Source organism: Lepus europaeus, chromosome 10, assembly GCF_033115175.1.
Source record: "Lepus europaeus isolate LE1 chromosome 10, mLepTim1.pri, whole genome shotgun sequence".
NCBI lineage: Eukaryota > Metazoa > Chordata > Mammalia > Lagomorpha > Leporidae > Lepus > Lepus europaeus.
Window position 1 is genome coordinate 24,729,437 of NC_084836.1, and position 287,374 is coordinate 25,016,810.

At 45.7% G+C, this 287,374-nt stretch overlaps 4 protein-coding genes, 1 long non-coding RNA gene and 1 other non-coding gene across 9 annotated transcripts in view; 3 read left to right on the forward strand and 3 right to left on the reverse strand.

Annotated features, from left to right (window-relative positions):
* Window positions 1–16,086: 16,086 nt before the first annotated feature.
* LOC133767589 (uncharacterized) lies at window positions 16,087–150,372 on the reverse strand. Its single transcript, XR_009866896.1, has 6 exons — window positions 150,167–150,372; window positions 148,081–148,155; window positions 45,806–45,960; window positions 21,812–22,325; window positions 17,301–17,383; window positions 16,087–16,175 (listed from the first exon to the last, which is right to left on the reverse strand). It is a non-coding gene; the product is annotated as an uncharacterized LOC133767589 (long non-coding RNA).
* Window positions 150,112–150,183, reverse strand: TRNAD-GUC (transfer RNA aspartic acid (anticodon GUC)). The gene has a single exon. It is a non-coding gene; the product is annotated as a tRNA-Asp (tRNA).
* A 220-nt stretch (window positions 150,373–150,592) lies between the features above and the next one.
* Window positions 150,593–192,924, forward strand: LTA4H (leukotriene A4 hydrolase). 2 transcript variants are annotated; one of them, XM_062203091.1, is made up of 19 exons: window positions 150,594–150,823; window positions 159,790–159,920; window positions 161,882–162,002; window positions 164,397–164,465; window positions 166,675–166,779; window positions 167,804–167,856; window positions 171,280–171,352; window positions 171,581–171,721; window positions 172,554–172,577; window positions 173,620–173,690; window positions 174,157–174,268; window positions 176,273–176,417; window positions 178,075–178,178; window positions 179,056–179,126; window positions 183,158–183,212; window positions 187,413–187,508; window positions 189,358–189,440; window positions 190,101–190,205; window positions 192,646–192,924. In XM_062203091.1, the coding sequence occupies exons 1-19, from the start codon at window positions 150,665–150,667 to the stop codon at window positions 192,761–192,763; spliced, it is 1,836 nt and encodes a 611-aa protein (XP_062059075.1). In that variant the 5' UTR covers window positions 150,594–150,664; the 3' UTR covers window positions 192,764–192,924. The 2 variants fall into 2 exon arrangements, with proteins under 2 accessions (XP_062059076.1, XP_062059075.1); XM_062203092.1 differs by lacking the exons at window positions 189,358–189,440; window positions 192,646–192,924 and having other exon boundaries at window positions 150,593–150,823; window positions 190,101–190,169.
* A 5,948-nt stretch (window positions 192,925–198,872) lies between these two features.
* HAL (histidine ammonia-lyase) lies at window positions 198,873–223,087 on the forward strand. The gene is made up of 20 exons (XM_062203093.1): window positions 198,873–199,477; window positions 200,094–200,154; window positions 200,265–200,292; window positions 200,626–200,700; window positions 200,795–200,867; window positions 200,957–201,023; window positions 201,323–201,360; window positions 201,988–202,113; window positions 203,891–204,030; window positions 205,801–205,848; window positions 206,568–206,715; window positions 207,533–207,628; window positions 207,727–207,785; window positions 209,658–209,738; window positions 210,597–210,662; window positions 210,739–210,904; window positions 213,886–214,020; window positions 219,561–219,669; window positions 219,768–219,837; window positions 222,449–223,087. The coding sequence occupies exons 1-20, from the start codon at window positions 199,231–199,233 to the stop codon at window positions 222,587–222,589; spliced, it is 1,974 nt and encodes a 657-aa protein (XP_062059077.1). The 5' UTR covers window positions 198,873–199,230; the 3' UTR covers window positions 222,590–223,087.
* A 3,273-nt stretch (window positions 223,088–226,360) lies between these two features.
* Window positions 226,361–251,941, reverse strand: AMDHD1 (amidohydrolase domain containing 1). The gene is made up of 9 exons (XM_062203097.1): window positions 251,766–251,941; window positions 245,121–245,227; window positions 244,207–244,271; window positions 242,349–242,626; window positions 240,383–240,608; window positions 236,940–237,064; window positions 229,076–229,169; window positions 228,338–228,498; window positions 226,361–227,172 (listed from the first exon to the last, which is right to left on the reverse strand). Exons 1-9 carry the CDS (start codon window positions 251,900–251,902, stop codon window positions 227,085–227,087), a joined length of 1,281 nt encoding a protein of 426 aa, XP_062059081.1. The 5' UTR covers window positions 251,903–251,941; the 3' UTR covers window positions 226,361–227,084.
* Window positions 251,942–252,034: 93 nt separating this feature from the next.
* Window positions 252,035–287,374, forward strand: part of CCDC38 (coiled-coil domain containing 38) — a 66,833-nt gene continuing 31,493 nt past the window's right edge. The window contains exons 1-6 of one of the 3 annotated variants that reach the window (XM_062203095.1): window positions 252,035–252,103; window positions 254,021–254,180; window positions 267,195–267,248; window positions 267,901–268,001; window positions 270,820–270,985; window positions 276,429–276,493. In XM_062203095.1, coding sequence (XP_062059079.1) covers window positions 267,209–267,248; window positions 267,901–268,001; window positions 270,820–270,985; window positions 276,429–276,493 — 372 coding nt within the window. In that variant the 5' untranslated portion in view covers window positions 252,035–252,103; window positions 254,021–254,180; window positions 267,195–267,208. Of the gene's footprint in view, window positions 252,104–252,491; window positions 252,550–253,865; window positions 254,181–267,194; window positions 267,249–267,900; window positions 268,002–270,819; window positions 270,986–276,428; window positions 276,494–287,374 lie in introns of those variants that run through there. The other 2 variants (XM_062203096.1, XM_062203094.1) reach the window with 2 other exon arrangements.

Sequence of the window (287,374 nt, forward strand, 5' to 3'; positions counted from 1 at the left end):
CTTGGGAGTGGCGCGCCCCAGGGCGGGGAGACCCCTGACCTCGCGGACTGGGAGGGAAGAGTCTGGGGGCGAGTGGGCGTGGGGAGCGGGGTCCAGGGTCAGGGCGTGAGGGCCGTGGAGGAGAAGATGTCGGGCGTGCAGGAGGAGGCACTGTTTCCGTCTGGGGACCGGGGATGAACACAGTTCCTGTCTGGGTTTTTTTTTTTTTTTTTTTTTAAAGCCAGCCCTCAGATTGGGGGGCCTACTTTGGGGGAAAAGAATGAGGAGCCATAAACTGGAAGCCGGATTCTCCATCAGAGACCTTTCTGGCCAGTCCCCCAGGACCTTGCAGTGATGACCACCGCGGGCCCAGTTACCCAGGCCTCAGCAGAACCGGACTCCACACCCCAGCTCTCTTCGTAGCCTCCAGCTGGAGCGAGGCTGGTGCACTGCCCTGGAGTTTGAGACTGGCCAAGGGGGATGCCGCTCACCCCCAAGCCCTGGGCGCCAACCTCACCTGCGCACCTGGAATCGGCCAAGCGCCATGCCCCCACTCCTTAGCCGCGCAAACCCGCGACCTGCAGACAGACCCACGCCTGGACCAAGACGCACAGCGGCTGACCTGAGGGGCTTGTTAAACCCTGGTTGCAAGGCCCCACCTCCGAAGTCCCTGATTGAATAACCTGGGGTGCTTCTCATCACCTGGAGGGTGTTTTGAAAACGATCCAACCTTAGTCAGCCCACATCAATTAAGGCAGATTGTCCGGGGACAAGGCCCTAGCTCTTTGCAAAGGACCACATAATATTTCCACCACCGTGTTTATATTTTTGCAGCCTCCTTGAAAGGTTGTTGACAAATCTCTCACTTCTATCAAACGTGACCTTCTAGAGGGCAGAGCCAGTGCAGCTACTAGTTCGTACCACCCCACCTCCAAGTGTCAATCAGAGCACCAAGGGGCAGGTCTAGAGTTTTTGGCTGGTGTGAATAGCTCGTGGGGGTGGGGGGGCTGACACAGTCCTCCAGACCTCAGGGAAGGAGAGAGATGGGGGGGTGGGTCAGAGGTGAGGGGGGAGGGTGAAGCAGGACAAGGTATGGGAATGAGGGCTGTTTATCAACCTCTGATTTTCCACGGCTCATTTTCCACTTTGGAGATTATCATTTTAAATCCCTACTTGGCTTCCCCTGTCACTCAGCAGACCTGATACTATGTCCCTGTGTGATCCAGCTGTCCGTGGACTGAGAATATAAACTTACTTTATCAAATCTCACACACACATGCACACACAATTAGGAACCTAGGTTACTTGATTTTAGTATATGCTTGAAAGAAAGCAGTCTGAAAAGGCTACACACTGTATGATTCCACCTATACAACATTTTGCAAAAGGCAAACACTGTGGAGACAGTCAAAGGACGAATGTGTGGGGCCAGCATTTGGTACAGCAGAAAGATGCTGTCGGGGTGCCCACAGCCTGTATCAGAGAGCCTAGTTCCAGCCTGGTTCCTTTTCCTATCCAGCTTCCTGCTAGGGCACACCCTGGAAGGCAGCAGTCATGGCTCCAGGAGTTGGGTCCTTGGCACCCACATAGGAGACCTGGACTGAGTCCCAGGCTGCTGGCTCAGCCTTGGTTGGTTGTGGGCATCTGGGGAGTGAACCAGAAGATGGAAGAGGTCTGTCTGTCTCTCGCTAGCTCTGCCTTTCAAATAAATAAAACTTTTTACTTTTTTTTTTTTTTAAAGATGTTTGGCAGTGGTTTGGGAGGGAGCATGACCCAGCAGCACACAGGACTTTCTGGGTGGGCAGGGAACTACTCTGTATGACACTGTCATGGTAGAAACAGGTGTAGCTGCCACTGGCAGAGCCCACAGCCTGCGGGCCATCAAGAGTGAACCTGGAGATAAACTATGGACTGCAAGATAACAAGTTGTCAGTTTAGCTTCCTTATCTGTAAGGCAGGTGTCAGCCTGGTAGGAGATGCTGATACTGGGGAGGCTCTGCACGTGTGGGGCTAGGGAAAGACTCCACTCACTTTTGCTGTGAGCAGAGCACTGTCTTAGAAAATCAAGTCTTGTTTTTATTTTACTTTCATTTATCTGAGAGGGGAGAGAGAGAGAGGCTGCTCATCTGATGGTTTACTCCCCAAGTGCCCGCAAAAGGCCAGGGCTGGGCTGGGCAGAAGCCAGAAGCTTGGAACTCAATCCAGCTCTGCCATGTGGGTGGCAGGGACCCCACTACTTGAGCCATCATTGCTGCCTCCTAGGGTGCACATTAGTAGGAAGCTGGAATCTGAAACAGAGCCGAGACTCAAACCCAGGCACTTGGATATGGGAGGTGGTGCCCCAATCAGCATCTTAACCAGAAAGCCACATGCCTACTCCTGAAGTCTTGCTTTTTTCTTAAAAAGACCATATGCCCAAGCCAACATAAGTAAGGTTTAAGTCACTAGCAATTATGCCTTTTTTTTTTCTTTCAGAAATCTTTGTAGAATCCCTCTGTGAAAGGGAGTGGAGGTGTGCACGTGTTTATCCAGCAGTCTGATTGGTTGGAAGAAAAACATCCTTGTACAAAGCACTGCTGAACGCCTTGGGGCAGCCTTAGGGTTTCCCAGCCCATGGGAAGCCCTCTGAAGTTCCTCTGATGTTCTGTATCATCCACACCACTGCTCTCTGCTCTTCGTGGGAATGAATAATTCAGAGAGAACTCTGCTCTTGCCCAGAGCACCGGGGATAGCTTTTACTTTCAGGTGTCTGCAGCTTCTGTCCCTTTGCATTCGAAGAGAAAACTGCTGTTGTTTTCCACGCTGTCCTTCCTAGTCTCCAAAAGCTGCCAAGGCAGTGGTGATGGCTCAAGCAATTGGGCTCTCAGCCACCCATCAGGGAGACCTGGATTAAGTTCCTGGCCCCTAGCTCTGGCTCCAGCTCGGCCTCAACCATTGCAGGCATTTGGGTAGTGAACCAGAGAATGGAAGACAACATATTCTGCCCCCCCTCCTCCACCTCAGTAAATAAATTAAAAGGTTTTTTTTTAAGACACTGAAGAGCTGTGGAATCTACTGGTGCATGATCCACGCTTTTGTTGTAAAGCACTCAGGAGTCAGGACTCTGAGCTGCGAGATTACTTCCTGAGCCCTTTAGAGCAGAGGACAGGGTCTACAATCACACAGAGTGAGATTCTCTCAGCTGTGACACCAACAGCTGAGAGCTCACCAGCAATGATGCACGAAAGCTGTGATATGTTGGAAGCGCCCAGGTGAGGGTGGGGGAGAGTCAGCCCAACTAAACCCAATGAATCAAGAACAGAAGAAGGGGGGTGGGGGCTGGCCCTGTGCCGTAGCCGGTAAAGCCACTGCCTGAATCCCATATGGGTAATGGTTCATGTTCCGGCTGCTCCATGTCCAATTCAGCTCCCTGCTAATGGCCTGGGACAAGCAGCAGAAGATGTCCAAGTGCTTTGGCCCCTGCTACCCTGGAAGAAGCTCCTGGCTCCTGGATTCGGCCTGGCCCAGCCCAGGCCACTGCGACCCTCTGGGGAGCGAATCAGTGGATGGAAGATCTCTCTGTAATTCTTTCAAATAAATAAATCTTTAAAAAAGGAGGTTGGGAGTGGCTTGGGGAGGGGGGAGAGGACTCAAAAAGAAAACCAAAACCCTGGTTCCAAAAGATGGTGTGTATTCGTCAGCTTATGCTGGGCTCGGACTGTGTAACAAACAACTCCAAAACATGGGCATGTCCTGGAACAAGCCAGTGTGGCATGGCTGGGCGTGGCTGGGCCTGGCTCCCCTCCGCTGGCTGAGTGCATGTCTGCTTCTCATAACCTCTCATCCAGGGACCCAGCTGAAGGAGCAGACACTACATGGGACATGTGGTTCTCCAGGAGAGTAGGAACCCAAGAGGAGTGAGTGGAAATCCATGATGCCTATTAAAAGCCCTGCTTGGGATCAGCTGGCTTTCATTTCTGCTCATGCTGCAATGGGGAAACCAAATCATGGCCAAGGGTAATGGGGAGAAGGACAGGGAGGGAAGAGAGAATTGTGAGCAAATAATTGGCTGTAGCACAAGAGAAAATGGATGCTGGGTCTACAGAAACAACAGTTCGTACAGGCTCCTCGCAATTTAACATCCCACGGTGATAACAGAATGAGAGGCTATGACAAGTGCAGGAGAAGAAAATGGGCTTTAGAATAAGCCAAACTAAAATATTCTAGTTCAGGATAGAATAAACAATATTTGAGACTTATGAGCTGGTGATTTTTTTTTTGGGAGAAAGTAAAAGGTGGCTTGGCATCGCCACTTTGAAGACTGCTTCAATCCAGGCGCTGGGGGTAGGGGCTAGAAATGGACACCCAAAGCCGGATAGGAAGGCAAGCCACTCTGGAGGTGGAAAGTACACAGGCGTCTCCAAAAAGTTTATAAAAAGGAAACCGGTGTTCAGCTCACACCCCACATCCGAGTTGCCTGGGCTCAATGACCAGCTCCGGCTCCTGATTCCCGCTTTCTACCGACACAGACCCCGGGAGGCAGGGCTGATGGCTCAAGCAACTGGGCCCCTGCCTCCCATGTGGGAGACTTGGATTACGGTCTCGGCTCCTGGTTCTGGCCTGGGCTCAGCCCCGGTTCAGCCCTGGCTGTTGTGAGCATTTGCAGAGTGAACCAGTAGATGGGGGCTGTCTTTCTGCCACCCAAATGAATAAATTAAAATTTTAAGATTTGTGGAAAATGTATTCTATGAAAAAACTATGTAAGGATTTCATTTTTGCATCAAAATAAACTTACCTTTTAATTCCATGTTTCTATAACTCTTTAAAATACCCTTGCAAACATTTTCAATTGGGATTTTTGGGGGTCAGCTTCTTACCTGAGTTGTTCTAGCTCTGTGACTAAATCACTCACCATCTGAGCCTGCATGACACCAGTTTTGACTGATTTTCCATGTGAACGCTACCTTGACATTAAAACAACATATATTGTGGACTATGGTTCTGAAATGTCCATGATTTTCACTTAAAGACATATTTTAAAGAAATTTCTAGACTTACAGGCAAACCTCTCTCCCTTTCGTGTTGTCAGAGGCATCTGGGAACGTCTGGAAACAAACATTTGCTTCCACCCTTTCTGCCCTCAGACTGGCCAAACGTAAGCCAGAGGTCAGCCCACCACAGCCCACAGTCCACTACCTGTTTCTATATGACTTCTGAGTGAACAGGACTTACTTTTGCTTTTCCTTTTGAACTGTAGTTAATGCAAATAATAAAATTTCCCCATCTTAACCATTGCTAAATGTACAGTTGAGTCATGCTAAGTAGGTTTGCTTTGTTATGAAAGCCATCAACAGAAATTCTTCATCTTTGTAAAACTGAAACTCATACCCATGAAAGAGCCTCCTCCCCCATTTCCCCCAGACCCTGGAAACCATCACTCAACTTTTTGCTTCTGGGAATTGTACTAGATGCTTCATTTCAATGGAAATGTGTGATATTTATCTTTTTGTGTGTGTCTGGATTATTTCACTCGGCTTGATGTGCCCAAGCTTTAAGTCTCAGTGATGCTCCCTTGTATGTACACACCATGTTGGGTAACATTGGAGTTACTTCCACCTCTTGGTTATTGTGAATAGCATGAATTTACATTAAAATATTTAGTTACTTGAGAGAGAGAGAAAGCTTTCATTCACTGGTTCACTCCCCATATAGCCACAATATCCAGGACTAGGCCAGTCTGAAGCCAGGAGCCTGGAACTCAATCCACGTCTTCCACATGATGGGACAGGATCCAGGTGCTTCAGCCATCACCCCTGGCCTCGCAGGGTGCACATCAGCAGGAAGCTGGAATCAGCAGTGGAGCTGGGACTCAAACCAAGGTACTGCAGCGTGCATTATGGGCATCCCAAAAGGCATTTTAACCACTGAGCCAAACGTCTGCCCCAGAACCTTGGATTCTAGTTCCAACCCCATTTACTTGTATGACCTTGAGCCTATAAATCTCTTAGTATCTCTGCTCCTTGGTTGTATCAAATGTAAAACAGGATCAATATTATTAGAGAACAACTCAATTAACCTATTCAATGGCCCTTTTTAGACTATGAGGCATTATACATTTTTTTCTAGGGATTATTTTTGCTCCTTTGGCATTCATGGATTTACTCCAGACACACATATTGCCGTGAGGAGAGGTATGAACGTGATGTTGTGAAGTCTCTCCCTCTTAAAGAACAGTCCTGGCACAAGGGATGCAAAGAGATGATGCTCCCCTTCATCCCACTCCAGCATCTTCTATCCTTAGAGGACCCACAGCAGCCTACAGAAATGGGTTCATTCAAAGCTAGTTGAAAGGCATGAGACCATCCAGACCCTTCCCCTCCGAACCCCAGTCGGTGGTTGCCAGAGCAACCTGCAGAAGCATTTCTCTTCTCCCCATCATGGGTTACAAAGGTGGCCTCACTAGCCCATGGGTACACATGAAGCCCCAAGACCACTAATACCCCAATTAGGACCTTGGATAATGTCTACCTGCTCATGTGGGAACCCCATATCTGCTCTACCCCCAACCCAGGCTGTGTATGGGACTTCCATGGAATACCAGGATCCATGCCATCGTGGGGCGAAAATGCCTTCTCCCCATCTCTGCACTGAGCTCCCAAGGGAAGAAGGGCCTGGGCTCAGAGTATCCTAAGGTTTTGCAGGAAGCAGCTTCTTTCAACTTTGCATCCACACTCCCTGGAGGCTCCAGCACCCACCCCCCAACAGCCACACCCACACAAAGCCCCTGGACCCATGCAGGCAGGTTCCTGAGGAGGACAGATTTCCTCCCACTGCTTGTGCCTGGAAGCCTTGACATTGCTCTGGCCACTCCACCACACGGCCCCGACTCAGCGGCAGGCCTTCCTTTACCGCTCTCTAATTACTAATCACATTCACGTGTCAGGGATCTTTCAGCCTCCACCCCATGGGCTTTTCCCACCATTAAGGAGCTGGTCTTGAAACTCCCCCAGCACCCCTTCCCCATCTCTGCCATGAACGCCCAGTGTGACATCCTGTCCTTCCCAGTGTTTCCTGAGCTTCCTGTGGCTGTCTGATACTGGCCGATAAAACCAGACCGCAGCTTCCGACACAGCCTTGTCCAACACCTTCCAGGATCAAAACAAGAGATAAAATACTCCATTTTCTTGTTCTACACACTTAAAAAGCTGCTGTTTGGGCAGGAATCTTGAGCAACACAGAAAGGGAAAAGGCCCAAGGCTGTTTGCCCCTTTGTGGACATATGCACTTCACTCACCTAGGAAGTGACTTGCAGGAGAGTGGCTGCTCACAAGTGCCCAGGTGTATTGCGGGGGAGGATTATGGCAGTGACTCCCAGTTAGGTTGTGGCACCCTGCTGTTATCTCTTTACCCTCCCTTTCTTTCTAATGGTACAATGTGGATCTGGGGTAGGTGTTAAATTTTAATCAATTTTTAAATTTAAAAATCTGAAGCTTGGGGGCGGTTAGCCCTGCAGTTAAGATGGCGTGTCCCATGTCAGAGTATCTGGTTTAATGTTGCACTCTGGCTCCTGACACCAGCTTCTTGCTAATGCAGACCCCAGGAGGCAGCAGTGATGGCTCAAGTCATTGAGTCCCGGCCACTCCACATGGGAGACTTGGATTGAGTTCTCAACTGTCAGCTTTAACCCCTGGCTCCACTGGAAGCATTTGGGGAGCAAGCCAGCAGATGGGAGTCTCTCCCTACCCCCCACCTTTCAAATAAATTAATTTAAAAAATTCTGAAGCTTGAGATTTTTTTTAAAGATTTATATATTTATTTCATAGTCAGAATTACACAGAGAGGGAGAGACAGGGAGAGAGAGAAATTTTTAATCCATTGGTTCACTTCCAATGGCTGCAAATGGCGGGGGCTAGTCCAGGCCAAAGCTAGGAGCCAGGAGTTTCATCCAGGTCTCCCACATGGGTACAGGGGCCCAAGCACTTGGGCCATCCTCTGCTGCTTTCACAAGCACATTAGAAGGTAGCTGGCCAGGAAGTGGAGCAGTCGAGATTTGAACTGGCACCCATATGGATGCCACCATGGCAGAAGGCAGCTTAACCCATCATACCACAGCACCGGCCCCTTGAGATTAGTTTTAATTCTTTCAGAATGTCATTAATTATTCCCCCTCCTGGTAGTTATTCACATGTCTCACTTATTACTGTATAATATCATTTATAAGACGTTATTAGAAGGCACCATCAAAGAAGGAGATACCTTTCTCTGAAGGGAGGAGAGAACTTCCACTTTGATTATGGCCTTGTCTAAACAATGTTGGAGTCTGTGGACTCAAGAGGCTTCCATAGCCTTGGCAGCCCATGACAAGAACATCGGGTGATCACTGACATCATAAATAAGAGTGTCAATTGCTAAATCAACAACAGGAGTCACTGTGCACTTGCTCCCCATGTAGGACCTCTGTCCTTAATGAGTTGTACTATGGGAATTAATGGTAAAAATAGTCTTCAAACAGTACTTTATACTTTGTGTGTCTGTGTGGCTGCAAACTGTTGAAACCTTTACTTAGTATAGAGTTAATATTCTGTATATAAAGATAATTAAAAATGAATCTTCATGAAGAATGAGATGGGAGAGAAAGTAGGAGGTGGGACGGTTTGGGGGTGGGAGGGCAGGTATGGGGGAAGAACCACTATAATCCAAAAGTTGTACTTATGAAATTTATATTTATCAAATAAAAGCTTTCTATAAAAAAAGAAAACTCAATAGCATCACTTTGTACTAAAGTTTTAACAAACCTAAGGAAAATAAATCACTATGTTTTCTAAAAAATAAAAAAGACTTTATTATCCATCATTCCTCTTATTATTGACTAATTGACTCAATAAAAAAAAATTAGGACTGTCCCAGCAGGTGTAATGGATAGCAAGATGGGACACACGGAGGAACAAACCACATCAATAACTCTAAGCCATGAAATTCAAGCATAATGCTGTGGAAGGCTTCTTAGAGGAGGTGGGGTTTGAGTGGGGCCTAACAGACAGATATGAGTTTTGCAACAGCTTCATGAAGAGAGAGGCTGTCTGGGTGAATCTTTGGGGAAATACAGATTCCTGGGCTCAACAGCAGACTCCCAGGGATGAGGCCCTGGTACACGTAGATCTGATGTGTAACCATGGTTGGAAACTCTCACAAACAAAGCTTACTTCTTGTCTGAGACCAGAGAACAGAGACAGTCTTGAAAGGCCACATCCTGGAGCAGAGGATTGAAAACTTTATCTTCAACCCATGGTAGAAAATGCAGCTGATGGGCCAGCGCTGTGGCACAGTGGGATAAACCTCCACCTGCAGTGCCAGCATTCCATATGGGTACCGATTTGAGTCCCAGCTGCTCCACTTCTGATCTAGCTCTCTGCTATGGCCTGGGAAAGCAGTAGAAGATGGCCCAAGTCCTTGGGGCCTGCACCCACATGGGAGACCTGGAAGAAGCTCCTGGCTCCTGGTTTTGGATCATCCCAGCTTCAGCCATTGTGGCCGTCTGGGGTGAACCAGTGGATGGAAGGCCTTCCTGTCTCTCCCTTGCCCTAAGTCTACCTTTCAAATATATAAATAAAATCTTTATTAAAAAAAAAAAAAGAAAATTCAGCTGACATTTAAACCCAATACACACATACAGAATTGAAATAAGTTTCACAGAACAATAGTTTTCTGCTTTGCCTTTAATGTTGATAATGTGTGATATATCTGGATATTTCCTATTCTGTTGGGTTGCAACCCACAGTTTGATTTCATGGCCCATGAATGCTAGTTTAAGACTCACGGTTTGGAAAGCTAGAAACTGAGGAGTATTAGTGGGACCAGGCCATGGAAGACAGGAGATCCCAGAAGCCAGGTGAGGCTAACTGGGAAAATTGCCCTAGTGTATGACCAGTGTCCTTAACATGCTCCAACCTTTCACAATGTCTACCATCTCACCAAGCAAGCTCCTGCCTTCTTCACGTAACTGTCTTCTAAAACAGACTGTTCAACAGGTAACTTTCAATGTCCTAGCTTTGTTTGGCACTGACTGGATTGATCATCCAGTCAGCCCTCCAGTTTCTTGAGTGAGCACTCACTGTGTCCACTGCCAGCTAGCTCCACACTTGGCACAGTGGGATGTAGTGGTCTAAGGAAGTCCCATGACAAGATTCCAGTGTCACCAGGGAAAGCCGATTTGCTGGTTGCCCAAGGGTAGCATCACCTTGATGACAGTCTGAGCCTTAGGTGACAAGTTTGGAGAGCAGAGTGGACCTACCCTCTGAGCATGGCCATAGGACCTTGGGCCTCATTGCACAAGACCTCTTGTTTGCTTCTAACACAATCTCCCAAAGCGCTAATTCATGCAGTTACAGAGATAGCCTGGCAAGACAGAAAGTAGAAGACATTCATCACACATCTTCAAATCTACCTCTCATCTTCCACCCACACTACAATGGAGTGTATTAAGAACTAATATTCTCTCTTTTTTAAAGATTTATTTATTTATTTGAAAGGCAGAGTTACAGAGAGGCAGAGAGAGAGAGAGACAGAGAGAGAGAGAGAGATGTCTTCCATCCATTGGTTCTCTCCCCAGATGACCACAACGGCTGGAGCTGTGCCAATTCAAAACCAGAAGCCAGGAATTTCTTCCAGGTCTCTCACGCAGGTGCAGGGGCCCAAGCACTTGGGCCATCTTCTAATGCTTTCCCAGGCCACAGCAGAGAGCTGGATCAGAAATGGAGTAGCTGGGACTCAAACCGGCACTCTTATGGGATGTTGGCACTGCAGGTGGTGGCCTTACCAGCTACACCACAGTGCCGGCCCCAGAACTAATATTTTCATAGGTCCTGTAATTATAGAATTGCATTTTGTATGTTGAAAGCATCAATTGGGGGTATGCATGTGGCACAGCAGTTAAGCTGCCACTTGGGATGTCCACATCCTATAGCAGAGTCCATGGTTGAGTCCCTGCTACTCTACTTTCTGATCTAGTTTCCTGCTAATGTGTTCCCTGGGAGGCAGCAGACGATGGCTCAAGTACTGGAGTGAACCAGCAGATGTAAGATCTTTCTCTGTCTCTCTGTAAATGTCTGCCTTTCAAGAAAATAAATAAATAATTGTTAAAAACCTGTTTAAAGCATCAATTGGTTCAATTGGTTTAAAATAGATCTTAAATTTGCTAACTGTGTTTTAGCATTCATCTGGTTTTTAACAAACCCAGAACTTCAAAGCAACGTTGGTGTCTTGATTCTTTATTAACTTTGAAGACTAGATTTTCAGTGATACCTTTTGCTTGGAACTTCTTCAAAGATTGAATTCACTTGCAGATTTATTTAGAAGTAGGAGAACATTCCTTTCCCAAAGTGACTGAACCGCCTGCAACTCCCAGGCTGTCCGGAGGAGTCCCAAGGTAACCAGGAAGCCAACTTAACATTGGCAGAGCTCAGTGATGAACGTGTCAATAGGACAACGTCTTCAGGGCTGTCGCCTGGAGATCCCAACGAGGTTTAATGGACCAATTTGTTCTGCCCCTCACACAGGGTCCACTCGGGAAGCCAGAAAGCCCAATTCCCCACATCCAGTGCTCCCACCCCCATACTCCTGGACAGTCAAGCCAAGATGGTTTTTCTCTTTGCATTCCCTCTGACCACACCCTGTTCTGTTCAAATGCTCTCTCTTTGAACATTAAACTCCAGCTCACTAGCTGTTCCAGGAGGCCTAGAAGGCATTGGTTTTTTCCCATAGCATGTGGATTTAATTTGTTTAATTTCATTTTCAGGGAGAAAACTTACTTCCAAGTTGAACCTCTTCCTAGGCTCCACATACTCCCAACATGACACGGCACAAATACAAAATAGACACTGTTCCCGATGCGAGGACTTTCCCACACCAAAATGGAAGGTTAAACAAGAACTCTGCCCTAAGTACACGTACTGGCACCGCAGGTTTGACCGCGTGATTCTGAGAAAGACACGCGAGCTCTCATTTGAAAATGGTGGGTCTGAGGTGGGGAGTGGTTCAGAAAACCGCTCACGATTGGAACCCCTTCATTCATTCATTCATTCATTCACTCATCAGATACTGTATTACCACCTACTGTGCATCAGAGATTGGCCATAACCAAATGGCAAGATACTACTCCTCTCTTCAAGGAACTTTCCATTAGAAGCTTCAAGCTTTAAAATTTCACAATTCAAAATACAATGATAATCAGGAAAATTTATCAGCACAGGGGTTGGCTGACCTTCTTAGGAAGGCCACCTACTACATGGGACAGGCTGTCACCAAGGGGAACAGATGGTTCCAGGTTCAAATTCAACTTGGGGGAAGTTTCCTAACCCCTGCTAATCTCCATTTCCTTAGCCACAGAAGAGACATAATGAGACACATTTTGAAGTGTTGAGAGGATTAGAACTAAAATGCACAAAGTGCCCCATGTGTCGGTGGCACTCAATAAACCACCTTCCCAATGTCACTCTCAACCTTCAACTTCCCTTCTCTATCCAAGTGGCCGCAGTGATTTCTTTAAAAATATGTTACTCTGGGGTGGTATTGTGGCACTGAGGGTTAAGCCTCACTGGAGACGCCCACATCCCATGTCAGGGTGCCTAGTTTGAATCCTGGCTATTTCACACTTCCTGTTAAAGTGTCTGGAAGACAGCAGATGATGGCCCAAGTACGTGGGACCCTGCCATCCTTGTGGAAGACTCAGATGGAGTTCCTAGCTCTTGGCTTTGGCCTGGCATAGGCTTGGCTGTTGCAGGCATCTAGCGGATGAATCAGCAGATGGAAGATATTTTTCTCTACTTCCCTCTCTCTCTGTCACTCTGCCTTTCAAATAAATAGATAAATATTTTGTAAAAATGCAAATCTTGGGAGCAAGCAGTTAGCCTAGCAGTTAAGACATCAATGCTCACACGGGGGTGCCTGGGTTCAGTTCCTGGATTCTGGCTCCTGATTCCAGGTTCCTGCCAATGCAGACCTTGGGGGGCGATGGTGATAGCTCAGCAATTGGGTTCCTGCCACTCATATGGGAGACATAGATTGCATTCCTGCCTCCTGATTCTGGCCTCAGCCCAGTCCTAACTGTTGCAGGCATTTGGGTAGTAAATCGGTGGATAGGAATTCTATCTATTTCTGTCTCTCTCCATCCTTCTACCCTTTGAATAATTTTTTTAACAAATTCAGTAAATCTGTCATATTTCTTAGAACCTGACCCTCCTCCCACTGAGACACCCAGATTCCTAGCTCTGTGTCAGGTAGCCACTGCCTCCACCTCTCTTTCTCAAATAAGTATATTCCTGCCTCAGGGCCTTTGCTCCCTTCCCATCCTGAATGGTTTGTTGATTGTCAGCTCAAATGTCACATCCTCAAACAGGCCATTGCTGATCCCGCATTCCCCAGCCTGGTCACTCTGCTCCATTGTCTTGCTTACCTCTCACCATGCCAGGCTCTGATTCCCGTGTGTGTTGTCTGCCCTCCTTCCCCAGGAATGTAAACTCTCCACATGTGTCTTAACTGTAGCCCCCACACCCAGGCAGAGGCTGGCCCATCAGGGGCACATGACAAAAAAAAAAAAAGACTTTTTGAATATATGCTGCTGTTAGGATAACCACTGTCATTTGGTGGTTGGAACTTATCTAAGCCAGGATTCTTCAGGTGATGTGTGGACGTGGAATCAGAAGAGGAAAGTAGTCCCATGCCTGGGATACAAAGCTGGAAGGGATGAGTGCAAGTTCAAGGGTCAGGAAGGAGGCTGCGGGCAGTGGAGGAGTCTTTGGATGCAACGTACAGAGCTCCAGATTCGGAGCTAAGAGGCCTGAGCTTTGAGTCTAACGTTACCGCTGGTTCCCTCTGTTCCTTCATGTCTCAGGCCTTGGTTTCTTCATGCATGTCACAATAACAATAAGAGAAAGGTGAACACGCTGGGCCTTAAAAGTTCCCTCTGTGGTGGGTGTTTGGTACCGTAGTTAAGACGTCTGTTAGGGTGCCCATGTCCTATACTGGAGTGCCTGTGTTCAATACCCAGCTCTGGTTCTCGACTCCAGCTTCCTGCAAATGCAGACCCTGGGAGGCAGCAAGTGATGGCTCAAGTGCTTAGGTCCCTGCCACCCACATAGGAGACCCCAGTGTAACTCCTGGCTTCCTGGCTTTGCTCCTACCTGACCCCCATATCTCTCTGTCTCTGTGTCTCTGCCTTTCCAATCAATCAGCAGTTCCCCTAACTTTGAAATTCTGTGCCTTTAGGATGGGGCTACCTCCAGGGAAGCCCAGACAGGCATGTGTGAGATGCTACAGGAAAGTTGCCAAGAAAGGAGCAGTGAGTGAGCCTCTCTCCATGCAGAACCAGTCAGATCTTGCCAGCCAACCATTCTGCAGCCAACCCTAACACATAACTAAAAGATTATACAGCCTGATTCCTTTGTAAGAGCAATAAAATCAGTTTCTAGAATGTCAGCTATAAAAGGGTTGGCATCAGCTATCCATTTGCATGGGATAAACCACCACTTCGTGTGTTAAAGCAACAGCCATTTATTTGTTCATAGTTCTAGGGGTCAGCAGTTTTGGTTGGGCTCAGCTGAGCACTTCTGCTGGTTTTATGGGGGTCACTCATGTGACTGTGTTCATCTGGCAACTTAACTGGGGTTGGATGGTCCAAGGTGGCCTCAGTCTCGTGTCTGATGGTTGGTGCTGGCTACTGGCTGAACTTCTCTCTGCAAATGATCTTTCAGTTTCAACAAGACTAGCTCATTCATATCACCACAAGCATCATTCTGAGAGTGACAGTGGAAACTGCAAAACCTCTTAATACTTAGATGTGAAAATGATGTCACTTCTACTACATTCTCTCACTCAAAGCAAGTTAACAGGGTTAGCCCATATGCAAGAGGAGAGGAAATAGATTCTGCTTCTTATTAGGAAAAACAGCAAAACTATTTAGCAAAGGGGAAAAAACAGGCAGGGAGGGGAGAAATTGTGGCCATCTTTGCAAACGGTCTAGCGCAGATGCCTTGAGACTCAGGCAGACCTCTCATTCTACAAAGAGATGACTGAGACACATAGAATTTAAGCCTTGGTCAAGTTCATAGAGAGCTAATGGCACATCCAGAATGCGAACCAGGGCTCCTGCCTTTGAGTCCAATGTTTTCATACCTTCAAGGACTTCTTCCTTTAGCCTCTCTCCTCCTCATCCAAAGCTGGTGACAGACAAGTCTTTTGAGCCACCCTATTTCTCAGGCTGATCCAATCACCCATCTAGGAATACAACACCAGAGCTCTGTTTCTAAGGCTGACTGCAACTTTCCTAGTTCTACGGGTGTCCTTCATAACAAAGGAGATTCCATATATCTTCTGGTCACCTACTAGGCCACAGCTACATTTGACACCAAACCTCATTTCCCTGAGTTGTGTTACAGCCATCACACCAAGTAGCTCCCTGTGGTTGTGACTGCTTCTATGGTAGCAGGTCTCATGTACATAACGGAGTGGTAGCCACAACACTACCAGAAAGCTACTGCATATGATGACTGCAGAGAATAATCATACTCATTTAACATTTATTGAACTCAGACTACATCCAGGCACCAGGCTAAGCAGACACATGTAGCCACTCATTTAATCTTTGTAGCAACCTTGTGACAAAGCTATCACTGAACTCTCCTGCATAGCCCCCGACCTTGGCTACTCCTGTCGTTACCATGGTAAAGGATGCAAGCACCTTTTCCTGGGGCTGGCTCCTCTGCTAGACTTGTGTGCTCCCTGAGGGTAGGGACCAGGGGTAGGGACCAAGTCTTGTTCAGCTTTATATGCCCAGCGCTTTTGCCCAGCAGTAAATGCCCGAGTTTATTAAACCAATGAACTAAATTTGGACTCAGGAAATTTTTTTCAATTCCCCCACCAAAAGCAGCATGTTCTAACGGGACCACAACACTTCTTTTTGAGTTTCTGTTATGTTTGTCACAGGCAGAAGGCTGCAAGCACATCACCTCTTGGTAGGCACCCCCCGACACACACATACACATGCGCACACACATATGTTTTCTTTGTCTTATAGCCACTGTCATGCCCAGGCGTATGACAAGGAGCCTTTGTGATGCAGAGTCAAACCCTTACCTTGGTCCATCCGTGGTGAAAGGCCCACTCATCTTCTCTGGAGCAAGCACTAGTCCAGGCAAAGTTCCTGACCACAAGGAATTTAAATTCTGATATGGACAGGAAACAAGAAACTAAATAAGTAGGAAAATGTCAGAGGCCCGAGCCCTGAAAGGAGTAAGCAGGGTAGTGAGATGGAAGGGGTCTGGAAGCGGTGCTGCTGTAGGCAGCAGTGTTCAGGACAGGCCTCCCTGAGCCAGTGAGCCTGGGCTGAGACCGAGTGACGGAAGGACCCAGGCGCCAGGAGGCTCAGAAGGGACTGCAGGAGAAAGCAGGCACGTACGGTGCCCTGGGTGGGGGGAACAAGTGGGGCAAGCTGACACTGGTAGGCAGGGGCCAGGCTTACAAGCCTATAAGAAATGCTGATTTCAATAATAGCAAAATGGGATCCATTAAAGCGTTTCCTGCAGAGGAGAGACAACATCTGATGTGTTCTATAACAACAGCTCTCTGAAAAGAGTGTAGGGAAACTGGGGCAGGGGCAGTGAACCCAGCTAAAAGAATATAGGGGAGGGCATTTGGCACAGCAGTTAAGATACTGCCCGGGACACAAGCATCCCATAGCAGAGTTCCTGGGTTTCATTCCTCGCTCCAGTTTCCTGCTAATGCGCATCCTAGGAGGCAGCAGGTGGCGGCTCAAATCCTGCTCCTGGGACCTGGATTGAGTTCTTGGCCTGGCCCAGCACCCGCTGTTGCAAGCATTTGGGGAGTGAACCAGTGGATGGGAGATCTCTCTTTTCCTTTGTCTTGCAAATAAATAAAATAGGTAAAAATTAAGTGAAAAAAATAATGTCAGCTAAGCTTAAAAAAGAATATTTTCACGGCCCAGGCAACTGCACTGAGCACTGGCTACAGGAGGGATGGGAGCTGATGACGGCTGTCTGGGCTCTACCCCATCTGCTCTCTCACTGCTTGTGGGTGCCCCCATCCTCTGGTTTCTGCCTGTCTCTCAGCCCCTTTCCTCCGGCTTAGCACCCCAGGGAAAGCTCTGCTTCTGGGCTAGCCCTTCAGAAGGCTGGTGGGTGGGAGCTGGGGGGAGGCGAGGGTTGGCAGGGCTCAGGAATGCCTGGGAGCTGGGGATGGAGCCTGGGAGTTGGCAGGTGTGGGCAGGGTGGCAGCGATCTAAGTGCCTAGCAGCTGCCTTGTGTTTCTGCAGGTCTGTCGTCTCTACTCACCCTTAGACCATCTCTGGATGCTCCGTGCTCGCCCTGACTGTGAAAACCCACTCTGTGTTTCGGTGATTGTCATTGTCTTCCCCCTGCAGAAGAAAGGAACACGTGGCATCACCTGCACAGTTGTGTAACTACGTAACTGTCAGCAGGCACTAGCAGGTGCCTGGCCTCAGACGCCCCCTCACCTGCGACCACTCTCCTGCGCTGCCGCGACTCCAGCCAGCTCCCGCCCTTCTCCTCCTCCCAGCACCTGCTGTGCTCTCCTCTGAGTCTCAGCTCCAACATCACCTCCTTCTCCTGCTGTCCCTGAGGGCCGCCTGCCAGTCTATGCCGTGAACACTGATTAAATGCGTTCAAAGCACTGGGGACTGTTCCTTCCCAGGACTCGAGGGAATTATAATCATGCACTCACCCAGCCGGGTGGGGCCCTGGACGCCGTGGCTCAGGTGTTTTTTAAAAGGCAGTTTATGTATTTCATGTTCATAACTGGTCTAACCCACTCCCACTCCTGCTGATAGTTGGGGAGAGAGGGAAACAAATGCGCCAGTGAAAGGTAACAGCCTCTTCCGGTTTACAACAATCTGTTTCCCCCAAGTCATCAGTTAGTTCAAAGTGGAGCTTTCCTGCCAGGGTCGCTTCCTTCCTCCCCAGCATGCTTTCCCTTCCTCCTTTTCAAGGTCAGGTCTGGCTGAAGGGGGAGCCTGGCTGCAGGGTCAAGGGCCCTCAGGGCCCGAGGCAGGGCCCAGGTGGGCTACCATGGACCGAGGGGTGACATCCCCACCTAAGTGCCTCCTCTGACCCCAACCTTGCACTGTTGCTGCTCCAGGACAGCCCAGCACCGTCTCCTGCACCCTGCACATCCAGCCCACCCTTGCTGGTCCCAGGAACCCTACGAGCCACTTGGAACCACTGTTACAGCCACACCTGGAACGGGGCTGGGGCAGTCCCCCCTTCCTTTGGCTGCAAGGTCACATGTGAGCTTGCAGTAGCATCAGCTGCCACCCAGCCAGCTCACCAGCCCGCATTCTCAGCTGTCCTGGCCCAGAGGAAATGAAGAGCAATCTGAGGTCCTGCTCTTGGTGGGAACACATCCCCCACCGGGTCACCTCTGCTGTGGATGCCCACCAGGGCTCATGCGATGCCCCAAGAGACAATTTCCTCTGAGTTCCAAGCAGAGAGCAGAGCTCAGCCTCCTGCAAGGGAGATGCCCTCCTCACTCCGTGGGCCCTTCTCGCCTCTTGGGCTCCCTGCCGGAATGCCTCTGTGACACCATCTCTGTTGGCTTCCATGATGGTTTATGCTAATGATGATGATTTGCCTGGCATCTGTTAAGGCAGGCTTCTGGAAATTAACCACCATTCTCCTTCCTTATACTGTTTCTTCCCTTGACCCCAAAGCCTGCCTTTTAAGATTATCTTGTAGATTTGAAAAAAGTTTATTGTTTGTTTATTTTCATCCACTTGAAAAGCAGAGTAACACACACAGAGAGAGAGACAGAGAGATGTTCTATCTTTTGGGACACTCTCCAAATGCCTGCAACAGCCAGGGCTGGGCCAGGCCAAAGCCAGGAACCAGGAGCTTCATCTGGGTCTCCCAGGTGGATGGCAGGGACCCAAACACTTGGGCCTTCCACTGGTTTTCCCAGGCCCTAACCAGGAAGCTGGACTGGAAGTGGAGCAGCTGGAACCCAAACTGGTGCCCATATAGAATGCAACTTTACCTGCTACACCACAACCCTGGCCCCCTCAGCTGAATTTTTTTTTTTTTTTGACAGGCAGAGTGGACAGTGAGAGAGAGAGACAGAGAGAAAGGTCTTCCTTTTGCCGTTGGTTCACCCTCCAATGGCCGCCGCGGTAGGCGCGCTGCGGCCGGCGCACCGCGCTGTTCCGATGGCAGGAGCCAGGTGCTTCTCCTGGTCTCCCATGGGGTGCAGGGCCCAAGGACTTGGGCCATCCTCCACTGCACTCCCTGGCCACAGCAGAGAGCTGGCCTGGAAGAGGGGCAACCGGGACAGGATCGGTGCCCCGACTGGGACTAGAACCCGGTGTGCCGGCGCCACAAGGCGGAGGATTAGCCTGTTGAGCCACGGCGCCGGCCGAGAAAGGTCTTAAGGTCTTCCTTTGCTGTTGGTTCACCCTCCAATGGCCACCGCGGCTGGCGTGCTGCGGCCAGCGCACCGCGCTGATCTGAAGGCAGGAGCCAGGTGCCCAAGCACTTGGGCCATCCTCCACTGCACTCCCTGGCCACAGCAGAGAGCTGGCCTGGAAGAGGGGCAACCGGGACAGAATCCGGCGCCCCAACCGGGACTAGAACCTGGTATGCCGGCGCCGCTAGGCGGAGGATTAGCCTGTTGAGCCACGGTGCCGGCCTGAATATTTTTTAAAAACTAACTTTGAGGTGAGTATTGTAGCACAGTGGTAAGTCGTGGGTTAGGACATCACACCCCACAACGGACTGCCTGGTTCAAGTCCCGGCTACTCCTTGCTCCTGATCAACTTCTTACTAATGTGAACCATGGGTGGCAGCAGGTGATGGCTCAAGTACTTGGGTCCCTGTCACCCACATAAGTCACCCAGATGGAGTTCCTGGCTCTTGGCTTCTGACTGGCCAGCACTGGCTGTTACAGTCATTTGTGGAGTAAATCAGCCAGTGAAAAGTCCCCATGTAAGAGACCTGGAAGAAGCTCCTGGCTCCTGGCTCCTGGCTTTGTCTGGCCCAGCCCTGGCTGTTGTGGCCATTTGGGGAGTAAACTTAAAGATGGAAGATTCTTTCTTTTCTCTTGCTCTCTCACTCTCCATCCCTCTCTGTTATCTCTGACTTTTAAATAAATAAAAACAAATCTTATTTTAAAAAGAAGTTCTTTAGAAAGTTCATGGAAAATGGAATTAAATGATAAGTTTTTTTTGATGCAAGAAAAAATTTTGTAATCCATCCATGGTTTCTTCATGATATGCATTTTCCATGAACTTTTGGAAGTACCCTTCTGTGCTATTTTACACAGAAATACACATTTTAAAAATAGAATTATATATTAATCACACTCTTTCCAGATTCTTTAAATAAACACATTCAAACATTTAAGTTAAGTAGTGATCCACTCGGCTAATACACTTACAGAATTGCCTTCCATGAGTGCACTTTCTCAGTATAAACAAATAAATAGTCATTCTTTGATGGATTTGTTTTGGACTAGGAATATTATTTGGCTAAGAGTGAAAATGGTGAGTGTTACTATTTTAGATCAAAACCAGGATGTGACTCTAAAACAATATAAAAATATTTTCCTAAATGGCTCATGAATTTAGCTTGAAAGAATAGAATAGCCCCTCAAAAAAAAAAAAAAAGAAAGAAAGAAAGAAAGAATGAAGGTAAAGAAAAGAATAACCCTTCAAGGAGTCCCAAAATCTTTCTTTTTTTTAAGGATTTATTTTAGTTTTATTTGAAAGTCAGAGTTAGAGCAAGAGACAGAAAGAGAGAGAGAGAGAGAGAGAGATCTTCCATCTGCTGGTGCACTCCCCAGATGGCTGCAACAGCCAGTGCTGGCCCAGACCAAAGCCAGGAGCTTCTTCTAGGTCTCCCATGTGGGTGGCAGGGGTCTGAGTACTTGGTCCTCTTCCACTGCTTTCCCATGTGCATTAGCAGGATGCTGCATAAAAAGTGGAAGAGCTGGGACACAAGCCAGTGCCCATAGGGGACACAGGCGTCACAGGTGGCAGCTTCACCTGCTACGCTACAATGACGGCCCCCAAAATGTTTCTTTTAAAAGGTGTAATGGGAAAAGGTGCAGCTCTTCCAAGGGCTCTGCTTAGAAGGTTATGGTCTGAATCTGCATGCAAAAATTCCAGTAGATGAGTTTCAGACAATCATATTAGAGGTTGGGTATTGTGGTACAGTGGGTTAAGCTGCTGCTTAGGATGCCTGCATAATTTATCAGAGTGCCTGGTTCAAGTCCTGGCTCCTCCACTTCCAATCTAGCTTCCTACTAACATAAACCCTGACCAAAAAAAAAAAAAAAAAAGGAAGTTAGAAAACAGTGTTGGAGATTTATGGGACACTATCAACAACCCAACATACGGGTCTTAGAAGTTCCTGATAGTCTGGAAAGAGAGAATGGTCTAGAAGGCCTATTAGTGAAATAATTACAGAAAACTTCCCCAATTGGGAGAAAGAAAGGGACGTCCAAGTACAGGAAGTACATAGAACTCCTAATAGACACGACCAGAAAAGATCTTCCCCCAACACACTGCAAACTCTCCACAGTAAAACATGAAGAAAAGATTCTAAAATGTGCACGGAAGAAAAGCCAGATAACTTTCAGAGGATCTCCAACTACACTCAGGGATAACTCCTCATCAGAAACCCTACAGGCTGGAAGAGAATGGCAAGATCTAGTCCAAGTCTTAAGAGAAAAAATCTCCTAAAACTACTGATTTGCTGCTGCGTTGGTCTACTGTTTGCCTGCTATCAACAATTAGACACAGAGCAATGCAACTAATATTTGGAGTGATCTTTACCAGTTACAGTGTCAGGCACTGCACTTCTCTTCCCACCATGAGTTCTCTCTGTGTGCCTGGGCTGCCTTGTCTTCAGCAAGCTCCCTTGTCATGTTGAAGGCCTGGGAATCTCGGGAGTTTCCCCCTTGATCAGATTGTCAATGGCCTTGTGTGGAACATCGAGCAAACCTTCAATGTCTCAGCAGCTTGCAGCCGGAATAATTTCAAAGAGTGTTCCTTGGACAGCTTTTGGGAATTCTTGGTCCTGGACAGGGATACCATCTGCCTGCTTTTCTTTGCTGTCCTTGTCTTCAAGTGAGGGAGGCCTCTGGGTGGTGGTGCCCCACGGACTCCTCTTTTTATTGCTGCATTCACACTTCACAGAGGTGTCCCCTTCCTCACCCATTCCCAAACCTTCCAGCACGGTCTTGGCAGTTACAGATTGTTCGGCAATTTCCACGTCAACTTCGAATCGCTCTCCAGCAGAGCTCTGCAACCATGGAGGCATGGTGTCTGGGGTTGAGGAGGTGGCGGGCTGGAGGGTGACAAGAGAGAGGTGGCATCAGCACAAGCAGAAGAGAAGGGCAGAGGACAAGGCCGCTCAGTCAGGTGTGGCTTACCACCAGGCATGCACGGTTGTTTTTACTGCAGCCAGCCCTCCTCACTCAGTGTTGTTACCTGCGTGGCCCCTGTAGACACCTGTGATTCCTCAACTGGACGCTTCCTGAAGACAGGATCCACTGAGAGTCAAAGGTGGGGGTGTCTGTGCCCAGGCCTGAGTCTGTTCTAACTTATTTTCCTAATGAGGGTGAACAATGGTCATTGCACTCTGCTAACGGGCGTGTTAGGAAGTCCAGAAGTGCTTGAGAACCTTACTAAGTGCCAGATTAAAGGAAAACACTGAGAAGAAAAAACAAATTCAAAGCAGCTCCTGGAGAAAACTTGCAACAATTGGAAAGGAAATCCTTGATTGCCTCAAACCCAACTCACATAAAACGTAAAATTTCTGTCTAAAAAGAAAACAACCTGATATTAAATGAAATTCCTTACAATTATAGTTTCCTATAAAAGTTCAATACTGTACAAAATGTTTTTATCCCATTATGATTTTTTAAAGTTTATTTATTTTTATTTATTTAACAAGTTCCTGAGTTTTCATTCTGAGATGCTAGACATCTGGATTTCTCTGTTACCTTTCTCGATTTGTAAATGTCAGCAAATAATTCAAACATACCAGAGACACAGAGAAGCATAAACAGACCATTATAGCTAGAACTAGTGCCCTGGAGCCTGTTTCATTGGATTCAGATTCTGCCTCTGCATTTATTAATCAGCTGCATCAACTTCCCTGTGCCTTACTGTTCTTGTCTGCTAAATGGAGAACAGAACAGTAGCCACCTCATAGGTTTCACATGAAGGTTAAGAGAGCTACTATGCATAAAGCCATATACACATCTGGCTTCTACTTGGTGCTATCAAGATGTCACCTTGTATGATGTGAAGTGAGAAATCACTGCACAGTAAGACATAGTTTTGGTTCTCTGGTCTAGGATCCAGAAAGAAAGCAAGCTTTGGTGAGCTAACAAGGTTTGTACAAAATCATACTCCCATCTCTACATATTCCCAAGCATACTAATACTTTGGAGCACGTGTTAAGGTCATCTAACCCTCTGTAACTCCTCAACTTGCCAGGGAACACAACTGTGCCCCAGTTAGTAGGAGGGGGCTTTTCCATTTCACCTGGGCAGCACGACTGTCTGGCTGAAACTCTGTACCAGTCTGCAAGTAGATACCGTTATGGCCAATCCACCGCTCACTTGGCCACACCACCCTCACCCAGGGGGCTTCAGTGCTCAGACCCTGATTCACTACATGGCTGGGCATCCGTTCTGATTGGTTGGTGCCCACACCATATGAGTTGTTAAATATTTTGCTTACAGCCCTGAACGTAGGAGCACCCAAACCAAATAAGTTGCAGATTCAACTATTAAAAGACATTTGTTCTCCCCAAACCAGCAAATTGACCTTTCTGAGCCTTAGTTTTCTAATCTGTAAAGTGGAGATAATATAAGTAACTACCTCTTGAGTTGTTGTAAAATCCCAAGCACAGTGCCTGAAACATGGCAAACCCCCTCACAAATGCTACAGTTGTTCTAATTTAGGTATTTTTGTCGCCAGGTGAAGGCCTTGATATCTTCTATGGTTTGAACAGATTTGGCATCTGAATTCCTGCAGACATATAAATACCCAAATCATTAATTACTGGTGTGCCCAGCAGGGTACCTGGCCACGGTAAGTGCTGATTAAATATTTATTGAATGCATGTATGAACGCTGAATGAATGAATGAAGATGACAAAGGCTGAGGAGAAAGAAGGTGCAGAACATTAGAGCCCAGGGACAAGGGCTGGATTAGTGCTAACCAGGAGCTGCCTGGCAGGTGTAGGTACCATGAAGCCAGATTCAGTTTCTGGGAAGGTAGTGTGCAGAAGAAAGAACAAGAGTCCAGGCCCAGAAGTCTCCATGGAGACAGAAATCAGGATCTGAGCATCAGGTGAGTCCCAGACACTGAGATGGAGCTTAGAACCGAGTTGTCTGCTGGGCTGTTTTAGAGACCCCTGCTCAATGGCCCCCTGCTCACAGAGCATGGCAGGCTGGGCCCCACAGCCAGAGGCCACATCCTTCCTGGGCCATGTATTACAGAGCTCAGGGAGCCAGGCCTGTCCCCCTCCTGATTCACCTTCCTTTTTTTTTAGAAAACTTTTATTTAATAAATATAAATTTCTAAAGTACAGCTTTTGAATTATAGCAGTTTTCCCCCATAACCACCCTCCCACCCACAAACCATCCCATCTCCTACTCCCTTTCCCATCACATTCTTCATTAAGATTCATTTTTAATTATCTTTATATACAGATCAACTTAGTATATACTAAGTAAAGATTTCAACAGTTTGCACCCACACAGAAACACAAAGTATAAAGTACTGTTATACTGTTAATTCACATAGTACAACACATTAAGGACAGAGCTCCTACATGAGGAGTAAGTGCACAGTGATTCCTTTTGTTGATTTAACAATTGACACTCTTATTTATGACGTCAGTAATCACCCGAGGCTCTTGTCCTGAGCTGCCAAGGCTATGGAAGCCTCTTGAGTTCACAAACTCTGACCTCATTTAGACAAAGCCATAATCAAAGTGGAAGTTCTCTCCTCCCTTCAGAGAAAGGTACTTCCTTCTTTAATGGCCCATTCTTTCCACTGGGTTCTCACTCACAGAGATCTTTCATTTAGGTCATTTTTTGCCACAGTGTCTTAGCTTTCCATGCCTGAGAAACTCTCACGGGCTTTTTAGCTGGATCCAAATGCCTTAAGGGCTGATTCTGAGGCCAGAGTGCTGTTTAGGGCATTTGTCATTCTATGAGTCTGCTGTGTATCCTGCTTCCCATGTTGGGTCATTCTCTCTTTTTTAATTCTATCAATTATTATTAGTAGACACTGGTCTTATTTATGTGATCCCTTTGACACTTAATCCTATCTTTATAATCAATTATGAACTTAAACTGATCACTTTAACTAGTAAGATGGCATTGGTACCTGCAAACTTAATGGGATTTAGAGTCTCCCCCCAAAAAAACGAAATCCTGTCATTTGCAACAAAATGGAGAAATCTGGAAAACATCATGCTGAGTGAAATAAGCCAGTCTCAAAGGGACAAATATCATATATTCTCCATGATCTGTGACAACTAACTGAGCACCTGAAAGGAAACCTGTATAAGTGAAAATGACACTATGAGAAGCAATGACTTGATCAGCCCTTGTCCTGACTGTCGAGGAACAGCTTTCTATTTTATTCCTTTTAGTATTTTCTTTTTCTACTTAATACCGTTGATTGAACTCTTTAATTAACACACAATTACTCTTAGGAGTTTAAAGCCAACTGAAAATTGATCCCTGTTAGAAATAAGAGTGGGAATAAGAGAGGGAGGAGATGTACAGTTTGGCACAAGCTGATTCATCCTCCTTAATCTAACTCACTCTGGGCTCCCTAGTGCTCAGCCTGGGCCGGCAAGGGCTCCTACTCACACATGCTGCTTCCCTTTTGTGAGTTAAGAACCCTTGGGGCCCAGGTAGTTCTTTAGGCTCTGGTCAGTCTGAAACTCAAAGACCTCTTTGGTACTAGCCCCTAATTAAAGAACAATAGGCCTCAGAAACTTGGCTTCTGGAGACTGGCAGCAATGTCTTCTGGGTTGTGGGCCAGCTGGCAGGCTCGGGTGTGGCTACCAACATCTTAAAATGCATCAAGTGATTCGAGGGGAACTATCTGGCACAGGAGGGCAGGTACCCAAGATCCTGCCCGGATGGATTAGGGTCAACCGTTAGCTGTTTCGAGAAACACCCCTGATTGTCCTGGCCGTGCCACCCACTGGCTGGCGCCTTGTCTAAATGAATGGATACTGCCACGCACGAATGTGAGGAGAGAAGCAGCAGCTGTCGCATGCATGTGGGCTGCACGCATGAGTTCCTGCTGTCCTGGTTCCGGAAAGTGCAGTTTGCCCCACACGTGGCTGAGCCCTCTGCATTCACCATAGGCAGAAATCAAGGTCCCCCTCTTCCCTGAGCCTGGGCTTTTACATAAGGCGTCTCAATCACCTGTCTGAGCAGCCGTCACAAGAGCTTTCTGTCGTGAGCAGCGCGTCCGGAGAAGCAGCCCTATTTTGTTTTACAGGTGTAAGTGAAGAACTGATCCCTGGCTGAACATAACGGAAGCCATTTGTTCTGGAAAAAGCAATTCGGAAAAAGATGTCCTCTATAAAGCTAGAGCAGTCCCATCTCCCTCCTTAGAGGGGCTGTGAAAGGCACCTGAGCCTAAGAGCTATTGTGAGGGGCCGAGGGGGCCTTAATGCCCCATAATGGCAGCATCTAGGCAGCCTGTCTATTAACCGTGTTTGCTCCTGAAAGGTGCGATTGGCCCCATCTCAGAAGCAACCGATGTGGCTTTTAGTGCCTGTAGCCCCCATTAGAGCCAGGTCGGAAGTGGCTTCTGTAGTTCCTCGGTAGAGTTGTGAGGTCTTTCAATCAGGGGGAAAGTGGAGAGAAACTCCTCACCTTTCACCCACTGCCCTAGGGAACACCTTCACCCTCAGGCCTCACATCAGGGGCCCTGAGAACATCTTTCTATCATGTTTTTGCCACCCGTCTATGCACTTGAGGCAAAGAGAGACAATGGTTAGTTCCCAAGGGCTAGGCATGGAGAGAGAATCTCCCAAAGCTGCTCTCTTATTTTTTAACCTTGGCTTTTCCCATGCAGATCTCACCATGGAATTGGCTCTGCTTGTTTTGGTCATGGTTTCCATAACTCTCAAACCAGAGACTCCGTGGCAGCCTCTTTCAAGCCCTGGGGGCTACTGTAGCAGACAGCAGGGGCTTTGGGGTGAGGAAACATCCAGCCCTCGCTGGATCCTTGGGGTGGAGTGGGAATCCGACCCTTCTCGCATCCCTTAGGACTAAGTTTCTCAAAGGGCATCTCCAGGCAAAACAAGGGAGCACAACCCAAACCCTTGCCTTACTGTGGGAAGCTGTGGCCGAGCCTCTTGAGCTGTAGTCCAAACCTCCCGAGGGGAGCCGCCCTGCCTCACACAGGACTTCAGGGAAGCCCATGCCCGCCCCAGAGATGACACATGGAAAAGACGGATCAGAGTCCGGCCAGGCCAGGATACAGTCTCTGCATAGAGGTTGTTTTTCTCTCCAATGCCCTCGAAAACACATCCTCTTAACTGATTCAGCTGGGGATCCGCATAGTCACGCACGCTGGAGGTTACCAAGGTGAACAGAACCCCAGCTTACGTTCTGCCAGGCCAGGGGGACGTGGAAGCCTGGAAGCCCACAGAGGAAACCTACTATGTTATTGGTGAATTTTTTTTGGATGCTGTTTACGTTTGAACTTTTCTCTGTTTTCCTGTTGAAACTTCCGTACCCTCTTCCTGTGTCCCTACGCAGGCTGGGACAATGCAGTCCAGCACTGCCGTAGGACATGGGCAGGGCCCCACCTTCCTCCTTCCTGCAGGGATATCCTTTCCTATAGAAGAGGTAAGAATGTCGGGTTCATGTGAAAATGTTATTATGCTCCTTATCTCAGTCATTGCGGGCTCTGCTGTTTGGCGACAGTGAGTCCGCCTGGCCACATTCACAATAGAGGTGGCCCCAGGTCCTCCTTTGGCTCGTGCTGTTTTCTCAGCTGAGGAGGGCAATGGCTGTTAAAAAATGCTGCCTGTTTTCCAGGATCTTATCAAGAGTTCATGTCTAAGGCCAGAAAGAGAAGGGAGGGCTCCATTTTTTTTTTTCACTCCCTCATTGTTTCCAACAGAATTGGCAGGAAATGGGAGTCCTCCACCTGTCCCTCTTGGGAGCAGAATTGACTGGATTCCATGTTTCAGATGTATCCGCTGCCACCAGAAGCTGGGGACATTTCCGCTCACCCCAAATCGAATGCGTCCTGCATTGACACAAATGACATCTTTCAGAGCTGCAAATGAATCAAATTTAAATGAAGCTCCTTGGGATCACAGCGGCTGTAAGCCCGCTCACGGAGTCTCAGCTTTGCTCTGTGTTCTCACCCACCACTTGGTAAAGCACCTTTGGGGACTGTGGGCCTTGACGCACTCCAGTAAGTTCACGTAAGTGTGGTATGTGTGTCCGTGTGTGTGTGTGTGTGTGCACATGAGGTTGATGGCATAGACGCTTCGAGGATTGAGATCTTTTCATGGAGAGCAAAAAAGTCCCCGTGCACAGCTGTCAAGAGCATGTGTTTCAGGCAGGGTAAGGTAGGATCCAGGCAAAAGCTAAGGCCCTGTCTCAAGAATACTAGTGCCATTTGTGGTCAACCCAGTACTTTCCTCTTAAGCCCATTCAGCCAACTCAGACAAGAATCCAGGTCCGTCTAGACATCACATCTCACATGAAGGCAACTCCACAGAAGGATTCTATTGTTGAGGGCATCCGTCATTTTACTGCCTACAGACAAAGCTACAACATAAGAGTTTAGATTCCACAGTGGTTCAGAATGTAAAGGGCCTTCCCGTTCCACGTTAACCCTTCCTTTTGGAGCCGAGACTCAGAATACACACAGTTACCGGGTGGGGCCGTGAAAGTCCGTTTCTAACCACCCGCAAGAGCACAAGAATCGCACTAAGCAATTTCATTCCACTCAGGTGGGTCCAGCTTTTCCCAGGCCACATTATCCCGCGTCGGATCAGGAGGCTGAGCTGTGTCCTTGTCTTGTTGTGGAAACCCAGCTCCTCTCAGCCACTGTTCACGGAGGCAGCTGGCCGGCTCTTTCTGTTCTTTGTTGACAGTGAGAAACTCTCCAGGTCAGCGGGTGCTCAGGGCCCAGACCTCCCTGCACCTCCATCCCTTGGCTGTGTTTGGTGAGAGCCATCCCCACACCCTGTGCTCATCCTGTGGTCCCCAACTGATGTTCCAGAAACAGAAGTCCCATAGATTAGCCAAGAATCATCTTGAGAGAAAAAAAGGTTTCCACCTAAGTGAGACAGCCAACTTTAGATCAGTCTCTTGGGAACTGGATTTGTGGGAAGAAAATATTTTACCATTCCTAAATGCTTTTCCCCACCCCAAGGTTTCCCTGCTCTCCTTGACATCTCCTCCTGCCTACTCCTTTTGAAGATGTTGGGGCTCTTCTATGCCGACGGCCTCTGGGAAAGGATGTTACAGTGGAAAACAGGGTCAGGAAAAGACTCTTCCTGACTTCAGAGTTTCAAAGGCTTAGCCCATTAGGGAAGTGGCAAAGTTTCAAGAAAGGACACGCAGTTTGGCAGAAATGTCGTAAGAACAGAAGTCTTCACCGGCTGCACCCCCTGAGCTTCAAGAATCAGGGGGAGCCCAAGAGAAAAGAAAACTTGGTGGGGTCTGGGTCATAAGGGACTCAGCAAGGACTCAGCACCCCCCGGGCCACCTAGGATGCACCCTCAGAGCCTGGAGTTCACTCATTCCCAGGGGCTACACTAGTGACCTTGTCCTTTGGCATCTGATGAGGACTTCCTCGGTCAGCTCTTGGCGTTTTCCTCGCTGACCACTTAGCAGGAGTAACAACAGTCTATGTCCCCAAACATGGCAATGTCACAGTGGGACTAATTAGCATGTGGTCAGCATGTTGGGCTGACCATATGGGGAAGTCCCCACAGGGGCTGGAGGGTGGTAATGCCATGGCAGAAAAATTCCTTTGTGTCAGCAATTGAAGGCTGAATGGAAGCACTCAGATTTACCCCAAACAACAGAGTTTTAAGCCCCAACCCTGTCTCAAGCTCTCCTTGATCACGCAGCTCTGGCCTCTACAGGGAGTCACATTGCTTCTCCACGTTGAAGAACTCTGGACTATTTCCCGCAGCTCTGGTCTTGTGGTCTATATGGGTTATCCTGTCCTGTATTCCATTCCTAGCCTCTGACTTAACCCTGATCTTGGGTACTTGCCTGCTTCTCCAGATTCCCAGGCCTCTCCTCAGTTCCCAGGCCACGGCTTTAGCAACCTTCAAGCCTTCTTTACTGGAATGCTGGCCATGCACCCTCCTCATGGACACATCGGTCACACATCTAGAGGTCCTCAACTCTCAAGAAACTCTCAAATGAGCCCTCCCCATCATGCCCAAGAGGGAATGGGTTACAGGTAAAATGGGGTCCTCAGGGCTACACCGTCAGTACCAGAGGGGGAGGTTTTGCCTGGGATAGGTCAGGATACAGTATAGGTTGAGCATCCCTTATCCAGAATGTTTGGGAACAGAAGTGTTTTAGATTTCAGATTACTTTTCATGTTTTGGAATTTTTTAAAAAAAGATTTATTTATACATTTATTTGAAAGATAGAGTAATGGAGAGGGGAGGGAGGGAGGGAGGGGGAGAGGGAGGGGGGGAGAGAGAGAGAGAGAGAGAGAGAGAGAGAGAGAGAGAGAGAGAGAGAGAGAGAGAAATATTCCATCCATTGTTTCACTCCCCAAGTGGCTGCAATGGCTGGGGCAGGGCCAGGCTGAAGCCAGGAGCCAGGAACTCCATCTGAGTCTCCCACATGGATGGCAGGAAGCCAAGTACTTGAGTTATCTTCTAGTGCTTTCCCAGATGCATGAGCAGGGAGCTAGATAAGAAGTGGATCAGCTGGGACTCAAACCAGCACTCTGATATGGAATGCTGGTGCTGCAAGCTGTGGCTTAACCTGCAGCATCACAACACTGGTCTTCTATATTTTGGAATCTTTGAATATACCTAATTAGATAACTTGGGGATGGGACCCAAGTCTAAACGTGAAATCCATTCACAATTTTTTATACACTTTATACATATAACTTAAGGGTAATTTTATATGGCATTGTAAATAATTGTGTGCAACTTTGTGTGCACTGAAACATCAGAAAGTAATGGTGGGGGACCAGCACTGTGGCATAGTGGATAAAGCTGCCACCTGCAGTGCCAGCATCCCATATGTTCCCTGGTTCGAGTCCCGGCTGCTCTACTTCCGATCCAGCTCTCTGCTATGGCCTGGGAAAGCAGTAGAAGATGGCTGAAGTCCTTGGGCCCCTGCACCCACATGAGAGACCTGGAAGAAGCTCCTGGCTCCTGTATCAGTGCAGCTCCAGCTGTTGCGACCATTTGGGGAGTGAACCAGCAGATGGAAGACTTTCTCTCTCTCTCTCTTTCTGCCTCTCCTTCTCTCTGTGTGTAACTTTGCCTTTCAAATAAATAAACAACTCTTAAAAAAAAAAGAAAGCAATGGGTTACCACCTGTGCACAATCTGAGGTTGCTTCCCATCTCCATCACTCCTCACTTGAACTGATAAGCTTATCAGTAGCATATAAATACATTTATTACTTTAAAAAGAGTATTTATTTATTTATTTATTTGAGAGACAGAGAGCTCCCATTGGCTGCTTCACTTCTCAAATGCCCACAAAAGCTGGGATAGGGCCAGGGCTGAAGCTGGGAGTCAGACACTTAACCCAGGTCTCCCACGTGGGTGGCAGGGACCTAATCTCTTGAGCCACTACTGCTGCCTCCAAGGGTCTGCACTAGCAGGAAGCTGAAGTCAAGAGCCAGAGGCAGAGGCAGAAATCGAACCCAGGCACTGCATACCTTTTCTGACATCTTAAGCACCAGGCCAAATGCCTGTCCGTAGTATTATGCTTTGGCTGTGAACCATCCCCTGTGGTCAGGTGTGGAGTTTTCCAATGTAGATTCTTGCCAGTACTCAAAATGTTTCAGATTTCAGATTTTTGGATTGGGGGTGCTCATCCTATAATAGAATCAAGTTGGGCCAATGACTGACCAGGATCGTTTCCCAACCATGTGGAGTCCCTTCTCCATTGTGTGACTGCTGTGGTTAGATCATCCCAGGGACAAGCTGGCTCCTTTGTCCTTAGCGGAAGGGAAGTGAAGGGTGGCTCCAGGCCCAGGGAAGGCCTTTCCTGCAGTCTAGCAGGAAGTCCAGAGGGCCGAGAACAGGCCTGGTGGACATGTGCTGAGAGCTCAGACCTGCAAACAGAGAAGAAAGGGAGCTGGGAAAGCACATGGGTCTCCAGCATGAATAGTCATGGGTCATGTCTACATCACAAAGATGAAATGAAAAACGCCAAGTGGAAGTATCACTTTTGGCTTATGTCACATACTTGGCGTCATTAATTTCCATCTTTGCACTTTCCCCTTGCCCCTCTGTACTGTATAGAGGGGTTGTGAGGCTTAATTAATATTTATAGGGAGTCTTTAGCTCTCCCATGAAAGCAACGATAAAAGTGCAAGAAAGGTCATCATCACAGATCCTACTTTGTTTAGAAATTCTGTGCACAAGCACTACACTGAAAGGTGTAGGACTGTCAGTGTTTCAAAGGTTGCTGCTACCTGGGGAACAGAAATGCACCATGAAAGGAGATTTTGCATGGTGAAATTATAAAAGTATTCAGAGGTAAGAAAAGAAAGTAAAGAAGCAAACATCAAGGGGTTATGAGTGACACTGGACTTGTTGGCAGGAACAAAGCAGGCACGCTACCAGGTGACAACGTGACTGATTTCTATGTAAGGTTTTTCAAATCATGTCTATTAAAGGGCTCTCAAGCTTTCTTGGTGGTGTCATTTCTCTGGATTGAATTCTACCTAGAATTAATGGGGCAGGAGTTAGGGCTAGAAGATTGTTACTAAGCTACAGAAAGGTTTGCTGTAAACTATGATAACTAGGGGGTTGAGGTTGGGAGAGGGGAATATTCTAGAACATTTCTTCCACCAACTTCCCTAGCAATCAGTATTTTAAAGCAATGTTTGGCCCTTCTCTTGATTTTCATGGGGTTTTTGTTTTTATTATTTGTATTTATGTACTTGAGAGGCAGAGAGAAATAGAGTTCTCATGCCCACAAATATCCACAAATATTGGGGTTGGGCCTGGGCTGAAGGGCCAGGGAACTCCATTCAGGTCTCTCATGGGGGTGGCAGGAACCTAACTACTCGATTCATCATCACTGCCTCCCAGTGTCTGCGTTGGCAGGAAACTGAAATCAGGAGTTGGAGTCAGGTGTTGAACCCAGGTACTCCCTAATGGGATGTGGGCATTTGTAACCACCAGGCTAACGGCCCAGCACCATAGGATTTTCTGAGACACCTATTTGAGATCATGGAAAGGAGATAGATAATAGGATGTCTGCCAATTATTTTTCAGTTCTTTTCTTTTTGGGTCACGTGATGCAATCACACTTCTGGTCCTCTTTGGCGGGGGTTAAATGGGGTCAGGTGACTAGTCCTGCCCATGGGCTGTGAAGGCAGCAAAGCATGGCACTTGCTTGCTGAAGCATCTAACAGGAAATCCAAGACCTCTTGGTGCTTTCCTTCCCTCTGGCATGGGAGCCAATGACATTGGAGGTGCTGCCTGTTCCATGAGCCTGCATTCCTCACTGACTCACCTAAATGATGACCAGACCACTCATTCCCAGCCCCTTGAGTGAGAAGTAGGCTTTGATTGGTTAAAGCCACTCTTTGGGGATTATTTTTTACTGCAGCATAACCTAATCTCCCCTAACCAATACATGGTGTCTTAAGGATAAGAAGCTAGAGCGACTACAGTAATACAATTCCACTTTCCACAGGTGGGTCTTTGTAAAGGCCTCTTCTGTGACGTGATTCATCCTGCAGCCGGTGTTGGATCCTAGTTCCTTACCTTTGCTCCTCAGTCTTGCATTGGCTTTCTACCCCACAGCTTCCATACAGAGACCCTGCTCTCAGTGTAGACTGGGATCTTCACCAGGGACCTCCACAAGCTTCCCAGAGTGCCTGGAGCAGTCCCCTCTGAGAGCAGCACTTCCTACCTTTCCTTGCCTGTTTAAATCCTATCCATCAACTGTGATCGCTGCTATCTTTCCAGAGAGCATCTAGGACACTTTAAAATGTGATTATTTTGGCTGGCGCCCGCGGCTCAATAAGCTAATCCTCTGCCTTGTGGCGCCGGCACACAGGGTTCTAGTCCTGGTCGGGGCACTGGATTCTGTCCCGGTTGCCCCTCTTCCAGGCCAGCTCTCTGCTTTGGCCCGGGAGTGCAGTGGAGGATGGCCCAAGTGCTTGGGCTCTGCATCCACATGGGAGACCAGGAGAAGCATCTGGCTCCCGGGTTCGGATCAGCGTGGTGCACCGGCCGCAGCAGCCATTGGAGGGTGAACCAACAGCAAAGGAAGACTTTTCTCTCTGTCTTTCTCTCTCTCTCTCTCTCTCTCTCACTGTCCACTCTGCTTGTCAAAATAAATAAATAAATAAATAAATAAATAAATAAAAAATGTGATTATTCTGTTCATCTGTTATCACACAGAGATCAACAAATAAAATCCAAGAGGGTGAGGATCAACGATAGTGGCATGAAATGGACCAAAAATTCTGATGTGCAATGCAGGTCCCTGCACATCAGCATGAATATTCTTTACAGGTGTGGCCTGCATGTTGTAGGCAGGACTTTATCCTACAGATGCCTTATAACAAGTGTGCACAGCCACACATCTGAGATGGTCACAGCACAGTGTTTATTTTATTATTTTAAATTCCTCTCATTATTTGAGAGGCAGAGAGACAGAGACAGCCAGACCGATAAAGCGCTCTCAAGCAGTGGTTTACTAAATGCCACTGCAGCCAGGGCTGGGCCAGCCAGAAGCTGCGAACTGAGAACTCAATTCAAGCATCCCACATGGGTGGCAGGAGCCCAAGTACTTGAGCCAACAATGCTGCCCCCCCAAAGTGCTGAAATTGAGAGTGGGGCTAGGACTTGAACCCATGGACTCTAATGTGGGATGCAGGTGTCTCGGTGGCATCTTACCTGTTGCAGCAAATGTCTGCTCCTGCTGCACAGTGTTTATAATGGTGAGAAATTGAAAGAATGTAAGTGGCCCCCAATAGGGTGCTGAGTAAATTAATTACAGTGGTTCCATAAACTGAAATGCTAGACAGGTGCTAAAGGAATGAGGTAGAGTAATATGTGTCGACACAGACAGGTAAGTGCGATAGATGGCTGTGTGGAAAAGGAAACTTGCAGAACAGTCTATGTGGTATGATTCTGCTCACGTTACTAAACATGTTTAAGTTCCATAAAATGGCTGGAAGGATCACTGAACCAGTAGTAGCCCTGTCATGGGGCTAAGATTACCAGGGTGGAGTTGGGGAGCTCTTCCACCTTTCACTGTACTGCAGGACTGCATACAAGAAACATGTGCTGCATGTATGCTAATGGTAATCATGTCTTGTTCCTTGAGCACTTAGTGCCAAGGATACCACTGAGTTCATGTGATAATCTTATAATGTAATTCCATGAAGAAAGCTTTTTTTTATTATCCCCATTCCATAGGTAAGAAAACTGAGGGACAGAGAAGCTAAGTGATTGCCCAATGTCTTGGAGCTATTTATTTATTTATTTACTTATTTATTTGAAAGTTAGAGTTACAGAGAGAGATGAAGACACAGAGAGAGAATATTCCATCTGCTGGTTTACTCACCAGATTGCTACAACAACCAGGGCTGGGCCACGCTGAAACCAGGAGCCAGGAGCTTCATCAGAGTCTCCCACACGGGTGGCAGGGGCCCAAACACTTTGGGCCATCTTTCACTGCTTTCCAAGGCCATTAGCAGGGAGCTGGATTGGAAGTGGAGCAACCAAGACTCGAACCACCACCCATATGGGATGTAGGCATCCAGACATCAGCTTTACCAGCTATGCCACAAAACTGGTTCCTAGTGTAATTTTTAATGATTTCATTGATTGATTTTTAAAAAGATTTATTTAGTTGAGTGATAGAGAGAGAGGCAGAGAGAAATCTTCCATCCGCTAGTTCACTCCCCAGATGGTCACAACAGCCAGGGCTGGGCCAGGCTGAAGCCAGGAGCCAAGAATCCAACTGGATCTCCCATGTGGGTGGCAGGGACCCAAATATTTAGGTCATTATCTACTGCCTTTCCAGCTGCTTGAGCAGGGAGCTTGACCAGAAGGGAGCACCAGGGAATCAAATCAGCACTCTGATATGGGACGCCAGCATCACACGCAGTGGCTTAACCCGCTGTACACAATGCTGGCCCCTGATTAATTTTGGCTGAGCATCTTGATGGATTGGGTTATATGTTTTGTTATTTGTTTGTTACTTGAGAAACAGACAGGCCAGACAGGCAGCGCTCCATCTCCTGACTCACTCCTCAAATGCCCACAATGGCTAGGGCTGAGCCAGAGCCAAAGCCAGGAGCCAGGAGCCAGGGGCCAGGAATGCAATCCAGGTCTTCCACAGGGGTAGCAGAGACTCAACTACTGGACCATCACCTGCTGTTTCCCAGGATGCATCTTAGCTGGAAGCTGCAATTGGGAGCTGGAGGTTGGAGCCAAACCAGGTCCTGTGACACAGATATAGGTATCTTATCCTCTTGACTAAATGCCCACCATTAATTCTGACTTCTAGAGCAAAGATAAATAGAAGTAGATAGCACAGCATCACTTTTTACAGAGGAGAAAAATGGATTAGGTGAGGTAAAGTGTCCTGCCCAAAGACACACAACTCCTGAGCACTGGAGTCTGGGCTCAAACCTCAGGGTCCAATTCCCAGTCTGGTGCTACTTCTAAATCTGAAGAAAATTCCAGGTTCCACAGGACAATGCTCTCCTAAAAGCACTATTTAACTTTCGTGTTAAATCTTGCTTCTGAGATCAGTGTTTCAGAAATTTCATTCACCGTTTCAGCAAAGAAAGGAGGTAGGCAGAGAAGCCTAAACATGCTTTTAGGGAGCATAACCCTTCACACAATTTATTGGCACATCAGAGTTGCAGTGCAGACCCCAATGGGCATTGTCACTCCCCAGTGCATCCTTGAAGCTCCACACATCTTTCATTTGAAGGTCACATTAAATGTTGCTGCCCTTGCGTTCATCCATGAACACTTTGATGTGGACCTGGGCATGAAGTCACACACTCTGACTCACTTCTACTTCAAAGAAGCTAATTATGAATGAACTCACCCCCAGGTATGTCAAAACCTTGGAAATCACTGGCAATTCCACACTAATTGTTGCAAGAAACCTTTCTGTACATGACTGCATGAAAATGCTGTTTGTGAGCAGGTTGAGCCAGTGCCAGACACGTCTAGTCATTCAGTAACCCATCACTTCTGAGCAGCACCCAAGTCAGACCTGTTGAGGTGCTAGGGAGAGAGCAGGGGACAAAACCGGTGAGTTGGAGCTGCCATCTGACTCAAGTGGTCAAGCTGCTGTTTGGGAATGCTGCTTGCGTTCCACACTGGGGTGCCTGTGCTCAAGTCTCAGCCCCACTCCTGATTCCAGCTTCCTGCTGATGTACATCCTGGGAGGCAATTGGAGATGGCTCAGGTAGTTGGGTTCCAGCCACCCACATGTGAGACTCAGATTATGTTCCCAGATCCCAGCTTTGGCCTGGCCCAGCCTGGAGGAAAACAGTGGATGGAAGCTCTTTCTCCATGGGTATCTCTGTCCTCTCTGTCTCTTAAAACAAGCAGGTGAGGTTCCTGTTCTCAAGGAGGCTACTTGAGTAAATAGACAAAAAGGTGTGTCAGGTCCTGAAAGGTGCTATGGAGGAAGTAAGACAGGTGACATGATGGAAACTGTAGCAACTTTATTTAATTTTAAATTACCTGAAAGGTAGAGAGAGACAGAGAGAGGTTTTTCCATCCATTGGTTCACTCCCCAAATGCCTCAACAGCCAGGGCTGGGCCAGGCTGAAGACAAGAGCCTAGAATTCAGTCTAGGTCTCCCACATGGGTGGCAGATAATGCTCATCACCTCTGTCTCCCAGGTCGAGCACTATCAGGATGCGCAGGGCCAGGACTCAAACCCAGGCTGTCCAGTGTGGCATGTGGGTGCTCCTAGTGGCATCTTAACCACTGTACCAAATGTCTATCCACATGGAGCAACTTGAGACATGGTCAAGTGACAGGGAGCCCACGGAGATGCTACACCAGCACACCCTGACCTGACTTACTTGTGTGAAAGGTGACCTTGGCTGTTGGGTGCAGAATGGAGAATGAGGGCCGATGTCTCAGTTAGACTGAGTGGTTACAGCAAATACCATAGACAGGCGGGCTTATGCCACACTCATGTCTCAATTCTGGAGATTGGGAAGTCCAGGATCAGCTGAGGGTTCTCTTCCAGGCTTACTGACGGCTGCCTCCATGCTGTGTGTTCAGCCTGGCCTCCTGTGCACGCACTGGCCCAGAGAGAGCAAGCCAAGGTGTCTTCCCATGAGAGGAGCTCTACCCTCATGATTTCATCCTGACCTAATGACTTCCCAAAGGCCCCACTTCCCAGTATCGCCACATTGGGTGTTGGGGCTTCCACTTTTGAATTTACAGGACAGGTAGATATGTGAGAAGATGCAGCCACAGAGTCCAGGGGAGAGACAGCAGGGCCTGGATCGGGCTGGGTGTAACCGAGCAGAGACATGTGGGCTGATTCAACGGGTCCTTTGGTGCCGAAGCCTGCAGGACTGGCCCTGGATAGAGGACTCCACTCAGGCTCACTTCTCTCTCCTTCCTCCATTCCCCCTTGCTACCTCCTTGCTTCATGTCATGTGTTGAGCTTTGGCATAAGGTATTTCTTAGGTAAGCTGCATCTTTTTTTTTTTTTCTTAACACACAGATGGTAATTGTATCCTAAAGCCAAGTAGATTCAGGTCAGGTCAGCTCAAGAAGTGTTTGCCGAGAAGAAAATCTGTAGTGTGGGAAATGCCTGAACTTCTCACATCAGACGCTCTTTGTACTCCTTTCAGTTCAATTCTATGGTAGGGGTTTTAAAAAGATTTATTCATTTTATTTATTTGAAAGGCAGAGTGACAGAGAGAGAGGAGGGGCGAGACAAAGAGATCTTCCATCCACTGGTTCACTTCCCAAATGCCCACAACAGCCAGGGTTGGGCCAGGTCAAGGCCAGGAGCTAGGAACTCCACCCCGGTGTTCCACATGAGCGGCAACAGCTCAAGTACTTGGCCCACCATCCCCTACCTTCCAAGGTGTACTAGCAGGAAGCTGGATCAGAAGTGCTGAGTAGCTGGCACTTCAAACAGGCATTCTGATGTAGGAGGAGGCTTAACCTACTGCACAACGCATGCCCCCCACAATGAGTTTTGGTTGGAGATTACAAGAACAGCACTGTGATCAGTTCTAGAAGTTCAGATGAGAAAGACACAACCCTAGCTCACATCAATCCAGAAAGATGGGCAAGGAAATAAAATATAATACAAAAGACAAGGGAAACACAAGCAATGGGACAGATACAGAGCATCCAAACAGCACAGGGGACAGTGTAACTCTGAGAGAGGGTAGGAGAGAAATCTTCCCAGGGCAGGTGCCTGCTGGCCTGGATGTTAGAAAGGGAGCTGCTCCCCAGTGACGAGGGAGAGGAGGGCATTATAGTCAGGGCACACAGCAGAGCAGATGCATGGGGGAGTGAAGTGGCGTGGTTTCTCTGAGGGACTGCAGGCCTCTCAGTATTGCTGGAGCAAAGGTAACAAGGGAGAGAGAGGAGGCCAGCAAGGTTAGCAGGACCCCATCGACATGGGGCCTCCTGATTATTACCAATGAGCTCGTCCTGGATCCTGGAAGTGATGGGGAGCCCAAAACACTGACAGACCATCAGGTTTCATCCAATCCTACATGATCAGCAAGCGTGGTCCTCAAATCTCTCTCTCTCTCTCACATACACATACACACACACACATGAGCACATTACTTGAGAATATTTGCAAAAGTGTGTGTATCAGAAACTTAAAAAAATATATATGGACCCAAAGAAATAATATGATTTGGGCTGGCGCTGCGGCTCAGTAGGCTAATCCTCTGCCTGCGGCACCGGCACACGGGCTTCTAGTCCCGGTCGGGGCGCCAGATTCTGTCCCGGTTGCCCTTCTTCCAGGGCAGCTCTCTGCTGTGGCCCGGGAAGGCAGTGGAGGATGGCCCAGGTCCTTGGGCCCTGCACCCCATGGGAGACCAGGAGAAGCACCTTGCTCCTGGCTTCGGATCAGCACGGTGGGCCGGCCGCGGTGGCCATTGGAGGGTGAACCAATGGCAAAGGAAGACCTTTCTCTCTGTCTCTCTTTCTCACTGTCCACTCTGCCTGTCAAAAAAAATAATAATAATAATCATATGATTTGGAAAGGGCAGAGAATGAGGAGAGGAAGACTTACAGCGGCTTGAGGAGGGATTCGCAGTGCCCCACCAGCCCCTGGGAAAAGTCGGACGGGAAAAGCGGTCAGTCTGTTATGTCTGCAGGCTTCGGAGGCCAGCCCTGTTCTACAGAGCGGGTGATTCATGCAGAATGTAAAGAAGAGAGGAGCCCATTTTCCAGGGGCTGCGATGCCAATTCCAGTTGCAGTAGGAAGGTGACAGGAGTCTGGAGGCCTGGTTGTGCCAAGGTACACATTTCCAGTGGGCACGGCATGAAGGCATCTAGTAAAAAATCCTAATTGTTCTCAGAGGACTTGCATAGTGTTTGGCAGCTGGGACCCGGCCTGGAATGTGCAGCTCCCAGGCCTGTGTGAGTGGTGCCTTGTAGCCTCTCACAGGGTCTTGCAGGGGTAGGCAAATGTGCACCAAGGCACGAACACCACGTTAACTTGATTCCACTTTGATATAGACATTTTAAGATGCCACATAAAATGCACACGTCGAAACACCACACTGTACCCCATCAGTATGTGCAAGGATATTTCGAGAGGTCCATAGAACATGGAGTTATTGATAAATTTGTTTTAGTAAGAAAATTCTGAAATCCCTGTATACAAGGGGTCTTTGAAAACTTCATGGAAAATGTATAGGATGATAAAATTCTGCAGATTTTTCAAAATTTTCTGCATCAAAATAAAGTTATCTTGTCATTTCATTTTCTGGGAATTTGAAGAGATGAGTTTGTATGATATACATGTGAATAAAAATGTATAAACCTGTATCTCATGCAAGTAAATAATCAAACAAATTATTAAAAAAATAAAGAAGAATCCAATTTGAAAGAACAACTTTGTATGCTGCAAACTGAAGTCATGAGAGGATGGTATCACTCTGACATTTCTCCTGTGCAGAATGAACAGGGAAGGTCAAGGTTCTGACTTGGAAAAATCCACTCAAGATTTCCAAACGGTGTTGTTGGCTTACTGGTTTGTGTGTAGAAACTTTGAAGGTGAAGCCTTGGTTTGTGTAGTGGATACAAAAGCAAAGTTGTACCCACAGCATGGCTAGAAAATGATGGAGGATTTGCTATATTATCTGGAATGAAGATACTCAAAAATTCTCTATTATCAGCTGCTGCACAAATCCTACAAATCTCCATTGTTCAATCATCTTATAAATGGCTACATTGTATTTCAACCGAAATTAAAATGAATTAAAATTAAATACAATTTAAAATTCAGTTTCCCAATTGCATTAGCCACATATCAATCATTAATTCCTACATGGGGATGGGCATTTGGTGCAATGTTAAGATACTGCTTGGGATACCTGAATCCTGGTTGAATACTGACTTCACTTCCAAGTCCAGCTTCCTGCTAATGTGGCAAATGATGCCTCAAGTACTTTGGTCTCCTAATACCCAAGTGGGAGACCCAACTAAGCTCCAAGCTCCTGGCTTTGGGCTGGCCCAGACCTGGCCTTTGCAGGCATTTGGGGTCTGAATTAACAGGTGGAAGATCTCTCCTTCCCATCTTTGACTTTCAAATAATTAAAAGTAAGTCATATATAAATACATTTTTAGAATTACAAATATAATAATAATAATAAAATAATGGCTACCCTATTGGATGGTGCAGAGAACTTTTCCATCATGGCAGAAAGTCCTGTTAGTGTTACTTCACACATCAGGTTCTTCATGCTTTTTCTTCAGACCATAGACTGGGTGAACAGCTCCATTAACAGTGCTGGTGCTGGCCCACATTATTGAGCGCTCTATCTGCCTGGCACTGTGCCAAGGTCTTCCTGTGTATGGCAGTCTAAGTCACTGCAAAGCTGGTTTTCTCACTGCCTTCTCCCCTCTCCCCCAGGCCATGACTCCCCGCGCAAGGAGAGGCTGGAGCTGCAGAGACAAAACTCAAAGGTGGCCAAAGAGGACGGCTCAGCCTGTCTTCCGTGAAAATGCCACGCTCGTGGAGACTGCTGAACCTCAGGAGGGAGAGAGGCAGGGTGGGCAAGTCCCCCAGACTGGAAAGAGAGCAAGGTCGTAAAGCCCTTTGGTTTGGGGATGAGACTGCACCCCCTGGCAGCTGGGTTCCCAGGAAAGTCCCAGAGGAAACAGTCTTTGGGGTCCCTTGAGGGGCTGAACCAAGGCTCTGGATTCCCAGTCCCGGACTCATTGAGGTTTGAGGGAACACCAGCTGTGCCACCACTGACCCATAGGGCACCTTGGTGCTAATCAGGACAACCCACCCTCTTCTGTTAGAGGCTGGACTATGCTCGCCCTACAGATGCACGTGTTGAAGACAACCTCCAGGATCTTAGAATGCGACCCCATGTGGGGACAGGTTCTACAAAGGGGTGACTGAGGCAAAATGAGGCCATTAGATTGGATTCACATCTAATTCCACCAACGTCCTTCCAAGAAGGGGAAATGAGGACAGCCAAAGGGACATCAGAGATACACGTGCCCAGAGGAAACACCATGTATGGGGGCTGCCAATGACCTGCCATAGGCAAGCCAAGAGCAGTTCAGAGGAGGTCACCCCGGCTGACACCTTGGTCTCAACTCCCAGCCTCCAGAACGGTGAAAAAATAAATCTCTGTTGTTCAAGTCCCACCAGTCTGTGATGCTTTGGTCCGGCAACTCCAGCTAACGAATGCAGTTGCTGTACAATTCAAATAGCCGTCCCCACCAGCCTCTCCAGAGGCCTTTCTGGGTAGCTGCCTTGACTGAGGGCTCACACATGGAGCCACCCTGCTGTTCACAGATGTACTGCATACCTGGACAGGTGTTGACTGGCAGGTAAAGAGACCCTGCCAGGTTTAGAGGGAGGAACACATGAGATTGAGGCCTAAACCCAAGGTTCCATGTGGGTGGCAGGAGTCCTCTCTCTTTCTTTCTTTCTTTCTTTCTTTCTTTCTTTCTTTCTTTCTTTCTTTCTTTCTTTCTCTCTTTCTTTTTCTTTCTTTTTCTTTTTTTCTTTTTTCCAGGCAGAATTAGACAATGAGAGAGAGAGACAGAGAGAAAGGTCTTCCTTCCGTTGGTTCACCCCCCAAATGGCCACCATGGCCACGCGCTGCACCGAGCCGAGCCGAAGACAGGAGCCAGGTGCTTCCTCCTGGTCTCCCATGCGGGTGCAGGGCCCAAGGACTTGGGCCATCCTCCACTGCACTCCCGGGCCACAGCAGAGAGTTGGACTGGAAGAGGGACAACTGGGACAGAATCTGGTGCCCCGACCAGGACTAGAACCCGGGGTGCTGGCGCCACAGGTGGAAGATTAGCCTAGTGAGCCATGGCGCTGGCCTGGAGCCCAATTTCTTAAGCCATCACTGCTGCCCCCCCTGGGTCTGTATTAGCAGAAAGCTGGAGTCAGGAGAAGAGCCGGCAATCAAACGTACACTGTGATATGGGACAACTGGGTCAGACACCCATCCCCATGAGCCTGGGTTTCTGATGTGACCAGAGCCCCTATGGAGGGCACACTGGCATGTGGTGTGCAGCCTGACCTATGGACGGCTCTGGACACTGCAGTGCTGGGGGAAGAGAGTGCAGTTTCATTGTCCAGCGAGATCCTAAGAGAAAAGAAAGGGACTGTAGTGCCCACAATGATGGAACAAGAGATTGCAGGCAAATTTAATTCTGTTCAATAAAAACAGATTGCATGACCCTACATGCGCATTTAAGTTTGTGAAATAAGATTTATGCCTTGTGTGTGATTCAGCAACAAAGTCCCAGCAGGAGATTTACAGTAACTGGAAAAGGGTTTAAGGACACTATTTGCAAAGATGCGGGCAGGGTTAAGAGAAACCAGTGAGCGAAGACACAGAAACTCAGAGCTAGCAACAGCCACAGTGGCTCCCCCCACCCTGCCCCCGTGTCTGAAGGGCTCACAGAGGGTATTCCTAGGAGAGCCCAAGCTACCGGAGAGGCAGTGTGGGAGGAGCTTCGGCTGTCAGTGGCTTCCATGGGCCTTAAAACATTCAGATTAACCCATCCTGGGTTACCTATGAACCCCCTCTCCCATGCACAGGGACAGTGTGAGATTCTCAGGCCCAACTCTGTGTTTGCCTTTTCCCTCCTAGTGGCTCAAAGTGGTGCCATTGTAGTCATCCTGAGCTAATAAGAAAGGAGCATAGGTGGACTCGATTCCCAAGCAAGTCCCAAGTGTTGCCTGTGAAAGCCCACTGACATCAGAGAATGCTTACAAACAAGAGTGGGGCCCCATGCAGAAGAGCCAGCACCAGGGAGGGCAGACACTAGCTTCGTCGTGGCCAGTGTTAACCCAAACCCCATCTCTCTCATACTCATGCTGTTATTCTGGATTGTACTGGATAGGCAGAGGTTTTTGTTTATTTTTTTTTTTAAGATTTAATTTGGTTTTGTAGTTGCATAGGAGTTTAGATATAATTTTATGCTTGTGCAATTGTGGGCAAGATGCAATTTAAATCAACCCTTAAATGCTGTGTTTTTTTTGCCTATAAAATATGCCCAGGTGTTACTTGAAGTGTAGGAAATGCTGATGCTAAGCTACAAAACATGGTATGAAATGCTTATAGCAGGAACCTAACAAGGCAGCTCAGACCTCAAGAGGGGTATAAGGGAAAAAGAGAAAAATCTTAATTGATTTTCCCCCCAGAGCTGGAAATAGCCCTGTGTACTGAGCACTTACCAGTCACACCATTGAGCTCATTGCAAGCCTCATCTCAAATCCTCCTAACAACTTTGCAATGTAAATGTTATTTCCCCATTTCACAGACAAGGAGGCTGAGGCTCAAGGAAGCGTGCAACCTGTCTGACACACACAACTAGAAAATGGAGAACAAAGATTCAAGCCCAGGCTGTCTGATCTTAACTGTATTTTTTAGTCTCTTCCTGACATCAAAATCATTTTTCAGTCCCTAGAAGGATTGCAAAATACTTTTTGATGTGAATTCCATTTTGCAGCACTTGACTGGATTTATAAAAATGAATAAAGGTTTGTGGATTTCTTAAAAAAGACTCCACCTTGTAAGTCCTTGGTAACAGGTGACAGGGTTTTTTCCATCATCTGCGGTGAATGTCACACTGCTTATACTCACAGAAGCATCTCTCAGGCCCATGTCTATGCTGTCTAAAAATTCCCTCGACTTTGCACCACTCTGTGGGCCATTTGTTCATGAGGGTTAAACTGACAATTTCAGCTCTAATTATTTCACATCTTGAGCGTCTTTGAACCTGGCATCTCTCCCCAACCCTGGAAGGCAGTCCCTGTGTGAGCAGAACATCCCATCTGCCGCTGCAGGTCTCCTGGAGCCACCTGGCTACAGCTTAGATGGAGACAGGAACTCACCTTGGCATTGTAGAGTGGGGCTACTGTGGCTACTCAAACTCCCTGTGGGGATGTACCAGTCCATGGTGGTTCACGCAGGCGGATAGACAGTCTTCCAGCCAACCTCACCAGCAGAAGCAACTAATGACACAATCAGGCACATGGTTCCTCAGAGTCTACAAAGAAAATTCACAAACGTCAGCTCGTGGATTCCAGAAAGATTCATAGAAAATGGAATCAAAAGATAAGCCTGGGACAATTACTTAACCTTGTGATTAAAACACCCTCATCTCACGTAGAAGTGCCTGGGTTTGATTCACAGCTCCGATGCGTGACTCCAGCTTCCTACCAATGCACACTCTGAGAGGTGGCAATGACGGCTCAAGTAACTCGGTTCCCGCCACCCATGTGGGAGACTTGGACTGTGTTCTGGCTCCTGGCTTCACCCCCTGCCCCTGTCCGCTATTGCAGGCACTTGGGGAATGAACCAGTGGATGCGAGTGTGCGCATTCCCTCTCTCTCCCTCTCTCTCCCTCTCCCCTCCCCCCCCCCAAATAAAACAAGATTGTCTTTTACATTTTATCTTGGTGACAAATATTTTGAAATGCATGCACAGTGCTTTCTTACATGCATTTCTCACAAACTTTTTGGACATCCCTCATGTACTTCACATCAGAGGTATGATCCCCAACTTAGAGATGAGATAGTGGAGTTTTACAAACTTCAAATAGTTTGTTGGGGTTTTGAGTTCATGTCTTTCTAGATACTCTAAATCTCGTGCTCATTTGTGCAGTTCCATTGATTTCCCCAATGCGTGGGGCACAGACCCCTCAGAGGCCAAGGAATCTGTGCCAGCGTTTGCTTGCTTTGCTGCAATATGAACATTTGTCCTCCAGGAGCTGGTCTGGACCCAGACAGCTGGACTCAAATCCCAGCTTCACCATTAGCTAGCTGTATGACTTGAGGCAAGCATCTAACCTACTGTGTCCTACTTTATTTATTTATATTTTCTTCTTTATTTGAAAGAGTGAGACAGGGAGATCTTCCCCCTGCTGGTTCACTCTCCAAATGCACTCAGTAGCCAAGACTGGGCCAGGACAAACCCAGAAAGCAGGAACTGTAACTAGGTCTCCCACATGGGTTAGGAGCCCAAGTACTTGGGCCAATATCTGCAGATAATGAAACCAGGAAGCTGGGTCAGAAATGGAGCAGCCAGGACTTGACTTTAAAAAGTATTTAGTGTGTTCAAAAGCAATAGCTCCCTGTGACAATGATACCTGAGTTTGAATTTATAGTATTTTAGACAGCTTCAAATATGTGAAACAAAATTAATTTCGTATCACTTTGGTTTTTGAAAATAATTGCACACCAATGGCTAGCAAAATTGAGTAGCATACAGTAAACACCTGATACATACTTGATGTTGATGATGAATACGGTATTTATTTCTGTTTGGGGCAGGAACAAAGGAGAGGAGAGCATTACAGTTTCCAGAAAATATTTCTGCAGAGCTAGCAAAAGGCACACGAGGGCTGGTCTGAACATGACTGACTGTGTTTGATTGTCTGCTGTTCAGTGTCAGTCCTTATATAATGAGAGGTAAATTCTATCCTGAGAACGCATTTCAAGAGGTTTTTCCTCCCTTCTTTCCTAGATTCAGGACCTCTGCTTTTCTGTAGTAGTTGAAGAATCAGGGGAGCAGGTCTTCAGCCTAGGGGTTAAGATGCCCAAGTCCCACATCAGAACACCTGAGTTTGATTCTGAGCTCTAGCTCCTAACTCCAGCTTCCTGCTCATGCAGACCCTGCAAGGCAGTGGTGATGGCTCAAGAAGTTGGGTTCCTGTCACCATCATGGGAGACCTAGATTGTGTATCTGGCTCTTGGCTTTGGCCAGGACCAGCTGCAGCAAGGCATTTGGGGAGTGAGCCAGAGGATGGGAGCTCTTTCTGTCTCTCAAAAGGAGAGAGCGAGAGCGAGAGCGAGAGAGAGAGAGAGAGAGAAGCAATCTGGACAGTAGAAATATTAGTTTTTCACAAAGGCCAGAGACACAAGACTGGACACACAGTATCCCTGGATATTACTGTACATCATTTAGGCTTCAGCTTTCATGATTCAGTAGAAGCTGGTAACCATGGGTGCAAGTCAGTGGCTGATAGTTTATGTGAGTGACTTTTCTAACATATGTATAGTTTTTAAATGCTGCTTAGGAATTTTTGTTGTTGTTGTTGTTTCGTGGTATGCCGTTCTCTACCTTTGCAATCAACTTTGCTTGCCATTTCAATTTTTATGGATTTACTAAGAAAACGATACTCAGAAACTACTCCTTCTATTGAAATTACTCCTACCAGGATGGACTTGACCCAGTATCCTCCCCAACTGGGAACTTTCTCTGACACAGGTTTTCAAAAAAGCACTTGGAGTCTTTTCAGCCCACATTGACTGCTCAAAAGGCACAACTGTTTGTCTTCGACTTGGAATTCATCTCCACTAAGCCAGGAACAAAATCAAGGCAATGGAGGCTTTAAAATTCAGACAGGAAATTCTGCCCTTTTGACCTGGAAACCAAAAGGAAGGTGAGGAGGAAGATGATAAAGAAAATCCCAGGAGGAAGGTTAACATGCTTGCCTCTTACACACCTTCCACATATCTTCAACACCTACTTTCTCAAGGTGGAAGCAGTCTTTTCAAAGAATACTGATGGCCACCAAGTGAGCCATGGGACACGCTTCCATCACCCCACCAGAGCAGCCTTTTTCCCATAAACCCCTTCTGCACAGACAAATCTGAGGCAAGCAGTTCTAAGGAAGGCGTGGGGAAAGAATCCTTGAATAGGGAACTTCCCACACCTGCCTTCCTCTCCCCTCCTTTGTCTCCTCTCTTGCTTTTCACCTTCTTTCCTTCCTCTCTATGTGGCTCTTTTTTTAAAGCAAAAAATACGGGGCTGGCTCTGTGGCTCAGTGGGTTTAAGCCATGGCCTGCAGCACCGGCATCCCATATGGGCACCAGTTCCAGAGCCAGCTGCTCCACTTCCAATCCATCTCCCTGCTAATACACCTAGTAGAGCAGTGAAAGATGGCCCAAATTCTTGGGCCCCTGCACCCATGTGGGAGACCTGGAAGAAGCTCCTGGCTCCTGGCTTTGGCCTGGCTCAGCCCTGGCCATTGAGGCCATTTAGGGAATGAACCAACGGATGGAAGATATCTCTCTCTCTCTCTCTCTCTCTCTCTCTCTCTTTCATCTGCTGGTTCACTCCCCAGATAGTCATAACCTCCAGTGCTGGGCCAGGCTGAAGTCAGGAACCTAGAGCTCCATCTAAGGCTTCCCTGTGGGTAGCAGGGGCCCAAGTACTTGGGGCATTGTTTGTGCTGCTTTCCCAGGAGCACTAGTAGGAAGGTGGATCAGAAGCCGAGCAGCCAGGATCTGCATGGGCACGCTGATACTGGATGCCAGGTGTTGCAGGTTGTGGCTTAACCTGCTGCACCACAACGCGAGTGCCCTACCCACTGCCATGTGGTCCTTGCTCCTTGTCTCCTCCTGGTTTGCTTTCCTTCCCCTGCTTCCTCCTGCAATTTCTGCTGTCTCCTTCCTTCTTCCACATTGCTCAGGCATCCTCTCAACAATTTCTCTCTATTTAAACCACCCTTGCCCCATTCTTTATTATCAGCGGGATCTTCAGACTCCATCTCCTCCTCAGATGCACACATTGTGGTCTCCTGGGTCCAGGGGTTCTGCCCCTTGGTTAGGTGTTCTCCCGACACCTGGGACTAAACTAGGCTAAAACTAAACCGGTCACCTCCACCCCCAATTCCTCTCCTTCAGCTGCTCTGGTTCTCTTTCCTCCTTTTCCTGGTCACTTCCAAGTGAAAGCCCTCCTCCCCCTACCCCTTCCTGCAAGGCCTATTGTTAGCGCTGCCATGCCTTTTATGTTTTTCTTCCTCTCTCTTCACCTTACCCTGCTTCGAGCCTTCATTGTCTCTGGCCAGAACTGTTTTTATCCCTTCTCAACCTGCTCTGGTGCTTCCTACTCCTTCCTTTCCTATCAGACCTGGGTCCCTACAGCCCAGATCTGATCACAACCTTTCCCTTGCTTCAAAACCTACAAAGGCTCTGCTTCCTAAGGGCAAGATCTTGTCCTACAGAATGTAGCAGGCGTTTGAGGAATAAACCAGCAGATGGGAGCTCTCTTTGCCTCTCACATTAATCACTAAATACAAATTTTAAAAAATACTGTCTTCCGAGGTTTTGTTCCATGATTGTAGTAACTGAAGTTCATTGTCAGGGCCCCAAAATAAAGTTATATTTGTTCTTGGCCCAGGTGAAAGCTGAGGCCTCACTGCCCTGCACTGTTGAACTGGGTCCTAGACGCCCTGCTTGCTAACACGCTGCGGGACTTCAGACAAGCTCCCTGGGTCACTCTCTTCCTCGGGCCCAGTATTCCTCATTCATTCCATGAGACTCAGATGACTTCAAAGTTACCCTCCAGCACGAACAGATGCTGGATGGCACGTGCAGACTCCCTATGCCTGACTTCATCAACTGTAGTATCTTATTTTAGATTTATTTATTTCTTTGAAAGCCAGAGTTAGAGAGGGGAGAGGCAGAGAGAGAGAGAGAGGTCTTCCATCTGCTGGTTTACTCCCCAGTGGCCGCAACAGCCAGAGCTGCACTGATCTGAAGCCAGGAGTCAGGAGATTTTCCAGGTCTCCCACGTGGGTGCAGGGGCCCAGGGACTTGGGCCATCCTCTACTGCCTTCCCAGGCCACAGCAGAGAACTAGACTCGAAGTAGAGCAGCTGGAACTCAAACTGGTGCCCATATGGGATAGCGGCGCTGTAGGCAGTGGCCTTACCCACTATGTCACAGCACCAGCCCCAGGCTGTAGTATCTTGCTATGTTATATGTAGGAGTCTGGCTTCTGGGTTCTGTCTGTCTGTAGCCATCACCTCATCCAGGGATGACATCAGGCCCTGGGAAAACTGACTCATGCCGCCCAGACTCAGACAAGTCAAAGTTGTTCCGGAAAGCTCTTTTATTAGTATGCAGTAGCAAGAAAACGACCATCTGCTATCCAGAACATCTTTTCCCTAGAGTAATGGTATATGCATGTGAATACATTTTCTAGATTTGTGTGTGTGTGTGTGTGTGTGGTAAATCACATTAGTTACCAAGAGATTGCTTGTATATATGGATTCAGAGCAACCAGGGGTTCACAATCCAGAGGCTATTGTTTCCAGGCTGCCGCACGGCCTGATGATTCCCTTTGTTCCACATGTCTGTTAGGAGGGTTGGACTGCAAGCAACAGAAACAGACTCCAGCTGCACACAGCAAGAAAGAAGGATTATTGTGAAGGTCATGGATAGCCCCTGGAGGTCCTCCCGGACCACCCTCCCCGAAGTGGCCTCGCCAGCTCCATCACACTGCTCTGCTCACTTCTGCACACCATCGTGCAGTCTGTAATTACTGGCTTACTTGTTCGTCATCAGCCTTCTTCCCTAGACTTCAGCCTCCAGGGGAGGAGGCACAGTGTCATCCTCGGTTGTTGCTGTGTTTCCAGAAGCCAGGACAGTGCCCAGCACACATGGTGTGTTCAAAATCTTTGTGAAATGAATAAATGCGTAGAAAGGAAGAGCTAGGAATGGAAGCTCTGGGGATGATTTGAGATGGGAATGATCGGTAGCAGGGACTCCTGTAGCTTTTTGTTAGGCATCACCAGGCCATGCCTTCATTCTAACTTCATTTGTCCTATGCTGCAGTTCCAACTTCATGTGTCTGGAGGAGGGAGTCACTTGGCCCAAATGAGGATCATGTGCTCACCCTGGAGGCCATGATGTCGGGGTCCTGGGACTGGCTTCAGAGCAGAGCCTCCTATGGAAGGCAAGGAGATAGATCCTCGAAGAAATGCTGTTGGGCAGGGATCTACTATGTCCCACCACAGCAATTACCTTTCTTAGAGATGTCTAAGTTGGATACAGAAATTCTGCTCCCTAGAGAAATTCCCATAAAACTTATCCACCACTGTCAATTTTCTTGTCTCCACTGTTCCACTGAGTGGGTCTCACTCACAAGTCTCACCTGCTCAGAGGCGATGGACACACGAAGGCATAACCATGTGATGTATGTGCTCCCTGCCTAGCAAATCCCAGTGTACCCTCTTATACATTTGCTTCTTATTTTATAGCTCATGAATAAAACATACATGTACTTTACATTTGAAAAATGTGTGTTTCCACTTAACCCAAATTTCGTGTTTTCTTTCCATAAACCCATATTTGAATGCCTTTGCTGTGGCTGACACTGTTCCCTGTCTATCCAGCAGCCACTAAGGCCTGAAATTCACTTTGTCTCAAGGATGAATCATAATGGGAACCCTCTTATTTGCTTATGATTGGAGTAGAGGTGACATAATCCTAGTGCTAGACTATAAAAATTAATGAAAAGTCTAGAGCAGGGTAAGCCACCACCTGCAACACTGGCATCCCAAATGGGTGCCAGTTCAAGTCCTGGCTGCTCCACTTCTGCTCTAGTTCCCCACTAATGCACCTGGGAAAGCAGCAGAAGATGGCCCAAGTACTTGGGCCCCTGTACGTATATGGGAGGCCCAGATGGAATTCCAGGATCCTGACTTCAGCCTGGTCCAGCCCTGGCTTTTGTAGCCATTTGAGGAGTGAACCAAAGGATGGAAGATCTTTCTCTGACTCTCCCTCTTTCTCTCTGTCTATAACTCTTCCTTTCAAATAAATAAAATCTTTTTAAAAATCTACTGAGAGGTTCTGGAAGGATTTTTTTTTTCCCTGAGGAGACACTCAAATGGAGATAAGGAGTTTTGTACCTTTTTCTCCTTTTTCCTTTGTGGCGGGGTTGCAAGAATATAAGGATATAATGTCTGGAGCTGTGGCTAGCATCTTGCCTGAGATGGTAAATATAAAGACAGAAGCCAACATTCAGAAGATGGTGGGGTGGAAGAGTGTAGAGATCTTGGTCCTTGGTGGCATCTTTTGTGGCACAGAAATCAGTTCTTGGGTCAGGCATTTGGTGCAGTAGTTAAGCTTCTACTTGGGACACCTGTACCCCATATCTGAGTGCCTTGGTTTGAATCCTGGCTTTGCCGACCATTCTAGCTTCCTGCTAATGCACAACCTTGGAGGAACCAGATAAGGAACCAAGTACTTGAGTCCCTGTCATCTACATGAAAGACCTGAATTGAGTCTTAGGTCCCTGGCTTTGGCCTAGCCCCACTGGGGCTATTGATAGGCACTTGGGTAGGAGATCTCTCCGTCTCCATTTCAAATAAATATGAAAATAAACAATTTTTAAAGAAGAAACCAATTCTGGATTTCTTAAATAAATCATTAAGTGTCCATAAGGCTTTAATCACTCTTGGTTGGGTTTACTGTTACTTGTAGTCAAACGCATTCCTCCCCAGTAATCTGTGAAGAACAACTCCTTTTTGATCTTAACTCTTCTTGGTTTTATCAGACTAGACAGGCGTTCAGCTCCTGGTTGAAAGGAATCTAAAGAGCACCAGTGTGAGAGTGGTTCTGAGAAAGATCCCAGGAACTCACAGGAATCCATTATAAACACTTCATGATGTATATCTACTTCTTAGGAAAAGATCATTATGAATATCTACTTGAAAGGTATTGTGACTATTCACATAGATATCTCTTCATGTATTTATATGTTATCTAATTTCAAAACATTCACATTACAACTTGATGGACTTCAATCTGGTCTGATTTTAGAATTTTTGTACAGAAAGGAGTTGAAAAGCAACTAAGTGGGAGGTAGAGGTGGGGACTGGAAACTGCATTTGCAGGGTAGTTTCAGGAGCGCCAAGCATGTGACTGTCCTGACCATGGCCTGTGAGAGAAGCCAAAGCAGGCACAAGCACCCCACTCCACTTTGTCAATGCCATGCCTTCTATCTATCCTCAAAACTGCCTGAGCATCTTAACTTTCCTCCTGGAAGTCAAGGTCTTACTGCATGAGCCTTTGAGATGGGGACTTGATGGAATAATATGATGCTACATCTATACTGTCTAAGTAAAATTTACCTCACAACACCAGATTATCACTAGCACTTCATATAAAAAAAAATCCAGGCTCAGAGGGCTTAAGTGATCACATGAAACACACAGACCAGCCAGCATTAGAGCCAAGTCTGCAACCTTGGTCTCCTACTCATTCCTTTTCTCACAGCACCAAGTTTTTCCCAGTTCAGTGATGGGGCCTTCACAATCCAGAACAACGTGGCTAAGAGATGACCCTGATCCATTAGAAGGAGCCCTTTTAACAACATAAGCCTTTTCCTTCCAGAGAACAGAAACCTTGAAGTAGGGGGGATGGGTGTCCAATCACCCAATGGACCTGGAAGGAGGCTACTCAACTGAGCATCCGGCTCCATGTCAGGACCAGGCATTTACCCAGAATATTAACCACCTTCTACCCTCCACCTTCTGCTTGACACTGAGCAAGCCCACCAGGAAGGATCCCTGATGATCCTTGAGTAGGAAGAAGGGGAAGGCCTGTCCTGCACGTCTCCACACACAGTGGTTTACAGGAGAATTCGGATTCCTCTTCTCTAGCCACATGAGCCCAGAAAAGGGGTCTCTTGTCCCTCAAGAAAGGGGAGTGTGTCTTCAAGCACAGGCTGGCAGGCCCAGGGAGCAGAGGGCTTCCATCAAAGACAGTCCTGGGCTTGCTGAGCCCAAAGGGAAACCAAGCGCCTGAAGAGACATGGAAAGTGAGAACAGGGCCAGAGTGGGAGTGAAGGGGAAAGAAATCAAGAAGAAAACTCATGTTGACAGACGGGCTGACTCAAAAGATCCATACATAGACGTGAAGAGAAGGCCTCTCCGACTGCTGTGCTCGGGACCAGGTGATGATGTAATCAGCATAAGCGAGACCCAGTGGTCTGGCAAGCACGCCAAGAATGTGGGCCGGAGGGGCCTGGGTTATTCCAGGTTGTCATGGTTTTTAGCCAAAAGTAATAGAGCCAGGCAGGGAAAGGAGGCAGCCTCATGCCTCAAGATGTCAACATACACTCTGAGGTCCAGGACAAAAGAGGCTTATTCATTCCCGTACTGTGCTGGCCTTTGGGTAGAGCTAGCAATAGAGTATAGTGTTTGGGGGAATTCAAGATCTGGAACCACACAGAGCAGGGTTCAAGTTCTGGCTCCACTATTTGCCTGCTGTGTGACTTTGGGCAAGAGTCCTAACTTCTGTATGTGTCACCGTTTTCACCTGTAGGCTACTCAGGGCACATAACCAGTGGTGATGAGAAGTAATATATGGTCCGATACAGAGCAGGAGCTCAATTTTCATTCTTTGTTTTCCATAATAAAGTATATATTGAAATAAAACAAGAAAGAATAAAAGAAGTAGGAGAGCTGGCAACACTGGTTTTAAAAGTGTAGTAAAATTGCATTGAGTGAATGGATGGGAAAGAAGCGGAGACTGAGACCAGGGTTTGGAGCATTAGTCAGAGAGAAGAGAGCAGATGAAGTTTTCTTGATCTCTGGCTTTCACCAAGGAAACATTGGTTTGTGCTGTGTCAGCATTAGGGGAGAAAGTGTGAACCCCCAAACTACCCCTTAGAACAGGACAGCAATGCCTGACACAGAGTTTCAAATAGGCACTCACACAAGGATAGCATTTCTTCCTTTTTAAAAACTGATCATTGCAACATTTCAAAATCTGACTCCAGAAAGCATTGGGCTACTTACTGTGTGATCTAAGGCAAGTTATTAAACTTCCTCACACCTTCTCCTGACTCCTTCTCCTCAACAATTATAAAATTGGGGATGATAATCATATCAACTTCAGGGGCCAGCATTGTGGTGCAGTCGGCTAAACTACTGCATGTGATCCTCGTATCCCATGTGGGAGCACCGGTTCAAGTCCCGACTGCTCCAATTCGGATCCATCTCCCTACTAATGCACCTAGAAAGGCAGCATGAGATGGTCCAATTACTTGAACACCTGCCAACCCCATGGAAGACCCAGATGGAGTTCCTGGATCCTGGCTTAGCCTGGCCCAGCACTGACCATTTATTTGAAAGGCAGAATTAAAGAGAGTGAGAGACAGATCTTTCATCCACTGGTTCACTCCTCAAACGGCCACAATGAGCAAGGCTGGGCCAGGCCAAAGCCAGGACCCAGAAGCTTCTTCTGGGTCTCCCACATGGGTGCAGGGGCCCAAGTACTTGGGCTGTCTTCTGCTGCTTTCCCAGGTGCATTAGCCAGGAGCTGGATGGCAAGTGGAACAGACAGTCTTGAACTGGCATCCATATGGGATGCCTGCACTGCGGGCCGTGGCTTTAACCCACTGTGCCACAGTGCCAGCCCATGACCTGCTCTTTCACCTACCAACACCTGGGGAAGCTCTTCCTGTCCATCAGCCTCCACCAACTTCAGGGATCATGGTCATCTTCTCTGGGGGTTCATCCTGGGTCTCAGGTGGGTCAGGCCCCAACTCCTGCTCCTTTTTCACCCCTGCTGTCTCCACCCTGCTCACCTCCTGCTCCTTTCCTGTTCTCCAGGCAAAGGATACCCCCTCCCACACACATTCACCCCTGAGCAGTGCAGGTACAACACACTGACCCCAAGCAGGGCTCAGTCAGGGAATTTTAATTCCTTTCATTGCTTCTCTCTCAATTTTCCAAAATAATGTCAACCAAGGTGGCAGATATTTAACAGACTTTTCCAAAGCATTAAAAATAAATAAAAATAATATGATGGGTATTGTGGTGCAACAGGTTGGGTCACTGCTTGGGTTGCCTGCTTCCCATATCAGAATGCTAGTTCATGTCCTGGCTTCTCCACTTGCCATCCAGCTCCCTGCTGGTGCAACCTGGGAAGCAGCAGGTGGTGCAGCCTGAATGCTTGGGCCCCTGCTACCCACTCATATGGGACACCCAGATGGAGTTCCAGGCTCCTGACTTTGGCCTGACACAGTCCTGGCTGTTCTGGGCATTTGGGGAGTCTCTCTCTCTCTCATCCCCCGCCCCCAATCAGGTAAATGGAAATAAATAAATAAGCATTTTTTAAATAAGGAAAAATTAAAATGTGAGAGGGGAAAATAAACCCTAAATTTTAACTGTTTCTTTTTTTAGAGATTTATCTTATTTATTTGAAAGGCAGGGCTACAGAAAGAGGGAGACACAGAGATCTCCCATCCACTGGTTCACTCCCCAAATGGCCACAACAGCCAGGAAGGGCCAGGCCAAAGCCAGGAGCCAAGAACTTCATCCAGGTTTCCCACATGCGTGGCATCTTCCACTGCTTTCCCAGGTGTATTAGCAGGGAGCTGGATCAGAAGTGGAGCAGCTGGGACTCAAACTGGTGCTCATGTGGGTTGTCAGCCTCACAGGCAGTGTCTTAACCTGCTGCTCCACAAGAATGCCAGCCCTGTTAGCTGTTTCTTGAGTCCAAGTAGGTGAACACAGTATAGGAAGTCTCTCCCGGCCCCACCCACACTCCCAGGCTCTGGCTTGCAAAACAAGCTTTCTTTTAGTTCCCCCTGCCGTGTCTGCACCATTCATTACTCATGCAAACTGGCAATGTTCAGGCAAAATCCAACTATCATTGGCCGTTTAGCCACCAGGGTGAATTAGTTGTCATCACCTGAAAACCAGGAGATTTTCTGCAGTTTTCTAACTTCTCCTGAATGATGAAAAACTCTGGCAACACGAAGCCCACATTCCTGCATGGCAACAATTTTGGAGCTGAGCACCTCTCACTCCACACAGATGGACCATGTGTCCAGCAGGTGTCCTTGGCTCCACTGGTCTCTAGCATACAGCACTGGGTGCCATTGCTTGTTTATTTACCTGCCTGGTTCCCGCAGGAATTTGAGTCCAAGCAAGGGAAAATTTTCCATGCTGTCAGCTTCCCACATTCATTGAACTGCTGCCTCTCAGTCTTTCTCTCCATCTGATTGCTGTCATCCTCCAGGTGAGTTCATATCCATGAGGCCTGTCCACATCCCAGAGGCCTTGGCCAGCTGGGTGAAAACAGCCTCCTTACAGATAGTGTGCGAGAAGGAGGGTGCTTGGGAAGAGGGTACACCTGGGGGAGCCTGCAGCTGTACTGGATGGACAAAGGCAGAACCATGGCTAGAGACCATCGAAGTCATTACTTGATGGTAGGATGGACTGGAAACATCTACAGTTGAGAAGGGACAGACAGACAGGCAGTGGGGCAAGGCATGTTCCATGTGTTCAAGATGTATTCTTGGGCCAGGGCTTGTATAGCTTTATCCATTTTATGTGAAAATGAGAAATCTTAAACTCTAATCTCAAGGCTTCTGACCACAATGTCCAGCTTTCCGGTTTCTTGTTAAGGACTCAATCCAGTCTACTAAGCCCTTGACTTCACTTCCTTCCTTCCCAGCCTGCAGCCCGCTGGTTATCAGTTGGAACTTGTGTGCTCTGCTCCTCATAACCTTCTATTCCAGCACCTGCCCCTGAAGGCTCCAGCCTTCACTCAGCCAGTGACTTCCTCTCCACCCTGCATGGAGTCACCCAGAGCTGCTGGCCAGCCAATGCCTCACCCCATGCCCAGCAGCACCAAGCCTCCTACTGCCCTAATTAGGACTTTAAAACGCTCCCTTGACCCTGCCTCCAACTTGACTACACCCACATGCACATGCCGGTACTTCGAAACAGTCATGGGGGAAACAGAATTAAAAGATGAGCTTCTTTTAGTGTAAAACAAAAATTTGAAAATTTTTTTGAAATCCAGTTTATTTCATAGTAGGCATTTTCCACAAGCTTCTGAAGTCCTTTGCATTACTTCTGTCCCTCTCATCTCAAGAGGACCTTATGGCACTCTTACCTCTTCCAGGATGCTGCTCTCTGAATCAAGCATGCTCTCTGTTTCCTGCATCTCCAACTTTGCCCTCTCTCCTGAGTCCTGTTTAGCACCTAAACAGGTCCACAGTTCTCCCATCTTGGAAGAAAAGCTACTCCGAACTTTGGTGGAAATAATCAGAAAATGATAACATTCAGGGTGCTAAGGAAGGAAGGAGATAAAGAAAATGGGCTGTAGGAAGATATATTTCCAGGGGCTCAGGATCTTGGCAAGAAAAAGGCAGTGGGAATGAAATAGGAGTGACAAAAGACTGGCGTAAACAGGATGCCCTCTTCACATCACAGGCTAAATTCGCCGTGATGCCCTGCTTGTGGGCTGGCCTTTGTGGCTCTCACACAGTGTTTTCTTCCAGTTCCCACATCTCTCCCGGGAGACAGGCAAGGGTAAGACAGGGTGGGTGAAGAAGGGCTTTGGGAGCCCCAGGAGGTGCTGGCACCAAGCTGGGGTGGGATCCAGCCTGCACCACAAGCAAGAATGGGTCAGAAGTCCCCAGCAGTTACAGCCCACAAAGGGAATTGGAGAGCTGTTGGGGCTGCCCGGCAGAAGACAGCCTTGGCATGGAACGGGCACAGCTGGACCTGGTTTCCTTAGACCTGGGGGGTGCCTGTAGAAAGAAAGACACTGATCTCTACAGATGGAGATCATTAAGCAACAAAATGATACTATTAGCAAGACAGCATGTAGAACAACAAAGGAAAACACTAGCCCTTAGTGTACAAAGGAAAAAGAAGATCCAGGGACCCAGCCCTCCCAGAAAAATGTAAAAACTAAAAGTCAGCATGGGGTGGGCAGTGACACAGAGATTAGACACTGCTTATGGTATCCACATTCCATATCAGAGTGCCTGGGCTCAAGTCCCCAGCCTGCTTCCAATTCCTGCTTCCTACTAATGCACACCGTGCAAGGCAGCAAATGATGACTCAAGTGCCTGGGTCTCTGCCACCCCTGTGGAAGACCTGGATGAGTTCTGGGCCTCTGGTTTCAGCCTGGCCAAGCCCTGGCTATTGCAGTCATTTGGAGAATAAACCAGCGGATGGAATGTCTATGTCTATCTCTGTTTATCTGCCTTTCAAGTTATAATTACTTTTTAAAAAATTGGCCAGCATAAACAGCTGCAAAAACACACAGACTTTATACAAAAAGGATGCTACAATCACCTGAATAGCCCCTGAAAAGTCTCTGGAGGTAAGACCAGTAGGCTTAACCCTACGCCTACGTACAGGTCTTCCCCGCACAGGTACCAGAGCCTAGGTAGGTATCACAGCCTTCTTCATCATAATCTCACCACCCAGGTGCGGCGGGAACCTGATGTGACAACACGTGGGAAAGAGCCATGGAAAGGACAAGGCCTTAAGGACCTACAAGCCAGTGCCACTGACTGTGGTGAACACCGGGAAAAGAGACTCCCACGAAACTACACTCAGATTGACAGACCAAGGGGTACGCATGCCCCCATGGTGCTGAGAGAGGCAACATCAACAGGAAGTGAAACTGAAGGCTGTGGGAAGGCAAGAAAGAGCTTTTTAAAGATGCACCAGGCAACTGCCATCTGCATGAACAATACAGACTTGGATTTTTCACAGCTGACCCCGGCAGGGGATTCTCCACCAGGGGTTTCCCTCCCAGCTGCCTTTGAAGACCAGTGTTAGATTTCATTTGTAAAAGACCACGTGGGCTGGGCGTTTGGTACAGTGGTTAAGTTGATGAGTGGGATGCCTGCATCCCCTACCAGAGTGGCTGGAGTCCTGGCTCCACTTCTGATACAGCTTCCTGCTAATGGACACCCTGGGAGGCAGCAGGTGATGGCTCAAGTAGTTGGGTCCCTGCCACCCATGTGGGAGAACCAAATGGAATTTCTGGCTCTGGCTTCAGCATAGCCGAGCCTTGACTGTTGCAGGCATTGGAACCAGTAGATGGATGATTTCCTCTGTCTCTCTACCTTCCAAATAAAATGGAACTGAACAAATGAAAATTTTTAAAAAATACAGTCCAGTGTTGGATATGATGGGTTAAGCCACCATAATGCAACATCAGCAACCCTACAAGCATTGATTCAACTTCTGGCTGCTTCACTTCCAGTCAGCAGCTCCCTGCTAATGCTCCTGGGAAAGTAGAGGAAGAGAGTCCAAGTCCTTGGACCCCTGCACCCACACGGGAGACCTGGATGAAGTTCCAGGATCCTGGCTTTGACCTGGCCCAGCCCTGGCTGTTGTGGGCATTTAGGAAGTGAACCAGCAGATGGAGGATCTCTCTCTCTCTCTCTCTCTCTCTCTCTCTCTCTCTCTCAACTCTGCCTTTAAAACATAGATAAATCTTTTTTAAAAAAAAATAAAGACTACAGAGTTCTTATGAGATGAAATCTCCATCTTCCAAGCGGGGAAAGGATGACTCCAATAAGGACAAATGGTCTGCACATTTACAGAGGAGGAGGCTGTGTTTGATGATAAAGAGCATGAGCTTTGGATCCACGCTGGCCTGCCGTCAAAGATGCGCCTTGTTCGCTCTGTGGTGCTGAAGCCATGGCTCACCACTCTATGCCTATAAAATGGAGCTGATAACGGTGACACCAGAGGATGAGAGTAGGCAACACCCTCCACATTGAGAGCCTCGTGCAACAGCTCCTGGGGTGCTGGGACTGAAGATTGAGGCTCCATGATGAACACATTTTTTGAATCAATTGAATTTTTGTCTGGAAAGAGGAAGTTCAGAAAGAAGCCATACATCAGGGACAATGGTTCTTCACTGGGAGCAATCATTGTTCTTCAGAAGACATTTGACAATATCTGGAGACGGTATTTATTTATTTTGAAAGGCACAGGGGGAGAGAGACAGAAAGAGAAAGTGCTCTCATCCACCGATTTACACCTCAAGTGCCCACATCAGCTGGCACTGGCAGACTGACGATGGGAGCCAGGAACTTCATCCAGGGCTCCTACATGGGTGACAGGGGCCCAAGTACTGGAGCCATCATCTGCTCAGGGTGCACATTAGCAAAAAACTAAAATCTTGGGAGCAGAACCTGGACTTAATCCAGGGACTCTGCAAAGGGACCCGCCCCCTGGAGGCAGTTTTGTTTGCTGCAATTAAGGGGTTGTTTCCTACGGGTATCTGGTGAGTAGAGTCCACAGATGCTACTGATCATCTAAACAATGCACAGGACAGCCTCCCAAAATAATTACCTGGCTCCACATTCTAATAACCCTGGCCCAACTCAAAGCTGGGTCTTTGTGTTCCATCCACAGGAGGCGCCAGTGAGCCAAGCACACCCAGCAGCACACCTGCAGCTGCCCTGCCCTGAACCAGCTAGTGAGGGAAGTCAACACTGTTGACTCCAATGTGACTTCAGGGCTATGCTATGGCTTGAAGGTGTCCCCCAGTGTTTTTTTTTTTTTTTATCAAAAACTTAATACTTGGGGCTGGTGCCGTGGTGCAGTGGGTTAAAGCGCTGGCCTGAGGAACTGACATCCCATATGGGTGCCGGTTGTAGTCCCAGCTGCTCCTCTTCCGATCCAGCTCTCTGCTATGGCCTGGGAAAGCAGTAGAAGATGGCCCAAGTCCCTGGGCCTCTGCACCCATGTGGGAGACCCGAAAGAAGCTCCTGGCTTTGGATCGGCGCAGCTCCGGCCATTGTGGCCATCTGGGGAGTGAACCAGTGGATGGAAGACCTCTCTCGCTCTCTGTCTCTACCTCTCTCTGTAACTCTGTCTTTCAAATAAATAAAATAAATCTTAAAAAAAAAAAACTTAATCCTCAGTGCAACAGTGGTGGAGGTAGGGCCTAATAAGAGGTCCCGAGGGCTCTGTCCTTGTGAATGGATTAATGTTGGCAGCTGGGAGTGGGCTTGTTATGAAGGCAGGGCCAGCCCCCTCTCACTGTCCAGCTCTTGATCATCCTCTCGCCTTCCTCTGTGGGACACAGTTCTTGCCAGATGCCAGCACTTTGATCCTGGACTTCCCAGTCTCCAACACTGTAAGAAATAAACCTTTCCTGATAAACTACCCCATCGCAGGTTTTCTGTTATAGCATCAGAAAACTGGCTAAGACGAGCCGTCAATAATATATGGCCCAGGCTGGAGTAGTTCATTCAGAATACTTTCATTGATCAAAGAAGATGGCAACTTTGGAGTTTTGGAGGAGGGGAACTATGTTCTAGGTCACCCTGAAAAACAAGAGAAGTAGTTTTCCAAAAGCAAAATGAAATCCTTAGTGGAGAAAAACTATTTAGAGTTAAGGTCATAGAAATGACCTAAAGATCATGGAGGACTAAATTTATTTATTTATTTTTCATTTCAAAAATTATTTCAAAGGCAAACAGAGTGGCAGAGCAACAGGGAGACAGAGATCTTCCATCTATTAGTTCATTCTAGCCGAGGCTGGGCTGTGCCAAAGTCAGGAGTCTAGAACTCAATCCAGATCTCCTGTATAAGGTGGCAGGGAGCCAAGTACTGAAGCCATCACTTATTGCCTTCCAGAGTGTGCATTCACAGGAAGCTGGCAACAGAAACAGAGCCAGGACTCGAACTCAGGCACTCTGATATGATGGACGTGGACATTCCAAGCAGCACTTGAACCACTGCACCAAGCGCCAGCCTCATAAATTTAGACATAGCTTGTGATCACCATTGTGAGGTACAAAGATCGAGATGGAATCTTTCAGCATGTCTCAGACTGAGTGAGGTCATTTTGAACCTCTCCGTGTTAGGGCTTTGCATTTTAAAAAAGAAATCCATAGAAAAGCCACAACAATAGCTGGGAAATCAAAAGATGTTCTGAAAACCAGCAAAAGATGTTTGGGTTATTTAACATGGAAAAGTGGAGAGTGAGTATGCCTGGATTCGAACGTAAGAAAGATTATCACAAGGAGAAAAGTGGCCAGCTGTTTTCCATCTCCACGGAGGAGCAAATTGTAGGAAATGGGCTAAGATTGCAGCACAAGGGTGGTTATGAATACAAAAGCATTTCTAATTGTGCCCTGGGACAGACTTCAGAGGAAGACAGTTCAATTCCCATTACTCAAGTCTGCTAAAAATACACGAAATATTGACCTGACCACAGACAGGCGACTGAATATGATGATGTCTAGGCCCCCCTACTTTTATTATTTGGGCCTGTGTCTTCACAAAGCCCAGCTAATTAGCTGACAAGTGAAAAAATTCACTTGCTTTGCTGTGTGGCCTATCAAAGCCAGTTCTCTAAACAACCTATTTGATGGATCTTTCGTCCATTGGTTTATTAAATTGACTGGTGGTTTTAGGGTCATGTTGACATAGCCTTAATTTTATAACATTCATTTTACTCCACTGACTTTGGATATGAACATATAAACTATATTCTGCTTGGGTGTCGAGTAGGCCTGGTATTGATCATATTGTTAAAGAGCTCAGTTTTATTGGCCAATAGCTTCTTTAACACTGGTACTGATACACACGCTGATATAATCTGAACCAGTCATTCAGATCAGAGAAAATAAGGTGAGGAAATTGTTCCAGGTTTTCAATTTGCTCCAAGAGTGTGCTCTTTGTATCAAGAGTATATTATTGGATTAACGTTGAAACCAAACATCTGGGTTTCAATGTGGCAGGTGGGAGGTTGGAAAAGATGTAGCCCTGTTTTTTTTTTTTTCTAGCATTATATAGCAAAGAAATCCATTCTGTTTTCAAATGAATTTACTACATTTTGACAGAAAAGGACTAAATCCATTGAGACTTATGTACTGTGCTGTAGGAGCTTGTGTGATTCCTGAGTTTTGTGTAGATCCTTTAATTTTTTGTGCTTGGGAGCAGGAGCATGGATTGACTTCATCACCCATGGAGGGTTTTTGCTACAATATGCTCCCCTGCAAATGTTCAGTTATAATCACCAGGACCCAGAACCTTCCCTGTTTTCTCCAAAGGTCCAGGAAATCAGTAAAAATCGCTGATGTGACTATAAAATGGCACATTCCATAGGAATTAAGCTTTACTAAGCAGAATTCTACACCTACTCTTGTCCTTGCAACAATATAGCTGGTTGCCTCCTAACAGCCAATTTCCATCTTTTTTTGGATAATATAGTCTCTGAGTCTTAGCTGGACCCAAGACTGGTTCACTAAATTTTCCAGGCTTTCTTACACTTGAGTAGAATAAGGAATTCGTGTTGACGGCTGAGATGTAGGCAGAAGTGATATGTGCCACTTTGGGGCATAATCTTAAAGGGGAAGGACAATATCTTCCACTTTTTTCTTTTCCCCTTCTTGCAGGCTGGGATGCAGATATAATGGAAAGATCTGAGCAGCAATCTTCCATCATGAGATGGAAGATCTTTGTTGAAGATAATGGAGGATCTGGATGGATGAAATTTGGATTTCCATTATTGTCAAGTCACCACATTAAACTTGGACTATTATGCTTTGATTGTGATAGGACAGAAAAATAAACTTCCATATGTTTAAGCTATCATTAGCTTGGCCTTTGTAATGGGCCAAATTGATATTCTGATATCCTAACCCTTTGTGCATCAGATCCTTACACTTAGTAATTTAGGTATTTTTTCACTTGGTAGAATATATGTATTTTGTTCCAGACAGATGATAGATAGATGGATAATAAATACACACACACACACACACACACACACACTTGAGAGATTATCATAGGGACTTAGGGAAGACCACTGAAGAATCAGTTGTAAAGAAGTCACCCCACACTCTGTGATGTGAAATGTATACAACTCATTTCATTTTCTCCTACAGAATGAACTAAAGGATACAGTGAACAATAATAGCCCCTACAAGGAGGTAAAGAGCTCTGGAGTCAGACAAACATGTTGAATGGCCAAGGGCAAGTTACACAACCAAGCTGCCCCATCTATAAAAGGGATTAATAATTTTTACTTCATCACTGAGATGTTGTGAGGTTTGCATGATGCTATACGGGTAAGGAGTTTAGAACCAGGCATTAGTGTTTGGCACATACCAAGCACTGAATAAGAACCAGCTACTACTACTATTGTTATTTCCTCTTCACTAATTGGCCAATGAAGATGATAAAGTAATGTGGTTACAGGCAGGCTTTTAGCCCAACTTTTAAGATGTCAGTTGGGGCACCTGAACTCCATATTGGAGTGTCTGTGTTTGAGTCCTGGATCCACTCCCAATTCCAATTTCATACTCATGGGCACCTTGGGAGGCAGCAAGTGATGGCTCAAGCAGTTGGGTTCCTGCCACCCATATGGGAGGCCTGGATTGAGTTCCTGCCTCCTAGTTTTCGCCTGACCCACCCCTGTGCCATTGTATTTATTTGGAGAGTAAACTAGCAGATGGAGGCTATCTCTCACTCTTTTTCTCTCTCCCCTTCCCAAATAAATTAAGTAAAATTTTAAAAAAGGAATGTAGCTAAGGGAGTCATTCTAGACTGCTCTTAATGTGTAAGTATTTATTTGCACATAATATTAAGACATTTAATCAAAAAATCAAAAACTTGCCGGCGCCATGGCTCAACAGGCTAATCCTCCGCCTAGCGGCGCCGGCATACTGGGTTCTAGTCCCGGTCGGGATGCTGGATTCTGTCCTGGTTGCCCCTCTTCCAGGCCAGCTCTCTACTATGGCCTGGGAGTTCAGTGGAGGATGGCCCAAGTGCCTGGGCCCTGCACCCCACAGGAGACCAGAAGAAGCACCTGGCTCCTGCCTTCGGATCAGCGTGGTGCGCTGACCGCAATGCGCCAGCCGCGGCGGCCATTGGAGGGTGAACCAACGGTAAAGGAAGACCTTTCTCTCTGTCTCTCTCTCTCACTGTCCACTCTGCCTGTCAAAAAAAAAAAAAAATCAAAAACTTCCTGCTCACAATCGCTTATCAGCCAATCCTAATCTTGGCTTGAGCATTTCCTCCAGATAGCATTTGAAGTGCTATACCATTGTGCCTTTGTAAACTGGTTTTTAAAGAAAGATTGAACAACAAAAACAAAAGTTTAGGTGCAGCGGTGGCCCTGTGTCTTTCTCACTGTAAACATCATCTTTGGGTTCTCCTTGCTGTGGCCTCCTCTGATGGCCAGTCACCTGTCCTCATACAATGGGCGCTTGGAGGGCTGGATTTACTTAGAAATTAATGAAAGTTAATCTTCAAGCCTCTCAGTTGCTTGGGCTCCTTCTAAAACTCCAAGAGTTCCCCTCTAGGGTGAAAGAGTCATCGTGGGAGGCACAGAACTGCCCCCAGAACTGCAGGCAGAATTTGGTGCCCACCTGAGGCTCCTGGAACATTCCAGTGCTCTCGGATCCTAAGAGAGACTTGAATGAGATGCTGCTCCGTTCCTTGCTCAGAAGCTGCCACAAGTAGGCCACATGGCCATCTGTGGACTGGCAAGAACATGCTGAGTCAGACCAATTGCTGTGAAACACACTGGGCAGGAAACTATAGAGGACACTGCAGGAGGAGCATTGCCAACAAAGGGCGCTGAAGCACAAGGAAGCTCTTTGAAATCACCAACATAAAGGTGGAAAAAATACAACTAAAAGCCATGCAAGGGGAAAGTCAGGATTGTCTTCTATTCTCTGTGAATCAGCAGTTTTCAACATTGTTTTCATATGAAGAGTTAAAGAGTTTGCTGTTGGGCCATCCCATGTGGATACGTGTTCGGGTCCTGGGTCTCCACTCCTAATCCAGCTCCCTGCTATTATGCCTGGGAAAGCAGTAGAAGACAGCCCCAGTGCTTGGGTCCCTGCCACCCATACGGGAGGCCCAGAAGAAGATCTTGGTTTTAACCTGGCCCAGCCCTGGCCATTGTAGCCATCTGAGGAATGAACCAGCGATGGGAGATCTTTTGCTCTCCTTCTCTGTCCTTCCCTCTCTTTGTAACTCTGCCTTTCAAAAACATCTTTTTTAAAAAGAGTATGCAGTCAGCACTACAGGGAAAACAGTATGAGGTATCTCAGCTAGTTAACTAGCAAATAAAATGGTGCCTCATTTTTATAGATTTTGTGGTGCTTGTGGTATTTGTCAGTTTTAAAAATTCTGTAAATACTCATTTCATACATAAAGTTGTATTTTTTTTTTTTTTTTGCTTTTCTGTCAAGAGTTTCTCCAAAGTTGGGTAAGCTACAGAACCCACAACACCTGTATCTTCCATGGGAATAGAACTGATACCCACTTTAGTGAGAAGTACACTTCTTTGTTGATGCTTTAGATGAGGATGGACTGATTGAGTTGAATGGCATTTTCTGGGCAATGTCATTTACCAGCCCCCACTACAGGGACTCAAGCACCCATGCAGAACCATCTGATGCTCCGCTCAGGTTGTGTTATATGTTAGTGACTAATCTCCAGGAGGTGATGAGAGTGAGCTGTGTGTTTCCTTTTGATCCCTTGCAGCTCTCTTTCAAAATATCATGAATGTGCACAGCTATTTCCTGTCTAACTGTAACTGAAAATTCAAGAAAAAAAAGTCTTCTTTCATTTTTGGCCTTGCTGATTTCAAAACCTCAGTTGGACACACTCTAGTTGCATTGAGTTTAGTGACTATTATTGTGTGGAGCAGTCACAATCCTATTCTCTTCCAGATGTCTCTCTCATGTTTTCCTGCTCCATAAAACAAATTGTTGAATGGAGTCAGGTGGGTCCATTTCTACGCCAAGCAAAGTGAATAGGATGAATACCTGATGACAATCTTTGCTAATCTTGTCAAAATCCCCTTCCTTTAGAAAAGAAACTACAGGGGATGGGGGAAGTGAGGATGGGCCAAAGGCAGAGAAAGAAGAAATCCACTCGTTGTAGGTGATAATGTATTAACCACCACTACAGGACACAACCCAGCCCAACATACAGAACCTCTCATTTGAACCTGAGACAACTTGAGTTCCCATATCCAAACTTCCTCCCTTACCCCTAGCCTAGTCTCCATACAAGAGCCAGAGTTACGTTTAATAATCAGATCAGATCACCCTTCTACCTAAACCATCCATTGATTGCCCATGGCAATGAAAATCAAAGCCCATTCTGTTCGTGACTAGTGAGTTCTTCCTTGGCATGACCACTGCTTCTGCCTCTACTACCCTCATCCCTGAGATCCAGTTCCCAGGTCTGCCTGTGCTGTAACCACCCCTCCTTCTCTCCTTCATTTTTTCTTTCCTTCCTTTTCCTCTCTCCCACCTTCCCCTTTCTTTCTCCTCCTCCCACCCATTATCTCTATGTCTGTCTTTCTATAAAGCAGCTTTATGGAGATATCATTCATATACCATACAGTTCACCCATGTAAATAGTGCAATTCAATGGTTTTCAACAGAGCTGCTCAATGAGCACCACAATCAACTTTGGAACACACTCACCACTCTGAACAGGAACTCTGTGCCTGCTAACAGTCATTCCCTATTTACCTCCAATCCACCCTAACTCCCATCCCTAGAGAGCCCCAATCTACTTTCTATCCTTTATAGATTTATCTATTCTAGATTTAAAAAAATAAATGGAATCATACAAGTACAGTTTATGGCCTTCTATGTTTGGCTTCTTTTTACCCAGCATGATGCTTTTAAAAGGCCATCCATGTTGTAGCATGTATCTGTACTTATTCCTCTCTATGGCTGAATAATATCACACTGTATGGGTATCCCACATGTGTTTATCCATTCATTGATTGGTGGACATGTACATTGTTTTTATTGTTTGAAACAGATGAATGTGTATCACTGTGGCTGGTAACTATGTGTATACAGTGTTACAGCTACTGTCATCTGAAACACTGTGATACACAGATCGATCAAAAACTGCCACAGGCCACCACTGCATATACATTAACCCAAATAGCTGAGACCTGAGAAATGTTATCTTTCACAAATGCAGAGGCACAAAAAAGACCATCTCGTCATTTATTGAGGAAGAGTCAACACTTTTCCATCCATGTGTAATGCTTACACGCAAAGTCAACATTGTAATGATGTGATTTCATGGCAACAAATTCACCAAAAAGAAAAAAAAAAAAACATAAAACAAATTAGAACTCCCTGAAGGTTTTTAACAGTTTATACTTCTAGTAGGGAAATGATGTGTGGGTGAAATACAAAGCCTAGTGAATTGTAAAAAAACAGCACTGACAATTTAAATTAGTGGGGAAAAAACAAAAATGAGAAAACAAACAAAAAGGAAATTCAAAATATAAAAAAAGTATTTTTGGCCGGCGCCGTGGCTCAACAGGCTAATCCTCTGCTTTGCGGCGCCTGCACACTGGGTTCCAGTCACGATTGGGGCACCGGATTCTGTCCCGGTTGCCCCTCTTCCAGGCCAGCTCTCTGCTATGGCCCGGGAGTGCAGTAGAGGATGGCCCAAGTGCTTGGGCCTCGCACCCCATGGGAGACCAGGAGAATCACCTGGCTCCTGGCTTCGGATCAGCGCGGTGCGCTGGCCGCAGCGCGCCGGCCACGGTGGCCATTGGAGGGTGAACCAACGGCAAAGGAAGACCTTTCTCTCTGTCTCTCTCTCTCTCTCTCTCACTGTCCACTCTGCCTGTCAAAAAATTTTAAAAAAAAGTATTTTTGCAGGGACAGATCATGGACTATTGCACAGAAGTCATACACAAACACTTCCCAACTTTCATGATCATTTTATATATATATATATATATATATATATTTTTAAGATTTATTTTATTTATTTGAAAGAAGTACAGAGAGAGGTAGAGACAAAGAAAGAAAGAGGCCTTCCATCCACTGGTCCACTCCCTAAATGGCCACAAGGGCCAGAGCTGAGCTGACACGAAGCCAGGAGCCAGGAGCCTCCCCTGGATCCCCCACATGGATGGAAGGGGCCCAAGGCCCAGGGCTATCCTCTGCCTCCCTCCCAGGTGCAGCAGCAAAAAGCTGGATCGGAAATGGAGCAGTTGGAACACAAACCTGCGCCCACGTGGGATGCCAGCACCGTAAGCTGGGGCCTTAACCTGCTGTGCCACAGCACTGGCCCCATTAAATATATTTTAGACTCTTGCATTCTCAATAGCTTTCTTTCTTTTAAGACTTTGCTCTCCTTAGAGAATAAGTTCATGTTAATTTTCTACCTGGTGCTGCTCTTTTTGATATTCTCGTATAATTCGATATGCACCAACATGAGCATTCCCTGTTAGATTTTTCTCATCTTCTATGCCATACTTCTGTGCCATACCATCTGTTACCATATACAGATACCCTTTCTTCATGCACTCACATACAGACCACACATTTGATGGAAACCACTCTAGGGATGGGCCAGCAACACAGTTGCCTAAGTCTAAGTCTCTTTTTTTTATCTTATTGTACACATAGTTTTTCTCCAAACTGGCTTTTTCAAGCAAATGTGGCTTTAATTCATTAAGAGCTCCTGGAATTTCATCAGTTAGGAGGAATACCAGTGTAGGCGAATGACACATTTTTTTTTACAGGCAGAGTTAGACAGTGAGAGAGAGAGAGAGAGAGAGAAAGGTCTTCCTTTTTCCATTGGTTCACCCTCCGAGTGGCCGCTACAGCCAGCGTGTTGCGGCCAGCGCACTGTGCCGATCCGGCAGATCCTGTAGCCAGGTGCTTCCTCCCGGTCTCCCATGGGGTGCAGGGCCCAAGGACTTGGGCCATCCTCCACTGCACTCCTGGGCTATAGCAGAGAGCTGGACTGGAAGAGGAGAAACTGGGACAGAATCTGGCACCCCAACTGGGACTAGAACCTGGGGTACCGGCGCTGCAGGCAGAGGGTTAGCCTAGTGAGCCGCGGTGCCGGCCGCACATGATACATTTTTAAACTGAAGTTTCATTCTAGAACCATGTGGCCAACCCAGTCCTTTGAATTTTCTACCAAGTGAATTGGAGTGAATGGAAAAAATAAACTTTATTGGCAATACCTTGAAATTCACTGTTAGAAAGCTTGATCGCACTGAATTCGAAATCTGTCACTATGGTTTGGGGGACTCCTTTGAAATTCATTTGCTTTTGTAATGTCCACCAAATGTTCAACTGTTCATAAAGGACCTTGCCTTTTTAAAGATCTATTTATTTGGAAGTCAGAGTTACAAAGAGAGGGAGGGACAGACAGAGATCTTCCATCTACTGGTTTATTCCCTAGATGGCCACAACAGCCAGGGCTGGGCCAGGCTGAAGCCAGGAGCCAGGGACTTCATCCAGGTCTCCCACCTGGGTAGCAGAAGCCCAAACACTTGGGCCTCTTCCACTGCTTTTCCCAAGCCATTATCAGGGAGTTGGGTAGGAAGTGGATTAGTCAGGACAGGAACTGGCACTCATGGGATGCCAGCATTGCAGGCAGCAGCTTTACCCACTATGCCAGTTTTTAAAAAAGATTTATTTATTTATTGAAAGGCAAAGCTACAGAGAGGCAGGGGCAGAGAGAGAGAGAGAGAGAGAGAAGTCTTCTCTCCGCTGGTTCACTCCCCAGATGGTCACAACGGCCGGAGCTGGGCCGATCTGAAGCCAGGGGCCAGGAGCCAGGAGCCAGGAGCTTCTTCCAGGTCTCCCACATGGGTGCAGGAGCCCAAGGACTTGGGCCATCTTCTACTGCTTTCCTAGGTGCATTAGCAGAGAGTTGGATCTTAAGTGGAGCAGCCAGCACTCAAACTGGCACCCATATGGGATGCCAGCACTGTAATCGGCAGCTTTACCCACTAGGCCACAGTGCCAGCTCCAGTGCTCTGCTTTTAAGAGTGCGTAAGTTCTGGAATTTTCATATCCAAATGGGACATGAATTGTATATATTTGATAAAACAAAAAACTGGGGACAGTTTTGGAAGTGCCATTCATTAACCAAAATGAAGCACATGCTAGGTTTTCTGTTAGACTTAGTGACAAATTTAAGAATCTGTCTTCTTGGACAGTCAAATCAAGGATTGTTCACCATTTATTGTGTTTTTTACACCGGATAATGCCATCCTGGGTCTCCCATGTGAGTAGCAGGAATCCAATTACTTGAGCCATAATGTGATTGCTCTAGGGTTGCTCTGGCAGGAAGCTGAAGTCAGAAGCTGGAGCCAGGAATCCAACCCAGTCACTCCAAAATAGGATGCAGGTGTCCCAAGCTATGTCTCAACCACTAGGCCAAATACCCACCCACCCCAAGGCATCTTCTCAAGGCAAGTATGGTGCTGTGTGTGAAGGGGCAGAAGTAGCACAGAATTGAATAAGTTGGCAATGGTCTAATGTACAAATGAACCCACACCAGCCCCCTCCCCTGAATCCAGCTCTCTGACCCTCTTCTCCAGCCTTTTTTCAACAGGAAATGTGATTAGGATGTCAACATTCAGAATTTGTATTTCTGGACTGCGACTTTGGAGATCTGATCTTTTAGGATTTCAACATACAGGATTATGGTGTTCAGGACTGTGTCTTTTGGGATTACAATTGGCATCAACTGTGAAGACAAGACCTTGTCAAGTGTACTATTTGCAAGTGTCTTCTCTCGTCTTACGGGCTGTCTTTGCACTTGCTTTATGGCATCCACTAAAGCAGGAATTTTTTTTATTTTTATGAAGTTTACCTACTTTTTTCTTTTGTTTCCTATATTTTTGGTGCCACATGCAAGAATCCTCTGCCCAACCCAAGATCATGGAATTTACCCCTATTTTTTCTCCTAGGAGTTTTATACTTTTAGCTCTTACATGTAGGTCTATAATTTCTTTTGAGTTAATTTTTGACTATCGTATGAGATAGGAGTCCAACTGCACTCTTTCATTGGGTATTCAGTTGTCCCAGATCTACTTGTTAAAAAGACTATTCTGTCCCCCATGAACTTGTCTTAGCATCCTACACCACGCTGCCTTCTATTCCTCCAACAGCCAGGCTGATTTCTGCCTGGGGGGCCTTTGCAGCAATGAGTTCCTTTGCATGGAACCCCCTTCTGTGATTTTCACTGGCTGCCTTCTTCTGAGGTTGCAGATCTCAGCTCAGACAAGCCAACCCTGAACATGATGTCTCAAGCAGCTCCCGTTCCCGATCCATCTTTATTTAATTTACTGAATTCTTAGTACTGCCTGAACATACCAAACTTTTGACTGAGTAGAGGTCTTGAAATTCTTTAAGTAGTTAGGTAGATTTTCAAAGCAAATTAGGTCCAGGAATAGGTAGTAGATATTCAGAAAGAAAGGACTAGTAGACCTGGGTAGTGTGTGTGCGTGTGTGTGTGTGTGTGTCTTTGGAGAGAGGGTGGAGTGTGATTGAGAGGAGGGCATGTAGATGAGAATGAGAAACAAACGGGTGAGTTCCAGTGCAGCCTGGAATCAAGAAGCTGTTCTGTTACCCAAGGCTGGCCTTTTCTACACTCTCTACAATGAATTGAGAGGTACAACTGGATCCATTTACAGATCAAATTTGTAGTGCTACACCTCAAGCCTCTATTTTGATTGCGTTCTGACACTGTCAAGGGTTCCCCCTGGCCTGATTCATGGGTGATCTGCACCCTCAGAAATGCCTGCCCTTCTACCAAACCTTACTTGCTGCTTTGGGCCTCAGCTCTTCTTCATGAGGCAAAGGCTCCGAGTTACCCCCGGTCTCCCAGCCAGCGGCCCCAGGACAGGGCACTATGCCACTATGAGGCAGCCATGCACTTGCCCCGAAATGCTGCCGACAGGCATTCCTGCTCATTCGGCAGCACCTGTCGGTCGTGGGGAGCGGGTGAACAAGCGGCAGACACCCCGCCGCCGAGTCATAGAGGAGCACACTCACACGGGCTTCTTTGGGGGAGTGGCAGGAAGCGTGGGGTGACAAATAAGCTGTAGAAACACAACCCAACATGGACATTTTGTTTCCAAGACTCTTGAGCCACCATTTGGCCTTTACAAATCTTATTGCAGTATTTATAGAGAAAATCCTTAATGACTTGTTTTATGGGAGACTTTGCTTAAGGGTTGGTTCCACTCAAACTTAATTAAATGACTTCAAGGGTTTTTAACTGCATTTATAAATGTCATATCTGACTTGCTTTTCAGTGACAGCCAGCACAGCCCCTCCCAGGTGCAGACACTGTCCTCAACAATTTATGTCATTAACTCTTTAATTTCCATAGCAATGCTGGCAGATATCCCATGTTATTATCATCCCTATTTCATATACAGGGAAGCTGAGGTACAGAGAGTAATTCTCACAAGGGCGAGTAGCTAACGCTACTGGGACTGCTTTGTGAACTCATAAAGTTGGGCTCCAGAGTCCAGGTTTTGACTCTTACCTTTTATGTTAATTAGATGACTACAAACTAACTAAAATGAAAAATCTTGGCTACTCAAGTCATTCCATAAAAGGAATAAAATTAAACTTACAAAATTATTGTATAATTTTCAAAATTGTTTTATATGCTCCATAACTGATTACATCATTACTTTTGTAAACATGAGTGTTTGGTATCTGATCTCTGCCAGGACTATTACTACTTGAAGGCACCTCAAAACTCAGGTGTTTATCCCAGCAGTTAAGATTCACCCCGAAACAGAGCACCTGGGCTTGAAGGCCAGTGCTGGCTCCTCATTCCAGCTTCCTGCAAACCGCAAACCTGGGAAGGCAGCAGTGATGGCTCAAGTCATTGAGTCTCTACCGCCTAAAAGAGAGGCCTGAACTGTGTTCCCCAGCTCCTGGCTTTGGCCCTCGTCCAATCCTGACAGTTGTGGGCATTCGGAGAGTGAAGTAGCTGATGGGAGCACTTCTCATTCTCTCTCTCTCTCTCTCTCTCTCTCTCTCTGTTTGTGTGTGTCTCTCCCCACCACATACACCCCTCTTAAATTAAAAAAAAAAAAAAAAGTTAATGGAATTAAAGGCTATCTTTGTTTTCATGCCAGAGATGTCTGAAATCCAAGCACAGGATTTTTGTTGTTGTTTTGTTTTGTATAAGGCACCTTTTCCATGAACTTTTTGAGGAGGCCTCATACTTTCTGAAAATCAGAGCACACAGGGAGCTTCAAAAGCTAACCTCAGTTAAGGCTGCAAAGCCAAACTAGGCTGTCGTAGAACTGATGAACACATCAGAATGCACAAAAACTAGACATGGGTGACTTCTAGTGATAAGTTTTCAGTTGGCCAATTATCATTAGGTGCAAACTGCTGAAATGGTAATATCTCCACAGGAGAGCTAATCTGTTTGCTCATGAAAATTCTGATTTTGGGGGCAGGCACTGTGGTACAGCAGGTTAAAGCCCTGGCCTGCAGCGCCAGCACCCTATATGAGTGCCAGTTCAAGTCCCAGTGGCTCCACTTCCAATCCAGCTCCCTGCTAATGCACCTGGGAAAGCAGTAGAAGATGGCCCAAGTGCTTGGGGCCCTGCACCCACATGGGAAACCCAGAAGAAGCTCCTGGCTCCTGGCTTCAGATCAGTTAAGCTCTGGCAAGGCTGTTGCAGCCATCTGGGGAGTGAACCAGCAGATGGAAGACCTCTCTCTCTTTCTGTCTCTACCTCTCTCTGTAACTCTGTCTTTCAAATAAATAAAAAATAAATAAATGTTTTAAAATTTTTTTTAAATTCTGACTTTTTCTGATGCAAAATGCTTCTCAGAACAGTTGCTTCCACTTGATCTCTGCCATAAGTCAGTCAGCCCATGCCATTCCAATCCTGCCCCGACAGACACTGACTTAGTTCACTTGCTTCGCTAGGTCAGGACAGGGTTTGCCAAGCTCAGCACTATCCACATTTTGGACAGGATAAATCTCTGCCATGGAGAGCTCTGCTGTGTGCATTGCATTGCAGGATGTTTCGCTGCATCTCTGGTATCTGCACACTAAATAGCGCCTCCCTCAAGCCAGGCTGTGACAACTGAAAATGTTCCCAGACACTGCCAAATGTCCCCTGTGAGGCAAACTTGACCCTGATCAAGAATCATTGATCCAACCATTAGTATTAGCCAGAGTGGGACCCACAGGTACCCAAATTAGAGCTGCATGTGGGATTTCCCATAGTAACCCTGACACGATAAATTAAGTCTTTGGTGGAAAAGGGTGGGATCTGACAACCTCAGAGGTGAAAAATTAGACACTCTGCCTTCTGTACAGCATGTGCAATTAGCTGGCTGATCCCACTTAAAAGAAAAAAAAAACATTTCAACCTTGTCACCAATTGCAATGAGATTCCCAGGAGATGGCAATTAGTTACCAACTGTATGAAAAGACAATCAGAGAATTTTAGAATTGGGAAAATGCAGAGAAAGAGAGAAGGGGAGAGTGAGAGGGAGGAAAGAAAGAGAATCCAATGCAAAGCTAGAGTCTAAGTGAACCAAGATCTTCGCCTCTGGCAGGAACACAGTATCCACATTAAAACTCGTCATCCAGCCCTCCACTGCCTACGGGACTAAGTTCAAGCACACTAGCCTGGCATCCAGGGCCCTAAACAGCCTGGGCCCTATACCTACTTCCACTACTCACATGAGGCTTCACTCTCCTCCCTCTGATCCACTCACACCACCTCAATACACCTCGCTAATTACTATTCCTAGGCCTTTATCCATTACATCGCCCCTTCCAGCACCTGCGACATGAACAACTTGAGGCCCGCATCAATCTCCACCGCACTCAGTCCCTCTCTCTCCCTGTCCAGCACACCCAGCAGCTGAGGAGATAGCACAATAACAGCAAGCAGGTGCCCCGCAGTCGCTATGGACAAACTGCGTTCTAAGTCATCTTAGCCTGGGATTTCCTATTTCCAGGGCTACCCATGGCTACCCCATGCAACAGAAGCAGCCCTCCTGGGGTCAGCCAGCATCTGCCTTCATGATATTGGCCTTTGGTCTCTCCATCTTCAGGAGCAGAAGTGCAACAGCTGGGGAGCCCAGGTGGGAGACGGGATGGGGTGGAGCGGGCGGTCTGAGTCGGCCAAGGGGCTGAGGAGGGCAGGGGTGACGGGGCTGAGCTGCCCTGGTTGCAGGACACAGGCGAAGGGCTTGTCACTCCACAGTGGCCTTTGGTGTTGGAGAGAAGGGGAAGAAGAGGAAGCAGATTTTGGCTGCTCCTGGATCAAGGCTTCCTGAAAGGTGGGGGGAGGGGGTCCCTGTTCTTTAGTGTTCCTTAGCCTTCCTTTCAGAGCTTGCATAGCCAAGGCACTCACTTACCCACACCGGGAGGAGGGTCGAAGCTTGCAACACGGAGGCTGCTCGCCACTCTGTCCCCAACTTCTGGACTCTGAAAACGGGGTCTTGATTCATATTTTGAAGCTCTGCTTTCACAGTAACTTCATTTCTCCAACTTGAAATCAAGCTGTCTGAGGAGCTGGGCCAAAACCTTGGCCCGTGTGAACCTTTCTAGTTTCTGGCTTCAATAACAAAATTCACTTTGAATCTAAAATTACATTTTTTGCTTGCAGAACTATCTCTGTAGCCTCCCTTCCTCTCTCCTCATTTCCTGTTTCCTCTTCACCCTGTCTCCTTAGAGTCTGCTCAGTTATCAGAACGCAGCAGTGCTACTTTGTGGAGCACTCTCAGATCAAGCAGCACAATGAGTCTCAGGCCTGGGAGCTTCAGGCGACCTTAGCCAGGTCCCAAGTCTCTTCCTGAACTGAGCACCGTAACCCTGACCCATTAGGGCAATTGTGTTCCTTTTGTAAAGGAGCCTTCCCTCTTTTGGATGTTTGTGACAGGCCGGGCTTGTCGAGTTCTCTTACTCCAGAAGATGACCCAGAAACATTCACCCTAATTTAAGTAACTAGAAGCCTCTGAGGTTGGCGACATTAATTTTTTTTTTAATGGATCCTATTCTTGACCATGGCCATGTTCCTGGCTCTCCCTCCTAGGCTGTCCCTCGCCTCCCTTCCCAGACCCAGTCAGAGTGGTTTTGGAAACTAGAATAGGCAGGGACTGAGGAAGGAGGTTTTTGGATTCAGTCAGTGCAACTTTTAACATCTGACGACATCACTTGGGCTACTCAGTTTCCTCACCTGTAAGATGGGAACAATGACAAAGAGCTTTCCCAGGAGGTTAGTTTGGAGGGCAAGTGATATAACAGATGTGTACAGAGAACTTCTAATTTATCAGGATTCTTAGGAAAGTAGAGCTGTCTTTGTTGTTGCTAAGCGCAAGAGGCAGAACCAGGATCCTTACAGCAAGAGGGCCGGATACTCCCAGCAAGACAAAGGGAGGATTTTGCTTGCATTTCCAGACAGGAAGTAGGGGCCCAGGAGAGGGCGGAAACTAAGCTCTCTGCAAGTGACCCTACTCTGGGACAACCCCTCTCCTACCAAATCTTGAGTCAGTTTTAGCTATTTCACGGAACACTTGAAGTAAGTAATGAGAGAAACAGAGAAAGGGCTGGGTTCTGTGGTTCGGGAGGAGTGAGAATGGAGGCACAGCACAGTTTAGCTCCAAAGACAGACTCTCCTGGGAGGAGTGCTGGACCATCAAAAGCAAGGGATCTCAGAGTCCAGTTTCTGAGAGATAGGGGGCGCCATTTGGCAACCTGGCGTGCGGCAGCTTAGTAGAGTTGTTCCGTTTCATGCTTTCCTGGGTCTTTCCTTCTCGACCTTCAGTCTCAGTTTGGGCATCACTTCCTTCGGAAGTCTTCTCTGATTTCCTAAACGTGGGTTATCACCATGAACTCAGAGTCCCTCCCATGTGTTCTCACTGCAGGATTGTCACTGTGAGTTACAATCTCTTTTGAATGTCTGGTATCTTATTGGGACTATTCTTGCCATGAGGTCAAAGCTCAATCTTTTACACCACTGTGTTCCCAAACCTGGCATAGCATCTTGCATACTGTAGGTCTTCCAGAAAATACATGTTCAGTGAATGGTGGTGTAGTAGAAAAAGTATAGTCTTCAGAGTGCTGTAAATCCTGAAATCACATCCCAACTCTGCCACTTGAAAGCTGTGCAACTTTGGGGATGTTTCTTTACCTCTCTGAGTCTTACTTACCACGTCTGTAAGTAGGTATAAGGTGCAGGATCAGTGGGAGGATGTGCAGAGAGCGGTGCCTGCCCACATTCTGTGCTCAGCAAGTCTTCAGCTCCATGTCTGATATTTGACACATCTATTCCAACCTCATGTCCCCACCAGATCCAAGCTCTCAGCACCTTATAAACCTCCTACTGCCTCCTTACTTCATACTATTTCTCTAAGATCTAATAAGCTTTTCCTGTGTACCAGACAATGTTCTGAACCCACAGTCAGCAAACACAGCCTGTGAACCAAATCCAGCCCAGCACCTGTTTTTGTATGTAATGTCCAAGAGTTAAGAAAGGTTTTTATATTTTTAAATGGTTGGAGGATAGGAGTTAAAAGAATATTTCCGGATACTTGAAAATTATTTGAAATTCAAATTTCAGGGCCCACAAATTAAATTTGTTAGGTACAACATCACATTCATGGTTTCTCTACTGTCTATGGTTGCTTCTCTTAGCCCCTTTGGGTGCTATAACAAAATGCAGCAGACTGAGTAGCTCAGAAATAATAGAAATTGCTGTCTGACAGTTCTCGAAGCTGGGAAGTCCAAGACTGAGGGACTGGAAGATTAAGTGAGGGCCCTTTCTGGTTCACAGATGGTACCTTCTCACTGTGGCCTCATGGGTAGAAGACACTAGCTAGCTCCCTGGGGCCTTTATTGTAAGGACACTAATCTCATTCATAAAGGCTCTGCCTTCGTGACCTAATCACTCCCAAACTGTACCTCTTAGTACCTTCACCTTGGGAGTTGGAATTCAACCTGTGGGCTTGAGGGGGACACAAACAATCCGATCCTAGCAGTGCCTTTGGGCTGCAGGGGCCAAGTTGAGTAGTTTGTGACACAGACCCCAAGTCTCACAAGCCTAAATATTCACCATCTAGCCCTTTATGGGAAAAGTCTGACAGTTCCTGCTCTAAGCAATTCCCACTGTCAATGATGATCAACCCCTCAGAAGTGCCGTGTGACACTGGGACCACCCCCACTTTAGAGTCAAGGAGCCAGGCATGGACAGGGGTTAGATGTCATGGTCAGGGTTAGATAGTAGAGCCAGGATCAAACCTCTACTGCTGCTGCAGCAGGTGATGGGACAGAAGGCTGGGGACAAGCGTAGACAGTCTTGTACACCATGCTGGGGAGAGCAGCCTACCTTGACCAGTGAAGTGACATAATGGAGTGAAACCCTGGCCTGACCACTGTGCTCAGTGGCCTGAGGAGAGTGGGGTGGGGAAAGTAGCAAGAGCAAGGATGAAGGATTTGGATTGTGGAGCTTAGCCTCCTCGGTCTGATTGCATCCAACCACTCACCTCTGTGACCTTAGGCACGCTGCTTAACCTCTCTTGCCTAATTTCCTCAGCCTCTACCAAGACAGAGTAGAATGTAGACTCTACTTATGAGTTTTTTGTGAAAATTGGAATGGAAACTTAGGTCTTCTGAACCTGTCTTTGGGCACTGAGCAGCCCCTCGTAAGTCTTAGCTAAGGGTAGGCTGATGATTCACCCCCAAAGGAATCTGCTGCTCTTGCTCTCTCTCTGTTCCAGGGGCCATTCCAGGCAATCAAATTGCAAGACGGAAGAAGGATGAACTAACCAGACCTTATATCTGCCCATGAGGAGCACACACTCCACTGAGGGGGACAGGAGAGGGCCCAGGACCAGTGGGCAGTGTGGCAGGTGCAATGATGGGCTCTAACAGGAGCAGAGAGAAGAAGCCCCCAGTTCTTGTTCTCCCCACCATGGCCCAGGATCTTCCTCTTCCCTGAACACAACAGGCACCTTGTTGGGTTTGCCTCAGGCCACCTCACCCCAGACACTCACACTGGCCTGAGTGGGGACTAATTTAAATTCACACAGTGTCCCAGTGCCCTGGCACAAGGTCGTGTCTGGAGAACTGCAAAGGACAAACCTGGGAGGACCTGGGCAGGGGGATAGCTTGGCTTCGTCCTCTTGCCAAATTGCCAAGCAACAAACTCACAGCAGGAACTGCTGCTGATGGTGCAGAAACATATCAGGTTCCAACCTGGAATATTTGTCTTACTAATGTGCCCTGTGTCACAAAGAAACCAGAGCAACGGCGACTTTTATCTCATTACATGCCAGCATCTGCTGCTTGCTCTCTCTCTCTTTTTTTTTACAACCATCAATTAGCTTCTTGTTTGTCGTTTACTAGTGTGCATTTCTGTGCTTCTGCATTTAAGTGTGCACAGAAGAAAGACTGGAAAGACACATGGGTGGTATCCAACTGGGGTGCCAGTGTGACGGTGGAGAGTGAGAGGGAAAAGCAGAGGGAAACTATTCGTGCCTGTCTTTCCCTCTTAGGTGAAGTACTTCAGGTATATGCATTTATTATTTTTTTTAGGTATATATTTACTTGAGAGAGACAGAGAGCTCCCATTTGCTGATTTGCTCCTCAAATACCTGCAATAGCTGGAGGCCTAGGTTGGGAACCAGGAGCTCCAACCAGGACCCTCCCATGAGTGGCAAGAACTCAATGACTTGTGCTATAACCACTGCCTTACAGGGTCTGCATTAGCAGGAAGCTGGAGTCAGGAGCTAAAGCTTGGCATTGAACTCGGGTACTCCAGTACGGGACATGGGTGTCCTAAGCCCTAGGCCAAATGCCTGCTCCCCATGTGCATAGCTTTACAGTTCCCAGATAACCCTTATATATGCTTTTTCCTTCTTTCCACATCCCACACCTGCTTTACAACCAATCACATACTCCAATGTTAGCAGCAGTTACAATTGAGTATTGGAGCCATAAGAATTTTTCATCCTTTTGCTTTGTTGATGTTATCAAACATCTACCATGTACCTGTAAACAAGTATAATAGCTAAGTGTTTTGGCTCTGTAACCAAACTTGCTGAGTTTAAACCTAATAGTGGCAGGTTACTGTGTCTCAGCGATGCCCTCTATAAAAGGAGAAAAATAATCACGGCTCTTTGATTGGGTCAGTACAAGAAATAAATGGCTTTCTACACATAAGTGCCTCAAACAGTGCCTAGTACACACGATGTTCAAATAAGCTCCCCATTGTTATTAATACCTAAGGAAACATTAGCAATATATTTAAATTTTAATTTTACAATTAAAATATATATTTTATATATTGGAAAGAAGGAGAGAAAAAGAATCCATGATCTGGGCATGTTCTAGAGGCTTATCTAAGCTGGCTAAGTGGGGAAAGCCACACCCCACTGTCCCCCTCCGTGAAACAGGAAGCAATGGGCTCTACCTGCCTCTGTTGTGAGGGTCACTGGGAAGAAGAATAAAGAGCCGTGTGAAAGGGCTCTGAAAATATAATATGCAATTTGAAAACAAGAAATGCTTATTATGATTAGGAAGAGGGCTGTGCAGCATTTAAAAAAAAAAACCACACCGGCTGCCGGCTGCGACGGCTGGTAGCAACAGGAAGGGGATGGCTGGGCTTCCCCTTCCGGCTCTCTGGTTCCGGCCCAGAAACTCCACCCTGGCTGGAGAAGGAAAATTGAGCCTCACTGAGAGGCGCCCCAACCATTCCTTTTCCTGTCAGGCATTAAACGGCGCTCTGCTTTGCATATGCATTCCTCCTCCTTTCTCGCAGCTTCTTTTCTTGCCTTTAACATCTACACAGCATTACTTCTTAGCAAGCTACAGGCGAGCCGACGGCTGGTACTCACTGAACACTTACTAGTGCCTCACTCCCCAAATTCCAGTGAGGGACTCCTAACCCCAATGCGATACTATCAGGACGTGAGGCCCTTGGGAGGTGAGGGGATCAGGAGGGCAGAGCCGTCATGAATGGGATGAGGGTCCTTTTAAAGGGGACCCCAAAGAGTTCAGTCTGTTCTCCACAAGAGGATGCCAGACCACTGTCTCCAAGCTAGGAAATGGGCCCTGCCGGACAGTGAATATGCAGGTGTTTTGATTTTGGACTTTTTCAGCCTCTAGACCTATGAGAGAGAAATTTCCACTGGTCAAGCACCTGGTCTATGGTCTTTTTGTGGCATTTCAAACTGACCAAGACAGTGTCAGGCATTCTTCTAAGACATGTAGTCACTCCTTTATCCTGCACACAATCCTAGGAGATAAATGCCTGCCATGTTTTGAATGTAGTCCCCCCAAAGTGATGTGTTGGAAATAAAATCCTCAAATTCTTGTGTTAATGGTGTTTGGATGTGGGGCTTTGGGGAGGTGATTAGGCTTGAATGAAAGCCATTAGGGTGGACCCCCTTGAGGGCATGTGTGACTTTACAGGAAGAAGACGGGAGACCCCAGGCTAGCAGGCTTACTCCATCTCACCAGGCCCACCTCCATGTTGTGATGTATCCAGAAGGCCCTCAGCCTTGGACTTCCCAGCTTCCAGAAGGGAGAGCCAAATAAACTTCTGTGGGTAAACTAAGTCAGCACCTTTTTATAATCTCCACCTTATAGAGGTAGAAACTGAGGCCCAGAGAGGTGAGGTAACATATACAGTCAGTGTGCAGTGTGGATCTAAGACTGAACCCCAGAAGTCTGGCCACATACTCTTGGTGCTCTTAGCCTCTAAGACAGTTAGGGAAACCAGTTCCTGGAAGCCCAACCACGCAGCAGGCCCTAACTGCCTTATTGATATTTTTCTGCATGGCCTCAGGGGCCCACCTGTGCAGAACATTTGCTGAAACTAGGAAGCAGGGCCCGTATCTGCCAGCTGACCTCAGCCCTGAGATGCCCTTTGGGTTTATGAGCCCTGTGGAGCCAGGAGGAAAGTCCAGGCAGTCTGATTCTGCAGCCTGTCCTGTTCATCGCAAGCCTACACCAGCAACACAAATCAGTAAAGGATCTGCAGAAACAAATGCGGAAACAGGATGTCGGTTTTCACAGAGCCTCTGCATTCAGAATCAGTTTCCACCCCATGCTTCCGGCAATTGGTGAGGAGGCCGTAAACACTGCAACTTGCCAATGACCCTCAGTTTCAGGAAGAACACCCGGCCCTCGTGGCTAGGGAAAGAGCCGACATCATCTGATGCCAGGTGATGGCTGCTGCTCTGACAGTTCCTGGGATCCGTTCCCCCAGGATTCTGGACAGCACATGCTCTGACGGTGGCCCTTCCTCTCACAAAGCATGATGTCACCGTCCAATCCTCAGCCTCAAATGGTTTGCAGATTTTTTGGGGTGGCTATTTCCTGTGTTCTGAGATTGCAGGTGGGGAGAGCATTCTGCCTGAGAACTGTGGACAGAATTTATAGGAAAGCTGCTTATCGCAGTCAGGACAGGCTTGGTGGCACGTAACAGAAAACACAGCCCAAACTGCTGGGCAGAATGCAAGCGAGCGTTTTGGCTCAGGCAGTGGCATCATCTCTGGGTAGATTCAAGGTGCAGGTGGATACAGTGGCTCAACTATGTCACAAAAGACCTGGCTTTCTTTCTGTCTTCTCTGCTTTTGTGATGTCAAGTCCACATTAAGGCTGGTTCCCTCCCAAGGGAAGTAGGAAGGTGACTGGAAGCCTTGGGGAGCATGCTTCCCTGTTCCTCTCCAGCAGAAGGAGGGATGTCTCTCCCACGTTATTACACGGGTGTTCCAGGCTGCTGACTGTGTATCTAGGGTCACAAGCCTGCCCCTGAGTTGATCACTGCAGCTGTGAGCCATGAGAGCATCCTACTTGGTTTAAGTCAATCAAGCCCTACCCCCAGGTCTGCAAATCTCCTTTGATTCGTAACAGAATTTGCTGAAGTCACTAAAAATGCCAAATAGACTTAATAAACCAATAAAGTAAGTGGCAACTACATTCTCATAATCACTCAAATCAAAATCTTGAAATCATTTTTGACTCTTCCATTTCAACTTCCATATCCAGGCTATCCTCAAAACCTACTAGCTTTCCCAGAAAATATATCTATGCTCTGACCCATTCTTCTTTATCCATGGGGACACTCTGGTCCAAGTTACCATTATCTTCCATCAGAATATCATAACAGTCTTCTATCTGGCTTTTCTACTTACTCCCCTTCTGTCTCTTACCCATAGAGAAACCAGAGTAATCCTTTAAAATGGTAAGTTGCTACGGGTTGGGTGCATGTCTATATATAAAGGCTTGGTCACCAGGATGGCAGTTTTGGGAGGTGCTGTGCACCTTTAAGAGGTGAGGCCTTATGCCACATCCTTGGATCATTGGTGGCATGCTCTCAAAAGGGCTTATGGTACACCAAACCCACCCCTTTCTCTCTCACTCCTGGCTGGAAACATGACAGTTTCACTCCTACACATACTCCTTACAGTGATGTGCCCAAACCAATGAACCACCTGAAACTGAACTTGAACTGTGAGCTAAATAAACCTTTTATTTTTACAAATTAGTTGTCTCAGGTATTTCATTGTAGTAACACAAAGCTGACTAATACACAATGTCACATTGTATCCCTCAAAAGCACCAAGAGGCTCTGATATAGAGGAGAAAAACAAACCTCAAAGACAACAACGGCCAGTAGGGCCTTATGCCATACACACTTCAGCCTGTTGCCTCTGCAGTCTCACCTTCTATTATTCTTCCCTTGCTTGCTCTTCTTTAGCCAGACTGGCTTCTTGATGTATCCCCAAAATACCAAGCATGCCCCATTGTATTGTTCATTCAGCCTGGAATACCCTTTTCCCCAGTATACACCTGACCATCCCTTCCATTCAAAAATGACATCATTATGACCACCCTATGTGAACACATACCCACCCAATATATTTTTTAAAATACTTATTTTCTCTCTCTCTCTCTCTCTCTCTCTCTTTCTTTTTTAATTTGAAAGGTAAAGAGACATAGAGGGGGAGAGAGATAGAAAGAGGAAGAGAAAGTCTGTTGATTCACTCCCCAGACTCCTGCAATAGCCAGGGCTGGACCAGGCCAAAGGCAGGAGGTCAGAACTCAATTCATGTCTCCCATGTGGGTGGCAGGGACCCAAGCACTGGAGTCATCACCTGCTGTCTCCAGGGTGCACATTAGCAGGAAGCTGTACTAGAAGAATGAGACTCAAACCCAGGCTCTCGAACTTGGGATGCAGGCATCACAGGTGGTAGCTTAACCACTGCATAAAATGCCTTCTCTCACCCAGCCAATCGTTAAGCCTCCTATCCTGCTTCATCTTTCATAGTACTGACCATTCCCTAAAATATTTCAGTATTTGTTTCAATGTCATTTTTCTCACCTACTGAATAAAACTTCCATGGTAACAAGGATATTCACCACTAACTCCCAGAGAATAATGAAAGCATTAATTAAGTAGTTATTGAGAATGAATAAACATTTCAGAACACTTAATACACACAAGAGGAAATAGCTAACAACAGATGCAGAAATGTCCAAACTTTCCAATGAGCAAAGAAATGTAAATTAAAATACAGCCAAGAGTATAGTTTTGCCTATTATTTCAGCCAGAAAAAATAAAAATCTATTGCTATGGATAAAATAATAAAATTGGTATTTTAATGTATTTTTGCCAGTCTCATTGATTCATTTATTTTTTATTTGACTTATTTGAAAAACAGGGAGAGAGAAACAGCAGGAAAGAGACAGACAGACAGAGCTCCCATCCACTGGTTCACCCCTCAAACATCCACAACAGCAGGAGATACGCTAAGCTGGGATTCCAACTGGCACCCATATGGGATGCCAGTTTTGCAGGCAACAGCTTAACCCACTGTACAATGGTGGCCCTGAATTGTCCTGCTTCATTCAGGTTTATAGAATCTCTACTATCAGGAACGTCACTGGTTACCCTGACAGGGGACAGGAATGACTGGCGAATTATGCACAGGCTTTCCATAGCCACAATGAAAAAATTCACATTATTTCCCTTCACACTTCATTGTCTGGAACTACTCATATAGCCCTGCCCAATGACAAGGAGGCTGCAGAGTGACGTTTTCTACATGTCCACAAGAAACAAAGAAACAGATGTTGGTAAAAGTTAACAATGTCTGAACAATATCTGCTATAGTCCTTAACCAAGAAATCTTACCACCCTGCTAGAATAGCCTAAAGTACATAAAAAAGATACATTAGGAAAAATATTTACTGATGTCTTACTTATTATTCTGATAGATTTAAAGAATCTTAAAATTTAATAATGAGGAAATGAATTATGGAATTGTAGTTTATCCACATATAGTAGATTACCATGCAGTCATAAAAATGATAGTTAAAGGATTATCTATATGTGGAAAAATGATTATTATAAAATGGTAAATAGAAATCAGGAAAGAAATGAAATGGATACTATGAGTACATCACCATTGAAAACATACTTAATAAAAAAAAGATTCTAAAGAAACACATTAAAGTGTATCAATTTAACAGATATTCAACAAATATCTTTGACAGTGGGCTCTACAGATGCAGAGATAAGTACACTTTGTCCTGGAGTTTTTAATGTTTTATAACAATGAGCTAAAAGAGATCCTAGCCTAAAGCCAAAAGATCTCTTCTAACAATTATATGATTGCACCCAAGGGTGCATTTTCTCCCATTTTGACCTGAGTCACCTGGAAAATTAGGCAGTGAATTATCATCACTTGATAGACAGCTATCGAACATATCCTACCACCATGTCACACAGCTGATCAAGCCCCTGTACCAAGCCTGCTGACCTCAGAGGTCACGCTCCGGTCTAGCTGGAATCCTCGTCACACAAGGCTGACCCTCCCTGGCCCCAGCTTCTGGCCTGACAGACTCCTTTACGCAGTGTGCCACATCAGACACATGAAGGTTCTTGGTGACAAAAACAGTGGTAGGGCGCACAGTTTGGTGCCCAGTAAATTCCAGTGCTTCCCCAAACCTAGTCTACCTGCGGTCTTTCCATCTCAGTGGATGGCGTTTGTATCCTTACCACTCAGGTCAGAACTATGCAGCCACTCTCAACTCTTTATCTCTCACAACATGCAGTGAATCCTTCAGAAAACCCTAGTGATCCCACCTTCAAAATATATTCTAGAATCAGAGCACTTCTCACTCCCTCAATCAGAGCACTTCTCACTCCCTCACTGCTACTACTCTGGTCCAAGCCACCTTCATCTTTCGCCCTGTTAGTGCAGTAACTTGTCTCCCAGACCTCCCCTCCCCTGCAGGCTCTCCTCCAGCAAGAGTTGTCTGATCCAGGTTAAGTCCTCTGCTCTGCTCAAACCACTCAGCTCAAAAGGTCAAATCCACAGTCAAGGTTCAATGACCTTGATGACCTCTCTCCAAACCCTCTGCCCTTTTTAAAAAAAAAAAAATTATTTATTTATTTGAGAGATAGAGTTACAGACAGTAAGAGGGAGAGACAGAGAGAAAGGTCTTCCGTCCACTGGTTTACTCCCCAAATGGCCGCAACAGTCAGAGCTGTGCTGATCTGAAGCCAGGAGCCACGAGCTTCCTTTGATCTCCCACACGGGTGCAGGGGCCCAAGGAGCTGGGCCATCTTCTGCTGCTTTCCCAGGCCAGAGCAGAGAGCTGGATTGCAAGAGGTGAAGCCAGGACTAGAACCGGTGCCCATATGGGATGCCAGTGCAGCAAGCGGAGGATTAACCTACTGCGCCAAAGTGCCAGCTCCATCCTCTTCTCTTTTGGACTCAAGCCTTCTGTTAGCAATATGGTATAACATCTCCTTTATAATCCAGAAATGGAATTCATAGATAGCCACACATGATTTTTAAAAGAATCTAATAATACCCCATCTAATACATAAAGTGGAAATAAAAAGAAAATAACCCATAATAAGAAACGTATCTTAATATATCAATGCCCAGGCCCAACTGCATTAGAAGACAAAAACATCCCCATGAATTTCAGGAACATCCAATGTCAGGTGGTACTGTCCGCTACAAACCACTGACACATACCTTCTGGGCTACCTTCCTCTATTTGAACTCAACATTGACCATCATGTTCTTCACCCTGGCTGCTCCAGCCACGCCTAGCTTCCCTGCTGTTTCCAGGGCACACCAGGCAAGTTCCTGCTTGGAATCTTTGCAATGTACCCTTCCCACTGGAGCCACGTGGCTCAGTCCCTCACTCCCCCAAGGCTTTGCTTAGAGAAGCTAGCCCAGACCAGTGCCTTTAAAATAGCAAGCTCCCCTCACCCAGACTGCACTCTGTCGTCCCTCCCTGCTTATCTTTCTCTGTACCTCTTATCTGACATCCTAGGTATGTTATTTATAGGATATTGTCTGTGTCTGCTCCAGTGGGCTCACAGACTTTTCCTGTTTGTCCTTTACTGAATCTCCATTATGTAAGTGGGTGCCTAGCATAAAGTGGGTGTTCAATAAATATTTGTTGGGTAAATGAAAACAGTGAGCAAAGGATAAGGATTGAGTGACTGAAGAAATGATGCATGAATGAATTGCTACAGATGTTAGCAATCATTCCGTTGCTCCTGAATCACTCCCCTCCAGTCTTTTCTGCTAGCTAAAATGTGTCCTCTTCTACCTGCTCATTGCTTTCCATTAGATACATTCTCTGTCCCTAGTTTGCTGCTTGATCGGGCTTCCTCTAACCATGACTCACTCCCAGGTATGATAATATTGTGGCCGCTTCCTGGCAACATCCACCTTGTCTTCCTTCCTGCCCTCTATCCTGTCTTCATGCCCTCTATCGACCCAAACACTCCATAGCTTCATGCACAAATGTACTTCCCCTAACACACCTGTCAAAACCCTATCCATCTTGCAAGAGTAAATTCAAAAGCCTCCACCTTTAATAACTGATCCATCACCCAGAAGTAGTTCCATGCTCCTAAGATCTCATGAATTATTTGTTAATTCTTATGTTTCTCATCACACCCTTTGCTGTATCAAATCTTCACGTGTTCACAAAGTTTAGATTGTTTAAAGGCAGGGAGTGAGTCTTATTCATCTCCTTCACCTTACATCAGAGATAAATGGTCAATAAATATTAAATGAGATACTCGATGCAAAGCCCCAGTGCAGTTCCTGGCACAAAGGACTGCTCAACCCATGCTGTCTGGTAATGAGCTCCTGCACGGGGAGGTAGAGTTCAGGTCCAGCCAGATGACACCAACAACGTGTGAGAGCAGCAGGTGCATTTTGGGAGCCTGTGATGTGTCTGAGTACTCACTTCTCACTACCTGTGGTTCTTCCCATCTGTAGCAAGTGCCCCATGTGACCCCATGTGAGTTCTCCCAAAGAGTGGACAGCCTGGCACAGGCAGCTTCCCCTCCCAAGTGCCTGCATGGATATACAAAGGCGCTTCAAAAAGTCTGAGGGAAATGGATTTAGGAGACTACATTTTCCATCAACTTTTTGGAGACCCCTCAGATTATCTTCTTTCCATGTCTATTATGAAGCCTGCTAGGCTGCCTGGAAATTCAACCACAGATGGCAGGGAGGGTATGTAATACTCCTGGGGCCAACCCTCAACCAGTCTGGATGGGAGTTGTTGGAAAAGTGCCGCAGCCTCCCTGGCTTCTAGAGAAACAATTCTGAAGCATGTTCACCTAGCTTCTCCAAAGGCCTCTGCTGGGGCTGAGTCCCTGCTGCTCACAACAGCAACCTGATTCTGGCGTTTCTGCCTTCCCCGACTGCCTTCCCCTGCTTTCCTAGTGTGCTTTCTAGGAGCTCTCCCCTAAACTCTATGCACTGGAGTCCCGCTTGTGAGGGAGTCATCATCACTTCACAGTCCTGAAGAAATGGTTACCAAGCCCCTTGGCCTCACAAAGTCCTAACTGCGCCCCACTAAGACACACCTTCCCTATGGTCTATCAGCCCCAGCTCCCTGGCAGCAGATCTGTCAATGACAGGGAAGAGAGGAGGGAAGCATCTTGGCTTACCTGCAGAGACAAAGAATTAGAGGGAGAGTTGGAAGATACTTGTAGACTTTGTCCTAGGTCTGCCTCTATCCTTACAGAAATTTCCCCCAAGGAAATGGGCCAGAATGCTATAAAGACACAAAAGAGTCACTGTGTTGCAGTTATCTTGGTGCTGTGTATGTCCATCAAAGAGGCTGCTCTGTGTTCATCAAAGCCAGCTCCCTCTTCTCATTGAGTGCATAACTAGATCATACCCCTTGGCCTCCTTTGTACTAGATGCAATCATGATTGAATTCTAGCAAGTGGATGGGAACAGAACTGACACCACAACTTCCAGGCTCCTTCATCAAGAGCTCCCATGGATAATCCTCCACGTTTCACTAATCCACTGCCTGAAGGCAAAGGACTCCATGGCCCTGGGGCACAGTAGAAACCAAGGTGAAGTAGCCTGAGACCCTTAATCACCCTGTGGAAGAGGCCTACATCGGATTGAGTGTGAGAAGAAATCGATTTGGGGGGGATATTAAACTACTGAAGTGCCTTGGTTTGTCAAAGCATCTACTATTACATCAACCAATATAAAACTCAGTACTTGAGTACTGCCACAACAGAAATCCAAGATAATACAGCCTTGGTCTAGCAGTTGAGTGGTAACTGGTAAGGAAAGTAATATAAGCAACTGGACAGAAGGAAATCAAACACGTGGCCAACTGTTTCCTTGAATGGCAGACAGCTTGCCTAATAAGCCTGTAGTTCTGGGGAAAGTCACCGGAAAGAGCAGTAGAATACGTGTTGACTTTTCCCAGGGTAGAGAACAGGGTGAGGAGATTGAGGCTCCTGGGACACAAAAGAAAGGAGGCAGTCACTTGCATGACCCTGCTCTTAGCAAGATGTTACAAGAGACGAGTTTGTGGAAGATGGATGGGGTTTCAAACAAAGTGAAAGAAGCTAGAGAGAGTAGAGAAACACAAGGCCCCAAGCACTCTAAAGACTTACCCCATCTGGGTCCCCAAAAGTGAGAGACAAAGTCCTTTGTGATTCAGACCTACTGGCGAAGACCTGATAGGATGAGACCATCCCATCTTTTTCAGTCCATCTAGGCTGCTAATATATGTTGCCATGGATGAGGTGGATTATAAACAATAGAAGTTTCTTTCTCGTGGCTCTAGGGGCTAATTCTGAGATCAAAGTGCAAGCATGATTGGTAGCTAGAGGGGACTGTCTTCCAGGTTGCAGAGAGCCATATATATATATTTTTAAGATTTATTTATTTATTTGACAGGCAGAGTTAGAGAGAGAGAGAGAGAGAGAGAGAAGTCTTCCATCTGCTGGTTCACTCCCCAGATGGTCGCAATGGCTGGAGCTGGGCCGATCCATAATTAGGAGCCAGGAGGTTCTTCTGGGTCTCCCACTTGGGCCATCTTCCACCACTTTCCCAGGCCATAGCAGAGAGCTGGATCGGAAGTGGAGCAGCCGGGGCTCTGAGTGGCACCCATTTGGGATGCAGGCGTTGCAGGCGTCAGCTTTACCCACTATGCCACAGCACTGGCCCCCCAGAGAATCATCTTTCTATATCCTCACGTGGCAGAAAGAGAAGTGAACTCTATGCGGTCTCTTTTATGAGAAAATTAATCTCACTGGGAGGGCTTCACCCTCATGAGCTAATCATCCCCCCAAAGGCCCCACCTCCTTGGGATATCATCACCAAGGCACTAGGATTTCAACACATAACTTTTGAGAGGACATACACATTCAGACCACTGTACCATCCATGGCATTCATTCAGAGAGTTTCAAGGTAGCCATTGTTAAAAGAGCAGCACAAGCAAAGAAGTAAATAAAGGAGGGAAACTTGAAAAGTATGTTTGGGCAAGAATTTTGGGTGTGACCATTTGTTAACAGAATTTATGGGAAGCAAAGATTAGATGCTTTCTAAGTTTCTGGAGAATTATATGGATAAAGAAAAACTGAGACTACATGTAAAAGGCCTTTGACGTTCAGAACCTTGAACCAAACCTGAGTCCCCACACTTCTACAAGCCAGAAAGTGGGATTCAAACGCTGTGCAGCCCTCTCAGAACATGGGCTCCCAGGACACATAATCTAGCGTCACAGGTGGCCATGGAGGATAACAATCAAAGAAGGACCTTCCAGGGAGCAGCTGGAGACCATAGAGAGTAGGACAGAGAGCTCTTCCTAGAGTTCCAGATCAGAGTGTGATGGGAAGGGTGCAACCAGGGAGCAGAACCCTATTTCCAGAACAGGGTCACCACACCAAGCCTTCTCATCTGGATGTCACCATGGCCATGGCTCAGAATTACTGGGCATCTCCCCTTCTTAAAATCCAAAAAAGGGACCAGCATTGTGGCACAGTGGATTAAGCCACTGCCCATGGTGCTGGCATCCCATAGAAGTGCCAGTTCACATCCTGGCTGCTCCACTTCCCATCCAGCTCTCCAATAATGCACCTGGGAAAGTATCAGATGATGGGCTCCTGACATATTTGTGGGAGACCCGGATGGAGTTCCAGGTTCCTGCCTTCAACCTGGCCCAGCCCTGGCCATTGCAGCCATTTAGGGAGTGAATCAGCAAATGCAAGACTCTCTCTCTCTCTCTCTCTCTCTCCCCTTCTCTTTCTTTCTCTCCTCTGTAACTGTGCCTTTCAATAAATAAATATTTTTTAAAATCCAAATAGGTGTGTCTTATCCTTGCCCACCACTTAGTATGAACATGAGTGGTCAGGAAGGCAGCTTGTCCTTTCAGCTGAGGATCAATGGACAATGAAGATAAAAAAGGCAACATATCACCTAGAAATCCTGGGTTTTTAGCTAAACGCAGTAACTGGAAGAGATGTTGGGTTATCTATTTTGGAGGAGGAGAGAGTGTATTTGTGCAGGAAGGTTAGGTAGGTGAGTTTATTTGGTAATCAGAAGGGTGGCCTGTGTCTGAACCTGCTATGTGTTTACCAAATACATTTCATCTTTTACCTGGGGAAATCAGTTAGACTTTATTTCCGAAAGAACACTTAGAGGGCTGGTGCTTTGGAGTAATAGGCTAAGCCCCAGCCTGCAGCACCAGCATCCCACAGGGGCACCGGTTCATGTCCCAGCTGCTCCTCTTTCGATCCAGCTCTCTATTATGGCCTGGGAAAGCAGTGGAAGATAGCTCAAGCGCTTGGGCCCCTGCACTCACATGGGAGACCTGGAGGAAGCTCCTGGCTCCTGGCTTCCTATTGGCCCAGCTCCAGCATTGTGACCATTTGGGGAGTGAACCAGTGGATAAAAGGCCTTTCTCTCTGTTTCTCCTTCTCTCTGACTGTATCTCTACCTCGCAAATAAATAAATAAATCTTTTAAAGAAGAGAACACTACAATTAGATGCAGATGTGCATTGAGTAATGGCAATGGCATCAGAGCAAGAAGATGCGCACTGCTCCCTCCATTAAAAATCTCTAGTTTTTGTTCCCTTTCTGCAGCTGGCAGAGAAGGACTTAAGCACTGTAGGGTACAGGAAAGCTATAGGAGTAAAAGCGCTTCAAATTATATTGGAGGGGGCCAGCTCTGCGGTGTAGCAGGTAAAGCCACCATTTGCAGTACCAGCATTACATATGGACACCAGTTCGAGTCCTGGATGTTCTACTTCCATTCCAGCTCCCTGCTATTGCACCTGGGAAAGCAGAGGAAGATGGCCCAAGTGTTTGGACTCCTGCACCCATATTGGAGACCTGGAAGGAGCTCCTGGGTCCTGGTTCCTGGCTTCGGGTTGGCCCAGCTCTGGCCTTTGCAGCCATTTGGGGAGTGAACCAGCAGTCTCTCCCTCTCTCTCTCTCTAACTCTGCCTTTCAAATGAAATAGATAAATTTTCAAAAAAATCATATGGGAGTGAGAAATAAACATAAATTTGATTAAGTCAACAAAAAAATTTCAGGGTTTTAACTTACTTGACAGATTTGTTATCAGGATTGAATGAGTTAATCAATGAAAAATTGTGCCAGGCATATTGGTTACTGTTATTTGCTTGAGAACAGTTAAAAATCTGTCCTAACTATTGCTTGTCAGAAAGCAGTGGCAACAGCAGTGGAGATCAACATAAACTCAGGATGGTGTTCCTGCCTTTAATCTGAAAAGTTTTACAGCCTTTAAGAGAAGACTCTAATCTTGGGCACACTCTGGTATTATAATACCTTTTCTAAATTATCTCCTGGGTCAACTCTGAATTTCAGTCCTTTAGTACTATATTAGCTTCAAAGCTAAAACACTGTTTAGTTTAGAACACGTTAAACAAACTCAGAACAGTGTGTGGTAAGTAAATATCCAGGTAACTTTAAGGGCTTAGATCCATAGCACTGAAAGACAAGGTGGGAACTTCCAATACAATAGCCTGCACTGGAGCAGAAAATGGAGATTCATTGCTACCTAGCCAAGAGTACAGCTGCAGGACTAGCTGGACCTGGCTCCTACTAACCTAAGAGTTGGAAGGATGGAAGGAAGAAGGAAAAAAGGAAGGAAGGATGGAAGGAAGAAGGAAGGAAGGAAGGAAGGAAGGAAGGAAGGAAGGAAGGAAGGAAGGAAGATGCACACCACGTTTTCTGACTGCTTTCTGAAAACAAAGTCAGTTGTTGACAAATTTCACTTGCTCGCTGAAATAGGCTTTTAAACAACAACAACAACAACAACAAAAATATTTATTTAATTGAAAGGCAGAGTAACAGGGAGAGAGAGGGAGAGAACTTCCATCTGTTGGTTCACTTTCCAAATGGCCACAAGATCCAGGACTGGGCCAGGCTGAAGCCAGGAGCCAGGAACTCCATGCTAGTCTCCCACAGATGGCAGAGGTACTTGGGCCATCTTCTGCTTTCCCAGATCAGCAGGAAGCTGGATCTGAAGCAGAGCAGGTAGGATATGGGATACAAGTGTCCCAAGTGGCAGCTTAACTCATAGCTCCCTGAAACAAGTTTTTTAAAGTAGAGGTGGGTATTATATACAAGAATTTCTACCTTTGTGATATTCTGAGAAGTCTTGTTTAATTCAGTTCTACAAATACCTATTGAGGCTGTACTATATGCCTGACTGTTTTTAACATGTTTGGTCTTCAAAAATGTATTTATAATTATAGAACTTGTTGTTTTCAATGTGCAATGTGTTTATTGGTGTCATAAGGAATGCTGTACCATGAGAATGCGAAGAAAAGGAGTTGTTACAGAAGGAAGACCCTGCTAACGTGAGTAACAAGAACAATGCTGAAACCTTGTGCTTTTGTTAACCAATAACAGAGTTTGAAATGGAAAAGTTATTTCTGTTTTCAAGATGGAAAAGTGAGTAATGAATCACATAGCTTTTTGTGGATCCAAAATTTTTTAAAAAATCAGACCCTAAGGTATTTGCTTAAAGATTCCAACCCTATAAAAGGGTAAGATGGTGCTCAACATTCAAGGCCTTCTGTAGGTCTTTGGAAAGCCATTCCAATTCACCAGAAATCACCAGTTAGGATTCCAAGGTCAATGACAACCACCACTTAAGAATGTCATGAGCCCTGAACTTTCCACCAAGCTCTCCATCCCCACTCAGTCGTGGGCAACTGTCATAATTTGTTGGACTCTTCTCCTGTTTATTTTTTTAAAAAGAGTTATTTTACTTATTTAAAAGACAGAGTTACATAGAGAGGTAGAGACTGAAAGAGAGAGAGAGATCTTCCATCTGCTGGTCCACTCCCCAAATGGCTGCAATGGTCAGGAATGGGCCAATCTGAAGCCAGGAGCCAGGAACCAGGAGCTTCTTCCAGGTCTCCCATGTAGGTGCAGGGGCCCAAGCACTTGGACCATCTTCTACTGCTTTCCCAGGTGCATTAGCAGGGAGCTGGATTTTAAGTAGAGCAGTCGGGACTCAAACTGGCACCCATATGGGATGCCGGAGCTGCAGGCTGGGGTTTTAACTTGCTGCGCCACAGCGCTGGCCCCTCTTCTCCTGTTTATGTTTCAAAAATTAAAACCACCTAGTTCTTTGGAACATAATGCAATCACAAATATGATTGGCCTTATTATATGAAGAATTCCTACTAGCCAATAAGAAATTGCAAATAATCCAAAAATATATAAACACAAATAACAAATTAACAAGAGAATTAATACAATTAGCCAAAATACATTTCCAAATTTGACTTCACTAGTAACCACATTAATATAAGTTAAAATAACAAATATAATTTTTCTCTTATCAAAAAATTTATATTTTTTAGGCTGGCACCGCAGCTCAATAGGCTAATCCTCTGCTTGCGGCGCTGGCACCCTGGGTTCTAGTCCCAGTCGGGGCACCGGATTCTGTCCTGGTTGCCCCTCTTCCAGTCCAGCTCTCTGCTGTGGCCTGGGAGTGCAGTGGAGGATGGCCCAAGTCCTTGGGCCCCGCACCCCATGGGAGACCAGGAGAAGCACCTGGCTCCTGCCTTCAGATCAGTGCGGAGCGACGGCTGCAGCGCACCGGCCACGGCGGCCATTGGAGGGTGAACCAACGGCAAAAGGAAGGCCTTTCTCACTGTCCACTCTGCCTGTCAAAAAAAAAATTTATATATTTTAAGATTTATTTAGTTTTTTTGAAAGACAGATTGACAGATAGAGAGACAGAGAACGAGCAAGCGAGAGAGAGAAACAGATCTTCGATCTGCTTGTTCATTCCTCAAACAACTGCAACAACTAGGGCTGAAACCAGGAGCCAAGAAATCCATACGGTCTCCCATGTGGGTGGCAGGAACCCAAGTACCTGGACCATCATCCACAGCATCCCAGGCACATTAGCAGGGAGCTGTACCAGAAGCAGAGTAGCCAGGTCCTGAATTGGCACTCCAGTTGACATGGCATGTGGGCATCCCCAGCAGTGGCTTCCACCACTGGGCCACAATGCCCACCCCAAGAGAAAAATCCAGAAGACCAAAAGATGGAGTACAATGAGGGATGTAAAATGGAGCACTTCCACATATTGCTGGAAGGGATATAAATTAACATGAGGTTTCTGGAGTTTACATGCCTTAATAAAACAAATGAATTTAAACAGTAAAAGTGTGTGGTTTGACACAAGTGAGTTTTTTTCTAGAAATGGTCATGGATATGAAAAATACTAGTTAGAAAATGGGTCACGGCAGAGTTGTTTATCACTATGAAAATCTGGAAATAAACTAAATGTCCAATAATACATGATCAGTTAAATAATGATGTCATATTGTTTTAGACTGGCAGACAACCACTCAAAATAATGCAGGATATTTAATCACCAGAAAAATGCTGCTAGGAATTAAATGTGTGCATCTCCCACCTATATTCATATGTTGAAACCCTAATCCTCAACATGATGCTTTTTTGTTTGTTTGTTTGTTTGTTTTAAGTTAATTTGCTCCTTTAGAAAAAGACATGAGAGAGGGCCTGGCATGGTGGTATAGCAGGTAAAGCTGCTGCCTGGGGCACTGGTATCCCAAATGGGTACCAGTTTGAATCCTGGCTGCTCCACTTTTGATCCAGCTCACTGCTAATGTGCCTGGGAAAGCAGTGGAAGATGGCCCAAGTGTTTGGACCCCTGCATCCATCTGGGAGACCCAGAAAGAGCTCCTGGCTCCTGCCTTCAGATTGGCCACTTGGGGAGTGAACCAGCAGATGGAAGATCTTTCTCTCTGTTTATCATCCTCCCATCCCCCCATAACTCTGCCTTTCAAATAAATAAATAAATCTTTAAAAAAAAACCAGCCATGAGAGAGATGATCTTTCTCTCTACCATGTAAGGCTAGAGCATGAAGGCAGCTACCTGCAAAAGATAAAGATGGCCCCCAGCAGGAACCAAATCTACCAGCACCTTGATCTTGGACTTCCCAGCTTCTAGAACTGTGAGAAATAAATGTGTATTCTTTTAGCCACCAGTTTATAGTATCTCATGATAGTAGTCTGAGCAGATGAAAATGGAAATTAGTGCTGAGAAGTGGGGTGCTCATTTAACAGTTACCTAAAAATGGGGGGATAGTTTTGGAACTGGGCAGAAGCTGGAAAAGTTCCGTGATCCATGCTAGAAAAAGTCAAGACTGTGAAAGGGCTGCTGAAGATGACTGTGGTGAGGGATCTAAAAGAAAAGAGGAGCACTGGCGAGAAAGCCTCCACCTTCTTAGAGAATACGTAAATATTCATGAACAGAATGGGTGGTGAGGGCCATTCTTGTTTTATGAGGTCGCAGATGGAGATGAGAAGCACATTAGCAGACAATGGGGAAAGGTTTCTTATAAAGTGGCAAATAACTTGGCTTAATTATGTTCATGTTTTAATGTTTTGTGGAAAGTAGAACTTCCAAGCAATGAAACTGCATACTTAGCTGAGGAGATTTCTAAGCAAAATGTTGCAGAAGTGGCTTGGTTCCTCATGACTGTTGATAATAAAATGTGAGAAGAGAGAAATGAACTGAAGAAGGAATTGTCAAGTACAAAAGAAACAGGAATTTAAAATTTTGGAAAATTTTCAGCCTATCTATATTTTTAAAAAAAGCAAACAAACAAACAAGAAGGCCTGTTCGGAAGAGAAAAGTAAGGGTGCAGTGGTTGATCATTTGATAAGGAGATCGGTGTGGAAATGAGCCACAAACCTAATCAACCATCCCAGCAGGAACAGTGTCTGTTTGAGCTGAAAGGGATAAAGATGGGTTGCAATAATGTTAAGGACACTATAGTGGGTTATCCAGATGCTAAACTTTTTCAACATCAATGATAATTCAGATGCTCCTCAACTTACAAAGGGGTTACATCTCAATGAATCCATCATATATTGAAAATATCCTAAGTACAAAATTGAATTATTATACCTAATCTACCAAACCTCCAGCTTAGCAACTTAGTACACTGTGGCGCACTGGGTATTCAGCTGCGTTCTTGTTGCATCTGTATTCCTACCTCTCTCCCTCTTCCATTGGATTATTTGAAGCAGATCCCAGACATCATCATTTCAACCATAAATAATAACATTGCCATTGATGTTGTGCAGAGAAAGGCTGTGGGAAGTAGGCATACAGGAGGGAGTGGGTGGGGCAGAGTGGAAGTAGGGATGTTACAGAACCCTAAAATCTGGGTCTGCTCACTTTCTTGGTCAATCACTAACATTGGGGGTGTTGGAAGTAGGTATTTATTTGCACAGCACTAAAGAGGGAGTATGAGTGGCCATCACTTAATTCTTCAAGAAGTTAAGGATAAGTATCTTTCAGTTTGAAATTGGGGTTAAGATAAGTTAAGTGCATGATCAGTTCATTTATAGGTCTGGTTGGTGTTAGGCTGTCACAAAACACACTAAACACCGGAGTAAGGGAAAGGGTTTATTGGGGAAAACCCAGCAGACCGGAGGGAAGGGGTGAAGAGGGCAAAAGAGAAGAAGAGTGTAACAGAGAAGGAGAGAGAGAGAGAGAGAGAGGAGAAGAGCTAGTGAGGAGAGAAGAGAGAGTGAGCAGGAGAGAGGAGCCAAGAGAGAGCGCAGAGAGAGAGAAGAGAGCCATGTGTTCAGGAACAGGTCCTTTTAAAACTTTGCCGGAGGGCAGGCAGGGAAGCAGGGGCAGCGAATCCCATTAGGATGGGGGTTTAGCTTGACACCGGTGGTTGGGCCATGTGACTACCTCGCTTCCAGCAATGGCGGCGGGGGGGGGGGTAGGGCCTAGGATGTAAATCAGGGTGTAGATCGCGCCATAGATAAGACTGTGCCATTTTCCTAACAGTGCTCATCATCCCCCTTTGATTAGTCTTTGATACTCTTTTGGGAATTTTGATGCTGGTAAAGTGGGCTCCAGTTAGTCTAGGGGCTGAGTATCGGTGGCTGTGACATTTTGCTCAGTGCTTAAAAAAAAAAAAAAAAAGACAAGACCCAACATCAAGATATTATCTACAGAAGAGATAAATGGCCTGGGCAGTCTTGTGATCTGCAACCCTGTGGGGCCAGCTGGGCCTAGAGCATCACGCCCTCAATTCAGTGAGGTAATTGTAGCAAGAGGTTGATTCACAATCATCAAACAGGGCAAAAACCCTTAAGTTAAGGGAGGGAGACTGGGAGAACAGAGCTTGATAGTGGCTAGTTATCTACAGCAAAGGCAAGGGACACAGTTTCTGCGGGGGGAATCTGGTAGCTTGGAGTTGAACAGAAATGAAACAAGAGAGGCTCTACTGTGGGTTCAAAGTGACTGATAGCCAGGGGATTATGTGTGAGCCATGAGGAAAAGAAAGGACTCAAGGATGACTCTTAGGGCATGGCAAACAATACTGTGTAGTCATTGAATTCCATTTTCTCTTCTCACTGGCCACACACCTGACTACATTTCCCAAACTCCCTTGCAATTATTGGAGGTCAAGTGACTGAGTCCAGGCTGATGAAATTTAGAAGAAAACAGTGTTGGCTATGGTTTGGATATTGGTTTCAGTATTCCCCAAAAGTGCATGATTAACAACTTATCTTCAAGGTAGTGCTGTTGGGAGGTGGTGAACTTTTTAAGGGGTAGGGTCTAATGGGTTATTGGAGATGTGCCCTTGACAGGAACAGTGGGACCTCTCTTCTCTTCTCCTCTCCTCTCCTCTCCTCTCCTCTCCTCTCCTCTCCTCTCCTCCCCTCCCCTCCCCTCCCCTCCCCTCTCTCTCTCCCCCTATTTGGAGATGTAAGCTCACCACACTTATCTGCTCCCACCATAATATGCTCCATCTGCCATCCTTGCCAGAGGCCAAACCAGTGGGGTCACCTGATCTTGGACTTCAAACCTCCCAAACTGTGAGCTATATAAACCCCTTCTCTTTATGAAGTTAGCTGCCTCACACACTTCATTACAGTGATGAAAAGCTGACTGGTTCCTATTTCCAGGCACACATCCTCCTCTTGCCTTCTCTCATCCTCTGCCAATCAAATGCAGGGTATCCAGGCTTGTGACGCTAAGCTTTGAAGGATGCTTCTGTACTGAGGAGTTTTAAAAACTTCTAATCCACTGTACCCTGATGCTTTTGTAAAATATAATAAAAATAAATTACTAAAAAAATCAGAATCTTAAAAAGACAAAGTATAAGCCCAATTCTAATTATTATTGTTAGATTCAATAATCCTAAAGTTATTCTGTTAAGCTGTCATAAAAGTTTTTAAATTCTCTTGGAATGGGCTTTTAATCTAGTAGTTAAGATACCAATTGGTAATGTATTGGAGTGAAATGGACATTTTGAGATTCGATGATTGTTTATAGCTTTTGTCTCTTCTGTTGAGGAACAGTGTTTTTGTTTTTTAAGATTTTATTTATTTATTTGAGAGGTAGAGTTATAGACAGTGAGAGGGAGAGACAGAAAGGTCTTTCATACGTTGGCATAATCTCCAAATGGCTGCAATGGCTGGAGCTGCGCCAATCTGAAGCCAGGAGCTTCCTCCAGGTCTCCCACCAAGGTGCATGGGCCCAAGCACCTGGGCCATCTTCCACTGCTTTCCCAGGCCATGGCAGAGAGTTGGATCGGAAGAGGAGCAGCTGGGACTAGAACCAGCACCCACATGGGATGCCGGCACAGCAGGCAGACGCCTAACCTACTCCACCACAGCACCGGCCCCAACAGTGTTTTTATTGTTCATACTATGTGTTGAACTCTTTTACTTGGCACAGGGTTAACTTTACGGTCATTAAGTAAACTGAAATTAGATCTTCATAAAAATTAAGAATAGGAATGGGAGAGGGAGGAGGAAGAAGGGTTGGAGCATGGGTGGAGGGAGAACAGGGTAGGAAGTATCACTATGTTCCTAAATCTGTATTTATGAAATACATAAAACTTGTATAATGTAAATAAAATTTAGAATAACAACAAAAAAGATACCAGCTGGGACATCTGCATCCTATATCAGAGTGCTTGGATTCTAGTCTTGCCTCTGCTTCCAATCCAACTTCCTAATAAGGTACACCTGGGAGGCAGTGGTGATGGCTCAAGTGCTTGGGTCCTTGTCACACACGCAGCAGACCTGGACTGAGTTCTTGGCTCCTGGCTTCAGCCTGGCTCATTCCTGGCTGTTGCAGGCATTTGGGGAGTTAAACAGCAGATGGAAGATTTCTCTCTCCCCTTCTCTTTCCCTCTTTTCTCTCTCTCTCTCTCTCATCCTTTCAAATAAATCAAAACAAATATTTTTAAGTTCAAAAATTCTCTCAATTCATAATTATCTTATCATGAACTGGTAGCAAAGTTCAGGTAAGCCAGCACTGGCCTATGGACCATGGTTTGAGTAGCAGTACTCTAAGAAATGGAGCCACAAGGCAGAAGCAGCCTGGGTCCCTGAATGGCTGTGTGGACTACGGGAATCTTTCCTCCCCGGCCTTCCCTCTCGATACAGTCAACCTACATCAGACTATGACATGAGTAAGAAATAAACCTTTGTTGTGTTAAGCCACTGAGAACTTGAAGTTGCTTGTGTGAAAGTTAGCATATCCTCACTACTCTAATAGGCTATCTATAGTTATATACCCATGGATTCAACCAATCATAAATTAACATTATTTTAGGAAAAGTGCATCTACACTTACCATGTGTCATAAGGACTTTTTTTCTTCTCATTCTTTTCTCGTAAATAATAAGGTATAACAACTATTCACATAGCACTATCATTGTATTGGGCATGATAAGTAATCTAGAGATGCTTTAAAGTAGAGGGGACGATATGCATAGGTTATAGGCAAATCCTGCACCATTTTACACAAGGGACTTGAGCATCTACAGATTTTGGTATCCAAGGATGCAATCCTATGTGGATGCTGAGGAACCACTGTTCCTAGGGTTTTGGTCTGAGCACTAGGTGGAGGCTATTCATTGAGTTGGGAAGACTGAAGAAAGAACATTCATCTCTTGTCTTCTCTTGTCTTTCCAAGCTGTTGGAAAGGATTATTTAGCCTCACTAGATTATTTCTCAGCTTGTGATAATTTGGCTCTTACCCTTAACACTCTACTAAAACTGCAGGTGCTAAGGGTGATCGAGAGTGCCAACCGTGTAATTCAAAGGCTACCCCCGCTGTCAATACTTGACTGATTTCCTCAAGAAGAGACAGTTGCTGGCATATCTGGTGTTCCATGCCATTAAGTTGCTATTTCATTACACTAAGTAAGAGCAGGGACCACTCGTGTTGAATGAATGGACTCTGTCCAATACAAGAGTCACACCACGGAGCTGTGTGGGATCCTTGAGGACAAGGCTGTGCTCCCTGTCTTCCCACCACCCTGACCACTAACACCTGCTAACTTACACAGTTTGCCCTGGGTTCTCCTTAGTAACCTTTGCTATGTGCGCCCTCTGAAAGCCGGGGGCGGGGGAGTGGGGGGCTCCTTCCTTGCCTTTTCCTAACTGCTGGTGGTGGCCTCAACTCCAAGCTGTATAACCCCAAGGTCAGCTTCATCAGACATGGTGTCCTCTCTGTCTTCTTGTGGCAGACTTCGTTAAAAGGACTCGCTCTACTCCAAGCTGACTTCCTCTTAACCGATCATACCTGCAATGGCCCTATTCCCAAACAGGTCACATTCTGAGGTATGGGGGTGGGATCAGGCCCCTGACATGTATTTTATGGGGGGATAGGGACACAACTCAACCCACAACACTGCTGTTAAGGAGCTTGCAGCCCGCAAAAGATCCTTGCAGTAAATGCATCACCGCATGAATGAAGACAAAAATCCCACGTGCAGTAAATGCTCTGCTAGCAACAGGAACAAGCAGATGTCTGACAGGAGATGGCAGGGGTGACAGAGAATGCTTCTCTGAGGTAGTGACACTTCAGCCGCAGCCAGAAGCTTGCTGGGGCCGGAGACTGCCACATAAGGGAGTCCCAGGCTGAGGGGAAATTTGACAGTGGCACAGACAAGCCCCTCCCCCAAGGGCAGCAAGATAAAGCCTGTCCATGTCACTTCAGTAATCTGAATGGTACCAAACAGTTGTGTGTGAGTGGAACATGCAGTGACTCCACTGCGTCCATCCAAGAAGGCAGGTCTGGGGTGGGTGGGTGTTGCAGGGTATGTGAATTAAGCCACAACTTGGGGCACCTGCTTCCCATATGGGAGTGCCCGATTCAACTCCAACTCCTCCACTTCTGATCTAGCTTCCTGCTAATGCATACCCTGGGAGTCAGCAGGCAATGGTTCAAGTGCTTGGGTCCCTACCACCCACTCAGATGGAATCCCTAGCTCCTGGCTTTGACCTGGCCCAGACCCAGCCCCTGCAGGCATTTGGAGAGTGAGCCAGTGGATGAACTTTCTCTCTCTCTCTCTCTCTGCCTTTCAAATAAACAGACTTAAAAAAAAAAGGGGCAGGTCTGTGCTACCGTTAGGTTCTCTCACTATGTATGTCAGTGGATGTTTTGTTTCATCTTTCAAGGACCCACTGTGAGAACCAAGTTCCACTCCTATCCTGTTCCTTGGGATCTGGCTGAGGCTGCTGGGTGTTGTCTGACTAGGCCAACGTGAGAGTCTCTTCCAGTTTGTGATGTTTGAGGAAAACGTGCTGCATTTATGAGATTTCTGGATTAGTAAACATTGGTGGACGCAAATGTCTGATTTTGGTTTCTGGCTGCTGAAGTCCTTGTGAGTTTGCAGCAAGACAGTGTTTTGTGAGCAAATCTCTGGAAGGAATTTTATATACACCCACCCCCCTTCCCCAAAACCCAGCTATTCTAAAGGGAGTTCAGGCTTCCCAAAGCAGAAGACAAAGAATCGAGTGTTAGCTTCGTGGTCAAGTTCAGATTACCTCTGCCTGCAACTGGGCCACAGTAGGAGGCAGGCATTTTCAGAGCCAGATTGGGGGGGGGGGGGCGCACTGCCCCTGGAAAGCCTGACTGTGGCTGGGTGTGGTGGGAAGTTACCCTCCCTCTTCGGGGACAATGTGTCCCACCCTAGGCCGGATAGTGGCAAATCACAGTTTAGCCTCCCAGTTTCACCCACTGGCCTCCACTTCCCATGTCATCCGAGGTCAGAGAGACCCACGCCAACAAAGGTGACTCCACAGCCCCGCAGGAAGCTCAAGCTGTGAGAAGAAGGATGTGCAGCCCCATGCACATCCCGGAGGAGCTTTCTGTGCAGGGGCCAGGGCCGCTTCCGGGCCAGGGGCCAGGTGGTGTTGGTGTGGGCCAACCACCCCCTCCTCCATCACATTTTCCAGGAAGGGTGGTTAGGGACGGGTGCTAGGTGGAGGCACAGTCAGCAATGAATGTTGGTTTTTTTGAGCTGGTGCCAAGGTATTGTGTGCTTCAGAGGGTCTGGCAGACGGCTCCACAAGGGAGAACTATACAATAGCAGTGCCATCCTAGTGAGAGCAGATGTGTTTGAACGTTGCAGGCTAGGGAGGTCAAGGGTGTGGTTCTCACCATGAGGACCAAACTTTTTTCTGTTTCTCCTTCATATCTTCTTTTTTATAATCTTTATTTTTAAATTAATTGTTTATTTTTACTTATGTGAAAGGCAGAGAGAGAAAGAGAGAGACAGAGTATTACTACCCATTGGTTCATTCTCAAAATGCCTACAACAGCCAGGGCTGGGCCAGGCCAAAGTCAGGAGCCAGGAACTCAATCTGAGTCTCCCACATGGGTGGCAGAGAACCAAGCTCCTGAGCTATCACCTGCTACCTCTCAGGGTGTATATTAGCAGGAAACTGGACTAGGAAGCAGAGCTGGGACTCAAACCCAAGCACTTCCATACAGACCCGGTCATGTTAGCTACTGCCCCACACGCCCGACCTCCTTGATGTCTTCAAGCAAGTGAAGCGAAGGGGCTAAACGGTGGGCTTGCTGGGGTGGAGGGTGCTCTTTATTAATTCATGTCAATAATTTCTGGGGGTTGGAAGGCAATAGAGAATTCTCTGACTCTGGTCCAGCATAGGTCTTCACAGAGGCAAGCGGGCATTAGTAGTGGTCATCTAGCTTGCAGCCAAGGGCAGCTTAGCCCAGCTGTGCTGAGTTCCCAACTGTTTATATAAGACCTCCCCAGTGGGGTGTGACTTCTTCCTCACAGAGCCCTGATTGGTGTGAGAAAACCCAGGGGGACAAAGGCAGGGGAAATGTCCAGCTCCAGAAGGGCCAACTTCTTTGGGAAGTTTTCTCCCACACAGGCCTGCCAGCCAGCACGCAGCTCTCCTGCAGGAGCCGGGTGGGGCTTAGCCCGGCACACGCCATCTGATCCCAGCCTGTTTCCATTTGGAAGGGTCGAGGCTGCAGGCTGCTTCCCACCTGGTGTCAATTGTAGAGGCTACTGCTGCCACCAGCAGGGTATCAGCAAACAAAACCAGGCCCAAGGCCATTTGTTATGAATCTGAGGCTGGGGGTATTTGAAACTGCGCTATCACATATTCCACAGAAGAGAAGGCTGAAGCGGCAGTGTGAGCCCCAGAGACCAGCCAGTCTCCATACTCACAACCTAGGCAAAATCTGGAACCCCAGCCATGAGGATGTCAGAGGGTGCTTTGTGGGGATGCCAGATTTAGCAGACAAAAAATCAGCTTGGGGACAGGTGTTTAGCCTAGTGGTTAATGCACTGGTTAAGATGTCCACATCCCAGTTGGACTACTTGTGTTCAATGCTCCCAACTCCAGCTTCCGGTCAGTATAGACCCTGGAAGGCAGCAGTCATGGCTCCAGCAATTGAAGCCCCTGCCACCCATGGAGGAGACTTTGACAGTGATCCCAGTTCCTGGTTTTGCTGGCCCAGCCCAAATTGTGAGCATTCGGGAAGTGAACCAGTGGATGTGAGATTCTGTGTGTGTGTGTGTGTCTGAAATTTAAAAAAAAAAAAAAAAAAAAAAAGTTTTTTTTTTTTTTTTTAAAGTCATCAAAAAGGAGAGTTAAATGTTGGTTACTGAGGCTGGATTTGGGAAGATGCTTATCAAAGCATATAAAATTCCTATTAGGAGCAATAATTCAGGAGATTCATTGTGTGACTTCGTGACTTGATCATCACAATGTATCACATACTTGAAAATCACTAAGAGTAGCTGAAACGTGTTCTCAACACCCAAAAATGATAAGTATGTGAGGTCATGCATTTGCTAATTAGTTCTGAATGTATACATATTTCATAACATCATTTTCTACACTGTAAATACATTCAATATTTATTTTCAGTTAAGAACTAGATTTTTAAAGTATTTATTCTGTAAATTCAAATTTAACAGGGTACTTTGTGTTTCCTCTGACAACCCTACCCTAATGGGAGTGCTCCAGAAGCTTCTATTGAATGCAGATACAGAAGGAAACCCACAGAGAATGCTGGGTAGTCATCCCGGGGAATGCTGGGTAGTCATCCCGGGGACTCTTCGAGGGGCTGGTTGTCAGACACACAGCATTGTTTGCTGATGAGATGAACTTACTGCAGAGAACTGGAGTGGCCAGTTGCCATCCACCCCTGCCAAAGGACTCTTCTCAAAAAGAAAAAGAGAAAAAGAAAGAAAGAAAAGAAAAGCTGTCCTTTGATAGTAATTAAATCTCCAGGTAGTTTCAGTTCTGTGGCAAGCTGATGCCCGACTGCTTATCCTCCTCCCCCTCAGTCCACACTTGGTCCTCTCTGCAGAGTCTGTTTGCCCATGGGGGGCCCAGCTGTTCTTTCCTTCTTGCTCTCTCAGCCTCTGCACTGAGGCTAGGAGAAGGGCAAACCTCACCAGTTCCTCCTGGGTATTTCCTCATTCCTCCACGTGGAGTATTTCCCCGAACCTGTTTGCCTAAGGACGGAGCCAATATTTGGTGGGAAAAGCAATTGTATTATTATTTTTTTTTTATGGAGGATAAACTCACATAACAAAAAATTAAAGTGTACAGGGCTTGGCCTGGAGTAATACACCTGCCACCTCTATTCAGTTCCCAAAGGCACTTAGCACGCTGGGAGGAAACCCCATGGGCAGTAAGCCGTTAGCCCCCTACCCTGTACTTTGCGTCTCTTCACACGTGGAGCGCTGGCCACCCCCCCCCCCCCTTGAGGCTGCAGTGAGGGGGCCCGAGTCAGCACCCACGACGGGCTTACAGGCCTCACCGCACCACTCCAAGGGATCTGTGGAACCGAATTCTGAGCGATGAAAGGGCTCCGGAAAGACAAGCGTGGGATTGCAGTGAGGCCCTGGCGGACAGGGGAAGGTGTGCTTCAGGGCAGGGCCGACCCGGAAAGCAGCAGAAGCTGCCAGAGCAAACACAATGGGCAGGCAGGCAGCGGGGCATGAAAGGGTGTCCTGGGAAGGGTGGAAACCTGCTCACGGAGCACATTCTTGGGGACTAGGGGAAGCGAAGAGGCACCAAAAAAGGTGCACAATTGGCCCTCAGCTTCCGGGTTCAAAGAGAGCAAATGAGTCACTTTGGGAGGTGCCCGTCTCTCCCTGGGCCAGCGCTCGCCTGGAGGTTTCCTGCCTTGCAGGGGTTAGCTCCTTCTCAAAGGAACCCTTCAGTCTCTCCGCTCTGGAGGGGCCAGCCCTCCTTATTGTATATAAAATCTGGTGCAACTGCATTTTTGGAGACCACTGCTACTTCCTGTAGCGACTTGCTTACAAGCAGTTTTCTTTGTTATTCAACTGGGTCCAGCTTCCTGTATTCTTTTGCAACCAACAAGGGTCTCCAGCTCAGTGTAGAACCTGAGGTTAGCACGGAACAGGCTTGCAGGGGTTATCCCACTTTGTTCAAGCCTTAGGAGGCAGCTGTTGAGCTAACGCCTCCTTACTGCAAAAGATACAGGAGAAAGAACAAACCAAGAGGAAGAGCTGCCACTGGCTGTTGGAGCTGCCAGGGTGGCATGGAGTTTAAGAGTTGGTTTACTGAGTGTACAAGGCACTGGACTGGAAGATCCAAGTGGTCACAGCTGACCTTAGTTATTCTATGTGCCGAGCAGTGTTCTCAGTGATCCACTTACATTAACTCATTGAAGTATGACACTCCTGTAATGATTTTTTTTTCAAGTTTTCATGCATTTGTTTGATTTTTATTTGAAAGGCAGAGCAAGAGAGAGATAGTAAGAAACTTCCACCTGCTGTTTCACTGTCCAAACGTCCACAACAACCTGGAATGGACAGGCTAAAGCCAGGAGCCCAGAACTCAAGTACACGAGCCATCACCTGCTGCCCTCCAGGGTGTGCACTAGCAAGAAGTCAGATCAGAAGCAGAATAGCCAGACGCTCTGCTATGGAATGCAGGAGTCCCAAGTGGCGACTTCAACTGCTGCACCTTAATGCCCACCCTAGTCCTGCAACACCATGGGGAAATGAGATTTTCCCACCACATGCATCAGGGTGGGGGTTGTCCAAATGGGGTCTGTCCTGTGTCCAGGCCCTACCCACTATCCCAAGCAGCACCAGGACCTGAACCTTCCCCTCTGCTCTCCCTGATCTGTAGTAATCACAGGACACAAAGGAGTGGGAACAAGAGCCAAGAAGCAGACAACTCTGCCAATATCTCTACCCTTCTACACATACTGTGCCTGCCCGATAAATGGCTTTGAGCTTCCCATAGTTCATTACCCCTATATCCCATGGGATTGAAGCAGCTGTCCACTCTGCCCCCTTATGGACTCTTTGCTCAGGTATTGGAAAAGATATAGGATCCTTCAAAAAGTTTATGAAAAATGGAGCTGGCATTGTGGCAGAGCAGTTAAGCCACCACTTGCGATGCCAACATCCCCTATGAATGCTGGTTTGAATCCCAGCTGCTCCACTTTCTGATATATCTCTCTGCTAATGCACCTGAGAAAGCAGTGAAAGATGGCCCAAGTGCTTGGGTCTCTTCCTCCCATATGGGAGACCTGGATAGGGTTTCGGGCTCCTGGCTTCAGCCTGCCCCACATCTGGCTACTGTAGCCATTTGGGGGCGGGAACAAAACAGATGAGGGATCTCTGTCTCTGTCTCTCCCTCTTTCTCTACCCTTCTGCTTTTTCAAATCAATAAATAAATTAAAAAAAAATAGAAACACAGTTACTGTGATTTTCTTTCCACATTGTACTAACTAGAAATGTTAACTCTTTTAACTATACTCCATCTGAAGTATGTCTTACTTTTCAATCTACATTTGAATGATGCATGCTCTCATCTTGTTTCCTGTCCTGGATCAGGTTGCAGACTGGCTGTATGTATGTGTGGGGGTGAACTGCAACCTTTGCAGGAAGGGTTAAAGAGCCATGTGCAAATGAGCTCTTGGCCCATGGCAGGCACTGAGTCCCAGCACTCCAAAGACAGGGAATAATGAGGGGTGGCTGGCTATGATATTGCTTCCCAGAGACATTGCAGGAAGGGTGAGGACACTAATTGGCTGGTCTGGCAAACAATTCAAGATGAGCCCAAAAGTAGGAACCAGCTGCCAGCAGGAAGTACATGGAAATGCACCTTCACGCTGGCCCTTCAGCTGTGGGTGCACAGATGGTGAGAAGTAGATCCCTTGAGGAGAGAGCAGAGCCATTGTCTGCCAAGAGGGGATCCAGGGGAGCCTGGCGATGTCTCCAGGGAGAGCCTCTGCCTTCATTGCAGGAGCATCTTAGGAGCTTGCTTGCCCTACAAGCCTGTTATTGTGAGGTTGGTGGCTTCAGGTGCATCCAGGCAGCACACACGGGTAGGGCGAAGAGTGAGGCTTTAGAAGAAGCAATAGAAGTGGAAATACAGCCTGCCCCCAGCCCGCCCTATCCCATGTCCTTCAGTCCACACCCAAGGATTCCACTAGCAATGGATCAAAAATATTCTGAAAAAAAAAATTCATCTGAATGAACATGTTCAGGTTTTGTTTTCCTTGTCATTTTTCCATTAACAATGCAGTATAACAGCTATTTACATGGTGTTCACATTGCATTAGGCATTGTAAGTAATTTAAAGATGACTTAAAGTATGCAGGAGGATTATGTAGATTATATGAAAATACTACACCATTTGATACAAGGGACTTGAACATTCTCAGATTTTGATATTCACAGAGGGTACTGGAACCAATTCCTCCATAGATACCGAGTGGTTGAAGACACTCAACTGGGCACCCTGTCACCTGGGATGACCTCATGTGGTTATGCTGTGCAGTTGGGTGGCACAGAACGCTAGGGGGCACCGTTGACAAGCAAACAGCGTTCCTGAGCCACACCACCCTCCCACAGCCACCTGCAGGCTATAGCACTCCTGGTTTCTGAGAAGTTGATCCTCTGATTCAATCTCATTCTACCTGCTCGACGTGGGCCTTTGTTTCCACATCAGGAAGCATTACAAGGGCCACTAGCTGCTGCAGGCTGCCCTCATTCCAGCAAAATGGTGGTTGGCCATGTTTTCCCAATATATCCACCTAGGGTCTAGAAATCCTCAAACTAATCCAGAGAAATAGAGAAAAATTTCTCAGATGCAACTAACTTGGAGGGGAGGAGAGAAGTAGGAAGGAAAGCAATATGAGCTAGTAAAAGGTCAGAACATACTTACAATGTTATATAATTCCTTTGTACTCATGTACATAGAGCAAACCTGTTAGGACAGGGTTATCATTGAATAAACAAAAACCAAAAAACACCAAACCTCTATTTAAAAGACTGGGGAAATTTATTATCTTGCTTAACAAGAAATCCTGAGGTAGAGCAGATGCAAAGTTAGTCAATTCAATGGCTCAACAATGTTGAGAAAGATTCAAGTTCATTTTCCTCTTCCTATGCCAGTCTTAGCAAGTCAGCTTTGACCCTCTGGCCACCTCCCTTCATGGCCACAAGCCATGGTTGCAGACATCCACAACACCCTTTGGATGAACAGTCCCTTGCTTTGGGTAGGCTTTGTGTAGTGTTTTGTGAAAGAGGAAAACCTTCCCCAGAAGCAGCCCACATCACGGTATGGCTGAAATGGCTCAAGCAAGACTAAAAGATGATGCTCAAACAAGAAAGAAGTATATTTTCTTCCCATGTGCCAGTCCCCACATACATAAGTATTTCTATCTTGTTGCCCCGCCATTGTCTGGTATTGTGCACTTGCTTGAAGCTGGATCACCACTACCACCTCCCAGTTCAGAAAGAAGAACCAGCAATCTCCTGATTTAAAACATGCTCTAGAAATTAGACACCTCATTTTTTCTCAGATCACACCGACCCAACTCAGTCACATGGCACATCCTACAGCGTGCAGAGCTGAGAATTGCAGTCTATGGTTGGGTATGTACCTACTCAACACTGGAGGCATGCTTCTCCCCACAGATATTTCTACTCAAGTCTCATTAGCCAGAATTACTTAACATGATCAGGACCAAATCATTAACTGCATGGGAAATGACATCACCATGAACTGACTTGGACCAGTGTTCTCAGCCTCAGCATCGAGCACATTTGCCACCAGAAAACTCTTTGTCATGGGAGTGTCCTGTGCACTGTAGAATGTTCAGCGTCCTCGGCCTCTTCCCACTCAATGCCAATAGTACAACCCTCCCTTCCATTGTGATAACCAAACATATCTCCAGTTTTTGCCAAGGCACCTTCACTTGAGCATCTCTGCCTTAAATAAACCAGGATTTTTACCTTGGAACAGGACTAGGATGCAACTTCCTGGAGCCATATTGGAAAAATGCGGACAATGTCAGGGCTAGTCTCACATGAGTGATGCGGACAGTGGCCATGGGGCAGGCCCCAACAGTGTCCTCTAGGTAGAGTAACAGAGCAAACATCAAACGACATGTTATCAAATGGAGGTCCTTTAACTAAATCATATATTTATGTTTTCAACATATTAAGAGCATACCAGTGCCAATATATTCCAGCGTGCTAGGCTCTAGAAACACAGCAGGAAACCCCTGCCTTTATGGTTCTTGCATTTGAGCACATGGCCAGCTAATTGTGGAGAGTCAGTCACCTAAGTAGGACAGGGTAGTAATGAAGCATGGGCCTCAGAAATAAACACTTGGGGTCAGCGTTGTGGCACACTGGGTTAAGTCACCTCCTGCAACGCCAGCATTCCATATAGGTACTGGTTCAAATCCCAGCTGCTCCACTTCCAATCCAGCTCCCTGCTAATGTGACTGGGAAAGCAGCAGAAGACAGCCCAAGTATCTGGGCCCTGCCACATGTGGTGGGGAATCTGGGTACAGTTCCAGTCGGCTGGCCCAGCCCCAGCCTTTGTGGCCAAGGGAAGATCGCTCTCTCCCTCATTCTCTCTGTAATTTGCCTTTCAAATAAATAAGAAAATAAATCTTTAAAGAAGTAAACACTCTGGGGACCAGCGCTGTGGCACAGCAGGTTAAAGCCCCAGCTTGCAGCACTGGCATCCCATATGGATGCCGGTTCAAGTCCTAGCTGCTCCACTTCTGATCCAGATCTCTGCTCTGGCCTGGGAATGCAGAAGATGGCCCAAGTCCTTGGGCTCCTGCACCTGCATGGGAGACTGGGAAGAAGTTCCTGGCTCCTGGCTTCAGATCAGCTCAGTTCTGGCCACTGTGGTCATTTGGGGAGTGAACCAGCGGAATGGAAGACCTCTCTCTCTGGCTCTACTTCTCTCTGTAACTCTGTCTTTCAAATAAATAAAATAATTCTAAAAAAAAAAAAGAGTAAACACTCTGGGGCCCAAATTCTGGTTCTGCCACTTAGGGGCATGACTCTGGGCAGGTGACTTTCAGCTCTCTGAGTTTTGTTTTTCTCTTTTTAAATTTTCATTTTTTTATTTCAGAGACAGAGAGACAGGAAAAAGACAGACAGGCAGAAAGAGATCTCATATTCTTTTTTTGACAGGCAGAGTGGACAGTGAGAGAGAGACAGAAAGGTCTTCCTTTTCTGTTGGTTCACCCCCTAATGGCTGCTGCAGCTGGCGTGCTGCGGCCAGTACATCCTACTGGTCTCCCATGCGGGTGCAGGGCCCAAGCACTTGGGCCATCCTCCACTGCACTCCCGGGCCACAGCAGAGAGCTGGACTGGAAGAGGAGCAACCGGGACAGAATCCAGTGCCTCGACCAGGACTATACCCGGGGTGCTGGAGCCGCAGGTGGAGGATTAGCCTAGTGAGCCGCGGTGCCTGCCGAGAGCACATATTCTGATTCACTCCCCAAATGCCCGTAATGGCCGGGGCTGAGTCAGGCTACAGCAAGGAGTCAGGTATTCAGCCCATGTTTCCTACATGGGTGGCCAGGACACAACTACTTCAGCCACCACCTGTTACCTCTCAGGCTGCACATTATCAGGAAGCTAGAATCAGAAGTGGAGCCATGATTTGAACCCAGGTTCTCTGACAGGGGAAGCCACTGTCCGAAGCAGCATATAACCACTGTGCAGAGCACCTGTCCCTCATTTTTCTTAGCCATTATGTGCAGATAACAATTTTACCCACCTCTTAGAGTTATTCTGAGGATTACATGAGATATATTTCTTAGCCTGGCATCTAGCACCTAATTGTCTCCAAGTTAGTGTCAGACACATTATAGGAATACAGCACTGTGTTTGGAATCCAACATTTTTTACCTAATGAATGTTTGTTGTTTGTATACTATATGCCAAGCTTGGTTCTAGACACTGGGCATTCTGGAGGGTCAGGTAACTAAGACATATGCTCAGTCCCACAGAGCTCTACAATTTCCACATCTAGGGGGAGGAGCTGGGGTGGGGGTGAGGTTTAAGGACCACCACAACCTCAGTGCAGATGCTTGTTCAAGTCCACAGGGCTTTTCAGCATCTGGATCAGTGCTTGGCACAATAGGTCCTCAAATCAACACTTGCTTAGTGAGGAAATGAACAAATGTTTCTATATAATTAGCAAAAATTCTGACTAACAACAATGCTTTATATCAAGTCCTATGTGTCAGTGAAGTTAGAAACATTGAGGATCATTTGTCATTATCAAAATAATTGATTTATGGGTAAATTAATATGATCAAAAATTTCTGAAGTGCTTGGAAGCCATTTGGCTTCTTAAATAGATTATCTGCATTATGTTCCCAGTTAACCCTTTCTCCCCCAACTGAAAAAATAAACTTTACATCAACTCTACTCCAGATCATGACAAATGTGAGATCCAAATGACTTTATTTGTTTGTTTGTTATTTTTTAGACAGGCAGAGTAGACAGTGAGAGAAAGAGAGACAGAGAGAAAGGTCTTTCTTTGCCGTTGGTTCACCCTCCAATGGCCGCCGCGTAGTGGCCGGCGCACCGCGCTGATCCAAAGCCAGGAGCCAGGTGCTTCTCCTGGTCTCCCATGTGGGTGCAAGGCCCAAGGACTTGGGCCATCCTCCACTGCACTCCCTGGCCACAGCAGAGAGCTGGCCTGGAAGAGGAGCAACCAGGACAGAATCCGGCGCCCCAACCGGGACTAGAACCCAGTGTGCTGGCGCCGCAGGCAGAGGATTAGCCTATTGAGCTGCGGCGTCGGCCTTTATTTGAGTTTAAAATTTCCTTAAAGTTATCATTTCAATTCCACTCACTTCAACTATAACAATAAATTAGAATTAGCTTAGTCCTTCTTTCAGCTGAAGAAGTGAAAACAAAGTAATAGCAGATGACAACCTAACAAATGCTAAAAATTATTGAATTGAACACAATGGGCTCTGCACTCCCAATTTGCTGATAATTATTTTATTTTGACTTTTTTTAGAGAGACAATCTAGCTGTTTCCACTTAGATAACCCTAAATCTTCAAATGTGGATTTATTTAATATAAATCAGGGGGCCGTTGAAACGTTTGAGAGAAAACAGAGGCCCAAGTGAGTGTTACGCTGTGGCAAAGGGCTTCTGGGACTGTTTTCACAGGCCTTGTTTCTGCGAAATCTTTCATTTAGATCTGGAACAGGAAAAGGGGGAAGTGTTTGTTGAATGCCTGAGGGCAGAGAAGGAGAAGGCAAACTATGGAGGACTGAGGTTGGCAGGAAACCGAAAGGTGAGATTCGCCAGACAAGCTTAGTTACCACCCAGTGAGCAAAGCACCTGCTCTTCCTTGCACATTCTTAAAAATGACCTGGATCTGGGATTTGGGTAATCTCAGCTCCACTAAAAACAGAGGAACTCTGGAGTTTTCTCTTGCTACTTTGCTTCAAATAGGGATCAGTGCCCCAGGATGCATGGCAGGGCTCAGCTTATGACTTTTGCCAATTAGCCAGGCCGTTGCACGCATGGATAATTGCATTTCTGTTCACACCTCACACTCTAATTACATGCTTTTTCCATTGAAAAGATCTGTTGAAATAAGTATAACTCATAGTCACAAAATGTGTTTACATATTCAAAATGCAGTAAAAGCTAGAACAAGAGTTAAAGACACACAAACAATAGTTATATTTGAGTTGCTTCTTCATTAAATCAACTGTTAATATAGTCAGCCTGCCATGCCCTGTGTTCTACATCCTCACATTCAAACATTAGATCAAATAGATTTGGGAAGATGGGCGTTTGGCACAGCAGTTAAGATACCACTTGGGACACCTGTATCCCATATGAGAATACCTGGGTTCAGGTTGTGGCTCCAGTTCCAATTCCAACTTCCTGCTAATGCACACCCTGGGAGGCAATAGGCAATGGCTTAAGTACTCGGGTCCCTGCTTTCCATGTGAGAGACCAAATTTGGCTTCCTGTCTTAGCTGTTAAAGATATTTAGGGAGTGAACCAGTGGATGGCAGTTCTCTCTCTGTCTCTGTCCATCTCTCTCTCTTTTTATGTCTTGCAAATAAATTAAAATAAAAAATTTTAAATGTGATGCAAAGAACTGCACCTATGTAGAATCTGTATTTTTTTGTTATTATTGTCCAAACAATATGGCATAATTACTATTTACATTGTGTTAGGCGTTATAAGTAACCTAGAGATGACTGAAAATATACAAGAGGATGTGCATGCAAAAACCACAACAATTTACATCAGTGAGCTGAGCATCCACAGATTTTGGTATCTGAACCAATCCCCCACAGTTACTGAGGGATCCCTCTAGTATCTGCTTTCATCTTGGAAGTTGAGCAAGGAATTCATTGTGGATCTTTTATTAGGCACAAAAGTCTGCTATGGAGAGCATTACCAGCAGAGCTTATTGTACATAGCAGACATCCTCTGGGGCTGGCGCTGTGGCGTAGCGGCTAAGGCCGTCGCCTGCAATGCCAGGCATCCCATATGTGCGCTGGTTTGAGACCCGGCTGCTCTACTTCCAATCCAGCTCTCTGCTGTGGCCTGGGAAAGCAGTGGAAGATGAACCAAGTACTTGGGCCCCTGCACCCATGTGTGAGACCCGGAAGAAGCTCCTGGCTCCTGGCTTCGGATTGGTGCAGCTCCAGCCGTTACAGCCAATTGGGGAGTGAACCAGCAGATGGAAGGTCTCATTCTCTCTCTCTCTCTGTCTGCCTCTTCTTTTCTCTCTGTGTAACTCTGACTTTCAAATAAATAAATAAATAAATAAATATTTAAAAAAACAAAACAGACATCCTTGAAGGATCTGTCCAACCAGCAACTGGCCTTTGGCTGCTGCTTCTGTGGAGTGCCTCTTCTAGGATTGTGGCTCTTGTGGGGCCCCAGCAGTAATATTGTTTCTTTCCCCCAGGCCCCCAGCATCTTAGGGTGGTACTGGCTTCTGGCAGAGTTAATCCCTTGGTGACTTCTCATCTTTGTTTTGCACCGCTAACCCTGCCACACACCTATAAACCCTTTGTAGATGTCACCCTCTGTGCCTGGCACTTGCTCCCTGCAGGACCTGAAGCTCACTCCCCCTATATGACTTCCTATTGCCCCTCTAACAAAAAACTAGAAACCCGATGGGTTACAAACACAGCAACTCACATGCTCATCATCTTACAGTTCTAGCGGGCAGGAGGGCAAAATGGGCTTCACTTGACTAACATCAAGGGGTCAGCGGGGGGAGAACCCATTTCCTTGCCTTTTCCAGCCCGTTCCTCCCTCTTTAAAGCTTAGCAATACAGAATGTCTCTCTCTTTCTCCCTTTCTCTCTCTCTCTGTTCCTACCATATTTTCTTCTCTTTCTCTTGCCTGCTTCATTCCTTTATAAAGCCCCTGAGATTAGATTGGGTCTACTCAGATAATCCACGATAATCTCCCCGAGTCAACCTCCTTAACGTAAGCACATTTGCAAAGTCCCCTTTGCCATGTAGCCTCAGTTCCAGGAACTGGGACCTGGCCATCTTTGGGACGGACATTATTCTACCTGCCATACCTTCCTTCAAGGCAAAGGAGCTTTCTGTTTCTCTCCCAATACTCTGCCCCGCCCCCCAATTGTTTATTTTGCTACTTCCATCACCACATTCCAACAAATTGCATCTGATCCATGTCCCACTTTCTCTCTACACTGTCAGGGCAGATAGTGAGGGTAGTGAGGGCTGCCTTGTACCCAGAGAGTACAAGTACAATTAGGGAGAGACTGACTAGTACTAAGAATTTTAAGGGTTACAAAGATTTTCTGTGCTCCTCCATATGATGCTTACTTTTTAACCAGATCCCTATTATTCCCAAGAAGGGAAATAATAATGGGATTTTCAGGTCATCAGAAAGAGGTTCTGAGGTGGTTTAAAGCTCACTTGACTATCCTTCAAAGTCCAATACAAGGTTGGAGATGATCAACTTTTTGAGAAACAAAACATCATTATTGTACAGCTAGTGGTTAGGATCGTGGACTCTGGTTTCAAATCCTGCCTTGGTTTAAATTCCCTAGCTGCCACTTATTAGCTGCAATGGTCTTGGGCATACTCCTTAAGCTCTTCATGTTATTCAGAACATGGGTAAGAAACTGTAACAAAGACACCCTGAGGTTCAGAGAGACAGAGTGTTTCTTTGTCACATAACAATCTGAAGATGGATTCGTGGTAAGCATGTGGCTAGACCCTGCAAGCCTTCCAGGACTGGAGTCCTGTGCTGGCCTCTGCTCTTCCTCAGATTGTCCTCACTCGCATGGTCATGGCTGCCTCGTGGCCATCCCAGGGAGGGGTCAGAATACAGGGCATAGAAGGCAAGCAGCTTCCTGGTAAGAATGAAGTCCTGGATTGTGGACAACTCATCCAGTTGACCAGCATTTGGTCACAAGGCTACAGGGAGTTGTACTGGAGGCTGAGGAAGGTAGACTATTCTTAGCCATGGATCCAGCTAGAATGTATGGGTTTCTGCCACATTAAAAAAGGAAGAGGAAGTGGAAATTAGGGAACAGTTATGGGTCTCTGCCATATTATCTGCAGTTTAGTTCTCTACAAAATTAGAAGGTGGTTTTTAAAATTATTTATTTTTATTTGAAAGGCAAGAGGCAGAGATAGACAGAAAAAAATCCCATCCATGGGTTCACTCCCCAAATGCTTGTAACAGCAGGGACCGGGCCAGGCTGAAGGTGGGTGCCCAGAACCGAATTCCTTATGGGTCTTCCAGGAATTAATCAAGATTAAATGAGTTCAGGGGTTGGTGTTGTGGTGTAGTGGGTAAAGCCACTGCCTGCAATGCCAGTATCCCATATGGCACTGGTTTGAATCCTGGCTGCTCCACTTCAAATCCAGCTCTCTGCTAATGGCCTGGGAAAAGCAGCAGAAGATGGCCCAAGTTCTTGGGCTCTTGCAGCCCTCTAGGGAACAAACCAGTGGACGGAAGCTCCCTCACTCAAGATCTCTCCATGTTTCCATCTCTCCTTGTCTCTCTGTAACTCTGACTTTCAAATAAATAAATCTTTTTTTAAGAATTAAATGAGCTGGTAAGAATGCAGCCTAACCTGATAGGAGTGGTGTCCCTGCCAGAACAGGAAGAGGCCCAGGGCTGGATGATGCCTTTGTCTTCCTCAGCACAAAGAGGCCAGGTGAGGCCCCAGGGAGAAGGCAGACATCAGCAAAGCTGGTCAAGAGACCCACCAGACACTAGGCTGATGGCACATTGGCCGTGGACTTCCAGCCTCCAGAGCTGTGATAAAATCAACGTCTTGTTTAAGTCACCCAGTCTGGTGTTGAGTCCCCGTAGATAGAGCTGCCCAGGAAAAGGGTCATCACAGAGGAGAGAAGGCAGAGACTGGAAAGAAGGGAGGAAGAGGAGAGAGAGGAAGAACCTCTCAAGGCCTAAAGGAAGTTCAGTTCTTTTCTTCACACCTGAGGTCTGTATTCAGGAGAGAGTCTCTGTGATGGTCACAGTCCAGTCCCAAGTTTGGTTGGATCTCTATAATGAGCCTCTACTGCCCCCTGGTGGCAACATTCTTAACCCATCATTCATGAAACATTGAGTGCCTGCTCTATGTCAAAACTGTGCTAAGCAAAGGAAATAACATTGATAAAAATTAACACCTACTATGTGCTGAGCTCTGTCCTATGTGTTTCATGTAGAGAAATAATCTACATAAGGTCACCACAATTATCTGGGCTAAGTATTATTATCTCTGTTTTACACAAACGGAAACTGAGATAATGAAAAATTAAATAATTTGACTAGGGTGGGTGATTGGTCTAGCTGTTAAGATGCTAGTTCAGGCACCTGCATCCCACATGGGACTGCCTGCATTACATACCCACCTCTGGCTCCTGACTCCAGCTTCCTGTTAATGCATTCCTGGGAGGCAGCCATAATGGCTCAAGTAGTTGGGTTCCTGCCACCCATATAGGAGAAGTGGATCATGTTCCTGGCTCCTGGTCTCAACCTCAGCTCAGCCCCAGTTGTTGCAAGCATCTGAGGAATGAACTAGCTGATGAGAGCCTGCCCTTTCTCTATCTCTCTCTAAATAATAATAGATCATATAATAAATAGATAAACATTTTAAAAAATAAATTCAGTAACTCTCCCGGGAGTATACAGTCAGCGTGTGACAGCCTGATCTTGAACTAGGGAATCTGTCTCCAGAATTCCTGGACACTTTTCCTGCCCATGAGGATCTCCCAGTTTTTCTTAATAAGAGGTAAATAACCTCTTTTTGTGTAAAAAGTGATTGATATAAAATGACAGCCAACCATTTTATTCCTCACAGATTCTGTTTTTGATTCACCATAAGAATCTTTCCCCTTGGCTGGAAAAAGGCCACACTCAACCAATTCATTGTGCAGCCATGGGTTAGGGCACTCACCCAGACTGTGGACTCACAAAGTCCACACCCCACAGCAGCATTTCTGGAAGAGGGAGCAGAATGAGAGGGGAGATCAGCAGAAGGCAGAGCAGGAGAGGGAAGAGGGTGAGAGAAATTGTGCTGCACTATCCACATGATAGCTGCTAATCACGGCTCAGATTCTAATTTTAGCTAATTGAATAAGTTAAAAAGTCAATTCCTCGATTGCATTAGCAATTCAAGTGCTCAACAGGCACATGTGGCTAACGCTACCAGAATGAGCTGTATAAATACAAAACATTTCTGTCATCACAGAAAGTTCTTTGAACAGCAACAATCTAGATCCTGTTTATGCTGGAGAGTGGACTGGCCCCTGGGCTGATCCAGGGCTGGATCACGCAGCTAGGAGTCTGCAGGTCGGTGACAAGGTCAGAGAAGAGAAGGGCAGTGGGCCTCTTTTCCTCCCAACCTGTCCCAGGATGGGCTGAGAGTGGAGATGTTGAGCCCTAAATAAGACGAGGCTACATTTTTACGTGAGGTGGAAGGAGGCCAGTAGGGACCTTGTTCCTCCCTTCCACCAAGTCCTGGAGCTGGCTCTTGAGAGCTGCTGCTCACACCTTCCCAGGGGCCCCTTATGGGTGTCTCCTTGGTGGGGTGTTAGGGAAGCAAGGACAACGTCACCTGCCAATCTCCACTTCATTTGGGGCCTTTAATTGCAGCCAAGGCTCTATGATGTTGTCCAGGAGAAGCCTCCGCGGCAGACAGAGCCACACGGGCCTGTGCACTCCCAGTCCTATCCCTGTGCAGACCCGAAGGCTCCTCTCCTCATGGTGATCATGTACACTTGCTCCCAAGTGACTGCTGAGTCTCTGACATTAATTTCTCTACATGTGCTTAAACTGGAAGAGATCGATGACTATCCTAGATAGAATAACCAGTTGATAAAATAAAATTTTAATTTAGGTTGGCTGCTAAAGGGAAACTAAATGCACACAGAGGCAAACACATAGAACAGGGTAACACCCAAGCTTTAATGGAACTCCTGTTCCACCCCGTTCTGTGTCACTGCCTTGTTAAGTCTTTCTTTTTCATCTCACTCTTCAACCTGATTAAGTCCCTTTATCATGGCTTGAAATGATTAAATTACTGACTAGGTTCTTTGGTGACTAAGTTCATTAGTTTTCCTAAAGATGTCTCTCCCCCCCAGATGCCCTTGAACTAAATTCATTTAACAAATATTTACTGAGCATCTACTGTCCTCAAAGAATAATAGTCTAGTGGAGAGATACATTGGCATAGTCAAACATATGTAGATACATGATAATAGAGATGGATAATAAAATATATCTATTGGTCAGCATTCCTTTGGTTGCAAATGAAAGCGAACTCAAACTGGCTTAAGCAAAAAAAGAAAGAAAGGAATCTGTTAGCACATAAAGTCCATGACAGTGTCTTGGATTTAGGCAGGGCATGGTCCAGAGGACAAGTCAATATTGCCAGCTGATTCTCCCACTCTCTCTTTCCCTCTGGATTTCTTCATTTTGGCTTCCTCCTCGGGCAGTGTGCAGACAGAAGTCTGCTGGCAGCTCTAGGCAGACCACAGAAACCTGCATGTTTCTGCCCAGGAGCTCCTGCTCACTCCTCATCACCACGTTTACAGAGCCCTGAATCACATGATGGTTTCTCAACTGTGGCTCTTTAGTGCCCTGATTGGCTAGCCTACGTCACCTGGGCTGTGCCCATGGAGGGGATGAGGGGCTGGGTCACAGAACTTTTGTAAGAGAAAGGGGACTACAGGGGTCCATCTGGTAGGAAGGAAGTCAAAAAAACCTCTTCTCCAAAAGAGGAATGAGGACAGCAAGCTAAACATGGTGGTTGTGAGGGAGCAGAGAGGTCATTTCATCTGTGACCCTAACAGCATCCAGGTCAAAAGTAGGCATCCATCGATGGATGGATGGGTAAAGAAAATGTGGTATCTATACACAATAGAATATTATTCAGCCATAAAAAAGAATGAAATTATTAGATTTGCCGAAAAATAGATGCAACTGAATATCACTGTGTTGAGTGACATAAAGCAGGCAGAAAAACATTTTAAAAGCTTCATTTATTTATTTTTACAAATTTATTTATTTATTTGAAAAGCAGAGTTACAGAGAGAGAGAGAGAGAAAGAGAAAGAACAGTGAGGGATTTTTCCATCCAATGGCTCATTCTCAAATGGCCACAATGGCTAGGCCTGGGCTAGGTCAAAGCCAGGAGCCAGCAACTCCATCTCGGTCTCCCATGTGGGTGGCAGAGGGTTAAGCACTTAGGCCATCTTCTGCTGCTTTCCCAGGCACATTAGCAGGAAGCTGGACCAGAAGAGGAGCAGCTGGGACTGGGCAAATTAAATTCAGAGATGCTTATTTGAGCAAAGGACAATGCACAACTTGGGCAGCAGTCAGAACCAGAAGAGGCTCAGAGAGTCCCAGTTGGTGTTGTAAGAAGGCTGAACACTGAAGCCAAGTAATCACCTGCTTGGCCACAGCTGCATGTCTGACTTACCTGGGCACAGTCTCATCAGCTAGCTACTGTCACTGGCTGAAGCTTGGCTATTTGTTACAAAAATATATTCCCGGTGGTGGGTGTTGTCCCACAAATGGCTACGCTGCCACTTGAGACACTGTATCTTATATCAGAGTGCTTGGGATGGAGTCCCACCTCCACTTCCAATCCAGCTCCCTGCTAATGTGTACCCTGGGAGACAGAAGATAATGGCTCAAGTACTTGTGTCCCTACCACCCATGGGGGAGTCCCAGATGGAGTTCCTGGCTCCTGGCTTCAGCCTGGTCCAGCCCGGTTGTTGCAGGCATTTGGGGAGTGAACCAACATATGGAAAGCCTCTCTCTCTCCCTCCCTCTCTCTCTCTTTTTCCCTCTGTTGCAGGAACTTGCTAGGCAGGTGGTAGAAGAGCTAAGAATGGCCAGGAAGAGATCTCAGAGCAAGGATGGCCTATGCAGACCACACATCTGTATTTTTGCACCAAGCAAAAATCCAGCCTCTAGAACTCCCAATTCTGAAACCCACTAGCTGTGTAATCTTGGCTGGTTACCTCACTGCTCCATGCCTCAGTTTCCCTGTCTGTAAAATGAGACCAGCAATAAAACTACCTCCTGCCCAGCCTTCTTGTCAGGAGTACTTGATATGTGTTGATATGTTTAAAGCAGGTAGAGGGAGACCTGGCAGATAGAATATGCTTTAAACATTCTTAAATAAATATGTTTATTGATCAATGTTGTGTTGTAAACTAGTTTAAAATAATTATTTGGTGCAATGCATTACACATTGGTTACAAACATTAGCATAGCGTGGGCATTTGGTGCAGCAGTTAAGATGTCGCTTGGGACACCTACATCTCATATCAGGGTGCCTGGTTTGAGTTCTGGCTCTGCTCACCATCCACTTCCTGCTAATGTGCACCCTGGGGGGCAGCAGGTGATATCTCAAGTACTTGGGACCCCGGAACCCATGTGGGAGACCTAGATGGAGTTCTAGTCTCCTGGCTTTAGCCTGGCCCAGCTCTGGCTTTGTGGGCATTTAGGTAATGAACCAATACATGGAAGAATCTCTCTCTCTCTCTCTCTCTCTCTCTCCTCTCTCTCCTCTCTCTCCTCTCTCTCCTCTCTCTGTCTCTCCTCTTTCTCCCTTTCAAATGAAAAAAAAAAAAGTCATCAGAACAAAAGAGCAAAATTTTGTCTTTTTCATAATCACTTATATAGGTAAAGAAGTCACATACCATATCCAATCTAGTTCTTTCTCATATATAAATGGGTGCTCTGTGTAGTCACAGTATTGTCAAACTACTACCCCAAAGTTTGACACCTCATAAGAAACATAGTTTCTCTTCCTAGCTTTTGTTTCCTAAGGCCTAATCTTAGGCACTTATTTAAGCAAATTGTTGCTAACTGTATCCCATCCAGTCTCCTGAGATAACAGCCTGGCACACATTCCTGAAGGAGGAGGACTTCACAGAATGTGCCCCCAGCTCTGCCTTGTGCTGTTTGTCAATGTCAGCCTCTGAAACTGGGTTAATAGGCTGCTTTCTCCTACTTAGCCACTGCATTTTCCTCACTGTGTCTGAGTGGTAGGGACCATGGCCAGATGTTCTCTGGTATTTCATTCTTTGGACACTCTCCACCTTCCCCCCTCAAGAAGCAACAACTTTTGAAATGTTCTAGGAAGAAGGATGTGCAACTCATTCGCAATGTTTCATGCCATGGCTAGGGAAGGAAGGAAGTTTTAAAAAAGAAGAAAGGTCCTGTGGTGAGGCCAGGGGACAAGGCAATGCTCTTTAGAGATATTTGCAGGTACACTGGCTGGTGTGAGCCCCAGCCTACTTAGTCCACACTCAGTAGCTTGAGCCAATGACTTATGTCTTTACTGGGGCTTCAATTTCCTCCTAGGAAAAATAGGGAAAATAATGCCACCTACCCCTGTAATAGCCAGCCTCCATGAAGGTCGCCGGGGGGGTCACCACCTCCTGGTACTCAGGGCTTTGTGCAGTCCCCTCCTACGGTAGCAGGGCGGGTCCATGTGACAATGGAATGTGGCATGTCACTTTCAAGGCCCAATAATGGCAGCTAAAAGCTGGAAAGATCACCACCCGGGGCTGCCATTTCTTCCTCTTCTAGGTAAGGGAAAGCTTCCTGCCTCCTGCCCTGATTGCCAGGCAGGGTGGGGTGGACAGCCCAGTGCACGTTGGCACCTGGTGTGAAATGTGATGGGAAATGTGAAATGTGATGTTTCCTTTGGAAACATGCCTTGGCGCTTGAGAAGTGTGTCTTAGTCCATCTATGCTGCGATAACAGAACACCATAGGCTGGGTAGCTTCTAAACAGCAGACACTTCTCAGAGTTGAGGCTGAGAAGCCGAGCAGATGTGGGGTCTGGTGAGGGCCTGATTCCTGGTTTGCAGGTGGCCTCTTGGAGCTGCATTCCTCATGAGGTGAAGGGGGCAAGAGAGGGCTGGCGCGGTGCAGGCATCCCATACAGCATCGGTTTGAGTCCCAGCTGCTCCACTTCCAATCCAGCTTTATGCTATGGCCTGGGATAGAAGTAGAAGATGGCCCAAGTCTTTGGGCACCTATACCCACATGGAAGACCCAGAAGAAGCTTCTGGCTCCTGGCTTCAGATAGCCCCAATTCCAGCCATTGCAGTCATTTGGAGAGTGAACCAGCGGATGGAAGACTTCTCTCTCTTTCTATATGCCTTTGCCTCTCTGTAACTCTGCCTTTCAACTAAATACATTTTCAAAAAATGAAAAAAGGGGGCAAGACAGCTCTCTGGGGCCTCTTTGTATGGGCACTAAACCCACACAGGAGGACTCCACCCTCATAGCCTCATGACTTCCCAATAACCGCCCCCCTTACAATATCATCACCTCTTGGTTAGAATGTCAATGCACTAATTTTGGGGAGACACAAACATTCAGTCCATAACAAAATGTGAATTATTTTTCCGAGTTAGCTTTTTGTTTCTAACTTTTCTCTTAACTCTTAACCTCATCAGAGGAATCTGCCCTCTCAATGACCCATTCCCAACTTGACACACTCCGTTAGGAGGGATTTCCAAACTGGGAATGGACACAAGTGGGCAGCAGTCATAGGAGGGCAGGCAGAAAATCCTAAATCTCTCTTACTTATGTAACTGGCCTGTTTCACAGGCATGCCTTGTAAGATGTAATTATAAACAACTATTTCTTATTCCTCTACCATCCCTTCAGCTTTTCTCAATGAGCTAGTGTTTTCCCTGACCCTGGATAAAACTTGTGCAGGCTCATGGTTTTTCTGGACACTCAGGTAATTCAAAGTTCTGTGGTCACATTTCTCAGGCTGCAGCCTCAATTCAGAAGCTGGAATATAAGCATGACCGAATGTCTGAGTTAGCTCAGGCATCCGTAACAAACCACCTCATATCTGGTGGCTTAAACAACAGAGTTTTGTTTATCACAGTTCTAGAGGGCAGATGGGACAAGACCAAGGTGCTGGTGGATTCCAGGTGTGGAGAGGGACTTCTTGCTGTAGCTTCCTAAGGCGGAGACAAGAAGCTCTAGTCTCTCTTCCTCTTCTTACAACCTCATTGTAAAGGGACCACTCTCTTGATCTGACCTCATCTAATCATCACCTCTCAAAAGCCTCACCTGCTAAAACCATCACACTGGGGATGAGAGCTTCCACCCAGGAATTCGAAGGGGGACACCAACATTAGTCCATTACATTCTGCTCCTGGCTCCCAAAATTCATGTCCTTCTTGCATGCAAAATATGTTCATTCCATCTCAACTATCTCAAAAGTCTTAACTCATTCCAGCATCAACTCTGAAATTTCATCTACAGCAAGTATGTATAACTCCAGATCACCCTGAAGCGGGATTCCTCTAGCTGAGAACCTATGAAACCGGAAGAGCTATATTCTTCCCAAAATGTAAGAAATTGAAAGGAAGAAAGGTGTGGTGGGTTCCAAGCAAGTCCCAGACCTAGCAAGGCAAACTCCATTAAAACCTGAGATCTGAGAATAATCTCTTCGGCTCAATGCATGCTCTGCCTGCCAGGCTCTCTGGGCAGTGGTCCCATCTTCCAGACCCAATGGGCTAGTGGCATCACCTGCTGGCTGGTGGCATCACTCAAGGGGGGGGGCCCACCCCTTCAGCTCAGTGGAGCACCACCCACTGGCTCTCTGGGGTGGAGGGTACCTTCTACGTGACTCTGCTGGGCAGCCTTATTCCTAGGGCCCATGCATTCTGGACCTGCAGTGGGTGGAGCAGCTCTGATCATCTCTGAGTTGCTGTGGGGTCCTGCTTCCCTTTTCTTGAAGCCCCCCTTCTTTCAGCCTTGTTTTCCCCATTCCCGCTAGGCCCAGCTGGCAGGATTTCTACTGGGATAATCGCATCTCTGTTTCTGGCTTTTACTGAGATAGCGGATTTATGCTCACACCAATACTCTTATCAAATAGCAAGTCAGGCCCACATGTAGTGTTCTCTAACACATGCTCGCTCGCTTGCTCTCTCTCTCTCTCTCTCTGTGTGTGTGTGTGTTTATGTCTCCCTCTTTCCCTCTCTCTCTCTTTCTTTGCATTATGGACAAGAAGAGAATTTTCCAAATTGTTAAGTTCTGGTTCCTTTTTGCTTAGCAATTTCTTCTTCAATTCATTTCTCTCTTCTTGTACATTACTATCATCAGGAACCACTCTGCTCTTTCAACACTCTGCTCAGAAAGTGCCTCAGATAATTAATTTCATGGCTCACAAACTCTGCCTTTGGTAAAACAACAAGGTGTTTCCTCATTATGCAAAAACATATCCTTCAGTTCCACCTATTCTCTAAGAAGATTCAGGCTTTCTCTCCAGCTCTACTTTCTTTTAAAGCCCATGCCAGAATCCCCTTTAGCAATCCTTTCACAGCAGTCTTGACTCTTCCAGTATGTGCCTCAAAATTCTGCCAGCCTTTCCCATTGCCCAGTTCCAATATCAGCTTCTTTATTTGTTTGCACTTGCTATCACAGTACCCACTCCTGGAACCGACATCTGTTCGCATCAACTTAAGCCACCACAATAAAATAACAGTGAGCAAGAAGAAAATGACAGAACGAATAACTCTACCACAAGATAAGATGGGCACATTAGCAAACAAACTAATGGCTGACAAGAAGGCAGGCCCTCCCACGCAAATCTCAATTACTGAGATGGCTATTTAAAGTGAGGATTTAAATTCACCATTGCGAGGGGGCGGAGCCAAGATGGCGGATAGTGAGGACGTGCGCCTTTAGTTTGGGAGAATAAAGTTTCATAAAAGTGGAATTACTGTAGCCTCAGGAAAAGACTCAAGAAAAAAACTGCAGAGGAAACACTTCCGGATCTTGTGGATGGGACACAGAGGACTTACAGAGAGCCCACCACGTGGAAAACCAACCAAGACGAGCCGAGCGGCGGGAGAGGAGCCAGAGCCACAGATTCTCGCCAGCGCGGGAACCGAGGAGGGTAAGACAAAGACCTCAGAAACCCGAAAAACTGGGGGGGGGGGGGGGACAGAGGCCTCTCCCTTCACTCACCAAGCAAAACAAAGAGCACTGCGATTTTACATATGTAAAGCGCAGCCAAACTCAGTAACTTTAGCGAAACTGGAGAACACATTGAGGGCTGCATAAACTCTGTGTGTGCTCCCAGGGGTAGATCAAACGAATACTCACAGAGGCCAGATTTCAACTACCCTCAACTCCACTCCCAACTGAGTCAAAAAAAAAAAAAAAAAAAAGAGAGAGAAAGCGAGCCAGCAAGGAGCAAGAGAGTGAGCAATCTGGGACGCTCTTTACACAGCCTTAAACCTGAAGAGTTTACCTGAAGCATAGCTCTCTGGCCACACCCATCACTGCCCCTAAGGCTCCAACAAAGCAGACAGCTCACTTAGAGGAACAGTATAACGAGAAAAAAAACACCACAGCAAAAAAAAAAAAAAAAAAAACACCATAAATTATCTCCAACATGCCAAACAACAAACATAGAAGCCGAGGTAACAAGAGCAAGGAAGACACTATGACGCCCCCTAGTGAACAAGGCACGCCAATGCAAGATTATGAAGATGAAGAGATAGAGGGAATGCAAGAAGCAGAGCTCAAAAAATTGATAAGAACATTAAGAAGTTCTCAAAAACAAATTCTTGAACTACAGAAATCCTTAATGGACAAGATAGAAAATCTCTCCCGTGAAAATGAAATATTAAGGAGGAATCAAAATGAAAGGAAACAACTAGTAGAACAGGAAACTGAGATAGTGACAAAAAACCACAATGAAATGAAGAACTCAATAGATCAAATGACAAACACATTAGAGAGCCTTAAAAACAGAATGGGTGAAGCAGAAGAGAGAATATCGGAATTAGAAGACAGAGAACAGGAAAGGAAACAGTCAAATCAAAGAAAAGAAGAAGAAATCAGAAATCTAAAAAATACTGTCAGGAACCTACAGGATACTATTAAAAAACCCAACATTCGGGTTCTAGGAGTTCCTGGAGGCATGGAAAGGGAGAAAGGATTAGAAGGCCTTTTTAGTGAGATACTAGCAGAAAATTTCCCAGGTTTGGAGAAGGACAGAGACATCCTAGTACAGGAAGCTCATAGAACCCCTAATAAACATGACCAAAAGAGATCCTCACCACGACATGTTGTAATCAAACTCACCACAGTGAAACACAAAGAAAAGATCCTAAAATGTGCAAGAGAGAAACGCCAGATTACTCTCAGAGGATCTCCAATTAGACTTACAGCTGACTTCTCATCAGAAACCCTACAAGCCAGGAGAGAATGGCGAGATATAGCCCAGGTACTAAGAGAGAAAAACTGCCAGCCCAGAATATTATATCCTGCAAAGCTCTCATTTGTGAATGAAGGCGAAATAAAGGCCTTTCACAGCAAACAGAAATTGAAAGAATTTGTCGCCACTCGTCCAGCCCTGCAAAAGATGCTTAAAGATGTATTACATACAGAAACACAGAAACACGGTCACCAATATGAAAGAAGGTAAAGGAAGGAAACCCCACAGCAAAAGATCACAGGAATCTCAAACCAGATATTAGAAAATATCTTTGGCAAATGGCAGGGCAAAGTTACTCCTTCTCAATAGTCACATTGAATGTTAATGGCTTGAACTGTCCAGTTAAAAGACACCGATTGGCTGACTGGGTTAAGGAACAAAACCCATCTTTTTGCTGCTTACAAGAAACTCATCTTTCCAACAATGATCCATACAGACTGAAAGTGAAAGGCTGGAAAAAGATATACCATGCCAACAGAAATGAAAAAAGAGCGGGCGTAGCCATCTTAATATCAGACAACATAAACTTTACCACAAAAACTGTCAGGAGAGACAAAGAGGGGCACTATTTAATGATTAAGGGATCCATTCAACAGGAAGATATAACGATTATCAATGTATATGTACCTAATTACAGGGCACCAGCTTATTTAAAAGACTTGTTAAGGGACTTAAAGGGAGACTTAGACCCCAATACAATAGTACTGGGGGACTTCAATACTCCACTCTCAGAGATAGACAGATCAACAGGACAGAAGATCAACAAGGAGACAGCAGATTTAAATGACACTATAGCCCAAATGGATCTAACAGATATCTACAGAACATTTCATCCTACATCTAAGGACTTTACATTCTTCTCAGCAGTACATGGAACCTTCTCTAGGATTGACCACATACTAGGCCATAAAGCAAGTCTCAGCAAATTCAAGAGAATTAGAATCATACCATGCAACTTCTCAGACCACAAAGGAATGACATTGGAAATTAGCAACTCGGGAATCCCCAGAGCACGTTCAAACACATGGAGATTGAACAACATGCTCCTGAATGAACAATGGGTCATAGAAGAAATTAAAAGAGAAATCAAAAATTTTCTGGAAGTAAATGAGGATAACAGCACAACATACCAAAACCTATGGGATACAACAAAAGCAGTGTTAAGAGGAAAGTTTATATCAATAGGTGCCTACATCAAGAAATTGGAGAGGCACCAAATAGATGAGCTTTGAAGTCATCTCAAGGATCTAGAAAATCTGCAGCAAACCAAACCCAAACCCAGTAGAAGAAGGGAAATAATTAAAATCAAAGAAGAAATCAACAGGATTGAATAAAAAAAAACATTACAAAAAATCAGCCAAACAAGGAGCTGGTTTTTTGAAAAAATAAACAAAATTGACACCCCATTGGCCCAACTAACTAAAAAAAAAGAAGAGAAAAGACCCAAATCAATAGGATCAGAGATGAAAAAGGAAACATAACAACAGACACCACAGAAATAAAAAGAATCATCAGAGATTACTACAAGGACTTGTATGCCAGCAAACAGGGAAATCTATCAGAAATGGACAGATTCTTGGACACATACAACCTACCTAAATTGAGCCAGGAAGACATAGAAAACCTAAACAGACCCATAACTGACACAGAAATTGAAACAGTAATAAAGGCCCTCCCAACAAAGAAAAGCCCAGAACCAGATGGATTCACTGCTGAGTTCTACCAGACATTTAGAGAAGAACTAACTCCAATTCTTCTCAAACTATTCAGAACAATCGAAAAAGAGGGAATCCTCCCAAATTCTTTCTATGAAGCCAGCATCACCTTAATTCCTAAGCCGGAGAAAGATGCAGCATTGAAAGAGAATTACAGACCAATATCCCTGATGAACATAGATGCAAAAATCCTCAATAAAATTCTGGCCAATAGAATGCAACAACACATCAGAAAGATCATCCACCCAGACCAAGTGGGATTTATCCCTGGTATGCAAGGATGGTTCAACGTCCGCAAAACAATCAACGTAATACACTACATTAACAGACTGCAGAAGAAAAACCATCTGATTCTCTCAATAGACGCAGAGAAAGCATTTGATAAAATACAACACCCTTTCATGATGAAAACTCTAAGCAAACTGGGTATGGAAGGAACATTCCTCAATACAATCAAAGCAATATATGAAAAACCCACGGCCAACATCCTATTGAATGGGGAAAAGTTGGAAGCATTTCCGCTGAGATCTGGTACCAGACAGGGATGCCCACTCTCACCACTGCTATTCAATATAGTTCTGGAAGTTTTAGCCAGAGCTATTAGGCAAGAAAAAGAAATTAAAGGGATACAAATCGGGAAGGAAGAACTCAAACTATCCCTCTTTGCAGATGATATGATTCTTTATTTAGGGGACCCAAAGAACTCTACTAAGAGACTACTGGAACTCATCAAAGAGTTTGGCAAAGTAGCAGGATATAAAATCAATCCACAAAAATCAACAGCCTTTGTATACACAGGCAATGCCACGGCTGAGGAAGAACTTCTAAGATCTATCCCATTCACAATAGCTACAAAAACAATCAAATACCTTGGAATAAACTTAACCAAGGACGTTAAAGATCTCTACAATGAAAACTACAAAACCTTAAAGAAAGAAATAGAAGAGGATACCAAAAAATGGAGAAATCTTCCATGCTCATGGATTGGAAGAATCAATATCATCAAAATGTCTATTCTCCCAAGAACAATTTATACATTCAATGCAATACCAATCAAGATACCGAAGACATTCTTCTCAGATCTGGAAAAAATAATGCTGAAATTCATATGGAGACACAGAAGACCTCGAATAGCCAAAGCAATCTTGTACAACAAAAACAAAGCCGGAGGCATCACAATCCCAGATTTCAGGTCATACTACAGGGCAGTTGTCATCAAAACAGCATGGTACTGGTACAGAAACAGATGGATAGACCAATGGAACAGAATAGAAACACCAGAAATCAATCCAAACATCTACAGCCAACTTATATTTGATCAAAGATCCAAAACTAATCCCTGGAATAAGGACAGTCTATTCAATAAATGGTGCTGGGAAAATTGGATTTCCATGTGCAGAAGCTTGAAGCAAGACCCATACCTTTCACCTTACACAAAAATTCACTCAACGTGGATTAAAGACTTAAATCTACGACCCGAAACCATCAAATTATTAGAGAGCATTGGCGAAACCCTGCAAGATATAGGTACAGGCAAAGACTTCTTGGAAAAGACCCCAGGAGCACAGGCAGTCAAAACCAAAATTAACATTTGGGATTGCATCAAATTGAGAAGCTTCTGTACTTCAAAAGAAACAGTCAGGAAAGTGAAGAGGCAACCGACAGAATGGGAAAAAATATTTGCAAACTATACTACAGATAAAGGGTTGATAACCAGAATCTACAAAGAAATCAAGAAAATCCACAACAACAGAAGAAACAACCCACTGAAGAGATGGGCCAAGGACCTCAATAGTCATTTTTCAAAAGAGGAAATCCAAATGGCCAACAGACACATGAAAAAATGTTCAAGATCACTAGCAATCAGAGAAATGCAAATCAAAACCACAATGAGGTTTCACCTCACCCCGGTGAGAATGGCTCACATTCAGAAATCTACCAACAATAGATGCTGGAGAGGATGTGGGGAAAAAGGGACACTAACCCACTGTTGGTGGGAATGCAAACTGGTTAGGCCACTATGGAAGTCAGTCTGGAGATTCCTCAGAAACCTGAACATAACCCTACCATACAACCCAGCCATCCCACTCCTTGGAATTTACCCAAAGGAAATTAATTTGGCTAATAAAAAAGCCATCTGCACATTAATGTTTATTGCAGCCCAATTCACAATAGCTAAGACCTGGAACCAACCCAAATGCCCATCAACAGTAGACTGGATAAAGAAATTATGGGACATGTACTCCATAGAATACTATACAGCAGTAAGGAACAATGAAACCCAGTCATTTGCAACAAGATGGAGGGATCTGGAAAGCATCATGCTGAGTGAATTAAGCCAGTCCCAAAGAGACAAATATCATTTGTTTTCCCTGATTGGCGACAATTGAGCACCAAAGGGGAAACCTGTTGAAGTGAAATGGACACTATAAGAAACAATGACCTGATCAGCTTCTGTCCTGACTCTAGATGTACAATGTAATACTTTATCCTTTTTAGTATTTGTTGTTGTTGTTGTTGTTCTAGTACTAGTGGTTGAACTCTGTAGTTAACACACAATTATTCCTAGGTGTTTAAATTTTAACTGAAAAGTGATCCCTGTTAAATTTCAGAGTGGGAAAAGAGAGGGAGGAGATGCACAGTTTGGGACATGCACAATCAGTCTTGCCCCAAATGATGGAGTTAGTAATGTGCCAGGGGATTCCAATACAATCCCATCAAGGTGGCATGTACCAATGCCATCTCACTAGTCCAAGTGATCAATTTCAGTTCACATTCGATGGCTTGGATAGGTCTAAGAAACAAAGGGATCACACAAACAAGACAAGTGTCTGCTAATACTAACTGATAGAATCAAAAAGGGAGAGAAAGATCCAGCATGGGAAGTGGGATACACAGCAGACTCATAGAATGGCAGATGTCCTAAACAACACTCTGGCCTCAGAATCAGCCCTTAAGGCTTTCGGATCTGGCTGAAGAGCCCATGAGAGCATTGTAGGCATGGAAAGCCAAGATACCATGGAAAAGAAAAAAAGAAGAAGACCTAAATGAAAGATCTCTGTGAGTGAGATCCCAGTGGAAAGAATGGGGCCATCAAAGAAGGAAGTACCTTTCTCTGAAGGGAGGAGAGAACTTCCACTTTGACTGTGACCCTATCGGAATAAGATCAAAGTCAGCGAACCCTAAAGGCTTCCATAGCCCTGGCAACTCATGACTAGAGCCTAGGGAGATTACTGACGTCATGAATAAGAGTGTCAAATTGTTAAGTCAGCAACAGGAGTCACTGTGTACTTACATCCCATGTGGGATCTGTCCTTAATGTGTTGTCTAATGTACAGTGATGCTATAACTAGTACTGAAACAGTATTTTTACACTTTGTGTTTCTGCGTGGGTACAAACTGATGAGATCTTTACTAATTATATACTGAATCGATCTCCTGTATATAAAGATAATTGGAAATGAAAAAAAAAAACTGGTGTTAAATTGGAAATGGCATAGAAAATTAATTAATTTTTAAAAAAATAATATGTAGGATCTCTGCCTTTAATGTGCTGTACACTCTTATTTAATGCTATAACTAGTACTCCAACAGTATTTTTTTTCACTTTGTGTTGCTATATGGGGGCAAACTGTTGAAATCGTTACCTAATTTATACTAAACTGATCTTTTGTATATAAAGAGAATTGAAAATGAATCATGATGTGATTGGAAGGGGAGAGGGAGTGGGAAAGGGGAGGGTTGTGGGTGGGAGGGAAGTTTTGGGAGGGGGAAGCCATTGTAACCCATGAGCTGTACTTTGGAAATTTATATTCATTAAATAAAAGTTAAAAAAAAAAAGAATATTTCCCTTTAAAAAAAAATAAAATAAATTCACCATTGCTAATGATGAACCATGCCATCAATGTATTTTGTGCCTTAAGATATTAATTATGTTGGCATATGTAGGGATTTTTCAAACATTTCTTTGTGTGTCCTCCAATTTCTGACATGAATGAATGATTAAAAAAGAGAGAGAGATCTCTGTATTCTATTTCCACGCAGCCCTCATCACTTCCAAGAAGATGCTCACTGACGTACATCTTATAGCATCGGGTACCTGTCTACCTGCATACATCAGTCCCCAGCTTATAAGAGTCCAATGCGTGTTACAACTCTGTTACTTTACGGTGGTGGGAAGGCGATGTGCACTCAGCAGAAACCATACTTGGAATTCCGAATGTTAACCTTTGCCCGCACTGGTGATATGTGGTACTTGTGGTGCCGGGTACTGGCAGGCAGCAGGCCTTCCTGGGGGAAGCACTCTCCAGTGTGTGGTGCAGCTAGGTGAGGATGTGTGGTAGGTTCGGCGGGTTCAGGGCATGTTTTGACTTGAAGGTATTTTTACTTAATGATGGGGCTGCCAGGATGCAGCCCCTCTACGGCCTCCCACACTGACCTCCAGTGGTCTCACTTTATCAGCCCCATTCTCCCAGGAAGCTTATGAACTTCTTCGGTATAAGTGGGCATCCGTGTAGCCTCAGCCCTACGAATGGTGCCTGACAACACCACATAGACACCCTGTGCCTGCTGTGAGTGCCTGCTTCACTTTGGCCTAGAGTTTGGGGGCATTCTAGAATTTCCTTCTCCCAGTGAAGACCAAGCGGGGAAATGTGGGGAGAGGAGGGTGTGGGAAAAGTTTAAAAATGCAAAAAAAAATCTCCAAAGTTTGTTCTGTTGTTGTCTCTTACAGGGCAGACCACAAAATATCAATATCTACTAGCCACTATCACAAGTACCACATATCATTAGTCTGGGAAAAGATTAACATTCAAAACTCACAGTATGGTCTTTACTGAAAGCATGGCGATTTCCCACCATCATAAAGTTAAAACAAGAAATCATAAGGTAATCCCTAAGAGGGAAAGACCAAAAATTCTGGGAAACAGAGCCTTCTTAGACCAAGCCACAGCCCAGCTTCCAGGACTTGTCTTTCTTCCTGCCATCCTTTCTTTATTCCTGCCCCCTCCCCTCCTTTCTTGTGTTCTTTCCACGTCTATTGTGGATCCAACAGATGGAGTATGTTGCTTGTCCTGTGCTGGGGGTGTGTGAGAGAGTTAAAGGAACTTAGGAACGTTAGCACCTCAGCACTAGCTTGGGGAACATTTTACTTTTGTTATTTTTTAAAGATTTATTGTTTATTTATTTGAAAGGCAGAGTGACAGAGACAGTGAGAGAGAGAGAGAGAGAGAGAGAGAGAGAGAGAGAGAGAGAGAGACAGTGAGAAATGTTCTGCCCACTGGTTCACTCCTGAAATGCCTGGGCCAGGGAAAAGCCAGAAGCCAGAAGCTCCATCTGGGTCTCCCAAATGAGTGACATGGGCCCAAGTCCTTGGGCCATTTTCCTCTGCCTTCCCAGGCATATTAACAGAAAGCTGAACCAAAAGTTGGGCAGCCAGGACTCAAACATATCAGAGTGCCCATTTGAGTCCTGGCTGCCCATGTTGCAAGCGACAGCTTAACCCAGTGCACCACAAAGCTGGGGCCTAGTTTTAATTTTTAAAGCATGTATTTGAGGGAGAGTGATCTCTCATCTACTGGCTCACTCCCCAGATCCCTACAATGGCTGAGCCTGAGCTGGGCTGAGCTAAGGCTGAACCCAGGAGCCAGGAGTTCAATTTAGGTCTCCCACGTGGATAGCAGGGACCCAGTGACTGCAGCCATCAGCACTGCTTCCCAGGGTCTGTATAAAGAAGGAGCTGGAGATGGAGCTGGAACCAAAAACTGAACCTAGGCACTCTGATGTGAGACACAGGCATCCCAGCTGGTGTCCCAAACCTATGCCAGAGGCCTGCACCATGGGGGAACGTTTTAAACAGTAAAATCCCTACCAAGAGCACAAAAATGTCAAAAACCGTGACACTGGACCACAAAAAGGCCACTTGTTTACAGCTGAAGAGTGGAACCAAGAAGGCCCAGCATCTCCTGGTTCAGCCCCAGGGGACGCTGTGTGCCCCTGGTGATTAAAGTTTTTGTAGTACTTGAGTATTCACAAATGACCATGAAAACACCATGAGCATTCATTTGAGAGGAACAAATAAATTCACAAGCACCAAACTGGCAAACAGTGAGGACTGATGGTTTGCATAAGGGGTCTTCAAAAAAGCTCACAGAAAAGGTATACTATGAAGAAACTATGCATGGATTTCAAAATTTTTGTTGGAGCCAGCGCTGTGGCACAGCAGGTTAACGCCCCAGCCTGAAGTGCCGGCATCCCATATGGGTGCCGGTTTGAGACCCAGCTGCTCCATTTCTGATCCACCTCTCTGATATGGCCTGGGAGAGCAGTGGAAGATTTATTTATTTATTTGAAAGTCAGAGTTACACAGAGAGAGGAGAGGCAGAGAGAGAGAGAGAGAGGTCTTCCATCCATTGGTTCACTCCCCAGTTGGCCGCAATGGCCGGAGCTGCGCCAATCCGAAGCCAGGAGCTGGGGGCTTCTTCTGGGTCTCCCAAGTGGGTGCAGTGGCCCAAGGACTTGGGCCATCTTCTACTGCTTTCCCAGGCCATAGCAGAGAGCTGGATCAGAAGTAGAGCAGCCAGGAGTAGAACTGGCGCCCATATGGGATGCCGGTGCTTCAGGCCAGGGCTTTAACCCGCTGTGCCACAGCACCGGCCCCAGCTTATCGTTTAATTCCATTTTCCACAAACTTCTTGAAGCCTCCCTCATACATACATACATATGCATGCATGGAAAGTTCACATTCAAAGATTTAAAGACAAAAAGAGCACAGGAAAATACTTAAGGAGAAAGGATGCAGTGGACAGATAAGGGGAGAGGTATGGAGACCTTCCAGGTCATGACCTGGTTGAGTCATGAGGAAGGTGTGTGTGAGAAAGGGAGGAAGGAAGAGCCTGGCAGGAGAAGCGGATTCCCTGGAAGCCCAGGACAAGCAGCTTGGAAGGGAGGTGGAGGCCAGATCTAGGAGGCAGACGGGTACACGGCTCTGTCCGCAGGGTACAAAGCCTCAGGGACACAGGAGAAGTAAGTTTGACTGACATCTGGGCTCTATTGCCCAGCACGGTACATACAGTAAATAGTGAAGTATTTTACAGTTCAGTGTTGCTGGGAGGGTCGATTTTGAATGTCCCCATCATGGAAGATGTCAAATGCTTGAAGTGACGGGTGGATTGGTTGACTTGATTCCACACTGAATTAAAAAATCATTACATCACCTTGTACCCCATAAATCTGTGAAGATATTTTGTCAATATGTACCACTACTACTGGTAATCAGAATAAATACTGAGACACCTGGGGGAGTAGCTGAAGAGTAAACCAACTCTGAGCCTCTTACATGGATTTACTCAACTCTGGATTCCAAGTAAGAGAAGTCTATATGGGGGCAAACTGTTGAAATCATTACCTAATATATACTAAACTGATCTTCTGTATATAAAGAGAATTGAAAATGAAAAAAAATAAAAATAAAAAATAAAAAGAGAAGTCTTTCGCTTAAATACGACAATGTAGGCAGCCCATAAACAAGTCATAGACAAGTCAAGGTCAGTCTTGGCTTGTGGAATTCCTGGGAGGAAAAAAAGTCACCTACTCCCATGCTCTAGGAGAATGATCAAACACGAATAATCCGCTAAAATTAACTATGTTATGATTGTGTGGCAGAAAGCCTGATAAGTTGCTTGCCTGTGTTGTTCACTTGTGTGTTGCCTTGAGCTGCAGCTGGTTATGTATAAAATATCATAAAAATAGACGAGCCTTGATCACACTTTTGTCTTGGCTCCATTCTCTGCGCCCTTGTCCCTCTTTTCATTCCCACTCCCTCCTTCAGGTTCCATTCAACAGGTGCGGCTGGCCCGCATCACAACGAGGGAGTGCACATTTAGCTTCGTGGACTATCTGGGTTCAAGTCCCAGCTCTGATCCTGACTTCAGCTCCTTGCCAGTGCAGACCCTGAGAGGCAGTGGTGATGGCTCAAATCATTGGGTCCTGCCGACCATGTGAGAGACCTGAGTTCTCAGCTCCTGGCTTTGGCCCCAGTCCAGCCCTAACCACTGGGGCATTTGAGGGAGTGAATCTCTCTCTCTCTCTCTCTCTCTCTCTCTCTCTCTCTCTCTCTTTCTCTCATTTTCTCTCTCTTTCTCTCTCTCTCTCTCTCTATATATATATATGTATATATATATATATATATTTCTATCTTTTTCTTCTTCTATCTCCATCTCTCTCTCAAAAATATTTTTTTAAGATTTATTTTATTTGGGGCCGGCGCTGTGGCGCACTAGGTTAATCCTCCACCTGCGGCACTGGCATCCCATATGGGTGCTGGTTCTAGTACCAGTTGCTCCTCTTCCAGTCCAGCTCTCTGCTGTGGCCTGGGAAAGCATTGGAGGATGGCCCAAGTGCTTGGGCCCCTGCACCTGGATAGGAGACCAGGAAGAAGCACCTGGCTGCTGGATTAGCGCAGCTCCAGCCATTGTGGCCACTTGGGGTGTGAACCAATGGAAGGAAGGCCTTTCTCTCTGTCTCTGTCTCTCACTGTTTGTGACTCTGCCTGTCAAATAAATAAGTAAAATCTTTAAAAAAAAGATTTATTTTATTTATTTGAAAGAGTTACAGAGAGAGGTAGAGACAGAGAGGTCTTCCATCTGCTGGTTCACTCCCCAGTTGGCTGCAATGGCCAGAGCTGCGCTGATCCGAAGCCAGGAGCCAGGAGCTTCTTTGGGGTTTCCCACATAGGTGTAGGGGCCCAAGGACTTGGGCCATCTTCTACTGCTTTCCCAGGCCATAGCAGAGAGCTGGATCAGAAGTAGAGCAGCCAGGACTAGAACCAGCGCCCATATGGGATGCCGGTGCTTCAGGCCAGGGCTTTAACCCGCTGCGCCACAGCACCGGCCCCTCTCTCTCAAAATTTTAAAATATATTTTTGAAGCCACAATAGTAGCTACTTCCTCAAACACAGATGTGCAGATGAGAAGAATGTTCGGGAGGAATGCCTCTCAGAGTGAACGTATTTCAGGGGCCCGTGGCAGGAACCTGCTCTGTTGGCAAAGCAAGAGAAAGTGGGTTTGAAGCCACGTGACCTGAGACAGAACTATGGGTTTTGGAAAGGAAACCCTGCAGACACTGGTCAAATTCTACTCATGCCTTAGGCCATCAGAATAAAAGGTGTGACTGGTTGCTGTGATGAAATATCCCGGCTACTTACACCCTGAGCTGGAGTCTGAGTCAAAAAAAAGAAAGAAAGAAAGAAAGAAAGAAAGAAAGAAAGAAAGAAAGAAAGAAAGAAAGAAAGAAAGAAAGAACGAATGGCATAGATGAAGCTCGCAAGCAGAAGTCCTGAAAGGAAAATCAAGCACGATCCAGAGCAACGGCTGCCAAGAATTTTTTCTTGTATCTTGGAAACAGCCTCTCTCTCTGCTTCAACCGCCTTTCGCCCGGCTCAAGCTGGAAGGTTGTTGAATGTGCATCAAAAACGACAGAATCCAGAAGCTGCCAAAATGATTTTTTGGCTGCAGCAGTCTCAAAGGAAATTTCCTGGCACGGGTTAAGCTGTCCAGGTTTCAGAGCTGCACATCAACAACCTAGCTACAGTCTATTCACCAACAGACAGGTACTGGAATGTCCACAGTGGCCCCTTGCTAACAACCCAGAAGCAAAATTACCCAAATGTCCCTCCACAGTGGGAGAGATACGTGCATCCTAGCACATCCGCACATGGAATACTGCTCAGCAGTGAGAATGCACAGTTGAGACATGCACACAGAAAGACGGGGAGCTCACCAATGTGATGTTGAGCCAAAGGAGCCAGGCATGAGAGTGCACACGGTGTGTTTCCATGGATATAAAGGAAACAGACACAGAAAACACGTCAAAGTGTTATGTAATCCAAAGGCAAGGATTACCCCCTGGGGAGTGGGATTTCTAGAGACATGAAGGGAACTTAAGGGGGCATCTAGTGGGGTGGTGGTGGTGGTGTGTTCCTAATCTGGGAGCTGACTGCAGTGGGGTGTCTATGCAGCTCATTGAACCATACACTTAGGACATGTACATTTTTATAAGGAGATGGTGCTATGGTTTGACCGTGTCCTCTCAAAAGTTCCTGTGTTGGGAAACTTAACCCCCAAATTCATGTTAATGGCATTTGGAGGTGGGATCTTTGGGAGGTGACTAGGACTACATGAGGTCATGAGGGTGGGGGCCCCATGATGGCTTTAGTAGCTTTAGAAGAGGAGGGAGAGGAACCCCCGCTAGCCTGGGACGCCCTCTGCCACGTTGTCATGCAGCAAGAATGCCCTCAGGAGAAGCAGCAATGCCAGTGCTGAGCTCCTGGTCTTCCCTAATCCAAAACCCGGGGTCAAATAGAGGATCTGATCTTAGAGCTCTTCTTGTAGCAACCGAGGACTGGGACAGACAGACATTGCACCTAGCAGGTGAGCCTCAGAAATCAACTGAGGGTTATGCGTGGAGTGGCAGGTGTTTTGTTGGACATAATATTAAGGTGTTAATTGAGTACTGATTTGGGAGTCCAGGGAAGTGGACCCAGGATAAAGGATTTAAAAAAATATTTAAGAGGGCTAGCACTGTGGCTTAGCAGGTAAAGCCACCACCTGCAGTGTGGGCATCTCAAATGAGTGCCCGTTCAAGACCTGGCTGCTCCACTTCCAATCCGGCTCTCTGCTATGGCCTGGGAAAACAGTGGAAGATGGCCCAAGTCCTTGGGCCCCTGCACCCGTGTGGGAAGACTGAGAGGAAGCTCTTGGCTCCTTGCTTCGGATCAGCACAGCTCCAGCCATTGTGGTCATCTGGGGAAGGAACCAGTAGATGGAAGATCGATCTCTCTCTCTCTCTCTCTCTCTCTCTCTCTCTGCCTCTTCTCTGTATAACTCTGACTTTAAAATAAATAAATAAATCTTTTTTAAAAAAAAGATTTATGGGGGGCCAGCATCATGGCACAGAGGGAAAAGCCACTGCCTGCAATGCCTGACAACCTATATGGGCACCAGTTCCATTCCTGGCTGTTCCACTTCTGATCTAGCTCCCTGCTAAAGCACCTGGAAAATCAGTGGAAGATGGCCCACATGCTTGGGCCCCTGAATCCACATGGGAAACTCAGGAGAAACTCTAAGCTCCTGGCTTTGGCCTGGTCCAGCTCCAAGGATGTTGCAGCCACTTGAGGAGTGAACCAGTGGATGGGAGATCCCTCTCTCTGTGTAACTCTGCCTTTCAAACAAATAAATATTTTTTGGTGCTGGTTTGATTCCTGGCTGCTCCACTTCCAATCCAGCTCCTTGTTAATTGCCTGGGAAACCAGCAGAAGATGGCCCAAATGCTGAAACTCCTGTATCCATGTGGGAGACCCAGATGAAACTCCTGACTCCTGGCTTTTTTTTTTTTTTAAGATTTATTTATTTATTTGAAAGCATTACACAGAGAGGAGAGGCAGAGAGAGAGAGAGAAAGAGAGAGAGAGAGGGGGGGGGGGGTCTTCCATCTGATGGTTCACTCCCCAATCGGCTGCAACGGCCGGAGCTGTGCCAATCCGAAGCCAAGAGTCAGGAGCTTCTTCCAGGTCTCCCACGCAAGTGCAGGGGCCCAAGGACTTGGGCCATCTTCTGCTGCTATCCCAGAGCTGGATTGGGAGTGGAGCAGCTGGATCTCAAACCAGTGCCCATATGGGATGCCAGAGCTTCAGGCCAGGGCATTAGCCCGCTGTGCCACAGCGCTGGCCCCCTGACTCCTGGCTTTGACCTTGCCCAACTCTGATTGTTGTGTCCATCTGGGTAGTGAACCAGCAGATGGAAGATCTCTCTCTCTCTCTCTGTCTCTCTCTCTCTGTCTCTCTCTCTCTGTCTCTCTCTCTCTGTCTCTATCTCTATCTCTATCTCTTCCTCTCTTTCTGTAACTCTGACTTTAAAATAAATAGATAGATCTCTAAAAAATGTTTTCCTATCTCTTCATACACACCTACTGTTGAATTACAAAGTAGCTCCAAATTTCAATTCACTTACACACTCTTACTTTTTAAAAAAAATTTTGGGGCTGGCGCTCTGGCTTAGCAGGTAAAGTTGCTGCCTGCAGTGCCGGCATCCCATGCAGGTGCTGGTTCAAGTACAGGCTGCTCCAGTTCCTATCCAGCTCTCTGCTGTGGCCTGGGAAAGCAGTAGAAGATGGCCCAAGTCCTTGGACCCCTGCACTTGAGTGGGAGACCCGGAAGAAGCTCCTGGCTCCTGGCTTCTGATTGGCACAGCTCCAGTTGTTGCGGCCAACTGGGAAGCGAACCAGCAGATGGAAGATCTTTCTCTCTTTCTCTCTCTGCCTCTCCTTCTCTCTGTGTGTAACTCTGCCTTTCAAGTAAAATAAATCAAGTTGGGTGGACCAACTGAGGCTGGGGGTGCGTGTGGCTAGAACTTTATCTGGGTGGCAGAAGCCTAAAGTCTTGGGCTGTCTTCCACTGCTTTTCCCAGGCCATTAGCAGGGAGCTGGATCGGAAGTGGAGCAGCTGGGACTCAAACTGGTGCCATATGGGATGCTGGTGCTGCAGGTTGCAGCTTTACCTGCTATGCCACGCGCTGGTGCTGAACTTCAAAATTCTTATCTCCAGCCCAGTTCAGCTTTCCCAATGAAGTTAGTCTCCATGAAGTTAAAAATACACCAGCTGTTTATTCAACAGCTCCACTCAGTTGACAAAAGGCACTTCAAACTAAGCACAGAAAAGACTGACTCTCTGAGTTTATCACCCAGCCAGAGTTCCCCAGTCTTCCCCCTCGCAGTTACTCAAGTTACATTCTCCAAAGACTTCAGGGTATCTCCCACTCCTTTCTCTCACGCTCCAGATCTAGTGTGCCGAGAAGTCTCAGTAGCTCTGCCTGCAAAACTCTTGCTGAATCTGATCACTTCTCTCCAACGCTACTGCTGACTCCTTTGTCCAAGCCACCATCATCCGGCCCCTCAGCATTGTTCTCTCACCTTCCTTCTCTGTCTTCTTCTGCTCTGTTTTCTTGAAACAGCTACCAGTAAAACTCTCAAGACCAGAAGGACCTGCATGTTTGTCTTCTACTCATGCAACAAGGCAAGAGGGGAGTAGCAGGGGTGATCTTGGAACTTTCTTTGCTTTCCTCTGGCCCGTGTCTCCTAACACACACACATTTCCTCAATCTGTCTCCCACGCCGCTGCAGAGAAATCTTTCTAAAAGGCAAGTCTTGGTCATGCCTGGCCCCGTGAAGATCCCTGGCAACGTTTCACAGCCTTCAGGGTAAGTCCCAAGCCCCTCCTCATGGCATACAGCATTCTTTCAGGCTGAGTCCTTGCCTTCCCCTTGGGTTCACCTCCCAGGTCTACTCTACCTGTCCTCACCTCACTAACTACCTAGAGGTGCCAGACAGGGAAATACAGGAAAAAACGCTTCTGGAGAGATAACACATATGAAAGGAAGTGAGATGTGAGATAGGGTGCCATGAAGGAGCAGGTAGGAAGTTAGGTAGCCAAGGGCAGAGTTCGTCGGGGGGAAGGGGGCAGGATGAGACCAGAGATAAGTGGAAATGAGGTCCTTTAGGGTCTGGGGGCTATGATCAGGCTCTGGGGTTTCTGTCACTTCCAGCCCATCAACATTGCAGTTGACCAACCTGTACAATGACATTTGGTTTCCACCTCAGATGGGATGTTAAGCTGAGACACTTACATAACTGATTTCTGCAAGGAGGAGATAGGAGGCGGGGTTGCACAAGGAGCTGTCATCAAAGGATTACCAGGCCACAGAAGCAAGCAGAGCCAAGGGAGCAAGCCCTTCTGTCCCAAGGTGAACCCACGTGGAAGAACACCTGGCGGGGGGGTCCAGCTCCATCGCTGCGGTTTTCTGTGTCATTTCTCAGCAAGTTAGGGATTCTTAGCTCTTATAAGCGTCAGATGCAAAATCACCACCACTATCACAAAACAGGAACTTAAACGAGAAATGACGCTCATCTTTCCTTGTAATCTTCAGATTAAGGAAAAACATAAGACACATACAAATATAGTAACTGAATATTATTATCTACTGTAAGTGTCATTTTAAAAATTATTGTCAATCCTTTCCTTTAAAGAAAAGTCTCTGACTGGTGCCGCGGCTCACTAGGCTAATCCTCCACCTGCGGCACCGGCACACTGGGTTCTAGTCCCGGTTGGGGAGCCGGATTCTGTCCCGGTTGCTCCTCTTCCAGGCCAGCTCTCTGCTGTGGCCCCGGGAAGGCAGTGGAGGATGGCCCAAGTGCTTGGGCCCTGCACCCACATGGGAGACCAGGAGAAGCACCTGGCTCCCGGCTGCAGCGGCCATTGGAGGGTGAACCAACGGCAAAGGAAGACCTTTCTCTCTCTCTCTCTCACTGTCCACTCTGCCTGTCAAAAAAAGGAAAAAAAAAAAAAGTCTCTGCATGCTATCTTTTAATTTATTGGGTTGTTATGCCAAAAATTCCAGTATTTGAAAATGGGCCTTAAATCAAAAGATGCAGACCACTACTGGAGACATTGGGGAGACCTTGAAGGATTTGAAGCAGGGTGTAGAGATGATTAAATGAGGGAAGTATCTGTGCACCATCTGAAATTTCCTGTCACATTTCCAACCACCACCTCGGCTTGTTGCAATGTCTTTCTAGAGGCCTAATTCAGCATGACTTGCTTTTCTGAACAAACCTTAGTAGCATCTCATTGCCAAGGTCTTTCTAAACTCTCTTGCTCACAAAACCAAGAAAGTATAAATACGAAAATTATCCCAGTGATCCAAAGAAAACCCAACGGCAACAGCAATACCAGCTAATATGTAACGAACGCTCACTCTCTGCCCGGCACAGGGCTCAGCACCTCACCTGCATTAGCTCAGTTCACCTTTCCAGTAACTCCCTAAGGCACAGGGACTTTACCTCAATTATCTCCGCGCTGAGCAGCACAGGTGGGATACTTTCTTCTCATCTTAAATATCAGGGACTTCAAAATGTCTGTGGAAAAAAATAGAGTTAAAAGATAAGCTTGTTTTCATACAAAACAATGTTGAAATCTCAGGAGTCTTTTCATAATATGCATTTTCCATGCATCTTTGAAGACGTCTCCTATATATACTAATTCTTGAAAGAGTTTTTATATAGATCATGTTTTTCATCTTAACAAAATCTCCTTTTGTAAACAGACCCTGATAGTACCTTTATTTTATAGATGCAACGGGAATCCTCCTTTTAAAAGCATCCCCAACCCATGAGCACATATAAATAACCCTCCCTTATTTTTGAATTGCTAATTTTGCACACTCTGTCTTCAGGAGTCAGTAGTATCTCAGAAGAGCATTCCTACTGTCTCTCTGTCTTTTGATTAGTCTATTCATCAGCTGAGGAACTCACTTGTGGTTTTTCTGAAGATGTCTTTTCTTGAACACAGGTGGCGTATATACCAGTGGGTTCCTGATAATCAATACTGTGAGATGACGACAATGCTACTCTTTCTATTAAAACAATGTCCTTTCTCCATTCTGATGAAAAAGGATAATTTGATTGCATATTATTTGGTTAAATCAATGTTATTGTATCATATGTGCCATCCCAGTTTGATGACCTAAAAAAGGCTTGCAAATGTTGATCTTGTCAGATTCTTAGGCCTTATGAGATTAAGCAATCATCACCACTATCATACTAATAATAGCTAACTTGTAACACATGCACATGCAAAGTTCTGAATTTCATAATTAATGCTGTCTTTGTTTTATTTTGCTTTCCTTTGGCTTGCAGCAGCCAACACAAGGACACCTTAGTGAATAACGTATTTTCCTATTTCTGGTGCCAGATGTAATGTTCAGATCACTTTTGATAAGAGAATTTAACTGTACCAACATGCTCATTCCATCAACTCTCCCACACACGTCTTAAATTTTCATTTTCTTCTTCTCTAGAAACCCTTTCATCTCTGTACCTAAACATATTAAACTCTCTCTTGCCTTAAAAAATTATAAAACACTTTCCCTTGTGCATGCCTTCCTAGCTGTCCCTTTCATCCTCCCTGCTGACGCTGGCCAGGCATCTTGACAGAGCGGCTTCTGGTCTACTGCCCTGCTCCATCATTGCTCAATCCGCTACTCCCTGGCTCCCACCTTCAACCACACCCCAGAAGTCAGCTAAAACCGCCGCTTTCCTCACTCCCGCCTCGTTGCCAAACCCAAGGGGAACGTTCCCTTCTCATCTCAGAGGGCTCTTGCTAGAGCCTCCCCTTCCTCCAGCCCTGGTATAAGATTCACCTGTGGCGTTCTCCCAGCGTCCAGCGTCGCGGCTCCTCTGCGGGCTCGTTCCGCTGGAGCTGAGCCCACCGCCGCGACGGCTGCACCTGCTGGGGTGTCCGCAGGTCCACCTGACACGGCCTCGGGGCTTTGCCTCCCACAGGTGCCTGCCCTCCTCACGCTCAAACCGGGACTTAGCATCCTGCCTCTACCCTCACGAGTTACCGCCCTCCACCAGGCCTCCCAGCGGCCTCCTCGTGCCCTCCAGCCTAGAGGCACGGCTGTGTACGGCCCTGGAGACCCGGCCTCGCCCCATTTCCCCAGGCCCACTCTGCGACCCCACCCCGACTTTGCCTCACCGGCCGGAGGGCGCCAGAGCGGAGGCAGGAGCCGCAGTCCCATTGCCGCCAGCGCACCATCTTATCACAGAATTTTCTCTTCACACTTCCTAAGACTGGAGTTTCTTAGAGGGGAATGTTGGCTAATTCTGTTTTGGGTCTCTAAGGCTTGGAAATGTGCCTAACAGGCTCTGAAACGGACAGAAATGAGCTCACTTGTACTTGGATGCCACCATGGCACTGGAAATGCACTCGCTTCTGAAGGGTTGTCAACACAGCAAGTCGGCATCAATCACTACTAAACCAGTGGAAGGATCGGGAAAAATATGAAAAAGGAAAAAAAAACTCTATTGTGCCTCCCCGTCGGGGAATCGAACCCCGGTCTCCCGCGTGACAGGCGGGGATACTCACCACTATACTAACGAGGAACTGCACAAGAAGCGGCTTTCTGACAGGCCCTTTATGTGGTTTGGTCCCGCCCGTTCCTCAGCCTCCACAGGATTTGTTGCCGTCGTAGTCTTCCTCGAAGTTAAACGCAAGCGTTCAATTTGCTCTTCCCGCTGTCTTTCTCACCATTTCCCTCGATCCACCCCTCCTCTAGCTGCCCCCACCTCCCTCCGCCTCTTCCTTCGTCTCTGGCTCCTAGAACCATCTCGGTCCCCTGACCACCCCCAACACACACGCTCCCAGGCAGCCAAGCGCGCGCCTTGTCGCGCTGCACCACGGGAATTGTAGTTCCGCCTTCGCCGTCCTCCACGCTCCTCTAGCTTCAGAAAACTCCCTTCCCGGCGTGCGCCGCGAGTCCCTCCTTTTCTTTTCCTCCCTCCCTCTCTTCTCCTCAGTTCTCAGTCGAAGTGTGGCGGCTGAGTGTTGGCGTGCGGATCGGTGTGCGGCGGAACCGCCAGAGCCATGCCCGAGATCGTGGATACCTGTTCTTTGGCCTCTCCGGCCTCCGTCTGCCGGACCACGCACCTGCACTTGCGCTGCAGCGTCGACTTCAGCCGCCGTGCGCTGACTGGGATCGCAGCGCTCACAGTCCAGTCTCAGGAGGACAACCTGCGCAGCCTGGTACGGTGGGCGCCTGCCCAGTGCCCGCTTCTCCCCGGCCGCCCACCCAACTCCCGACCCACTCCTAGGCCCCGCGGGACCCAAGATCTCGGCTTACTCCGCCCCAGCTCTGCCCGGACCGGTGCCCCTTCGCAGCCCCCAACCCGCCTTCTGCACCTCATCTTCAGCCTCCGCTCATCATCTCTCAGCGTCCGCCCCTGCACGCGTCCTCTCACCCCCTGGCACCCTCGTGCGTCCCTGGGCGCACCCAGCGCGAGGTCCGCACCCCCGCGCCCCGCTCTCAATCTCATCTCTGCAGTCTGGTCCCTCGCCCTGGAACTAGTTCCCGGCGCCCCGCGTGGCCTCCCCCTTTGCCCCGGCCTTCCGCCCAGAACCCCCAGCCTTCTCGCTTGCGCTTGGCGGCCCACAGTCGGATCCAAGTCTCGGATCCCGCAGCCGGAGGGTGCCTGATCCCACGCTTCGGTCCCCGGCACCTCCGTGTCCGCCCGCGGGTCCGCAGGATCCCGCCGCTAGCCTCCTTTCCTCCATCTCCCTGCCACTGAGCTGAAGCCTCTCTGGATTTGCAGCCCCGCCAGACCTCTTCTCTCTGCCCTGCCCCGAAACGTCCAACCTCTGCTTTCTAACTCTAGGAGCAACCTTTGTCTTCCGCTGGATTCTTAGCTCTGCCCATAACTTGATGGGTGGGACATTCCAGCTCTCTAAGGATGGCTCAAATACGGTTTATCTGTAGTTGCTTCCAGCGAGCAAGTCATGACCACACCGCTTAGGAACTATGCACCTCTCTGAGCTAAGCATTTGTAGACAGACTTAAGTTCACGGAACGCTGTTCAGTGGGTTTTGTCTGTACTGCATAGCCTGTGTTCCGCGTTCCTACTCAGATTGTCTGGGGGGCGTGTGGATTGTGCCTTCCAGCCCGAGAGTGTCCTGGAAGAGCATTTTAGACATAAGAGGAGCACGGAAAGGCCAGCTTCTCACCAGGACAGGGTGATAGAGTTTATTTTGCACAGTGGTTCTATCTGGTAAAGCAATCAGATTGGACATGCTGTAAGCTTGAGGAGGGAAATCAGTGAGGCCAAATAATTGGGCGAAATTACCAGTGTAGCACTGGTAGCTTCCGCGCCTCTTTTTCCTGTTTGTATAGAAGGTCTGTGTTTTGAGGTCCCTTCCTTTCTTACTCTTTGTCCTTTAACATTTTGCTAGACTCATGGATTTGAACAACAGGTTGACTCCTCCGGGTATATATGTATAATAAGTAACCACCAAGAGTACTGTAAAAAAGAAATGATAAGTGTTATAAGCAAGAAAGGAACTGCTTCCTTGTAGGTTGCACTTTGGTCTTCTTGAAGTACCATGCTATCTTTTATTAAGTCAGTGGCAGCTTTACCTGGGCTGCACCAAAGTCAAGTCCTGCTTCACTACAGTCTCCTTTTATTGAAAGAAAGTGGCTCTTGATAGTTGCTCCCTGCTTACTATAACCGTCTGCTCTGATCTGCTTTTTAAGCAGAAAAGCTTTACCTCTGCCTCCTGGGTAAGCGAGAGTCGCCAGGATGCTTAGTTGTGGAAAAGATTGTCCCGGTCTGAACACCTGCCCATGGTTTTCACATTCAAAAAAGTAAAGCTTTTATGTTTTCTGGTTGGAATGTCTGTTTGGTAAAGTAGAGCCTGGAATTTTTTAAATGCTAGATTTTATACAAGGAGGGCTATTTGTAGTACAAAGCGACATCTGTTTATCATTTGCTTATTTATGACAATAACCCAAGACTAGGACCTGTTTTATGTATTTACTTATTTCTGAAGTTAGCTTGTTTCCCCCTCTCCTGGAGGTAGGGACTGTTTCCTATCTCATTATGTCTCACATTTCTAGTATAGCACTTAACATGTAGAAAGCTCTCAGAGGTTTGGTTAATGGATGGATTTAATACTTGTATGGGCTACCTTGAGAGTCGTGCTAACTGGATCTCCAAGGTGAGATGGCATGTCCCTCATCACCACCCACAGAAGGGCCAGGGCCAGTGCTGGGAGAGGAGACATCATGTTCTCTTTCCTCTCCATTCTCAGGGTTCTTGATGCTGAAGAACTTGATGCTATTAGAACTAATTCCCAGCTTTATAAAATTATCTTCAAGTTTTGGCTAATTTACACTGATGCTTGGTATACAAAATTTGTGGCAATTTTCAAGCATTTGTTTCTTGGAGTGAAATTTTTAATTTTGGGTGGTAGGATGGGGTGGATATTCTCTGAGTTGGTGGCTCAAACAGGCTTCAGTGTCATGGCCGAGATCATGTATTGGAAAGAGGCAGAAGCCAGGGACTGAACATAGCTTCCTGTCGCTACAAAGCCTGTGTCTTCCCCAAGTAAATGCCTGAGCTGTGGATCAAATCCAGGTGCTGATTTTGGTTTTGGTTATTAAACCATAATCTCGGCTGGTGCCACGGCTCATTAGGCTAATCCTCTGCCTGCAGCACCGTCACTCCGGGTTCTAATCCCAGTTGGGGTGCCGGTTCTATCCCGGTTGCTCCTCTTCCAGGCCAGCTCTCTGCTGTGGCCCGGGAGTGCAGTGGAGGATGGCCCAGGTCCTTGGGCCCTGCACCCCATGGGAGACCAGGAGAAGCACCTGGCTCCTGACTCCAGATCAGCGCTATGCGCCAGCCGTGGCGACCATTTTGGGGGTGAACCAACGGAAGGAAGACCTTTCTCTCTGTCTCTCTCTTTCACTGTCTAGCTCTACCTGTCAAATAAGCAAAAAAAAAAAAAATAATAATAATAATAATAATCTTATGTTTTTTTTCTTCGTAGCCCTCTACAGATAACAAGTAGAAAATGTCGACAGTAATGAGACATAAAGTTTTAAAAAAATTCTCTACTTTATAACATATACATTATAAAATTAAAAGTAATTAAAGCATCAGAGAAAGAAAAAGGATAGGAAAACATGGTATAAAACCCAATACACATAAAAAGAAATAGGTAACAAGGTTGACATGGGACTTCCCAGCAGTCTCTGCAAAAAGGGAATTAGTTATATATGTTTCATGACAATTGGCCAGCCATTTAAAATTGCAACCCTTTTTGAGAAACATTGATCAAAGAGGATATAGTAAATTATGTCATCCATAATTCCCTATCATAAGTAGGGCTTTTTTATTTTTTTTATTTATTTATTTATTTTTTATTTTTTTATTTAAAGGCAGAGTGGACAGTGAGAGAGAGAGAGAGACAGAGAGAAAGGTCTTCCTTTTTGCCGTTGGTTCACCCTCCAATGGCCGCCGCGGCTGGCGCTGCGACCTGCGCATCGCGCTGATCCGAAGCCAGGAGCCAGGTGCTTCTCCTGGTCTCCCATGCGGGTGCAGGGCCCAAGGACTTGGGCCATCCTCCACTGCACTCCCTGGCCACGCAGAGAGCTGGCCTGGAAGAGGAGCAACCGGGACAGGATCGGTGCCCCGACCGGGACTAGAACCCGGTGTGCCGGCGCCGCAAGGCGGAGGATTAGCCTAGTGAGCCGCGGCGCCGGCCAAGTAGGGCTTTTTTAAAGATTTTATTTATTTATTTGAGAGATAGAGTTATAGACAGTGAGAGGGAGAGACAGAGAGAAAGGTCTTCCTTCTGTTGGTTCACTCCCCAGATGGCTGCAACAACGGGAGCTGCACCAATCCAAAGCCAGGAGCCAGGTGCTTCTTCCCAGCCTCCCATTGCGGGTACAGGGGCCCAAGCACTTGGGCCATCTTCTACTGCTTTCCCAGGCCAGAACAGAGAGCTGGATTGTAAGAGGAGCAGCCAGGACTAGAACCGGTGCCCATATGGGATGCCAGTGCCGCAGGTGGATTAACCTACTGTGCCACGGCGCTGGCCCTGATTTGAGAGTATTTCAAAAAGTTAGTGGAGGGGCAGATATTTGGCCTGGTGGTTGAGACCAGTTGGGTCAGCCACATCCCATGCTGGTATGCCTGCATCCGTACTCAGCGCCACTCCAGCTTCCTGCTAATGCAGACCCTGGAAGGGAACAGTGATGGCTCAAATGATTCAAGTTCCTGCCACCCACAAGGGAGACCTGGGTCCTGGCTGTGGGCCCACAGCTAGAGCTATTGCATGCATTTGGAGAGTTAGTGAACCAGCAAATGGGCACTCTCTCTCTCTGCCTTTCATATAAATGATTTATTTTTAAAAGATAATGGTAAAATAGACTTAAAGGTAAATTTGGAGCTAGTCTTGTGGCACAGCAGGTTAATCCACCATCTGCAATGCCAGCATCCCATAACAGAGGACCAGCTGCTCTGCTTTCAATCCAGCTCCCTGTTAGTGCTCCTAGGAAAACAGTGGGACAGCAGGAGTGCCTGGGGTCCTGTCACCCACAAGGGAAACCCGGATGGAGGTCCAGGCTGCTGGCTAGCCCAGTCCTGGCTCTTGCAGCCATTTGGAGAGTGAAGCAGCAGATAAATCTCTGTCTCCCTCTCTTACTCTGCCTTTCAAATAAATATATAAAATCTTTTTTAAAAATAAATTTATTTTGGTAAACCAGAAATTTTTGAGATTCATGCAGTATTTCATAGTGCACATTTCCCCTTGCATATGGGTATCTTGGCCTTGCATATAGTCAGTGCTCAGTAAATGTTGAGAAGTACTAATTCCAACTTGACAGGTATCCAGTTCCCTTTGCTTCTCTTTCTTATTACAGTTCTTGGCCACTTGTTGCATTCACATTTATTAGTGAAATTCGAAAGGGAGTTGGATCATAGTTGCTGCTTGGCACTTCAGATATACTGCTTACACATTGCATTTTCTGTTTTCTAGAACTTGTTTTCTCGCATTAACTGACACTAATTTTAGTTGGTTAAGAGGGAGAGAGGCTGACTATTCTCTGATTTACTCCCCGGCCCATGGCTGGCAAGGACTTGGCAAGCTGAATCTGGGAGCCAGTCGGGAACTCAATCCAGTTCTTCCACCTGGGTGGCAGGTGGCAGGAATTGAGCCATCACTCCAGAGTTCTGGGCTGTTTGCTTTGGCCTGGCCCAGACCTGGCTATTGCAGCCATTTGGAGGGTGAACCAGCAGAGGAAAGATCTCTTTCTGTCACTCTGCCTTTTTTTTTTTTTTTTTTTTTTTTTTTTTTGACAGGCAGAGTGGATAGTGAGAGAGAGAGAGACAGAGAGAAAGGTCTTCCTTTTTGCCGTTGGTTCACCCTCCAATGGCCGCTGCGGCCAGCGTATCACGCTGATCCAAAGCCAGGAGCCAGGTGCTTCTCCTGGTCTCCCATGCAGGTGCAGGGCCCAAGGACTTGGGCCATCCTCCACTGCCTTCCCGGGCCATAGCAGAGAGCTGGCCTGGAAGAGGAGCAACCGGGATAGAATCCGGTGCCCCAACCGGGACTAGAACCCGATGTGCCGGCACTGCAAGGCAGAGGATTAGCCTGTTGAGCCACAGTGCCGGCCCAACTCTGCCTTACAAGTAAAGAAAAAAAGAAATCTTTAAAAAATCATAATGTAATGCAGTAAGTACTGTAGGCAAGGATAGAGCATACTGCTAAAACATGAAAAGACTTTCACAAAAAATAATTATAGCAATAACTGACTCCTGATTTTGAACAGATTTGAGAGTGTAGGGGACCAATGCTGTGGCAAAGCGGATAAAGCCACTGCCTGCAGTGCCAGTATCCCATATGGGCACTGGTTTGAGTCCTGGCTGCTCCACTTCTGATCCAGCTCCCTGCTGTGGCCTAGGAAAGCAGTAGAAGATGGCCAAGTGCTTGGGCCCCTGCACCCGTGTGGGAGACCTGGAAGCTCCTGGCTTTGGATCAGCATTGTGGCCATCTGGGGAGTGAACCAGCTGATAGAAGGCTTTCTCTGCCTCTGCCTCTCTGTAACTCTGCCTTTCAAATAAATAACTTTAAAAAATAGTTTCGGTAATACAGAAAATCACAGAAAATGGAATGTGTTCTCCTGTACCTAATTAGTTCATCTTTAAGGTTATAAGGACTATATGAGTTGTTAAAAAAAATAGATATTCATTCAAATCAAGTTCTTAGATATTCAGAAATGGGGACTAGAATATCTGGTTTTTTTGTTGTTTTTTTTTTGTTTTGTTTTTTTGACAGGTAGTGTTACAGACAATGAGAGACAGAGAGACAGAGAGAAAGGTCTTCCTTTCATTGGTTCACCCCCAAAATGGCCACTACGGCTGGCACGCTGTGCTGATCCGACGCCAGAAGCCAGGTGCTTCCTCCTGGTCTCCCATGCGGGTGCAGGGCCCAAGGACCTGGGCCATCCTCCACTGCCCTCCCGGGCCACAGCAGAGAGCTGGACTGGAAGAGGAGCAACCGGGACAGAATCTGGCGCCCCAACTGGGACTAGAACCTGGGGTGCCAGCGCCACTGGCAGAGGATTAGCCTAGTGAGCCATGGCGCTGGCCAAATATCTGGTTTTCAAAATTTTTTAATTATTTGAGAGGCAGAGACACTTCTTTTCATCCTCTGATTTATTCCCCAAATTCCTGCAATAGCCAGGGCTGGACTCAACTGGAGCCAGGAGTCAGAAGGGCAATCTCAGAGCTCCCATGTGGGCGGCAGGAACTCAGTGGTGACTTGAGCCGGCACTGTTTCCCAGGGTCTGCACAAGCAGGAAGCCGGAGTTGGGAGCCAGAGGCAGGGATTTAACTCAGGTCCTAGGCTAAATACCCATTCACTCTATTAGGCTTAGTAAGATACTTCCCCTATATTCTGGATAGACAAGTGCTGGAAGATAAGCCAGTTCTACTAATTTAGAGAAACAGTAATGGTTGAGGTACCCCAAAAAGAAAATAACCCGGAAGAAATAATTGCCCACTAGGAAGGAAACAGATGATGCTCATAACACATTGGACTTCCCTGAAAAGAAGAAAAAGAAAATTAGACCAGGATAGAAATTTCATCCCAAGCAAAAATTAACTCTAGAGAGGTAGGAATGAAACTTAATGATTACCTTTGTGACTCTTCTTGAGCTTATCACGCATGGTTAGCTAATATAAAAGAGAAGTTGTTGGGAAATGAGTGTTTCTTGGCATTCCAGCCCCCCATGCTTTTCCAGGTCAGAATCAGGGAAAAGAAGACAGATGCCAAAGACAGGGGGATGAGGTAGGAGGGAGTCCTGATAGGCCATGGCCTTACCTAGGATGGAGGTAGAAGGAAAGAAAGGTAAATATGAAAACAGTTTGAAGGAAAAAAATACAACTTTCTGATTGGCTACATGAAATCAACTGTGTATTATTTCTATCAAACCTTACTTACCTTGAGTTTTATGAACAGAGTCAAGGAAACAGGAAAGAACTGGCTTAGGGCATAATGATGGCTTCATTTTTATAAGCCTGTTGAATATGAATTGATACTTCCTGTGAAAATGTGAAGTGATCGAGTAATGCTGTTTGGATGGCATGCTGGAGGAGGGGTGGTGATAACAGCTGTAGACTGGCAGTCATTTGCATGGTGAAACTATCTGAAGATGTGGCGGTAGAACTAGGGAGTGAAGAATATGGTAAGAAAAAGAACCAATGCTGGATCATTGGCCACATCCATGTTTGAAAGAAGGGAAGGAAAAAGCATTAGGCAAGTAGAAGAATGTTTATATGTAAAGGCGGAGAAGCCAAGGAAGGGGGTTCAACCCAGTGGCGTGGTCCATAGTCAGAGGCCGAAGTTGTTGGACAGAAAAGACCTAGTTGACCAGAGGGTCTATGCTTCTCTAGCAATGGAGCCAGAGACCATATTGAGGAGGGGGAAGGATAGAGTGAATGATGAGGAAGTGGGAGTAGCAACCACAGTTGTCTTTGGAATTTAAGAAAAGGAGAAAGGAAGGAGTGGGTAGATGGGTCATCAAGAAGTTTCAGAAATAAAATGTGAGGTTTGTTTCTTGTTCCGGTTGTTTAGAAGCAGTTTTGTAGCATAGAAAGTTTGAACATTCTGGGATGTGAGGGTGATCTGGCTGTGACATCTGTCACCCCATTGATCGCCAGGGTTGATTCGGCTGATCTGGCTGACTAGGCGGGTGTCCCCTTCCTCCCTCATCGCTCCATGTGCGTCCCTCCCGAAGCTGCACGCTCGGTCGAAGAGGACGACCTTCCCCGCCAGAGGAGGACCGGTCTTTGGTCAAGGGTATACGAGTAGCTGCGCTCCCCTGCTAGAACCTCCAAACAAGCTCTTAAGAAAGGTTGAACATTCTGAAGCATGATTAGTTGAGAGGTAATGAAAGGGTATGGTTTCTAGTACTCGGGAAATACTCAGACACTTGGTTCTCCCACTCCTTCCTCCCCAAAACATTAGCCTTTGCTGGCCATGGCAAGTAGGTGTAGTCTGCAGGATCATTTGTTCAGAGTTGCTATATGAAGTTGGGCTTTCCAGATGTACAACAATGATGTATGAGTACAGTCTACTTATGTGCCTGAGAAATGCCAGATTTGGTTTAATTTTGGGAGATTTGAAACAACACTTTAGGAGTATACTATACTCAAGTGAGTATACTGTATTTGAAAGTACACTATGGGATTGGACTCTGAATTCCAGGAAGAAATGATAAGATACATTGAGGAATCAGAGTTATAGGTGTGAGAGAAATTAAGTAGACAGAATTGAAGACATTTTGATTTAGATTTGACTTTTACTTAAAGCCCCGAATTTGTGTGATTGTGCCAGAGTTACATTACATATATACCATATATATAAAATACATGCATTCAGTAAAATGCAATACATATAATATATATAAAATACATACATATATATGTAATACAAATCTTAAAACTAGAAATGTTCAGGAAGTTTAAGGCCTGGAGGTATGAGACCTAGATTCACTTTTGACTCCTTTAATCTCTAGAGTTTCCTCTGTAGTTTACTCTCCATAAGCAGCTTGTTTTACTCTGTAATTATTGCAGTTAGCCCTTATCTAATACTAGTTTTTTTTCTGATGTGAAAACGATGTCTGATTATTTAAAATATTGATTTAATTTTAGACTTTGGACACAAAGGACCTCACCATAGAGAAAGTGGTGATTAATGGGCAAGAAGTCAAATATGCTCTTGGAGAAAGGCAAAGTTACAAAGGATCACCGATGGAAATCTCTCTTCCTATTGCTCTGAGCAAGTATGAATGTGATTTTCTTTCTCTTTTATACCTGAGTAATGGGGAAGTAATTTTAAGTAATTTGGACAGTTCTCCTTTCCCTTGTCTCGTTTGTGGGTATGTAGCTTTTGGTATACCACTCCTACTGATCTGTTCAAATTGAGGCTTATAGCAAAAATTATCTATTCCTAAGATACCAAGGAGATGTACTGTCTGAAATACTCAAGGCTAGGACTTCGGGTAACTGTTACTTCTTTAATCCTCATCATTTTACCAGTGCCTAGAGAGACATCACCAGGAAGTGTTCGGAGAGAACCTGGGCGCTTTCGCAAGCTGCGCGTTCCTCAGTCTTGCCCCAGAGCCCAGCTCCTTTTGTTAGTGGAACAACAGTAATGATGTCAGTAGCAACAATAACTGTGCTGTTGCTAGGTACTGCTTTTGGATACATGCTTTAGATGCATTTCCGTATGATCTTCATAGTAATCCTATGCAGTATGATCTGTAATTTATCAACTAGGAAAGGAAATAGCAGAAATAAAATAATTTACTCAAGGAAGAACCAGGCAGAATTGCCATATTGGGAACGTCTGCCTTCCCTTGATTATACTTGGGTGGGGGGCAGAGGCGTGAAAACTGTTGGTCTGGAACAAGGGTGACCCCTCACCTTTCAGCAGCCATGTTTTCACACCTTCTCCTCCCCTTTAAAAAGCAGATAGAAAACCCCCAGGCATAACTTGCGGAGTACATGTCATTAATCCCATTCTACAGATGAAAAAAACTGTGCCATAGGGAGGTTAAATGCTTTCCCCAGGTTTACAGCTCCAGCAGGTGTTACAGTCTGGATCAGACGCAGGCAGGGCGATTGGTGCCCAGAGCTCTTGCTGTTTTCTCCTCATTGGTGCTTCAGAAAGTATCTGCTGGGAAGAGGTCATTTTTGTGGGCTCCACTCCCTAGGAGATTGATAAACTTCAGTAGAATGCAATCTACATGAAGGACTAGAAAGAAGAGAAAGATCAAGCACAGATGTGCTTATCACTAAGTTCAGCAGACATAACAAATCCTCTCCAAGGTTCCGAGTATTCTCCACCTCTTGACTTAGTTGTTGTGGACCAGCAAGTTTACACACTAGCACTGCTGTGTGCATGCATCTGCACCTACCATGGTGGTAGCTGAATTTCCAAAATTATTTTTCACTTTCCAACTGTCATAAAAGACCAAATGGTGACACCAAGTGTGTGACACACTGGGAGACACTCAGCTAATGTTAGCTCCTTACATCTTCATTAGCAGTTAGCATGGTAGAGTGAAAAAGCCACACAGGCAGGCACTGCCACAGGAAAGCCAACAGGCAAACTTATCCAAGGGTTTGACACTCCTACAGCTTACTCTCAGTCCATAATGAGATCGCATGCAGTATTCTTTCTGTCATTTACCATACATACAAGGGTACTTCAAAAAGTTCGTGGGAATGGCTGGCGTTGTGGCACAGAAGTTAAGCTGCCTCCTGCAACACTGGCATCCCATATTAGGGTGTCAGTTCCAGTCCCAGCTGCTCCACTTCTGATCCAGCTCCCTGCTCATGTGCCTGAAAAGGCAGCAGAAGATGGCCTAAGTATTTGGGCCCCTGCCACCCACATAGGAGGCCTGGATGCAGTTCAGCCTGGCCCAGCCAGGACTACCAGGCCATCTGGGGAGTCGACCAGTGATGAAAGAGCTCTATCTCTCCCTCCCAGTTACTCTTCCTTTCAAATAGATAAAATAAATCTTTTTAACAGAATGAAGTTCATTGAAAAACAAAATTAAATGTTAATTTATTTTGGTGCCAAACTTGGAAATCCATGCATAGTTTTTTCATAATACTCATTTTCCATGAACTTTTTGAAGACCCCTTGTATTATGAGTTTATATTATTCACTATATGTATTATAAATATTAATCAGGTGGAATTATACTCTAATAGATATTTTTTTAATCTCATACAGAAATCAAGAAGTTGTGATAGAAATTTCTTTTGAGACATCTCCGAACTCTTCTGCTCTTCAGTGGCTCACTCCTGAACAAACCTCCGGGAAGGAGCACCCGTATCTCTTCAGTCAGTGCCAGGTAAAAAGGATTCCAGGCTGATTTATTACCCAGAAAGTTCCCAGCACGTGCAGGTTCATCAAGCAAGATGGATAGCGGTCTTATGAATGTGTGGATCTTACTTGATATAGTGTTTTACTTTATATTACAAAAGTCGCATATTTTCATTTGTATCTCTTGCTATTAACACATTTGTGTATTATTTTGAAAAATAATCTTTTAATTGGAAACGTGTTTACCTAAATTATATTATCTAGAGTTTTTCTATATTCCCAGAACCTAGAACATGCCATAGAGTGGGCACTAGGTGTATGGTCATAAAATGAAAGGAAAAGATTAATAAAACAAAAGTAAGGTACTGGTTATGAAACATGCTAAAGAAGTGGAAAGTGTAAGATCAGGTTCCTAAACAACTCTGGACATTATTACTCAGAAGTAACTACTATTGGGTTTAGAATGAAGCCTTTCTAGATTTTTCTTACACATTTACAAATCTCTCTCTCTCTCTCTCTTTATATATATATATATATATATATATAAATAATTAAAGATAAAAAACCATAATCAGAGACAATCTGTCACTAAGATTATAAAAGTATCAAACTGTTTTCTGAAAGAAAAAAGACCTAATTCTGCTAGTAATCAAGTTACTCATGATGAAAGGAACTCACATTATTAAACATTTACTGTCTCTCCATTGAAATATGTACTCTGCATATTCAGGCATCCTAACATTCACTCCTGTGTGATAGAAGTCATGTAGGACTCCAATTTGGATGCAAGTGGATCACAAATGAAGCCACATTGGCACATGATTTAGACATGTTTGTTTTCTCTGGCCACTTGAAATATCTTTTTAATCACAGAAGCTTCAGTTGAGTGATCTAGAAGAGAGCCAGTGTTCTGGGGCAGTCATTTACAAAGTTGCCCCTCTGTAGCTCCTAGAAATGTCTGCTTTTCAGTCAGTATTTCATATAGAATGTCAATAAACTAAAGTTAGCAAGAAATGTAAGATATGTGAGACCCAAGGATGTAAACTTGAAATGCGCATTTCCTGTTGTCAACAACAGTTGAAATACCACCCCTCTAGTGAACCCTAAGGAGCAGTACAGGCCTGGTCTTGAAACTGTTTTGAGAGAGAGAATCAAGTGATTCTTTTAGTCCTACCTAATCCAGCTTGGGTCATTTTGAAGCCTATATCCTTAGAAAATTTTCTAAAACTGAAGTGAAGGAGCTGGAGTTTGGGGGATTTAAGGAATTTTGAGTTGGAATAAAATAAACCTATGATTTATAAGAGCTTCAGAGAGGGGTGATAGTATCAGGTTTCCTTTAAGCTCTCAAAGAACCTGAGTTTCATTTGTTTACCAGCAGTAAACAGACTTACTTATAAAGGCTAGAGTATAAAATCAGAGATGCTCTGGTCAGAATGGTTTTATAATATTTTATTTTATGGAAAGAGAGAGATGAGCTCCATCTTCTGGCTCAGCCCCCAAGTGCCCACAATGGCTGTGGCTGAGCCAGGCTGAAGCCAGGAGTTGAGAACTCAGTCTGTTTCCCAGGTGGGTGGCAGAGACCTACCTATGGGGCCATCCCCTGATGCCTCCCAGGGTGCATGTTGGCAGAGAATTGGAGTTAAGAGTGGAGCTCAGGCTCAAAGCCAAGCACTCCAGTATGGGATGCAGACATCTTAACTGCTAGACCAGATGCCCATCCCTCTGGGTTTTCTTGATAGCTACCAGTGTTAATGATAGGTTACTGTGGAAACAGAAATACTTTGCACATTATGTGAGTTAATATGTCTAGACGGTGTTGAGCGAAACTCTTCCTTCTCTTTTTTCTTTTCTTCCTGTTTTTGCCTCAAAATTTGTGGCAAGATTGAAATGTCCAGATGTTAGCAACATTTCTCAAGCTGAGTTCCTTAGAACGCTGGCACCCGCATTAGATCAGTAACCCACGAGGAAAAAGCAAAAATGGGATTTGATGTTAAAACAATAAGAGAAAGCAAGCAAGTTGCTTTATTGTAGGGCTCAGCGGCCTGTGTTCCTAGTGCCTGTCCAGGATGGTGTGGTGTGCTGTGGTGCCCGCATTTCTGTCACGAGCAGTGCTTTTAACCTCAGGCCTCCTGAGAGCTGCCCGCTGGGCACTGCTGGTGTTCAGAGCATCGAGCGGGATCACACGGCTGGACTCTGTGTTTCAAGCTTCCACTGAAACGGGAGGGTTGCCTGTAGATTAAAATGGGAAATTGATTTTTTTAAATCTGCAAATCCATTTTTGCTACTTTAAAAGATCCCAAAAGGCCTGTTTTTATTTATAAAGTGAATATGTCAAAAGAGCAATGCTTCAGTTTTCCTGATATCTGAATAACTGATTTCTAAGAAAGGGAAACAGCTGTTGTTTTTCTTCCTCCCCTCCCAGGCCATCCACTGCAGAGCGATTCTTCCCTGCCAGGACACCCCTTCTGTGAAGCTCACCTACACCGCAGAGGTAAAGGCTACACGTTATTGACCGAAGTGAATGATCCAATTACGTCAACGTGGTGTCAGTGGTAAATAAAGACGACTGGGGGCTGGCGCTGTGGCTTAGTGGGTAAAGCCGTCACCTGCAGTGCTGGCATCCCATTTGGGCGCTGGTTTGAGTCCCGGCTGCTCCACTTCTGATCCAGCTCTCTGCTATGGCCTGGGATAGCAGTAGAAGATGGCCCAAGTCCTTGGGCCCCTGCACCCACATGGGAGACCTGGAAGAAGCTCCTGGGTTCTAGCTTTGGATCAGCCCAGCTCTCGCCGTTGCGGCCAATTGGGGAGTGAACTAGCAGATGGAAGACCTCTCTTTCTTTCTCTCTCTGCCTCTCTGTAACTCTGCCTTTCAAATAAACAGATAAGTATTTAAACAAACAGACAAACAAAATGTGACAACCGAAGCTTTAGAGCTAGAAATATTTTTTTTATTTTATCTTTTTTTAATTTGACAGAGTTAGACAGTGAGAGAGAGACAGAGAGAAAGGTCTTCCTTCCTTCGGTTCACTCCCAAAATGGCCACCATGGCTGGTACTGCGCCGATCCGAAACCAGGAGCCAGGTGCTTCCTCCTGGTCTCCCATGCGGGTGCAGGGACCCAAGCACTTGGACCATCCTCCACTGCCCTCCCGGGCCACAGCAGAGAGCTGGACTGGAAGAGGGGCAACCGGGACTAGAACCTGGCACCAGCCCCGTTAGAAATATTTTAACTCAATGGAATTCTGCTTTTGATATATAAAAATGAGGTTGTAGACCTCATTCTGAATCTCTACTTTAAAGGCAGTTTTAAACAACTCAAGTGTTAAAAAAGAAAATATGTATTATTCTGCTTTTCAAAAGAATTCTGGAACTAAAACCAAGACTTCAGGAACCATTTCCTTATTTTAACTTTTAAAAACTGGCATTGACAAGTTCCTGTAAATGCCCTCTGTAGGCCTATATACATTTATGTAGGTGTCCTAACGGCATATATTGCATGTATACATTTCCAACTTAATCCTGAAGTAGGTGCTGATAATTTAGGGGGGAAACTGGATGATAATTAATAAACACCATCCCAGAGGCTCAGTCTGCTTAGACCAAATAGAATGAAGACGAAGCTGTAGATACACACTGACCCTCTTGATCTCCGCCCTCATCCTATAACCAAACCACCAGTGTAGTGCTGTGGAATGTCACACTTGGAAGCAAAGAGTCCAGGCTTCTGTGCTGTTCTTATCCACTGAATGCCTGTGTGACCTTGGTCAACACGTACAGCCTCATCTTCGGTGGTCTCCTGTATACAACATCACTGCCTCTAGGGAGGGAGGAGGTGAAACTAAATCACCTCCTGCCTGCTGTTGAGCACTGGGCTTCTGATTGTTACAGCACTGATTGAAACGCTCCTCCTTCTGTGCCTGCGTTCCTAATGGTGTTTGAGTCCTGAGCCGTGCAAGAATACTCATGAATACCAGCACTCACTAGGGTGGAAGCTTGCTAGATCATTACTACCCAGGGGCCAGTCCTTTATGCTAGCTGTTATTCAAAATAAATCTTCCAGAATCACAGAGCTAGGATATACACATAAGTACTGTATGATTTGCCCCATAAGGATCTTTCCATGCAAATTTCCAGAGAAAATTATTTCATAGTTTTTTGGCACTAAGTTTTAGTTTCTCACATTTACCCTTGAAGTTCTTGTTTGTTGGGTGCAGTTGCAGGTTTTAAATATAAAAATGTTTGAAACTGCATTTTCTGTCCCTTTGAGTTTGTGTTGGATGTGTATGGGGAGCAAGGATGATGGCTGCCATTGCCCGGTGTGGTGCTGGGCCCCTCACTTCACATTATGTATTCCTTGCAGCAAATCTGTGTTGTTTTACTCTTGTCTGATGGGAAAGCCGAGCCTCAGGGAGACTGTTGGCCTTTGTCTGCAGTTAGTAGGGGCAGAGCTGGGATCTAAATCCAGTTTCTTTCAAAGCTCCGCTGTTATGCACAGATGAATATTTCATGTTCATTTTCAAGGAAGCCAATTTTACCTATTGTTAATTCTGTTTACAAAGATGACATAGACACAGTTTTTGAGCTCATGATCTGTTCATTCTGTAGGCAGTTAAGAAGGGTGTAACAGTTCTTTTACATACATAATTTAAGGTGCATAGAACCTTTCAGTTCTAAATAGAAATGACTTTTCTTCTCAACTAGGTGTCTGTCCCTAAAGAACTGGTGGCACTTATGAGTGCCATTCGTGATGGAGAAGCACCTGACCCAAAAGACCCAAGCAGGAAAATATACCGATTCAGCCAAAAGGTAAGCTCGTAGGGTCTACATTTTTATTTGTAGTTAGTGGAGAACTACCACTAGCTTTTCCCTATTCAGGGAGCAAAATTACTTTTGAGGTAGGTTAGAATTTAGAAAGCAGCGTTTGGCTTCTTTTGCTTTCTTCATTTCGTGTGTGTGTGTGTGTGTGTGTATTTTTAGAGAATCTTGTTCCACTAACCAGCAGTGCCGTATTGAAGAAGCAGGTGGCTAAGCAGGGAGTGTGCCTGATTCCATTTTCCCTCATTCTGTTTGGTAGCAGGCTCCCTGTTTTTTTACAGTTTCTAACTTTCACCTACCCTGGTACTACAGGGTGGGCTTATGGCTACTGAGGGTATTTACACATGAGAAAGCTATCTTAGACCAGAAAAATACTGTGTGGGACTCCCGTAAGTTAAAAGTCCTGTGTAGCTAGTAGCTGGACTTGTGTCTGTGACTTTTAATGAACAGACTGTACGTGCAAGCCTGTGTGTGTGTTTATGAGGTTTTTTAAGCTGACCTCACAATACACCGTTTTGTTCCCACCTCGGTGTCTGTGGTCCCATGCTCCCATTACTTTGGCCTCCTCCTAATGCTGGCTTATTTTGTGTCTCTAGATGAAACCAGTGTAGGTTAAAGACAAAAAAAAGGTTCGATTTTTTTAAAACTCAGGAGAATAGAAGCAGAAAACATAAGGGAGAAGCGTAATTGTCTTCTTGTGGTTTCCTGTTGGAGAAATGCTGAAAACATACCTTCTAATTCTATGTGCAGTCGTGCTTCCCCTATGCTGGAAGCTTTTCTTCCTCATGGTAAAAAAGGGAAACAGATGTTTTGAAATATTCTACATCACAATTTTGAATTTTTCAGCTCCTTAAAAATGAGAACTATCTGAGAGGTACAAAAAGAAAATATTGGTACTGATAGTTGGAAATTTTAAAGCGAATTTACTTGGTAATTTTAAGGGTGAATTGTTGCACCTCGTATCCTTTTTAAACACTAATGTAAGTGTGTGGTGTCTGTGTGTTTGCCTCCTTAGGTCCCGATACCCTGCTACCTGATTGCTTTAGTTGTCGGAGCTTTAGAAAGCAGGTGAGTTTTTGAGCACACCTTGAGTTTCTGGAAAGAGTCAACCTCGAGCATCTTGAAGCTTTGTCGGGATTAACTGGCAGATCATTTGGGAATTTCTCAAGATACTAAGCTGACAGCTCTGGAAAAATTCATACTTGATTTTAAAATTTAGGCAGGAAATTCATTTTACATTGCAAAGTGGTTATCAGTTACTTCTTAGATTTTCCAGGTATTGTAGAATGAACATGCTCTGAGCTAGATTCTATGCAGACTTGGGCATGTCACCTCCCATAGTCTCCGTCCCCTCGGCTTTGAAGGGCTGCCGTCTGCCTTTCCTACCTCCTAGCGCGATTATATGAGACAACAGGTGGTAAAACACTTGGAAGCTGATAAGTATTACAGAAATGTGAGCTGTTTTATTGACGTTTTGTCAATTACTAGAGTAGCCTTCCTTCTTAATTTTTTGTTTGTTCTGGTTTCCAAACTGAAAATTAAGAATGTCAGTCGTAATTACTTTCTTTGGATTGCTAGAAAAACGGGCATGGAAGGAGAAGTGAGGCAGGCACAGTTTCACATTCGTGCTCCAGCAGTTACTGACTACATCCAGGGCCACCCACAGCCTCTGGGAGTCTCATTTTGTTCCTCTGGAAAAAATAAATAGTAATGTGCACTTGAAAGGCATCATTCGTGTGAGGATTAACAGACCTTCCATATGTAAAGGCCCAGGCTAAATAATTATAACAGTCGTCACAGCATCTGACAGTCACAAGCTCTCATTACGTGCCAACTCCCGTACATTCTCTCTTCGCATCCTCAGAACTCTGTGGAGTAGATATAATTATCCGTTCTTATTCTACCATTGAGGAAACTGACGCTCAGTGAGTTTTGGTAAGTAACTCAGTTACAGCGCTAGACAGTGTTGGAGCCAGGACCCACACCTCGGCCCTCTGACTCGGGAGCTCCTTCAGTGTAGACCTGCCTGTGTATACAGCAACCACTGGCACTAACCTGCTGCACAAGGCCGCTGAGCTTCTGAAGTGCAGCTCATTCAAACTGTACTAAAGACACTGTTACCAATCTCGAGTGTTTATTAATGATTTCTTATATTGATGACATGTTGAAATGCTAATATTTTGCCTAACTTGGGTTAAATACCTGTTACAAAAACTGACTCAATCTGTTTCTTTTAAATGTGTATACTAGACAGTTTGGTTTTTTTTTTTTTTTTTTTTTAGACTTATTTTATTTATTTGAAAGGCAGAGTTACAGAGAGAGAGAGGAAGAGACAAAGAGAGAGATCGACCTTTCATCTACTGGTTCACTCCTCAAATGGCTGCATTGGTCAAGGCTGAGCCAAGGCAAGGCCAGGAGACTAGAACTCCATCTGGGTCTCCCACATGGGTAGCAGGGGCCCAGACACTGGGGCCATCTTCCACTGCTTTCCCAGGCACATTAGCAGGGAACTGGATTGGAAGTGGAGCAGCTGGGACTCAAACCCATCACTCATATGGGATGCCTACAACACAACCAGCAGCTTAACTCACTGCCATAATGCCGGCCCCAACAATTTTGAATTAGATAAGAGATGTGCACATTTGTGGTTCTCATTAAACTTCTGTGGGATGACACTCATTCCCGTTGCTGCCCACAGTGTGGTCTTCAGACCAGTAGCTTTGGCATCACCTGGAAGTTGGTTAGAAAAATATTCCTGGTGGCGCCGTGGCTCAATAGGCTAATCCTCCACCTTGCGGCGCCGGCACACCGGGTTCTAGTCCCGGTCGGGGCGCCGGATTCTGTCCCAGTTGCCCCTCTTCCAGGCTAGGTCTCTGCTGTGGCCCAGGAGTGCAGTGGAGGATGGCCCAAGTGCTTGGGCCCTGCACCCCATGGGAGACCAAGAGAAGCACCTGGCTCCTAGCTTCGGATCAGCGCGGTGCACCGGCCGCAGCGCGCCAACCGCGGCGGCCATTGGAGGGTGAACCAATGGCAAAGGAAGACCTTTCTCTCTGTCTCTCTCTCACTGTCCACTCTGCCTGTCAAAAAATAAAAATAAAATAAAAAAGTTTTGAATTGTATTTATTTGTTTTATTCATTTGAAAGGCAGAGAGAGAGCGAGCGTGCTTCTGTCCAGTGGTTCATTTCCCAGGTGCCCTCAACAGCCAGTCCAGAATTCAGTGTAGGTCTCCCACATGGGTGGTGGGGACCCAGCTTCTTGAGCTGGCACCTGCTGCCTCCCAGAGTGTGCATTAACAGGGAGCTAATGGAGTCTGGACTCAAATTGACTTTAGGCACTCCAACATGAGATGCAAGTATCCCAAGCGACACCTTAACCTCTGAGCCAAACACCGGACCTATCTTTTTTAATTGTGATAAAAAATATAAAATTTCCTACCCAGTCATTTTTAATATGCAGTTCAGTGGTGCTAAGTCTATTCAGATGGTGGTAAAACAGATCTCCAGAACTTTCTCATTGGATTTCTTTACCCATTAAGTAACAACTCCTCTTTTCCTGTTTCCTTTAGCCTTTTTGCTTTCTCTTCCTATACATTTGACTATTTAGATGCCTCATATAAGCAGAATCATAAATAGTGTCTGTCTTTTTTGTGACTGTTACTTCACTTGCAAAAATGTCCTCAAGGAACATCCATGTTGTATCCTTCCTTTTCCGTTTATTTGCTGCTTCTTAGACAAGTATTCAACATGTACGCACATAACAAAGTTTATACCCATCTCTGATCTGGAAAAATCTCTTATGAGCTACAACTGGGTTTCTACAGTTGGGAGACTGCAGGAGGAAGCTGGATCTGCAGAGCCCTAAGCTAACTGTGGAAATCCTTCATGTTGTGTTTTCCTTGGACCCTGACTGCCTGCTTAGGGAGCTCATGTCTGTGGCTGCACACACACCGGCGCCTTTGTCTCTCAGGCCACTTACCCTCATCCCTTCTGCATATGCCTACAGAAAATCCACACCCACTATAAGGGTTTGCGTACAAGTCTTAATCCTTCCTAGAGGGGCTGATGCTGTGGCGCAGTAGGTTAATCCTTTCCATGTAGTGCTGGCATCCTATATGGGCATCAGCTCTAGTCCCGGCTGCTCCTCTTCTGGTCTAGCTCTCTGCTATGGCCTGGGAGGGGAGAGGAAGATGACCAAGTGCTTGGGCCCCTGCACCCGTGTGGGAGACTTGGAAGAAACTCTTGGCTCCTGGCTTTGGATCAGTACAGCTCTGGCCATTGCAGCCAACTGGGGAGTGAACCAGTGGATGGAAGGCCTCTGTCTCTGTCTCTGTCTCTGTCTCTTTCTCTCACTGTGGTGACTCTGTCTCTCAAGTAAATATAATCTTAAAAAAAAAAAGAATGTTTTAAAAGTAAAGTAAAGTAAATCTTTCCTAGAACCCAGATGAGTAATTTGCTTAAATTTCTTTTCTATTAATCTTTTTAATTTTTCAGGCAAATTGGCCCAAGAACTTTGGTATGGTCTGAGAAAGAGCAGGTGGAAAAGTCTGCTTTCGAATTTTCTGAGGTTGGTTCTATAGTAATCCTTTTTTAATAATTACAGTAAACAATAGAGTTAAATTTTTGAATGTGAAATGTGATGGACTCAAGTGACAGGGTGAAAAAATAAATGTTTTGTTTCATGTAGATTTTTGGTCCATACATTTTTTATCATTTTAATTTCAAAGCAATATATGCTTTTAAGATATTATTAGGGTAATGAGACATGCAAATATATATGCATTCATTTTTTCAGACGGAATCTATGCTTAAAATCGCAGAAGATCTGGGAGGCCCCTATGTGTGGGGGCAGTATGACCTGCTGGTCCTGCCCCCATCCTTCCCTTACGGTGGCATGGAGAACCCCTGCCTTACGTTTGTCACCCCAACTCTTCTGGTGAGTGTGAATACTTCATTCCAAGTTGAGGTCTTCTCAGAAATAAACCTAGCTTGGGAAGAATCTCGGACTTGTAATAATATACATAGAAATTTTTTATCTTGTTCATATGACCCTTGTTTCTAATTTTATTGCTTATTGTGGTTATCACAAACTTATTTTTCAAAAGATAATAATTTTGACATTTGAGAAAAGAGAATATTAATGTTCAAGGTATTTTGGGGTGTTGCGGGGGGGGGGGGGAATTGCTGTGTAACAGCCATCCATTGAAGAATAATGTATCCAGGCCAAAAACTACACCATTTACACTTGTCACTTAGGTACTGCTTAAAAAAAACCCTCAGTGCACCACTCATAGGAAGGGAGTTGGCCCTCAATATTTTGCTATATTTTATTATTTTATGTGCCTTGTAAGCTACTCTAAATCCTTCTTAGAACCAAGCGAGTAATGGGTTAACAAGTAAATAAAGAAAATGAAATACACCACAGGGCACACCAAACATCTTCAACTTTAATGTATCAAGAGAAATAGGGACAGAAAGACAGTAATAGGTAAAGAACATATATGGAAGATGGAAATAGGAGAAATATTTCCTGGAAGTTAATTATAGACAAGTATACTGGCCCTCTTGCAATTGGAAGAATACCCTAGGATTTTAGGGCAAGGAAGAATGATGTTATTTTTTCAGTCCTGCATTTTTTGTTTTGTTGTTACAATGCATGTCCCTTTTGAGCTGTTTTAAGTGCCATAGTAAAATTATAGTATATTTATTGCCTGTATGCTAGATGTAATCAAATCATAAGTTAATTTTCTTTCTTTCTTTTTTTGTAGGCAGGTGACAAATCACTCTCCAATGTAAGTTAAAAGTTCTTGTTATGTTCTTTCCCTCAAAAATTGGTGTTAAAAATATGCATTGCGTAGGCAGGGGTTTAGCCTAAGATGCCTACATCCCAAATCAGAATCCTAAGGTTCATTTCCCAGCTCCAGCTCCTGATTCCAGCTTCCTGCTAATATAGATCCTGGGAAGGCAGCAGTGATGGCTCAGGTAATTGAGTTCTGGCCACCCATGTGGGAGACCTGAACTGAGGTCCTGGCTCCTAGCTTTTCTCAGCCCCAGCCCCAGTGGTCATCTGGGATTGAACCAATGGGATCTCTCTCTGCTTCTCAAATAAATAAAAAAAAATTTTTTTTTAAGGTTTATCTTATTTATTTGAAAGGCAGAGTTACAGAGAGAGGTAGAGACAGAGAGAGAGGTCTTCCATCCACTGGCTCACTCCCCAAATGGCCGCAATGACTGAATCTGGGCCAGGCCGAAGCCAGGAGCCAGGAACTTCTTCCAGATCTCCCACATGGGTACAGGGGCCCAAGCACTTGGACCATCCTTTGCTGCTTTCCCATAGCAGAGAGCTTGACCAGAAGTCGAGCAGCTGGGACTCGAACCAGCACCCATACTGGATGCCAGCGCTGCAGGCTGGGGCTTTAACCCACTGCACCACAGTGCTGGTCCCAAAAGCATTTTTTAAAAAAGAAAAAAATATATTGTGATATTGTATTGAAGATATGATCATAAAAATTATTTGGGAATTCTAATCGCAAAACATTTACAATTATGTGGGACAAATTTATGAAAATTTTATGGCTTGATTTCTTCGTATGTTTATGAAATATTTTTAATGGACTGGTAAATCAATTTAATATTTTCTAAATAATTGTTTCTAATTATTTTAACTATGCCATTTTTCATCTTTGAATAACTTCCTGAATGTCTCAGTCAACTTTTTTAAAAAAAAAACTGGATAATAATGTGAAGTTGAAAGAATACGAGTGCTTAAATAATGATTTATTTTAAGTTAAGGTAATTAATTTGACTACTAATCATTTACACGGGTTCCTTTAGGTTATTGCACACGAAATATCTCATAGTTGGACAGGAAACCTAGTGACCAACAAAACTTGGGACCACTTTTGGTAATATTTTTTTAAATTATTTTTTCTTAGTAGTTCTTTACAGATTTCTTTCCCTGCCTCCCATCACTCTGAATTGTTTCATGTGTTTATCTTGGGTTTCTGATGATGCTGCTGTCTCTGGTAGAAAGCGATTAAAAAAAAAAATTCTGGAAAACAGCTCTACATGTGCACTTCTGGAAAACAGCTCTACGTGTGCACTTTGTGGTTGTGCTCAGTTCCTGACACGTGTTAATACACTGGTGTGTGTGAACCCAGAGCCGGGGCTTACTTCCCCATGCTGCCCTCTGCTGGTCGGGATTGCCTGGACGCCACACAGGCTGTCCGCTGACACTGTGACTGCTTCACTATGTGGAAAAGCCCAAAGAAAATACTCAGGTCTTAGTGCCTAAAACAACTGTTCTCTCTGCTGTGTCAGCGATCTTGTTTTTTTTTTTTTTTTTTAATTCTATTTTTTTTTTTTTTTCAGGTTGAATGAAGGACATACTGTCTATCTGGAACGCCACATTTGTGGGCGATTGTTTGGTGAAAAGTTCAGACATTTTCACGCTCTGGGAGGATGGGGAGAACTACAAAATACGGTAACCGATTGGACGCTTACAAGCATTCATCCATAGGGTTTCAAACACTGAATTTTTGTAAACTGTCTTTTCTGAGATAGCAACACAAAAGCCATTTTACAGGCGTAGGAAATGACGCAGATGCGACTGCAATACTCAGCTGATGCAGGTGGTGTTCATGACCCAGCCTGTGTTGGAAGCTGTGGGGTCTCACTGGATCTCTACCATTGTTTTTTTTTTTTTTTTTTTTTTTTTTTTTTACTTGAGAGTTAGAGTTACACAGAGAGAGGAGAGGCAGAGAGAGAGAGGTCCTCCATCCGATGGTTCACTCCCCAATTGGCTGCAACGGCCAGAACTGCACAGGTCTGAAGCCAGGAGCCTCCTCCGTGTCTCCCACGCGAGTGCAGGGGCCATCTTCTACTGCTTTCCCAAGCCACAGCAGAGAGCTGGATTGGAAGTGGAGCAGCCAGGACCAGAACTGGCGCCCACACAGGATGCTGATGCTTCAGGCCAGGGCATTAACCTGCTGTGCCACAGCGCTGGCCCCTGCATCTCTACCATTGTGATATAGCTGGTGATGTGTTTGAATTTTCTCTAGTATGTTTATGTCATCTTAAAAAATTTTTAAGCACATAAATTCATTAATACTTACATGGATTGCAAGTCACCGGGAACAAGTTGTTTAGAATCGAAGGTCAGCCTCAGGCGTTCACCCTTGGAAAGTGAAGGAAGGGGTTTGGGATTGTTAATTGGTCTTTAAAGGAGGCCTTCATTTGGACTAACCAAGCCAGAATAGAGTTGTGTAGGAGTCAAAAAAAAAATGGGCCAGTTTCCAAAAAAAAATCAAACAAAAGGAGCCATTTACCTAGTCAGCATAACACAAGTCTCTTTTGTTAATTTTGCAAGAAAATTAACTTTGAGACGATTCTAGAAAAAGTCCAGTAGATCTTTAAAGTGCACTTTTGGTTAAGGACCTCAGTTGACTGAATAGTAAGCATGGAACTATGTGAGTGCATAATGGAAGGCAGGAGTATTTTATCGAGGTTCTGTCTCTGCGTGCTGGTATTGCTGTTGGTCATCTGTCTTCAAAGAGGCCAGGAGAAGCTTCTCTCCCTGGTAAAGGGGGCACCATCTTCGAAGGACAAGCCACATCGTCCTTCTACACTGCTGCAACTCTTCCTCCACTTGTGGAGTTTCAATTGCCTTTCACCCAAAGTAATCTTCAAGCAATAATGGCTATTTTGGGGTGGCATACTCTGATCTCTTCAAGAGAAAGTTCAGAGAGATTATAGAAACCATGAACCCTAAACAAGCAGCAAACCATTTTTCTAACATCACGTAAGTTGGGTGAATATTGCAGATGTACTCAGTGGAAATTTGTTGGCAGTATCAGCATTTGACTTCAAGGTTGCTTTCCTCAAACAGAGTAATGAAACATTATATTTATTCATTTGAGAGGCAGAGAGTGAGCTCCCATCCACCAACCCACTTCCCAGATGCCTGCAATGGCTGGAGCTGGGCCAAGGCTGAAACCAGGAATTGGGAACTTATTACAGGTCTTTCACATGGGTGGCAGGAGCCCACCCACTTGAGTCATCACTGCTGCTCCCAGGATGCACGTTAGAGGAAATTGAAGCCAGGAGCCAGGGCCGGTATTGTGCAAGGTGCTCCGAAATGGGACACAGATGTGCCAACTGGCATCCTAATCATCAAGCCAAATGCCCTCCCTGTGTCTGTGTCATTTTTAAGTGCTTCCTGAAAGCCAAATTTGCTGACTAGGCATTGAATCACTTTCCTAGTCATTTTTATAAGAATAAAGGTTGTTATTAGACAAGAAGTATCAGGGAACATGACATACATGGCCATTCTCTTAATAGATTTCCGGAAGTGTATGCCAACATACCCTACTATTTCCATTCCCCGCGTTTGTGTGAGTTCTGGATTTCCTGAAAGGCGCACCACTGCGTGGCAGTGCAGTGTAGCAGCCTTCACAGATGGGCTCCCATCTTACTCCGTGTCTTGCAGATAAAGACTTTTGGGGAGACACATCCTTTCACCAAGCTCGTGGTTGATCTGACAGACGTGGACCCTGATGTAGCGTATTCTTCGGTTCCCTATGAGAAGGGCTTTGCTTTACTCTTTCACCTTGAACAACTTCTTGGAGGACCAGGTAAGTAGTTGGCCTTTTCCGATTTCTCTTTTCTGAGGGCAGTGTCAAAAAGTAAGGGAGAATTGTAAACTGTTAACTTTGCTTCATGTCATACTTCCAGTTCCTTCTGTATGTAGCTGCTGGGGAAATCTATGTCAATGTCTCACGTTGCTTTTCTACTTAAAATTGCAAAATGACCCAGAAATTCTAAATTATGCTGCTTGACTTTTAAAAAAGAGATCTCTTTAGTAGTTTAAAAATTAAAATAATAGTATGGCCTCAATTGAAAAGTAGTACAAAAATATAAGTGAGACAAGTGAGAGTCCCCAGTTCTCCACTCCCCAGGGATGACCACAAGTAGCAGTTTTTTCTTTTTAAGGGAAGCACTTCACAGCTTCTCTTTGGCATGTCCACAGTACCAGCACCACTGCTTTTGCATTGAGAGCCATTATTGGTGACATATTGGTCACTTGAACCAAGCACTGCAGTACCACAACATTGATCTGATAAGCAGCTTGGCTGCAGAGCTAAGCTGAGAAACTACATGATCACATAACTTTTATATGGGATATTGTTATAGTTTTATTTTATTATTAATTATTGTTCATCTTTTACTATGCCTGATTTGTAGATTAAGCCTTATCATGAGTATGTATGTATAGGAAAAAAACAAAGAAGTCAGTGCAGTCCACAGCTTCAGGCATCCACTGCTGGTCCTGGAACATGTACATCCTTGGATCCAGGGGTCTTCTATACTAAGTATTTGCCATTATTGCTTAAATTTTTGTTTATTTGAGGAGCAGAAAGATACACAAAAGAGCTCTCATGTGCTGGCTGTCCAAATGTCTGCAATGGCTGGGCCAGGCTGGGCCAGGCCTCCAAAGCTGGGTGCCAAGAACTCAATCCAGGCCTTCCATGTGGGTGACAGAGACCCAGTTGTTTGAGCCATCACCTGCCACCTGCCCAGTATACAGTTGGTGGAAGCTAGGATCAGGGGTGAAACTAGAACTTGAGCTCAGGCGCAACAATGTGGGAAATGGGTTTTTTTTTTTTTTAGATGTATTTATTTATTTGATTTGAAGGGCAGAGTTACAGAGTATAGAGAGGTAGAGGCAGAGAGAGAGAGATATTGGTCTTCCATCCAATGATTCACTCCAGAGAGAGAGAGAGAGAGAGAGAGTGCGAGTGAGATTGGTCTTCCATCCAATGGATCACTCCCCAGATGGCCGTAATGGCTGGAGCTATGCCAATCAGGAGCCAGGAACCTCTTCCTGTCTCATCTTCCTGCAGGGACCCAAGACTTGGACCATCTTCTACTGCTTTCCCAGGCCATAGCAGAGAGCTGGATCGGAAGTGGAGCAGCTGGGACTTAGGCTGGCACTGGCGGTGGCTTTACCCGATATGCCACAACGCCAGCCCCTTGGGCTTCTTAACTCCTAGGTCAAATGCCTATTCCACTCCTTGGGTTTGTTTTACTCAGTATTTCAACCTACCCACAGTTGGGTGTAAGTACATGTGAATTGCTCTCCGATTTTCTGTGCCGTAATTGTGTTTCCCTATATAGGTAGGCCGAGATCATGCTGCCTGCCCCTGGTGAGAGCCATCCACTTGTTCTCCTTTGCTGGTGGACTTCAAGGCCTCCCCTCCCCTACATCTGTCTTTCTGCTTTTGTTTTCAGAGGTTTTCCTAGGATTCTTAAAGGCCTATGTTGAAAAGTTTTCCTACAAGAGTATAACCACTGATGACTGGAAGGACTTCCTGTATTCCCACTTTAAAGATAAGGTTGGATTTTAAAAGCTTTCTTATCTGTCATGCTCAAAGGTTCCTTATTTATACTATTGGTTAGGTTAATTTGAATTAGTAATAGTATTGGTTCAGGATTTTTTTTTAAGACTCACCTTGTACTACCATTTTTCCTGTTAAAAATGTGATCTCAATAACATGAACTAATGTGTGGAATTTTTCTATTTCAGAAAGAACCAAAAAGTTGTAGGGTTCCAAATCTTATTTTTTTTTTCTGTGTATTTCATTTTTAACAGAAGATGACCCATGAATATAAATGTTTTATTTTTTATTTATTTATTTTTTTTGGACAGGTAGAGTGGATAGTGAGAGAGAGAGTGACAGAGAGAAAGGTCTTCCTTTTTGCCGTTGGTTCACCCTCCAATGGCCGCTGTGGCCAGCTCATCGTGCTGATCCGAAGCCAGGAGCCAGGTGCTTCTCCTGGTCTCCCATGCGGGTGCAGGGCCCAAGCACTTGGGCCATCCTCTACTGCCTTCCCGGGCCACAGCAGAGAGCTGGCCTGGAAGAGGGGCAACCGGGACAGAATCCGGCACCCCAACCGGGACTAGAACCCGGTGTGCCGGCGCTGCAAGGCAGAGGATTAGCCTGTTAAGCCACGGCGCCGGCCTATAAATGTTTTAGAAAATGGATCTAGCTGAGGTGATATAATCATTTCACATTATATGATGTGTATATCAGAGCAGCTTATTATATCCCATAAGTGTACCAATTAAAATATTAAAAAGGAAAAGAGACTTGGCAATTATCTTGATGTGACAGAATAGACAAAATTATACAACTGAGGACTTAAAAGTTTGTTTCAGATTTTAAGAGAAAAGATTATTCTGGAGCAAACTGGTTTTCTCACTGTTCACAGGTTGATATACTCAATCAAGTGGACTGGAATGCCTGGCTCTACTCTCCGGGACTGCCTCCTGCAAAACCCAAGTAAGTACTTCCTGCCTGTGCTTTCCCTCTCATTCTGCTCTTTCTCAGAGCTCCTCAGAATGTCTTAGGGCTTTTATGCCTTCCCTAAGCTCTCCTGGTCAGTGGTGAGGGCAAAGGTCATAGGGATTTGGACCTTAGCCCTGAGACCAAAATAATAATATCCATGACTTACAAATCTAAATTAGTTTGATTTGTTGCAAATAATTGTTGAGTGTCTCCTTTTTGCACACTGATGCTAAAAGATTTAGGGAATAAGCTGCTGGCCTTTCCTCCGAACTTCTGTAATTAGAAGGATAACATTTCATGATGGAAGTATCATGTTCTTACGCCACAGTACCATCCCCCTTTCCAGAGGGGGCAGCTTAGGTTTCGTTAGATGAAGTGACTTGCCCAAGGTTGCAAAGCTAGTGATATCAAGAGTTGAGAATGAAACCATGCCAGTCTTAGCCCCAACTTAGCCCCCTTCAGCTGAGCGCTCTGCTGGGACTGGGGACCTGCACCCCGATCTTCCATGAGTCTTGTGAGGGAGCTGCCTACTGTGTATTCCGGCTTCTTGTTTGTTGCCTTTCCTTGGGCTCCCTGAAATTGCCTGCCAGCCACTCTGGCATAATATGCAGTATCTTCTGCAGATAAGATAGATGAGTCACAGTGGTGTTTGTTAAAGCACTTTGAACAGCAGGACTGGGAAGGGTTTCATTGGAAAGTTACTGGGAGTTGTGAATATGCAAGAGATGTGATCAGAGATCCCAATTAACCAGGCAGTCCTGGTATCAGAGACTCTGGAAAGAAACTGGAGAATAGAAGCCAGTGGGCCGATGGCAATAGAACTGTGTCAGATTCTGCTTTGGAAGTAGGAAGGTAGCACAAATTAGCAATAAACTTTTTAACATCTAGACAACATAACCAAAATTATAGTTTATCATTTTGTCTAGCAACTCATAATTTTAGACATACCATGGTATACATTATTAGATTAAATCTTAGGACAATTTTAGCGGAGGTGATTAGGGCCCAAAGTAATCCCAGAGAAGTGAGAAAAGAAAGGAGTAACTGAAAGGGGAGAGATCTTGGGGGTAGAAACTCAAGAGCTGATTGACCCTGGTGAGCAAAAAGGAAATAGAGTGAGCAGAGATGTAGTGGTTAAAGGTCCCTTTCAGTCTCGCACACGCTGATTGAGTGGCAGGCACTGTTCAGATGAATGGCGAATATGGATGTAGCCAGTGCAGGTTGAACATCCCTATTCTAAACACTTGAGACTTCAGGTTTTCAGAATTGGAATATTGGCATAGACTTGACTCATTGAGCTTTCTCATCTGAAAAATCTGAAATTGAAAATGCTCTAAAGTTTTTGAGTATTGTGTCGGCCTTCAAAAAGTTCACTTAGGGGCCAGTGTTGTGGCCTAGTGGGTAAAGCTGTTGCCTCTGACACCAGCATCCATATGGGTGCCGGTTTGAATCCCAGCTGCTCCACTTCTGATCCAGCTCCCTGCTAATGTGCCTGGGAAAGCAGCAGAAGATGGCCTAGGTGCTTGGGCCCCTAAGCCCACTTGGGAGACCCGGATGAAGCTCCTGGCTTCAGACCAGCCCATCTCCACTTGGGGGAGTGAACCATTGGATGAGAGGTCTCTCTCTGTCTCTATCTCTCCGTGTCCCTGTGTATAACTATGCCATTCAAATAAATAAATCTTTTTTAAAAAGTTTTACTTAGATTTTCCAGATTAGGGGTGCTCAACCCATAATAATTATAATATAATGGAAGCATTTTAATAAAAATTCCTATTAAGTGCTACGAGCAAGGACACAATTCATTGGCATGACTGTGGATTTGGATTAATTACAAAGAGTAGCACAAGAAGTAAACTCCAGAACCTTTGTGGATCTCTATCTGAGAGCCGGACAGAGGAAAGATAGGAGCAAAATAAGCTAAAAGTCAAAAGGAGCTTTCAGCAGTTAGTTCGCTGTTAAGGAAGCTGTGGGAAGAATTAACTGAAAAGTGGTAGAGCGACCAGCCGCGTGGTGCCTGAGAAAAAAGCCCCGCTTTGAGGTGAGTGTTCTCCAGGACTAACTTCAGTGTCTGGGGTAGAGCAGAAGACAGCTGGAGGAGGAGAAGGGAGAACAAGCCTTTGGCCCTTGCTTTGGAGCTAAGGAAATCTGAATGAAAAGTGAGTTCTTCAAAGGCATACCTTTGACGTCACACTGCTAGGGGATCCTTTCTGGACTTGGTTCGTTTTATACCAAAAGGTGGAGGAGCCCCGGAGTCATTCATGTGTCCAGGGATCCTGTAAAGAGACAACATCTTAGACATCTCCAAGGCACAGAAAATACTTTGATCTCCTGCAGCCCAGGCTGTTGGTGTCCATGTCGGCCTGGTTTGTACAGTGCTCTCATCTTCTGTGTGCATTTAAATATGCCTCATGTCTGTCCATGTCTCCACGTTCTCACCATCGACACTCAAGGTTAATCTGATATCATTGCTTCCTCCTAGAAGATTGCTAAAGTGTGCACTTGTGTCCACTACGGCCCCTCACAACCACTGTCCACAGTCACTCTAGAGGCCACTTTTGAAAACGAGCATGGAGTGTGGCTTCACCCGCTTCCCAGAGCTGTCAGGCTAAGGCAGAACCTTTTAACTGAGACTTCAAGGCTGCTGACGGTCTAGCTCCCCTTATTTCAGTCAGCCTGGCCATTTTGGGGACTCTCAACAGAACAGAGCACCTGAATGTGCCGGTCCCTCCACCTGGGGACCGCCCAGTGAATCCCAAGCTCAGCTCAGGAACCATTTTCCCGGGGAAGCAGCTCTTGAGCTGTGTGACCAGGTCAGGTGTCCCGCTCAAGAGCTTGGTGCTGTGGTTTGCCTCTCCCTAGCAGTTTGCTTGATTATAACTTTACATTTGTTTGTGAGGTTATGAACATGTTTCCCTTCACTACACTGTAAGCACCTGGAGAGCAAGGTAGCAAGATTTATTTCAGGTTTTGCTCACTTTTCCTAGGGCCTTGCCCTAAGGTGGGGCTGTTTCCTTTCCCTGGGCTAGTTCCCAACTTGTTTTAGTTATACCAAGAAGGAAGTTTCTGGATGCTAAGAAACAGACCAGCCAAAGGTTTTCCACTGGCCTGCTGTCCTGAAAGAAATCAGTGCTAAGTAAGATGATTTCCTGCCTGAGCCGCTCAGGACCTCTGGCCTCTCTCCTTGAGGGCAAATGCAGTGGCTTGCCTGCGGCTCCCAGTCCATGTCTTAAGAAGATTACCCTGCAGCTTCTTCAAAGAAGGTAGCTGCCTTAACCCCTTTGATATCTCCAGTAAGGGACAAACAGGGAGTCCCAGCCACAACTCAAAACTTATTCAAGCCCCAAGGGCAGACACCTCTCCATTCTGTAATACAAACATTTCACAGCAAGCAAGCATGATTTATGGGCAAAGCAAGATGTTTTGCAAGAAGTGTACATGTTCTTTTTCATCACTGCAAAATGTGGGACTTATTTTCTAAGTCGAGAACACACAGATATTGGCGTAACCTGCTTTGTTTAATGATCACAGTGTGTATGTCCACTTTCTTCCGAAAAGAAGGGAATGAAATCATCACACCGTGGCTTCAGGCTCTCTCAGGGGTCTGATGTGTAGAACAGTGTCTGTTCGGTAGCAGCAGGTGCTCACAGGTGTTAGGTGAGTAGAACAAGAGAAAGTGAGATCCAGGAGAGCAAGGACTTTGCATCCTGGCAGTCGGGAACCATTCCTGCACACAGTAAGGACCAATTGGCTGCCTTAACTCGTCCCACTCCTGCAAGTCTTTTGCCTTCTGTCTGAGGATACTCAGTGTCTCATTAATGTGGTGTCCATGTGGATTTGTACCTCCTTAGATGAGGCTAGTAACATGTAAGTCTGGTGAGGATTTTCAGTTTTCATCACTTCAGAGTTCTTAGCTTTCTTTAAAAGGAACTTGGAAATGTGAAGTGTGTCCTGAAACTTCAGAAGTGCATTTATGCAGACGCATGTGCCTTTTTATAAAGCCATCTTTCATGTTTTCATCTTTGCAGCTATGACATGACTCTGACAAATGCTTGCATTGCCCTAAGTCAAAGATGGATTGCAGTGAGTAGTAATATGACTTTTGCCTGCTCTGTGAATTGTACAAATAATTTTCTTTTGGAGGGAGGCTGGGGATGGGTGCTTCCACGCATGAACAGTTATATGTGGAAAGGCTGTGTCAAAACCCTGTTTCTCCAAGGTGATATTATGTCCTCTCTGAGTGAATAAAATTAAGGTCTGTGGAGGAAAAAAAAATGTTGGCAGCATTTGTTAAGATTTTTGTTGGTGCTTTTCAATTCATAAAAAAGTCTGCAGAAGTATTTTCATCTTACCTTTCTTTTCCTCCTAAATCACTTCTAACATATTTCAAAATAGCAATTACCCATACCAGGTGAATCTAAACTGGTCTTGGGTGGCCACTAAGGCCAGCTGTTCGCGATGGGAGGAATTGAGGCATTTCTGCTGTCGGTAGCTTTATCCCCTCCTGCGAAATTTCTTAAGGAGGAGCCTTTTGTGTTGACACCAAAACATAACCCTTAGAGGAACTGGAGTGAGGGAATTCCTTAGTAGAAAACAATGGAGAATTTAGGAGTAATTTTCTCTCTATTGTCTTAACACATTTAGAGTCCCCCCCACCTTTTTTTTTTTGACAGGCAGAGTTAGACAGTCAGAGAGACAGAGAGAAAGGTCTTCCTTTTTCCATTGGTTCACCCCCCCAAGTGGCTGCTTCGGCCAGCGCGTTGCAGCCGATCCAAAGCCAGGATCCAGGTGCTTCCTCCTGGTCTCCCATGCAAGCGCAGGGCCCAGGGACCTGGGCCATCCTCCACTGCCTTTCCGGGCCACAGCAGAGAGCTGGCCTGGAAGAGGGGCAACCGGGACAGAATCCGGCGCCCCGACCGGGACTAGAACCCGGGGTGCTGGCGCCGCAGGGGGAGGATTAGCCTAGTGAGCAGCGGCGCCGGCCTAGAGTTCCCTTTAGAATCTTGGGCTCCAAGTGTTCGTCAGGCCCTTGACACCAGGTCCATGGCGGTCCATGTTGGTCCATGGCGGTCCATGGGGGTCCATGTCGCAAGAGGAGTGGGAGTGTTGGTTAACCTGAGGAGTTTGTTTTCAGGGGAGTGCATTTATGAAAGCTTTCATGGTATTTGTTTACTTCCCTGTTTCTCCCACTGGACTGTGAGTTGCGTGAGAGCCCAAGTTGTTTTTATGCATCTCTGTATTCCCAAGGCCATCCACACGTATTTGCTGTTGGATGCATACACAAATTAGTATTGGGAAAACACAGTGGAACGACAAAGTAACTCCCTGTCTGGGCAGATCTTGATCATCAGGCTATGGAATTTAGCAATCTGTAGGCAGCAGTGGTTCCTTAAAGGTTTTGAATTACAAATGCAATGACCAGAGTTATGTATTAGGGCCATTGATCGGGGGTGTATAGTGTATAGGGCCAATCAAAATGGAAAAGTTAGCGTTAGTAAGAAGGCCAGCTAAGAGGGTGTCAAAAGGAGTTCAGGTAAGAAGATGTGCTGGTTTGGAATTAGAACAGTGCAGAAGGAAACAGTAATAGACTTGAAAGAGATTTTTGAGGTTTAATCTTATCACTAATTAAGAACTTGAAAACTGATTAAACATAGGGAATAAGGAAGGGTAGTGGAAAGCCCCGGGTACTAAGCGAACACACTCAGAGCCAGAGGAGGAAGGCAAACCAGTCAGGGCAAAGGCAAATCAGGAAAATGGAGCCAGAAACCAAAGGAAAAGATCCTCTGATTGAGATTAAAACCATCAACATCATTTTGGAGACTCTGTTAGCATCATAACGAAGGTGGAGCATTATTAACCATTCAGACTTAAGGTTAAAATTTTGTTTTATTCTTTTGGAAGGAAGGAAATGATAAAATCTGAGTAGCCACATCTCAGAAGACAGGCTGTGCACGTGTGCACCTCTGCTATCCACTCTGTGCCTGGAGTAGTTCAAGTTCTGACTGGAGGAGTAGTTAATTAGGTGCTCTTTCTAAATAATTTAGGGAGACTTGATTGTATGTATCCAAGAAGAAAATCTGATACACATCTTGCTACAGTTAACACTTTGCTCTTCTTACCTGTATCTTGAACTTTGTTTTGTGTGGTTCACAAACCTGTCATGGGGAAATGGGGTCTTAACAACAGGTGTGTTAGAGTCCTGTTTTAATTTGAAAAATGTAAGGGGCAAAGATTTAGGTTAAGACACCTCTTGGAATGCCCACATCCCATCATCAGAGTACCTGCTCATGTCCCAGATCTGCTCCCAGTTCCGGGTTCCTGCAAATGTGCATCATGGCAGGCAGCAGTGATGGTTTAAGTCATTGGCTTCCTACCACCCACCTACACTGAGTTCTGAGCTCCCAGTTTTGGCCTGGCCAATTGCTGAATGTTGTGGGCATTTGGGAAGTAAACCACGAGACAGGAATGCATTTTCTCTCTCTCTCTCTGTCAAATAAAACAAAATAATTTTTTAAATTAAAAAGAAAAGTGTATTCCAGCTTGCCTGGTAAAGTTGCTACTGAATTCTGCTCATTTGGTCCTTCAGGCCCAGCAGGTAGGGGGGATAACTATAAGTAGTTCAGTGTCCATAGGAGCCAGCAGTGTTGGGAACCGATGGAGAACATTGCAGTCAGAAGAGTATGCTGCTTATGTACTCTACTTTCCAATTGTTATTCATAAATATAAAATGAATACAGAAGAATACATATATATGAAATATTTATAAGGCATAAAAATCAACGGTAAGATAGCATCTGGGTACCCCGCCCCAGCATAAGAAGTAAAACCTTACCCTGCTCCCTCAAGAGCACCCCTCCCCAGCTCATCCGCCTCCCTGCCTACCTTGCCTCCCCACCCAGATAACCACTCTCCTGAATTTTGGATTATTAGTCTCTTGCTTTTAGTGTTGTTACCATCTATTAATAGATCCCTCATTAATGTATAGATCTGTATGTCTTGGAGCAGAGAATGCAAGAGAATCTTTCTCCACTAATTCAGGTTTTCCAAATGATACTGAAGATATATCTCCTTTTCTCGTGTTCCCTTTCTGCCGAGATTATAAGCTTTTTGAAGAAGAGGCTTTTGCAAGATTTTTCCCTTGCAAAAATGTAAGTTCTGATATTAAGGAACATTCTAAAGAGGGAGGAAGAGGCAAGAGAAGTGCCTACTTAAAAGGAGTGGAAACTTGTGCATTGTATTTTCTGAAAGGACATACAGGAACTTTTTTTATTATTATTTGACAGGTAGAGTTACAGACAGGGAGAGAAAGAGAGAGAGAGAGAGAGAGAGAAAGGTCTTCCTTCCGTTGGTTCACTCCCCAAATGGCTGCTATGGCTGGCGCTGCACCAATCTGAAGGCAGGAGCCAGGTGCTTCCTCCTGGTCTCCCATGTGGGTGCAGGGGCCCAGGCACTTGGGCCATCCTCCACTGCTCTCCTGGGCCACAGCAGAGAGCTGGACTAAAAGAGGAGCAACTGGGACAGAACCGGCGCCCATATGGGATGCCGGCGCCACAGACGGAGGATTAACCAAGTGAGCCATGGCACCGGCCCCAGGAACTATTATTTGTTATTGAGGGGTAGGACTTGGCAGTAGGCCACAAAAAATTTTTTCATTCTGTCCTTTCAATCTTTTGTAACACTAGCCTATGCTTCTTTCAAAATTTAAAAAGGAAATCTAGTTTATAAGAATTTAAAACTGCTTTTAAAAGATTTTAAAAGACTTCGTTTGATAACCTTTATATGATACTCCTTAATCATATCCTCAGAGGCTTTTGGCAGTGAATCTTCAGTTGAAAAATACAGACCCATTTCTCTTCTTGGATGATTTATTTGCAGGATTAAGTGGGGGCAAATAGAATGCGTGGGGAAGGAGGAAACCAATTTGTGGCTTTATCAATCCCCCAGTGCGACATAATAAATAGGCAACCTTCGCCCATGCGTTTTAACTGATCTGAAAATCAGTTGACACCCTTTCTGTAATGTTTATTTGCTTTGGAAATCTCTATGCCCTGAGTGGTACAAAGAATGTCAAAAGTTCCCTCCACCCCTAGTGTTTTTGGTAAGAAATGTAGACCTTAGGCCAAGTCATCATCTCAGGACTCACGTAGCTCAGGCTTAAATTCCTTTTGCAGAATCTTTGTATACCCACGTATTTTCCTTTTTCTTAACGTTATGCCAGAGAAAGTGGTAAACAGTGTCGAACAGTACCAGGCGGGAGTCACCAGTGACATTTCTTTATTGTAGGCCAAAGAAGAGGATTTGAGTGCATTCAGCGCCGCAGACCTCAAAGATCTCTCCTCTCATCAGCTGAACGAGTTTCTGGCGCAGCTGCTACAGAGAGTAAGCACCACCCAGAGCGTTAGGGAGGAAAGTGGACAGAGGGGCGTGGCGTTCGCGTTGTCTCCATCTTAGGAAAAAAATATGAATGAGGAAACGAATGGAGAAAGTCATTTATAAAATGCAGTCCGTGACTGAACAACACACCTCCTGAATGCCTGCCGTGCATCTAAAATGCGTAGGAAAGGATACACCCCGTCTTCAAATGCTTACAGCCCAGCAGGAAGGGGAACATGCGAGACAGTTAGCAAAAGGAGACATGTCTTAGGGGTCGTTTGGAAATCCCGAATTAGTGGAGAAAGATCCTCTCGCACCCGGAGTCATCCAGGAAGGCGTCCTGGAGCTGTGGAGCCGAGCAGAGCCCGCAGGGAGCAGCAGCTGTGGCTGGGACACGCCCAGTGGTGCTGGGGAGAACCCTGCGGAGCCGGGCAGCTTCGAGGGCCATGCGTCTTGAATGCCAGGCTGAGAATTCTAGATTTTCTTCCGGACAGTAGGAAAGGATTTTAAAAACACACGAGCAGAGCCACTTGGTGAAGTGATGGATTCTGAAAGCTAAGCCACCGGGTGGCGTGAAGTCAGCCTCACGGTGAAGCCTACTGGGGGACTCGCAGGAGGGCAGGAGGGAGCTGCAGGATGAGGAAGCCAGAGGGCCCACGTGAGGAGAGCAGAGCGGGCTGTGGCAGGCTGGCCGGCCTTGGGGGTTAACAGGAAGGAGTCCCGGCAGCTTTTAAGGTTTAAAATCCAGGTAACTGTGAGAACATATGACATGGAAAGGAGCTGCGGCGTTTACGTATGACATCGAAGAGGACTCTGGTCTGAGGCCCCGGGGAGCAGTGGAGATGACGGGGAACAGAGTTTTCGGTGGAATTGATGCAAGCACGTGGGATCAAATTTTGAGACAACCATCAGATCAAGAATCAATGTTAGGGGCGTGAGGTCATCCTGGGCTCTTAGATGTCTATGGCACTGCTGTGTGGCCTAGGACCAGAGAGAAATCTTGGAGGGAGGGCTCAGGAAAGTCAGGGAGCTTCAGAGCTGACCTTAACCAGTTGGCCTGCCAGGGTGGACTTGGACTTGGGTGTGTCCATAAGGGGGCTGATAGACCAGATGATTTGGAGTTGGCCTAGCAGTGAGAGAGAGCAGAGATGGTGCGTGAGTGTAGAGTGAGGGCCGTGTATGACATAAGGCAGCCGTGGCCTTGGGAGAGTTACCATCTGCCTCTTGGCACCTCTGCCAAACTCTTCTTTCTCTCCTCCACCCACATCCCTTGTGTGTGGGTTAAGGTGGGCATAAGATGTTTATGAACCCCTGAAATTATAGGAAAACATTTGCATTTATGTGGTAAATGTACCCCCACTTCCCACCAAGGACAGGGTCCATGTTATTTATCAGATGCTAAAAGATCATTTGCTTATATCTGTATAGAAGTTGAAGAACTGCTATTATGTGGGCATAGAGATCATTTGAAAGATTCCAGAGGAAATGGACAAAGCGGGGGGGACTCAGTAAGGGAAGAATTAAGGAAATAATGGAATAAATTTCAGATGTATAAAGGAGTAGGGAAGAACTTGAAAAGGGTATGAAAGGTAATATTTACAAATATTAAAAAGTCCAGGGAGAGTAATTCTCCTTTACATCTCTGAAGCACTGCACAAAATCAATCATGCCTCTACTCCCAGTAAAAATCCTTACTCAGAGTAAGTTTGCACAAAATTTACATTTTTAGTGTACATTGGTATCTTTTCTCTAACTGATTTCTATATTATCAAATATATAGGAATTTCTCTCCAGCTCCTTTCTTCCAAGGAATCCTGTTGAAATGATACGTCATGCTTCTTTATTTTGCTCTTAGGCACCTCTTCCATTGGGGCACATAAAGCGAATGCAAGAGGTGTACAACTTCAATGCCATTAACAATTCTGAAATACGATTCAGGTACATCATTTTAACTTGTCTCTGTGGAAGAAAGTAGAAAAGAGTTTGAAAGGTGGAGAAAGGGAAAGCAAAGTATGAGCACCCACGGGTCCTGAGCAATCTCTGGCAAGTGCCCTGCATCTCTGTCAATAATTGCGGTGGTATTTAAGAAGTAGTTGCAATATCTGTAAGATGATAGCATTAGCCTTTTTTGTTAGACTTTGTATTAACTTATCTTGCCTTAAAAAAAAAAAAAAAATTAGAATGAAAGATTCAGTGGTAAACAGGCTTTTTTCCCTAACCAGCCAAACTGACTCTGAAATAGGATTCATTAGAAATCTTTGACTCTGTTATGTATTATCTCCCTTAATTCAGTTTGTAGTATGAGGCTTAAACCAGTTTAATTCCTCCAGAAATTGTATGTATAAGGTACATGAGCACCTGCACAATCCAAACTTCTTAAAACATACCATCTTTTGGAAGAAACTTCTTCCTTCTCTTCTCCAATTATTAAATTGTATGCATAGGATTTGAGATTCTCAGAATAAAGACAGTATCGAGTGGTGCACACTGTAACTGCAATGCGACTGCGCTCATTAAGAAGTGATATTTCAGACGAATGTGCCATTTTCTGTTCCTTCTCACCGTCTTCCCCACGTCCCCTAAAAATCCTCCTTTCAGATGGTTACGGCTCTGCATTCAATCGAAGTGGGAGGAAGCAGTTCCTTTGGCTCTAAAAATGGCGACTGAACAAGGAAGAATGAAGTTTACACGACCTTTATTCAAGTAGGAACCAAATCAAACTCTATTTTGAATTTGCATAAGGAACAGGCAGGAAAATCTTAAATGTTTTTGTTATTGTTAAAATAATTTTTAGATGCTCATAGATACAATGTTAGAATAGGAACTCATACTTTTCTATATGTAAAGTTTGAGATAACTTCACTAGCTCTTTCAGCAGCATCATATATGGGTTAGCTGTATGGGCCAAGTGGAGTTAGACACAGATGAGGAGGAGGTAAGTCAGGCAGTCTTAGAGACACGGGAGGATTTTTTTCCTTGAATCAAGTAAAACTTAATTGGTAAGCAGGAATGGAGAAGTAAAAGAATCTGAAATTAAATTCCAGGAGAAATGAGCAGATAAAGCAAAGTCTTTTTGATTCAAATGTTGCCAAGTAAGTTCCTTGACAGATAATAGAAGGGGAGAAGTCATATGTTGGCACAAGATACAGCTGAAGAACCTTGCAGTGAAATTCTGTGACTGTGTGTTTAGTCTGAATTCCAAAAAAATATATAATCAAGACATAAATACTCATGATTAATCTGTTTGCTCTTTCTTCACTAGTATAATCCAAATTTTTTGGTATGGCCATAAAATTTTTAAGTAAAATATTTCATTTTATCTTGACATTATTTCAATATTTTAAACCCATAGTTTTAGATTGAATAACATATACTTAAATAGGTTTTAAGGGGACCGGTGCCATGGCACAGCAAGCTAAGCCGCCAGCACAGTGCTGGCAACCCATATAGATGCTGGTTCGAATCCACTCTGCCTCTCTAACTCTGCCTTTCAAATAAATAAAATAAAAAAGAAATCAGTTTTAAACAAGAATATATACTTTGTGGGAAAATTAAGTATTTCTTAGATTTATAAGTAGTGGTTGTATTGATAATGAGCACTCCCACATTTTGTAAAGTGAGCCCTTTCTATTTAATGTGACATGATTATTTCACTATGGTCAGTATTTTTACTCAAGATTTAATTGAAGTGTTCAGAAAGTCTTTTTATGAATTTAGTATTTCTGTGTTCTCAAGGTCTTAATTTAAAAATACACTTTAGCCGGCACCACGGCTCAATTGGCTAATCCTCCACCTTGCGGCACCAGAACACCGGGTTCTAGTCCCGGTCGGGGTGCCGGATTCTGTCCCGGTTGCCCCTCTTCCAGGCCAGCTCTCTGCTGTGGCCAGGGAGTGCAGTGGAGGATGGCCCAAGTGCTTGGGCCCTGCACCTCATGGGAGACCAGGAAAAGCACCTGGCTCCTGGCTTTGGATCAGCGCAGTGCACTGGCCACAGCGCGCCAGCCGCGGCGGCCATTGGAGGGTGAACCAATGGCAAAAGGAAGACCTTTCTCTCTGTCTCTCTCTCTCACTGTCCACTCTGCCTGTCAAAAAAATAAAAATAAAAATACACTTTAAAAAATAATTTTTAAAACTTTTTTTTTTAAGATTTATTTTATTTATTAGAAAGAGTTACAGAGAGACAAAGGGAGAAACAGAAACAGAGAGGGATATTCCATCTTCTAGTTCACTCCCCAAATGGCCAGGACTGGGCCATTCTGAAGCCAGGAGCTTCATCTGAGTCTCCCACTTGGGTGCAGAGACCCAAGGACTTGGGCCATCTCCCACTGCTTTCCCAGGCCATAGCAGAGAGCTGGATCAGAAGAGGAACTGCCTGGACTCAAACCAGAGTCCATATGGGATGCTAGCATTACAGGCAGTGGCTTAACCCATTATGCCACAATACTGGCCCCCAAAAGTAATTTTTTAAAAAGGCAGCCTTAAGATATATTCTCTCAAGCAGAGCTGAGATGTAGCTTATAGGTGAGAGGACACTGCTCAAATAATAAAATACTTTTGCCGTGCTGCATGGTAAATAGCTACCAGCCTGGCCTTCTGGCCCTTCTCTGTAATAGCCCCTGCCCCCAACAGTACTGTATCTGTGGCATTGAAGGAGGCCTCAGCAGAGCCATAGCCTCTGGCCGGCTGAAACTAGTGTCTTATTTGGGTGATCTTTGGCTACCACCCCTGCTGTCATCCTTTCTTTTGGTTTTTAATGGCAATTTAATTTTTTTCGATTGCTAGATAATAATTGTGCATGAGCACAACATCTTCCTGGGGTGCAGAGTGACGTTTGGGTACATGATTATCGTGTATAACGATCAACTTGGGCTGTTTAGGTTATCCATCCTCTCAAATACCATTTCCTTGTGATGAGAGCATTCCAGGTCCACTCTCCTAGCCTTTTTGAATTCTGCGTTACAACATCGTGGCCAGTCTCCCTCTCCAAGTGCCAAGTCCCAGAGCTTAGTCATGCTCTCTGTAACATTGCCTTTCATTTAACCTCGGGCACTGACTTAGATTCTTGTTCTCCCCTGCCTCCTCCTCCCCTGCTTCTCCTCCACCTCCTTTCTCTTTCCCTTTTCTTTTTCTTCTATTTTTGCAGGGATCTTGCTGCCTTCGACAAATCCCACGATCAAGCTGTCCGTACCTACCAGGAGCACAGAGCAAGTATGCACCCAGTGACTGCGATGCTGGTGGGGAAAGATTTAAAAGTGGATTAGGACCTGCCCATTGCTGATGGCAGAGATTGCTCTTTTTAAGATTGAAGTCATAAAGGAATCTATTACTTCAGCTCACACTGTAATCAAAAATGTCTTTGTAGGTTTGGCTTTTTATTGTTTGTCCATGAATTTACTAAAATAAAGCTGAACTACCTTTTTTTATGGTGGCATGTTCTTTATAGATTTTGGCAAAGCTTAATCTTTTGATTTAGTAAATTTTAAATTAGCTTCATATTAGTTTTCTCCAAGTACAATCACAACATATGTCATTATTTACATGCTATTTCAGTTCTTTCATTCAAATCTGTTGCAAATCAAAAATCAACATGATGAGGGTTTTGCTATAAAAAAAAAAAAAGAAAGACACAAACAGAGCTCACATCTGCTGGTTCACTCCCTAGATGCCTGTAATGGCTTTGGCTGGGCTAAGATTGTTGAGAATTCAGTCCACATCTCCCATGTGGGTGGCAGGAACCCAACTACCCAAGTCTAGGGTCCATGTTAGCAGGAAGCTGGAGTCAGGAGCCAGAACCAAAAATCGAACCCAGAGACTTAGATGTGGAAAGCGGGCATCTTAACCACTAGGCCAAATGCCTGCCCTGAATTCTGATTTTTAAATAACCTTAAAGCTGAACCCTTGGTTGCATTTGTTCACTACTCACTTGGTAGAGACAGGACAATGTTCCTTACCAAAACGTGCAACTACTAGCGGGAGCTCTCTGTTCCCTGTTCCTGGGTGCATCCTGCTGCTCCAGGGGACTTGTCCTAGACTCCTCTCTGTCGGGATCAGAGGGCCACCCTGAACATCGCTGACTCCCATCAGTACCTCAGGTAGCCTCATCTCAGCGGCCAGCAAACGTTCTTCACCCATGTGGAGCCTACAGCACATCAAAGCATCTACCGACAATACAGCCTCGTGGGCCAAATGAAAGACAAGAAGAACAAAACATGCCGTGAATGCAGTGTAGCCCCCTCCAGCACAGTGGCACGCAGCGTGGGAACTACGGCTCAGCTGTATTAGGATCCTTTGATTGCCAGTTACAGCAGCCCAAATGACCGGAAGTCAGAGAAGGAAGAGGTTATCAGGACCTGTGGTCAGCCAGGGGGTACTCACCACCATGTCTGCAGAGCTCCCCGGTCTCTTGTCTCTTCTTATCTAGTGCATCTTACACAGTTTGGCCACTTTCTAGCTCCACTGTTGCAGAGTTCTTGCCACATAGCGAGACTATCTCAACTGAAAATTCCTATAAGTGAGAGTCTGACTCAGGTTGGGTCCACCCCTGACCCAATAAGTTCTAGCCATGAGGAATGGTGTCTTAGATTATAAGCCTGGGTGTGTCTTCCATCAGATACCCTCCCACAAGTGCTAATGCACTGGCTAAAGTCTTAAAATACATAAGACTGAATATCTGGTATCGAAAGGTCAAATTCTACTCTTATTTCTGAAGCCCTATGTGTTCTCCCTTGCTCTCCCCCAGGCAGTGGCATCCTTTTTGAACACTTCTCTACACTGCATTGTGATTCTGTTTCCCAGATTCCGCTCTCACTTTGTCTTTCACCAGGAATACTAGACAAAAGTGTCCCGCTCAACTCCCTAGTTATAATCACATTTGAAGAGATTGCATTTTAGCAAATCCATGCACCACAAATAATGATTTTTAAGGCTTCTGCACTGCAAGCTTATGAGACAGCTCGAAGCTGTTGCAAGTTTTTCAGTTACTGCTTAGTGATACTGAAAGTGAGTTGGGGGGCTGGCGCTGTGGCGTAGCGGGTAAAGCTGCCGCTTGCAGTGCCAGCATCCCATATGAGCGCTGGTTTGTGTCCCGGCTTCTCCACTTCCAATCCAGCTCTCTGCTATGGCCTGGGAAAGAGTGAAGATGGCCAAGTGCTTGGGCCCTGCACCCACGTGGGAGACCCGGAAGAAGCTCCTGGCTCCTGGCTTCGGATCGGCAATTGTGGCCAATTGGAGAGTGAACCATTGGATAGAAGACACACACACACACACACACACACACGGCGCCTCTCCTCCTTACTCTGTGTCTTTCAAATAAATTAATTAATTAAATAAATAAAAGAAAGAAAGTGAATTGGCACAAGGAATGCTTGAAGGGTGGTGTGGAAAGGTGCTGTGAGGAAGGGAGGGGGCACTGAAGACAACTTAGCCTACTCCAGGTTTACCTAAGGCCAGTTCAGTGGAGTTCATTTTGGTTCAGTCCAGCTAATAAGCATATGTTGAGTAGCTTTGTACTAGTCCAGGTATATGTGTAATTACTGGATGGGCAAAGATAAGATTAATTATTTATTTGAAAGAGTGATCTTCCTGGTTCACTCTCTAAATGCCTGCTATATCCAGGGCTGGGCCAAGCCAAAGCCAGGAGCCTGGAACTGTATCTAGGTCTCCCACATGTATTACAGGGACTCAAGTGCTTGGGCCAACACCCACTGCCTTCCCAGGAGCATTCACAAGAAGCTGGATCAAAGTGAAGCAGTTAAGACTTGAAACAGGCACTCCAATTTAGGATGCAACTGTCCCAATTGGCAGCTTAACCACAACACCGCAATGCCCACCCCTTAAATAAGTAATTTCTATGTGATGTTAAAGGAGGTATGTTAATATTGCCTGGAAAGAGCAACTTACCCTTAGCCAAAGGATGGGATAAATATTCCCCAAGGGCCATTCGGATACTTACAGCATCATCCGTAGGCCATACAAAATTATTAACTTAAAAATTAGCCTGCTTTAGGTATATTAAATTTTTTTTTTAAAAAAGATTTTATTTATTTATTTGAGAGGGAGAGACAGAGAGAAAGGTCTTCCGTCCTCTGGTTCACTCCCCAAATGGCCGCAACAGCCAGAGCTGTGCCGATCCGAAGTCAGGAGCTTCTCCTGGTTCTCCCAGGAGGGTGCAGGGGCCCAAGGACTCGGGCCATCTTCTCCTGCTCTCCCAGGCCATAGCACAGAGCTGGATGGGAAGAGGAGCAGCCGGAACTAGAACCGACACCCAAATGGGATACCAGCGCCGCAGGCAGAGGATTAACCTACTGTGCCACAGCGCTGGACCCAGGTGTATTAAATTTCAATGCCTGGCTGTAATTGCATTGGCAGGGCCAGACTGAATGATTTCACAGGGCCTATACAGCCCGCGGGCCCGGCTTTCCCCACATCTGGTCTAAACTAAGACTTAAGAAAACCAGAAGTACCTAACCAAGCAAATTTAGAAAGTGTGTTCCAGGTGGGAAAAGAATTAACACATTTCTGTTCCACGATGTCTAGGGCTGGACTAGAATCCTCAAATAGCTGAGGTCGCTTAGCTTCCTGGAGGCTTGTATCTGGAAGCTTCTTCTCTCATGTCTGATGTCTGGGTTGGGATTACTCGAGCTGGGTTCAGCACACTGGGGACAGGTAGGTGGACACCTAGTCTTCCATGTCCGTATCCCTCACGAGACAGGAAGCACCATGAATGCAGAGAATTCATTCTTTCATCCCCAGCACTTAGTATGGACCTTGATACATAATGGCCATTTCAAAAAGCTCATGGAAAATGGAATGAAAAGTGTATTTTGGTGGGAAAAAATTGAAATCCATGCATGTGAGTTCTCTTCAAAAAGTTTAAGAAAGGGGCTGGTGCTATGGCATAGCCGGTGAAGCCGCCGCCTGCAGTGCTGGCATCCCATGTGAGCAGTGGTTTGAATCCCAGCTGTTCCACTTCCTATCCAGCTCTGCTGTAGCCTGGGAAAGCAGTAGAAGATGGCCCAAATCCTTGGGCCCCTGCATCCACGAGGGGGACCTGGACGAAGCTCCAGGCTCCCAGCTTGTGATTGGCCCAGCTCCAGACATTGTGGCCATTTAGGGAGTGAACCAGGGGTTGGAAGACACCCCACCCCTCTCTGTAACTCTGCCTTTCAAATAAATAAATAAATCTTATAGTTTAAGAAAATGCACAGTATGAAAAACTGCATGGATTTCAATTTCTTTTGCACCCAAAATAAACATTGTTCATTTATTTTGCTGTTTAAGAAGCAGAGAGACAGTAAACAGAGAGCTGTAGCCACTGGTTCACCCCCCACACTCCTGCAGATGCTGAGGCTGGACCAGGGGTGGAGCCAGGGGCTGGGGACTCAATCCATGTGAGTGGCAGGGACCCAGCTACTGAGCCCTCACCACTGCCCCCCAAAGTCTGCAGTAACAGGAAGCTGGAATCAGAAGTCCGAACTGGGCATCCAACCCAGGTACTCAGAGGTGCTACACAGGTGTCTTAATGCCCACCCCAATTTGTCTTTTAATTCCGTTTTCCCGTGAACATTTTGAGTACCTCCATGTTTGTTGAATGGATGGATGGAAGAAGGCAGAAAGCAAAGGTGGCCCATGTCTGCAGGCCTGGGGCTTCTCAGAGGTGCAGGAGGTGAGGTCTTCTGAGAACCAGAGGAGGTGGATGATGAATGGTCCCAGGGGAGGGCCGAGTAAAAGGTGATGCTGTGAATCTGCAGGGTCATGGGCCTCCGTGGCAGAGCCTTCCACCTGCACAAAGATGAGTTCGTTGTGATGATCCAGGGGATGGGTCTTACTCCAGTTGTACACATAAATGCAGGGAAAGTGGTCGAGCAGTACAATGAGGGCACCAGCTTTCCAGGGAAATAAATGAGACAGCTGATGGGAAGTTTGGAGGGGAGGGACTGCCTGGAGGTCAGGTCCTGCAGTGGAGACGACCGAAGGAAGGGGCGAGCCGGATGGCTGGCAGGTTCTGGTCAGAGGTAGGATGTCAAGATCTCAGATCACTTATGTGTGTCAAATGCAGATGATGCCAGATTGCAGGCTGTGGTCAGGATGTGGCTGGCTGAAGGACAAGTTTCAACAAGGCTCAAGGAAGAGTAGTCCCTACTTGTACAATTTCAGGAAGTGAGAGACTGGATAGGGGTGTGGATGGGTTTTTTTGGGGGGAGCAGCTCTATTTGCAATGAAGTCTCTGGCATTTCCATGACATTAATCGGATCTCTAGAACGTGACTTTTCACTAAAGAGCTGCTTCATTAAAACAATGCATGCATGGTTTTGAGTCCTTGTTAATGCCACTCAGTTTCTTAGTGTTGATGGTAATGAACTGGGTGCAGGGATCTGTTATCTGTGGTGAAAAAGCTGACCTGGATTAGGGATATCCGTGTACCAAGAGCAAAGAACATTTATAAAGCTATGTAAGTAAGGGGCTGATGCTGTAGCATAGTGGCAAATGGGAGCTGGCTGCCCCCATTTCCTATGCAGCTCTCTGCTGTGGCCTGGAAATGCAGTACAAGATGGCCCAAGTCCTTGGGCCCCTGCACCTGCGTGGGAGACCTGGAAGGAGCTCCTGGCTCCTGGCTCCGAATCAGACCAGCCCCAGCCGTTGCAACCATTTGGGGAGTGAACCAGTGAATGGAAGACCTCTCTCTGACTCTAACTCTGGCTTTCAAATAAATGAATCAATCTTAAAAAAAAAAAAATTAGGTGATATAAAGTATTTATGGCCAGATAATAATCACAAACTCTTCTGTAACCTCCCAAGGTGCCAGGTGCTGTCCTAAGGGCTGTACAAGTACTCATTCACTTAACCCTCCCAAAAGCCTTTTGAAATAGGTACTATCATCATCCTCATTTTACAGACGAGCAAACCCAGGCCCAAAGAAGTCAGATAACCTCCCTGGCGGTCGCACAGCTAGAAAATACCAGCGCCGGGATTTGCTCCCAAGTAGATACCACTGATTACCCTGGACGAGGGCACGGGGGCTAATACCACACCTGCTGTAGGCTGACAAGCTCAGACCTCCAAGCTTCCGCAGCTCATCTGTCCAGACAATGACCTTCGGTTAGAAAATGACCTCTAGCCTCTGCAGCCTCGCTTTGTGGAGCGAGAGCGTCCCAGGGCCTTATGGGTGGCAGAGAGGAGTTGCTCAACACATGTTTGTGGAATAAACAAATGAATTGAAGATTGCCACACTCCCTGGTGTCACAGTTGGCCAGCAGCGTGCCTTTTACAGTTGAGCAATAATCTAGATAAAGACAGGAACATGCTGTTTATAAAGCGCTCCGCAATGGGAGAATCTCTGCAGATAGAAACCAGGGCAGCGGGAGAGCCACTGAGCACCCTGACCACAGGGCAGGCGCAGCAGAGCCCAGAGGGGCTGGGACACCGACCCCCCCACCACCACCACCAAGGTGGTCTGGGGACTGGGTCACAGGTGGAATAGGAGGCCCACTTGCCTTGGGTCCGCCTCTCCTGCCCCTAACTCGGTTTCAAAAAACTGAAGAAACCCCTGGGTTGCTGATAAATATTTGTCCACCACACGAATGAGTGAAGGAGAGGGAGGGACCGTGTTGTGAAAGTTATCCCCGGCCTCCCAGCCAGCCGACCACACCCCAGCTGACACTCGGGGATAAAACTCTCTCCTTCCCAGAGTGTCGCCTCACGGGGCCACAGGGCTGCAAGCCACGGAGCCATGCCCAGGTACACGGTGCACGTGCGCGGGGAATGGCTGGCCGTGCCCTGCCGGGATGGGCAGCTCACTGTGGGCTGGCTGGGCCGCGAGGCCGTGCGGCGCTACATTAAGAACAAGCCAGACAATGGCGGCTTTGCCTCTGCTGACGCCGTGTGCTTCCTGGTGCGCCGGTGCAAGGGCCTGGGGCTGTTGGACAATGAGGACCCACTCGAGGTGGCCCTGGAGGACAACGAATTTGTGGAAGTGGGTGAGTGGTGGCAGGGAAGGGCTTGGTCCTCCCTTGCCCCAGGGGGATGCTGTGTTGTCACTCCCTACCCCTCGCAGGGACAATGAGAATAGGGGGCGCTTGCAGTTGGCTTGCTCTGGGTATGCACCTGCCATGCCTCTGGGTCTCTCAAATTCTCACACAACCCCAAGAGATAGGCAGGATTCCCACGCCCTCTGACATCCAGCCAGGAAGGTAACTCAAAGAGGTAACTTCCCCAGAGTCAGCTGGCTGGACAGTGACAGAAGCTGGACTTAACCCCGAGACCACAGGTCAGGACCCCTTTGCTGTCACCAAGTCCTTCTGAAGAGCCCAGTGGACTGGAGGCAAGCAGGACAGGGGTCTGAGGAGTTCAGATTAAAAGGAGCTGAAACAGAGTGGGGAATGGAGGTGGGAGGGAGATCTTGAACTGGCATTGCACCCCCAGTGTCTACACCCCTGCCATTGGCTGTCCTTTGTTAAGATGCTCACTTGAAAGTCTTTGAAATCTAAGCAGTCATTTCTATCAAATTCAAGGGCAGTCAAATTCAGGGCAGACGCCTTGGCTGATAGCAGCTCTGGGGTGATCTTTAAGCCCCCCCCCACATTCTTGTTCTAGTCATAGAAGGTGATGCGATGTCCCCCGACTTCATTCCGTCTCAGCCAGAAGGAGTTTATCTGTATCCTTTCCTGCCGGCTCTGTGCTCTGCTTGGGGGCGGGGCGCCTCCTGCCAGCGGTGGGGCTGGGGCGTTGGCACACTACCCAGTGTTTTCCTTTACCTGGCTGCAGATACAGCAAGTACCGGGAGCCAGAGAAGGTAAGCTTCAAACCGTTTGCTTTTTGCCCAGAAAATTCGGTCTCCCTCTTCTCCACGTAAGGAGCAAGAGGGCCAGCAAAATTTCTGAGCAAACACAGGACAAGGCTGTACCCAGCTCTGTGCAGCCGGAAGAGGTAGGCTGGGAAAAGCACAATGATGCTTCTTCCTCTCTAACTTTCCCACCCCAGCCTCTTCTGGGTAAGTTCATTCCTGTTGCACAGCAATGACGAAATTTCTGAAACGGCAAAGTTTGGTTCCGCGGGAAGCTTTGCTGCTCTCTTGTTAGAGCCATGAAGCTGTTCACAGTCTCAGAGATTTCCTTCTTTTGTCCAGTACATCGCCTTAGATGGGGACAGTCTGACCACAGAGGATCTGGTGAACTTGGGAAAGGGACATTACAAAATAAAGGTACTGGAGGAGGCAAGGAGGGAGGGAGGCAAATCCCATCTTTGCTGCAAAGGGAAGTCTTTAACACGCTCAGTTTTGACCAACCTGCCACTAGCTCACCCCAATTGCTGAAAAGAAGGTGCAAAAATCCAGGGAAGTCATAGACAGCATCATCAAAGAAAAAACAGGTATTGTTGTCTTTATGTTACAAAATTCTCTTCCTATGCACACACAAATCCCTTGTGTCTGATTGTATAATGTTTGGTTTGTCTTCTAGTTGTTTACGGAATTACTACAGGTTTTGGGAAGTTCGCCAGGACTGTCATTCCCATCAGTAAGCTGGAGTAAGTTGAAAACACAAGAACCTTCAGGTTCCACCTGCTGCCATCTTTGAGATTTTTTTTTTTTCAACAAGGGGAGTAATTCCCATTAGCCCCAGTATACCCATGAGCAGGCTGGCAACTCGGGTTCAGTGGCCAAGAAAGGAGTTGGCATTGAAACCACAGGCAAGCTGGTTTTGTCCATTGCATCTGGCCACCCTGCATCCCTTGCAAAGATTGAACTGTGCTTCCCTTCATTTTCCCAGAGGAAGGGACATTTTCACTGCATGACATCTAAGAGAGCCTTAACCTTTCTCTTCCAGGGAGCTTCAGGTCAACTTAGTGCGTTCACACTCTTCAGGTAAATCGTTTGGAATATCGGGTGCCTCCTAGGTCTTGTTTAATTCAATGAATAACACAGAGCACAGTGGAGTCAGCTGGAAACAGGTATTGCATGCCAAGGACAAGGTGCTGGGTGCAAGAGGAAGGGAAGCAGAGGGCATCAGGCAAGACCACCTTTCAGCAGAGCCCCAGGGAAAGGAACGGGCCAGGTGGACTGACAGGCTGGGACAGGAGCACACGTCCATCCTGCGGAGAGGGTGCTGCGTATTCAGGGGAGGGAGTGACGGCTGTTGCTCGGGCCATGAGTTGGGATGGGCGAGGTGGGATGGGAAACTTAGTCAAGACTTAGCATCCATCCAATGGGGATGGAGTTGGTGAGGGAGTCTGGATGCCATTCTGCAGGAGTTTGGGAACTGGGGGATCCCAGCAACACTCCAGGGATGGGGAGGTGAGAAAGTGAATCTGGGCCTTTTACCTCCTCTGGAAGATGGGGCTTTGGGAAGCCAGCCAGGCAAGTAGAGGGCAGTGCTACTGTCCACGTCAGGAGAGAGAATGGACTGCAACAGGGAAGCGTTGAGGCATGGAGGCAGCCAGGAGGTACAAAGGGTTTGGCTTTCTTGGCAAAAACATGAATTCTGTTTTGAAGGTGTTGGGAAACCCCTAAGTCCTGAGAGGTGTCGGATGCTCTTGGCTTTGAGGATCAATGTCTTAGCCAAAGGATACAGTGGCATTTCCCTGGAGACACTCAAGCAAGTTATCGAAGTATTTAATGGTAATGCAGGGGGTCCCCAGGTTGACCTTCCACTGAGGTTGGGCATTCCCACAGGGTGCCCTTGAATGACCAGATATGGGGGCAGGGGGATCGGCTGAGATAAGAAGACAAAGTAATTGAGATGAGTGGGAAACAGCTTGGCAAGAAGGAAGGCAGATAGGAGGGGCAGTGCAGCTGGGATGGTTACTGCCATGATGGTTACTCCATCCCCCATCACCCTTCACTTAGCATTTGGTATCTTTAGTACAACAAGCACCTTGCATCAAGCCTAGTGAGAAACTCCAATCCAGGGGTGCTCGTGTGTGGTTAAAGAAGTTGCAGTGGATCTTCTGGGGAACATGATGGTTGTTGAATATCCATCTCAGACATTCAGAATTTTGCCATTCTGGCTGGTGCCTTGGAACCTGAACTCTCAGTGCTCCCCGTGTGATGGAAGAGTCACACCTGCACTCTGAAATCCCCCTTCCTGCAAAGGGCTAGGGACTCACTGGTAATCATCAAGCCAAGTAGTGGCAGAATTTGATATAACTCACTTCTTTGGAGCTTACTTTTTGGTCAGGAAAATTCCAGTGTGGGAGCCAGATTTGCAGTGCTTGGGAGACTTTGTTCATCCTCACTGATAAAGAGAAGCCTTGTAGGTCAGGGAAGCTCTGGGGCTCCATGGGGGAGGAATGGGAGGAGAAGCTGGGCTCGGCAGTCCCACAGAGCAGAACACATGCAGAGTTTCCCATGCTATGCATGCAAATGACCCATGAATATGAAAATGAACAGCAATCTGAATGAATAATCTATAGTAGAGAAGGCTGGGCTGAACAGATAAGTCGTGATCCCAACACCTATTTCTACTCCTACCCTGTTCTGCCCTGTTATAAACCTCAGATCCCATTCGGTAAGACTCTAGACCCCAAGCTTGAAGTCACCCGTGCTTGATGGGTGAATCTAAAGTCCTCCTGGGTCCCTAGAGTCCTGAGAAGCTCCCGTGGGCAAACTGATCTGGAAGCTGGCCCGTGCATGGCATTGCTCTCTCCAGTGTTAACAGTTGGAAAAGACACTGCTATCAAGTCTAGTTTTAGTTTAGAAAAATGAAACCTTTTTTTGTAACATTTTTGGAAATTTCTTACAAAATCATACATGTTTAATTATAAATGGTGGTGGGTGGCAAAGTGGGTGACTAGCAAATAAGGAAGACACTCAGTTGCCTAAGACTTTACCTCCCCAGAGAGTCCCTGTTGACACTCTGGTGTACCATGTCCTTCCAGAACATTCTATGTTGCTTTCCTAATGTTAAACAGTTATATATTTCCAAAGACTCTCCAAAGCTTTTAGTGGCTTCCTACCATTCCATCACATGAATGTCTCTTAACTCCATATTTAGATAATTTCTAACTTTTTATTCTTGCAAGCAAGGCTGTAATGAACAGCCACTAGTTCCTGGTCACATCTTTAAGATACACCTCTAGAATTTGTAGAAGTGGGGCTGTTTGGTCGGGTGCCGGCATGCACATTTTGAAGGCTCGGCTCCTAGAAGGGTCCTGCTTACTGCCTGCTCTCTTCCTCCTTCCTCCCCTCAACTCTGCCCCCTTCTCTCTCTCTCTCTAAAGCAACTCAGCCAGGTCCCTTAAGCATTAGCTGTGCCTGAGAAATTCTCTTTCCTCCAGTATTCATGGCCACAGAGTCATCCTAGATGGTATGCGGGCAGGGGCAGGGGGTTCCTGGCAAAATGAGAACATCCAGAATGTTGCCTTCCTGAAGTAACTCGTGCCTTCTTCTCTCCCAGCCTCCTGCCTGCCTTACGTCCCAGAGAAAGGAACCGTTGGCGCCAGTGGAGACTTGGCCCCACTCTCTCATCTGGCTCTCGGCCTAATTGGAGAAGGGAAGATGTGGTCTCCAAAGAGTGGCTGGGCTGATGCTAAATATGTAAGACTTTTCCAGCAATTTCCATGTGCAGTTATTTCCCTGGGTTGAACAATGGCTGGACATGGATGGTTTTTGTACTCACTCCTTTCAACAGCCTAGTGAGCGGGGGCCTCTGCTGTCTTTATTTTATAGATGAGACAACTGAAGCTTAGAAGTCAAACTAGGCAAGCCTATTAACGTCCACCCCTGACTATCAATCAGTTTCCCAGATTTGGTGATTGTCTTGGTGGAAAGGTACACCCAAGATCTTATTGTGCACCCACAAGGCTGACAGTGCCTGTTCGGGAGGTCACACAGTATCACAACTTTACTCAGGAGCTGGTCTCACAGGTACAGAACTGTGGATCATAACACTCACCTGATGGCCTCTGGGATGCAGGTTCCACTTTTCTGCAAGCTCCTGAGGCTTTTTTTTAAATAATGCCTTCATGTTTTTCTCACCTGTCTCCAAAATCCATCAGAGCAGAGCAAAGCATCAATTAAAGTCTTATCTCTGGGCAATTGCTGGGAGGCCCCATCATAAGTGAAAGAGGCAAGGAGCCAAGGAAGAAGCTGCTAACGGGATAATGACAGATATAATAATAATAATAATAATAATAGTCCTTCGGGTTCCAGGTAGTCTTTCTTCCATGCAGCTTCCCCTCTCTCTGCTGTCAGTGAACCCCCCAATCACCTTCACAGAGCAGTCAGGCTGACCTTTCCAAATAGCACACACAGCTTGTTCTAGCTAAAGCCCAGCAGGTTTTCCATTGTCCATTGCTAAAGTCTAAACTTAAGGGGCTTCCAAGAGTCTTGCTTGTCACGTAATTCCCCTAATCTCCCCATCCAGGGTTCTGCATTGTAGGGACTGGAATGTGCTGGTCACTGAACCAGGCGCCCAGTGCAATCACACCTTCTTCTCCCTCCCACCCCTGCCTCTCTCTGGTCCCCTTCAGAGAAGTCCTCCAGGAAGCTTCCCTGTGGATCCTCTGCATCTTCTCCCTTCCCGGCCCCACACCTTGTGCCTTTCCTCTGTCCTCTCCCAGCCTCCTAGGTGATCATTTTGCACTGCACGCCTCCTACTCCCTGCATCATGACCCTAGCTACCCTTGAATTTCTCTGTCTCCACTTTTCCTTCCCCTAGCCCTAGCCCAACTCCCCAGACAGAGTCTGCCTGTGGCAGGTACTCGATCCACTGGTGAAGATCGTCAGTGCCACTGGTTCTGTCTTTCCGCTTCTTGAAATGCCCCCTTCTCCTTCCCTAGAAAGACCTTAGCTACTCTTTTGCCCCTGTCCTCCTGCAGTTCTGTGCGCATCTAGCAGAGGGAACTCCATAGACCCTTCTTGGTTGGTCCTCCTACATCTGCCACTCAAGTTCTGCTTGGAGGTTCTGCCAGAGTTTGGGTCAATGAGAAATGGGAGTAGAGGGCTTTTAGGTCACGCCCTAGAAGCAGGGGAGCAAGGACAGTCAGGAGTCCAGCTTCAGCCCGCACAGGTGAATCACTAAGGTAGAAACTGAACACCAAAGACCTAGAAATCAGCATTTAGAGTTGGTTCTGCAAACAGAAAAAAAGAGTCCCCAGATTAATTACAAAAATCAGTTGAAAGGCAAGTTGAAAAGCAGAACTAGAGGGTAGGGCAGAGAACGTGAACCGAGGCAGGGTGTGTAGGTCTGACTTTCCATCAGACAGACCTTTGGCCTCAAAGGTCTTTTATTGAATTCCATATAAAATCAGGAATACGCTGCTAGTTCATTAGATTCCCATTTTCGTATTTGCAATCATTCTACAGGTTCTGGAAGCCCACGGATTGAAACCAGTGGTTTTGAAACCAAAAGAGGTAAGCAGTCAAGGCAAATTCATTCATAGTAAGAGACCTTTGTTTATGCCATGGTTTCGGTTTTAGGACCAGTGTTAATGGTTCCTGAAAGTGAAAGTGGGGTACCTGTTTGTTGAAAGTTGCTCACTGAAGAAAGGACACTTGGAAGATTCTTTGTGTCAAAAATCTAAGGATCCCTAACAGAGACTCTAAGCCAAACGTCCTGGGCCAGAATTGTTCCTGGTTGACTTTACTGTGGGGCGATGTTAAAGAAGAAATGCAGAATAAAGAGCTAAGAATTCTATCAAAGTCCTTCCAAAAGTTCATGAAAAATGGCATTAAAATGGAAGTTTGTTTTGGCACAAAAATTTCAAAAGCCATGCCTAACGCGGAGTCTTCAAAAAGTTCATGAGAAAAAGCCAAGTGTGGAATTCACAACTTTTTTGCACCAAAATAAACCTATCTTTTAATGCCATTTTCCAGGATCTTTCTGAAGATCAGATGCACAGTCCACACTCCAGAGCTAGCTGGGGAACTGGCGTCCTTCACAGGCATCCATTGGCCGGAGGGGTGCTGACAATGTCACACGTGACACCATGCATCCCTCAAGTGCTTAAATTAGCCTCAACGCCCTGCACTTTAGGGAACGTGAATCAGCCACTGGCCCATTGCTCTCTTAGACAAAAGCAAAAGACACAAACTCCACTTACAGTAGGAAACTTTTCCCTCCCTCCCCGAAGGGCCTGGCACTCATCAATGGGACACAGATGATCACCTCCCTGGGCTGCGAGGCTGTAGAGAGAGCCAGTGCCATCGCCCGCCAGGCAGACATCGTCGCCGCCCTGACCCTCGAGGTGCTAAAGGGCACCACCAAGGCCTTCGATACAGGTCCGCGTGGTTCTACTGCCTGAGGGTGAGGGTGGAGCTGGGGGGCAGTGGGCAAGGTCTTCAAACACAGGGATGCTGTGAATGGCTGGTGAGGAAGGAGAACACCAGGTGCCTGTGGCACATCCAGGGTGGCCACAGCTTCACCTGTGTTGTGCTGCACCCGGCCCTGGAAGCCAGCATATTGGACAGATGTGGCCCTGAGGAGCAGTGAGTCAGAGGCTCTGGGTGGCCTCAGGCATCAGGTCCAGAGGGGGAGAGGATGGAGCTCCGTTAGGAAACTGGGTGAGAAAAACTACAGAAGTTGTAGCTTATTCTGCAGGTAGTGAATTTCAAAGACTCTGCAGTAATGAGAAGTAGGACAAGAAACTGTCTCAAAATGACTCAGTTGAATTAAGCCACTATTGGCCCTTCTATTATTAACCCAATTCTTTTTGTATTTAGTTCCTTATTGCAAATATTTTCCCATTTATCAAGAAGTGTTGTGTTCTCTGAATCATTCCTAAAACTTTTTAATTGACTCATAATAATTGTGTATATTTACGGAGCATAGGAGCTCTGTTCCTTGGAAGGCAGGCCCAGTGTCTTGAGTTAAATTCCCAGTGAGAACACATAATTTGCCCTCAGGCATTTAAAATGGGAGGAATAGGCACTGAGAACATATTTGTTTCTGCAATGAAATTTCAAACTCTCCGAGTAGTGGTCAAGGACCTCCGGGATTTCTGAGGGCCAGGTCAGTGCTGTGGGTGGTCCTGAGGCCAATGTGGTGGCTGGTTCTGTTACCAGGATTGCTCCAACTTTTTTGCTTCATCAATTCTAGACATTCATGCTGTCCGCCCACATCGTGGACAAATTGAAGTTGCTTTTCGTTTTCGGTCACTCTTGGACTCCGACCATCACCCATCAGAAATAGCAGGTCTGGGCGTGTGTGTGTGAGTGGGCTGATTTGGTTGCGTGTTTTGGGAGAGAACTGGTGATGTATGTCCTATCTTATCCCCTCCATGTCTTCCACAGAGAGTCACAGGTTCTGTGACCGGGTACAGGATGCATATACCTTGCGCTGCTGTCCACAGGTAAAACCAAAAACCCCAACAAAGCTTTTCCCCCCAAATTCAGAGGGGAAATGGGAAAAAAAAGGAAGGTGTTAGAAACCCATGTAATGGACTACTAGAGTCCACATTTCTTATTGCCTCTATTAAAAATTATGTCTCTGGTACCACTAGCGAGCAAATCATTGTGAAGTTTCGATTCATTCCCTGTGGTAAGCTCATCTTGGAATGGCTTCGCTCCTTTCCCTTCAGAGGCATCCAGCAGACACCTTCCTTGTTGATCTAGTCCTAACATTTTTCCAAAGAGATTTATTTATTTATTTGAAAGGCAGAGGGAGAGACAAAGAGAAAGGGAGGGAGAGAGGGAAAGAGATGTTTCATCCTCTGGTTCACTCCCCAAATGGTGGCAACAGCCGGAGTGCCCAAACTTATAAAAATTTTTATTAATGATATCATCACAACCAATTAATAGAGTTTTACTGGTTCTCCCTGTTAGATACAAGTTGAACCAGCCAGCTAACCATGTTCATAGTGAAGTCTAATTATATCTTTTAAAATTCAAGAGTATAGCCATGGTTACCTTATCAGTATTGACAGGTGTAAACCATTACATATGAATATAAGAGGCTTAACTTATTAAGCAAAGCAGATCACCTCAGCTGACAATAGCAGCCCTGTGTTGCAGGTGCCCATTGACACGTGGCAGTTAGTTCACTGAGATTAGCAAACAACATGTCAGCTTGTGCAAGCTCCAGTCCTTACTGTCTTACAGAGCGCTCCCTAGGGCTAACACTCTCATTTCCTTTTACTCAGCAAGCTGTGTTCCAGCTAGCTTCTTAGATGACACATCAAAAGCATGTATGGGAAAGAACTGCGGAGTGAGTTCAGCAGTAAGAAGTCCTGGCTTAACGCCTCCCTGCTTCTCTAATAAGGACAGCAGACTATGTGACAGGCACCATCACAGGGTCTCCTGTGTCTGTTATTTGATTTTCCCAATGATGCAGCTGGGAGTGGAGGCACAGAGTTAAGTACTTTGCTCCGGGTCAGTCTGCTCACTGCATCTTTGCTTTCTTGACTTCTGAGAACAGCCAGAGAGGCAGGTGCTGCTGTAGACGTGGTGACTGGCTTTGGCTTGCCTCAGGGGAGCTGCCTTGTTTTCTGAGCTTTTCTAATATGGTACCTTTATGCTTCACAAACTTAACCCTCCTTGGATAATAGCTACCATCTGAATGGTCTCTATGGGCCATGCCCAGGAGTTGGTGTGCATATGGTAAGTTCTGGGGTCTATTCTGTAAGTCTGTATCTCTTTCAGCTATTAAATTAAGTACTTTGCCCACAGTTCTCCGAACAACCTGGCCATGAATCTGCCTGTGTCTCTGCATTCTCTCTCTTCCACTGTGCTGTTTTAGATCTTTTGAGATCAGATCTTGTTTAGATCTGTTTAGATCAGCTGTTTAATGTGCTGACATTAGATCAGCTGGAGACTGATCTAATGTCAAACCATGTTATGATGAATTGATTCTAATTGGTTTCAGTGAGAACCAGATGACTTTTAACAAAGTTCTCTTCATATTCTAAATGAATAGAGGCTTCAAAAAGTTGGTAGAAAATAGAATTAAAAGTTTATTTCAGTGCAAAAATTTTAAAATCCATGCTTACCAGCAGTCTTCAAAAAGCTAGTAGACAATGCTTATTATGAGGAATTCCAAATTTCTGCACTGAAATAAATTTGTTTTTTAATTCCATTTTCCAGTGTTTTGAGGTCTCCCCATTTGTTTCCATGGTTATAACTGCAAAGCACTTCATGGGGGAAAGACTGAAGGTATTATCCTATAAGGGTATTGGTGCCCTGAAGGAAATCAATTGGTCATCTATCTTATTTTGATCATATTTTAGATCCACGGGGTGGCAAATGACACAATAGCATTTGTGAAGAACATCATCACCACAGAACTGAACAGTGCAACAGATAATCCTGTATCTTTTGAGTGTCTACTAAACTTTAATGATAGAATTTCCAGCTGGCGACTGCAGGATCTACTGAAGCAATCATTTTGTAGGGCATCTCAGTTCTGCTCCTTTCATAGAGTAAATGAGTGAGTAGCTGTGGCCCATAGATTGCATGGGTGGGCGAATGCATGGAAACAGGAACCATGGAAACAGAGGGCCAGGAGTCTTCTTTAGCCCTTGTAGGCAAAAAGGAAGGAGGATCTGTTACTACCTTTGCCTGCTGATTTAAATAAAGCACAGAGCAGGATGGAATTATTGCTGATGGTAACAACATTCAGTGGGGGCTAAAGTTGCCTTCTATGAAAACAGACTTGTGAGAACCTATTCGTCACTATCTTTGTTGAAGGCTGGCCCAGGACCACTGACTGTGGAGTTGGAAAGTTCCCAAGATCGATTGGTCTAGACTTTGAGGTGGTTGCTCATCAACAGGTTCCATTCAGCAAATTCTTTATGCAAAAGCCACAGTGCCCATTTTGATGGATGTTCTGGTCTCCATTCTTAGTCTCAAGCTATGAACGTTTTGAGGGCGAATACTAATCACCACATGAGTACAGTTATGGAGCTTGGGTATCTCTAATCTCAGCAGAAGACATCATTCCATGCTGTTTCTTTGGCCCCCAGTTGGGTGCTTACGATTCATCTTCAAGGTTTATTTACTTTTGTGCCCATTGATGTTAACCCTGCTTGAGGGAAGACTGTCTTCTTTCTACTACCCATGTTTATACAAGGACTGCCACTCTAATGTTAAAAATAGTAGATTGAGAAAGGAGTTATACTTGACTTGATCAGTAAATACTATGTTCCAACCTTAACCTGTTTTGAAAGATGGTCTTTGCCAGTAGAGGAGAGACAATCTCTGGAGGAAACTTCCACGGTGAATACCCAGCCAAAGTAAGCTTTTTAAAGTTGCCTCTGACTTTGAACACGTATTCCAGTAGGGGCCAACTGAACTGAGACCTTCTTGCAGGCCCTGGACTATTTGGCCATTGGTGTCCATGAACTTGCTGCCATTAGTGAAAGAAGAATTGAAAGGCTTTGTAACCCCTCCCTCAGCGAGCTGCCTGCCTTCCTGGTGTCTGAAGGTGGTCTGAACTCGGGATTCATGATAGCCCACTGCACAGCTGCAGCCCTTGGTAAGGACACTGCCCTTTTCCCAAACACAACCCTAGCCAGCTAAGCACTCTTCCTTGTTCCCTGAAAATACCGAATTTTGTCTTTGAATGAGGTCCATTCTTGCAACACTTTTATTTGCATCCTACCACTCTCAACAAATGTAGCAGGTTGACTCCCTAACATTTTGTTTAGAAAAATAAAATAAAACCCAAACAATGTTATACTGAAACAGAACAATATTGGGTTGTAAATACAAAGGTGCTTCAAAAAGTTGATGGAAAATAGAATTAAAAGAGAAGTTTATTTTGGTGTAAAAGAATTTGGAATCCATGGATAGTTTCATAATACACATTTTCCATGAACTTTCTGAAAGTTTAAGAAGTTTCAGAGTGGAAAGCAATTTTTTTAAAAGAAATTTTAATTTTTCTTTTAAAAAATATTAATTTAGAGAGAAAAATATTAATTTAGAGAGAGACAAAGGCATAGAGAACTCCCACCTGCTGATTCACTCCCCACATACTTTTAATGGTTGGGGCTGGACTGGGGGTGAAGCTGGGATCCAGGAAAACAATCCAGGTCCCCCATGTGGGTGGCAGCAGCCCAGTTACTTGGGCCATCACCGCTCTTCCCAGGGTCTACATTAACAGGAAGCTGGAGTCAAGAGCCAGAGCCAGGAATTTAACCCAGTTACTCCAATGTAGGATTCAAGTGTCTTAATCACTATCACTCTGCAAAGCAATTTGACACTGCGTAAGAGCTTCACCTTTGTAGCTTTTTTCAAAATCTCAATCTGAAGACTCTGAGGGAAAAAGACAAAGGTGCTAACAGTTATAATTAGAAATAACCTGAATAATTCATTAAACTTGTGATATATGCCAGTAGATACAGCAACCACTGAAAACAAAGATATGATTGCGATATACAAGATTATCTGTAAGTAGCAGGATACCCTCTAAAAAAACTGAGCAATACGATAGCCGATTTGACTCAAGATTGTAGGAGACAGAAATAATGAATCAGAACAATGCCTGGCACAGAGGGCTATGGTTCTCATTGATATTCGTTCACTTCATCATCCCAACACCACCACAAGGCAGGTGCTTTTACTCCCTTCATTGTACAGATGAATGCCTGAAGATCTGAGAAGTGAAGTATTGCACAGCTGGTGAGATATAGAGCAGAAATCAAACCCAGGCATCGCGGCTCCCAAATCTATGCTCTCACTTCAATTAAATGAAGATCTCATCTTAGTCAATAAGTAATCCCAAAACAGAGTTGTAAATTCAACAATAATGCAGTGTGTCCGGTTACACTTGAGTTATCTGGCACATACCTACACTAAAAAAGTATTTATTTTTTAAATCTGAAATCCATATTTCACTAGGGGTCCTGTGTTTTATCTAGCACTCCTACCTACCCCAAAAGGCAGGATAACATGGTGATTAATTAAGAGTATACACCCTGAACCTGAATCCCAACTCTGCTATTTCCTTACCTACAGTATCTCATTGTGTCTCTTAATCCTGTTGGTCTCAGTTTACTCCTGCACAAAGCAAAGATGATAAATTTACCCAATGGGACTGTGTTGAGAATAAAATGAATTAACACACAGAAAGCCTTAGCACTGTGCCTAGCACATCAGAAGCACTAAGTAGGTATTCGTTGCTATTAATAATTACTCCCAACCCCTTCCACGCTTAAGCCTCTAACTAAAACTCAACACAAATAACCAACGAAGAGCCACTGGGTTCACTTTCTCCTCTGACCCAGTATCTTCTATTTGCTCATTTGTTTGCTGATTAGAATATCTTGTGGAAGGCTAGAGATTTCTCACGGTGACATGGTGATGGGGGCGGGGGGTGGTGGTGGTGGTGGTAATTGATTTCTAGAGAATATTATGGTCTTAGGAAACCTGGTTGGAACGTGCTGAGCTTCCCAAGCTCTCTAGTGCAGTGGCTCAGCCTGTGTATATTACAATGAAATGAGGTTTCGCTTTTTTACAGCCACGTATAAGTTATCTTTCTGAACAAGCTTCACCACAGGCTGCTTGTCCATGGGGCCCTCAGTTTAAAGACCCAGGACTTGGGACTTCAGGTGCCAATCCCAGGAAAGTTTTAGGCAAACCAAGAGGAGCTGATCACCTTAATTGAAAGCCATGGCCTCTCATCCCTTATAGTACAGACAACAGCTGAAGCTTTCAAGGCCAAAGAAAGAGGAGATGAGACTTCTGAGTTGGACCTTTTCTGACTTCTGAAGCTGGGGAGGAGGACTCCCTCCATCTAGGGTCTTGCTATATAAAGTGTAGTCTTTGACAAACCATACAGCCATCACCTGGAGTTATCAGAACAGTACAAGCTCAGGACCCCCCTAGACTGCTTTGTAACAAGATCCTCGAGTGATTCATTGGCCCAATCCAATTTGAAAGACTCCAATGTGGGTCATCCCGAGGATTCTGCCCATTGCCCTGGTATGTCTTTGGCCATCACCAAGCACTTGCTTAAACCCAGAACATTCACTTGTGTTATCACTGAACAGTTGAGCCGTTGAACTGTTAAGAGACCCAGGATCTCTGGGTCCAGCCTCAAGCCTCGAATACCACGCCTGATTCTAATCCCACCTCTTCTGATGATGCAACTGGATTGTTCTCAAGTACCTGAAAATGCCCATTATGTCTCCCGCCCCCCACCCCCAAGTCTCTCTGGCACACTAAATGTTTCCAGTGTTTTCCCACTCGTCTTTATAGTATCAGAATTCCCAATTCCCATCCTTGTCTTACCTCAGAACTCAAGATGGCTGCAGAGTCCCTCTCACTTTGGGGGCAAAAAAAGAAATCAAACCGCTTCCTTTTCTCTAAGTACTCTTGTAGAGTCTGGTGCTTGGATCATGGTCCAGAGCTGCTGGGGAGGCCTCCTCCTTGCCGAGGGTCCTTTGGGGGAGCCATGTGTCGTTTGGCGGTTTATCCTCTTGGGGGTACTACCTAGCTTGCACTGGTCTCTTGCAGTTTCAGAGAACAAGGCTCTGTGCCACCCCTCGTCTGTGGACTCTCTCTCCACCAGCGCTGCCACGGAGGACCACGTCTCCATGGGCGGGTGGGCAGCGAGGAAGGCCCTCAGGGTCGTCGAACACGTGGAGCAAGGTAACAGCAGGGAGTGGGAGGTGCAGGCCTCACGGACACACTTCTACACCAGTGGTTCTCAAAGTGGGATCTCCACTGGCAGCCTCGGCACCACCTGGGAGGTTGTTGGGGATGCAAATCCTCAGGCCCCTCCCAGACCTAGGGAGAAGATGGGATCAACCTGTGTTTAACAAGCTCCTCAGGGGAGTCTGATGTTGCCAGGTGTTCATGCAGCGCTAAGCAGTTCGCTTGGCTGGCTTTTTAAAATGCAGCTTCACTTTTCTTTCTTTCTTCTTATTAAGATTTATTATTTTATTTATCTGAGAGGTAGAGTTAGAGAGAGAGAGGGAGGGAGAGAGATCTTCCATCTACTGGTTCACGCCCCAAATGGCCACTGGGACTGGGACTGGGCCAGACCGAAGTCAGGAGCCAGGAGCTGGGAGTTTCATCTGGGAGTCCCATGTGGGTACAGGGGCCTAAACACTTGGGCCACCATCTGCCACTTTCCCAGATGCATCAGCAGGGAGCTAGATCAGAAGTGGAGCAGCCAGGACTCAACTGGTGCCCATATGGGATGCCGGCTTCACAAATGGCAGCCCAGCCCACTGCACCACAGTGCTGGCCCCTTAAAATCAAACTTTTCCAATGTATTCAAAAAGGGAAAGAGTCCTATCATGAACTCTCACCCACCTGATTGAATGGTTAGCACATTTGCTTCACTTTTTCTTTTACTTTTCCCAAATTATTTCAAATGTCATATTACTTAATTCCTACATATTTTCTCTTGTAAATATGAATGCTTTCTTATCTACCATGATGCTGTTATCACCACCAACAAAATTCAACAGGAAGTCCCAGTACCACCAAATTCATAGTCAGAATTTCCCATTATCTCAGTGTCATTGGAGTGAGTTTGTTCGAGTCAGGTTCCAGGGCCCATGTTTAAGTTTGGTTGTCATGGCTTCTTTTATTTTTTTATTCATTTGAGAAAGAGACAGGGAGTCGGGGGCAGGAGGACGCTCCCATGTTCTGGTTCCCTCCCTGAATGCTTGCAATGGTCCCTGGGGGTGAAGTGGGGAGCCAGAAACGACCCAGATTTCCCATGTGGGTGGAAGGGAGGTAACTACTTGAGCCGCGACTGCTACCTCCCAAGGTCTACATTAGCAGGAAGCCCAAGTCAGGAGCCAGAGCCAGCCAGGTGTTGAACAGGCACTCCCTCATGGGACACGGGCATTGTAACCACTCGTCTGAATGCTCACTCACTTACCTTTCTTTTCCTCTAAAACAGTCCTCCCGCCTCCCCCACCCCCTCACTTCCTCCCCTCACCATCCTTCATGCCATTGGTTAGTTGAAGCATCAGGTTAATTCTTCTGTAGAGAGACTGACACTGTAGATTTACCTGTTAGCTTCCTGTGGTGTCACTTTTGATTTGTTCTTTGTCCCCTGCATTTCCTGTCCATTGCAGTTGTCCCTAAAGACTTGAAAAGCTGTACGTACAACCTTTCTGGCAAAGATAACACATAGGGAGAGCTGTGCCAGCCAACTTCTCTCTGCCTTCTCACTGATGTTTTTTGTGTTGTTTCATTTTATAAAGAGAAAAAATTGGTTTTTTTAAGGCAGCATTTTCTAAGTTCCTAAATTTATGTTACAGTACTGGAAGCAGTTGTCTGATATTTTAAGATAAATGTGAGAGTTGAGAACCTTCTTTTTGATAACAGCTGTGTTGAGATATGATTTACATACCTTACAATGTTTAGCATATTCACAAGGTTGTATAACCATGACCACAATCAACTTTAGGACATTTTTATCAGCCTAAAAAGAAACCCTGGGCTATTACCCTCCCATGCTCCCTATTCCCCAGAGTTGTAGGCAGCCACTAATCTAATTTCTGTCTCTTATAGACTTACCTATTCTAGACATTTTATATTAAAGGATTCATATGCTATGTGGTCTTTTGTGACTAAGTTCTTCCATTCGGCATGATGTTTATGAGGTCCATTCATGTTTATGAGGTTCATTCATGTTGTAGCACGTATCAGTGCTCTCTGCCTCTTTCTGGCTGAATGATGGTCCATTGTATAGGACAGACCAAATTTTGTTTGTCTATCTGCTGAGGGAGCCTTGGTTTGTTTCCACCTTTTGGCTAATGTAACTAATGCTTCTTGTGTACACTTTTTCTGTATGGACATAGGTTCTCATATCTCTAGAGTAGAACAGCCAGGTCACATGCTCTCTCCGTGTTCATCTTCTTGAAGATCTTCCAGATTGAAAGTGGCTATGCCACATTAGGTCGCACCTGCTGTGTTTGAAGGAGCTGGTTTCTCCACGTTGTCACCAGCACTTGTGGGTATCGATCACAGGGTGCTGTGAATGTTCATTGTTCAGGTGGTTTCCCCATTGAACACGTTGCTCTGGCCAAAAGCTTAAAGAGTCACTCTTCTGGATCCTGTTCTGTCCAGTTCATCCACAAATTAACCCCACCTTCCAAAGATGCAAACCAAGCCCCTGTCAACTCCTTCTGATAATCTGCTGTTTTCACGACTGTTTCTCTAGTCACTGCACACGATCAACTAGGGTGAACTTTTGAAAGCATCACTGAGATCACCCCATGGCCGTGCTGAAAATTTACCAGTTACTTCCTAGTGCTCAGCCCAAAATGCAGCCCCTTCCTGCAGCCCAGGAAGCTCCCCAGGATCTTGCTTCTGCCTCTCACTGCCGCCTCCCCCTGTCCCATTCTCTGCCCTGGAAACGCAGTGCTGTTCTTGTACCTATCAACAAATGCGTCCCCTTCCTTTCTGGTCCTCTGCCCACAGCCCTGTCCGAAGGGCTCCCGTGGCTCTCTTTCTCCCTCCATCTATGTAACTTCCCAGATTTCATCTCTGAAACCTTCCCTCCCCACCCCAGCTAAAGCAGCCATCACTGTTCTTTCTCCCCCTGTCTTTTTTTTTTTTTCTCCTAATACCACCTAATATCGATCTCTAAGGCTTATTATTTGCCTTTCCCAGGAAAATATAAGATCCATTAGGGCAGGGATCTTGTCTGGCTGGTTGTATCCCCGGATGGCCCTGGAACACCTAGACCACCTAAATAAACACCTAGACGTTTGCATGACAATGAAGTCGGTGAGACAGCTCAAGAGCAGCAATCTTAGTAAAATATCATAGGTATATATTAGACTTGGAGGTTGACAAAATGAATACTGTTCAAATTTTACAACTTTGAGAACATGTATTTGCAATGTACCCAAGTAACTAGTACTTATATTTATTTGCAATTGATTTAGCCAAAAGGCCAAGAAGTGATTAATATTTATTTGCTTAGGACAGTTTTAAATTCATGTGTTTTATACTCTGTTAAGGTGAAGAAAATAATCAGATGAAACTAGATTATGTTTCCATAATTCTCCAGATTATTGTCAGTGTGTTTTAAAAATATTTTCAGGTGGTTATTAAATCCTGGAATATGATCTTATTTCAAAATAAATGAGAACCATGTCAAAAAAAAAAAAAAAAACCCAGCTAGATCAAGACATATTGAACCCCTTGAATTTGTAGCAATGAAGTCCATGTTTTTAAAAACATTCCAGTTGATGAACTTAGGGAGAACTGCTGGTTATGCAATGACGACAAATTAAGGTTTTCCTGACACGTTCCATGTGTCTCCCGCAAGTGTTTAGTTCTCATTTTTTGTTTTTCATCTCTGACTTTATCTCTGAGATATGTGCTTCTTCTGAGGAAGCATCATATCACTAACACTTACTGAGCATTTACTGTGGGCATTCAGTCTTTTCACTCATTTAATCCGCGCTGTAATTCCAGCAGGCATATATTGTTATCCCATTGTCCGATCAGAAAACCAAAGCTGACAAGTTAAATAGTGTGCCCAAAGCTATACAGCCAGTAAATGGCAATGCTAGAATGTAATCCCAGGTGGTTGATTCAACTTCACTATCTTAACCATTTCCAATACCATCCTGATTAGAAAAAATAAACCCCTATCCTCATAGGATATAGGGCAAGATTGTTCTAGATCTGCTCCTGGGGACGTTATCTCAAAATGGAATCCCTGAGAGTGGAGAGTAAACTCTTTTAGTGAGAGGTTTGTAATACCCATGACTATGGGGATTAGACAGTGAGATGGCTGCTTCAGCAATATGCCAGGTTTATTCCAGCCATCTAAATGGCTTTACATGACACTCTCTCTTCTCACTCATCAACTTCTTTGATTAACATGGATGACAGTGGATTGCTATCTCAATCTTTATGCAAATTTCAAGTTGTTTTTGGTCTTGCAATTCCTTTGGCTTGAAACACCTGGCACAGAGGGTTTCATTCAAGGTCTGAAAGAGCCAGAACAAATAGGTGTGGTTGTCCTAGAACTCATTCTATAATGTCCATTCCAAACTCTCAAGTTTAAAGATTCCCAAGTCCACTAAACAAAAACTGCAGAATTTTAGTATCTTACCAACCTTAATTTCTCAGTAAAATAATGTTTAGCTAAAAATTCTTACTAAATGTATCATACTTTGTAACAGTGAAATCCATATTTCTCTACATTTAATAGAGTCTAAATGATGGAGAATTTTTGTAGAATTATAATTCTAGATTAAACCACTCTGGATTCTATTTGACTTGTCTTTAAATTTATGAAGCATGTTAAGAACGCAGGTGGGTACACAAAGGTCACAATGGGAGAAGATGAAGCTCTAGAATCTATTGTGGACCTAAAAGAAGCTTCATCTGTTCTAGACCAGTACTTTCACTTCACACCAGCATAAGGCACTGAAAACTCTGAAGGTCATGGGTCTTGATGAAATGCACACACTTATCTAATAGGGTGAGGCTCAAGGTTGGGATCAGGTGTTCTTTCTGACCTTCTTCCTGACCAACAAATCTTGATTTGAGGATGTGAATGAGAGGGGCGGGCACTGTGGCTTAGTAGGCTAAGCCTCTGCCTGCGGTGCCAGCATCCCATATGGGCACTGGTTCATGTCCTGGCTGCTCCACTTCAATCCAGCTCTCTGCTATGGCCTGGGGAAGCCATAGAAGATGGCCCAAGTCCTTGGACCCCTGCACCCATGTGGGAGACCCGGAAGAAGCTTCTGGCTTCAGATCTGTGCAGCTCTGGCCACTTAGGCGAGTGAACCAGTGGATGGAAGACCTCTCTCTCTCTCTCTCTCTCTTTCTGTCTCTCTCCTTCTCTCTGTAACTCTACCTCTCAAGTAAGTAAATAATCTTATAGGAAAAAAAGGATGTGAATGAGAGAAGATTTTGCCAGGGTACACTAAAGGGGAGCCTCCTGGGTGGCTTAGGGGATCTGATCATTGATCCAGGTGTATGTCTCAATTCTCCCCTTCTCACAGTTAAAGATACAGACAAGAAGTTAGATAAGTAGCTTTAGAATGGCAACAAAGACCCAGGCAACCTCATTCTACCCACAGATAGAGAACCAACCATCTGTTGGTTCGCCACTGACTGCTGCCAATCCCTGTGAGTACTACTCCTCAAGCATGAATTCAGACGTTAACCAACTGCTGCCTTGACATTTCTTGCTTTAGTGCTGGCCATCGAGCTTCTGGCAGCCTGCCAGGGCATAGAGTTTCTACGCCCCCTGAGGACAACCACTCCACTAGAGAAGGTCTACGACCTGGTGCGCTCTGTTGTAAGGTAAGGTCAACAGCTCCCTGGGAGTGACACTGTTTCAGACCTGTGCGCCTTGACAGTACTTACTGTTTGGCCGCTGGGTTGCTGTGTTTTCTCCATAGGCCCTGGATAAAAGATCGCTTCATGGCCCCAGACATCGAGGCAGCTCATAGGCTGCTCCTTGAGCAGAAGGTAAGCTGGCTACTTGGCTTCATTGCAAAGTTTTTATCATGATGAGAAAGCAAAGTGAGAATGGGGGGTGGGGAGATGGAAAAACACTGTCTTATTCTGTTGCCTCCTGGCTGTTCCATGGAAGTAAACACAAAGGCAACTTGTAAGGCCACTACAAAGCCATTGATAAACCCTTGAGTGCCTACATTGCACCTAAACTCTGACTATTAAAGAATTGTAAGCTGATTTTTTTTTTTTTTTTTTGAGAGGCAAAAAGAGAAAGAGGGAGGGAGCTACCACCCACTGACTGATTTCTCAAATTCCTGCTGGAAACAGCTCCCCAGCCCTGGCTGAAACTGGAAGCCAGGAACTCATTCCAGAAGTCCACGTGGATGGCAGGAACTCAATTACTCGAGTCATCACCACTGTGTCCCAGAGCCTGTATTAACAGGAAGCTGGAGTCAGACAGCTGGGTCTGGGACTTGAACCCAAGCCCTCCAAAGTGAAATGCAGGAGCCTTTTTTACTGCTAGGCCAAATGCCCACCTTTGAAATGAATTTTAAATGGGAGTTTTGGGAAAAGTATTTATGGGGAGGAAACAACTTTGATTATTGATCTCCCTCCCTGAAATAATCTCTTTCATTCAGAAGCATGAGAATCCTTCAAAAAGTTCATGGAAATTGGAATTAAAAGCTAAATTTATTTCTGTGCAAAATTTTTGAAATCCTTGTAGAGAGAAATCTTCAAAAATGTTTGTGGAAAGCACATAATATGAAAAAACTAGATATGGATTTCAAAAAACTTTTGCAAAATAAATATCTCTTAATTTTTCATGAACTTTTTTTTACTATCTTTATACTCTATTTTTTTTAAGATTTTATTTATTTATTTGAGAAGTAGAGTTACAGACAGTGAGAGGGAGAGATAGAGAGAAAGGTCCTCTATCTGCTGGGTCACTCCCTAAATGGCCACAACAGCCGGAGCTGGGCCGGCCCAAAGCCAGGAGCCAGGAGCTTCCTCCGGGTCTCCCATGTGGGGTGCAGGGGCGCAAGCACTTGGGCCACCTTCTGCTGATTTCCCAGGCCACAGCAGAGAGCTGGACTGGAAGAGGAACAGCACCCATAATGGATGCTGGTGCTAACCTACTGTGCCACAGTGTCGGCCCCTCTCCTCATACTTCTTGTGAGATTATGACAACCACCAGGTTCACTGGTACATGGACCTGGAGCTGCAGGTTTTTTCTGCAACACTTGCATGTCTCTGCCCCAGTCTCAGTGGAAAAGAGACAGATTTTCCTTACTGCTTATTTCTTCCAGGTACATCAACCAAAGACTTAGCCAAGAGATACAGATACCTTCCATGCTGACTCATCTTTTTAACGTATTTTAAAAGTGCTTTAAACCTTTAGAATAATTTGTGAGAATTGTGTTCCCTCCCTAGGGCAACCGATTCCCACCCCCCCACACACACCCCCATCACAAAGACAGTTGCACTGCTTTTGGGGGGTGCTTTTTCTCTTTGATCTTCATGCCTGTCATTTCTTAATGTTCCCTGGGCCTCTGGGGAGGGGAAGCCACTTGCTGGCTGCTCCGGGAAAGGCTGTGTGTGAGAGGCTGGCCTTTGCATAATGTATTTTAGGAGGTCATAGAGTCAGAAAGGCTTCTTGGCTGTCCAGGGCAAGCAGATAAAAGTGTGAACCTAAACCCTGGACCTTCCTTTGAGATGATGCAGGGCTTCAAAGAGGAGGCTGATGGGTGGAGGAAAAACTAAAGAAGGGCCTGAGGCCGGGCTTCTCCATCCTAACGGTGCACATGCATTTGCCTGGCATCGGGCAAATGCTGATTCAGATTCTGCAGGTCTGGGGGTGGGGGGCTGAGGGTCTGACTCCCCCCAGGTGTTGCTGATGCTGCCGGGGCACAGGCTGCACTTGGGATAGCAGAGGTCAGGGGCACAGGGTCCCCATGGCCTGGGAATAGAGCAATAGGGAAATCCAATGAACAAGGCTTACTTTAGAAAACACAGTGTCATGGCATAGCCTTGAGCAGCCATCCTTCACTCTGTCCACTGGATCCTCTAAACTGTACTTGTTTGCTTCCTCTGCTTTGGAAGAGGAAGCAGTTAAAAGCTTCACGAGGGAGTGGGATTTAGCCTAGCAGTTAGGATACCCACCACAGTGGAGTACCTGGGTTCAGTCCCTGGCTCTGACTCCTGATGTCGGCTTCTTGCTAATGCACACCCTTGCAGGCCGCAGTTGGGTCCCTGCCACCCATGTGAGAGACCTGGCTTGTGTTCTTGGCTCCTGACTTCAGCCCAGCCCAGCCCACGCCCTGGGGGCCTCTGGGTGGAATGAATCAACAGATAGAAGTGCTCTTTATCGCTCTCAAGTATAGTAAGTTAGAAAGCTTCATGGTGACTTTGGAAAAGTTTTGGACTTTGTATTCTTAAAGCCTTTAACGCAACCAAGGACTTATGGACACAGATCAGGTGTCAGATGTCACACAGGAAAAGCAAGCAAACAGCCACTGTGTGTCCAGTCAGGTATAGAGGATGTTTGACTTGGGATGAAGTTGATGTTTGATGGCATGTGGAAACAGCATCGGCAGTATTTCATCTCTGTTTGCTTCCTTCTCAGGTTTGGGAAGTAGCTGCCCCCTACATTGAAAAATACAGAATGGAGCATATTCCAGAATCAAGACCTGTTTCCCCAACAGCCTTCTCCCTGCAGTCTCTACACAAGAAGGCCACCAAGATCGCCGAGTCTGAGGATCTTTAGTGGGCTTTCTCATGGATCGGCACATCAGCTAGCTTAGTTGAACACAAAGCAGTGCTGTGCTGAGAGAAGAGAAGCGGGAGCTTCCCTGGTCGATCAGCCCATCCTACCAGCAAAGTTTAGTTCCTCGGAAACTTACTTGGGTTATGCTGGTGGCAGAATGACAGTTGCTAACTTCAGCACTGTGTTCCTGTACGTCAGATGTTTTCAAATTGTAAGAATTTCCTTTTTGTCTTAACAGTATCAACAGTTATACTCACTCTTAAAGGAGAATAACTACAATTGCATTGGCCTATTTTTTACTGTTAGCAATAGATGATCCTAAAATTGGAAACAGATTGACGCTATCCTTTCCTAAAAAGAAGTTAGCCTTCTGTAACCTTTATTTTCTATTTGCTTTAACAAGCTCTGCTCTAGTTGACTTTCTTTAGCTGATTATACTATGCTATGCTGACAAATATCCCTTAATATGCCTTCATAAATAACCATTTGAAGTGATAATTTGTCCTGAAGCTGCTCTTTCTTCTATTAATTAAATCTTAGTAAAGTACAGTCAATAGATCTTAAGCAACTAAATACAGAGGTGGTTATAAAACCAATATCAGGGTTTGCATAGAAAGGAGTTAAGGAATGAATATTTGGGTGGACTTATTCAGCTGTGTGTTTCAGATTTATCATGTTTCCCTCACCACACATAGCCCCAAAATGTTTAGCATTTGAGCTTAGTAGGCTCACCTCCTATGTGTTAGCACTCAAGTCACATGTTCGGAGTAACCCTTCCGGAACAGGCTCGTGTCACAGATAAGGGATCTGTGGGGTTGTAACTGCCTCTCTGCAATGGTAATCATTACCGTGAGCCCTGTTGACAAAGGTCAGCTGGGACCCCTGGCTGTCTTACTCAACCTGTTTTCCTCCAAGAAGATGATAAAGAACTTGGAAAGGATTAAGTGCGATTTTGCAGTGAAGGGTAAGTCAGATGGCCTCTTGGCCTCCCAAGGCTAAGGTCTATGCCTTTGCCCCTGTCTGTGCAGGAGTCTGACACCGTGGCTCTGAGAAGTCTGCCCTCCAGCCCCCTGGCGGCAGACTGCCATGTGTCCGGTAGTAATTTCACAATAGCTTTCAGTCTTTAGCTGCAACCTCTTCACAGGAAAATGGAGACCCAAGAGCAAACTATTGCCTAGAGCAATGAACAGAGCGAATGCTGCGCTGAGGACACTGTTTAGCCAATGGTTGTTCTCGGTAGTGTTCTCTGTTGAAGCGAGAACTCACACAAATTAAGTCAAGTGAGTCTTGTCTACAAACTGCAGTGACCCCACAAGCCCCAGCAGTCTGCCAGCTTCTCTCCACTCCTGAATTCCCACCCACTTCTGCCATCCTCGGGGACACACTGGCACTTTGTTAGTAACCGACTTGAGACTTCAAGAGAACTCCAAGATCAATATGGGAAAAAGTCTCAATGGTCTTACGTTGTCCCCTATTTCTTAAAATGTTGTAACAGAGTTTACTTCTTTAATTATTACTTCTTTAGTACTTTTCACTGCAGTTAAATGAACTTTCTGAAAGATTTAATTAGCAAATGATAACTTTTTTAAAAGATGTGACTGGCTCAATACACTTTTTATTTTGCTCTTTCCTGTTGAATAGTGGCAGGAGAGATGGCGGAATCAGATTCCCTTGCCCAGCAGGCTCACCTAGGCTCCTTCACATGATGTCGTGGGCAGCCAGGGATGGCGAACCCCAAAGCCTTGGGGCTCCCCCACCTCTGCCGTGTCATTTCTGCTCATGTCCTGTTGGCCAGTGCCAGCTACACTCCAAGCCTGAGCATAATACCCAAGGGCAGGTGCAGGTGACTTGGTGCCATCCATGGACCACTGTCTGACCATCTACCAGACATAAAAATCCCATAAATAATCCAAAAAATGTTTTTAAAGAGATATTTTACACTACTTTAAACTTATGTCTCATTTCTGGGTCTGGTCACTGGATTAATTTTTTTTTATTAAACTTTATAATTGTTTCATAAACAGAAGGATCACTTTGCCTTTTTGGCTAATTTTGTTAAAGGCATCGATTTATTAAATGGAAGCACTGGAAATATATTGGGGTCTTAAGCCTGAGGCTGGTCCCTGACCAGCAGGGGCAGTACAGGCACTCCCCGACAAGGCAAACAGGAGAGGTAAGGTTGACGGGTGATGAACACACCACAAGCACCCGTGAGTTCTGTCAAAGCAGGCACCACTTTTTTAGAGGAAGTATACAAGCTTATAAAGCTTACGAAAGACATGCGCAGTAGGGAAGCCAATCAGCAAAAAGGTCATGCAAGCATGGGTGGACCACGCACAGGGGCATCTTAAGCAAAGTATAGGGATCATGCACTGTCCACGTGTCCGGAACTAAAGCGGACCTATCCCTGCCGGTGGTCGGTGGTCGTCTGATCTTACGTAGCTTAACCACAGCAGCTGCAAACACACCCCTCTAACATCTGCCAGGCACCATATTGTAATGCAGATTTTAGACAATGCCCAACAGAAATACACACAAGTGAAGCTGTACCGCTCAGAGGCTCAGAGCGTTGGCCTGATCAGCCTAAACATTGTCCCACCCTCTTTGTGGAGTAATTACTTCAAGAAAGGGCTGGGATTGCATTTGTGTCAGAGGCACGGAAGAGATTCATTAGAGGTGTCCGAGAAAGTGTTTTCTCTCCTGAGAGCCACAGGCAGCATCTTTCCCCCACCTCCTACTTGACTTGAAGGTGGAGACACAGGGTCAGAGGCAGGGTGGAACCCTTGGGCCACTGCATGGCCGACTGGAAGAGGGAGGGAGGGAATCTGACGCCTCTGCACCTTTGAGCTGCTGGGTAATCCAGCCTCGAAGCCTGCCCCACCTCTGCATCCCCAGTTTTTCAGCCAATTTGAGTCAGGTTTTTGAAAGGTGCACCCATCACCATCCTACATAGTCCAGCCACTCTGTGGGAGTTGATGTACAGAGCTGTGGTCCATCAACCGTCACAGGCGGTCCTGGCTTCAAGGACTTTCCATCTGGTTGGGGACTGTGGATGTTATGGCAATTACTATGCCAAGCGTATGTCCTAGGGGAGGACAGCTATTGGATCACCAGGGAGGTCACCAGAAAGAGGCAACAAAGCCGGACTTTGCATGATTTATTAGAGGTGTCCAAGAAAGTGTTGCCGCTGGATGCAGTCAAGCCTCATTAATTCAAGTTTTACTTTTCCTGAACTTGGTAATAATTTGGACAACTGTTACTTACTTGTGAATCACTTCTTAATACATAGGACTTGTGCTTATGAAGATGATTAAAATATTTTAGGGGCTGGTGCTGTGGCACAGCGAGTAAAGCTGCCACCTGCAGTGCTGGCATCCCATATGGGCATTGGTTCAAGTCCCGGCTGCTCCACTTCCAATCCAGCTCTCTGTTATGGCCTGGGAAAGCAGTAGAAGACGGCCCAAGTCCTTGGGCCCCTGCACCCGTGGGAGACCCAGAAGAAGCTCCTAGCTCCTGGCTCTAGATTGGCTAAGCTCCAGCCATTGCGGCCATTTGGGGAGTGAACCAGAGGATGGAAGACTTCTATCTCCCTCTCTGCCTCTGCCTCTCTGTAGCTCTGCTTTTCAAATAAATAAATCTTTTTTAAAAAAATCCATTTATATAAACAACCATCTACTATTTAGTAATTTTGTAATCATCCACCTTTGTTCTAAAAACTCTAATAGACAACACTGCTAATCTACTCCCAAGGCTGCAAGGAAACAACAGTCATAGTGAAAGCAAACATTTATTGAGAGCTGGAAAATCTTTTTTATACAATTGTAATGTGAAGAATCAAAAACATGGAAACAATTGTTAAAAATTACATCATTGGGGTAGGTCAAAATGCATCCACTGTAGGAAAGCCCCTGTGTTAAAAAAAAAAAAAAAAAAAAAAAAAAAAAAAACAGAACATGGACTGTGTTGTGAAGCTTCATTGTCAAGGTTGAAAAGATACTCAGGATGGAAGGACTCCCTCGGGGGAGGCGAATTTGCCGGACAAGCATCTAGGAAGGCCAAGTGCGTAGGGAAAGGAAGTACTGTTTGTTTACTGAGAGAAGGCTCTGTTTCACCTCACTCTGGGGCCTGTCACTTGGATTTCCTTCCTTCCCCCAGTGTGCCCTAGACATGGTCTAAAAGCTGAGATTTGAAATACAGACATAAAGTGGAAATGTCAAGCCAAGCCTGCTTCTGTTAATTTTCAGATTGTTTGCAATCGATCCTGGTGAGATAATGTGTTTTCATAACATCATCACGTTCATTATCTGTTCATAAGTCCAGGTGCACATGTTAAATAAAACAACCCCTTGGGTTTCTGAGGTGGATTAACAAAACACCGGAATATATTCAGGTTTAGGCGACGTGGTTCTGATAAGCTACTGCAGTATCTAACTTTTACTATAACCTATTGGCTTCCTGGATGCAGTGGAGGTGTCTTTTTTTTCCTTCAGATCTATCACTTTTTATAGATGACTTTTCCTTTAACTATAACATATTCAATTAATTCATGATGTCCTCCAAATTGGTAAATCAAATGCTCCCATCTAGAAAGAAATCAAACATCATTTCAATGCATACAAATCAATGCCATCACTTTATCAATAAATGCTAATCTAAAAAACACATTCTCAAAAACTGACTTAGAGCGGGTCATTGATCTTTATGCCTTTTTTTAAAAAAATAAGAATACAACTGGTCAATAATAAATCAAACATTGGTTAATAATATTATTTAAGTACTTGATCTTAAAATATTTTCTTCATGAAAGGATATGAGAATTATAAATATCAGCATTATTTTCCATAGAGGAGTTTGGTTTCTACCATTGGCATAGAGTTATAGGGCTACTCTCCACTGTTGGACATGAGGTTCAAGGGCCCCAATAGGATTTTGATGATCAAGGAGCCATATGATTTACACTTAGAGATATGACTCAAGTTATCACACAGGAGGGCCAAGTGGCAACAGACTGTGGGTGAATAATAAGAAACTGGGGGGCTGGCTCACTTGGTTAATCCTCTGCCTGCGGCACCGGCATCCCATATGGGCACCGGGTTTAAGTTCCAGTTGCTCCTCTTCCAGTCCAGCTCTCTGCTGTGGCCCAGGAGGGCAGTGGAGGATGGCCCAAGTCCTTGGGCCTCTGCACCCACATGGGAGACCAGGAAGAAGCACCTGGCTCCTGGCTTTGGATCGGCGCAGCGCCGGCAGGGCCGGAGCGGCCATTTGGGGGGTGAACCAACAGAATGAAGACCTTTCTCTCTGTCTCTCTCTCTCTCACTGTCTAACTCTACCTGTCAAATAAAAAAAAAAAAAAAGAAAGAAAGAAAGAAAAGAAACCGGAAACAGGAAAAGTGAGTTAGGCATTGGGGATCCAGTAGGTATCAGAGGCCAGAGAAGGAATGAATGAGCACCAGGGAGACACCCTGGGGCCAGAACAAACAGGTCAGAAGCCAAGGGCCCAAGTTCAAAGGCTAGGTAAACAGAGCAGGAAGCCACACACACCTAAGACCAGCGAAGAGACCTAAAAACTTGCAGTTTGGGGCCTTGAGGTAAAATTTCTGGTTGGAAGAGGATCAAGGTAGAGGCAAGTGGGTAGTGTCTGAGCCTCCATGGAGCCTTATGCTAACAAATAGTGGAAAAGGGATTTCAACCTCATCTACAAGTCACAGTGGGCACAAAATGAAACAGCAAAGCCAGGAGAACACTCACCTGGATGAATTGATGACAATGAGATCTCCCTGTTTGCCAACTTCCAAAGATCCATGTGTGTGAGACTTTCCCAGGGCATAAGCAGCATTGATGGTGGCAGCAGCCAAAGCCTCAGGCATGGACATCCTCATGTTGACACAGGCCAAGTGCATGACTAGTGGCTAAGAGCAGCATTGAGAGGAAGCAACAGGATGGTAACTGCTATTCACGGTGTTTCTCAACACAGCACAACAAATAAAGGTACTTAAGTACACAGGTGGAACTGGATACAAATCTAGGGGTAAAAAAATCTAAATTTATACACAAAGGTTCTCACCTTTGGAAACAGCTCCTTTATATAGAGATTGTGTATTTAACATTGACTTGAAACATTTCAAGACCACTTCCTGTGTCAGATGGAACTTATCTGCACCCTTACTTATTAAAACCTCTTTGTTGACACTATTCTTTGGAGAAAGAAAATGAGTGAACTGTAAAACCAGAATGATAGAGACTGACTCAGAAAATAACATAAATAAAAGCTGCTCTCCTGTTTCTGTACCTGGAGGCATCCATGTGGTGCAGGAAAAAAATTCAATTATCTATTACCTACACATTTTTCTTGTGTCACAGAAAAATAGTTTTAGATTATCTACATTTTTAGATCTTTATATTTCTTAACAGCTCGTGAAGTAGTTTTAAATCCCCTATATGCTCGGTAGATAGCCTGCTCAGAAAGCCATGAGAAAAAATAGTTACCATTGAAAAACAGTAGGCGTTAGGGTTGAAATCGCTGCCCAGAGCGACTATTACACCTTCATCTAGCATCTTCCTGGCTTGAGGCTGCTTCAGTCTACAGGGAAGAAGAAAAATGTCAGTCTCGGGGGGTGGGACTCTTGGAGAATAGATGTTGAGAATGGAAGAGAACTTGAAACATCCAACCCCTTCATGTTCTGGAAGAAACAAGCTTAAGGTTAAGTAGTGGAGCCAGACAAAACACCAGAACTCTTGATTTTTATTATTTTACTTTTTAAATTACTTGGATATTCTCCATTTAATTTGTGATTATTTACTCTAGCAATCCATCCATCCATCAGTTCTTGCTAAGGGAGAAACATATAATATACGAAGAGTTTTCAAATTTAGCAAACTTCATTGTGACTCCCAATTAAACAATCAATGAGGTTAGAATGCTATTTTTATTAATTTATATTTCACAATTTTATATTCTCACCTCTCCTTTTAAAATTTTTATTTCAAACACTTTTGTTAAGTTCTTTAGAATCGTGAAAGCCCAGACTGGTGCTGTGGGACAGTAGGTAAATCAACTGCCTGCAGTTCCAGCATCCCATATGGGCGCTAGTTTGAGTCCCGGATGCTCCACTTCTGATCAGCTCTCTACTATGGCCTGGGAAAGCACTAGAAGATGGCTCAAGTCCTTGGACCCCTGCACCCACATGGGAGACCTGGAGGAAGCTCTTGGCTCCAGATTGTCCCAGCTCTGGCTGCTGTGGCCATTTGGGGAGTGAACCAGTGGATGGAAGACCTTTCTCTCTGTCTCTCCCTCTCATTGTGTGTAATTCTACCTCTCAAATAAATAAATAAAATCTTTATTTAAAGAATCCAGAAGGCCCAAGAATCTTTGTGTAAAAAATGTTTGTGTTTCTTCCTGGATTAGGCACTGCCCTGACATCCTTAACAAAATATTCTTTATTCTTCAGGACATACTAAAAAGTTACATCAAAGGTACACAAAGCTGCATCCTAGTTAAAGCGATAAGGACAGATTTAATTTGGTAGTAACCACTGCAACAGAAAAAAAGGAGCTCATGTGGACTGAACGCTGCAGAGGGAACCGATTCTTTAAAAGAAGTACCAGGGGCAGGGAGTAGGGAGGTGGAGGCAGGGATTGAGCAGTTGGGAAAGTAGACAACTACAAAAAGCACTTGGTTGATGGCATCTGGGTGTATTGGTTCATTAATTCATCCGGAGAATAAACAAACTTCCATCTTTATAACAGGAGGCAGGGGTGTAGGTTAGAGCAAGGTGCTGGGTTGGGAATAAGAGTGAGTTGTTTTCTTGAATGTTTGCCCTTCAGAGATGGTTCTCAGGGGCAGGTGCTGGCACTGAGGTGAAGAGGTTTCTTGGGACACCCAAATCGCAGATTAGAGGGCCCATGTTCAAGTCCCAGACCTGGCTCTGGTGTCCTGCTAATGTACACCTTGGGAGCAGGTGATACTTGGGCCCTCACCACACACAGGAGAGATGTGGATTGAGGTCCAGGCTCCTGGCTTTGCGCTGGCCCAGCCCCAGCTGTTGTAAGCACTTGGGTAAGTGAATCAGTGGATCAAAGTTCTGTCTCTATTTGTCTATCTATCAATAGATTGATAGATCAGTGTATCATCTATGTCTCTGTTTTTCTAATAAACAAAATAAATGAATTTTTTTTTAAAAAAAGAGATGGTTCTCAGGTCCTTGAAAAGAGGGTTCCAGGTAGTAGAAGATTTGTTATCTCCAAGGGGCAGAGGAAGGACTTATAATAATAAACTTTTTAAATTATCTGCTCTGAGAGAGGACTCAGGGGCCTGTCTGTCCATCCATAGGTTTTGGGCTGGAACAGTCAAGTCTCCTGGCAGCACTGAGCCTTCTCCGGCAAGTGCTCTGGGGGGAGGGTCGTCCTCTGGAGGGGGAAGCAGCTTCCGAGCTGTCAGAAACTATACCAGAGATGGCCACAGTCTCACAGCTGTGCCGGCTGGCCAGAGGGGATGAAATCTCTTGAGCTGAGGGTCCAAGGTCTAGTGGAGAAGAGGACTCAGAGGACCCCTCCCAGCGCTCGGCCCTGGAGAAAGTCGTTGTCAGGTCTGCTTTCTGGGAAGCCTTCCCAGCGGTGCCTGTAGGCCTCCGCCTCCTCCTGCCCCCACGGCGCCTGGCTCCTCTACGTCAGTCCTCCTGATGTCAGACTGCAGGCAGCTCGACTCTTCGGTGCCCCTTGCTGAGCCAGCTACTGAGTATCTAGCCTACTGCGCCTGCCCCTGGTGCCGGGAGGTCCAACCAAGCCCGAGGACCACGGGACAGAGCGCTTCTTTTTATTCTAATTTCTTTGTCCCAGGCCTAGCCCTGTTTCTGACTAATGAACACTTTTGCCCAAATGAATGAATGAATGAATGACACCAGGAGGGAACCAAATGTGGCAAAGCGTAGAACACGTGTACAGCTGTACTCAGATTAGTTAGGCTCTGTTTAGGTTTTCAGTGAAGTCCACCCAGGCTGGCCGTAGGGCCCTCCACAAACTGAGCCCCGTTTTCTTCCTGGACCTCGTTTTACACTCCAACCACGGGGGTTTTTGATTTGACTTGGGTGCGTCTGCCATTCTTGCCTACGGTATCCACACCCGCGGAACGCGATGATGGTACCAGACCCAGCTCCCACCCAGTTGTCCATGCTCCTTCCCGCTGGTTACCCAGGCAGAAGTATGCACCTGTTCAGAACTTCTGTGGGCCCGACTGTGTGTAAATTCCTAGAGACAGGGACCCAGGCTGTCCTATTCGCCACTCATATCTGCCCTTGATAGAGCAGCCAGAGAGAGTTTGCCAAAACACGAGTCAGACCATGAGGCTGTGCCGGTAAAAAAGATTCCAGTGGCTCTCTGGGGTCCAGACCACGGATTCAAAGTCCAACAAAGTCTGTCCCTCCTCTGACCTTGCTCCTACTGTCCCCTCCTTCGTCAGGTGTCTCTGTGGCCTCGCTTGCGTTTTGCTGTTTGTTTTATTGGGGAGACAGACAGACAGAGCTCCCATCTGCTGATTCACTCCCCACCCCCATGCCTGCAACAGCCAGGGCTGGGTCATGTCGAAGTCAGGAACCTGATGACTCGGGCCAGCACCACTGCCTCCCAGGGTCTGCGCAAGCAGGCAACTGGAATTGGGAGTGTGGCCAGGCCCTGAACCCAGACATTCTGGCATGGGACATGGGTGTCCCAACCGGTGGCTTAACCGCTGTACCAAATGCCTGCGCCTCTGGCCCCTCTCTTGTTCTCGGAACACATTCCTTTCACGGCTCACTCTCTGTCCAGAGCACAGCTCCTTCCCCAGATGGGTTCACCCCTCCCTTCCTCTGGGTCTCTGCTCGCACACTGCTTCATCAGAGAGGCTCCCCACCCTCACGACCTGGAAACACAGCCCCTCTCCCCAAACACGCTATTCTCACCCCTCACTTTGATTTAAAAAAATATATATATATATATATTTGAAAGGCAGAGATAGAGAGAGAGAAGGAGAGAAAGAAACAGATCTTCCATCTGCTGGTACACTCCCCAATTGGCCACAACGGCCAGGGCTGAGCCTCCAGGTCTCCCACGCGGGTACAGGGGCCCAAGCACTTATGCCATCTTCCACTGCTTTCCCAGGTGCATTAGCAGGGAGCTGGATCAAAAGCAGAGCAGTTGGGACTCGGACTGGTGCCCATACGGGATGCAGGTGCCACAGGCTTGAGGCTTGGCCTACTATGCCACAGCACCAGCCCTATCGCTTTGATTTTTTCACAGCATTTAGCATCACCTGATATTTTATATATTTACTTGTTTACCTGCACCATGTCTGTCTGCCCACTTAGAATGCGAGCTCCTGGAGCACCAGGACTTGGTTCATTTGTGGCTCCAACCTGACCACCGAGAGCAGAGCCTGGCATCAAGTAGGCCCTCTGCTCGTGTTGTACTGACATGTAAAGCAATGAGGCAGCTGGGTGCTGTGCTCACTCGTGCCCCTGTGGGAGTCCCGGCCTAGCGGGGATAACTGGCAGGACCACTTAAAGCAACGTGTCCAATGAGGATAAGTAGGAGCAGAGTGAGTGAAGCGGAGTGAGAGGTGAGGAGACCGCATACAGCACCTACCCCTTACCCTCGGGTACGCCCCAAGACCCCGAGGATGCCTGAAACCATGGAGAGTACAGAACCCTACAAAGTCAGCATATACATTCATACATAACTGAACCTTATAATAAATGTACTGAACCCTAAAAATTCAAATATAACTTCAGTAGCATGTCCTCATATATACATATGAATGTATAAATACATTCACACACCTATGACAGTTTAATGTATAAATTAGGCAGGACAATACTAATAATACTAAAATAGAATAATTATAACAATATACTATAATAAAAGTCATTTAAAATATATGCATTGCTTATTTCTGGGATTTTCCATTTAATATTGTCAGGCTGCAGTGAACAGCGGCTGAAACCTCTGAAGCAAAACTGTGGCTACGTGGGAGACTGCCACGGCTTCCAACGTCCCTGCCAGCCATTCTGAGGGCCTCCTGTCCCCTTCCAGGACTACTTAGGGGTTAAGGAGTGAAGTCATAAACGCGGTGAGGGAGCGCCCTAAAAACTAAGGTGACGGAAAGGGTATACACCATCATCCCTAAAAGGCACCATGAAAGGAGGCCGCTGAGTGGCAGGAGGCGCTCTGATGGAAAGATCTGAAGATCTCACAGAACAGAGAGCAGGCCAGGGAGAAGAGTGGGTCCTTCACTTGATCGCCCTTGCTGTCCACACACAATGGCACCCCGACCTGCACAAAAGGCAGACGGCAGCTGCCGCTGGCGTAGGCACAACGTTCATACTTAAAAAAAAATTTTTTTTTTGACAGGCAGAGTTAGACAGTGAGAGAGAGAGACAGAGAGAAAGGTCTTCCTTCCGTTGGTTCACCCCCCAAAATGGCCACCACGGCCGGCGCTGCGCTGATCTGAAGCCAGGAGCCAGGTGCTTCCTCCTGGTCTCCCATGCGGGTGCAGGGCCCAAGCACCTGGGCCATCCTCCACTGCCTTCCTGGGCCAGAGAAGAGAGCTGGCCTGGAAGAGGGGCAACCAGGACTAGAACACGGCACCCCAACCGGGACTAGAACCCGGTGTACTGGCGCCGCAGGCAGAGGATTAGCCTAGTGAGCTGTGGCGCTGGCCAAAAAATTTTCTTTTTGATTATTTGAGACAGACAACAGAGACCTCTCACCTGCTGATTTACTCCTCAAATGCCCACATTGGCCAGGTCTAGACCAGGCCAAATCTGGGAGATAGGAACTCAGTGCAAGTCTCTCCTGTGAGTGGCAGGGACTGAACCATTTGAGCCATCACTGCTGCCTCCAGAGTGTGCATTAGTGGGAAGCTGGACTTGGGAGCCAGAGCCAGGAATTGAACCCAGGCAGTCTGACATAGGATGCAGGCATCTTCTTTTAAGATTTATTTTTTATTTATTTGAAAGGCAGATGGGGCCGGCGCTGTGGCATAGCAGGTAGAGCTGCCGCCTGTGGTGCCAGCATCCCATATGGGTGCCGGTTCGAGTCCCGGCTGCTCCACTTCTGATCCAGCTCTCTGCTATGGCCTGGGAAAGCAGTAGAAGATGGCCCAGGTCCTTAGGCCCCCGCACCCATGTGGGAGACTCGAAAGAAGCTCCTGGCTCCTGGCTTCGGATCGGCACAGCTCCGGCTGTTGTGGCCAATTGGGGAGTGAACCAGCAGATGGAAGACCTCTCTCTCTCTCTCTCTCTCTCTGCCTTTCCTCTCCTTGTGTAACTCTTTCAAGTAAATAAATAAATCTTTAAAAAAAAGGAAGAAAGGAAGAAAGAAAGGCAGAAAGAAAGGAAGAAAGAAAGGCAGAGTTACAGAGAGAGGAGAGACTGAGACCTTCCATCTGCTGGTTTACTTCCCAAATGGCTGCTGATCTGAAGCCAGGAGCCAGGAGCTTCTTCTGGGTCTCCCATGTGGATGCAGGGGCCTAAGCATTTAGGCCATCTTCCGCTGCTTTCCCAGGCCATAAGCAGGAGCAGCTGGGTCTCAAACCAGTGCCCATATGGGATGCCAGTGTCGCGGGCTGTGGCTTAACCTGCTGTGCCACAAGGACAGCAGGATGCAGACGTCTTCACCAGTGTCTTGAACATGAGACAGAACACCTGCTGCAAGGTTCAGATATTTAATGCTGAAGGGTCTTTCTGTAGCACATCTCTGATTTTTGCTTCATGTTAAGAGATTCAAAGTGAGTTAAAGGAAATCTATGTTTTAGTTTTTGTTTTTTGTGGGTTAATTTTTTGTTAAAAATTTATTCTTTGGGGTAGAAAATTAACCAAATTACATATTGATTGATGACTTAGGTCATCATAACTGAAGGTTATCAAGATTTGTAAGAAAACCAATTGGCCATACTGTTACAAATTACTGATATTTCTTGATGATAGTCTACATTGCTTCTACTCTTTAATAACTATAATTGAAAAACTATAGGATATGTATATATGTGAAATCAAAATAAAGTTGAGGAAAATCACTGAAATATTCCTGTCTTGAGGGATATCCCTTTCTCAAGGAATGAGTATTTTTTCTTTTTAAAGATTGATGTATTTATTTGAGAGGCAGAGTTACAGAGAAGCAGAGGCAGAGAGTCTTCCATTCTCTGGTTCAATCCCCAGATGGCTCCAATGGCTGGAGCTTTACTGATCCAAAGCCAGGAACCAGAAGCTTCTTCTAGGTCTCCCATGCAGGTGTAGGGGCCCAAGGACTTGAGCCATCTTTCACTGCTTTCTCAGGCTACAGCAGAGAGCTGGATGGGATGCCAGCACTGCAGGTGGTAGCTTTACCTGCTATGTCACAGCACTGGCCCCCTAGGAGTGAGTATTTGGTACAGCACCTATGTCACTACTTGGGACACTCTCGTCCTTTATGGGAGTGGCTAGGTTTGACTCCCAGCTCCTGCTCCTCATTCCAGCTTCCTGCTAATGTGCTCCTTGGGAGGCAGACGGTGATGGCCCAAGTAATCCAACCCTGTACTCATAGGAAACCCAGATTGAATTCCAGACTCTCGCCTTTGGCCTGGCTCAGCCCTAGGTATTGTGGGCATTTGGGGAGTGAACCCATGGATGGAAGATCTGTCTTCCATCTATCATTGCTCTGCTCATTCAGATTCTGAAGACAGTCGGTCCTCAGTATCTTTGGGTCCACTTTTGTGAGCTCTACCAACCCTGGGTAGAAAATATTTGGGGGGAAATGCATCTGTACTGAACTTGTATAGACTCTTTTTCTTGTCATCCTTTCCTAAGCAATACAGTGTAATACCTGGTGATGTGGTGTTTTCATTGCATTGGGTACTATAAGTGCTCTATGGGTGACTAAAAGCACCTTGGAGGGGGTGCATACATTCTGTGCATCTGTACGTAAGGGATTTGAGCATCCAGAAGGGGGCCTGGAATGAATTCCCCCAGGGTACTGAAGGATCAGTGTACTGATAGATATACCATCTTACAAATGTCTTTAAGAGTAAAGAGCCTATTTCTTTCCTTTCTCATTATAAAAACACTGCCTACTGCTTATTTAAATTGGAAAATTCCAAAATCTGGGAACAAAAGGAAAGAGAACACATCGCCTTTCTCCAGAAGCCCTCCACTCCACGGCGAGGGGTCTAAGCGCTCTCCTCTGGGAACTTACTTGGGAGCACCACTGCAGAGCTGGTCCCCTCGTGAGCTCAGCACTCTTCCTCTGTATCCTAAACACAGTGATGGGACCAGCCTCAAGCTCGGGCTCCTGGGAGGAACCTCTGCACTTCCCTGCAGCTCTGTGTCAGTGTGAGACACCTTACCTCAGCATGTAGGCCGTGGTGGGCAGGAGGACGGCAGAGGACCTGGCCATTGCCATGGCCGCGATGCCTTCATCACTCACTTCCTCCAGGTGGCTGATGGCTTGGGCTCCCAGTTCAGCCCCAAGCTAAGAGGAGCAGGCAGAGGGAGACAGATTTAGCTAACAGCAGCAACAAACCGATAAAGCATAATGAAATTGTTTCTCCTTCCAAAACCAAAAAAGTAGCCCTCCATCAAGATTGCTTGTCAAACTACCTCTTGTCAACACAAGCCCTCAATGGCAAAAGGGCAAACGGTGGCCATTCATTTGAAAATCAGCTTGAGTCCTTCAAATGACATAACAAGAAAAAGTTGTCTCAGTTTACCTTAGTAAACACTGATACAGAGACTCATTGCTAAATATGCAATGAATTAGAACATTTCATCACTAAAAATGAAGAATAAATGAGAAGAATGATGTAAATTCTTTTTTAAAAAAAAGATTTATTTATTTATTTGAAAGGCAGAGTTATGGAGAAGCAGAGGGAAAGAGAGAGAGAGACAGAGAGAGACAGAGACAGAGAGAGAGAGGACTTCCACCCACTGGTTCACTCCCCAAATGACTGCAACGGCCAGAGCTGGGCTGATCTGAAGCCAGGAGCCAGGAGCTTCTTCCAGGTCTCCTATGTGGGTGCAGGGGCCCAAGGACCTGGGCCATCTTCTACTGCTTTCCTAGGCCATAGCAGAAAGCTGGATAGGAATTGGAGCAGCCAGGACTTGAACCGGTGCCCATACAGGATATCAGCACCACAGGTGGCAGCTTTACCCGCTAAGCCACATCACTGGCCCTGAATGACATACATTCTATTCTCAGAATATTGGAAAATTATTTTTCTTGATATAGTCAGAATCAAGTATTAATAAGCTATCCCTTATAGTCTAAAGCTAACATACAGTGATAAAATGTTATTGCACTTTGAAAAAACTATTCTTAAACACAAATGCCTTCAGACATTTTCTGAAGCAAAACTTTGAGTTTTGTGGATCAGAATAAAGCTCAGAATAATAATGGTCATAAAATCTAATTATTAGAGCACATAAAAGCACAATACAGTACACATAATATACTATAAAAGTATACAAAAACATACAATGGTATTTTGGAATTCCACTGCATTCAGTAAAAAGGGAACAGTTAATAAAAACAAGCTTTTAAAATATAGAATCAGGGGCTAGTGCTGTGGCATAGCGGGTAAAGCCAGCATCCCACATGGGCACCAGTTCGAGTTCCAACTGCTCCTCTTCCGATCCAGCTCTCTGTTATGGCCTGAGAAAGCAGTAGAGGACGTCCCAAGTGCTTGGGTCCCCTGTACTCACATGGGAGACCCAGAAGCAGGTCCAGCTCTGGCCATTGTGGCTGTTTAGGGAGTGAACCAGCAGATGGAAGACTCTGTTTCTCTCTTCCTCTGCCTTTCAAATAAATAAATAAAACTCTTAAAATAAAAACAAAAGTAGAATCATATGTGCAATTGGGGAACACAAATTGAACTTGACGTTTTACCAGATAAAAAATTGGGGCTAGATGGTTAGAGGAAAGCCAAGACAAGGTACTCCTGTGATGATAACGTAAGCATTGCAATAAAGTAGGCTGCTTCTCAAGTTCAAATCACAGCCTTTATCCCTAACTGGACAAAACTTCTCACACACACAGAGACACGCAAATGCTCCAGGTTGATTGGTAAAGGGCTAAGAATTCCAAGGAAGGGAAAGCAGACTGATGCTTGATGTTATGCTGTGACCCTGGAAGTCTGCGATGCTCATTGTCAAGGCAAGGAGGGGCTGACCCCCTCGTCAGAGTCTGTTCAGGTCCAACAGAAATTTGGAGGGGGTTTGGAGGAGCCCAGTGTTCCACAAGACAGACTATGATCCCCAAAAGGAGTTTCTTTCTGACCTTGGAATCACTTTTACTCTTGCAAACTTGATTTGCTCATTCTGGGTATTGACCTCTATTGATTTAATCCATCACTCTCTACAACCAAGGTATCTTGCTCATCATCCAGCTTGCATTCATTCAACAAACAGTCAAGAAATATTTACTTATGAAAGGCCATCTGAACTCTAGGTGTTGTGCTGACCCCTAGGAATGGGGATACGCAAGTAATGGGTACAATCCTCAGTGTGTTTATAGTCCAGCAGGGATGGCTCAGTTAGCCCAGTGGGATAAGGACAGGGACAGGCCATAATTTACTCTTGGAGAAGTCTGGGAAGGAGTCCAAGAAAAATGGTAGCTAATTTTAAAACATAGAATGGAGGTAGAATTAGCCAAAAAAGTGAGAGTTTAGGTCAGAGAAACAACATGGATAAAGGCATGGGAATAGTTTATTGTGGCTAGTTCATGGTCAAGAGGGTACAGGAGGTGAAAATAGTGATGGAGTATGGGCCAATAGAAAGATAATCAAGGGCTGGGAGCCTGACAAGTCATGTGTTGGGTTTGGAATTTGTCCTAAGAGTATTGATCAGGATTTTTGTGGTTTTAAGCAATGAAAGGGAAGGATTAAGAGGCACTGAGAGAATGGATTAAAGTGGAGCCAAGATTGGACACAAGGGGATGGCTGATGCAGGAACCCAGGTGAAGGTGAGAGAAGTTAATCCAGGGGTACTTAGGAGGAGAACTGGGAAGGCTTGGTGGTTGGTTGAAATGTGAGGGGCAGGAATGAGTGAAAATGATGTTCAAGAGTTTGACTTAGGCAACAGACAGATGATGGTGTTATTCACCAAGGAAGGGAACCCAATCCAAGATTTGGAAGTGGTATGAAGAGAGCAAGTTGGACACGTTATGGCTGGGGTACAGGTGAGGTGCTTGCATTGGTGTTTACACCCTAAGGGCTGCTGTTTATTTAGCTCCAGGGTTTAGAGGAGAGAGGCTTCGACTCACAACTGCAGGGACCATCTTACTCACTGCTGGATTCTCAATGCCATTGCACAGTGTCTCACACACGGCAGACACTTCAATATTAGTTGAAAGCATGATTAATGAATCAGGGCAAGATATGTGGACTTGGAAATTGTCCCTGTGGCTGCTAATTGTCCCTGTGTGCCACCAAAATGCATCTGCTTGTCTCCCCGAATGATCCTAGAAGCCTCATGGGAAACTAGTCTACTTTGCCAGTGTGAGTGTGTATGCTCACAAAATATGAAGTGCATTTAGCATAGGAGATCACAGAAGGACTTCCTTTCCTATTAATGTCACCAGCAGATGGTAACACAAATAAATAATCAACAAAAAATTAACTCTCCAAGAGAGGTCAGAGTCAACTCGGCCCATCCACTTATTGTCCAAACAAATTTCCCTATCTTCTATCTTTTCAGAAGGCTTCTGCTAACTTTGAAAAAACGAACTCAGTTTTCCACTGCATGGATGTGAAGAATGAGCGTGGACAAAGGGGAAGTCAAAGGTTGACCGTACCTCGGCGGCCTTCATTGGGTGAAGTTCATCCCCGTGGAAGTTAATCTGCAGCCCGATCTCTTTTCCACTCTGAAGAATCCTTCTGGTGGACTCAAGGTCAAAGACACCCTTCTCGCAGAACACATCTATATTGTCTACGTGTATTTCTCCCTTTCTGCCAAGTTCTTTCAGCTTTGGGAGGTGGTTACTGACAATGTCAGCAGCAGCTTCCGCGGCAGTTTTTCCTCTGAGGGAAGAAAATATTATCATAGACAAATATATAGATTAATGGAGAGCTACTCAGCACTTGGGAAATCTGGAATACAGTACAGGTAAAAGACATCAAACCTCAGGAAGGTGGAGGAAGAATCAAAGCTATAACTCAAGACTCTATTACCCACATCTGCAAAGCAAAGGCCTCGTGACTTCTGTATGCACTGACCCAATACAGAGACTCTAACGCCTCACTCATTCCAGGACAATGGTGCTGCCTTTGGGGATGCCAGTAGGGCCACCAGGCTGAAAAGCTGTCTTCCTGCCAAGGACCCTCAGAGGGCTTCCCTGGTAACCCAACTGTGCTCTCCTTCTTTGGGTCCTGGCTATGGCCTTGCCTTTTTCTATCTCCATAACTTATCTGAGGTTCCCTGCCTCACCATCAGGGGCCATGCAGGAAGATCTTAGGAGGCCCTGAAATTGCCTCTAGAATTCTGGGGTAGTTCTGTGTTAGGAAGGGCTGTGCTCTTGAAGTCAGATAAACTTGGAGCTTGACCACTTGCAGCCTATGTAACTTGGGATGTGTTATTTCACTGTTCTTTGAGCACAGGCTTTATCGATGCAGATCAAGATGCAAAATTCAAAAGTGCATTGGGGAGCAGGTGGTTAACAGTGGAGATGCGTACACCCCACATCGGAGTGCCTGAGTGTAGTCTTGGCTCCAGCTCCTGACTCAAGCCTCCTGCCACTGCAGACCGTGGAAGGCAGAGGTGATGGCTCAAGTAACTGGGTTCCTGCCACCCACATGAGAGACCTGCATTGAGTTCTCGGCTCTCAGTGCTGGCCCCAGCCCAGCGCTGGCCTTTGCAGGCACTAGGGAGTAAACACAGATGGGAGCTATCTTGCTGTCTGTCTCTCTCTCTGCCTCCCAAAGAAACAAACAAAAAGCTTAATTTCATAAATATAAATGCTTAAAGTTTTCAACAAAGATTACTGAAAATATTTTCTACATAATTTATTTTCTGAATTTTGAGGTTTCATGTTTTTAGTTCCTCTGCAGATAAATATTAATACAAAAATTTATATTTCTAAACATGATGAGTACAGTTAATAACAATGTATTGTTTTCTTGAAAATTGGTAAAAGCATTGATTTTCGGTGTTATCACAGAAGCTGATGGGCTACAAGGTGTGAGCTATCTCCTGGGATTTCTGGGGAGGAAAGCCATGGTTCCAGAACTAAAAGAGCTAAAAGAAAATGAATGCATCCCAGGACCAAAGGGAACCCAGAACAAGGAAGATGCAAACCCAGAAGGAGACAGATTCCTGCAGTAAAGCCACGTGGAGAAACTTTATAGATACAAGGGGAAGACTACAAACCATTTACAATTGAAGTGTTTTCTGTCTGGTGAACAACACCAGGCACCCTTCTGAGTCTCACCTAGGTTGCAAGGTGTGATCTATCTCCTGGGTGTTCCTTATCCTTTCTAAAGTTTTTTTCTATTATCAGGGGAAATGACTCCATTGCTGACTTTGCTGGCTCCTGCTTTCTTGCTAACCCAAAGAGCTCAGCACATCTCCTCCGCTTTCTCTATTACAGGACTCTCCAACTCCTGAGGCTCACAGGCCCCTCTCTAACATCTCGTGTGCAGGATTATTGGCCATTAGAAGCCAAACAGCTTTCCACAGGCTTCTTTCCTGGGCTCCCAATGCACACCCAAAGCGTTCAGCCCCGGCCAGTGCAGCTTCCCTCCATCCCCGAGCCCTGAGATTACTTGGGCACCGAGTGAGCCCCGCAGTAGGTGGCCGAGATGCCCATGTCCAGCTCGCGCCGGGCGCACTCAATCACGCGCAGCATCTTGAGCTCCGATTCCAAGGTGAGGCCGTATCCGCTCTTGCATTCCACCAGGGTGGTCCCAGCCCTCAGCATGCACTGCAGCCGCTGGTGCAAGGAGCTGAAAAGCTCCTCCTCCGAGGCTTGGCGCGTGCGCTCCACGGTGAAGTTGATTCCTCCTCCAGCCCGGTGAATATCCATGTAGGTGGCTCCTGCCAACTGAACACAGCGCTTACCCTTAGGCCGGGCAAACCAGAGGCGTCGCTCGCAGCTACTCCCAAGGGTGACATTACAAAGTGACGATGAGGTGATGTGTCGTGGGTACCAATCTATCAGGCCAGAAAGGATGTACATAGACCTGGAAGCCCCTACTTTGCCAGGTGCTGGATTGTGGGAAGCATGGCAGGCGTGAAGAAGGGGGAGAGACAGGGGTGCAGGAAGAGATTGGAGTGGCAGAGTTGGGAGATGTGATGGGTTTTAGGGCAGCTGCAATGAAAAAAATGGTATAGGAGTATTTCAATATCTTAACAACCCAATTGCCCCAGTGTGTACCATTTGGGTCTCAGCCCTGCCTACCTCCCTCGGTATGATGGAGAACACAAAGTTTGGGTGATTTAGGGAACCTCACAAGAATTATTCAAATCTCCACTAAAGAGACCCAGGGCAGTTTCCATGGCTCAATATTTGGGCACCAGAGTGTGAAGTCTGACTGTTGTCACTCAAGCACATAAGAGGCACTTCCTGGGGTCCTGCTGGGCTCCACTTACTCAGGCGGGCTGAGAGTGTGGTGGGAACAAAACACACAGGGCTGAGTCTCCCAGCCCAAGCTGCCATCTGGTGTCTGCCACTCTCAGTCAACTAACTTCCTTTCCCTGGACCAGACTCTCTCCAGTTATATAAATATGAAAGCACTGGACCATGAATCTCTAAGGATGCTTTTGGCTCTAAAATTCTGTGATTCAACAAAATTTTTTAAAAACTTTGAGAGGCAGAGAAACAGAGAGCCAGTATCTACTGACTCACTCTCCCAATGCCCTAGGGCTAAAGGTGGGAGCCAGGAGCTCAATCCAGGTCTCACACCTGGGTGGCAGGGATCCAATCACTTCTGCCTCCCAGCTCTGCATTGGCAGGAAGCTGGATTCTAGACCCGAATCTGGGAATCAGACTCTGATGCTCTAATGTGGGATGCAGGTGTCTTAGCCACTAGGCTAAACTTGCATCCCCTAAAAATAATTTTTAAGAACCACCAGCTCACGTTTGTTGAGAAAGGTACATGACAGTTAGAGGAAATACATTTTTTTTTCTGACATAATCCAATTCAGCTGCTAGGATGCATATCTTCTGTTTTGTAAACAACGTGGAAACGGCTCCAGCCAGGGATTTAGAAGTTGGCTACAATTAGTATATGACTGACACAAACTACAGTTTGTGGTTCTTAATGTTTCATTTTTCTATGTTATTAGTACCATATTTTTCCACATTTGGCCACAATGAATTGTGATTTTCAAATTGTTTCTTGGAGTACTTTCAAAGGCTCTTAGAGGTAGTGGTTTGTATGGGGAGAAGGGAAAGAAGAAACAGCTCTGCTTTAAAAGGATTCTCAGCTAAAACTTTCCAAGACTATCGCATTTAAAATGATTGCTAGTTCTGTACATAATGTAAAGATCTGGGGCAGTTACAAATAAGTTTTTCACACCTAGGCAAGTAAAAAGATAGGATGACGTGTGTGGCAACACTTGACAGCCTATTAACTTTTTAGGACAGTTTTATTTTGCTTTGCCATTCTTCGCTGCAGTTACCTTCATCGCAAACTCGTGAACTCTTTCACCGGCCCAGACGGGATGGGTGTGCGCATCCACCAAACCTGCAATCGGTAAAGCAGTCATCTCAAAGTTAGGAAATGAAAAGCCTTTGTGGCAAGCATACTGCACCGTGGTGCTCTTAGGAAAGCATGACGGTGGCCATCTCTCTAGGAGGAAGATGCAAGAGTAGGACCTTGTGGTTCTCTCAACAGAGACAGCTCAGCACCACCTCTCTGCATGGCTGTTAGAGAAGCTTCTCACACAGAAGTGAAATACATGCAATTCTTGTTGCTCAATATGTCTATGATGACCAAATAAGCTTTTACAAGGAATGTATCCCCAAGAAATAATTCAGGTACGAAAACAGAATAACATGATCCCCTCCCCAACTTTGAGAAGGAAAAATGTGAGATCAGAACAATGACTCTGTCTTCAAGAGAGAAATGTATCTCAACTAAAGAGAAACTATGAAGCAACTAGTTGGAACTTTTCACTATCCAGGTATAATTCACTATCCAGGTATAATTCAGTCAAGCTTGTCTTTCTGGAATACTTAAAATACCTTAAGGAATAAATGACTCATGAATGGTTCTGATTGGACTAAAATCAAAAGTCTCTATTCCTGTTGCTTTTTATTATATTCAATTTTTTTCTCATAATATTTCATCCTGGCTTTGTCTCCTGACCCTCAAGAACCATAAGATAGAAACCCTTCAGGGCTGACATTGTGGTGCAGTGAGTTAAACCCACACCTGTGGCGCCATCATCCCACATGGGTGCTGACTTGACTCCCAGCTACTTCACTTCCATTTGGCTCCCTGCTACTGTGCCTGGGATGCAGCGGAAGACAGTGCAAGCACTTGGGCCCCTCCACCCACATGGGAGACCCACGTGGAGAAAGAGGGAAGTACCTGGTAGGATACATTTCCCAGAGCAGTCAATTCTTTCTTCAAAAGTTTCTTCAGCAAACTGTCTTTGGATAGCATCAGCAGGACCAATCGCTTTTATAAACCCATCACTGAAGAAAGAAAATCAAGAAATAATTACTAAAGCTCTACAGGAATGTGAGAAATCCAACTAGTGGTTTAAAATGTTTCTGGGTGACTTGGTATCCATCATCAACATTTATTGTGTTTCCTTCTTGAACTCGAGTCTTGGAAAAGTGCCTGTACCCATGTTCAAGCCAAAAAGCCTTGTGTAGCACAGACTACTAATTGTTCCCCAGGATCAGTGTTCCCTTTTCCCACAGTGATAGGATGCTATGTTTTAGCTAGACACAAGACCACCCAGAATAAAGACTACATTTCCCAGCCTCCCATTAGCCAGTGGTGACCATGTGACTAAACTCTAGCCAATAGGATTGTTTTCTCTTCCTATTCTTATTGGCTGGAACACAAACACCATAACTAGAACTGGAGCAGTCATCTTGTCTCATGTACAGCAGAGCAAGATAGGAGGGGCCCGGATCCCAAGGACTGGCTCTGCAGAGTGCTGTCCCCAGCTAACACTGAAGCCTACCTCTGGATCTACTCAGGACAGAAAGAGACTTCTACTATGTTGAGTCTTTGTCACTCACTGCAAATCAGTGCTTCCAGAATTGAAAGTCATTCTGCTGAGTGCTAAAAATGCTGTAGGCAGCAGGGGCGGGACGGAATTCTGAAGTTGTTGCAGTAACCTAACAGGATACAAGGGTGGAGGAATGGATTCCCCAGGAGAAAAACAGCTATCATGAAAGGGGGAAGAAGAAATTATGGAAAGACCAACCTAGGGGTAGGATAAAACCCTAAGGTTTGAAGTTTACTTTAGCATCCCGGCTGATACACTTGTTGTCACTGTTAATAGCTTTTACCCAGTCTGCTTAGTTAGGCTGCCACTGTGCTGTGAATCTGACGGTGGAAAGATGGCAGGATTGGGAGTTGACCTTTGAACACGAAAGGACGTCTCCTGGCATGAAGCTGTATTAACCAGGATCAAAGGTCAAAAGAGCTGATCAACTATTCTATGTGAAGAGTTAATGAGTGGCACAGCTTTAAGAAGGATTGTTGGTGCTTAAGTGAGGTCAAACCTAAGAAATAAATCTAACAGCCTCGATCGTGTGGGAGGAAAATTTTGAGGGCACTGGGTCCTCTTCCTGTCCCCACCAATCACATGCTCATCTACCTTCTAAGAATTCCTGGCACTCACTGATTGGTGGATTCCTGCTTACCACGTTTGAACAAAGGCTTACATCCATGGATAGTTACTGAAAGAACCTAGAAGCACTCCCCCAAAAGTATTTTCTTTCAGGTAGTCATGAAAAATTACAAAGATGCGGGTGGGCATTGTGGTGCAATGGGTGAAGTCACTGCTTGCACAGACAACCACATCCCCCCTCAGAGCAGGATTCAAGTCTTGCCTCCACTTCTGGGCAAGCTTCCTGCTAAAGTGTTGAGCAGCAGATGATGCATCAAGTACTTGGGTCCCTCTCACCCCCAAGACCCGAGCAGAATTCCCGGCTCCTTACTTTGGCCTGGTCCAGCCCTGGCTGTTGAGCGCATGTGGGGAGTGAACCAGTATATAGAAGACCCCTCTCTCTCTCTCTCTCTCTCTTCCCCTATCATTCTCTGTCTCTCTCTGCTCTTCAAATAAATAAATAAACTTTTTTTAAAATCAGAAATATATGTGGTAGTGCTATGGTGAGATTTTTACTATTTATTACCAAGTGGGAAAAAAGATACAAAACAATATACAAATTCCTTTTCCAAAAAATTTATTTTTAGATGACTCTATTTTCATAGGAAAACATCTGCAAGAAGAAATACCTAAATGTTGGCATCAGTTCACTAAATAGCAGGTGGAGTTTAGTGATTTTTTTTTAAAATTTTTTGACAGGCAGAGTGGACAGTGAGAGAGAGAGAGAGAGAAAGGTCTTCCTTTTGCCGTTGGTTCACCCTCCAATGGCCGCCGCGGGTAGCGCGCTGCAGCCGGCGCACCGCGCTGATCCGATGGCAGGAGCCAGGTGCCTATCCTGGTCTCCCATAGGGTGCAGGGCCCAAGCACTTGAGCCATCCTCCACTGCACTCCCTGGCCACAGCAGAGAGCTGGCCTGGAAGAGGGGCAGCCGGGACAGAACCGGCGCCCTGACCAGGACTAGAACCCGGTGTGCAGGCGCCGCAAGGCGGAGGATTAGCCTAGTGAGCCGCGGCGCCGGCTTAGTGATTTTTTTTCTTCTTAGTTTATCTATACTTTCTCATTTTTTTCTACAATGAACATGTATCACATGTACATTTTATGGACAACAAAGAGCAGGGATGTGTTGGTAATGTTTTTATCAGCTTTCTATTCTGAAAAGTTTAGAAAGAACAATCCAACAGAATCTTTTGGAATTAGTAAAGCAAACTAGCAGGCAAACTAGGGGCTGGTCTTGTGGAACAGTGGGTTAAGCCAGAGGCTGTGATGCCAGCATCCCATACTGGAGTGCTGCTTTCGAGGTCCGGCCGCTCTGCTTCAGATCCAGCTCCCTGCTAACGTGCTTGGGAAAGCAGCAGATAATGACCCATGTCCCGGGGCTCCTGCCACACACTTGGGAGCTCTTCATAGAGTTCTGGGCTCCTGGCTTTGGCATGGCCCATTGTGCCATTTTGGGGAGTGAACCAGTGGATGGAAGATCTCCAACTCTCTCTCTGTAACTCTCTGTAACTCTGACTTTCAAATAAACAAACTAACTTAAAAAAAACCCTAGGTTAGAAATGAAAGTGTCATTATCTCTGTGAGCTCCTTGAGAGCAGAACCAGATCTGAACACAGTCTAACTTCTCAGTACGAGTTTGATGAGTTCTTTATTTTTATTGCATTTTTGAAGATTTATTTGAAAGACAGAGTTACAGAGGGGGAGAGACAAAGAGAGGTCCTTCATCTGCTGGTTCACTCCCCAAATGGCCACAACAACCAGGGTGGGGCTAGATTGAAGCCAGGAGCTTCTTCTGGATTTCCCATGTGGATGCAGGGGCCCAAGCGCTTGAGCCATCTTCCACTGCTTTCCTAGGTGCATTAGCAGAGAGCTGGATCAGAAGTGGAGCAGCCAGGACTCGAATCGGTGCAGGCGGTGGGTTTTTTTTTTGTTGTTTGTTTGTTTGTTTACTTTGACAGAGTTATAGACAGTGAGAGAGAGAGACAGAGAGAAAGGTCTTCCTTCCGTTGGTTCACTCCCCAAATGGCTGCTATGGCTGGTGCTGCACCGATCCGAAGTCAGGAGCCAGGTGCTTCCTCCTGGTCTCTCATGCGGGTGCAGGGCCCAAGCACTTGGGCCATCCTCCACTGCCCTCCCGGGCCACAGCAGAGAGCTGGACTGGAAGAGGAGCAACCAGGACTAGAACCCGGCGCCCATATGGGATGCCAGCACCCTAGGGGGAGGATTACCCAAGTGAGCCACAGCATCGGTTCCAGCAGGTGGTGGTTTAACCCACTGCACCACAGCGCTGGCCCCAAGTTTGATGAATGGATAAAATTATTCATTGTCAACCTGGATCTTTATGGTGTCTAAGAGTAAAGTTGAAACACCCATTTATTTTTCCTTCAACACTTTCCATTTTTGCCTATTCTCTGCTCTGAAGTGTGAAAACAAATGGTCCTTATGTATGAACCTATATTCTCATTGCCATTGTTTTATTCTCTCAGACATTTTCATCTTGGTTTTAGCCTTTGGATGGGGTACACACGTGTGTGTGTGGGGTGTGTGTGTGTGTGTTGTGAATGTTAGAGTAAACTATCTTTGGGGCAGGCATTTGGCCTAGCAGTTAAGGCACAAGTTAAGATACCCACATCCCACATCAGAGTGCCTGAATTTGATTCCCAGCTCTAGCTCCTAGCTCCAATTTCCTTCCAATGCAGATTTGGGAGTCAGCAGTGATGGCTCAAGTCATTAGGCTCCTGCCACCCATATGTGAGACCTGGATTGGATTCTCAGCTCTTGGATCCACTGTGGACATTTGAGAAGTGAACCAGAAAGTGAGAGCTCTCTATTTATTTATTTATATACTATTTTTTAATTTTTTAAAAAGATTTTATTTATTTGAAAGAGTTACACATGGGGCTGGCACTGTGGTGTAGTGGGTAAAGCCACCGCCTGCAGCGCCAGAATCCCATATGGGTGCCGGTTCAAGTCCCAGCTGCTCCAGCTCTCTGCTGGATCCAGCTCTCTACTATGGCCTGGAAAAGCAGTAGAAGATGGCCAAGTCCTTGGGCCCCTGCACCTGCATGGGAGACCTGGAAGAAGCTCCTGGCTCCTGGCTTTAGATCGGCCCAGCTCCGGCCATTGTGGCCAACTGGGAAGTGAACCAGCAGATGGAAGACACCTCTCTCTCCCTCTCTCTGCTTCTCCTTCTTTCTGTGTATAACTCTGATTTCAAATAAATAAATAAATCCTTAAAAAGAGAGAGAGAGTGCATTACACACAGAGAGAAGAAGAGGCAGAGAAAGCGAGAGAGAGAGAAAGCAAGAGAGAGAGAGAGAGAGATCTTCCATCCAATGGTTTACTGCCCAATTGGCCACAACGAACAGCCAGAGCTGTGCTGATCCGAAGCCATTAGTCAGGAGCTTCCTCTGGGTCTGCCACATGGGTGCAGGGGTCCAAGGACTTGGGCCATCTTCTACTGTTTTCCCAGGCCATAACAGAGAGCTGGATCGGAAGTGGAGCAGCTGGGACTAGAACTGGCTCTCATATGGGATGCCAGCACCGCAGGTGGTGGCTTTACCCACTATGCCACAGTGCTGGCCCCAGGGGGATACATTTTGAAGCAACTCGAATCATCAGATGATGATGTCAATTCTCCATTTTGCATGTGTAATATACAGTTCTAATAACAAATGAAAATAAAAGCAATCCTGTATCAAACTAGTAATCTGAATAGCAAAGTTCTGAATATTCCTGTAAGTTTATTTGAATGGATTTAATAAATACAACAAATTCTAAGAAACATGTTACAGACTCAAATCAAAAATTCACTTTCTAGACCACAAGTCAATACCTTCCTCTTTCTTAGCCTATTTTATGTGGTTTTAACATGAACTCAGTATAGGAACATGTTTGGAATCCAAGACCTCATGTTGCTAATGTTTTATGTTTGTAGGTACTGTGGTTCCAATCTAGGCAGGTATTTTTTTTCAACCTTCTAAGCAAGTGTGTGAGTCTGTTAACTGATCTTAACTTTTTTTTTTTTTTTACAGTAACTTCCACGAGGGCACTTCAAATAGTTCATGGAAAATAGATTTAAAGGCTAAGTATATTTTAATGAAAATTTGTGGAATTCACGCATAGTTTTTTCCTAACACACATTCCCCATGAACTTTTTGAAGACTCATTGTATGCATGGATTTCAAAATTTTTTGCACCAAAATAAACTTATCTTTTATTTATTAATGCTTATTTATTTGAGGAGAGAGAGAGAGAGACCCCCATCTGTTGGTTCACTCCCCCAAATACCCATAATGGCTGGGTTGGGTCTGGCCAAGCAGGAGTCAGGAACTCGAGGCAGGACTCCTCCAGGGGTGGCAGTCACATGTTACGGACATTCGCAGGTTGGGCCTTTGGGAGATGAGATGAGGTCCTGAGGCTGGAGTCCCGGGATGGCATTAGTGACTTCCTAGGGGAAGAGGGAGCCTACTAGCTCTGTCTCACCAGGTGATGCCAGGGCTGAGCTCCTGGGCTTCCAGACCTCTTGAGCTGAGCTAACTGAGTCTCTGTCCAGGTATTCCATTATAGCAAGAGAAGACGGTCTAAGACGGGGAATGATGGGAATGTTTCCATCTCTTTATTAACTAAAAACAAACACACACACCCGCAGTTCCTGCAAGCTGTGCCTTCCACAACCCTGATAAGCAGGGTCTGTTTGTGACCCTGATTCATCTTGTGCAATTCCTGCCCCATGGGTCCTCTGACACAAACCCCCACACAACCCCCTCCCAGGTCACCCTCCCAAACTCTGTTCTTCAGTTCCCATCTGGCAGGAATCTCAGGAGCTGAAGAGAAAAGTGGCTGAAACGAACCCTTCTTTTTCTGGCGGCCAAATCCTAATTTCCTGTCGCCCAAAGCCACCATCATGTCAATCCACGACTCTTTAAGCTTTATGGTACAGACCACGGGGTGGGAAAGGTACTTTTTAAAAATTCTGGTCTCAGAACTCCCTCCCTAGAGATGCTGATCCAAAAGTTTTGGGGCTAGGGAGTGGAGTCAGAACTCTCTTAATAATAATTCGTATAATTATCTTCACAGGCCATCCTGACAAAAGTGGTCCCCCGTGTCACACTTCAAGAAGCACTGGAAAGAACCCCAACTCCTCCTGGCTGCTGGACAAGGACCCTTCACCAGCTGTGCGCCCCAAGATGTTCAGCTTGAGCGCTTTGTCTCCCCGAATGAAATCCAAGGCAGTTGGGCGAATGAGCCACAGGTGCCTAGGAGGCTGATCTGCCAAGGTCTCTGCGCGCAGGGAAGCTCCGACCCTACCCCCACCCCGCCCAGCACCCAGCTGCAAGCCGGAGCCCTGGCCGACGGGCGTCCGCACCCTGCGCGCAGCCCCTTACCTGCCCACCACCAGGCTGGCGCCCTCCAGCACCGCCAGGCTGCGCAGCGCGTCCCCAGCCAGGAAGCGCTCGCCGCGGGCGCACACCAACACCACCTGCCGCGCGTTCTCCAGCAGGAGGCGGTGGCCGGCCGCCATGTCGCCGCGAGGCCGCCGGGCTCTGACCCGCGGCGGGAGGGCGCGGGTCCGCCGGCTGCGCCTCCGGGGCTGGGAGGGTGGAGCGGGGGCGGGCGCTCGGAGCCGCCGCCCTGGTGCCTCCCCCTCGGGCACCGCAACCACAAGTCCAAGAATTAGCAACTGGCCTCGCCATGGCACTCCCTCGTTTTTTGCACGTTCAGGGTAAACGGAGTAGGCCCTGTGGTCCCTACGTTTCAGATAAGGAAACGGTAGCCTGGCTACCGGAGGAGATGGCTGCGTCGGCCATGCGAGAGGGGGTCGCGGAGGGCTGGGGCGCGAACCTGGGGTCAGGGCGGCGGGAGGGCACACGGTGGGGAGAGGGGCTCGCTCTCTGCAGGGCCCGCGGATTGCGGGAGGGAGGGCGTGGGCGCGGGGGCGGCGCTCGGGTCCGCGCGACCGCGAAGCGGGGTGGTGGGCGCCGCGCACTCTGCGGTTGACCGGCGCCGCTCCCGGACCGGCTGGCGGGCGGGCGGCCCCCAAGATGAAGGTGACCCGGCCCGGGGACGGGTAGCACTGAGCCCGCAGCCTCAGTTGGTGGCTCTGCGGACCGTCGGGTGACGCCTTCCTGCGGGATACACTGCAGATCCAAACGCCTGGAGGTGGAACAGGTGCGAGGCCCGAGTCCGACCCGACCCGAACTGCGTCTGGGCTAGGGGCTAGGGGCTAGGGCCTGGGGTTGGGGGTCCGCACGCAACTGGCGGCCCAGGTTGGAGACAGGTGATGTTTGTTTAAGGAGGATGGCCTCTCTGGAGTCTCCCGCCTATCATTGGCTGGGAAAACACCGGCGGGCACCAGGTTTTGGTTTGATTTCTTGATTATCTTATTTGGCTAATCCAGTACACTTGGGTTAGAAGCGCAGCGTCGTGTCTTGGGGAACGTAGAAAGTCAGGAAAGGCACTTTCCCTGCCCCGCGGACTGCACAGTCAGATGGGAGCCAGACGCGGGCACCAGTAGTACACCGTAAAGGCAAGGTAACGCTGCGAGACCGCAACATGGCAAAGGAAGTCAGTTTAAAAACGGAGGACAGAAAGACCTTTAGATGATCACATTTAATGTCATATTACAGCCTGTGGGAAAAATCAGGTGGGAAAGAAAACACTGGGAAGAGTTAGGCAATGGGAATGAAAGAGACTCAAAGGGGAAAAAAAATTCCAAATATTACTCACAGCCCAGCTACACCATGGCAAACATTTTGTATACAGTTGTGTATACATATATGTACATAGTGGTGTAATGTATTATATGTGTTACATGTGTATTATATATATGGTATATTTACTACTACATGAGAAGTAGAAATAGAGGAAATAAACACAAAAGTGCCTAACTGGTAGAGATGTAGAATTTTATAAAATTCTGCTAAAGACAGCTAATGTGTGAACGTTTTGAAGTTGTAGACATTAGTAGCATTTCGCAGTTATAGGTAAAAAGAATGGGTTGAAATGATAGAAAATTAGGAAACCTCGGGGTTCAACTTTTCATCCCAGCTGTTACTCATGAGCTGTTTGACATCCAGTAATTTGCTTCACTTAGCCTCGTTTTCTCAGCTTCATCATGGGGAGAAACGTTTCTACGTGATGGACTTGTTTGAGCTTTAGTATAAAATATGTCATTTAGCCCAATGCCTCACTCTACACAAAGACTAGATGTTCTTATTCATTTCAATCCTGTTTGTCTTGCTGGTCAGCTAAGGCTAGGATTTCAGCCAGGGGTTCTGACTTCACAGAGTAAGCCATGTTCTTAAAACTTGCAAGGCCCTGGCGAGTTAGTTTTCAGGCTACTTCATGGACGTTTATGTCCTTGGGTGCACTGAGTGCATCCGGTTAACAGTCCAGTTAGATGTTCCCTGAGCAGCTCCTGCAAACAAGAGGTTTGCAGGAAGGGTAAGGGTGAGTCTGTCCTCCCCGGTCCGTGTTGAGCAGTTACAAAGACGGAAGGGTGGCCAGTGTTGCCTTGGAATACCCGACGTCTGTGTGGCTCATCTCAGTTTGCAAAGTGCTCCCGTCCTCTGACTCACAGTGGCTGACCTGTCCCCAATCTTCCTTCCTCTGGACCTCCGCTTATTGATTTATCTTTCAGTTTGCATAAAGGGGCAGTCAAAAATGTCAACAGGGAACAGTTAGTTTGACGCCAGTGGGGACTTCGAGATCAAGCTGAAAGTAATTTGGCGGACGCTGTGCTCTGCGGCTGACCTAACCAAGAGGAAGGCCATCCAGGAGGCCAAGGACAGAGCTCTCAGGTAAACAGAAAACTGCCAGCGCTGCTCTCTCCACACCATCCAAGGACACAGTTCACAGCCTTTCCTAGTGTTTGTCTAAGGTGGGTGGAGAGGAGGTGGGAGAGCAATCTGAAAGGCACTGGGTCCCAGAGGACCTGGGAGAGGAGTGTAAGTTTTTGTCCTGTGTTAGAAGAATCTGAGGACCCATTTTCACTGGGTCGCAGAGAGGGTTGTTGTGAGAATCAAACACAGGCGGCTTGGGGCACTAGGTCTTGCCGGCAGAGTTACTGTTTCTAGAGTTGGCCAGGGCTTGAGACTTGTACCTTTCAAAGCCCCACTCCTCTTTCCCGACTTCCCCAGAGTAAGGAATGTTCAGGCTCTGCACGGGGGTGGGCCAGGTTTTCCAGTTTGCACTAACACAGCTGGTAGGTTGCTTGCAGATGGCCAGTTTTCAAGAACTTTGATTCAGGAAGCCTTAGCCAAAGCTGGCTGGCTGTTGTGCCTCTTTTCAGAGGCTGAGGGTCGGTCCGGAGGCAGAGCAGATGAGCAGGTGTCTCTGCTTTGAAGAAAGCGTAAGTGGATTGTGTGCCCATCAGCCCACCGTGAGCAGGCCTGTGCCTACATTACCTGTGTTAGAACATTGCAACAAGTCCGAAAGAAAGGTCTTATTATCTCTGCTTGACAAGAGAAGGATCCCAGGCGCACTAAGTTTAAATCGATCAGTTTTAGAGAAAGCACTGATAACAAGAGGCAGAACGCCAAGGTCTTTGCGCATTCCCACTGCCCCTGACTCAGTGACGGCATGGAATTGCATAAAGGTCAGAGGAACACAGTATTAATTACATTAACTGGTGTGTTAATCACGTGGAGGAGTGGAATATTTTACACCTGTGACTGATTCGGCTGACTCGAATTTAACGTACTCCTAACTGACCCTCTCCTCCCTACTCATCTCCACGGTTTCTTCCTCCACTGCCTTTTCTGTTGATGACAGTTCCATCTCCGTTCTTGCCAATTCTGCAGGCTCTCCAAGTGCTTTCAAAGCCATGTCTACCAGGGAGTGTTAGTGTTTTAGAGTTGGCCTAGAACTTTAGGGTTGGGCCCTACAAAACCCCATTCCTCTTTCCTGAATCCCCCCAGAGCCTGGACTCTTAAAAATCTGCTCTTTATCTTTTTCATCCACTGACAGTTGGATCTGAATTTGGTTTAAGGCAAGAATTTTCAGAGTGGCTGTGCATCCAGTTAAACTGTCCCTCGCTTTTTCTTAAAACATTTATTTATTTGAAAGAGTTATAAAGAGAGGTATAGACAGATATCTCCCATCCACAGGTTCACTACCCATATGGCTGCAATGGCTGGAGTGGAGCCAAATCTGAAACCAGGAGTTTCTCCTGGGTCTCCTACATGGGTGCAGGGGCCCAAGGACTTGGGCCATCCTCTGCTGCTTTCCCAGGTGTACCGACAGGGAGCTGAATTGGAAGCAGAGCAGCTGGGACTTGAATGGGTATCCAAATAGGATGCTGGCAACGCAGCTGGCCGTTTTACCTGCTACGCCATAGCTCTGGCCAGCCCCTGGGGTGACTTTAGATAGAAGAGTTGAAGGGGCAAAAGTATGAGAGAGGTGAGCAGGCTCTTCACCATGGGGCTGAGTGTGGACTGTACATTTTTTTAACATGTTAATTGATTTCCTCTATATCAGCAGTAATCTATAGCAATAATTAGAATCAAGGAAATATTATTTACAACCACAGTTGAATATTGAAGTTCCTGAGTACAAATCTTTTTTCTTTTTTTTTTTTAAAGATATTTTTATTTATTTGAAAGTCAAGTTACACACAGAGAGAAGGAGAGGCGGAGAGAGATGGATCTTCCGTCTGCTGGTTCACTCCCCAATTGGCCGCAACAGCCAGAGCTGAGCTGATAGGAATCCAGGAGCCAAGAGCTTCTTCCAGGTCTCCTGTATGGGTGCAGGGGCCCAAGGACTTGGGCCATCTTCTACTGCTTTCCCAGGCCATAGCAGAGAGCTGGATCAGAAGTGGAGCAGCCAGGACTCAAACTGGTGCCCATATGGGATGCTGCACCACAGGTGGCGGCTTTACCTGCTATGCCACAGTGCCGGGCCCCCTGAATACAAATCTAACAAAATACATGCAGATAAACACTCGGGAAACCATGGAACACAGAGGAATCAAAAGAAGTTTTTAAAAAAGAAATATAAATTCAGAGATGTTCTCTATTCAGGAGCAGCACAGACATTATTGTTTTTAATCAGTTTATTTGCATATATTTCATAAATACAAGTTGAGGAATATAGTAACTCTTCACACCATACCCGCCTTCCCACCTGTACTCCACTCCTCTCTCCTGTTCTCAGTCTTGTTTTTTTGTTTTTTTTTTGTTTTTTTGTTTTTTTGTTTTTTAATTTTTGACAGGCAGAGTGGACAGTGAGAGAGAGAGAGAGACAGAGAGAAAGGTCTTCCTTTTGCTGTTGGTTCACCCTCCAATGGCCGCCACAGTTGGTGTGCTGTGGCCGGCGCACCGCGCTGATCTGATGGCAGGAGCCAGGTGCTTCTCCTGGTCTCCCATGGGGTGCAGAGCCCAAGCACTTGGGCCATCCTCCACTGCACTCCCTGGCCACAGCAGAGAGCTGGCCTGGAAGAGGGGCAACCCAGACAGAATCCGGTGCCCTGACCGGGACTAGAACCCGGTGTGCCAGCGCCACAATGCGGAGGATTAGCCTAGTGAGCCGCGGCGCCGGCCTCAGTCTTGTTTTTTACTAAGATCTATTTTCATTTAACTTTATACACAGACGATAACTGTATTCTAGGTAAAGAGTTCAACACTTTGTATCAGAAAGAAAAAAAATTTCTCAACAGTCCATCAAAGGCTGTTCAAAGTAATCTCTAAGGTAATTTTGCTTTTTTGTTTTTTTAAGGGGCTTAATTATCTTTAAAGAAGAACCAAAGAATAATACATCTTTTGCAGGCACATAGACTTGATTATCACTTAGGAGACATAAGAATATCCTCCACTTAATACATTAAAACGAAGTAATTCTTTGAGATCAAGTTTTATTGTTAACTCTCATAATACAAATCTTTGAGGACAGAGGTCCTGCATGGGTAGTTAGTGCACAGTGACTCCCGTTTATTTAACAAGTAACACTCTTATGGATGGGGTCAGTGATCACCTGAGGTGCTTGACATGAGCTGCCAAGGCTATGGGAGCTTTTTGAATCCACAGATTCCATCAGTATTTAGACAAGGCCATAAGAAAAGTAGAAGTTCTCTCTTCAGAGAAAAGGGCATCCTTCTTTGATGTCTACTTCTTTCCACTGGAGTCTCAACTACAGAACTCCTTCATGTAGAACATTTTTTGCCACAGTATCTTGGCTTTCCACACCTGAAATGCTCTTGTGGGCTTTTCAGCCAGACCAGAATGCCTTAAGGGCTGATTCTGAGATCAGAGTGCTACTCAAGGCAATTGTCATTCTATGAGTCTGCTGTGTGGACTGCTTTCCATGTTGGAGCATTCATTCTTTTTTAATTCTATCTGTTATAACTGAACACTTGGTCCTATTTATATGATCATTTTAACACTTAATCCTATCTGTATGACCTCTATAACATTGGAATACTATTTTTATCACCCTGCTTAAGGGGATTTGGGGGTCCTATGGCACCTTTTAAAACTGTACTCTTAGAAGTAAGTCTGTAGAAATATATGCAGAACTATACTGCTTTACAATTACAAACTTCATACATTTCACAGTTACAACTTTAGGTTCATGGTAATTCTTCCCACAATATCTGTTCTTCCCCCGACTCCCACCCCCTCTTCCTCTTCCCTCTCTTATTCTCTTATTTTTTTTGTAAGATCTATTTTCAGTTAACTTGATACACGTATGGTTAGCTCTATGTTAAGCAGAGTTCAATGATTAGGACAAAAGAAAAAATGTTCCTCAATAGTCAAGACAAGGGCTATTCAAAGTCATTGCTTCTCAAAGTGACAATTTAATTTCTATGGGTTGCCTTTTAGATGCTATATTATCACAGAACAGGGAGAAGATACGGCATTTGTCCTTTTGAGACTGGCTTATTTCACTAAGTATGATGTTTTCCAGTTTCATCCATTTTGTTGCAAATGACCAGATTTTTTCTTTAGTGCTGTGTAGTATTCCATGGAGTACATATCCTATAATTTCTTTTTTGTTTGTTTTTTAAGGAATACAACTTTCATAAATACAACTTTAGGAATATAGTTACTCTTTTTTTAAAAAAAAAATTATTTATTTGAGAGGCAGAGGCAGAGAGAGAGAGAGAGAGATCCTCCATCTGCTTGTTTACTCCCCAGATAGTCGCAACAAATGGTGCCATGCTGCTCTGAAGCCAGGAGCCAGGAACTTCTTCCAGGTCTCCTGCATGGGTGCAGGGGCCCAAGGACTTGGGCCATCTTACTGCTTTCCCAGGCCGTAACAGGGAGCTGGATTGGAAGTGGAGCAGCCAGGACTCGAACTGGTGCCCATATGGGATGCCAGCACTGTAGGTGGTTTTATCTGCTATACCACAGTTCTGGCCTTGGAACAGAGTTATACCCACTATACCCATCCTTCCACCAGCACTCCCACCTCTCCTCATCCTCCCTCTCCCCTTCCCAGTCCCATTCTCCACTGAGATTCATTTTCAATTGGCTTTGTACACAGAAGACCAACTCTATATTAAGTAAAGATTTCAACAGTTTTCACACACGCACACACACAAACTGTTTGAGAACTAGTTTTACAGTTAACTTTCATAATACAACTCATTAAGGACAGAGATCCTGCATGAGGAGTTACTACACAGTGACTCCTGTCGTTAATTTAACAGTTAACACGCTTATGTATGACGTCAGTGATCACCTGATGCTCTTGACATGAGCTGCCTAGGTATGGAAGCCTTTGAGTCTACAAACTGTCAGTATTTAGAAGGGCCATCAGCAAAGTAGAAGTTCTCTTCTCCTGTTAGAGAAAAGTACACCCTTCTTTGATGGCCGCTCCTTTCTGCTGGGGTCTTACTCATAGAGATCCTTCATGTAGAACATTTTTTGCCACAGTCTCTTGGCTTTCCAAGCCTGAAATGCTCTCACAGGCTTTTCAGCCAGACCAGGATTCTGATGTCAGAGCATTACTTTAAATGATTGTCATTCTATGAGTCTGCTGTGTGAACTGCTTCCCATGTTGGAACATTCTCTCCTTTTTAATTCTATTTATTGTTATTATCAGACAGTTGATCTTTGTATGATCACTTTATCACTTAATCCTATCTGTACATTCACTTTAACACTTAAGATGGCATTTTTACCACCTAACTTAATGGTATTTAGGGTCCATGATAAGTTTTTAAACTGTATCCTTAGAAGTAAATCTGTAGGGATGTGTGCAGAGCTATACAGCTTTACAGTTACAAACTTCCTTCTCTCTTATTCCACTTTCATTTTTTACTGAGATCCATCCTCAGTTGACTTTATACACGTATGATCAACTCTATGTTAAGAGTTCAACAAATATTATGAAGAAAAAAAACTGTTCCTTGGACAGTCAAGACAAGGGCAGCTCAAGTCATAGCTTCTCAGAGTGTCAATTTGACTTGTACAGATTTTGTTTTAGGTGCTCTATTCTCACTTATCAGGGAGAACATATGGTATTTGTCCATTTGGGACTGGCTTATTATACTGAGTATAATGTTTTCCAGATTCAACTGTTTTGTTGCAAATGACCAGATTTTATTTTGTTTTTAACTGCTGTGTAGTATTCCATAGTGTACATATCCCATAATTTATTTATCCAGTCTTCAGTTGATGGGCATTTAGGTTGATTCTATGCCTTAGCTATTGTGAATTAAGCAGCAATAAACATGGGGGTGCAGATAACTCTCTTATGTACTGATTTCATGTCCCTTGGGTAAATTCCCAGGAGTGGCATGGCTGGGTCATATGATAGGACTATATTCAGATTTCTGAGATGTTTCCATTATGAGGTATCTCCATACTGTCTTCCACAGTGGCTTTACCAGCTTAAATTCCCACCAACAGTGGATTAGAATACCTTTCCCCCCACATCCTTGCCAGCATTTGTTTGTTTCTGTATGAAAGCCATTTTGACTGAGGTGAGGTGAAACCTTATTGTGATTTTGATTTGCTTTTCCCTGACAGCTAGTGATGCTGAACATTTTTTCATGTGTCTGTGGGCCATTTGGATTTCCTCTTTTGAAAAATGTCTGCTTAAGTCTTTTGCCCATTTCTTAACTGGGTTTGTTTTGTTGTTGTTGAATTTGTTGATCTCTTTTTATATTCTGGTTATTATTCTTTATCAGCTGCATAGTTTGCAAATAATTTTTCCCATTCTGTCGGTTGCCTCTTGACTTTCCTGAGTGTTTCTTTTGCAGTACAGAAACTTCTCAATTTGATGTAATCCCATTTGTTAATTTTTGGCTTAGACTTCCTATGCCTCTGAGGTCTTTTCTGTGCCAATGTCTTGCAGGGTTTTCTCAATGTTCTTTAATAATTTGAAGGTGTCAGGTCATAGATTTAGATGGCTAATCTATTTTGAGTGGATTTTTGTATAAGGTGCAAGGTAGAGAGGTCTTGCTTTATACTTTTGCATGTGGAAATCCAGTTTTTCCAGCACCATTTGTTGAAGAGACTGCCCTTGCTCCAGGGATTGGTTTTAGCCCTTTGGTCAAATATAAGTTGTAGATGCTTGAGTTGATTTCTGGCACTTCTATTCTGTTCCACTGGTCTATCCATCTGTTTTTGTACCAGTACCAGGATATTTTGATCATAACTGCCTTGTAGTATGTCTTGAAATCTGGTATTGTGATGCCTCTGGCTTTGTTTCTGTTGTATAAGATTGCTTTAGCTATTTGAGGTCTCATGTTCCTCCATATGAATTTCAGCATCATTTTTTCTATATCTATCTGAGAAGAATGTCTTTGGTATTTTGACTGGAATCTCATTGAATCTTTAGATTCAACATGGAAGATTTTTCCATTTTTTCGGTATCTTCTTCTATTTCTTTCTTTAATGTTTTGTAATTCTCATTGTAGAGATCTTTGACGTCCTTGGTTAAATTTATTCCAAGGTATTGGATTTTTTTGGTAGCAATTATGAATGGGATTGATCTTAGAGGTTCTCTTTCAGCCATAGCATTGTCTGTGTATACAAAGGCTGTTGATTTTTGTGTATTGATTTTATATCCTGCTACTTTACCAAACTCTTCTATGAGTTCTAATAGTCTCTTGGAGGATTCTTTTGGATCTCCTATATATAGAATCATTTCATCTGCAAATAGGGATATTTTGACTTCTTCCTTGCCTATTTACATCCCTTTGATTTCTTTTTCTTGCCTGATGGCTCTGGCTAAAACTTCCAGGACTATATTGAATAGCAGTGGGTGAGAGTGGGCATCTTTGTCTGGTTCTGGATATAAGTGGGAATGCTTCCAACTTTTCCCCATTTAATAGGATGCTGGCTGTGGATTTATCATAAATTGCCTTGATTGTGCTGAGAAATGTTCCTTATATTCCCAGTTTGCTTAGAGTTTTCATCATGAAAGGTTGTTGTATTTGTCAAATGCTTTCTCTTCATCTATTGAGATAATCATATGGTTTTTGTTCTTCAATTTGTTAATGGATGTATCACATTGATTTGTGAATGTTGAACCATCTTTGCATACCAGGAATACATCTCTCTTGCTATGGGTGAGTGATCTTTCTGATGTGCTGTTTGATTCGATTGGCTAGTATTTTCATGAGGCTTTTTGCATCTGTGTTCATCAGGGAAATTGGTCTGTAGTTTTCTTTCTCTATTATATCTTTTTCAGGTTTAGGAATTAAGGTGATGGTACCTTCATAGAATTTGGGAAGATTCCCTCCCTTTCAATTGTGAATAGCTTGAGAAGCATTGTAGTTAGTTCTTCTTTAAATGGCTTCTAGAATTCAGCTGTGAAGCTATCCAGTCCTGGGCTTTTCTTTGTTTGGAGGGTCTCTATTTCTGATTTTTTTTCTATGTCTTCAAGACTCATTTTAGGTAGGTAGTACGTTTCCAGGAATCTATCCATTTCTTACATGTTTCCCAATTCCCAATTTGTTGGCATACAGCTCTTTGTAGTAATTTCAGATGACTCTTTTTATTTCTGTGGTGTCTGTTAATTTCCTTTTTCATCTCTAATTTTATTGATTTTTTTTTTTGACAGGCAGAGTGGACAGTGAGAGAGAGAGACAGAGAGAAAGGTCTTCCTTTGCCGTTGATTCACCCTCTAATGGCCGCCGCGGTAGCGCGCTGCGGCCGGCGCACCGCGCTGTTCCGATGGCAGGAGCCAGGTGCTTCTCCTGGTCTCCCATGGGGTGCAGAGCCCAAACACTTGGGCCATCCTCCACTGCACTCCCTGGCCACAGCAGAGAGCTGGCCTGGAAGAGGGGCAACCGGGACAGGATCGGTGCCCCAACCGGGACTAGAACCCGGTGTGCCGGCGCCGCAAGGCGGAGGATTAGCCTGTTGAGCCACGGCGCCGGCCTAATTTTATTGATTTTTGATTTGGGTCTTCTATCTTCTTTTTTTGGTTAATTGGGCCAATGGTGTGTCAATTTTGTTTTTTCAAAAAACCAGATCTTCATTTTGCTGATCTCATATATTTTTTTTGTTTTGATTTTGTTTATTTGTTCTCTGATTTAATTATATCCTTTCTCTTACTAGTTTTGGGTTTGGTTTGCTGTTGCATCTCAAGGACCTAGAAAAACACTGATAGCTCATTTGTTTGGTGTCATTCCAGTGTCTTGGTGTAGGCACCAGTTACTATGAACTTGAACATTTCTTTTACTGTATCCCATAAGCTTTGGTATGTTGTATTGTCGTCTTCCTTTGTTTACGGAAATTTTTTGGTTTGTCTTTTGATTTCTTCAGTGACCCACTGTTTGTTCATGAGCATGTTGTTCATTCTCCATGTATTTGCATATGTTATGGAGATTCCTGTGTTGTTGATTACCAACTTCATTCCATTGTGGTCAGAGAAGAGGCATGGTGTGATTGTGATTTTTTTTTTTAATTTGCTGATACTTGATTTATGACCTAGCATGTGGTCACTCCTAGAGAAAGTTCCATGCACTGCTGAGAAGAAAGTGTATTCTGTGGCTGTGGGATGGAAAGCTCTGTAGATATCTGTTAAGTCCATTTGGTCTATATTGTTGATTAACTCTGTTTCCTTGCTGATTTTCTGTCTGGTTGATCTGCCTATTGCTGAAAGTGGGGTATTGAAGTCCCCCATTATTGTTTGAGTCTCATTTTAGATCCATTAACATTTCTTTTAAATAGCCAGGTCCCCTGTAATTAGGTGCATATACATTTATAATAGTCACATCTTCCTGCTGAATTGTTCTCTTAATCATCACATAGTGCCCTTCTTTGTCTCTTTTAACAGTTTTTGTGTTAAAGTCTATTTTGTCTGATATTAAGATGGCTACACCAGCTCCTTTTGTTTTTTGTTGGCATGGAATATCTATTTCCATCCTATCACTTTCAGTCATTGGTGAGATGTTTCTTGTAGGCAGCAGATAGATGCATTTTATTTTTTAATCCATTCATCCAGTCTGTGTCTTTTAACTGGATAGTTGAGGCCATTTACATTCAAGGTGACAATAGATAAGTAATGACTTTTCCCTGCCATTTTCCCATTAATATTCCAATTTTTTTTTTATTTTGGGTTTGCTTTATATTTTTACTGAGAGATTTAATGCCATCATCTTTTTTAATAGTGGTCATCCTGTTTCTGTGGTTTTGTGTGTAGCACATCCTTAAGTATTTTTTGTAAGGCTGGATGAGTGGTAACAAATTCTTTCCATTTTTTTTTTGTCATGGAAGATGTTTATTTCACCTTCATTCATAAATGAGAACTTTGTGGGGTACAGTATTCTGGATTGACAGTTTTTTTTCCTCTTAAGATTTGAAGTGTATCTTGTCATTCTCTGCTAGGCGATCCTATAGGGTTTCTGATGAGAAGTCAACTCTGAGTCCAATTGGAGATCCTTTGAAAGTAATCTGGCATTTCTCCTGTGTACATTTTAGAATATTCTCTTTATGTTCTACTGTGGAGAGTTGACTACAATGCATTGTGGTGAAGATCTTTTCTGGTCATATCTGTTAGGAGTTCTATGTGCTTCCTGTACTTGGATGTCCCTTTCTTACTCCAAATTAGGGAAGTTTTCTGTTATTTCACTAAGAAGGCCTTCTAATCCTTTATGTCTTTCCATGCCTTCAAATACTCCTAGGACCTACATGTAGGGTCATTTGATAGTATCCTGTAGATTCCCAACAGTATTTTTTAGTTTTCTAATTTCTCCTTGTTTTTGGTCTGACTGTTGGATTTCCAAGCATTTATATTCTAGTTTGGACATCCTTTCTTCTGCCTTGCCGAGTCTGCTGTTAAGGCTTTGACTGTATTTTTTATTTGATATATTGAGTTTTTCATTTCTAATATTCCATTTTGGTTTCTCTTTAAAATCTTAATTTCATGGGATAAATTTTCATTCATGTCACATATGGTTTTCTTTAGTTCATAGATTTGCCTCTGGGTGTTCTTATGATTCGTCTTTTCAGCTCTGTTTCTGGCATTTCATCGATATCGTCATCTTTGCATTCTAGTATTGAAATGTTATGTTCCTTTGGAGGCATCATGTTGACTTTATTTTTGCTTTTTGGATTGCTGTGTTTAGTTTTTGGTGTTTGTGGAGATAGTTGTTGGTTCTTTGGCTTGTTCCCCCCTATGATGGCTTTTATCTTTGTACTGTGCCTCCGTGGCTCATTGGAGTGTCGGCTCTTTCAGTGAATAGCAGAAGCAAGTGCTGGGTGTGGTCAGGGAGCTCTGCTCAGTGCTCTGGGGTGAAGGGAGTATCCAGGATATCACCCGAGTTGGGGGTGGTAGCTCTCCTCTTATTCTGAGAATTGGGGGGGGAGGGGAGAGGTGGTCACATCTGCTCCCTCCCTTCCTCTCCTTTAAGCTGAGCAATGAATGCCTGGATATTAGTCCCCAATGTGTTCAACACTCATCTGCATGAGTTATCTGTGCGGAGCCCCTTGCACGCAATGTTCCAGCTGCAGTGAGCACCACCCTCCCCCTCCACCGCAACCAAGCAGTTCTGAGAGTGTGGCTCTGCACCCAGAGCTTGCCCAGAACCCCAGCTACACCCTGCCACCTCTCATGCAGTCACAGTGTTTGCACAGGCTCAGCATCTAGGGCTCCCACAAATAAGGAACACAAGAGCATCCACTCCATCCCACTAGGCTATCCTGTCCACAGAGAGGCCGAGGGGTTCCCAGAGCCACTATCTATATGTGTTCCACCCAAGGTGGATTGAGTCTGAGCCCCTTGCCAGACCCAAAGTCCGTGGGGAACTCTTTGGGAGTCTGTTGGCTTCTGTGGAGCCTTGAGGTGGGTTGGCCACCCCTGGGAAATGGTTGGGGGTGTGGCTGGCCCGGAGCTCTTTAGGAATCCCAGGGTTGGTGTGGTCAGCGTGGGGAGGGGTGAACAAGATTTTTTTTTCCCCCTGTGGAATCCTTGGGTTGCAAGCAGGCACAATTCCCGCCGGCCCTACTGCTTTCAGAATTGTGCAGGACGGGTACAAGAGTCTCTGCGGCCAGCACTTCCCTTAGGAGGGGACGGCTCCCCTTCCCTGCCCATTGTAGGGTGGGTACAGCCGCAGCCCCCGTCCCCCTTAATTTGAACTGCTGTGGTTGCCCCTACCAAGAGCCCTCACTAGCTGCTGGGTGCACCGGGAGAAGGTGGGGCTGCTCCTGTTCATGTCTGAAATGGTGCCAGCTTTCTCCCAGCTAGTTAGCTGCAGGGCACTGGCTTGGAGGGAGAAGTAGGGGAGGGAGAGGCGTGCTGCCTCCTTCCCCCACTCTGGGTAAGCAGTCACCCAGCTCCCCTGAGGGTTCCAGGCTGGACCCAAACCCGTGTCATCTACTAGGCTCTCCGTCCAGCCGTAGGAACAGTAGCATGGGCTGGTGCAGTCTGACCTCACCTTGCGATCCTGGGCTACTGGCTCTTTTGTTGCTGTGTTCCTGCTCCGTGGTCCATACTCACTGCATATCCAGGCTGCTTTCGCAAGATCGTTTGCTGCAGTTTCTCCCGTAAATGTTTCCCTGAGAGTGCAACTTCTCCACTTTTCCAACCTTGCAGAGCTTAGAGAAGACCTCCCTGTCGCTGTCCCGCCATCTTTCCTCTCCCCGACATTGTTAATATGACAGTTTTTTCTAACTTGATCTATGCATTCAGTAGAATCCCAACAAAATTCCCAGAAAAGATATCCACAACACTGGATTCTATCCCGGTTGCCCCTCTTCCAGACCAGCTCTCTGCTGTGGCCCGGGAAGGCAGTGGAGGATGGCCCAAGTGCTTGGGCCCTGCACCTACACGGGAGACCAGGAGAAGCACCTGGCTCCTGGCTTCGGATCAGCGAGATGCACTGGCCGCAGCAGCCATTGGAGGGTGAACCAACGGCAAAAAGGAAGACCTTTCTCTCTGTCTGTCTCTCTCTCACTATCTACTCTGCCTGTCAAAAAAAAAAAAAAAAGAAAAAAAAAGAAAAGAAACTAAGATATCCACAAACTATTTGAAAGCCTGCCAGCTTGGCCGCAGGTACTGCAGTGTGGGAGACGGGCGTCTTAACCACTAGGCCCTGACTCCCCAGCCCCTGCCTACAGCACTATTTCAAGGGGCCACACAGCAATGCATTGCAGAGGCGTACCATAGTTCCTTGTCGAGTCCCTGTTGTATTAAGTGACACTGGACCAGCTTGACCATATGTACTGATTGGCCGCTTGGCTGATGATCTTCTTGGGATAAGTTCCTAGAAGTGGAATTGCTGAGGCAAAGCGTTTGCATGGGCACTGCTCGGAAACACCAGCGAGGCCACTGAGGAGAGCCACTGGTGACTGAATGTAGCCTCCTGGTGCAGTGTTTGTAGAATTTTTTTAAAAGTGTGTGTCCTTTTCTTCGGACAGGGCCAGGAGACAAAATGACGTCAGACTTTTTGCCGACATCGCTGAATCCTGAAGGTAAAAAGAAACCTCGAGTTTGTGCTTTGTGCTTCGCGTGGTTGGGCTTTGTGGCGGATTGAGGAGGTAGAGGAGAGTGCTACACAACCCAGCTGCTGAGAAGGTTGCGTCCTGCCAGCGGCCCTGCGCTGCTCCGAGTCGCTGCCAGAGTGCTGCTCGGAGTGGCTGATCCATGGACGTTCCTGCCAGCAGTGAATGAGGGCCCGGTTTCTCCACATCCTCTGGAGTAGTTTTGAATTCATTTGTAAGGCGCTAGTCTGGGCTGAGGCTCTTGTTCAGGGTGGTGACTGTGTCTGTTAGACGGAAAAGAGGGATTAAGGGTGATGGCGGGGGTGTGTGCAATGGTGGGAAGAAACCACATCGCAAAATACAGTGCGCTGTTCTCAAGGTCTCCTCATGTGGTGGACTTGGCCACCACGAGGCATCAAGTGCTGGGCTCAGGGCCATGGGACACAGAAGGAGGAGCAGTGCTCCTGCCTGGGAGATCCAGGCCGTGTGTCTCAGCCTGTAGCTGGGGAGATGAGCTGCCCGAACCTCACCTTCTCAGAGACCCCTGGGAGAGCCCTCTCACTTTGCCCTGGCTGGCAAGAGCCGTGGTGCTCTGGCTAGTAGAGGAATGATAGAGGTCTGCCTGTCTTTGTTTTTTTCACAGATAACATAAACAATGACACAATCAAAAAGGACAGGCCTTACAAGGTCTTTTTCAAAGACATCTTTTTTTTCAAAGAAAATGAAATGGCAGCAAGGAAAAAGGTAAGGTTTTGTTCAAAATCCCAATCCCAGTTATTGCTAGCTTCGTATCTTGTTATCCATTGCATTTAAGAACTTTGCTGGGTTAAAGCATGGAGTCAGATGTTGACATTCTATGTACGTAGATATAGACACATGTGTTGGACGTCCCCCTCCCCATGTGATAGGGAAACCATGTGACCCTTAACGAAAGAACAGCATCCAGAACTCGATGGGGACCTGCTAAGGTCGCCACCTAATGGAGCGAGACGCATGCTCCACTGTAAGGCAGTATGACCAGGAAGTAAGCACTACTGCACTGATCTGACACCCACGTTTTTCCATTTCTGAACTCTAGCTCTAGCTTACACAGGTGGTGCAACGTACGTCATTGGCTGTCCACAGTAGTACATCTTACAGGAAGTGACATCCTAGAGTTGATAGCATATTGTAGAGGCTTGCACAGAAGGTATAGAGGAAGGTGTACCTGCGGTTGGTGGTGAGAAGAGGGGGCGGGGGTGGCAGGGTGGTGGTGTGTGTCAAGACTTCACTGAGATGACAGGAGCGAGTCTTGAGGAAAACTTAGTGTGGGCATTTGGCACAGCAGTTGAGATGCCCATGTCTTGTATCAGAGGGCCGGGTTCAAGTCCCACCTCCACTTCAGGTCCAGTTTGCTGCTCATGGGTACCCTTGGAGGCAGCAGTTCATTGCTGAAGCACTTGGGCCCCTGCCAGCCTAGACTGAGTTCCTGGCTTCAGGATGATCCAGCCCCCAATGTTTGGAGTAGTTGGGGAGTGAACCAGCAGATCGAAGATCTCTCTCTCTATTTCTCTCTGTTATGTTTTTGTCTCTCTCTCTCTCTCTCTGCCTTTCAAATGAATGAATAAAAAACGTAAAGTGTAGAATATAACATAGTTATTATAACATCCCTCTAACTTAACAGAACGCAGTCAGAATTTGCCAGCAGATGTGGCTACGATGATGTACGTGTGTGTTGGGGAGGAGAACAGGAGAAGGATGACAGGATCAAAGTAGAGGAAGGGTGTCCTTTCAGAACGATTGGGAATGGGGCCAGTGTGGTGGCTCAGTGGGATAAGCTGCTGCTTGCATTACTGGTATCCTGTATCAGAATGCCAGTTTGAGTTCCACTTCCAATCCATCTCCCTGCTAATGCGCCTGGGAGGCAGCAGATGATGGCTCAAGTACTTGAGTCCCTGCCACCTTCATGGGAGACCTGGATGGATTGCTGGGGTCCTAGCTTCATCCTGGCCCAGATGTGGCCATTTGGGCAGTGAACCAGCATGTGGAAGGATCCCTCTCTTTCTCTTCCTCTCTCCAACACTCTGCCCTTAGAATATATACATACATACATACGTACATATTTTAACAAATAAAATTATTCCAAATGAAGCTAAATCAGCAATGAGGCCAGCTTCCCACTGTGCCTTGCAAAGTTCATCTCACCGCTTGTATGTTGCACCTTGTATTTCCCGGTTCACATCTTAGAAGACTCTGTCCCCTTCCCTTTTGTCCCTGTAACTCTGACTTTCAAATATTTTTTTTAAAAAATATTTTAACTTTTTTTTAAACTTATTTATTTGAAAGACAGAGTTACAGAGAGGCAGAGGCAGGGAGAGAGAAGTCTTCCATCTGCTAATTCACTCCCCAAATGGCTGCAATGGCCAGATCTGGGCCAGGCCAAAACCAAGAGACAGAAGCTTCTTCTGGGTCTACCACGTGGGTGCAGGGACCCAAGGATTTGGGCCATCTGCTGCTGCTCTTCCAGAACCATTAATAGGGAGCTGTATTGAAAGTGGAGCACCCGGGACTCAAACCAGCATCTCTATGGGATGCCGGAACTACAGATAGAAGCTTTACCCACTGCACCACAGTGCTGGCCCCTTTGTTCAACTTCTTAAAGCAAGAAAAAAACCATACATAATTCTTAAAAGAATTTGGGATAGCTCTGTTTATACCTTTTGTTGCAAATGATAATTTTATAAATGGTCACTTTCTTTAAAAAAAAATAAAGATTTACTTATTTATTTGAAAGGCAAGAGTTACAGAGAGGGAGAGAGATGGAGAGACAGAAATCGTCCAGCTGCGGGTTCACTCCCCAAATGGCCACAATGGCTGGGGCTGGGCCAGGCTAAAGCCAGGAGCCTGGAGCTTCCTTCAGATCTCCCATGTGAGTGCAGAGGCCCAAGCACTTGGGCCATCTTCTCCTACTTTCCCAGGCTATTAGCAGGGAACTGGATCAGAAGTGGAGTAGCCGGGACTCAAACCAGCACCCATATGGGAGCCGACACTGCAGATGGTGGCTTAACCCGTTGTGCCATAGCACAAGCCCCAAATGGTCATTATTTTAAGATCATATTCCTTGATTATATTAAAAATCCTTTGGGGCCAGCACCATGGTATAGCTGGTAAAGCTGCTGCAGGTGCCAGCATCCCTTATGGGCACTGGGTTGAGTCCCAGCTGCTCCACTTTTGATCCAGCTCCCTGCTAATGCACTTGGGAAAGCAGTGGAAGATGGCTCAAGTGTTTAGGACCCTGCACCCACATGAGAGACCCAGAAGAAGCTCCTGGCTTCAGATCAGCCCAGCTCCGGCCATTGCTGCCATTGGTGGAGTCAATCAGCGGATGGAAAATTTCTGTCTCTCCCTCTCTGTGCAGCTCTAACTTTCAAATAAACAAATACATCTTAAAGAAAAAAGATTCTCTATCCCTGTCTTAGGGGAAAAAAAAGAGGCATTCACATAGAGTTTGGTGTGTAGGGTGGGTGTTTAAGAAAATTAAAAAAAAATAAAAACAGCCTTTAAAATGTTTCCACTTGGGCAGGAAAAACTTATGAGCCGGAACATGAAAATCCACCAGAAGTCTACTTTTTCCTCCCGAATGAAGAGTCGCTCGCACCTGGGCCAGCTAGGTTTGTACTCAGACAGAAGTGGGAGCTCATTTGAAAATTTTGGACTGGATCCCACCCTGATTCTCAGATTGGCAGAAGGTGAGTCAAGTCAAAATGACACTCTGTTGAAGCACATTGTTTGGAATATTTACTAATGGCAAAATCGAGAGGTTGTCTGGGCGTGGGAAAAACGAGAAGTGTGTGCTGTCTCAGAGAGGTGAGGGAGGGCTGTGCAGACGGGGTGTGAGAGTTGGGAGGAGGTCTGTCTTGAATAAGAGATCATGATTTCCCCCAAAAGACTGTGACTGCTTTGCCCAGCTGGCAGGAAGGAGGTCACTGCCGAGTACTGCGATGTTAAAGTCGGCAGAGGACTGGCGTCGCAGCAGAGCGGGTTAAGCCTGTTTGTGACACTGGCATCCTGTATCGGAGCGCTGGCTCCTCTTGCTTCCAATCCAGCTCCCTGCTATGGCCTGGGAAAGCAACAGAGGATGGCCCAAGTCCCTGGGCCCCTGCCATGCATATGAGAGGCTCGGATGGAGTTCAGGCTCCTGGCTTTGGCCTGGCCCAGCCCGGGATGTTGTGGCTATTTGAGGAGTGAACCAGTGGATAGAGGCGCTCTCTCGCTTGCTTGCTTGCTCGCTCGCTCTCGGTGTGTGTGCACTTGTATGTCTCTCTCCGCCTTTCAAATAAATAAATATTTAAAAAATCTGTTAACATTGGGAAGGCAGATAAAATATCAAGGCAATGACTGCCCCATTTCATACTCAGCTGTAGATGAAGAACTGTAGAAACTTTTGAAGGGCGGAGGGATTTTGATTATCAATGCTGTAGAACCCATGTATCTAGATTCAGGAAGCTAAGAATGGAATGAGCTTGCCCGCTGTTGTTGTACCCTGGCTTTAAGGACCTTTGATGGCCCCTTGTTAAAGTACCACAGGCAACAGTTACTGCTCCATAAAGGAGGGCAATTTGGCCATCACAAATGGGTGTTTACTACTTCTCAGATCAAGAAGAGCCTATAAAAGAGATAGCAAGTGGTTTGAAGTTCATGAAGCAGAAGTGATTAACGCTAGAATGATGAAGTCGTTACAATCTTTTCTCAGAATCATTTCCAAATTTTTAATCAAAAAATTTAAAGGAAGGAAGGCCATGTATCAAGTACCCAGAATTTTCTGTGGTAACTTAAAACGTCTCTGGCTTCCCAAAAGCTCAGGTATTTTCACAAATGATGAAAAAAAAAATCTTCAGAGAACAGCAACAACAACAACAAAACAGTTGGGAAAGGACTTTGGATTCAGCAACTTAATGTAGAAAAAGAGCCATGTTGACTTACTGAGAAGAGTATAAATACATATAAATATTGTAACTGTACGAAACAGTAGCAAATGATAGGCGTCAAGGTGGACGAAGAGGCTGCTCTACAAGTTCTAGGATAAATCTCAGTTCAGTCTTGTGTCTCACACTTCACCTCTGTAGGAGGAACCCTAGGTCATCAAGAGCATTTAAAATTGCGTGTGGGAGTGAGCGTTGTGGTACAGTGGGTTGAGCTGCCACTGGGGATGCCTGTGTTGCATCTCAGTGCCAGGGATCGAGTTCTGCCTCCACTTCTGACCCAGCTTCTGCTAATGAAGATGGTGGTTCAAGTACTTAGGTCTCTGTCACCCATGTGACAAACCTAGATGGAATTCCTGGCTCCTGGCTGGTGGGGCTTAGCCCCAGCTGTTGCAAGCATTTGGGGAATGAATCAGTGGGTAGAAGATTCTCATTCTCTCTCTCTTGCTGTGCCTTTCAAATAAATAAAAAAATTCACTCAAAAATTCTATAGATTCAACAAAGAATTCTACATGAAATGGCTGCCTTTTTTGTATTTTATTTATTTGAAAGACAAACTTACAGGGAGAAATATATATAGAGAGAGGTCTTCCATCCACTGGTTCAATCCCCAAATGGCCGTAACAGCTGGAGCTGAGCCAGTCTGAGGCCAGGAGCTTCTTTCAGGTCTCCCACATGGGTGCAGAGGCCCAAGCACTTGGGCCATCCTCTGCTGCTTTCCTAGGCACATTAGCAGGGAGCTGGATCAGAAGTGGAGCAGCCGGGACTTGAACCGGCGCTCACATGGGATGTCAGCACTGCAGATCAGGGCTTTAGCCCACTGTGCTACAGCGCTGGCCCTGAAGTGGCTGACTTGTAAAACCCTTGCCATTCCAGTAGTTCTGGGATACCAAGGAAGTTTGGCTTTGCAGATGACCCAGGGCTGCGCCATTGCCACCTGCTGGAGAGCTTACTGGTCCTCTACACATAAATGTGGAGTAGACTCTAGAAATAATGAAGTCGTTTGACATTACACAGGTCACGCTGGCTGTGTCACCACTGGCAGCCGGGTGCACGGCTTCTGCTGGTTGCCTGAAGAGCCACTGGGACAACTTTTCACAAGGAAGTTGTCTTCCAATCAAGAACTGGTTTGAGTAAATGAGTGAACCTCTGTTTCTCCACCTTCCATTCTCTGCCTGAATTCTGACTGAAAGCAAACCTACATGACAGTGAAATAAGCCAGTGGGTCCACTCTGGGAGCCTGGTGTGTGTGTGTGTGTGTGTGTATGCGCACAAGAGCAGTAAACCCCTAAGTCACCATCAGAGAAGTTAGACGGACAAAGTGTCACAGGCAGATCACTTGGTCTGCGTGGTAGAAGTGCTGTTTTCTTCTCCATGCAGCTGGCAGCCAGCCTTTGGCTTCGCCTTCTTTATGATTTGTGTCCGTTGAGTGTGCTGCAGGCTCACATCCCTTGGGCTGGTCTTTAGCTCCCCAGTGAGGAGTGCTGGAGGTGCTTTGGGGTCAGCCTCTGGGGAGGGCTGTATCAAACAAGATCTCTTGGTTGGAAAGAAGTATAATGAGTCGTCTTAGGGTGGAAGGATAAAATTCCGTCCACTCAGCCAGACCGTGCTATGTTAAAGCAGGCTGAAATCATGCTTAGTTTATAGTACATATTTTTTGATACTGAAATTTATTTTCAGTTTGGTTGACCCATTGTAAGAGCCAAATGAAGGCCACAGTCAGCCCCTTCATTCATTTTTTTCTATTAAAAAAGGGTTGAGTGAGTTGAGCCTGAATGTAGTCAAGTGTGAGGATCAAATTAAACAACCCCTTCAGGATGCCATATACCAGCTCCATTGTGTGGGGAATTGACCAGGTTTCTGGACCAAATGAATAACAGAAAAAAAGATGGTGGGGGTGGGAAGGTAGCTGTTACAGATAAAACGGAGACTTGCAGGAGCACACCCACCCAATTGGTCTTGGTTTAGATTTTAATGTTTAAAATTCCAGAAAGGTGTTTTTCGAGACATCTGGGAAACCCAGGCTAGCTATGAGCTGTAACACTGGAGCTGCTAGTTTTAGGTGTGGGAGTGATGCTGCGGTTCTGTTTCAAAGCTTTTTGATCGGGTAGCCATAAACAGTGAAGGATGACATAATCCAGGGGCTTGGCTTTTCTTTAAAATGTTCCAGTGAGAACAAAACTGAAGTGTGGTGGTGCCAGGAAATAAAATGCTGGCCGTGTTGTAGTAGGCGACAGGGCCTCGGGGCTCATCGTGTGTCTCGGCTTTTATGAATGTTGGGGATTCCCTGGATAGAAAGTTGAAAAGACAAACGTGTGCTGAACACTGGTTGCTTTCCTGTGTGTTACTGAACCCCCAGCAAAGTGCTGTGCAGTAGGTTTGCCTCCTTTTTCGCATCTGGTGAAAATGACTTTGCGACAGTTTAGTCATCAGAAGTCTCTTAAGTGATTGCAGAATTCAAACCAGGGCCTGACTCCAAAACCTGTGGTTTGTCACCTCCCAATTAATAGTTGTTAATGACTGTAATGATCATTGTTTCTCTTATAATTGACCTTGAAAAATGAGTTGCTCATCCCAGTTGTATTGTTTACATAATGACAGCTAATCCTTACTAAAAAGTTAATTTGTGTTGCCTAATCTGTTGCCTCATGTGTCTCCTTAGCCTAACTTGTGCTTGGGTAATAAAACCCTCTTACATTTCAGTAGCTTCCAATAGCAGAGGTTTAATTCTCGTTCACTTTTCAACGTTGGTGCCTCTCGCTGCTGCTTTTGCTGAAGGATCTTTTGCTGTCTGGGACGTTGCTGGCTTTTAGCAAAGGAAGAAAGAGAACTGGGTGGTCAGTCTTCAAGCTTCTGCTTGCAAGCGAGGTAGACCCGCCCACTCCCATTCCATGGGTCAAGTCCACAGTCAGGCCTGGAAACCACAGTTGGTGCCCTTGCTTGACAGTTAGGGGAACGGAGGCTCAGGGAAGATAAGACGTTCACTCATCACCGCACCGCTGGTGAGTGGTGAGGGCCAAAGGCGACCCAGGGAGACCGCTCGCCTCGGCCTCCCAGAGCAGTGCTTGCTGGTTAGTTGGGAAACATTATTTCTACTTATGCTTTATTCCTGACCACATTCCGTTGATGTTGCACGAAGCTCCCATTCTTGAACTGTAGCATCTGCATGATTTTCCAGAATGAGGAAGCCTTGTAAGGAACGTGTTGCCTGAAGACTTGAGTGTTATGTCTAGATGGGCCAATCGCTAGTGTTTAAAGCAATTCAGTCTTATCTGGAGTAGTGCTGGCTTAGGAACAGTGTCCCCTGCTCTGTCACTTGATAGCTGTGTGACCTCACACAAGAGCTTTGACACCTCCAAGCCTCAGGGGGCTAATAAAGTACTTTGGATTCTTGTCAGGATTAACTGATATACTTAAAGTGTCCAGTAAAATGAGGACACAAAATAAAAGGTAATTCATAGTTTAATTTTTTAAAAAGTTGTATTTTGTTTGAAAGGCAGAGTTACAGAGAAAGAGAGAGGAGAGACACCTCGCACTAGTTCACTCCCCAAATGGCCACAATGGCTGGGGCCGAGTCAGGCCAAAGCCAGGAGCTTCATCTGGGTCTCCCATGTGGATGCAGGGGCCCAAGGACTTGTGCCATATTCCACTGCTTTCCCAGGCCATGAGCAGAGAGCTGGATCAGGAGCGGTACAGCCAGGACTCGAACCAGCACCCACATGGGATGCTGCTACTGCATACAGGGGTTAACCCGCTGTGCCACAGCACTGGCCCCTTAATAAGTTTTTAAAAATACTTATTGATTTTCATTTTATTTGGAAGAGAGAGAACTTCCATCCACTGGTTCACTCCCCAAAAGCCTCCCCTAAAGCCAGGTCTCCCACACAGGTGGCAGGTTCTCAAGTACTTGAGCTGTCACCTGCTACCTCCCCATGATGCACGTTAGGAGGAAGCTGGAATCAGAAGCAGAGGAGCCAGGACTCAAACCGGGCACTCGGATACAGGATGTCATCATTTACCCTGCTGTGCCAAGTGTACACCCCTAAATTAGTTTTTGAGAGGCTTGGAAAAAGTCTATTGGAAGATAGAGTATCTTTTTTTGAAGTTCAGATACACACTTTGTGCAATAATTTAATTACCAGGCTTTATTTTATTCAACGTCTTTGAAAGATACTGAACTAAACCAGTCTATTTCAATTTTTTTTTACAGGTGCAGACACAAAAAAGACAGTACGTGAATTTATTAAGGACCAACGAGACAGGTTCCTACTTGAGGTAAAAATAATTTCTTTCTCCCATCAGCCAAATACAAGGCCTCTTGCACAGCTTTGCCACATACTTATCTTCACATTTTATTTTTCCATTGTCCCAAGTCTGCTGGCTGAACAGACTGGTTTATTCATGTGTTCATTTGTTTGAAAAACACTTATGCTGTGTTCACTCTGTGCCAAGCAGTGCCCAGAGACCCCATCCTTGGAGAGCTTACATTCTAGAACTCTAGGGAGGATTCCACACTTGCTAGACTCTATGGAAAATTACTCTAGAGGATGTCTAGGTGAGTTGCTCCTTTTTTTTTTTTCCAGTTCTCTCTCTCTCTCATGATCATGACAGTATCTGAGAAGCCCATTTTAATCCAGATTGTCCTAGTTCTTTGACTATCACAGAAGCCCAAGCAGCATGAATCCAGAGAATTCTGGAATCCTTTCAGCTCCTCTGTTCCCACTCATGCCAGAAGAGAGTGCTAGGTGTCCAGTTGAGTATTATAAAAATAACAGAGCCTCTTATTCTTTTTTCTAAGACTAATTTATTTGAAAGAGTTATAGAGAGAAAAGGAGAGGCAGAGAGAGAGGTCTCCCATCTGCTGGTTCACTCCCCAGTTGGCCACAATGGCCAATTGCATTGATCTGAAGCCAAAAGCCAGGAGCTTCTTTCAGGTCTCCCATGCGGGTGCAGGGGCCCAAGGAGGACTTGGGCCATCTTCTTCTGCTTTCCCAGGCCATAGCAGAGAGCTGGATTGGAAGTGGAGCAGCCGTGTCTTGAACTGGCACCCACATGGGATGCTGGCGCTGCAGTTGGTGGCTTTACCCTCTGCGTGACAGCGCTGGCCCAGGGGCTTTTATTCTGGTATAAAAAACCTTTAACTAGAAGCCATGCCACATAACTGAAAACATGATTATTTAATATCCCTGTGGACGTGGCCAGAGCCGCGGCTCAATAGGCTAATCCTCCACCTGCGGCACTGGCACACCGGGTTCTAGTCCCGGTTGGGGCGCCGGATTCTGTCCTGGTTGCCCTTCTTCCAGGCCAGCTCTCTGCTGTGGCCCAGAAGTGCAGTGGAGGATGGCCCAAGTCCTTGGGCCTTGCACCTACATGGGAGACCAGGAGAAGCACCTGGCTCCTGGCTTTGGATCAGTGTGGTACACCAGCCACAGCGCGCTGGCCACAGCGGCCATTGGAGGGTGAACCAACAGTAAAGGAAGACCTTTCTCTCTGTCTCTCTCTCTCTCACTGTCCACTCTGCCTGTCAAAAATAGAAAAATAGGCCAGCGCCGTGGCTTAACAGGCTAATCCTCCGCCTTGCGGTGCCGGCACACCGGGTTCTAGTCCCGGTTGGGGCGCTGGATTCTATCCCAGTTGCCCCTCTTCCAGGCCAGCTCTCTGCTATGGCCCGGGAAGGCAGTGGAGGATGGCCCAAGTGCTTGGGCCCTGCACCCGCATGGGCGACCAGGAGAAGTACCTGGCTCCTAGCTTCGGATCAGTGCGATGCACTGGCCACAGCGGCCATTGGAGGGTGAACCAACGGCAAAAAGGAAGACCTTTCTCTCTCTCTCTCTCTCACTATCCACTCTGCCTGTCAAAAAAATAAATAAAAATAAAAAAAATAAAAAACATCCCTGTGTACGTAATCACTTAGCTTAGAAAAAAGAGACACCAAGCCCCTGATGATATCAATATGGGGGCTGGTATTGTAGTACAGTGGGTTAAGTTGCTCCTTGCAACACTGGCATCCCATGTCCAAAAGCCAGTTCAAGTCCCAGCTGCTTTTCTTCCAATCCAGCTCCTTGCTAATGCACCTGGGAAGGTAACAGAAGATGGCCCAAGTGCTCAGGCTCCTGGCTGTTGTGACCATTTGGGGAGTAAACCAGAGGATAGAAGATCGATTTTCTGTCTCTGTCTCTGTGTCACTTGCCTATTTAAAGAAAAAAAGTGGAAGCATAATTACAAAGCAAATTAATTTAATCTTATTTGCACCTCTTTTGTCAAGCATAGAGCATCTAAAGAGGATAACCGTCTCAAAGTCTTCAATGCTAAATGAAAATGTACTCGTTTTTTCATTATTTCCCATAGCACATTTTGAAGCACAAATCTAAGTTAACACTTGGTATTCTTGCAGCTGCGATCAGTATAGAAGATTTCCCTTAAAGTCAGTGACGCAGTTATAGATAGAACGTGGTACCATTGGTTGTTAAATGTCATTCCCTGGGTGTGACTTTGGCTTTTATCCTAAGACCCTGCTGACCCACCTGACATCCCAGGAGCTGGAGGTCACGCTCAACAGATGCAGTAGGAGTTGGACATTTGTATTAAACAGGCTTCCCTTCCGTGACCATTTGGTGAAGTGTCCCAAAGTGATTTGATGGTGTCCGTTTATCACGAAGGCTCATATATAGTTAAAAGAAAAATTCCCTTGCCCCAAGAGAGTTTGGCCTTTGCCCTTGACTTCTAGGTGGTAATCTAGAAAACTTAGTCCATTTTCTGTTTCTAATACAATGCTACAAATTATAAAGAAAATAGTTTTTGAAGACTATTTATTTATTTGAGAGAGCAACAGAGAGGGAGAGACAGACAGGGGTCTTCTATCTGCTGGTTCACTCCCCAAATGGCCACAACACCTGGGGCTGGGCCAGGCTGAAGCCTGGAGCCAGGAACTCCATGTAGGTGTCCCATGGGGGGCGGCAGGGGCTCGAGGCTGCCTCCCAGGGTGCTTTAGCAGGCAGCTGGGTTGGAGGCAGTGCAGCTGGCACAGAGGTTTATTTTGGTGTGTGGCTCTGGTCCAGTGTTGGGTCTTACCTGGCCATGGCCTTCTAGTTAGAAGTGCCCCCCCCCCCCCCAGGCAGTGCAAGTATCAGATGGCAAGAGACATGGGGTGTGCCAGTATTCCGTCGTGGGGACGCCCCCTGCTGACCTCGTCTAATGGTGATCATTTGCCAGAGGCCCCACTTCTGCATACCACTGTCAGACTGAGAGTATAACCTCTGAGTTCGTCACGGGGGAATTAAACCGCAGCATGAGTTTTAGAGAAGACAGACTATGTCTAACTCAACAACATCAGGTCCTACCTAAAAGATGGGGCTGCCCACCTTGCCCTGTCTCTGGGTAGGGGCTTGGCCATGCCAGAAAAACCAGCCGTGTGACTTACAGTAGGGGCTTTGGGTGGCAGAGGGCCTGATCGTGCCTGCTGAATGAAGCCCCAGGGAAAAGACATAGCTCCGTGGAGCTTCCCCATGCAGGGTGGGGAACAGGTTTATGGGAAGGGACTACTAAAAACTTTGCATCTGGAACCTTCCCAGGCCCTGCCTGACATGTCTCTTCCTTTGGCTGATTTTAATCTGTATGCTTTCCTTATAAGAAACTGTGTTCAGGAGTATTACAGCTTCTGGTAGGTTTTTTAAGTCCTTCTGAATTATCAAGAATGAGAATGCTTGGGGAACTATAGCTGGTGTCAGAAGTGGGGGAAATCTTGGGGACTGTGCCTTCAAATTTTGCACTTTGGCTGACTTTGGAAAGGCTTCATGGCTCCCTTGCTTGCTTGCTCTTCCTCCCTCCCTCCCTCTCCTCTTCCTCCTCTCTTTTCCCATCTCTTTCTCTTGTAATTTGTGGCAGAGTTGGAGCCTGAAATGCCCACTAAAAATATTATGAGTGTTCACATTTTACGAACTTACTATTATGAACTTTATGCCAATAAATTTGACAGCACAGATGAAAAGAGTTCTTTGAAAGACACAAACTACTACAGTTTACTCAATAAGAAATGAGTAAATGGAATAGATTCACGTCTCTTAAAGCAATTGAACTTAAAGGTTTTATTTTGAAAGTTTTTGTTTTTACAAAGGAAAATCTAGATTCACTGGTTAGTTCTATCAAACACTGAAAGAAGAAAATAATTTTACACACACTGTTCCACAAAACTGAATAGGAAGAGAGTCTGCCCAATTCATGCTGTGAGGCCAGCATTCCCTGATAACAAAATCATATTGAGGCATTAGAAGAAAAAAACCTAAAGACCAAGACCCCTTGTGAACATAAATGCGAACATTCTCAACAAATTTTTACAAACTCCAGTAATACGTGAAGTTGATAATTTAAGCATCATAACCAGTTGGTGTTTATTCTAAGAATATAAGAGTGGTTTAACATTTGAAAATGAGTCAATGTAATACACACTAATAATTAAAAATGAAAAAGTCATATGATTATCTCAACTGATACAGAAAATGCCTTTAACAATATCCAAAACTCATTCTTTTTTTTTTGAATGGAAAAAATCATATTCATTTTTATAACATCATTGAAACATTCATACAACATTATATATAACATTCTTTTTAATTTAACTTTTTAATTTAAGGTATACAAATTTCTTGTATTTCACATATACAGATTCAGGAACATAGTGATACTTCCCACTCTAACCTCTCTCCTGCCCATGCTCCCGTCCTTCTTCTTCCTCCTCCTCCTATTCTCAGTCTTAATTTTTATAAAGATCTATTTCCAATTAAATTTATATTCATAAGATTAACCCTATAAATATTTCAATAAATAGTATGAAGAAAGAAAACCCTGTTCTTCAACAGTGGAGACATGAGCTATCAACAGTCATCAAATTTCAAAATGTCCGTTTCACTCCTAAACATTACATTTTAGGTACTTTATTACCACAGATCAAGGAAAACATAGGGTATTTGCCTTTTTGGGGAATGGCTTGTTTCACTAAGTATAATGGTTTCCAGTTGTATCCATTTTGTTGCAAAAGTCAGGATTTCATTTTTTTAACCGCTGAGTAGTATTCCATGGTGTATATATATCATAATTTCTTTATCCAGTCATCAGTTGATGGGCATTTGGGTTGATTCAATATTTTCACTATTGTAAATTGAGCTGCAGTAAACATGGGGGTACAGATCACTCTTTTATATGCTGATTTCATGTTGTTTGGGTAAATTCCCAGAAATAGGATGGCTGGGTCATATAGTAGGTCTATATTGAGATTTCTGAGGTAACTCCAAAAATTGTCTTCCATGGTGGCTGTACCAGTTTACATCCCACCAACAGTAGATTGGGGTACATTTCCTCCATATCCTAGCCAGCATTTATTGTTTGTTGATTTCTGTATGAGAAGCATTTTAATTGGAGTGAAGTGAAATCTCATTGTGGTTTTGATTTGCAATTCCCTAACAACTAGTGTTCCTGAGCATTTTTTCATGTGTCTGTTGGCCATTTGAATTTTCTCTTTTAAAAAGTGCTTGTTCACATCCTTTGCTCATTTCTTAACTGAATTGTTTTGTTGTTGAGTTTCTTGAGCTCTTTGTAGATTCTGGGTGTTAATCCTTTACCAGCTTCATAGTTTGCAAATATTTTCTCCCATTCTATTGGTTGCCTCTTCCCTTTGCTGTGTGTTTCTTTTGCAGTAAGGAATCGTCTCAGCTTGCTGTAATCCCATTTGTCAATTTTGGCTTTGATTGCCTGTGCTTCTGGGGTCTCTTTCAAGAACTCTTTGTGTATGCTAATGTCTTGCAGTTTCCCCAGTGATCTCCAATAATTTGATGGTGTTGGGCCATAGATTTAGGTCCCTGATGCATTTTAAGTGCATTTTTGTGTAAGGTGTAAGGTAGGGGTCCTGCTTCATACTTCTGCATGTGCAGATCCAGTTTCCCTTGCACCATTTGTTGAACAGACTGTCCTTTCTCCAGGGATTGATTTTAGCTTTTTTGTCAAGGATAAGTTGGTTGTAGATGTATGGATTGATTTCTGGAGTTTCTATTCTGTTCCATCGGTCTACACATCAATTTTTATGCCAATACCAGGCTGTTTGGATTATAACTGCCCTGTAGTATGTCTTGATATTTGGTATTGTGATACATTAGCTTTGTTTTTGTGGTATAAGATTACTTTAGCTTTTCAAGGTCTCTTGTGTTTCCATATGAACTTTAGCATCATTTTTTTTTCTACATCTGAGAAAAATGTACTTGGTATTTTGATTGGGATCACGCTGAATCTGTAAGTTGCTTTTGGTAGTGTGGACATTTTGATGATATTCTTCCAATGCATGAACATGGAAGCTTTTTCCATTTTTTTGTGTGTCTTCTATTTCTTTGTTTAATGTTTTGTAGTTTTCATCTTTGAGATCTTTGACATACTTGGTTAAATTTATTCTAAGGTATTTAATTTTTTTGTAGCTGTTGTGAATGGGATTGATCTTAGTTCTTTCTCAGCTGTGGCATTATCCATGTATGCAAAAGATATTGATTTTTGTGTGTTAATTTTATATCCTGCTGCTTTACCAAACTCTTATTAATTCCAATAGTCTATTAGTGGGGTCTTTTGAATCCCCTATATATAGAATCATGTCTTCTGCAAATAAGGATAATTTGACTTTTTCCTTTCTAGTTTGCCTTCCCTTGATTTCTTTTTCACACCTAATGGCTCTGGCTAAAACTTCCAGGACTATATTGAATAGCAGTGGTGAGAGTGGGCATCCTTGTCTGGTTCTGGATCTTAGTAGGAATGCTTCCAACTTTACCCCATTCGATAGGATGCTGGCTGTGGGTTTGTCTTAAATTGCCTTGATTGTGTTAAGGAATATTCCTTCTATACCCAGTTGCCTAAGGTTTTCATCATTAAAAGATGTTGTGTTTTATCAAATGTTTTCTCTGCATCTATTGAAATAATCATATGGTTTTTGTGCTTCAGGTTTTTTTTTAAAGATTTATTTATTTGAAAATCAGTTACACAGAGACAAGGAGAGGCAGAGAGAGAGAGAGAGAGAGAGAGAGAGAGAGAGAGAGAGAACTCTTAGATCTGCTGGTTCACTTCCCAATTGATTGCAACAGCCAGAGCTGAGCTGATCTGAAACCAGGAGCCAAGAGCTTCTTCTGGTTCTCCCACGTGGGTGCAGCGGTCCAAGGACTTGAGCCGTCTTCTGCTTCTTTCCCAGGCCATAGCAGAGAGCTGTATTGGAAGTGGAGCAGCCGGGACTTGAACTGGCACCCATAAGGAATGCCGACACTGCAGGCAGCAGCTTTACCTGCTGCATCACAGCGCTGGCCCCTGTGCTTCAGTTTATTAATATGATGTATCCCATTGATTGATTTGCAATTCTTGAACCATCCCTGCATACCAGAGACAAATCTCACTTGGTCTGGGTGAATGATCTTTCCGATGTGTTGTTGGATTTGATTAGTTAGTATTTTGTTGAGTATTTCTGCATCTATGTTCTTTCAGGGAAATTAGTTCTCTTTCTCTGTTGTATCTTTTTCTGGTTTAGGAATTAAGGTGATATAGGCTTCATAGAAGGAGTTTGTGAGGACTCCTTCTCCTTCAATTGTTTTGAATAGCTTGAGAAGAATTGGACTTAGTTCTTCTCTAGATGTCTGGTAGAATTCAGTAATGAAGCCATCCAGTCCTGGGCTTTTCATTCTTGGGAGGGTCTTTATTACTGAATCAGTCTATATCTTGGTTATTGGTCTGTTTAAGTTTTCTATGTCTTCATGATTCAATTTTGGTAGATTGTATGTGTCCAGGAATCTATCCATTTCTTTGAGATTTTCCAATTTGTTGGCATATAGCTCTTAGTAGTAATTTCTGATTATTCTTTTTATTTCTGTGGTGTCATTAAATTTCCTTTTTCATCTCTAATTTTATTAATTTGCATATTCTCCTTTTTTGGTTAGTTTGGCCAACAATATGTCAATTTTATTTTTTCAAAAAACCAGCTCGTCTTTTTGCTGGTCTTTTGTATTTCTTTTTGGTTTCAGTCTTATTTATTTTTTTTCTAATTTTAATTATTTCTTTTCTCCTACTAGTTTTGGGTTTGGTTTCCTGTTTTTCTAGATCTTTGAGATATAATGATGGCTCATTTATTTGGTATCTTTCTAATTTGTTAATGTAGTCACCAATTGCTATAAACTTGTCTCTACTTTTGCTGTATCCCATAGTCTTGATATGTTGTATTGTAATCTTCATTCATTTCCAGACATTTTTTGATTTCTCCTATGACCCACTGTTTATTCAGGAGCATGTTGTTCAATCTCCATGAGTTTGCATATGTTCTAGAGATTCTTGACTTGTTAATTTCCAGCTTCATTCCATTGTGCAGAAAAGATGCATAATATGATTTCAATTTTTTAGAATTTGTTGAGGCTTGCTTTATGGCCTATCATATAGTGATCCTAGAGAAAGTTCTATACACTTATGAAAAAAGTGTGGGATGAAAAGTTCTGTAGATATCAATTAGGTCCATTTGGTCCATACTGTTGATTTGCTCTGTTGTTTCTTTGTTGTTTTTCTCTCTAGTTGATCTGCCCATTGCTGAAAGTGGGGTATTGAGGTCCCCCATTACTATTGTTTTTGAGTCTCTGTCTCCCTTTAGACCCATTAACATTTCTTTTAAATAGCCAGGTGCCATGTAATTAGGTACATATATGTTTATAATAGTCACATCTTTCTGTTGAATTGATCCCTTAATCATTACATAGTGCTGTTTGTCTTTTTTAATAGTTTTTGTGTTAAAGTCTATTTTGTCTGATACATGGATGGCTACACCTGCCCATTTTTGCTTTCCATTGGCATAGAATATCTTTTTCCATCCTTTGACTTTCAGTCTGTGTATGTCTTGGTTGGTGAGGTGTTTTCTTGTAGGTAGCAAATACATGGGTCTTTTATTTTTTTCTTTTAATCAGGGCCAAGTTGTTACTTATCAATAGTAACCTTGAATGTAAATGGCCTAAATTCTCCAATTAAAGATACAGTCTGGCTGAATGGATTAAAAAACTTTAAAAAAAAACAGACTTTTTATTTATTTGAAAATCAGAGAGAGGGAGAGTCAGAGAGAGAGGGAGAGGAGAGAGCTCATCCATCTGCTAATCCACTCCTGAAATGTTCGCTATGACCAAGGGCTGGGCCAGGTCAAAACAAGGAGCCAGGAGCTTCATCCAGGTCTCCCACGTGAGTACAAGAGCCCAAGTACTAGGGCCATCTTTCACTGCTTTCCAAGGTGCATTAGCAGAGAGCTAGATCAGAAGTGGAGTAGCCAGGACTTGAACCAGCACCCATATGGGATGTCAGTGCTGCAGACAGCAGCTTAATCTGCTGGGCCATAGTGCTGGCCCCCCAGGTCTCGTTCTTGATAGAAAATCTCAGCAAAGCAGGCCAGCGCCACGGCTCAATAGGCTAATCCTCCGCCTTGTGGCACCGGCACACCGGGTTCTAGTCCCGGTCGGGGCACCGATCCTGTCCCAGTTGCCCCTCTTCCAGGCCAGCTCTCTGCTGTGGCCAGGGAGTGCAGTGGAGGATGGCCCAAGTGCTTGGGCCCTGCACCTGCATGGGAGACCAGGAGAAGCACCTGGCTCCTGCCATCAGATCAGCGCGGTGCGCCAGCCGCAGTGCGCCTACCTCGGCGGCCATTGGAGGGTGAACCAACGGCAAAAAGGAAGACCTTTCTCTCTATCACTCTCTCTCACTGTCCACTCTGCCTGTCAAAAAAAATTAAAAAAAAAAAAAAGAAAATCTCAGCAAAGCAAGAGCAAAAGGGAACTTTCTAAGCTACATAAAAGATGTTTTCTAGAAACTAACATCATATACTTGCTGGTAAAAGACTGGATGCTTTCCTCCCCAAGATAGGAACCAGGTGAGGATCTCCACTCTACCACTTCTAGTCTTCATTGTTCTGGAAGTCCTAGTCAGTGCAACGAAATAAGTAAACAAAATGAGTATTGGAAAGGAAATATTGGCCAGCACCGCGGCTCAATAGGCTAATTCTCTGCGGCACCGGCACACCGGGTTCTAGTCCCGGTCGGGGCGCCGGATTCTGTCCCGGTTGCTCCTCTTCCAGTTCAGTTCTCTGCTGTGGCCCGGGAGTGCAGTGGAGGATGGCCCAAGTGCTTGGGCCCTGCACCTGCATGGGAGACCAGGAGAAGCACCTGGCTCCTGGCTTTAGATCAGCGTGCTGCGCTGGCCGCAGTGTGCCAGCCACAGCGGCCATTGGAGGGTGAACCAACGGTAAAAGGAAGACCTTTTTCTATGTCTCTCTCTCTCACTCTCCACTCTACCTGTCAAAAAAAAAAAAAAAGGAAATATTAAAACTGTCCTCATTTACAAACAAGATGATAATCTTTATAGAAATCTTAAGAAATCTTAGAAAGCTATTAATAATCAGAGTAAAAAGTTTTCCAGTGTTGCAAAATACAAAGTCAGTTTACAAAAATCAATTGAATTTTATAACATTTCATTAAAAAATAAGAAATTGAAATTTAAAAAGCAATGTCATGTTCAAGAACATCAAAAATATGAAATATGGATAAGTTTATAAAACATGCATGAGGAACCCTCCAAAAGTTCATGAAAAATACATATTATGAAAAAGTATGTATAGATTTTAAAATATCTTTGCAACAAAATAAACTGACTTTTAATTCCATTTTTATAAGAACTTTTTGAAGTTCTGCACTGAAGATGACAAAGCCTCTTGGGTCAGAGCTTAAAAGCAGTTTTCTACTCATAGCTTTTCCACTTCTCAGTATTTACCCAAGACAAATGAAAGCATACATGTTCATAGCAACTTTATGAGCAGTAGCCCAAAACAAGGGCCAGCCTTGTGGCACAGCAGGTTAAGCTGCTGCCTGCAACAGTGGCATCCATATGGGTGCCTGCTTGAGTCCCAGCTGCTCCACTTCCAACATCCAGCTCCTGCTAGTTTGCCTGGGAAAGCAGCGAAGGATGGCCCTAGTCCTTGGGTCCCTGCCACCCATGTGGGAGATGCAGATGGAGTTTTCTGGCTCCTGGTTTCAGCCTGGCCCAACCGAGGCTATTGCCGACATTTAGGGAGTGAACCAGCAAATGGAAAACCTCTATCTGTCTCTCTCTGTAACTCTGCCTTTC

Bases quoted from the DNA above. Each gene is read 5' to 3' on its own strand.
- AMDHD1 (XM_062203097.1), bottom strand. From the start codon at position 251,902: ATGGCGGCCGGCCACCGCCTCCTGCTGGAGAACGCGCGGCAGGTGGTG. The intron at 240,609-242,348 runs GTAATCTCAGGG...TTCTTCCCTCAG, and splicing joins GGGGCTCACTCGGTGCCCAA to AGGAAAAACTGCCGCGGAAG. The intron at 227,173-228,337 runs GTGAGTGTTCTC...ATTTCTTTCTAG, and splicing joins ATTGTCATCAATTCATCCAG to ATGGGAGCATTTGATTTACC.
- LTA4H (XM_062203091.1), top strand. From the start codon at position 150,665: ATGCCCGAGATCGTGGATACCTGTTCTTTGGCCTCTCCGGCCTCCGTC. The intron at 162,003-164,396 runs GTAAAAAGGATT...CTCCCCTCCCAG, and splicing joins ATCTCTTCAGTCAGTGCCAG to GCCATCCACTGCAGAGCGAT. The intron at 187,509-189,357 runs GTAAGCACCACC...TTTTGCTCTTAG, and splicing joins TGGCGCAGCTGCTACAGAGA to GCACCTCTTCCATTGGGGCA.
- HAL (XM_062203093.1), top strand. From the start codon at position 199,231: ATGCCCAGGTACACGGTGCACGTGCGCGGGGAATGGCTGGCCGTGCCC. The intron at 200,155-200,264 runs GTATCCTTTCCT...ACCTGGCTGCAG, and splicing joins CAGCCAGAAGGAGTTTATCT to ATACAGCAAGTACCGGGAGC. The intron at 210,663-210,738 runs GTAAGCTTTTTA...ACCTTCTTGCAG, and splicing joins ACGGTGAATACCCAGCCAAA to GCCCTGGACTATTTGGCCAT.